The following is a 272,854-nucleotide window of genomic DNA, read 5'->3' as shown; positions in this document are numbered from 1 at the left end:
TTAAAATGAGTGTCGCAAGTCCCATACCATGAAACATTCTACCAGCAGAGATTCAACAGGCATCCTCCCTTTTGACTTTCAGGCATCTCTTGAAGAATTTCTTTATGCTGACATGCCTATGCAGCTGTTTAATTTTTATTTTTTTGCTTTGCCAGTCTCCTTAATGATTAACTGCATTTTTATTTTTTAAAATGGTGTGTTATGTTTTAACATTGTACTCTGCCTTGATATTTTTAATGATATGGTGGTAGATTTATAAATAACTAAATCAATCAGTCACAGATTAGTGCAGAAATGGGACAAAACAGACTTAAGGATGAACGTGTGAGAAATTGATATGGGCTGCTTACCAGTTGGGAAGCAAAACGATTCCATCCTGCGCTGGTTGCACCTGCCTGCTCTCAGTCAGGAGGGGGGGGGAGAAGGAGTCATAACATTTCCTTCCCCCCCTCCAGACCATCTTTTTAATTAAAAAAAAACCTCTTAGCCCCACTCCCCAAATAACATCAGGGATGGATCCGGGGTAGAGTGGGTGGTCCCATCTTTGGGACAGAGCACATTGGCCCTCCTTGCAGCCCACAGATTGGGACTACAAGGTGGATAGGGAGGGCTGTGCACAGCTTTAAACAGGATGTCTGTTGAAGGAGAACACATCGCCTTGGATATAATCACACTGAGACTCTGGTTTTAGGAAAACAAGAAAGTTTAGTTTATTATAGGAAATGCATAAAAAATGTAAATGTACTGCCTTCAAGTCGATTCCAACTTATGGCGACCCTCTGAATAGGGTTTCAGCTAACTAAAGTCGGAGATGCAAAGAGCCATGCTTGTTCTTTAATCTCTGCAAGAGAGAGAGAGAGACCAAGGAAAGAGATGCCTTCTGTCCCAACAAAGAAGGGAGGAGCAAGAAATGAGGTTCACAACGCTAAGAGTTATCAGTTTGCACACCTGAAGGAAGGTCAGCACAGGTTAGATCAGCAAAAAGGTCTAGGAAGCTTAGAGGTTCCCCTCTCTCTTTGTTCCTTCCCATGCAAACCCCCAGCAAGTTCAGTTGTATCCCAACACTTTCAATAGCCACTGCCAGTCTGAGTAGACTAAGGGAAGCCAATGTGGTGCCCTCTGGATTTTGTTGTACTATGACTCCTCTCAATCCTTGGCGATTGGCCATGCTAGCTGGGGCTGATGGGATAACATCTGGAGGGCACCACATTGGCTACCCCTGGAGTAGACAACTCAAGGCTAGATGGACACCTGGTCTAACCTGGTTTAAGGCAAGCTTCTCCTGTCCATGCCAATTGTTCCAAGAGCGATTGTGCTGAGATAAACGTGTTGTGTATTCCTTGAGAACACCCAAAGGGAAGACTTCTCCCTTTGAGGACCCATCTGAGGAGAGGCTTCTACTCACAGGAATCACACTGAAGGGACAGTAGCAATGTGGTGCATTGAAAGGAAGACCTAAGGTGACCACACCTCCTATTTTACAGAGGACAGTTTTCTATTTGAAGGGCTACCAAGAGGCCAGTCCTCCTTTTAAAGAAGTCCTCTGTTTGAAGGGCTGACTAGTCCAAATCTCATTTTAAGATGAAGAACCCTAAGAAGGGAGATCAGGATGGCTAACAGGCCCATTCATTTGAATGGGTCTACTCTGAGTAAAAGTTAGCTGAATACAATCCAAAGTTTTCCCTGTTATGGTGAGATAGATTATATTTCTATTAAAATTATATTAGTGATTGTTTCTAATACACAAACACAAATTAGCATATGAACATTTTATGCAAATGTGTGTAATCTTTTATCTTCTTTTTTGAGGGGGAAAGAATGTGTAAATAGCCACCCTAGAAAGGCCTCTACTCCCAGGAAAGAACAGTAGCAATGGATGTGTTGAATGGAAGGTAAGAGCAGAGGAGAATTATCCAGTAGAGGCATGATACCTGCAGCATGATTTTGAGCTAGGGATGATTCTGGGTGAAGTATTTTATTTATTTATATAAAAACCCTTAACCACTTTCCAGCTTGTTTAAGAATGTTCAAAGTGACATGCAGACTATTGCATATATACAAAATCAAATGCATCTACTAAAACAGAAAACTCTTAAAACTGCTGAATGGCAAATTAAAATAATAGCTGTCAGCAAAAGAAAACTAACAACAACCCCTTTTAAAAACATGGTGTAAATCAACAGGAAGTAGTGAAAACTTTTCATTTTCTTTTAAAAAGGAGGAAATAAACAAACAAATGGAGAGAGAGAGAGAGAGAGAGAGAGAGAGAGAGAGAGATCGTAAGGACTATAGGAGCAGAAACAGCAGCCCAGCCTGTTATAGTTGCTTATTTTGTTTATTTATATATTTAGTTTCAGCACTGAGATTCCTCCGAAGAAATATTCAAGGCACCTTACAATGGTTTCTCTCTCTCTCTCTCTCTCTCTCTCTCTCTCTCTCTCTTCTATACACACCATTTAGGTGCTTTGCCCTAATGCAGGGATGGGGAACCCACAACCTTCGGGAGGTTCCCATTAGCCCCAGCCAGAATGAGCAAAGCACCTTGAGGGACAGCTCCTTGAAAGTTCAAACTAAAACATGGAGCAGATTCACTGCCTCACTGACCTTGTAGCCACTAGTCTCCATTGCCTATACTGCCACCTCACAAAACTTCAGGGCAGCGAGATGTTTGCATGTGTACCTAAGGAGCACTGAAGTATCTGGGGAGGACATGTACATAGCTGGGGTGCTGAATTCATGTAAGGGTCAGGGAATATGGCTGGAGGCCACAAAGGAAGAAAAATTAGCTCTGCATCTCCCTTTGGGTGGCAACTCCTAGCACATGTTCAAACGTTTCTTCACAACTATGAGGAGACATCTTACAAAAGCAACACTACCAGATCAACAAGCGAGCCCACAGTAAAGTTAAGCATCTCACCAACTGAAATTCTATGCTAGACATTCGATTCCACCTGGGACCTCATGCAAGCAGAATCACAGAACATGAACAGCACAGCCACCAGCTGTTTGTTCATAGAGGTGGTCTTTCATGCTAGGATATGGGATTCAGAGCACGAACTGACATGTCTTGAAAAATCATTTCAATTATGAAGGGGTTCCCTTTCTGATTTACTGGTTTCCTCAGTCCTCTTCAGGACTGGCCCAAGGCATTTTTCTACCGGAGGCTAAGGACAAGGTGGTGTCCCCCCTCCACTTACAGAAGCTGACCCAGACTGTCAGTTGAATCTTCCTTCAACATTGGCAACAGTATAACATCCTCCTGAAGGATCACACTAGCTTAGGATGTGCAAGGCCCTCACAGCCCTGTCATCCAATGTCTGATTGCCACTCAACATCTGCCACCTGAGATAGTTGCCTCATTCTGGTTAATGATAGGACCGGCCCTGCACTTCTATCAACAGCTGATTGGCACTGCTATCAAGTCTTCTGGGATTGGTGGCACTACAGAGTTCCCAAGTGGGTACTCCGTAGCACAGCTGTTGCCTGCCCACAACAAGGCTTGCTGCAAATGTGGAACAGTAGGGCAATGCATCAGAGTTGTCTGAATCCTGAATCAAATTGGACCAGTTTGAGGGGAAATGGGCTTTAGCCAAGTCGGGTGGAGACAGCCGTGGATCACTCTGGATATGGTCAAGCTTTCTGGAGCAATCTGGGGCTGTCAGGGGTGTCTGTCAAGCTTAGGCTGTGTGTACCTGTTCCCAGCAAGGAAATGCAAACACAGTCAAACTGAGCAGGATTGAACCTTCCACTCACTAGGTGATGAGCAGTGGATTCAATCCTGCTGGAGCACTGGAGATGCAGCTTCACCTTCCCCCACCGCCTCCAGACCGTAATATTTTAATAAACCCTAATTATACATTATCACCACCCCATTGAATTGATTCTGGGTCCTGGACATGGATTGGGGGTTCTCTGGGTTGGCCCAAATTGGACCAGAGGCATTGTACACAGTGCTACCAAATGGCTGACCAGCATTTACAGCAAGGCTGCTGTGACTGGCTACAATAAGCATAACGAAGCATAAACGAAGCAGGGCTTGCTGTCAGCTTAAATTACAGCTGGCAATGCAAAACATCTTCCTCTGCAGACAATTTCAGATTGGGTCACCTGATGTCTTTGTGGCATCAGGTGATTAACAGGTAGGAGGCCCCACCTACCTGTCTAAATGACCTGCAGAAGGTGGGGGAGGTCAGGATCTGGCCTGCTCACTGGCTCCTGTTCCCACCCCTGCCCAATGCTCTCTCTCCTGCCTTTCTACAGCTCAAGGAAAGGTTGAAATTACTTTTAAGCCTCGATTTACTCCAGGGATTGGGAACCTGTGACCCTCTAGATCAGTGCTTCCTAAGATCCCAACCACTTGAAAATTGCAGAGGGTCTTGGCAGACTGTTGTTTAGCAACTGTAATGCACTGTGCTAGATACTAAAGTATGTACTGATTCTCAAGTGCCTTGTCAGGCTCTCTTCCCCGCTTGGGACCTTCCCTCGTTATGCTGCCAACCACAGTTTTATTCCTTTGAGGAAGGCAATCCTTCCACCCCATCACTTCATCCTACTCACTTTCTGGATGGACCACCAGGTTCCAAGAATGATGGAACAACCACTGTGCCCACTGATCTTCATCCACACACAAATCCACACCATTCTTTACACACATGTAGCTATGCTGCTCTGCAGAGTTGCCATTGCAGACCACCTGCATGAATCTCATGGACCATTGGTGGTCTGTGGGCCACACTTTGGGAACCCCTGCTCTTGATGTTGTTAGAGTATCAATTCCCATCATCCCTGACCAAAATTAATAAGAAGTTTTTACACTCGATCAGTGAAACACATATTCAGATGCTTTCCAGTAAATAAGGCCATTGGTCCATTTAACCCTGCAATATCTCCTTTGACTGGCAGTTCTCCAGGGCCTCTGGCAGAGGTCTTTCCCACCACCTTACACCTGATCCTCCTTTTTAGCAGGAAATGCCAAGGATTATTATTTTTTATTATTATTTATTGAATTTTTATACCGCCCCACTAGCATAGCTCTCTGGGCGGTGTACAACCATTACAATAAATACAATAGAATCACACAGAACAATACAAAAAATATAAATGCAAATCCACAATCTAAAACCAATTAAAACATGTTTAAGAAAAGCTAAAATCCCTGATAAAATAGGAAGGTTTTGACTTGGCGCCGAAAGGATAGCAATGTCGGCGCCAAGCACACTTCTTCGGGAAGACTATTCCACAGTTCGGGGGCCACCACTGAGAAGGCCCTAGTTCTTGTTACCATCCTCCAAGCCTCTCTATGAGTCGGAACTCGGAGGAGGGCCTTCGATGTTGAGCGTAGTGTACAGGCAGGTTCATATCGGGAGAGGCGTTCCGAAAGGTATTGTGGTCCCGCGCCGTATAAGGCTTTATAGGTTAAAGCCAACACTTTGAATCTGGCCCGGAAGCATATAGGTAGCCAGTGCAAGCGGGCCAGAACAGGTGTTATGTGTTCAGACCGCCTGGTCCTCGTTATTAGTCTGGCCGCCGCATTTTGCACCAGCTGTAGCTTCCGAACCGTCTTCAAAGGCAGCCCTACGTAGAGCGCATTGCAGTAGTCCAATCGAGAGGTTACCAGAGCATGAACAACTGAGGTGAGATCTTCTATGTCCAGATAGGGACGTAGCTGGGCCACCAACCGAAGTTGGTAGAACACATTCCGTGCCACCGAGGCTACTTGAGCCTCGAGTGACAGAGAAGGATCTAAGAGTATTCCCAGACTACGAACCTGCTCTTTCAGGGGGAGTGTAACCCCATCGAGAACAGGATGAGTATCCACCATCTGATCAGAGAGACCACACACCATCAACATCTCAGTCTTGTCTGGATTGAGTCTCAGTTTATTAGCTCTCATCCAGTCCATTATCGCAGCCAGGTAACGGTTCAGCACATTGACAGCCTCACCTGAAGAAGATGAAAAGGAGAAGTAGAGCTGCGTGTCGTCAGCATACTGGTGACAACGCACTCCAAAACTCCTGATGACCACACCAAGTGGCTTCATGTAGATGTTAAAAAGCATGGGGGACAGAACTGACCCCTGTGGGACTCCATATTGGAGGACCCACGGCGTCGAGCAATGTTCCCCAAGCACTACCTTCTGGAGATGACCTGTCAAGTAGGAGCGGAACCACTGCAAAGCAGTACCTCCAACACCCAACTCCACAAGCCTCTCCAGAAGGATACCATGGTCGATGGTATCAAAAGCCGCAGAGAGATCAAGGAGAATCAACAGAGTTACACTCCCTCTGTCTCTCTCCCGACATAGATCATCATACAGGGCGACCAAGGCTGTCTCAGTGCCGAAACCGGGCCTAAAACCCGATCGAAATGGATCTAGATAATCAGTTTCATCCAATAGCGCCTGGAGCTGGCTAGCAACCACTTGTTTCAAGATCTTGCCCAGGAATGGAACATTCGCTACTGGTCTGTAACTGTCAATATTTTCTGGGTCCAAGGAAGGTTTTTTCAGGAGTGGTCTCACTACTGCCTCTTTCAGACAGCCAGAGACTACTCCCTCTCGTAAAGAGGCATTTATCACTTCCCTGGCCCAGGTAGCTGTTCCATCCCTGCTAGTTTTTATAAGCCAAGAGGGGCAAGGATCTAGTGCAGAAGTGGTTGCACGTACCTGTCCAAGCATCTTGTCCACGTCCTCGAGCTGAACCAACTGAAATTCATCCAACAAAACATGACAAGACTGTGCTCCGGACACCTCCTTAGGATTAACGCCGTAAACTGGGAGTCTAAGTCCCGGCGAATGCATAAGATCTTGTTCTGGAAGTGCCCAGCAAACTCATTACAGCGGGCTACCGATGGTACTATCGTGACCTTCGGGCCAGAGTGAAGTAGCCCTCGGACAACTCTAAAAAGCTCCTCTGGATGGGAAAGAGAAGACTTAATGGTGGCAGCAAAATACCTTCTTTTCGCCACCCTCACCGCTTCTAAGTACAGTTTTGTAGAGGCATTTACCAGTGCATAGTTGCATCCGTCGGGAGTTCGCCTCCACTGCCGCTCAAGCCACCTCCTATCTTGTTTCATCGGTCTCAGCTCTGGAGTATACCAAGGAGCTGTATGAGCTCGACACAGATTGAAACTTAAGCCTTCACTATGCAAAGCTGGTCTCTGCCACTGACTAGTGGTTCTTCCCTAACAAACCAGGTATGTTAAAAAAAACAATCTAGGATTCAGATTTGCTCTTATTCCACCCTACCTACATAAACAGCTGCCTTATACTAGATCATGCTATTTGTCCATTTACCTTGGTATTGTTTCCTTGGATTGGCAGCAGTTCTCTAGGGCTTCAGACAGAGGCCATTCTCAGATGCTTTTGGAAATGCTTCATAGGGATCAAACCTGAGCAGGACTCACCCAAGACATTCTGCTGCCTGACCCCAAGGATAAGTTAGTGCCCACTACCATATCATATACGGATGCTGACCAGATTAGTGGTTGAATCTTATTTCAGCACTGGTGAGTGGACAGCGCCTTCTTCCACCACACCAGGGAGCATCAGGTTGGCTTAGAAGGCCCAGATCTGACCTCCAACATTTTGCTGCCATTCCTCATCCCCAACATCTTCCGCCTAGGTAGCCCAGAGCTTGGAAAAGTTACTTTTTTGAACTACAACTCCCATCAGCCCAATCCAGTGGCCATGCTGGCTAGGGCTGATGGGAGTTGTAGTTTAAAAAAGTAACTTTTCCAAGCTCTGAGGTAGCCACCTTGTTCTGTCTAATGGCAGGGCCAGCCCTGAACGTAGGCCTCTAGGCAGTGGAGGCTGGTCCATCAAGGAGAATGGGGTGCGGTCCCACCAAATTTGTCTGGCCTCAGCTGGCCTCCACCGGCTTGCCTTACTTATGACCAGTGCAGGGGGCATTGTGAGAGCAGGGGCACAGGATATAAATGCAGAAGAGCAAAATTACCACAGGCCTAACCACAAGTGCCAAAGACACTTGAAGAGAGACACTGCTTACAAGTGCCTGTACGCTAATGCTAGGAGCCTGCGAACCAAGATGAGAGAACTGGAGTGCTTGGTCTTAGAGGAGAGCATTGATATAGTGAGCATAACGGAGACCTGGTGGAATGGAGAAAAACAGTGGGATACGGTTATCTCTGGATATAAACTATATCGGAAGGACAGGGAAGGACGTATTGGTGGCGGAGTCGCTCTATACATGAAAGAAGGCATTGAATCCAGCAAGCTCGAAACCCCAAAAGAGGCAGACTCCTCCACAGAATCGTTGTGGGTGGTGATACCATGCCCCAGGAGGGACTTAATACTGGGAACGATCTATCGTACCCCTGATCAAAATGCTCAGGGAGACCTTGAGATGAGATATGAAATTGAGGAAGCATCCAAACTAGGAAATGTGGTAGTAATGGGTGACTTCAACTACCCGGACATAGACTGGCTGCATATGTGTTCCAGTCATGACAGAGAAGCAAAGTTTCTAGATATTCTAAATGACTATTCCCTAGACCAGTTGGTCATGGAACCGACCAGAGGGATGGCAACCCTGGACTTAATCCTCAGTGGGGACCGGGACCTGGTGCCAGATGTAAGTGTTGTTGAACCGATTGGGAGCAGTGACCACAGTGCTATTAAATTAAACATACATGTAACTGGCCAATTGCCAAGAAAATCCAACACGGTCACATTTGACTTCAAAAGAGGAAACTTCACAAAAATGAGGGGATTGGTAAAAAGAAAGCTGAAAAACAAAGTCCAGAGGGTCACATCACTCGAAAATGCTTGGAAGTTGTTTAAAAACACTATATTAGAAGCTCAACTGGAGTGCATACCGCAGATCAGAAAAGGTACCGCCAGGGCCAAGAAGATGCCAGCATGGTTAACGAGCAAAGTCAAGGAAGCTCTTAGAGGCAAAAAGTCTTCCTTCAGAAAATGGAAGTCTTGTCCAAATGAAGAAAATTAAAAAGAACACAAACTCTGGCAAAAGAAATGCAAGAAGGCAATAAGGGATGCTAAAAAAGAATTTGAGGAGCACATTGCTAAGAACATAAAAACCAACAACAAAAAATTCTATAAACACATTCAAAGCAGGAGACCTTCTAGGGAGACGATTGGACCCTTGGATGATAAGGGAGTCAAAGGTGTACTAAAGAACGATAAGGAGATTGCAGAGAAGCTAAATGAATTATTTGCATCTGTCTTCACAGTGGAAGATATAGGGCAGATCCCTGAACCTGAACTAACATTTGCAGGAAGGGATTCTGAGGAACTGAGACAAATAGTGGTAACAAGAGAGGAAGTTCTAAGCTTAATGGACAGTATAAAAACTGACAAATCACCGGGCCCGGATGGCATCCACCCGAGAGTTCTCAAAGAACTCAAATGTGAAATTGCTGATCTGCTAACTAAAATATGTAACTTGTCCCTTGGGTCCTCCTCCGTGCCTGAGGACTGGAAAGTGGCAAATGTAACGCCAATCTTCAAAAAGGGATCCAGAGGGGATCCCGGAAATTACAGGCCAGTTAGCTTAACTTCTGTCCCTGGAAAACTGGTAGAAAGTATGATTAAAGCTAGATTAACTAAGCACATAGAAGAACAAGCCTTGCTGAAGCAGAGCCAGCATGGCTTCTGCAAGGGAAAGTCCTGTCTCAGTAACCTATTAGAATTCTTTGAGAGTGTCAACAAGCATATAGATAGAGGTGATCCAGTGGACATAGTGTACTTAGACTTTCAAAAAGCGTTTGACAAGGTACCTCACCAAAGGCTTCTGAGGAAGCTTAGCAGTCATGGAATAAGAGGAGAGGTCCTCTTGTGGATAAGAAATTGGTTAAGAAGCAGAACGCAGAGAGTAGGAATAAACGGACAGTTCTCCCAATGGAGGGCTGTAGAAAGTGGAGTCCCTCAAGGATCGGTATTGGGACCTGTACTTTTCAACTTGTTCATTAATGACCTAGAATTAGGAGTGAGCAGTGAAGTGGCCAAGTTTGCTGATGACACTAAATTGTTCAGGGTTGTTAAAACAAAAAGGGATTGCGAAGAGCTCCAAAAAGACCTCTCCAAACTGAGTGAATGGGCAGAAAAATGGCAAATGCAATTCAATATAAACAAGTGTAAAATTATGCATATTGGAGCAAAAAATCTGAATTTCACATATACGCTCATGGGGTCTGAACTGGCGGTGACCGACCAGGAGAGAGACCTCGGGGTTGTAGTGGACAGCATGATGAAAATGTCGACCCAGTGTGCGGCAGCTGTTAAAAAGGCAAATTCCATGCTAGCGATAATTAGGAAAGGTATTGAAAATAAAACAGCCGATATCATAATGCCGTTGTATAAATCTATGGTGCGGCCGCATTTGGAATACTGTGTACAGTTCTGGTCGCCTCATCTCAAAAAGGATATTATAGAGTTGGAAAAGGTTCAGAAGAGGGCAACCAGAATGATCAAGGGGATGGAGCGACTCCCTTACGAGGAAAGGTTGCAGCATTTGGGGCTTTTTAGTTTAGAGAAAAGGCGGGTCAGAGGAGACATGATAGAAGTGTATAAAATTATGCATGGCATTGAGAAAGTGGATAGAGAAAAGTTCTCCCTCTCTCATAATACTAGAACTCGTGGACATTCAAAGAAGCTGAATGTTGGAAGATTCAGGACAGACAAAAGGAAGTACTTCTTTACTCAGCGCATAGTTAAACTATGGAATTTGCTCCCACAAGATGCAGTAATGGCCACCAGCTTGGACGGCTTTAAAAGAAGATTAGACAAATTCATGGAGGACAGGGCTATCAATGGCTACTAGCCATGATGGCTGTGCTCTGCCACCCTAGTCAGAGGCAGCATGCTTCTGTAAACCAGTTGCTGGAAGCCTCAGGAGGGGAGAGTGTTCTTGCACTCGGGTCCTGCTTGCGGGCTTCCCCCAGGCACCTGGTTGGCCACTGTGAGAACAGGATGCTGGACTAGATGGGCCACTGGCCTGATCCAGCAGGCTCTTCTTATGTTCTTATGTTCTTATGTGGCCACAGCTGTCAGCTTTCTCCTCCTTAGTTTCAGTGCTGCCCTTGTACAACTCAGCAGGGAGAAGGATGGAGTCACAGAACCAGCTAACTCTTCCTATCATCAGCTCTGCTCTCCACCCTACCCATCCCAATGGGCACCAGTGTTTCCAGAATGCAAAGAATGTGTCGTACCATTGACCTACAAGCCCTCCCCTGGAGACAGTGCATTCCTATGAAGTGCCCGTACTGTTAAACTGTTAGTCAGGCCTGGCGCTAACACACAGCTAGGTTGGACACTGGCCTGAGGGCCAGGATCTCACGCAGGGCCCCAGGAGGCCCTCCTGGGATAAGCGCAGGCCAGCAGCGGGCAGCTTCACAGCAACAAAGTCTATCCTGCTCAGCTGTGTAGCTACTGCGCAAAGATAAGGAGTTGCTAAGGAGCTGCCCCGGTCTGTCCTGAGTTTCAGGCATGGGAGGAGGGGCAGGGCTTAGTGGCCTGTAGCAGCAGAAGAGAGGCAATGCTGAAAGGAGGAAGCAGCTGAGAAACCATCTCTCTTCTAATGTAATCCCTGCTGAATTCAAAAGGACTTCTTCCCAGGAAAATGTAGCCTAAGGTTGCAATCCAGTACGTGTCTACTCAGAAGTAAGCACCACTGGATTCAAAGGGGTTTACTCCCAGGTAATTGTGTATTGGACTGCAGCCTAAGAATGAGATGCGGAGCTTGAAAGGAAGGTGAGAAGGCTTTCCTGGTTTTCTTAGGCTGCAATCCAATAATGTCTACTCAGAAGTAAGCTCCATTGGATTCAATGAGGCTTACTCCCAGGTAACTGCGTTGGATTGCAGCTTTAATTGCACAGTAATTATTGCCTCCCCACCCCTTTGCTCCGTTCACTCCACTGATCTGATAGCGACTGTGTGTGAGGGTGTGTGTGTGAATACATGTTAAGACCTTTCCTCTCCTTTCACAGGCAAGCTCCATTGTTCAGGCTTGTCCTGGGGCTTTTGTACATGAATTCTCTCTCTCTCTCTCTCACACACACACACACACACACATGTTGCCATCTTTCACCTCCACAGTTCTTTATCTCCATTCTGCTAATGCCTCCTTCTCCTCCTTTATCCATGTTCTTCACCTCCGGATCCTTTATCCCTCCACTCCATTCTTCACCACCACTATCTGTTTTTTTAAATAATTGTTTTCTCCACTCCATCCCGTCTCACTCTCCACCTCCTCCCTCGTCACCTCCTGCCCACCCACAGAGCATGAGGAAAGAGCGACACTGCACAGAAGCCCAGTTTGAGGCACATGATTTTCATCCACAAATCAGAGGAGCAGAAGACTTCCCCTGCTCCCCCCCCCACAAGTAATGCCCAAAAGTAATTCTGGAAACGTTACAATTACTCCACAAAAGTAGTAAAATTACTCCTAGTTCTATTACAATCAAAATGGAAAGGAATTACCCACTCGTTACTCAAAAAAGTAATGAATTACAAGTAATTCGTTACTTGTAACTAGTTACTTCCAAGCTGTGCTCATGAGAAATTTGACACAATGCTGCCCAAAGAATTGGCAGTGCTGGTGAGAGATCAAAAGCCTAAGTCGGTGCGGGAAGCAGGGTTAATTGCAGATGAATTGGCCTCCCACCGAGAGAGAGCCCCAGGCTTGCTTTTGTCCAGAAGTCGGAAACTTCAAAGGTAGCCAACCTGTGGGGGAAGGAGCAGATTGGAGAAGGAAGACCTGGCAGCCCCCGTGAAAGCCGAGAGAGAGGGAGAAGGATCCTCTTCGGTTCCAGCAGCAGCTATAACATCAAATAAAGCAGCTATGGTTTATGTTTTCTGTGCCATGCCCTGGGTCATTGTAAGGATGCCTGCCCACGTTTGGTCAAGAAGCCGAGCGCTGGGGGGGATGAGCAAGGGAACGAAGATTGTGACACTCAGCTTGGGCCAACTTGTTTACCTGAATGGTAGTGTGGCCAAGAGGTTTGTTGTTGTTATGTGCCTTCAAGTCGTTCAGACATTTGGCGACCCTACGAATCAGCGACCTCCAGCAGCATCTGTCATGAACCACCCTGTTCAGATCTTGTAAGTTCAGGTCTGTGGCTTCCTTTATGGAATCAATCCATCTCTTGTTTGGCCTTCCTCTTTTCCTACTCCCTTCTGTTTCCCCCCGCATTATTATCTTTTCTAATGAATCATGTCTTCTCATTACGTGTCCAAAGTTTCATCATTTTAGCTTCTAATGCAAGATTGTTTATCATAGCACAAGGCAGGGGTTGTCTGTGGTTCAACTCCTGGATTGTGCTGGGAATGAGAATTTGCCCCTCGTGTCAGCTGGTTGTGTCCCTGTTTTACTAAGAAAGATTTAGAGATTAGGCTTAGGGAAAGGCTTAGGGATTAAGTAAATGATTTTTCTTTGTTGTCAAGGTTGTTTGCCTGGTTCTTCTGCCATCTATGCTGAGAGCTAATGATGAAATAAGAGGTGTTGAATCTCTAATGTCGTCTTTAAAAAAAGGGGAACATGTCATGAAAACCTGCATCCAAGATGGTTGTGTAGCAGGGAATTGTGGGATCTTCACAGGTTAACATTTGGTTTTTGCAATGAGGCCATGAGTGGCAGTTGTCTGCCCAGCTTCAGGGAGGATGTGTAATCAGAGGCCCAACCTAATACCTTCTTATCAGCAGAGGCCCGGCTCCAACAAGATCTAAAGTCTGGGAAGTTTTAGGGAGATGTGTAATCAGAGGCCCGAATTAACACCTTCTTGTCAGCAGAGGACGGGCTCCATGGAAGACTTGACATCTGGCAGGCTGCAGGGAGGATGTAAGATTTGGCCCCATTGGTTAATTGTCTCTGGCCTGTGGCTGGGGGATTTTGCCATAAGTATGGGCAGAAAACTCTAATTTTTGTTCCTCTTCTGGGTCCCATCATACCTACTTGATGTTGCCCGGTGAGCTTCCATTTTGCCATCGACTATCCTGACTGTTATCCCTCTGAGGAGAGGTGGCTAAACACCGGAAAGGCTTTTTGTAAGTATTAGGCTAGTTATTCTTTGTTGTTTTCTCTGTTGTGATTGAACTCTCTCTGTCTTACCTTGCCCTCTCGGGTGTGGTTATTAGGAAATCATTTTGCTACTGTAACACTGCACCTTTTTCATTCTTTAATAAATGTACTTCTATTTACCAGTGTGTGTTCATTTCAGGAGAGGGTTGGTTCTAACCCAGTACCTTGACCATTGACCAGGACTACTGTGTAAATGGGGATGTTTGTTTAGGGCCCCAGAGCAAGGAGTGTCTGCTTGTCTCTTGACTCTAGGGATCCCAGGCAAGTTACGGGGCTCTGAGCTTCCCCTTGGCTCAGGGTGATTAACCAGAAGGATATTTGCCAGGATCAATTGTCCAGGGTGGGGAGTTGGCTCCTGGGACGGTGAAGGGCGGGGGGAGGACCCACGTCAGTCATCACAGCGCCTGTCTAATATTTAAGGGGAGGGAATTGCACAGGGTCGGTGCCACCACACTAAAGGTCTGCTTCCTATGTTGTGCAGAATGGACCTCCTGATAAAATGGTGTTATTATTATTATTAATATTATTAATAATATTCATAATAAAAGGTTACACCACTTTAAAAATCAATTTGAAAATAACAAAACAAATTAGTTATGTCTGTTATTTTTAATATCTCTTTTAGTCTCTGTTTTTAAATCAATCTTTTGATTATATTTCTTCCTTTCTTTCTTTATTAAATAAATATCCCACCTCAGAAGAGCCAGGCTGTTGCTGGGTCAGGCCAAAGGGGACCCACCCTGTTTTCACAGCGGCCAAGCAGATGACCCAGCCAGAAGCTCCCAAGCGGGGCAGCCCTTCCTCCCACAGGAGCCAGGGCAGAAGCGATAAAGCAATTAAACCATTGGAAAACATGATGGTTTGGAGATCTAAAGAGTGAGACAATCTTTGAGGTATCTTTTCAGATATATTAAACAGTTTTAAGTAAACCACTTATTCTTTTATTAACTGGTATATAAGTCTTGTTAGATAAAATAAATCCTGCCGTGTAGTCTAGTGATCTTAGCCCCACATTGCACATCGGGGGGGGCGTCTATGTTTAGCGTTTAGGTCTGAGTTTGGTCAGAGTGGGGCGTACACAATGACTCTCCTTAAGACCTTCAGCTCAACTTCAAGACTCCAGCTCAACCCTTTGTTAGGTCCAAACCCAACACGCAAGTCGTCCTGTCAACCCCAACTCGCTTACACCCGGGAGTGCGGAGTTGAGTGCAAATGAACCCACTGTCAGAGATCAAGTAACACAAGACAATTCCTTTGCAAAGGGGACCCAATACTTACAAGCCGAAGCAGACCAGCATGGGAACCTCGTTTATTGGTGTCCTAGGGTTTATATAGGCTTACCCCGAAGTTTACAATATCGGGCTCACGTCATAAAATACAAAAGAAGCAATTGCTAAATGTCATAGCTTTGGGGCATATGTAAGGAGGTAAAGGGGTACAGGGGGAAGGACAAAAGTGGAAACATTAAGACTATCTCTCAGACTCTATGTCTGCATACTTCGCATGTCCTTGAGATAAGCATTATGCAGGAACAGACAAAGGCAACTATTGAGGGGAGGCCCAGCTGCAACCGGGCGCCCCCTAAACTGGAGACAGACATGATATTACTCTGCTTACATATCAAAGGGTTTTACAAGTCACGGTTTGTGGGACATCGGAACAGCTTTTGACATTTCTATGCAAGGCACATTTGTAACAATAAGCAAGGTTATAGGCATAGATGTGATACAAGAAATGCATAGTAGGCAAGTTTCCAGCTTAAACCGGCTTTTATTATGCGAGCCACTGGAATGTAGGTAAGGGTCAGGTCACCAGGAAATAAACCGATATTTTATATCCAAAGTTAAATAAAGGCCACTTTGGTTCTATTTCCCATGATGCCCAAGCTGGTTTAGGTAAGACAAGTGAACTTATAGATTTTACAGGCACTGGGGGTTTAAATTTAATCCTAACAGTCCCCCCTTTCAGCCCTGAGAGACTAACTAGTCTCTCAGGTAGCTGTATTACCTTGCTTGGGTTGCCAAATCGGTCTCAAAGCCATTTCCATGTAAGTCGGTTGCGGTTTTCGGGAAAAAGACAGTGTGAGCTTGTTTATACAGACTGAGGCCAATTGCATCAAATTTGGAATACATTGCAAGCAACAGCAAACAGAAATCAATAAGGCAAGTACCATAGCAATATAAAATAAAATTTTGTGCCAGTCTGGCCATGCTGAAAACCAATCAGAGAACCCAGAAAACAAAGAAAAATTCCCGATGCGCTCTACCTCATGATAGATATTTCCGATGTCGTTAATATGTTTGATGACGTCGGCTTTGCTGTCCGTAATGTGGGTACAACATTCGCTGCCTATTAACGAACAGACCCCCCCGTGGGAGCTTAATAAAAAATCCAAGGCGAGCCGGTTTTGCAAAACTACAGTTCTAATTTGTCCCTGTTCATTTGTGAGGTCTGAAAAGGAAATAGCCGAATCATTCATAAAACGTTCAAAAGCTTGAGAAAGTTCTATGAGTTCCTGATATGTTTTGGCTGCGCCATACATTGGAAAAAAAACCTCTCAATACTGCCTCCCCTGTGCCTCTCTTGTTACGACGGCACAGAGTTGGCAGAGTGGGGGAAACCCAAAGCCCCGGTACCACCCTTCCTAAAGTGCAGGTCCAGGAGCCTGATGCTGGTAGTTTCCTTACCGCTGAGTGTCCACAAAGCCACCAGAGTCCAGCTGGGGTTTGGTGATCCACTAAGTCCGCAAGGAAAGGCACCAGATGATGGTCTGCAAAAGTCAGCCGCAGCAAATGCTGCCAGATAGATAACCAGGTTAAGCCCTCTGCTCTGTGTGTCCCATTTAAAAATGTCCAGTTACCCGGGTTTGTAGAGAAAATCAAGCCATCACACATCATCCCTCCCGTCGGCTGGCTTCCGCTGCCTACACAGACTGATCTGGCGATGGGCCCGCTTAGGACCAGCCCCCCTTCTAGTTCCTGTGAGCTGGAATGTGAAGCAAAGGAAAGATACTCTTTTAATGGCAAAGGGCCCCAGTCAAGGGGACTCCAGCCTGTCCGTGTGGTGGTGTGTGTGCACAGACATAACAAGTGCCCTTCTTAGGGGCTGTCTCTTCCATCAAGGCAACAAATGTGTTTCCGTCCCACGCATCGCCTATTTTAGTGTTTCTTTGTTTAAACCCACCTAATGCTTTTATTTCACGTGTAGCCTGTGTTACCTGTTTCTGTAAGGGTTTCTGAGCCCTTAGTTTGTCATTCAGCCATGCATAGCAGGATGGTATACCAATACCCACACAAAACTTCTGTGTTTCAGTTGTCCAGAGCTGGAAAGAAACTCTATTATCTACTGCCCGAAAAGTGAGCATGTTATACTCTGTTCTTATGGAGTTTACATCCACATTAGGGGGGCAACCATAGTTGGGCATAGGGCGATATTGTCTGCACCGAAGTGCAAGTCTGATAGGCCATTCGATTTCTACGCGGGTGCAATGAACTATCCATCTGCCTGTGTAGTTGTGTTGCAGCACAACGGCTGCCTTGTGACATAGTCGTCCCACAATGTCAGCCTTCACCATCCCTTCCTTTATCTGGTCCACATCGTACAGGAAGGGATCTGGACAGTCCTGTGTTTTCGGAATTGTTCGTCCAAAGTCTTTCAGATAATAATAGTCATTGTCACTGCATATTTTCACATTGGGGGGGCAACAAAGGGGCCAGGCGTGGTGAATCAAGACGCCCGCGACCCACAAATAGGCAGACATCCTCCAACCTTGTCGGGGCATTTCTGCGTTGATGTTTACTCAATGTCTGCGTCCTGGAAGGGGAGTTGAGCCGCCTGCCACTGGCCAGTTTCTTCGTTCCTCTGCAAACGTATTTTGGGGACCTGGGGAGGTGGAGATGCCGCTACCACAGCAGGCTTTACGTGGGAATGATGTATCCACGACTTCCGTCCTTCCAGGAAGATGGCTGCTTGTGTAGTTAAGAGGACTTGATGTGGTCCTGTGTATCTTGGCTGCAAAGAATCGCCCCTCACGAATTTCTTTGCCCACACAAAGTCCCCAGGACAGTATGGATGCACCTGGTCCTCAAGGGGCACCGTCTTGGTGGATCCGGCAGCTTTCCACAATTCGCGAAGTCTATTCTGTAGAGAAAGATACTGGGATACAGTTATGTGGTCCCCCCCCAATAGTGAAACATCCACATTTGGCAAGCTCCCCCCTTTTGTTGGAGGCCTGCCATACATTAATTCGAATGGTGAGAGCCCTAAGGCTCGGGTAGGGCGGGTACGAAAATGGAAAAGAACGAGAGGGAGTACCTGAGGCCACCTTAAACCTGTTTCCTGAGTATACTTAGCCAATGCAGTCTTAATTTCCCGGTTCTGTCTCTCCGTCGCCCCGGACGATTGTGGATGATAAACAGTGTGAAATAGATGTTTGATTCCCAGACCTTCTTCAACTTTTGTCAAAATCCGTCCTGTGAAATGTGTTCCTCGGTCTGAATCTATTACCTCTGGAACCCCGAACCGTGGTATTATTTCTTTCAGTAGTAATTTGGCCACCGTTGTGGCGGTGGCATTTGTGGTTGGGAATGCCTCTATCCATGCTGTTAAGGGACATACCATGACCAAGAGGTGTTTCTTCCCTTCAGCTTTAGGGAGATCAACAAAGTCAATTTGAATGTGTAAGAATGGTGCAGTCGGTATGGGTCTACCCCCTTGCGGGGCCCTGTTTGGTAAAGCTGGGCCGTTTGCTTGGCAAATGTGACATGCTTTCACTATTGCACCACATACTGGCTGAATTCCGGGAGCATACCAGAAGCGCGTGATCGAATCCACTAACGCGTGTGTACCATAGTGACCCCCATGGTCATGGAACCATTTCGCTGCTGTGTGGTACAAAGCTCCAGGAAGGCATGCTCGACCGTCGGGCATAGTCCATAACTGCTGCTTCAGTATCGCTCCTAGCTCAGTCCATCGCTTCAGTTCCTGCGGGGGTACTGAAACAGATACAGGCGGGACAAAAGCAGTGGTTACCAGCGCCAAAGTTGGCATGCTTATAGGAAACAATGCCGCTTGGCGCGCAGTTTGGTCTGCCAGGGCATTTCCTAGTGTCACAGGATCTTGCTCCTTGGTGTGTGCTTTGCAATGCACCACTGCTAGCTGTAAAGGGTCAAGGATAGTTTGTAACAACTTTTGCACAAGTTCCAGATGTTGGATTGATTTGCCCCCAGCAGTTGTAAACCCCCTGTATTTCCACAAATGAATATGACAATGTATGACCCCGAAAGCATACCTGCTATCTGTGAAGATGGTCACCCTTTTGCCTGCCGACAACTGGCATGCTCTGGCCAGAGCGTAGATTTCTGCTGCTTGTGCTCCCCATCGTCCCGGAAGCGCTGCTGCCTCTATTACTTCCCATTGTGTTGTTATTGCAAACCCCGTATATCTTACCCCATCCTGGTAATAGGAACTGCCATCCGTAAAGAGAATGACATCCGATTCCGGTAGCGGTTTGTCAGACAGATCAGGTCTGATATGCAAGGTAGATTGCAAAACTTGTACGCAGTCATGGTCCGGGAAAGGCGGAGGCAACTCAGGCAGGAGGGTGGCTGGGTTTAACGGTCCGCAACATTCAAACCGCACATTAGGATCCTCTAGCAGCTCTGCTTCCAGCTGTTGTTGTCTCTGCGCCGAAAACACTTGCGTGGTACCTTTTCGCAACAAAGCTGAAAGTGCGTGCGAAGTCCAGACAGTAGTGGAATGACCGAGGGTCAATCCTTTTACCTTGGTCAAGAGTAAAGCCGCCGCTGTCAGCGTGCGTGTGCATGTGAGGGTCCCGCGAGCCACATTGTCAATTTGCTGTGAATAAAACACCACTGGAAAGTGACTGGGACCATACAGTTGTGTCAGAACTCCGCTAGCTACCCCCGATCTTTCATGGACAAACAAATGAAAGGATTTACTGTAATTCGGCGGTTTCAAAGACATAGACGTGGCTACACTCTGTTTTAGCAATTCAAACGCCTTTTCATTGCCCTGGCTCCATTATATCAAATCAGGAGCTTTGCTTGCAGTAAGCGCGTGTAGCGGTTTGCTCAATTCTCCACAGGATGGCAACCACGGTCTACAAAACCCAATCAGTCCCAGGAACCCTCTTAACTGTCTCTTTGTCTTTGGGAGCGGACAATTCTGTATAGTGGAAACGCGCCCGGGATCCATTTGTCGCCCTTCTGGCATTAGAATGAACCCCAAGTATTTAACTTTCTCTGATAGCCACTGAATTTTCTTCGGGTCGATTTTATGACCCCTTGAATGTAAGTATAACAGAAAAGCCTTACCGTCTTCTCGCAGCGCCCCCTGGTGTCCATTCGCAATCAAAATGTCATCAACGTACAAAACAAGAACTGAACCCCCTTTTGGGGTGAACCCCTCGAGGTCGGCCCGTAGACACTGGCTAAACACCCCGGGACTATCGCAGTATCCCTGAGGAATTCGGGTCCAAACGAAAGAGCGCTGGTCCCATTCGAACCCGAACAAATGCTGCGAATCTGGGTGTAGAGGGATGCTGAAAAAGGCATTTTTTAGATCAATGACGGTAAACCACTTCGCGTCCCATGGAATCTGACTGATGATTGTCACTGGGTCTGGAACAACAGTGTGTAAGGGGACCACATACATGCTCACCGCCCTCAAGTCCTGGCAAAATCTCCACCGGACTGGATCTCTGGGTCTCTTTGGGGGTTCTTTATAGGTAGAATAGGCGTGTTGCAGGGGGTTCGCTGCGGCCGGATGACTCCTTTTGCAATAAAACCTTCAATTATGGGGCGTATGCCTTCTCTTGCTTCTAATGATAAAGGATACTGTGCAACATTGGGTGGTGGAAGGAATGGCTTTACCTGGATTCTGACAGGGCTTACCGATCGCAGCAGTCCCACATCCGTATCTTCTGTGCCCCACAAGTCAGGTGGCAAGTCAGCGAGATCTTCTGGTAAGCTGTATCCTAGATGTTTGTGTTTAACTGTGGTTCCCACAGGCACCCCCAATACACTCATCAACAAACCCACCCCGTCAGGGGTGCAGGTTAAGGTAGCCTCCAGTTTACATAACATGTCACGGCACATTAGAGAAATAGGGCATGAAGCAGAATAGAGAAAAACATGGTTAAACACTCTATCATTATATTTTACTTGCAATGGTAACGTTATGCACATAGGTGTGGGGTTTCCGTCTACCCCCATTGTCATTTTCACTTCTTTACTTAACCAACTGCCAGATGCAACATTTATCAGGGAGTATGTGGCTCCAGTATCCACCAGAAAAGTCACCATCTGCCCCTGCACGTTTAGGGACAGTCTGGGTTCTTGGATTGGGAGAGACAGAGAGAGATAGAAACCTGCCAGAGACATAAGATTCATTAGCCCCGCTCCCAACCCCTCCCTATCCACATTTAGTCATTGCTGGTTCGCTTGGCGCCCGCCGTACTGGTCCCATGAAGCCGGTGTCTGTTGAGCAGCAGGTGGAGGTGGGGGCGGAAACTCTGCGTTCGTGCCTGTAAAATCTGGGTAAGAAGTATTGTTAGGGGTGTACTGCGCGTTCCCTGTCCTCCACGGACAGTCTTTCCTGAAATGAGAGTAATCTCCACACTGAAAACAAGCCCTATCTCCCTGCCACGATTGCCTCATCTGTCCCCTTCCTCTCTGGTCTCCGGCTCTCGGCCCCCTCGGAAAACCTCTTCCCCTGCCTCAAAATCCTCTATTTGGTGGCTGGCCTCTTATTGCAAGAGCCAGCATTTCAAAATCCTCCTTCTTCTCCTTCTTTCTACTTTTCTCCTTGTCCTTGTCCCACACAAAATCCGCCACTTCCAAAATTACAGTCACAGCCTCCCCCCCCCCATCCGGGTCTGAAATTTAAAAAATAATCCCTCACCGCTGGTTGTGCTTGATGAACAAAATTGGCAATGAGGGTTGGATGATCCAGCACGTTTTCTGGGTTCCAATTGGTATAGCTACGTGCTCCCTCTAACAAGCACGACCAGAATTTTCTGGGAGGTTTGCTGGCTTCCTGTTTTATCACCATAAATTTAGCTTGGTTGGGGGGTTTCTGTGACATCCGCTCCAAATGTGTCAAAATCCTATCTCTATCGGTCTGTAGCTGAGCGCGGCGAGGCTGCGTCCAGTCTCTCGCTGCCCAAGCTGCAGCCGTTTGTGCTCGGTCCAACCAAGCTCTATTTACTGCTGCCTCCGCAGCCCATGCGGTCTCCATTGTCCACAACCTGCTACGTTCTTCACCTGTCAGTACCCTTCTCAACAAATGTTCCACATCCGAGTATGTCGGATTGTGGCTCTCAAACAACCTGCCTAACAGTTCTCTGATCCTCCTTGGCTGTTCCCCAAAAGTTCCAGCCATTCTACTCCATTCTTTCAAGTCCCATTCCAACCAACTCTTTAATTCAACCACCTCAGTACGCTGGATACCCCCGCAGCCATCCACGTACGGCTGATCATGTACAAGCAAAGGCATCTCCAACGCTTCTGCCTCTTTTCTTTCCTTTTCCTTTTTTCGCTGGCGCGTGTCCATACCCCCCAAGGCCCCCTTCTCTTTCCCCTTTTCATCTGTCTCATCATCTGACATATATGAAAGGGCCCCTTCCTTCGGATCGGGATCTCTGCCCCCGGGAGCTGGGAGCGGATCCGGAGCACAGGGTATTATGGAACGGTTCAAGACCATTCTTTTGCTTGACGTATCATCATTAAAATAATGAGGAGGGGGTTCCTCAATGGACAAGGTTCTCACTGCCATCAAAGTAAGACTATCCCATTTTTGTGACCCTATTTTCCATAGGAGCCAGAATTCCAATTGATCCGGGTGGGTATCCCCAATCCGTCTCCGCACTCCCAGTAGCGGAGCGGTTTCAAAGGACCCACCCCTCGGCCACCGTTCATCCTGCACCGACACTGCAGTCATCCGCGGCCACTCCTCCTCACAGAGCTCTATCATTTTTCTCTTTTTCAGGCCTCTCTTCCGCACAGGCAATTCCTCCTCTTGCCACAGCATACACATGATTCCCAAAGGGCTGTCCTTTACCGGTACACTCCCTTTATTTCCCATGACGTCTGATAGCGGGTTTTCCTCAACTGTGCTTTATCCCCAAAGTGTCAAAGCCGCCCGCTTTTATTGATAACCGAGAAAATTCTCTCGTGGCGCCTGTTATCAAATTAAGGGGTGCAATGGCAAAAAGGGGGTCTGCACAAGGGATCCCGGACGAGCCCCCAATTGTTAGGTCCAAACCCAACACGCAAGTCGTCCTGTCAACCCCAACTCGCTTACACCCGGGAGTGCGGAGTTGAGTGCAAATGAACCCACTGTCAGAGATCAAGTAACACGAGACAATTCCTTTGCAAAGGGGACCCAATACTTACAAGCCGAAGCAGACCAGCATGGGAACCTCGTTTATTGGTGTCCTAGGGTTTATATAGGCTTACCCCGAAGTTTACAATATCGGGCTCACGTCATAAAATACAAAAGAAGCAATTGCTAAATGTCATAGCTTTGGGGCATATGTAAGGAGGTAAAGGGGTACAGGGGGAAGGACAAAAGTGGAAACATTAAGACTATCTCTCAGACTCTATGTCTGCATACTTCGCATGTCCTTGAGATAAGCATTATGCAGGAACAGACAAAGGCAACTATTGAGGGGAGGCCCAGCTGCAACCGGGCGCCCCCTAAACTGGAGACAGACATGATATTACTCTGCTTACATATCAAAGGGTTTTACAAGTCAAGGTTTGTGGGACATCGGAACAGCTTTTGACATTTCTATGCAAGGCACATTTGTAACAATAAACAAGGTTATAGGCATAGATGTGATACAAGAAATGCATAGTAGGCAAGTTTCCAGCTTAAACCGGCTTTTATTATGCGAGCCACTGGAATGTAGGTAAGGGTCAGGTCACCAGGAAATAAACCGATATTTTATATCCAAAGTTAAATAAAGGCCACTTTGGTTCTATTTCCCATGATGCCCAAGCTGGTTTAGGTAAGACAAGTGAACTTATAGATTTTACAGGCACTGGGGGTTTAAATTTAATCCTAACACCTTCATTGGTTGAAACTCAATTAATAAACAAACCAACCCTTTCTGGTTTTACATGTTGTGTTAAGGCCTCTTTCTATCTTCAGTCAAGCACCAAAAAGCAGCCAGGAAATTGCAGCCACTAAGTCTGATTAAAAATAGCTAAACCGATGGCAGTGGAAGGTGGAACCTCGCTCATTTTCTGTGCTCTTTGGGGTTTCCAGCAAAAGATCCCAGAGACCTCCACACTCCTCCTATCCTTGGTGGGCAGGTTTCTGCTCCCCTCTTCAACTGCTGAGAAAGAGGGGGGTTACAACAACCCTGCAATGTAGCCCAGTGTTCTTGTAGTCCTTCATTGCTGTTGGAAGTGGATGGTGTGAGGCTAAGGGGGTGGGCTATAAGGGAGAGAATGGCCAGTATCCTTACAGCCACATGTTGCTCAGAGGAGAAGTATGGATCTTGCTGAGAATGACCCAAACTTCTCAAAGGGGACACTTCTCCTGGCTTACCAATGGCCTCAAACCTCTCATTAGGTTCTCTTTTGTAGCCCACTGACCTCTTTGGACAAACCTCTCAAAACATTATCTTTTTCTGACACATTTGAGGAGGGGACTTCTCACATGGGAGGGAGGAGGAATTCAGATAAATGTGGAGATGCAAAAAAGCTCCTGTCATGAATCCACACCGTCAAGGTGCAAGGATCATGCGTCAGACCCAATTCCCACCCTTGGGGTAATTGATCTGGAACCAAAAAATACCAATTCACCCTTGCCAAGGCTGTGTACGCTCACACCAACCCTGCAAGGTAGAAGGTAGGCTGCCACCACCCCTTTCACTGGTTCCACTCAGAGCTAGGGGATCTCTGAGCCCAGACACTAGGTCAACCAAGGTCTAAAAAGACAAGAGCCAAACTTATACTCCTTGTCAGAAAACATCTGGTTAAACCCACAAAGCAGAATTAAGTTTTTAACTTGTTTTTCCCTCTTTGGTAGTTACGTGACTGAGATGGTCTAGGTGCTGAATTCAGAACCACCCTTTCTCTCAATGAACACACCAGGTTAAATAGAAGTAGCTTTATTAAAAATAGATAAGTGCACATCAAATATATATAGCAGCAAGTAATCCTTTAAGACCATACACCCAAACAGGGGTTTAGTTACACACAAGAGAGTTCATACACACAACAGGAAAATAACAACCTTTTCTAACCTAATACTTACACATGAGGTAGATGGTTGAAGTGGCATCCCTCCTAAGAGAGAATGATTTTAACCACAAAGCAATGGAACCCTGCATAGGTTACCTCCCATAGGCAACACCATGGAACCACAAAAGCAGAGAAGTATGGAACTCTGGAACCAAGGCAGCAGAGAACAAAGGCTATGGGTCCCTAGCCCCATACTTAAGGGGAAGAATCCTAACGGTCCAGGATTCAGGAACCAATCAGAAAATGTCTGATGTAACCCCCTTCTAGATGTTTCTCACTCTTTCGCGCCTTTCAGGCCCCCTTCCCAAACGGTGTTTCAACTGCACCGGCCAAGAATGACCTTGAGTGCCAGGCACCTGTTAATCAGCACAGATAGCCAGGTGTTTCTTGTTTAGGCTTCTTCTTAACCATCCTCAGCTGGAAACCGAAACCTAAAGTGGTATTCTATCAGAGGCCTGTCTTTCTTAACATTTAAACTCCCAGAATTCTTTGCTTGAACCAAGATGTTTCCTTTATGGATTTTTAATAACTCATGAACATATACAGGTTCATGACAGCTCCCACAAATTATACTCCAAATGAAGGCCTTCTGGAATTTGTATTGATCCAGTTTTCGTTTTTGGAAGACTTTAAGAAGTGGGTGTGTTTCAACCTTATATCGCTATAGATCTGTAATTCTATCATCACCACTACCACCCCCATCATGATGATTTTCTGTAATTTATTCATCTTTATTGTCTTTGGAAATACGATATTCTGTGTAATAGGAACTGGGCTCCCACTGGGAGGAAGGGCAGGGTATGAATGAATGAATGAATGAATGAATGGTAAACATGAGAGGGGGCAATAGATGTAGCTACAGACTATCCATCTGACCAGATGAGGCAATGCCCAGTCACCTGGGGACCTAAACATCTGGTGCTACCTGGGCTGGCTTGCTAGGTAGCACACTTCCAGGGGAGAAATGTGCAGTTACCACAATAACACACGGAACCTTCAAAGAGCAGAACTTTGTGTTCTCCTGTGCGGTTGCCGCAGAAACTTTGGACAGCCACAGGAGTCTCAGCTGCACATAGAAGGGCTGGGCTTTGGAGGGGTCATTTCGTGTCAGAGTCCCTGCAGTGCCTTCTCTCTCAACTTTGCCTTTACACACAGGTCATGCATTGTGCATTAATTTCAACATTCCCAACTGGGGCAAACGACCTCATCAACTGCCAACTGCTATATGGCAATTATTACATCATCAGTGATGTCTCTTCTGTGAGGTGCTATCCTTCCCTGGCCCATTACTCAGGACCATCCGGCATGGAGGAGGGAGGAGCAGGCGGGCTTGAAAGGATCACCTGCTCAGGAAGAAGAGATTGTTGCAGAAAGAGAATGGATCTCTCTTTTCAGGGAATGGATGGATTTTCTTCTCCTGACCCAGTAGCCTTCTGACCATCGACCAGGGCAGAGCTTGGAAAAGTTACTTTTTTGAACTACAACTCCCATCAGCCCCAGCCAGCATGGCCACTACAGAACCCCACAGCACAACTGCCAGGTGGCAGAAAGACAATCCCCCAATGCTGTTCTCTGAAAATGACCTTGGAGATAGGATCAGAACCACTGTAAAACAGTGCCTCCGATACCCATCTCACCAAGTCAGCCCTGAAGGAAACCATGGTCAATGGTATCAAAAGCCACGGAGAGATCAAGTAAGAATAACAAGGTCGCACTCCCTGCATCGTTCTCCCGATAAAGGTCATCCATCAGGGCGACCAAGGCCAATTCTGTCCATAACCAGCCTGGAACCCAGACTGGAATGGGTCAAGATAATCTATTCCATCCAGGAGTACTTGCAATTGCTGCACCACAGCCCTCTCAATCACCTTCCCTAAGAAGTGGGTATTTGCAACTGGGCAGTAGTTGTCCCAAACCAATGAGTCCAGGTGGGCTTCTCCAGAAGCGGTCGAATCTCTGCCTGTTTCAGTGTGGCTGGAACCACTCCCTCCCGCAACGATGTGTTGACCACACCCTGGATCCACTCAATCAAATCCCCTTAGCAAGCTTTAATAAGCCAAGAAGGGCAAGGGTCGAAAGCACATGTTGCTGGATGCATCATTGCAAGCACCTTGTCTACGTCATCAGGCCGCATCAACTGAAACCGTTCCCAAGAAGTTGCAGCAGACGGTGCACTGGACACTCCACTGGGGCCTACAGTAGATGTGGATGGGGCATCAAGACTGCTACGGAGGCGAGCAACTTTACCCTCAAAGTGCCTTGCAAACAATTCACAGTGGGCCTCTGAAGGGTCTAAAACTCCATTTCCTGGAGCTGATGTCAACAGACCCCTGACAATACGGAAAAGCTCCATTGGATGGCTACTTGAGGATGCAATGGAGGCAGAGAAGTGGGCCGTCTTTGCCGCCCTCACCACCACACAGTAGGCACAGTTATGATGTTTTACTCATGCCTGATCTGCCACACAGCAGGTCTTTCACCACTTGCACTCTAAGCATTGTCCAGCCTCTTTCATTGCCCTTAACTCACTGGTGTACCAAGGTGCAAACTGGGCTCCACAATGCCAGAGAGGGCACCCAGGGGCAACCATGTCAAGAGCCCAACGCGCCTTGCTGTTCCACAGTGTGACAAGGGCTTCAACAGCGTCACCTGCTCTATCTACTGGGAACTCCCCCAGGGCATTCAGGAATCCAGTGGATTCCATTAGTTTCCGGGGGCGGACCATCTTAATCTGTCCACCACCCCTGCAGGGGAGGATCAGAGACATAAGTGTAAACTTCACCAGGAAGTGGTCTGACCATGACAATGGGGTGACATCCACCACCCCCATCTCCAGGCCACCCCTTCCTCCATCTGGAGCAAAAATCAAGTTGAGGGTGTGCCCTGCCCTATGCGTCGGGCGGGTGACAACTTGAGACAGCCCCATGGTTGCCATGGAGGCCATGAAGTCCTGAGCTGGAACACTAGAGGCAGCCTCAGCATGGACATTGAAAACACCCAGCACTATCGTTCTGGGCTCCTCCAACACAACAGCCGAGATGACCTCCACCAGCTTGGTCAGAGAAGCTGCCAGGCAGCAGAGTGGACCGTACACCAGCAGCAACCCTAGTTTCTCCTCTCCTTGGCCCAGCATTAGGTGCAGGCCCTAACAGTCAGCTCCAAGGCAGAGTGGTTTCCTAGTGACAGAGATGGAAGTTCTGTAGACCACAGCAACTCCTCCTCCCCCCCGTCCCTGCAGCCTGTGCTGGTGTTGCACCGAGTATCCAGGTGGGCAAAGTTGGGTCAGATCAACTCCTCCAAGCTCACCCACCCAGGTCTCAGTAATGCACACCAAATCGGCACCTAAGTGTGGTCTTATTGTGTACCGATCTGGCATTAAACAACAGCACATGTAGGCCAGTGGCCACAGCAGATCAGCAACAAGGAACCCGTCCATGAGAGGAGTGGAAGTGAGGAACAAGGCACAGATAGCCTTGCCCTCATCTTCTATGGTAATTCACCACCTCCCCATGGCTATACCTCCCTCTACCCATGATCACTGAAATTGGGGTGGCATCACCCGTGTTCCTCCGTACTAAGACTCCTCCAAGACACCTGATATGGACCCAACAAGAGCCCACCAACAAAACCTACCTGAACCAGTTATCCCAGTAGGCCTCTGAGAGAATTGGGAACAGTCAGACCCACTCAATATCTTTCAAACAGGAAACATGAAATGGTTATCTGTCCATTTGGCAGAGGACGGCTCATAGAGTGGAAAATGTAATGAGGAAAAGAGCGTAGCTGAGTGGACCCAATTTCTATCTTGTGCATTCAGAGTAGAATCTCCTCTGGATGGTTGAAACATTCACATCCCCTGAAGTTTTTGATTGAACCGGTTTGTATGTTTTAAAAATTGTTTGTAATCCTTCTTGCATTGGAGAGGCAAGGGAAAACGGTTTTACGTCACACTAAATCTAGAGCTCCAAACCTTTCTATGGAAATCTAAGAAACTGTCATGGCCACTGCAAAATACCCATTTCATAGGAGAAAAAAAGGGCAGGCAACCCATCCAGCCAAACATCTCAAGATGCCCCCAAAAACTCAATTAAATAATAAAGACGTAACAATGTGTAAGAGGGCACCATAGCAGGCACCCACGGGGGTGTCTGATGGTGCCATGGTGTCCACGAGCACCCTGTTGGGGACCCCAGTATTAAATCATCTCAAAGGGAAATCCTTCCTGCTTAGATTTTTCCTAGAATATGTCCCCTGCCCAAGCTCAGTTACAGAATTTCCATAGCATGTGTGCCTCTAGTGCACACCTACAGAGTGCATCGCACACCCCCTCGCTTCCCCCTCCCTAGAAAAGATTGTCTCTCACGGGATGTTTGACAGAGTAGTTCATGATGATGTAGTCACTGCCCATGGGAAGCCAGGAACGGAGCGTGATGACATCGCGGTTCTTCAAGGGTTTCGGGCACTTCCCTGCCAGAAATGGGGAAGGGAGAAAAGGCAACTCAGGAACACAGCAAGGGAACTATGGAGTGCACCGAGCCCCAACCTCGCTGCTGCAAATATTTCCTTCACTGACCCACCTTGTCTCAGGGATGGTTGCTGGGAGCCACAAAGAAGGCATCACTCACTCCCTTCTGCCCAAAATGGCCATGTTGGGTCTTTAGTTGCACCAGCAGCAGAAAGAGCCTGCAAGGGGGCGTGTGGGGCAGGCAAAGACAGCCACGCTAGGGCTGGCAGAGGGTTAGGGAGGAAGAACTGTCACTGCACTGAGAATAAAGGATGTTGCTCGTATGATATGCTAATTCGTTTAAATCAGGAGTGGGGAGCTTCAGAACCAGGGAAGCCCAAACACGGCCCCCAGCCCTCTCTATCAAGCCCTCAGAACTCTCCCCAGGTACCACGCCCCTCACTGGCGCTGCGCCACACCTGGAGTGTTTTTGCCTGACTGGGACTTGCCCTTGAACCTTCATTATGCCCCTTGATTGTCTGGATGAAGGAGAAAGAATGGCACGTGGAAGGCTGTCCAGAAGGGAATGCGGCCCTTGGGCTGAAAACAAAAGATTCTCTGCCCCGATTTAAACGCTTGAAATTAAACCTGCAGAAGCAGCCAGGTGAGTTTTGTCCAGAAGTCGGAAACTTCAAAGGTAGCCAACCTGTGGGGGAAGGAGCAGATTGGAGAAGGAAGACCTGGCAGCCCCCGTGAAAGCCGAGAGAGAGGGAGAAGGATCCTCTTCGTTTCCAGCAGCAGCTATAACATCAAATAAAGCAGCTATGGAGGGTTTATGTTTTCTGTGCCATGCCCTGGGTCATCGTAAGGATGCCTGCCCACGTTTGGTCAAGAAGCCGGGCGCTGGGGGGATGAGCAAGGGAACGAAGATTGTGACACTCAGCTTGGGCCAACTTGTTTACCTGAATGGTAGTGTGGCCAAGAGGTTTGTTGTTGTTATGTGCCTTCAAGTCGTTCAGACATTTGGCGACCCTACGAATCAGCAACCTCCAGCAGCATCTGTCATGAACCACCCTGTTCAGATCTTGTAAGTTCAGGTCTGTGGCTTCCTTTATGGAATCAATCCATCTCTTGTTTGGCCTTCCTCTTTTCCTACTCCCTTCTGTTTCCCCCCGCATTATTATCTTTTCTAATGAATCGTGTCTTCTCATGATGTGTCCAAAGTTTCATCATTTTAGCTTCTAATGCAAGATTGTTTATCATAGCACAAGGCAGGGGTTGTCTGTGGTTCAACTCCTGGATTGTGCTGGGAATGAGAATTTGCCCCTCGTGTCAGCTGGTTGTGTCCCTGTTTTACTAAGAAAGACTTCTGCTGAGGGGCTTTTGCAGGAATCTTTGCAGCCTGTTCCTGGTGTGACTTTGGGACTGTATTTTTTCCAGTCTGATGCATGTAACAGACCTTGTGTTCCTCAAAAACTGCATTCTACTCTAATCCTATTGCTGATGTGTTATTTAATGCTGAAGTTACTAGTAATTCTGATAGCAAACCTGTTTTGTTTAATGTTCCTGTCATTCCTAAAGTTAATCTCATGGGAGGAAGGGGGAAAGTTAAACCTCCAGACAAAAAGGGATTGGGAATCTCATGTTAAACACTTGCAAGCTGTGTTCCAAAGACTGCAGAATTCTGGTTTGACTGTCAAAGCTCAAAAATGTTAATTTCGACTGGGGGAAGTCATTTATTTGGGACACCGCTTGGGGAGGGGGAACATGAAACCCCTTGAAGCCAAGATTGAGGCCAATCAAAAGTGGCCTGTGCCTCGCACAAAGAAGCAAGTCCAGTCTTTCTGGGAGCTTGCAGGATACTATAGGAGGTTTGCCCCCCACTTCAGTACCATTGCCACTCCCTTGACTGATTTATGTAAAAAATGCAAGCCTAAACAGGTGCGATGGTCTGATAGTTGTCAACAGGCCTTTGTGATTTTAACTTGGTTTTAGGATCCTTGTGATGTGGATTTTGATCATTTTATGACCTATGCAGGAAAATGATCCTGGGTTTTTCGAAGCGTCCTTTTTCACCATTCTTTTCCTTTTTATTCATTTTTATGCCCATTTACCTCACTGGTTTAGGAACCTTTTTATTCAACTTGTCCTGTAAAGAGATTTTTCCTTTTTTTTCTTGTAAGGATTTTCAATTTTTGTTGAAGTTACCTTTTTTAGTGGGCCAGAAATAGCATGTTACGCTTAGGGATTAAGTAAATGATTTTTCTTTGTTGTAAAGTTTGTTTGCCTGGTTCTTCTGCCATCTCTGCTGAGAGCTAATGATGAAATAAGAGGTGTTAAACCTCTAATGTCGTCTTTAAAAAAAGGGGAACATGTCAGGAAAACCTGCATCCAAGATGGTTGTGTAGCAGGGAATTGTGGGAGATGGTTGGTTCTAACCCAGTACCTTGACCATTGACCAGGACTACTGTGTAAATGGGGATGTTTGTTTAGGGCCCCAGAGCAAGGAGTGTCTGCTTGTCTCTAGGGATCCCAGGCATGTTACGGGGCTCTGAGCTTCCCCTTGGCTCAGGGTGATTAATCAGATAAGGGGTGGTGGCAGCTACGTACACCGCAGGGCCGTTGTGAGTGTGCACAGCCTTGGCAGGGAAGGATATTTGCCAGGATCAATTGTCCAGGGTGGGGAGTTGGCTCCTGGGACGGTGAAGGGCGGGGGGAGGACCCACGTCAGTCATCACAGCGCCTGTCTAATATTTAAGGGGAGGGAATTCCACAGGGTCGGTGCCACCACACTAAAGGTCTGCTTCCTATGTTGTGCAGAACGGACCTCCTGATAAAATGGTGTTATTATTGTTATTAATATTATTATTAATATTCATAATAAAAGGTTACACCACTTTAAAAATCAAATTGAAAATAACAAAACAAATTAGTTATGTCTGTTATTTTTAATATCTCTTTTAGTCTCTGTTTTTAAATCAATCTTTTGATTATATTTCTTCCTTTCTTTCTTTATTAAATATATATCCCACCTCAGAAGAGCCAGGCTGTTGCTGGGTCAGGCCAAAGGGGACCCACCCTGTTTTCACAGCGGCCAAGCAGATGACCCAGCCAGAAGCTCCCAAGCGGGGCAGCCCTTCCTCCCACAGGAGCCAGGGCAGAAGCGATAAAGCAATTAAACCATTGGAAAACATGATGGTTTGGAGATCTAAAGAGTGAGACAATCTTTGAGGTATCTTTTCAGATATATTAAACAGTTTTAAGTAAACCACTTATTCTTTTATTAACTGGTATATAAGTCTTGTTAGATAAAATAAATCCTGCCGTGTAGTCTAGTGATCTTAGCCCCACATTGCACATCGGGGGGGGGGGCGTCTATGTTTAGCGTTTAGGTCTGAGTTTGGTCAGAGTGGGGCGTACACAATGACTCTCCTTAAGACCTTCAGCTCAACTTCAAGACTCCAGCTCAACCCTTCATTGGTTGAAACTCAATTAATAAACAAACCAACCCTTTCTGGTTTTACATGTTGTGTTAAGGCCTCCTTCCATCTTCAGTCAAGCACCAAAAAGCAGCCAGGAAATTGCAGCCACTAAGTCTGATTAAAAATAGCTAAACCCATGGCAGTGGAAGGTGGAACCTCGCTCATTTTCTGTGCTCTTTGGGGTTTCCAGCAAAAGATCCCAGAGACCTCCACACTCCTCCTATCCTTGGTGGGCAGGTTTCTGCTCCCCTCTTCAACTGCTGAGAAAGAGGGGGGTTACAACAACCCTGCAATGTAGCCCAGTGTTCTTGTAGTCCTTCATTGCTGTTGGAAGTGGATGGTGTGAGGCTAAGGGGGTGGGCTATAAGGGAGAGAATGGCCAGTATCCTTACAGCCACATGTTGCTCAGAGGAGAAGTATGGATCTTGCTGAGAATGACCCAAACTTCTCAAAGGGGACACTCCTCCTGGCTTACTGATGGCCTCAAACCTCTCATTAGGTTCTCTTTTGTAGCCCACTGACCTCTTTGGACAAACTTCTCAAAACATTATCTTTTTCTGACACATTTGAGGAGGGGACTTCTCACACGGGAGGGAGGGGGAATTCAGATAAATGTGGAGATGCAAAATAGCTCCCACAAATTATACTCCAAATGAAGGCTTTCTGGAATTTGTATTGATCCAGTTTTCATTTCTGGAAGACTTTAAGAGGTGGGTGTGTTTCAACCTTATATCCCTATAGATCTGTAATTCCATCATCAGCACTACCACCCCCATCATGATGATTTTCTGTAATTTATTCATCTTTATCGTCTTTGGAAATACGATATTCTGTGTAATAGGAACTGGACTCCCACTGGGAGGAAGGGCAGGGTATGAATGAATGAATGAATGAATGGTAAACATGAGAGGGGGCAATAGAAGTAGCTACAGACTATCCATCTGACCAGATGAGGCAATGCCCAGTCACCTGGGGACCTAAACATCTGGTGCTATCTGGGCTGGCTTGCTAGGTAGCACACTTCCAGGGGAGAAATGTGCAGTTACCACAATAACACACGGAACCTTCAAAGAGCAGAACTTTGTGTTCTCCTGTGCGGTTGCCGCAGAAACTTTGAACAGCCACAGGAGTCTCAGCTGCACATAGAAGGGCTGGGCTTCGGAGGGGTCATTTCGTGTCAGAGTCCCTGCAGTGCCTTCTCTCTCAACTTTGCCTTTACACACAGGTCATGCATTGTGCATTAATTTCAACATTCCCAACTGGGGCAAACGACCTCATCGACTGCCAACTGCAATATGGCAATTATTACATCACCAGTGATGTCTCTTCTGTGAGGTGCTATCCTTCCCTGGCCCATTACTCAGGACCATCCGGCATGGAGGAGGGAGGAGCAGGCAGGCTTGAAAGGATCACCTGCTCAGGAAGAAGAGATTGTTGCAGAAAGAGGATGCATCTCTCTTTTCAGGGAATGGATGGATTTTCTTCTCCTGACCCAGTAGCCTTCTGACCATCGACCAGGCGGGGAGGTCATTTGCTTCCATGCCTGCTGGCTCCCTCAAACCGCACACTGGGATGGGGATCTCTTATTTGCTGGCCCACTGCCTTCCTTCACCTTAACTCTCTTGCGTGTGTGTGTGTGTGGTTTCTTTTTTAAGCCCTGGCCCGGTGCCTCCTTCATTGCAACTCTGGGGGTGGTGTTATATTTGGTATCTCCTCTTCCTTTGGGGCCTGCTGGCCATGTTCAGCCCAACCCTAAGAGTCATCCCTTCTCTTACTTCCTGGCCAACAGGCTTCCTTTACCCTCACCCTCGAGGAGGTCTCTTCTCTTAATTCTTGGGCTCCTTCTATCTGATCCCCTGGCGGTTCTCTTCTCTTGCTTCCTGGCCCGCTGGCCTACTTTACCCCAACCTCAGGGCTGTCTCTTCTCTTACCTTCTGACCCACAGGACTTCTTTACCCCAACCTCGGGGCTGTCTCTTCTCTTACCTTCTGACCCACTGGCCTTCTTTACCCCACCTTCGGGGCTCTCTCTTCTCTTACCTGCTGACCCAGTGGCCTTCTTTACCCTAACCTTGGGGAGGTCTCTTCTCTTACTTCCTGGCCCTCTGGCCTCCTTTACCCCAATCCTCCTTAGAGGTCTATTCTTTTAATGCATGCTGGCTGCTCTCCTCTTCCCCTGGTCTCTTAATTTCAACTCCACTGGCCTCCTTTCCTGACTCCCTGAGGTCTCTTCTCTTAGGGGATGGCATGACTCTTACGGTTGGGCCAGCAGGCCTCAAAGGAAGAGGAGAGATACCATGCCCAGAGTTGCAGTGAACGAGGCGCCAGGCCAGCGCATCAAACCACACACACACATACAACAGAGTTTAGGTGAAAGAAGGCAGTGGGCCAGGAAATAAAAGAAGAGATCCCCATCCCAGTGTGCGGTTAAAGGAATGGCACGGAAGCAAATGACCTCCGCGAGTGTGGGGTCAAAGCGGAGAAAGAAATGAGGTGCCAGGAGTCATCTCTTGAGAAATGTGCCATGGGAGCCAGCATAAAATGGTTTCCTTGGGCAGCAACAAAAGAGGTGACGGGACTCTGCACCGGTAAGTAGCATTTCAAAGAAAGCACTGTAGGAATGACAATATATTCATCCCACATATCTCCTTCCTGGCCTACTAGCCTACTTCATCCCCACCTTCGGGTAAGTCTCTTCTCTTGCTTCCAGGCCCACTTGCCTCCTTTCACCCATACCTTTGCGTCTCTTCCCTTACCTTGAGGCCCAATGGCTTCCTTTACCCCTACTGTGGGCTCTCTTCTCTTCTTCTGGTCTCCTCCTCCCCTGTCCTGGGGTTGCTTATCTTGCTTCCAGGCACTCCGGCCTCCTTCATTCTGCCCTGTGGTCTCTTCCTGTACTTGCTATCTCTGTTCCATAGAATAAGGTCTCACACCAATGTCCTCTACCATAGATTCCAAAGAACAGCCATGGATTCTGCAGCAGTGAAGACATCTCTGTCAGAGTCTGGGGATTCCACTGATATTGTGAGAGAGTCCATTTGAAGCTTGTTTGCTGAATTACCTTTGGAATCTCACCTTCCCTGAAACAAATCAAAGGTGATCCTGCAATTGCGTGGCATCGGAAACCTGTGATATCATCATCGCACATGCCAATGAACAATTTGTATTCACCAGTCATCTTTCAAGTTCATCACTGATACAGGGGACTTTGATTCCAACACACAGCCAAAGATTTCCACAGCAGGCATTTATTGCTGGAGAAAGATTGGTTGAAGACAGAGCTCTTCCTCCTACACCAGACAACAGAAATGTACAAATGTAGGGATGTTTCCATGCTCCTATACCTTCTTTTGGAGAACAATCTGGAGCCAGCATTGGAGCAAACGTTAGTCAGAATCCTCATGACTATACCTATGACAACAGCAGAAGCAGAAGAGGATGAAGCTCTGAAGAGGATGAAGACAATGAAGCTCTGAAGAGGATGAAGACGATGAAGCTCTGAAGAGGATGAAGAGGATGAAGCTCTGAAGAGGATGAAGAGGATGAAGCTCTGAAGAGGATGAAGCTCTGAAGAGGATGAAGACATTCTCGAGGAACGCTGTTTCAGATGACAGCCTTGGTAATGCTGTCAGTTGAGAAATGACTGAGCAAACTTTGTATATATGACATCATGAGAAATCGTCTGAAGAATTGGAGGATAGGGGTGGCTGTAAGGGGTGGTGGAGGCCACAAACCAATCAATAAACAGCCAAGTGCGACAGCATGGAAACCTTCTGAACCAATGCTCCAAATAGTGGAAAACTTGGAGGAAAGGGGTGGCTGTAAGGGGAGGTGGAGGCCACACACAGTTTCTCCCAGCAGAGAAGCAGCTGTGACAGCAGGGACCCCTTCTGAACCAAGGCAAGACTCTTTAAGGAACCTTGAAAAGAAATGCTAAGCAATTGAACTATTGCACTACTTGTCTACTGTTTCTTGAGAAGGGAGAAGGAGGATAGAGAGAGAACCAGAAGAGGTAGAAGCCACACACACTTTCTCCTCAAATATCTCCTCAAAAAACGTTAATAAAAATAACCAGGATTAAATTAACCTGAAAAGGAAATAAATGTATTGATAAATACTTTTTGACTCCTTTGCCTTTTTCATTTTATGATCTGTACAAAGTCTGGGTTTATTTATTTATTGCATTTATATACCGCCTCATAGCCAAAGCTCTCTGGGCGATTTACAGTTAAAAACATTAAAAATAAGTATACAAATTTAAAACCATACCAAATTACAACCCATAAAAACCGATAGGCAAGTTAAAAACGTGCTATTTAAATGCTGTTAAAAATGCCTGGGAGAAGAGAACAGTCTTAACCTGGCGCCAACACTGTTATGTTTTCGGCGCCAGGAACACCTCATCAAAAAGATCATTCCATAATTTGGGGGCCACCACTGAGAAGGCCCTCTCCCTTGTTGCCAGACTCCCAGCTTCCCTCAGAGTAGGCACCCGGAGGAGGACATTTCATGCGGAGCGTAGTGTACGGGTGGGTTCGTGTCAGGAGAGGCGTTCCATCAGGTATTGTGGTCCCAAGCCGTGTAAGGCTTTATTGGTTAAAACCAGCACCTTGAATTGGGCTCGGAAACATACAGGCAGCCAATGCAAGTGGGCCAGAATCGGTTTTATATGTTCCAGCTGTCTGGTCCCTGTTATCAATCTGGCCACTGCAGTTTGCACAAGCTGCAGTTTCCAAACTGTCTTCAAAGGCAGCCCCACGTAAAGTGCATTGCAGTAATCTAACTTGCAGGTTACCAGAGCATGGACAACTGAAGCCAGGTTATCCCTGTCCAGATAGGGGCATAGCTGGGCCACCAACCGGAGTTGGTAGAAGGCACCATTCTCCCAATGAAGGAATGTAGAAAGCACCTCCCCCAAGAATTAGAATTTGCACCTGCACTTTTAAACTTGTTCATAAACCACCTGGAGTTTGGAGGCAAGCAGTGAAGTTTCTTTCTTTGCTGGTGACAGCAAATTGGTCAAGGTGTTTAAAACAAAATTGGAATGTGAAAAGTCACAAAAGGATTCTTCACCAAACTGGGTGAATGGGAAGTAAAATAGAAAAGGCCATTCAATGTAAGCAAGTGTAAAATGATGTATATCGGGGCAAACCCCCCAATTTCCAGTATGAGCTTATGGCAACTGAACCGGAGGCAACTGACTAGGAACTAGACTTTGGGATCATAGTGGATAACTTGATGAAAATGCCCACCCAGTGTGTGACAGGTGTGAAAAGGACAAATGCCACATGAGGGAACATTAGCAATAGGACTGAAAAGAAAACTGCCAGTATCATAATACCATTATTCGAATCTATGGTGAGCCCTCGCAAAGGATGGAAAGATCGGTCATTTTCGGTTCTCTCCATTTCTCATTTTCCCAATCTTAAATTCAGTTCTCCACATTTCTGCAGCAATTTGCAGGGTTGTTTTTTTTAAATCTTCAGGAAAATTCTCCAGCAGTTTAGTGAGAATTTCTCCTACTACATATATTTTTGTAGGCATTTTTCACCAATGTACACATTTCTGCAACCAGTTTCTTGTCATATAATGCATATTTGCATGTTATTTTCACTCCTGTGTCCATTTTTATGCACACTTTCACCTAACATATGCCCTTTGGTAAACATCGTTTGGTTAGTGAACTGTGATGCAAAATTTGAATAAGTATGAACTTGGAAGGATGGCTGTATTTCAGTCCTCATACTGTTTCAGAAAGTGTGAATTTGTTAGAAATGCAATCTGAATTGAATTTCTCACCCATCCCTAGCCCTCCCTTGGAATACTGTACACAGTCCTGGCTGCCTCACCTCAAAAAAGATCTTGCATTGTTGGAAAGGGATTGGAAAAGGATAACCATGTTGGTCAAGCGGTTGGAGCAATTTGCTTATCAGAAAAGGCTATAGCATTTGAGGCTTTTCAGTTTAGAAAAAAGGCAACTGAGAGGGGACATGATAAAAATGTATAAGATTATGCATGGAAAAGCAGGTAGGGAGAACTTCTCTCTTTCTTACAAGACTAAAACTCATGGACATCCAATGAAGCTGAATGTCAGAAGATTCAGGACAGAGAAAAGGAAGTTCTTTTTCATGCACAGCCCAGTCGAACTATGGAAGTCACTCCTACAGGAGACAGTGATGGCCACCAACTTGGCTTCAAAAGAGGATTAGACAAATTTCTGGGGGATACAACTACTATGAGCCACAATGGCTATGTTCTGCCTCCATTGTGAGAGGCACATTGTCTCTGAATACCAGTTGCTGGGAATCACAAGCAAGGAGAGTGTTGTTTCACTCAGGTCCTGCTTGTGGGCTTCCTATTGGCTTCTGGTTGGCCACTCTGAGAACAGGATGCTGGACTAGTTGGGACAGGATGCTGGACTAGTTGGGCTATTGGCCTGATTCTTATGCTCTTATTAGCCTATGCAAATTCTATGCAGACCTGTGTCTCCTTTTGGCCTCTTTATGCGCAAGTGACCACACTATCTACAGCAGGGATGGGAAGCCAGTGTCCCCAGTAGTGTAGTGGCAAATTCAGAAGTGCAGGGTCCCTTCATGATAGGCACAGCCACACCCCCTTTTCAGATTATCCATCCTAAATTTATAGAATAATCTGGCTAGGCTTGACTGTTGCTTTCTGCTTCTCTACCACTGTCACCATTTGACTGTCCTTTCTCACTATCAAAGATATTGCTTGAATTACTGAATGTACTGGTAGCTGAGATTTACTTCCATACTGACAATGGGCAGTATCCTCCAGTTCACTTGAGGGCAGCAGATTAGCCTTCTCCCACAACAGCAGACATCCCTAAGAGCCAATCCGCATGAAAGGGGAGAATGTTAGCTACTATTAAGAGTCTTCTCAGTGGATATCTCATCTTCTTTTACTCTGATTGGCTCCAATCAGCAAAAAAGGACAAGGAAGCTTGTTAGAAGACTATTCTCGGTGTCTAATTGACTCCCCTTTCATGCTGATTGGCTCGTAGGGTGCTTGAGATGTAGGAACCCTGCTGGGACCTGCTCCCAAAAAAGTAAAGGGTCTAAGACACCCCTCAAAGACCCTGAATGACTACACCCCTGCTTAGGGGGTACAGGACATAAGAACATAAGAACATAAGAAGAGCCTGCTGGATCAGGCCAGTGGCCCATCTAGTCCAGCATCCTGTTCTCACAGTGGCCAACCAGGTGCCTGGGGGAAGTCCGCAAGCAGGACCCGAGTGCAAGAACACTCTCCCCTCCTGAGGCTTCCGGCAACTGGTTTTCAGAAGCATGCTGCCTCTGACTACGGTGGAACAGCACAGCCATCATGGCTAGTAGCCATTGATAGCCCTGTCCTCCATGAATTTGTCTAATCTTCTTTTAAAGCCGTCCAAGCTGGTGGCCATTACTGCATCTTGTGGGAGCAAATTCCATAGTTTAACTATGCGCTGAGTAAAGAAGTACTTCCTTTTGTCTGTCCTGAATCTTCCAACATTCAGCTTCTTTGAATGTCCACGAGTTCTAGTATTATGAGAGAGGGAGAAGAACTTTTCTCTATCCACTTTCTCAATGCCATGCATAATTTTATACACTTCTATCATGTCTCCTCTGACCCGCCTTTTCTCTAAACTAAAAAGCCCCAAATGCTGCAACCTTTCCTCGTAAGGGAGTCACTCCATCCCCTTGATCATTCTGGTTGCCCTCTTCTGAACCTTTTCCAACTCTAGAATATCCTTTTTGAGATGAGGCGACCAGAACTGTACACAGTATTCCAAATGCGGCCGCACCATAGATTTATACAACGGCATTATGATATCGGCTGTTTTATTTTCAATACCTTTCCTAATTATCGCTAGCATGGAATTTGGCTTTTTCACAGCTGCCGCACACTGGGTCGACATTTTCATCGTGCTGTCCACTACAACCCTGAGGTCTCTCTCCTGGTCGGTCACCGCCAGTTCAGACCCCATGAGCGTATATGTAAAATTAAGATTTTTTGCTCCAATATGCATAATTTTACACTTGTTTATATTGAATTGCATTTGCCATTTTTCTGCCCATTCACTCAGTTTGGAGAGGTCTTTTTGGAGCTCTTTGCAATCCCTTTTTGTTTTAACAACCCTGAACAATTTAGTGTCATCAGCAAACTTGGCCACTTCACTGCTCACTCCTAATTCTAGGTCATTAATGAACAAGTTGAAAAGTACAGGTCCCAATACCGATCCTTGAGGGACTCCACTTTCTACAGCCCTCCATTGGGAGAACTGTCCGTTTATTCCTACTCTCTGCTTTCTGCTTCTTAACCAATTTCTTATCCACAAGAGGACCTCTCCTCTTATTCCATGACTGCTAAGCTTCCTCAGAAGCCTTTGGTGAGGTACCTTGTCAAACGCTTTTTGAAAGTCTAAGTACATTATGTCCACTGGATCACCTCTATCTATATGCTTGTTGACACTCTCAAAGAATTCTAATAGGTTACTGAGACAGGACTTTCCCTTGCAGAAGCCATGCTGGCTCTGCTTCAGCAAGGCTTGTTCTTCTATGTGCTTAGTTAATCTAGCTTTAATCATACTTTCTACCAGTTTTCCAGGGACAGAAGTTAAGCTAACTGGCCTGTAATTTCCGGGATCCCCTCTGGATCCCTTTTTGAAGATTGGCGTTACATTTGCCACTTTCCAGTCCTCAGGCACGGAGGAGGACCCAAGGGACAAGTTACATATTTTAGTTAGCAGATCAGCAATTTCACATTTGAGTTCTTTGAGAACTCTCGGGTGGATGCCATCCGGGCCCGGTGATTTGTCAGGACAAATCACCGGATTTGTCAGGACAGACCATGTGACAAAAATAAATGTCCTCACAAGAGAGAGGAATGGTTGCTGATCTCAGGAGGAATGACCAGAGCCTGGGGAGTCAACATGATGGTTCCCCCAGATGATGTTGAATTACAGCTCTCATTACCCCTGAAAACTGTCCAAGCTGGCTGAGGCTGATGAGAGCTGGAGTCCAACAACACCTACAGGGCACCACACTGGCTACCCCTGGGCTAGAAGGTGGCTGCCAACACTACCCCAACATCTGCCACTTGAGATGGTTGCCTCACTTTGGCTAAGGGCAGGGCCAGCCCTGGAGATAGGAAAGCCCATGATTGGATCTTCTAGATTGCCCCCCACTTAAAAGCAACCATAGAGAATGGAGTTCCCATTTAATTGGAGCAGCAGCACTAGGAGGGGAAGGGAGACTAAATGCATCTCCCATGGACCTTTGCACCCTGCATGCTAATTTATTTTATTTTATTTATTAATTAAATTTATTTATACCCCGCCTTTTGGCCAAAGGCCCTCAAGGCGGCTTACAAATATATATAAGATGTCATATCCAATACGTAGGAAAGACCACAACTGACCTACGCACGCGCTTCAGGAACCACAATTCGGCAATCTTGACAAAAAAAGTGGAGCAACCAGATGCAAAGCATTTTAACATCGAGGGTCACAGCCTGTTGGACTTTTCCATTACAGCGATAGAGATGCCAGCAGATCCAGCAGCATTGACCCAAAGGGAGAACTTTTGGATTTACTCTCTGGACACATTGGCCCCACATGGCCTGAACCTGGAGGACAGTACCACCACTACTTAGCTTCTGCCAATGAAGCCCCTCTGAGCATTCCATCCTCAAAGCTCTATAACTGCCACCTTAGCAACAGCATTTGTATGTTGGCAGCTGATGAAGGTGGAAGCTGAAACGTTTTGGTAATACAATAAACACCTCTGTTTGGTTAATCACAATTACGTTTATATATATATATATATATATATACACACACACACACACACACACATATATATATATATAAGACAGTTTTGAAAGCAACAAACAGAACTTCACTCAAGCTTGCTCTGGATCCCTACAAGGATTCCGTTAATCACCTAATATATATATATGAACGTAATTGTGATTAACCAAGTTCAGTTCTCCATCAGTCAGTCAGTCAATCTTTATTGCGGTCATTGACCAAAACACAAATAAATACAAAAAAAAAATCTCTAAGAACAAAAGATAAAATATTAAAATATTAAAATATTAAAACTTGTCAGACGATATTAGTTTTCTGAAGTTCGTAATTTCCTTAAGTTTATAGTAATGGCACAAAATTTGGCAACCATTTCGGTTATGTATGGTGAGTTGTCCGCAAGTAAGTAATTTGCGTAGAAATCTTCGCTTCTTCCCGGTAGGTGAGTGATTAAAGGTCTAATTAACTGGTGCCTAGGTTCACAATAGTATGGGCAATAGAAAAGTACGTGGGTTAATGTCTCTACCACCCCCTCATCACAAGGGCACTTTCTATCGGAGTAAGGTATTTTATTAAATCTGCCTTCTAGTATTGCAGATAGTAGGCAGTTGAATCTTGCCATTGTGAATGCCTTGCGATGTTTCGGTAGGGATAAATTTGTTAAATATGGCATGGCAAGTTGAGGGTTAGTATTATAGATGTGTTTTTTAACAAGCATCCAGTGCTGTTGGAGATCTATATCATTAATACATAGGAGGATGTGCTCCTTGGCTTTTATATGACCCATTTTCAAAATTTCCGGGATTGAGAAGCCTAGGTGGTTCAGCTTATTAGTAATCATCTTATTCCATGGAGAGTGAAATTTGTCATGTAGTATCTGGGGTGCTAGACCAATTGGGTTGAACGTCAGTTTAAGCCATGTATTAATCCTGAGTATCCATACACGTGACTCTATAGAAGGAAGTCCAGCTTCTAGTCTTAACATGAAGCTGGGAACACATGTGGGTATACTGCGAGTATGGATCTAAGAAAGATATTTTGAACTACTTCTAAAGACCTAAATTTTTCACTAGTTAATACCTGGGAGCCATACAATAGCTGTGGGATTATTTTCGCTTTGAAAATTTTTATGGCTGCGATGGGGATTTGGCCTCCTTTGTTATAATAAAAAGATAATAAAGCCTTCATGGTTCTTTTGGCATTAGAAACTACTTGTTTCACATGTAAAGACCACGAACCTGAGGCTTGGAAGGTCATTCCAAGGTATTTGTACGCATTTACTTGTTCAATTTGATAGCCATTTATACGCCAAGTATGTTTTATTCTTTTATTAGTGAAGATCAGGGCCTTTGATTTTTCGTAGTTAATCGAAAGGGCTTCTTGTTTACAAAATAGGGCTACTGAGGACAGTAGTCGCCTAAGACCAACCTGGGTTCTTGAGATCAGGACAATATCGTCCGCATATAACAAAATAGGTCTAGCAGTCTCCATTAGACTGGGTGGGTGGGATGATATTTGCGATAATCTTTGAACTGTTGGGTTGATATATATATTAAATAGTAATGGAGCAAGGATACATCCCTGTTTGACCCCTTTATAAGTGGGGATTGGGTTCGTTAGCTGCCCATTATTACTGCATCTGACTCTAAGGGATGTATTTTTATATAGGGCTCGTATAAGAGTCAGTAGGCGTGTATCGATGTTAGATTTAGCAAGCTTGTTCCAAAGCCTCTCTCTAGAGATAGAATCAAATGCTGTTTTTAGATCTAGCAGTCCGGGCTCAGAAGAAACTTTTCTTCTCTGCCTGTATCGCGTCTGCTAAGTCTCGTCCAGCAGAACTGTTCCTAGTGGTCAGGAGCCTTTTAAGCTCCGACCCTTGTGACCACGATGATGACCACTCAGCAGCCCGTTGTCATGAATTTGCACGACATTTCGCAGAGAAAGTTGCTCAGATTCATTCTGACTTAGACACCAAAATTAATACAGTCTCTGGGGATGTAACTATGGCTCCTGCTTGTTTGATTAGAATGGATTCCTTTCAGCCTGTCCAACCCGAGGATGTGGACAAAATCCTTGGAGTGGTGCGTCCTACCACCTGCATATTGGATCCTTGCCCTTCCTGGCTTATAAAAAATGCCAGGGGGGGGGGCTGGTTGAATGGGCCACAGAGGTGATTAATGCCTCCTTGTTTCAGGGCAGAATTCCGCCCTGTTTAAAGGAGGCAGTAATAAGACCTTTACTGAAAAAACCCTCCCTGGACCCTGCACTATTAGTTAACTATCACCCAGTCTCCAATATTCCTTTTTTGGGCAAGATAATAGAGCGGGTGGTGGCTACCCAAATCCAGAGGTTTTTGGATGAAACAGACTACTTAGATCCATTCCAATCTGGTTTCAGGCCCGGTCATGGGACTGAGACGGCTTTGGTCACCTTGGTGGATGACCTACGCAGGAAACTGGACAGGGGGAGTGTGTTCCTGTTAGTTCTACTGGATCTCTCAGCTGCTTTCGATACCATCGACAATGGTATCTTGTTGGGCCGCCTTGCTGGGATGGGACTTGGAGGCATGGTGTTCCAGTGGCTCCGGTCCTTTCTAGAGGGGCGAACCCAGAAGGTGGTCATGGGGGATGCCTGTTCGACTCCTTGGGCATTGACCTATGGGGTCCCTCAGGGTTCAGTTTTGTCCCCCATGTTGTTTAATATTTATATGAAACCGCTGGGAGAGGTTATCCGGAGTTTTGGGGTTCGGTGCCACCAATATGCAGATGACACCCAACTCTACTTCTCTTTTCCACCTAATGAAACAAAGGAAGCCGTCCAGACTCTAAACCGATGCCTGGTATCAGTGGTGGACTGGATGAGGATGAACAGGCTGAAATTAAATCCTGACAAGACAGAGGTGCTCCTTGTCAGTCGGAGGGCGGATCGGGGAATAGGGACCCAACTTGTGCTGGATGGGGTTACACTCCCCCTGAAATCACAGGTCCGCAGCTTGGGAGTACTCCTGGACTCGGCTTTGAGCCTGGAGGCACAGGCCTCGGCTGTAGCAGGGAGTGCTTTTGCTCAATTAAGACTGATACACCAGCTGCGCCCGTTCCTTGATTTGTCAGACTTGACTATGGTGACACATGCACTAGTTACATCCCGATTAGACTACTGTAATGCGTTCTACGTGGGGCTGCCCTTGAAGACTGCTCGGAAACTTAAATTGGTACAAAGAGCTGCAGCCAGAATGTTAACTGGTGCTGGACTTAGAGAACGTACAACTCCTCTATTGTACCAGCTCCACTGGCTGCCAATTTGTTTCCGGGCACAATTCAAAGTGCTGGTTTTGACCTATAAAGCCCTATACGGCCTAGGTCCAGGCTATCTGTTAGATCGTATCTCCCCTTATGAACCTGCTCGACCTTTGAGATCATCTGGTGAGACTCTTCTCTCTATCCCATCTTCTTCACAAGTTTTTCTTGCGCAGACACAGCATAGGGCCTTCTCAGTGGCTGCCCCTAGATTATGGAACTCTCTCCCCACTGAGGTTCGTACGGCTCCCTCGTTATCGTCTTTTCGTACCCAGTTGAAGACTGTTTTATTTAGACAGACTAACATCATCATGGCGGCAGGAGTAACAGCTACGAGCGAGGGAGCTCCGCAACAAACAGCTTTTATGCGGTAATTTCTCCCTTGTTGGAGGTTACAATGCATTGGAGAATACGGGGTAGCCTCCCCCCCCTCTTATGTCACCACCCTCGGACCCGACTTGGATGCCAGCTATCAGAAATACGATGTAAGACTTTCACCTACGCTGGGCCGCTGCCGCCGCCTCCATTTCCTGGTTGCCGGATTGGAGCTGGGGATGAGCTGCGGCCCTTCGGAGAACCTGGGTCTGCAGCCTCTATTCGGGAGACAGCGTTGTTCGCCGCGGCAGTTTTCCGCTGGCTGCTGGGGTGGGGCGCGCCCCTGCAGCCTCCGTTGTCCTGCCGTGCTGGCCTTGCTCGTTTCGCCTTGTGTCGGCCGCGTTTTGCCTCTCATCGCCTTTGCTTTTGGCTTCTCGGGGAGTACTTTCCTGTGGTCGCGTCTTCGTGGGGCCTGTTTGTGCCGCCTCTCGCTGTTTGCTACGCTGGATGCTGGATGCTGAGAGTGAGAGGAGATGCCGCTTTCGGTTTCGCAAATGACGCACCTTGTGGACTATACGGGCCAGAAGCTTTATTGAACTTTACTGTAGTAACCTTTACTTGTTGTTTTAGTTTTTATTGCTGTTTTGATGTTGTGATACTTATATATTATGACTTTGTACATCGCTCAGAGTGGCTCGGTTTCCAGCCAGATGGGCGATAAATAAATCGCAGAAATAAAATAAATAAATAAATAAATAAAATAAATTAATAACATTTATCTGTTTTTAATCTATTTTGGATTTAATGTACTTTTAACTGTTTAATTGTATTCTTGTTTGATTTTAATTGTTTTGGTTTTTAGCCTAACTATGTTTTAATTGTAAGCCGCCCTGAGTCTTTGGAGAAAGGGCGGGGTATAAATATCTTAAATAATAATAATAATAATAATTTATAAAGGTACTATACAGCTCTCTCCTAGATTCACTTTTGTATTTATTAACAAAGTGTTGGAGAATCAATGCGTGGTCTATAGTTGAGCGGCCTGTCCTAAATCCAGCTTGTTCTGGGGCCAGTATTTCATTTTGCTCCGTCCATGAGATTAGCTTATCATAGAGATGTGCCGAGTATAATTTACTAACGATGTTTAGAAGGCTAATAGGACGAAAATTCGCCGGATCGTGCCTCGAGCCTTTTTTATGAATTGGAACAATTATTGCTGTGCCCCAATCGCTAGGTATTTCCATTGAATAATCAATGTGCATAAAAAGAGCAGCAAGCAAGGGGGCCCACCAATCTAAGTTTGATTTGAATAGTTCGGGTGGAATGTTATCCGAACCAGGGGCTTTATCAGCTTTTAGTTTATTAATAAGTTCTACTATTTCATTTACATTTACCGGGTCCCATTTAGGGATATCGCTTAGGGATACATCAATCTCACTGCAGTTACTATCTTTTTTATAGATTTTAGTAAAATAGTTCTCCCATTCCTTGGGAGGAACATAGCAACCCATATTAGGGCAAGATCTTGGCCAATTACATGTCACCATTTTCCAAAACAGATTTGAATTTTTTAGTTGAGAGGCATAGAGGAGACGTTGCCAGGTTTGCTGAAGTCCTAATTTCTTTTTCTCTTTAATTAAATATTTAAATTGCTTTCGTTCCTCACAATAAACTTGTAGGGCCTCTAGATCTTGGTTCTCTTTGTACTCCTTGTACTTTAATATCAATAGTTTTTTTTTATTGATGCAGTCTTTATCAAACCATGTTTTAGAATGTGATATTACATTATTTGATTTAGGTTTAAATTTAACATTTAATAATATTAATGTTTTTAGAGAGGTCATTACTTGATGGAAACATTTTAAGACTGTTAGAGGTTGAGTGGAGTTTTGTATTACATCCTTTAGAGCAAGTAAATCAGGGGCAGTCAGTCTTTCTTTTATCTCACTCGCAATGTTTGGAACCCACTTTATTCTGCCTTTAGAGGTCTCATATGAATCACTAGAAAATGTTTGGGAATAAATTTGAATTGGGAAGCAGTCGTGAATCAATGTCATCATAATAGGGGAGTGATTGCTTTCAGGTCTATCAATACATTTAAAGATATTAATTAGATGATATAGTTCCTGAGAGACAATTGCTAGGTCTATGACTGAGGCTCCTCTGCTTGATAGAAATGTATATTCCCCTTCATTATCATAGTTGGTGCGACCATTTAATAGAATTAAATTTAATTCTGTAATCAATTTGGCGAGACAAAGGCCTGCATATGTTATGCCTTGGTCTTTGGATTGTCTGATGGGGATGGTATTTAATCCAACTAGAGAGGGGGGCACCAGACGGTATTTTGCAAATAAAGCCTCATCAGATGAACCCATTCTGGCATTGAAGTCTCCTAATAATATGAGGTTTGCTTCCAGATATTGGGAAGTCAAATTTAATAGATAATTTGTTAGCTTAGTAATATTACTCCCACCCGATTGTTTGTCTTTCGCTGGGGGTATATATATATTGATCAATAATAGATGGTGTGACTTTAATTTTAAACTCACAGTAAGAGCCAAATCCTCTAGTGGCTCAACTGGAATAATTTGGAGATATAACTCGGTAGAGATCAAAGTGCAGATATCTCCCTTCGGGCGGCCACCCCTTTTACTAGGAGTTGCCTTAATATGGTATGTCGTAAAGCCGTCTAGATCCAAATCATTCATTAACCAAGTTTCCTGTACACATAGGATATGATGTTGTTTTAAAAAGGAGACATAGGAAGGGTCTACCATTCTGGTTCTCCATCCCGCGATGTTCCATGAGAGAAACTTTAGGGTATAAAAGGAGATACTTGGTCTTTGTCATTTTTTTACGTCATGTGTAGATTTTGACGAAGAAGAGTTGGGTTGAAATAAACTTGAAGGCCTTTCCAGTTCATCTTTGAGTTCATCTTTATATACCTTTTTATCAATTGAGACTGTATATAATGAAGCGGTGTTTGACTCGGATTGCAGATACACGTTCTTTAAGGCGCTTTCATCAGTATTCGCATTGGTTGGTGGATTAGAGATCATGAGAGTCATGTCTTCTGCGTCAGCAATTAGGTTAAACTCAGTTTTACCTATGTTTTCTTTTTTGTATTTCAGATCAATTAAAGTAGATCTTAGGATATGCAAATTGGTTATAATTTCATCTTGTGCCTCTATGGAAAGTGTGGTAAACGTATCTAAGAGCATACGTTCTTCAGGCAAGAATTGAATTTCTTCATTAGTCTTTTCGGTTCTTGTGTCTTGTATTTTATTTGAATCCTGTTGAGTTCTAGCTGAGGAAGTGGCGTCTGTTAAAAAGCAGTCTTGTTGATCAGATGGATTTGGGCACTTTTGTGGTTTGTCTATTAAAAGGGGGACAAGAGTCCGCTTGTTTTTTACATATGCCTCTAATTTTACCGGCTCTGCTGTATTTTCAAAAACTCTTGAAACATTTAGATTCAGAGATAATAGCTAGTCCTTTAATGTGAAGAAGATTTTTGTCTTCGCTTCATCGTGAAATGTCACTATCGCTCTAGCATTAGTATAGTTGAAGAATAGATACTCAATATTAGCAATGTCCCAAGAGTATATAGTTCCGGGCGCTATCTTAGATAAAATCTCCAATAAGTGCAAAGTTCTTTCCTTTTGAGTAAGCACACCTTTTAATTTGGGGTAATTTATGATGGCTAACTTTTTTGGGTTTAAAACCAAGTCCCATGAATTTGCTATCCTCTTTGGTAGGAGGTTTGAGTTTTCTACTTGCTGTGAGGCTATTTGATTTGCAATAGCATCTGTAGATTGCGAATTAAGGAGTTGGTCCTGTTGACTGTCAGCTACGTTCAACTGGACCAAAGAAGGATCAGTCATTGGGATATACTGGGTTGAAGTCGCCTTCGAGGTATCATTTATCGGACATCTCTTTCTTTTCGTTTTCGTTTTCCTTTTCGTCTTCTTCTTAAGCGGAGCGGAGGTCGATGAGTCTATGAGCCTAAAGAGTTTATTAAAGTTCATCTGTTTTTTGATATGAGTCTTAGAAGTTTTGATATTTTTACTTTTTTTTGTTTGGTTTGAATTATTATCCATGCCTTTTTTCTTCCTTTTTTTCTTTATAAGGGGATGGGTTGTCTGCGTGCCTTGTGAAATACAACAATTGATAGTTGGCTTCTTGTTAGTTGATCCAGATTTAAGATGAGAGTCCATATTTATAATAAGATTTGTTAACGTTGTTAATAACGAATTTGACTCGTCTACAACTTTAAATACTTGGTTTAGCGATTGCGTCAGGATTTGAGACCACTCTTGAGTCCTCCTATATGGTCTTTGGCTAGAAGTCGTCTCATCTTTTATTCCCTTGTCATGAATTTCATTGTTTTGTTCTCTTCTGCTGCTATCTCCCAAATAAAACGAGGACTCCAAAGATGGCATTGAGTTATAGTCTGTTATATGAGGTGATTCTAAGACAGAATTCACTGAGGGTTCACACAGTGAAATTAAATCTGGATCGCTTAGATGAGATCGATCTGAATTATGGTCTGGATATAATAGGTCTATCAAGGCTTCTCCTCCTAAAATCTCAGCCATTTCTTGTGCCAAGGTGGGAGATGATCTCTTTATGTTGTGAGGTGATTGAAAAAAATGGTTATTTATTGACCATTCATTTGCATCTAATTTAGATATATTATTGTTTGATGTCACCTCATTCGACAGGGAGGCTTCCAGATGGTTTGTCATTTCATTTGGCTGGTAATAATTTGTTATTTTTAATTGCTTCATTTTCGAAGGGTAAGTATAGTCAGAGATCGGTTGGAGTCCTAGGTACTGTGTACTGTGTCTTTAAGTTCTCCATAGTTCTGCATCAATCTGCAATTTTTTAGTATATATATATTAAACACATGAAAATCCATCAGCATTTTAGTGCAAACTCCTAATGTAACATTTTTGCAAGCAATTTCCCCTAATATGTATTTTTTGTAAGTTATTTTCATGAACGTATGCATTTTTAGGCACACTATCCCCTAATATATAGACATTTTTGTACACATGATTTGATTGGAGAACTATATCACAAAAATCAGAGGAGTGCGAATTTCGAGGGATGGCTGTGGTTCTGTTTGCAGTATTGCTTCAGAAAGTGAAAATTAGGTAGGTTTGCACTGAAATCTAAACTGAACAGAATTTCTCCCCCATCTCTAGATATATGTCAAGAACATGCCCTAGGGAAGGCCTCTACTTGCAAGACGTGCAGTGAAGGGATCAGAAGGAAGACCTTTTCTCAAAGGATGCACATTGAAAAGAGCAGAGGCAATGAAACAAGTGTTTCAGCCTGTATCCTATGAATACAGGTCTTCCCTTGGACACATTCATTGCATACCCTGCCAGCATGTCTTCCCTTTGCCTCTTGCATTACCACTCTCTTGTCAGTGCCTATCACAGAGGGTTCATAGCTCAGCGGTAAAGCACACACTTTACATACAGAAGGTCCCATGTTCAATTCCTGACATCTCCACTTAGAAAGATTTCAGGGGGCAAGTGGTGGACAAAATGTTGGTAAAGAAATCCTGGAAAGCCACTGTTAGCATTTGGAGCTGAATGCTGGCAGAAGGTTGTGGGCACTGCTCTTCAGTTCTGCTCCTACCTCTAGGGATGTTTCCAGAAAGCAGTTATGGGAGGCTTCTATTCATGGGAGCTTTCCTGTGGTGTTCCACAAATTTCCATCTTGTCCCCCATGCTATTTAACATCTATATGAAGCGGCTGGGAGCAGTCATCAGGAGTTTTGCAGTGAAGTGCCACCAGTATGTGGATGACCCTCAGTGCTCCCTCTTTGTGCCGTCTAAACCAGGACAGGAAGTTGAGGTGCTAGACAGGTGCCTGGAGGCAGTGATGGGCTGGATGTGGGCCAACAAACTGAAGCTGAATCCTGAAAGGACCGGATACGTTATGTGTCCTAAGTTCTCGAGTCCAGGAGATAGGAAGATGGCCTGTTCTGGATGGGATTGCACTCCCCTAGCAGGAGCAGGTTTGTTGCTTGGGGGTACTCCTTGAGCCAGCATTGTCACTGGAGGCTTAGGTGGCCTCAGCGGCTTGGAACGCCTATTTTCAGCCCCGGTTGGTTCTCCAGCTACGGCCCCTTCTGGTCAGAGATGACTTGGCAACAGTACTCCATGATCTAGTAACTTCCTGATTGTATTATTGTAATGCACTCTACATGAGGCTCCCCTTGAAGAAGACTCAGAAACTTCAACTGGTCTAAAATGCAGTGGCCAGATTACTGGCTGGGGTCCCTTTTAGAACTCATATAACCCCTGTTCGAAAACAGTGGCATTGGTTGCCAGTTGGTTCCCAGGACCAATTCAAGGTGCTCTCAGTCATGTTTAAAAGCATAAACGTCTTAGGCTCCAAATATCTCAGAGACTGCCTCCTTCCCTACAGACCCTCTTGGGTGTTAAGATCAGCAGAGGAGGCCACCCTTAGAGGCTTGGGGGATGATGTCCCAGGTGAGAGCTTTCTTTGTGGCAGCCCCTAAGTTGTGGAATTCCCTCCCCACAGAGGTATGTCTGACACCTTCACTATACAGTTTTTGGCAAATGCTAAGGACACACCTCTTTACCCTGGCCTTTGCCTCCTGAAATGTATGTTTCCAGAACTCGACCTATTCTTGTGATTGAACTCTGTTCTAATTCTTTTTAATACTGTATTTTAGATTTTCTTTTTTTTTTTTTCAATAATTTTTATTCAGATTTTCATAAAACATACAAGACAAAATCATAAAACATTCAAAGACAAAAAACAAAATCAAAAATAGTTAAACAAAAAGAAAAAAAGAAAAGAAGAAAAAAAAAAAAAACAAAAATAAAAAATAAAGAGTAAAATATTGACTTCCCATTTGTCAAAGATCAAATCAGTTATAAGTCTATAATATATAGCAATCCTGTCTCTTAAATCATATTATAAAATCACTTTCCTCCAGTAGTTATCTTACTTAATCATCAAATCTCATAAACATTACTTTATTCTTTCCACAAAAAGTCAAAGAGAGGTTTCAATTCTTTAAGAAATATATCTATCAATTTTTTTTTCCAGATAAGCATATCGATTAATCCATCTCATTACTAATTATGATAATCTTATTGTCATAACCATAGTCAAAATAAACATTTCAATTAATCCATCACATCAGAATCTGTTAGGTTCAGTAATTTCAGTAGCCATTGTTCTATTATCTCTATTGGTTCCATTTTCCATCTTCCATCTTCAGTAGTCTTGTTAAGTCCAGTAATTTCAATATCCAATCTTCCATTATCAGTATTCCATAATAATCTTGCTGTCAAAGCCATAGTCATATAATAAGAGTCTGATGGGAATTACCTCTATCCCAAATATTTTCTTGCCATCCATTCTGAATAAGTTGCTGAAATACTGCTGTAAAATCATATCTCTGTTCTTTTTTTCAAAATACACTGGGTCATCTCTTAAAAGTTTTTCCATTGTCACATGGCTGCAGTTAATTCCATAGATTTTCTCTATATTGGGCTCCATCACATCATTCCAGTCCAGAAGATAATCCATGCCATTGATAACTTTATCTCTAGAATCTTCATTAATTTCTTCAGAGATAACATTGAGTTCCAAACAATAGATTTTATTTCTAAAGTCCATAGACTCCAAATCTTGTTCCTGTTCCACGTTTGTTCCAATCTCCGGGATCTCCTCTCTCACAGGGACCCCTATTCCAGTCTCCAGGGTCTCCTCTCTCACAGGGACCCCTATTCCAATCTCCGGGGTCTCCTCTCTCACAGGGACCCCTTCCAGGGTCACCTCTCTCACAGGGACCCTTATATCTTTAATCTCCTGCTTCATTTTACTCAATTCAATTTTCGTTATCTCAATCTCATTCATTATTCTCTGAAACATAGTTATTTCCAGATTCTCAGCCACTTTCTTAATTGCCATTTTAAAAGAAAAATATAGGAAAACCACTTCTTATTTCAGCAACAATTGGGTTAATACTCCAAACTTGGTGACATCACAGTAAAAACAGAGCAGACAGCCTTATCTCTCCAATAGTTAAGTAAACAAAATGCAGTTCCCAGGATCGAAGCAATTAATGGCAATCGTCAAGAAACAGATTCGTCAAAATAAAATAGACCAAAAAGAGAGTAGTCTCAAAACAGTATAATATTTTTCAAAATAAAAATCTGGAATAGAAATCCCTCTTCTGTGTGTATCTTTAGAATGCAAATCCAGGACAGCTTTTTGCAACAAAAACAGAGATAAGCTATTAATTAGTGCGTAGCAGAGAGAAGTTACGGCTCCCCAGTGAGATGTCAAAAACCGATCAATCTGGCAAATCTCTTTTAAACAGCAACAATTTAAGTCAAGTAAAAGAAAAATATAGAAAGAAGGGTGCTTGCCTGTTAGTGCGTTCTCTCTTAGAAGATAAGATGAACGTTCGCTTTAACAGATAGAGCTTGCTGTTGAAAATCCGTCCCACCTTCGTCGGCTGGACCTCGTCCCATAAATTAATGAGATCTGGTCGTCCCAACAAAAATAGGCTTTGAGGTTAATCTCTTCGTTTCTCCCTACCCGGGAGAAGTTTAATCAGTCAAAAAAAAAAGAAAAAACTGACTGATATATCTGAATAAGCTTCTTTTGAGGCAGGAGCCCGTCTCAAAAGCAGGCACAGGCTAAGTCACCCTTCCCGGAAGTCTGTATTTTAGATTTTCTAACCCACCCTGGGACCTATTGGTGAAGGGCAGGTAGTAAATAATTTTTAAAAAGACAAACTATAACAGGATTAGGTCTGTGCTCCGTATTCGGCCAAGGTACAAGGCCTGAGCTGAATTGGCTCTCTTGGAGGCATTTGGGCCTTGGCTGAGTCTGGCTGAGATGATAATAATAATAATAATAATAATAATAATAATAATAATAATAATAATAATAATAATAAATTTGTTTGTCGCCTATCTGGCAGTTAGCCACTCTAGGCGACATACATTAAAAAAAGATAAAATACAATAATATCAGATGCAATCACATTAAAACAATAGATAAAAATACTGGACAGTCATCAATACATATAAAAGCAATTAAATTAACAACATACGATAGATGACAGACTCATGACGATTTACCCATCCCAAGGACCTCAAAGGCTTGTTGGAATAGCCACGTCTTCAGGGCTTTGCGGAATACATCCAGGGAAGGGGCATGTCGAAGATCACATGGGAGGGAGTTCCAGAGAGTGGGGGTCACCACAGAAAAGGCCTTCTCCCTAGTACCCACCAACCTAGCTGTTTTGGTTGGCGGGCTTGAGAGAAGGCCTTGTGTGGCTGATCTAGTTGGGCGGCATAATTGGTGGCGGTGGAGGCGCTCTTTCAGGTAAGCTGGGCCGAAACCGTACAGGGTTTTAAAGGTTAAAACCAACACCTTGAATCGGGCCCAGAAAACAACCGGCAGCCAGTGTAGATCAGATAATACTGGCGTGATGTGGTCCCGTCGGCGGCTGTTGGTAAGTAAACGTGCCGCCGCATTCTGTATAAGTTGTAATTTCCGGGTCGTTTTCAAGGGTAACCCCACGTAGAGCGCATTACAGTAGTCCAATCGAGAGGTGACCAGGGCATGCACCACGAGCGGGAGCTGTTGAACAGGGAGGTAGGGTTGCAGCCTACATATAAGGTGTAATTGATACCAAGCTGCCCGGCTCACAGCCGAAATCTGAGCCTCCATGGACAGCTTGGAATCAAGAACAACCCTGAGGCTGCGGACCTGGTCCTGTAGGGGCAACTTCACCCCACCAAACACCAGGTCAACATCTCCTAACCCTCCCTTGTCTCCCACAAGTAGTACCTCGGTCTTATCAGGGTTCAACTTCAGCCTGCTCCTGCCCATCCATCCACTCACGGATTCCAGGCACTTGGACATGGTCTCCACAGCCCTCTCCGGTGAAGATTTAAATGAGAGATAGAGCTGAGTGTCATCCGCATATTGGTGACACTGCAGCCCAAATCTCCTGATGATCTCTCCCAGCGGCTTTACATAGATGTTAAATAGCATGGGAGAGAGGATAGAACCCTGTGGCACACCACAATTGAGAGGCCAAGGGTCTGAAACCTCATCACCCAATGCTACCTGTTGGCGCCTATCAGAGAGAAAGGATTGGAACCACCGTAAAACCATGCCTCCCAATCCCAAACTCTCCAGGCGATCTAAAAGGATACCGTGGTCGACGGTATCAAAAGCCGCTGAGAGATCCAGGAGGACAAGGAAGGTGAATTCTCCCCTATCCAGTGCCCTCCTCATATCATCAACCAGAGCGACCAAGGCTGTTTCAGTTCCATGTCCAGTCCTGAAACCCGATTGGTATGGATCTAGATAATCCGTTTCATCCAAGTGTGTCTGCAACTGATTTGCCACCACTATCTCAATGACCTTGTCCAAGAATGGTAAGTTCGAAATTGGGCGGAAGTTGTTTAAGATCTGGGGATCCAAGGAGGACTTCTTTAAGATGGGTTTAATAATAGCCTCCTTGAGGGCTAGTGGCATAACACCCTCTTGCAAGGATGCATTAACCATTGCCTTGATCCCCTCACCCAATCTCTCTTTGCAGCTCATAAGGAGCCACGATGGGCAAGGATCATTTAGACAGGTGGTAGGCCTTACAGATGAGAGCACCTTGTCCACATCCTCAGAAGGAAGAGGCCAAAATTGATCCCATTTGACCGGTTTGCAACTGGCCAACTCTAGCTCACTCACTGTATCCACGGCGCACGGAATCGAGCTCCTCAGGTGTTCGATTTTATCAGCAAAGTGCTTTGCCAATTTGTCACAGGAGGCCTTAGACTGTTCCAAGGGTTCCAGAGCAACTGGACCGACCAGGCTTCGGACCACCTGGAACAACCTCCTGGGACAGCACTCAGCTGATGCAATAGAGGCAGCAAAGAATTCCCTCTTTGCTGCCCTTACTGCCACTAAATAGAGGACTCTCTAAAGAAAAACACATGGCCCAGATAGAACAGATAAAAACAGATAGCCCCAATTTGCTGCTGGTAGAGTATGGTGGCCCAGTGATCGGAGCTGTCCGGGGGTGGGTGTAGGGTAGGCGGAAGAGGCAGGTATGAGCACGAAGGAGAAGGCCAGATGAGAAAGGTGCCTCTGTGCAGGATAAAGCTTGGTGCCTGCCTTTTCCACCCAATCTCCTCCTTTCTGCCAGGCCTCCCCAAGCCCCGTGCCCCAAATCCCCTTCGCGAGCACCTTCCCTGCATGCTCTTACAAAGGAGCAGCACCTGTAGTAGGGAATCCTCTTGCTTATCAACTGATAAGCAGAAGGATTAATCCTGTGTGGTGTCGGTTGCTACTCATTCATAGGTGGCTTCCCTGCATGCAGAGAAGCTGTTCACAAAGCAGCAGCGACCAGCAACGCTCAGGACAGAATTGTCCTGGAAACAGACCAATCTGCCCATCCGATGAACTAAAATGTTGGTTCACACAATCCACATTTTCAACCAGGATTCAAAATTGTGTCTCTTTAATATATTAGCTGCCAATTTATGGGGGGTTAATAGTGGCTGGGGAGGAGTAGTTTTCATCAGCACCACAAACAGGGAAAGGGGGTTACCACCTCCCCACAGTCCAGATTCTTTCCCCACCAACCTCCATGAATGTCGTCCAGAAAAGAAAAGCCTAGACACATTAAAAGTATTCACCCAGTTAGCATCATGCCTAGTTTGTCTCAAAGTCGGGGATGCTTTAAGTTTAAGTTGGATTCCTGCATTGAGCAGGGGGGTAGACCCGATGGCCTTACAGACCCCTTCTATGATTCTAAGTCTGGACGTCATTGGAGAATGCATAAATCTGGCAAGAGGTTATCATACTTTGGACACATAATGAGAAGACATGATTCACTAGAAAAGACAATAATGCTGGGAAAAACAGAAGGGAGTAGAAAAAGAGGAAGACCAGACAAGAGATGGATTGATTCCAGACAGGAAGCCACAGACCTGAACGTACAAGATCTGAACAGGGTGGTTCCTGAAAGATGCTCTTGGAGGTCTCTGATTCATAGGGTCGCCATAAGTCGTAGTCGATTTGAAGGCACATAACAACAATCACTAATATGATTCTCTTCCCCACGTTTGTAATAATGATATTTTTAAATTGTAATTAGCATGTTTCTTTTCTTCCTTTTTTGTAATCAAAGTTGCATGTGTAAAAAATGGTGACACACCAAAAAAAATTCAAAATTTTAATGAAGAAGAAATAAGTCCTTTTCCTGAAACCTCCCATGAAACTCAAATGTCTGTTCCTGGCTAGTGGGAGTCCTCAAGAGGAACGCTCCCATTGGGAGAGGGGAGGGGTGGGTGGGTGAGCTCGGGGGAGCCCACAGCCCTCGAGTAGTTGCTGGACCACAACTCCCATCATCCTAGACAACAAGAAGAGCCTGGCTCTTGGATCAGGCCCAAGGGGGCCACCTAGTCCAGCATCCTATGCTCATAGTGGCCAATCAGATGCCTCAAAGGGAAGTCCACAAGCAGAACCTGAACACAGTAGCACTCTCCCAACCTGTGGCTTCAAGCAACTGGATTCAGAGATAGATTGCCCCTGAGCATGGAGGTTCTGCTATCACAATAGACCTCCATCAGAAGAGCCCTGTTGGATCAGGCCAGAGGCCCCTCTAGTCCAGTATCCTCTACTCACAGAGGCCAACCAGATACCCCAATGGGAAGCCCGCAAGCAGGACCTGAGTGCAAGAGCAGCTCTCCCCTCTTGGGATTCCCAGCAACTGGCATTTATAGGCTTTTACTGTAGGGTTGCCAGGCTCAGGGCATGAGACAGATCCTGTATCTTTAGGAGAAGAGAAAGTCAGCCCAGTGCAGGTGTTCTTGCAATCCTGTATTGGGAAAAACCACAAGGTGGAATTCTCCCTTCCACCTGCACAACTTTTAAAGATACAAAAGACCTCTTGGTGGCCAACCCAGCCTCCAAGAGAATCTTTAACAGTTGTGCAGGGGGAAGGGAGAATTCCACCTTGTGGTTTTTCCCATTATAGTGTTGCAAGAACACCTGCACTTGGCTGAATTTTCTCTTCTCCAAGATACAGGATCATTCTCAGGCCCTGAGCCTGGCAACCCTAATTTACCGCCTCCAACAGTGGAGGGGGAACAGAGCCATCGTGGCTAGCAGCAGTGGCTTTTTTGTGGTGGCGGTACTCCCCTGTATCAAATACCATCACCTTCTCTTTTTTTGCTGCGAATGGCAGCCATTGTCTGCTGGCAGCTATGGCACTTTTATCAAGATATGAATACCAGCACCTCATTTTTTACCCAAACCCCCCCAAAACATTGGCCAGTAGTCATTGACTACTGCAGTCAACATTACAGTCTATTGTGTCTATATTGGAAATATTTTAACTGTTTTATACGTGGACCTGTTTTTTAAAAATGCTTGCATTGTTTTTATATATGGAATTGTTTTAATATACAAAACCATTTTGCATGCATAACTTCATATTGTTTTATGGTTGAATCTGTGTTGTCGTATCACTGTATATTTTAGGGTTGCAACCCATTCTGAGGCTTTATAGTAAAGAGTGGGTAAGAAATTGAATATAATAAAAGAAAATAAAACATATGCAAGCTGAGGCTGATGGGAGTTGTAGACCAACAACAGCTGAAGCACCAGAGGTTTGTTTTTTCCTTCCTCAACTAATTCATTGCAATGTCTTGCTGCCCCCCCCCCCCGGCCAGAGCTTGGAAAAGTTACTTTTTTGAACTACAACTCCCATCAGCCCAATCCAGTGGCTATGCTGACTGGGGCTGATGGAAGTTGTAGTTTAAAAAAGTAACTTTTCCAAGCTCTGCCCCCCCACATTAATACCTAAGGCAGCAATCCAATACATGTCTACTCAGAAGTAAGCTCCATCAGGTTCAGTGGGACTTACTCCCGGGTTAAGCGCATCTTGGGTTGCAGTTTAAGGCACCGAGCCAAAGAAAGGCGCGTCTGCCATGGAGAGGGGCGGGGTTCCAAGGATCAAAGGGAAGCCCCTGCAACATAGACTTAGGGAGAAAAAAATTAGACTGACGCATTCCTTCAAGCTTCCGCGTTGACTTCTGAAGGCTCGTTTGGATTCGCTAAGGCTGCAATCCGATACACATAGGAGAAAAATCCACTCATTTGAAATATGGTGTTGGAGGAGAGCTTTGCTCATACCATAGACTGTGAAAAAGACAAATAATTGGGAGTTAGAACAACCCCACTGATCCAAACGGCGCTTAGTTCTGAGCAGACATGCCTTGGATCGCTGCCTTAGTCTTGTCACTCAGAACAGCGCTTCCCGGCCGCTGTTGGCCTCGCTAAGCCCCGCCCTCCCCATTTGGCCGCCCGCCTGCCTGGGGAGGGGCCTTTGCCCTGCGGAGCCAGCTATTGCGCGCCCCGGAACGCGGAGGGGCGGCGCGCCTTGCTTCTACGCCTGCGTGCGGGGACTGATCCTGCACCGTCGGAGCCGCCACCCCTCTCCCAAATGCTGGGTCCTTTTGCACTCCGAGGAATCCGCTGCACGGTGAGTGATGGCGAGAGAAGGGGAGGTAGACGTGGAAGCTCATGGAATAATTCACACGCGCACCCTCCGCTTTAATGCAGAAATGCGGCCGCCACCTCTACGGCGCTGAGCGGGTTAAGAAACCCGGTAGATCCCCTCCACTCCACCCTCTTCCTGAGATACGGTTAGACGGGGTTACCCAGCCTTAGTTATCCGCAGAGCCAAACCCACCGACATCCATGGGCTCGAATAACAGTCAGTGGGTCTGACTCTGAGGACCACTCAGTTGGCTGTCGCCCTTAAGCCTGATTGATTGTATTTATATCCCACTTTTTCTCCAAGGGACGTATATGGTTGTCCCCCTCCTAATTTAATCTCCACAACAACCCTGTAAAATAGGTTGGGCTGAGAGGCAGTGACTGGCCCAAGGTCACCCCGTCTGCTTTATGGCTGAATGAATTTGAAAAAAATTGACCAAAATCTGGGCCTCCCACGTGTGAGAATTCTACCACTGAACCACAGATGGAGATAATTACTGATGTGGTAATTATCATCTTATTTTCTCATGTATATTTTACATTGCTGTATGCTTAAGAGGGTTTTTTTTGTTGGTTGGCTTTATTCATATAAATCCTGTTTAAATGAATAAATAACATTTCAAAAGGCCTTGTGCTCCTAAGTCACTGCTCTTGAATTGCCGCCCTGGGCTGCTATTGGGAGGAAGGGTGGGCTATAAATCTGATAATAATAATAATAACTTTGAGTCTCCACATATTGTTGGACTACAACTCCCTCTGATTCCTTGAGCAGAAGGTAAGCCCACTGGGGATGATGGGAGTTGTAGTATATCTGGTGCCCAAGGTTAAAAAACAGTGTCCTAAAGAGAAAATATCTATCTTATCTATCTAATCTAAACAAAATTCATATACTGCTTGAATGTAAAGACCTCTAAGTGGCTTACAAAAAACATTAAAATGATTAATAAAACAGTTGAAAACAAGTAATGAAAAACAATTGAAACAGCTATTAACTAAAGAGGATTAAACAAATCAACATCTATGTGTCTGGAAAGGCTTGCCCACAGAAGAAAAGCTTTAAGCAGGCGCTAGTTCACCCCTGTTTATTACCAGTCATTTACCCCTAAGGTCCCAAGGTAGGTTACACACAACAATGTAAAATGCGACATTAAGAACAGTTTAAAATAAATTGGAATCACAACAGTAGGGTGGGTCCTAAAATTATACATCTCAGGGGTCAAAGGCCAGGATAAAGAGACGCGATTTCAGCACTCGCAGAAAACTGCACAGCGAAGGTGCCAGGCTCACGTCTGTGCAGAGGGAATGCCACAACTTAGGGGCTGCCACAGAGAATGCCCCCTCCCGGGCCACCACCAGGATCCTGAATTTCCAACGGTGGTGCAACTGCCAAAATCTGCCTCTCCCCACTGTTTTGAGTCCCTCCCCTTTCAGGAGCCAGTGTGGTGTAGTGGTTAAGGTGTTGGACTACGACCTGGGAGACCAGGGTTCGAATCCCCACACACCCATGAAGCTTCCTGGGTGACCTTGGGCCAGTCACTGCCTTTCGGCCTCAGAGGGAGGCAGTGGCAAACCCCCTTTGAATGCCGCTTACCATGAAGACCCCGTTCATAGGGTCGCCATAAGTCAGAATCGCCTTGAAGGCAGTACATCATCATCCTTTCCAGAAGCTTCCTCTCAGTCTTTCCCGACTTTCTTCCATAAGACAGTGTGCTACTAGTAGTGTACCTGTTCTGAGCCCGTGGTTCTGAAACCCACTTTGCCAGACAGTCGACTCAATCTCTCTCTTTTAATCAGAACTATTTATTAAACCAGGAAACACAAAGGTATACAAAAACTTAAAAGAAAGCATATAGTCTCTGGGGATGATGAACTGAGGAGGGTGATGACGATGAAGAAGATTGGTAGCAGGCAAATTATATTGTAGGATTGTTGATGAGGTAGATTAAATGGAGGAGAGTTACCTTCTGAGGAAGAAGCTTCTGCAAGAGGCAATTCTGGTAGAGAAGTATCTTCTGCGAGAGAGACAGCTTCTGCGAGAGAGATAGGTAAAAAAGGAGTGTTGTCCTCTGGTGCTACTAGGCCTGCTGGTAGCTTCACTGATGATAGAAACAAACTGAGGCAGGTTTTTGGAGGGAAAAATAACTAACCAATTAAAGAGAGGGGTGATGTCACCTGACAGGAAGTTACTATGAGGCTAAGAGAGCATAGAGACAGCCCTCTAGAATTCCATAACTCTTAACCAAATAAATGCCTTATTTAACACAACAGGAGTATCTTTATATACAATTCTAACCCTGCGGAGGCAGCACAGTACCCTTAAATATTGGAGGTGGCTGGATATTCAAAAGTGGGATTGATCGTTCAGACCAGCCTTTGCCAACCTGGTGCCCTCCAGGTGTTTGTTTGGTATTTATTTATTAAATTTATATCCCACCCTTCCACCCAGGGCAGCAGACAAGAACACTAAAAGCATCTTTATAAACATATTAAAACAACGCATCTTTAAAAACATGTTAAAAAGCAATTCCAGCACATGCACAGTACGCAATGATCCCATCCCATCTCCTCCCTGCCTTATGGGCTGGTGAGAAATCTGCACGGGCTGATATTTTGCACACTCTTGAGAGTCCATAGATTATAAACGTTGAGACATTGCTGCTAGATCTCTCACCTTGAAGCCATCTGGCCATGCTTTTAAAGTTCTGAGTAGCTTTTTAGTGCAACAAATCACCTTGTAAGGAAGTGCCTTATACCAAGTTGAGGCATTAGTCCATGTAGCTCAGTATTATCTACACTGGTTGGCAGCAGCTGTCTAGGGTTTCAGACAGGGAGACTCTACCAGCCCTACCAGGAGATTCCAGGGATGAGTTACAACCTTTTCCCCCTGTACTCCTGGGTTTTGATCTCCCTCCTTTTCCTTCCCTCCCAGAATATTTCTCCCTGCCCAGAAAATTTGGCTGAGGTTCAGCTTGGCTCTGGGAAGGTGGCTCTTTTCAGCCAGAAAAAACGAGGGGGCCTCACGTACCGCATCCCGGCGCTGCTGTACCTGCCCTCCGAGTCCATTCTGCTGGCATTTGCAGAGGAGCGCTCATCACCCAGAGATGAAGATGCGAAGTTCCTGGTGATGAGGCGAGGGCAGAAGGAAGGGACGATTGTCCAGGTAACATCAGGGGCAGGAAGTATCGCCATGCTTACAGGGTTTAGCTTCCTTTGGGCGAGAGCCTTCTGGGTGGCTTTGGAATAATTGTACCCCTGCAAGATGAAGAAGTCATTCAAGGCTGGATATCTTGTTATAACATGCCTTCAAGTCAATTACGACTCATGGCGACCCTATGAATCAGTGACCTCCAAGAGCATCTGTCATTGACCACCCTGTTCAGATCTTGTAATTTCAGGACTGTGGCTTCCTTTATGGAATCAATCCATCTCTTGTTTGGTCTTCCTCTTTTTCTACTCCCTTCTGTTTTTCCCAGCATTATTGTCTTTTCTAGTGAATCCTGTCTTCCCATGGTGTGTCCAAAGTATGATAACCTCAGTTTCATCATTTTAGCTTCTAGTGATAGTTCTGGTTTAATTTGTTCTGACACCCAATTATTTTTCTTCTTTGTGGTCCCTGGTACGCAGAAAGCTCTCCTCCAGAAGAGCAGGTAATAAATGTAATAATAATACTAACAACTTTGTTGTTGTTATTGTTGATGTGTGCGGTTGTTGCGTGACAGCACACGTTACTTTTGGAAGTAAAATGGTCAAGAAACATCACAGAGGCAATAGATCTTGTTAAGAGTCCTTTTTACTCGGACATTAAGGCTTGTAGCAGTTACAAGTAGCTCCCCCCCCCTAGACAGAACATCTCTCTCCGAAAGCAAAACTTAGACAGACACAAACAGAAAGCTGTTGGAACTTTTCCCAGCCGATATCTCCCTGGTTGCCATGACTACATTACTGGCTTTGGCTGTCCGTTCCCAGGCCAGACACAGGCTTTGCAGCTGATAACGCTCCTTCTTCCCCAGATTTCTTGAAACTTTCAGACTTGATGAAAAACAACTTGTGGTAGTAAAGCCTAATGGGTCAACAATGCCTTCAAGTCGATTACGACTTACAGTGATCCGATGAATCTTTTTTTGGATATATTCTTAGGGTTTTCATGGTAAGAGGTATTCCGAGGTGGTTTACCATTGCCTTCCTCTAAGCCTACGGCACCCTGTATTCCCAGGCAGTCTCCCATCCAAGTACTAACTAGGCCTGACCCTGCTTAGCTTCCGAGATCGGACGAGATCAGGAGTGTTCAGGGTAGTATGGCCATAGGCAAGGCTGAATATATCAGCCCCCAAAAGGTATACTTAATAATAATAATATGGAAACATACAACCACATCCAAATTATTGTCTTTACTTTCATAATAACGACGTGCAAACATACATTCAAATAAAACCTATTTTATTCAGGTTAGTAAGAACAATTCCAAATTTAATTTGGATTTGAAGCTGCAACCAGCATCTCCAAGTTAATACCATGCTTGTCGGAGAAAAGCTGTTTGTGAAAGGCTGATATACAACAGGTGCTTCACTGTGTGTTCGTGAAGAGTCCCCACATCTCCTCTGCCTGCATAAAAAATTGGCTTTCAAATACTGGAGCCTCCCAGTCTGCAGAATAAGACGTAGAAAGAAAAGGGTTAACAGTTTGCCAGTCAGGCAGAGTAAATGACAGCTGATGAGCCAGCCGGTGTCTATTTATGCTGTTGACTCAGTGAGCAACTTGAGAACACACTCTGGTAACACTGGCATTTGGGCCCCATCCAAGCAGGGAGGAAGTCTGCTAATCCACTTTCCAGAGAGCAAAGTAACTTGTAGTTTGTTTTGAACGGTTTCTAACATTTTATTTTACATGGTTGTGACCCGACCTGGCTGAAGGAAAGGTAACAAATCTAATAAAAATAATGATAAAGGTGCACCCAATTTCTTCGATAAATCCAGCTCCCCTGTTCCTTTCTGCCAGCTGGAAGGGGTCACTTTATTGAGCTCCCAAGGGTGTTGCATTCCAAAGGCAGAAAAAGGAGATTCTGGTCGTCAGCTCCCAGTCAGAGAATACCCACAGATCACCTGTAACTATCAGCAAGCAATTGAAAGAGGATAGGGAGAGTCAACCACATCCAAAAGTCACATTTGTTGCCCTGGCCACCCCCTGGAATGTGGCCCCTGGAAGCTTTCCCATGAGGGAATGTGGCCCACAGGCTGGAAAGGGTTCCCCAGCCGTGCTCTAGAAGGAGAGGAACTGTGTCATGTAGGAATCAAGCCTGGCTGAGCGTTGGGGCCTCTTGTCCTCCTTCATCCCAACAGCACTTATTTCCCAAATTAAAAATCTAACTCTTTTTCTAGTTCATGAATGTCACGTGTGTACTTGCCAAAAGCAAGTGTGATTATCTCTATCCAAGGTTGCTTGTTGTTGTTTTCAGTCACAAGGCGTTTTGTGCTAGCCAAGATGTTTCCAAGCAAATTTAGCCATTTGAACAAGGCAACTTCTAATGTAGCCTTCATGTTAGTGATCATGGATGTGTCCACTTATAATCAGTGCAAAGAAGTTTTTTAAGGAAGTCCAGTTTTAAAAGACAATAATGCTGGGAAAAACAGAAGGGGGTAGAAAAAGAGGAAGGCCAAACAAGAGATGGATTGATTCCATAAAGGAAGCCACAGATCTGAACTTGGACTCCGAGTCTGGACTCGCAGCCAAGCTCTCCTCCCCACTGTGCTATACCAGCTGTTAACTGAGTCTGTGAGTTCAAATCCTTGCTCTTGTCTCCTGGGAGTCAAGGGCCAGCTAAATATCACCCCCACAGTGAGTGGCTCAGGGGTGATGTGCCCTGCCACCTGTGCAGCTGTGGGCAAGCTGCACAGTCGCAAGGAGCCCAGTTGCCCCCCAGCTGGCAGTTGCGGACAAGGAAGGGGCTGGCTTGTGCAGCTGTGGCCAGCTGAGCAGGCCCTGGCCAGCTGGGGAGGACTAGCCTCAGAGGGAGGCAATGGGAAACGCCCTCTGAATACCGCTTACCATGAAGACCCTATTCATAGAGTAGCCATAAGTCGGGATCGATTTAAAGGCAATCCATTTCCATTCATTTTGTAAAAAGTGTTTCTAAGATTTGTAGAACCAGAAACTAGCCTGCAATGTTTTATTTTAGTCCACCCACCCTGGAAAAACTCCTGCATACTGCCATGCTTCTTGGAGATGTTTGCTGGGGAGTAAAAGTTCCAGAATAAGGTCAAAGCTTAAGTTTCCCATGATGCATTGCTGTGGACACACTCCACCAGGGCAATAGGCCTCTCGTGATTTGTGTTCCTCATTTGACAGCCATAAAGCCTAAGTGGGTTTAATACCAGTTTCAGTATTTATTTATTTATTTATATCCCGCCCTTCCTCCCAGCAGGAGCCCAGGGCGGCAAACAGAAACGGTAAAAACACTTTAAAACATCATAAAAACAGGCTTTAAAATACATTAAAACAAAACAGTGTTAAAAACATTTTTTTAAAAGAGCTTTAAAAACATCATTTTTTAAAAAGAGTTAAAAATATTATTTAAAAAACATATTAAAAAGCAATTCTAACACAGATGCAGACTGGGATAGGTCTCAACTTAAAAGGCTTGTTGAAAGAGGAAAGTTTTCAAAAGGCACTGAAAAGATAGCAGAGATGGCGCATATGTAGTATGTAGCATAGTACTGTCTCGCCTGGAGAGGGAACCATCTTGCTTTACTGTGTGGGTTTTTATCTGTTCCTTTCTCTAGTGGGGTCCTCAGGAGTCTCTGGTGACAGCCAATGTGCCCAACCACCGTACCATGAACCCTTGCCCAGTGTATGAGAGGAAGAGTGGCACGGTTTTCCTGTTCTTCATCAGTGTGCAGAAATACATCACGGAACGGCACCAGATCAGCACAGGGAGAAATTCCGCCAGGCTGTGCTACATCTTTAGCCAAGATGGCGGTTGCACGTGGAGCCACGTGACTGACCTGACCGAGACGGTGATTGGCGGCGAGTTGACAAACTGGGCCACCTTTGCTGTTGGGCCGGGCCACGGCGTGCAGCTGAGCTCGGGACGTCTGGTGATTCCGGCGTATGCCTACTACATCCACAAGCGTTTGTTTGGCCACCCGCTAAAGTGCTGGATCAGGCCTCATTGCTTCACCTTCTACAGCGACGATGGGGGTCAGAGCTGGGTCCGGAGCCCACTTCTCAAGAACTTGCTGACATCGGAATGTCAAGTGGCTGAGCTGACCTGTGACAATGGAGGCCAGGTGTTATACTGCAATGCCCGCAGTCTCCACAACTACCGGGTTGGAGCCCTCTGCACGGACAACGGACACCAGTTTGTGAATCACTCTCTGTGCGAAGAGTTGTGTGAGTCGCCCTTCGGTTGCCAGGGCAGTGTGGTGAGTTTCTCCTCACAGCGGGAGCCCTCAGATCTGGATCAAAAGGAAGCTGCAGGCAAATCAACTCATCGGTTGGGTGTTGATCCTGCCTCAGCCGCGCTCACAAGGACCAAGTCGTGGCTGATTTTCTCCCATCCTACAAAACGGCACAAGCGCTTGGATCTGGGCATCTACCTGAACACCTCTCCGCTGGAGAAAGGCCGCTGGAAAGCCCCCTGGGTGCTGAATAAAGGGCCCAGTGGCTACTCGGATTTGGCCGTCTGTGAGGAGGGGGAGTCACTGATGTTTGGCTGCTTGTTTGAGTGTGGGGTGTCCTGTGAGTGTGAGGAGATTGCCTTTCAGCTGTTCAGTGATGTTGAGCTCCTGAGGAACGTGATGGAAGTCCCATGCGTTGCCTCTCCTCCCTCTGAAGCGAAGGTGCCTGAAACAAAGCTCAAGAATGTTTAGCACCAGAGGACAGAAAATGAGAACCCACTCATTTTCCTCTCCCCCTAGTTTCTGCTGTGTCATTGACTTAGTGTTACGTGGTGCAGGCTTTAGGAAATGGCCGTTGTTTCTGTTTGGTATTTTAAAAATATAAAATGAAATAGGAACTAAGTTTCGTGGTCCAATTTCTTAGCAGAGATATAAACGCAAGCAGCAGAGTGAGAATATAAACCAGCCCACCTTTCCCTAGGCACAAATAAAAGCAGACACAACCTTCTTAGGTAGAAAGATAAAGAATATTTACTCACGACCTTTCATATGTTCAGGAAACATAGGCTCTAGCTTAGATGAAAGAAAAAGTAGAAGTATTAGTTCATTTTTAGTCTTTGGTAGTGATGCTCTCAGGAGAGCATCTGCCATGCGGCCTCTCCCAGAAGTAAAAAGATCAGTAGTGGAGATTATGCAGGAATCCCCAGGACAAAGGAGAAGGAAGCCAGGTAACTAACCCCACCCATTAGGAAGTAACATCATGGTAAACAGGTACATGGGATATTTCCCCAAATACCCCTTAAAGGGAACATCTCCCTTTTACAAGGGAACATGCAAGTTTGCCTATTCCAACAGTTTCAGGGTGATAATGAAAAGCCCTCCTGTCTACCTCCTTGAAAACAGCAAAAAACCAAAACCTTTCAGTTTCAACATACTTAGATTGATAAATTGATAGGGGTGGTCTACAATTCAAGGTTGTTGTGTGTGGGGGGGTAGCTCAGGATTTGCAGCCCTGGGCTGTTGGCTCTCCTGCTGATCACGTCATAAGGCTTGGCCTTCATGTCTTGGGGCCTAAAACACTGGAGGCATTCAAGAGGCAGCTGGACAGCCATCCTTCGGGAATGCTTTGATTTGGATTCCTGCATTGAGCAGGGGGCTGGACTTGATGGCCTTGTAGGCCCCTTCCAACTCTACTATTCTATGATCTATGAGAACCATCTAAACGATTTGTCCATTGGCCTATTTGCTGCCTTCCAGTTCCATATGCAATAGAAGAAACTGCTTAAAGTTCAAAAACAGATGATCAGTGCCTGGTGAAATCTTAGATGTTGGAGACAGGATTTCTCTCTCTCTCTCCACCCCCCAGCATTCCCCTAGGTATTATCCTGGCTACAGGTCCTGCATCCCCCTGATTTCCAATCACTGCATACAGAGGCAGGGAAATTTCAGACACCCGAAAAATTCATATGAAGACCATCTTCCCCAATCTTCGTTATTTTCCCTAATGTTGCACTTAGGTGTTTATAATTTTGGAAATGAACCCCAATGTATGTATTTGTGGGGGCCCTTTGGTATGCAGAATTTCATGTGTCATAATTAAAAAAAAACACTTAATGGACCTGTGAACTTCCAGGCACTGTGAAAGGTTGAGTGCCCAGAGACACAGGAATTCTAGAGCAAGTTGTCATGTTATCTAGAGAGGGAACTTTTGGGTTCACATTGAACTCTAGAGCCAGCGGTTTCTATATCTTCTGTTAATTTGGGGGTGGGGGAGGCACATGCTACTACCCAGAGTCAGCTCTGCCGAAATTATGGATTTATGGACTTCTACTTCTACAAAAGTTGAGGGGGGGAGAGTAGAGTCTAAAGAGACAAGAAGCCAGCTAGCCTGTAGCCCTCTTTAGGCATTTCTCTCGATGCCACTGAGATTGGGTGGGGTGGGGGGACACATTCACTCTGCTGTCATGCCCCATGCCAACTCCTCCCCACTGCTGTCCATTGCTGTGGGACGTTCTGAAGGGGGAATTGTGCCAAATGGAGCCAAGTCTGTATTTCAAGCAGACTATTAATGGGGTTAACACAAACCAGAAGTGGAGGTGAAGGTTTGGAATGGGTATCCAAGTACAAAACAGAAGTTGTCTTGTGCCCATTATGACAGGTGCATAACATGCTTCCTCCCTCGCCATCTCTCCACCCCACACCTCCAATTTCTGTGCCTTCTAAAAAACGGAGAGGTTTTTTGAAATAGGTCTGTGTCATTCCCAGTAGCCAAAACACCAATGGGTTGTGTTAATTGTCTCTAAATCTTGTAAGGAGTGGTCCACTCTGGGCCAGAAAAATCATTTTCCTGTTGGCATGAGCTGGTGACTTTTTGATTTGTCTTGATCAGCAGTGCTAGAGAATGGTAAGTATTATTATTAACCATTTTATTTATTTATTATTTATTTATTTCATTCCATTTCTATACCGCCCTTAGCCAATGGCTCTCTGGGCGGTTCACAGCAAGGAATAAAATACAATACAGTGACATAAAAATCAGATAAAATCACAAAAACATACAACTAGAGCATTTAACCACTTGATATAAAATTAACTTAACAATAAACATTAAACATTAAAGATTAAAATGCCTGGGAGAATAAAAAGGTTTTAACCTGGCGCCGAAAAGATAGAAGAGTAGGCGCCAGGCGCACCTCATCGGCAAGACTGTTCCATAATTCGGGGGTCACCACTGAAAAGGCCCTGGATCTAGTAACAACCCTCCGAGCTTCCCTATGGGACGGGACTCGGAGGAGGGCCTTAGATGTTGAACGTAGTGAGTGGGTAGGTTCATAGCGGGAGAGGCGTTCCGCAAGGTATTGTGGTCCCGCACCGTGTAAGGCTTTATAAGTCAAAACAGCACTTTGAATCTAGCCCGGAAACAAATAGGTAGCCAGTGCAAACGCGCCAGAACAGGTGTTATATGTGCGGACCGTCTGGTCCTCGTCAGCAGTCTGGCCGCTGCGTTTTGCACTAGCTGTAGTTTCCGAATTGTCTTCAAAGGCAGCCCCACGTAGAGTGTATTGCAGTAGTCCAATCTCGAGGTTATCAGAGCATGGACGACTGAGGTGAGGTCATCACTATCCAGATAGGGGCGTAGCTGGGCTACCAGCCGAAGATGGTAGAACGCATTCCATGCCACCGAGGCCACCTGAGCCTCAAGCGACAGGAATGGACCGAAAAAGACCCCCAAGCTACGAACCTGTTCCTTCAGGGGGAGTGTAACCCCATCCAGAACAGGTTGAACATCCACCACCTGGGTCAAGAAGGCGCCCACCAACAGCGTCTTAGTCTTGTCAGGATTGAGCTTCAGTTTGTTAGCTCTCATCCAGTCCATTATCGCGGCTAGGCAACGGTTCAGCACATTAACAGCCTCACCTGAAGAAGATGAAAAGGAGAAATAGAGTTGCGTGTCATCAGCATACTGGTGACAACGCACTCCAAAGCTCCTGATGACCGCTCCCAGCGGCTTCATATAGATGTTAAAGAGCATAGGGGACAGGACCGATCCCTGCGGGACTCCACAATGGAGAGTCCAGGGCATCGAGTAATGTTCCCCAAGCCCTACCTTCTGGAGACGATCCACCAAGTAGGAGCGGAACCACCTCCAAGCAGTACCTCCAACTCCCAATTCCGTGAGTCTCTCCAGAAGGATACCATGGTCGATGGTATCAAAAGCAGCTGAGAGGTCAAGCAGAATCAACAGGGTTACACTCCCCCCGTCCCTCTCCCGACATAGGTCATCATACAGGGCGACCAAGGCTGTTTCAGTGCCGAAACCGGGCCTAAAACCGGATTGAAATAGATCAAGATAATCGGTTTCATCCAAGAGTACCTGGAGCTGGTTGGCAACCACATGCTCTAGAACCTTTCCCAAAAATGGGATGTTCGCAACCGGTCTGTAGTTATTCAGATTATCTGGGTCCAAGGAAGGTTTCTTCAGGAGTGGTCTCACCACTGCCTCCTTCAGACAGCAGGGGACCACTCCCTCTCTCAAGGAGGCATTTATCACTTCCCTGGCCCAGCCGGCAGTTCCAACCCTGGCAGCTTTCACTAGCCAAGAGGGGCAAGGATCCAGTACGGAAGTGGTTGCACGCACCAGTCCAAGTACCTTGTCAACGTCCTCAAGCTGTACCAACTTAAATTCATCCAATAAGTGAGGACAAGACCGTGCTCCGGATACCACATTAGGTACAACTGCCATAATGTTGGAGTCTAAGTCCCGGCGGATGCATGAGATTTTATCTTGGAAGTGCCCAGCAAACTCATTACAGCGGGTTTGAGATGGTTCTAAGATATCCTTAGGGCTAGGATGAAGAAGCCCTCGGACAACTTTAAAAAGCTCTGCTGGGCGGTTGAGAGATGATTTAATAGTGGCAGCAAAATATCACTTTTTTGCTGCCCTCACCGCTTCTGTATACCGTTTAGTGGAAGCACTTACCAAGGCATGATTGCATCCGTTGGGAGTCCGCCTCCATCTGCACTCGAGCCTCCTCCTCTCTTGCTTCATCACTCTCAGCTCCGGGGTATACCATGGAGCTGCATGAGCTCTGCAAGGGAGAGGGCGTGCAGGAGCAATCGTGTCCACAGCCCGGGTCATTTCGGTGTTCCATAATTCGACCAGGGCTTTGACAGGAGCGCCAGTCTTCTCAGCCGGAAAATCCCCCAGAGCCCTTTGGAAACCCTGTGGATCCATTAGTCTCCGAGGTCGGACCAATTTAATAGGTCCCCCACCCTTGCGGAGGGAAAGGGACGCTGTAAGCCTAAACTTCAGCAAGCGGTGATCTGTCCATGACAATGGGGTCGTTGAAAGACTCCCCACCTCCAGATCACCATCTCCGTGTCCAGTGGCGAAGATCAAATCAATAGTGTGCCCTGACACATGCGTTGGGCCAGTAACAAATTGAGACAGCCCCATAGTTGCCATGAAGGCCATGAAGTCCTGAGCTGCCCCAGTTAGAGCAGTCTCGGCATGGATGTTGAAGTCTCCCAGTACCAATAGTCTGGGAGACCTCAACAATACCTCCGAGACTATCTCAGTCAGCTCAGTTAGGGAAGCTGTTGGGCAGCAGGGTGGGCGGTACACCAACAGAATTCCCAGTCTGTCTCCTTGACCCAGCACAAGGTGGAGGCACTCCAGACCAGTCGTCAACTGGACAGGGTGCTTGATGAGCGAGAGATAACTCCTATAGGCCACAGCTACCCCACCTCCCCGACCCTCGGATCTACCACAGTGTTGAACCGAATAGCCAGGTGGGCAAAGCTGGGAAAGAGCAACTCCTCCCTGATCGCCCACCCAGGTCTCGGTTACACATGCCAGGTCGGCACCCTCGTCAACAATTAAATCGTGGACGAGGGAGATCTTATTAGATACCGACCTGGCATTTAAAAGCAACACTTGGAGATCCGAGGGCTGGCTGATAGGACAACCAACATTCCTGCGGGTGTGGGGAGGACCGGAACAAGGCACAGGCACAACTTGTAATTATAATTATTTATTTGCTTAACAGCATTTTTACCCCACTCTCAGAGTGGCTTACGAAAGATCAGTAGTTAGGACAGTTCCTGCCTGCAGGCTTACATTTTAAAAAGCATTATTTATTATTTATCCCAGGTTATGGTCTGAAGGCACATGTGGCCAGCTCCCTGCAGGGTCAGGTCTGGTCAGTGCCTGGATGGGAGACCGCCTGGGAACCATATGTAAGCCGCCTTGGGTTTCTATCATGAAAAGAAAGGCAGGGTATAAATGTAATAAATAATTATTATTATTTGATTTATATCCTGCCCTTCCTCCTGGAAGGGCCCCTCATTAGGGTGGAGGAGGAGTGCTCCCCTTCCATGATCTCTGCTGCAGATCTCAGGGAGGGAGCTGCCTGCCGGCTTGCTCACTTGCCCTCCCTCCCCCCCACCCGCTCGCTCTCTCGCCCCCTGCTTCCCCCCCCGCCCCCTCAGTAGGTAGGTGGGGTATGCCAGGGCCGGCTGGTGCCCAAGGGCCCTGGCATGCCTGGCGCCAGCCCTGATCTGGAGAACCACTGGGTCCCACACCCCTGCAGTATTGTCTACCTTAATTGCCTTGCGGGGGGTGGCCTGACTATGTACTGCAGGGATGGGGAACCTGTGCTCCTCCAGATGTTGTTGAACTACAACTCCCGTCAACCCTGACCATGGGCTGTGCTAACTGGCGTTGGTGGGAGATGGAATCTGAGAGCATCTGGAGGGCATCTAGTTAGTCACCCCTGATGTGCTAAATGAAAAAGGAACTGGAAACTGTTGTTATGCTGTCATCCAAAATGTTTGGATAAACATACCTGTTTCACCACCATTCTCTTACTTGTTTATTTTCTTAAGGGGGTTAGGAAAGTAAACATTATACAAGAGCCCTTATATCCCAGTCCAATCACTGAGATCATCCAGAGGGCCACTGTTAATTGTTAACAGAGGTCTGACTGGCCTCAGCCGGAAGTCGAAAATGTCGTGTCCCATGCTGTGCAACACTCTTCTGGCAGAGACGCTTTACAAAGATCTTTTTGCTGTAAACCACCTGATGTTTTGCAAGAGGGCAGATGTAAATCCTTCTATAAATAAGTAAAGCAGCAGCAGGGAGCTTGTGCCACCCCCCCTCGATGTCTCTGGAATTCCAGATCTCATCCTCCCTGACTATTGGAAGCAACATAGCATAGAGCAGCCTCCCCCAACCAGGTGCCCTCCAGATATTGTTGGACTCGCATCTGACCCGGCCAGTAAGTGCTGATGGCTAGTGATCCAAGGTGATGGGAGGGCCAAGATTTGTTCCCTGCTGATGAAACTGAGGTTATCATACTTTGGACACATCATGAGAAGACAGGATTCTCTAGAAAAGACAATAATGCTGGGAAAAACAGAAGGGAGTAGAAAAAGAGGAAGGCCAAACGAGATAGATTGATTCCTGAAGGGAAGCCACAGACTTGAAGGCACATAACAACAAGCCCTAAAGGTCAGGACTAGATTTAATGGGATGAAGATGCAGGAGGGTAGATTTTGGTTGAACATTAGCAGCAATGTCTTAGTGGTAAGAGCAGTTCAACAATGAAACCACATCCTGGGGTCTGGGGGTGGGCTCTGCCTTGCTTGAGTTTAGGTTAGGCTTACTGAATTTACATACTGCTTCTCGCAACAAAAAGTCCTGAACAATAGGGTAGTGGTGAATTCAAAAGTGCGGGGTCCCATCATATTAGTCACAGCCATGCCCCCCTTTTTTGCTGCTGGGTTAAGAATGAGATCCTTTTTAAACCTTCTCCCACAACAACAGACGGCCCTAGGAGCCAAAAAGCATCAAAGGGGAGAGTGTTAGCTGCTGAAGAGAGTCTTCTCAGTGGTTGACTCACTTGATTTATCCAATCAGCAGGAAAGGACAAGGAAGTATGTTAGAAGACTCTTCTTAGTGGCTAACACACTCCCCTTTCATGCTGATTGTCTCATAGGACAATCCTCTTTCAACAAGCCTTTAAGTTGAGACCTATCCCAGTCTGTGTGTGTGTTACAATTGCTTGTTAATATGTTTCTTAAGGTTTTTAACCTTTTTTTTAAAAAAAGTTTTTAAAGCTTTTTTTTTTAAATGTTTTTAACGTTGTTTTGTTTTAATGTATTTTAAGGTCTGTTTTTATGATGTTTTAAAGTGTTTTTAGCACTTCTGTTTGCCGCCCTGGGCTCCTGCTGGGAGGACGGGAGGGATATAAATCAAATAATTAATAAATAGATAAATAGGATGCGGGAGACATTGGGACCCTGCTCCGAAAAAAGTAAGGGGTCTAAGACCCCCTGAGACCCTGGTCAGCTATATCCCTGGTCCTGAAGCAATTTAGAAGTAGAATAAAATAAGCTGCCTGGGAAAACAAAAAGTCTTTGCCTGGCCTTGAAGTGATGACAGCGGTGCCAGGCAGGCCTCCCTAGAGAGAGCCTTCTATAGACGAGCTACTGCAGAAAAGGCCCTCTTGTTGCCACCCTCCAGACCCCCCAGAAGTGTCACGCAGAGACAGGGCCAGTGCCAGGTGTGACTGGACCCTTGAGCACCAGCCTGCCCCGGGGGCCCTGCTCCCAGCCCCCGCGGGACTGTGTGGGATCGCTCCACCTACCTCTCCTCCCTTTCTGTGAATGCCCTGTGCACTGGGCGTGCAGGTCGCTGCCATCAACCATGGAGGTAGAGGCTTCTCTAAGGGGCTGATACCCCCACTGCCATATTTGTTGATGGCATGCATGCACACACAGCGCACAGGGCATTCACAGAAAAGGAGGAGAGGTAGGTGGAGTGGGCGGGCGCTGTGGACACACATGGTGTGGGGCGGGGGGCGGGGAGCTCCGTCTCTATGATTTGTGGCAGGGTCGGGAGTCTACCCTGCTGAAGATCATGGGAGGGGAGCGCTACCACCACACCCTAAGGAGGGTGCCTTCAGGGGCCCTCAGCCAGGGCCCAAACTGGCCACCCTTTGGCACCAGCCCTGTGCAGAGAACAGCCTCAGGTGACTAAGGGGGGAAACCCAACAGGAGCTGAGAAAGGTCCGGTTCGGAATAAACCTCCCCCCTGGGATAAAAACCAAAGAAATGATGAAATTTTAAAAGGGGTAGGCCTAGAAGTAGGCATTGTGAGAGCAGGGGCACAAGATATAAATTCAGAAGAGCAAAATTACCACAGGCCTAACCACAAGTGCCAAAGACACTTGAAGAGAGACACTGCTTACAAGTGCCTGTACGCTAATGCTAGGAGCCTGCGAACCAAGATGGGAGAACTGGAGTGCTTGGTCTTAGAGGAGAGCATTGATATAGTGAGCATAACGGAGACCTGGTGGAATGGAGAAAACCAGTGGGATACGGTTATCCCTGGATATAAACTATCTTCTACAGAATGACTCATAAATATGCAGAATATGCATTGAGCAGTGGGTTGGACTGGATGGCCTTATTGGCCCCTTTCAGCTCTTATGATTCTAAGCTACTGAGACTGAATCTGGCCAAAAATCTGTCAGGAAATATAGCAAAGAAAACAATGGCTCGCAGACTGGAAGAGTTCCATATACATCCCAATTCCAAAGAAAGGGGATCCCAGGGAATGCAGTAATTATCGAACTATTGCCTTAATACCCCATGCAAGTAAAGTAATGCTCAAGATTCTACAGCAAAGGCTCTTACCGTGTATGGAGTTTATTATTTATTTATTTATTTAATTACATTTCTAGACCGCCCTATAGCAGAAAGCTCTCAGGGCGGTGTACAACAAATAAAATCACAATTAAAATATGAGCAAGTGTGAAAAATATAGTACAATTATAAAAACATTAAACATGATAAAAATCTGAAATAGAATTGCCATTGAGTTTATAAATTAAGATCCATATTAGGTTTAAAATATTAAATTTAAAATGTTTAAAATGCCTGGGCGAAAAGGTAGGTTTTTACCTGGCGCCGAAAAGATAACAGAGAAGGCGCCAGGCGTATCTCGTCTGGGAGGGCATTCCATAATTCGGGGGCCACCACCGAGAAGGCCCTAGATCTAGTTGTTGATCTCCGGGCCTCTTTATGAGTTGGGACCTGGAGAAGGGCCTTCAACGTCAAGCGTAGTGAACGGGTAGGTACATAGCGAGAGAGGCGTTCCACCAGGTATTGCGGTCCGATGCCGTTTAGGGCTTTATAGGTAAGAACCAACACTTTGAATCTGGCCCGGAAACATATCGGTAGCCAGTGCAGCTGCGCCAGGACAGGTGTTATATGGTCAAATTTCTTTGTCCCAATGAGAACTCTGGCCGCACCATTTTGCACTAGCTGAAGTTTCCGAACCGTCTTCACAGGTAGCCCCACGTAGAGTGCATTACAGTAGTCCAATCTAGAGGTTACCATAGCATGGATAACTGAGGCAAGATTCTCCCTGTTCAGATAGGGTCGTAGTTGGGCTACCAGCCGAAGCTGGTAGAATGCATTCCGTGCCACCGAGGCTACCTGAGCCTCAAGTGACAGGAGCGGATCTAATAAGACCCCCAAACTACGTACCTGCTCCTTTAGGGGGAGTGTAACCCCATCTAGGGCAGGTCGAACGTCAACCATCTGGGGAGAGGGCCCTCCCACCAACAGCATCTCAGTCTTGTTAGGATTGAGTTTCAGTTTATTAGCTCTCATCCAGCCCATTATCGCGGCCAGGCAGCGGTCTAGTACATCAACAGCCTCACCTGACGAAGATGAAAAGGAGTAGTAGAGCTGCGTATCATCAGCATATTGCTGGAAACGCACTCCAAAACTCCTGATGACCTCACCCAGAGGCTTCATATAGATATTAAAAAGCATGGGGGACAGAACTGAACCCTGCGGGACCCCATATTGGAGTACCCAGGGACTCGAGTAATGTTCCCCCAGCATCACCTTCTGGAGACGATTCCCGAGATAGGAGCAGAGCCACCGCCAAGCAGTGCCTCCCACTCCTAAATCCGTAAGTCGCTCCAGAAGGATACCATGGTCGATGGTATCAAACGCCGCTGAGAGATCAAGGAGAACCAACAGAGTTACACTCCCTCTGTCTTTCTCCCGACAGAGGTCATCATACAGGGCGACCAAGGCAGTTTCTGTACCAAACCCCGGCCGAAAGCCCGATTGAAATGGGTCCAGATAATCAGTTTCATCCAAGAGAGCCTGGAGTTGGCAAGCGACCACACCCTCTAGGACCTTGCCCAGGAATGGAACATTTGCTACCGGCCTATAGTTGTCCAAATTATCAGGGTCCAAGGAGGGTTTTTTTAGGAGCGGTCTCACCACCGCCTGTTTCAGGCAGGGTGGGACCACTCCCTCTCGTAAAGAGGCATTAATCACCTCCTTGGCCCAGCCGGCTGTTCCATTCCTGCTAGCTTTTATTAGCCATGAGGGGCAAGGATCCAGAGCAGAAGTGGTCGCCCGCACCTGTCCAAGCACCTTGTCCACATCCTCGAGCTGTACCAACTGAAACTCATCCAGTAAAACAGGACAAGACTGTGTTCTGGACACCTCATTAGGATCAACTGCTACAATAATGGAGTCAAGGTCCCGGCGGATGGAGTGAGAAATGCCAGATGTCCAAGCTGGATTTAGAAAGGGAAGAGACACAAGAGATCATATCACAAACATACGTTGGATAATGGAACGGACCAAGGAAGTCACCTTGTGCTTTATAGATTACAGCAAAGCCTTTGACTGTGTAGATCATGAAAAACTATGGAATGCTTTAAAAGAAATGGGGGTGCCACAGCATTTGATTGTCCTGATGCGCAACCTATACTCTGCACAAGAGGCTACTGTAAGGACAGAATATGGAGAAACCGATTGGTTCCCCATCGGAAAGGGTGTGAGACAGGTGTATTTTATCTCCCTATTTGTTTAATCTATACACAGAACATATCATACAGAAAGCAGGATTGGATCAAGATGAAGGAGGTGTGAAAATTGGAGGGAGAAATATCAATAAGATATTCAGACGATACCATACTACTAGCAGAAACCAGTAATGATTTGAAACGAATGCTGATGAAAGTTAAAGAGGAAAGCACAAAAGCAGGACTACAGCTGAACGTCAAAAAGACTAAAGTAATGACAACAGAAGAAGGCTAGGACTGGGGAGGTCAGCTGTGAGAAAACTAGAAAAGGTCCTCAAATGCAAAGATGTATCACTGAACACCAAAGTCAGGATCATTCAGACCATGGTATTTCCAATCTCTATGTATGGATGTGAAAGTTGGACAGTGAAAAAAGTGGATAAGAGAAAAATCAACTCATTTGAAATGTGGTGCTGGAGAAGAGCTTTGCGCATACCATGGACTGTGAAAAAGACAAATAATTGGGTGTTAGAACAAATTAAACCAGAACTATCACTAGAAGCTAAAATGATGGAACAGTTTATCATACTTTGGACACATAATGAGAAGACAGGATTCACTAGAAAAGACAATAATGCTGGGGAAAACAGAAGGGAGCAGGAAAAAGGGAAGGCCAAACAAGAGATGGATTGATTCCCTAAAGGAAGCCTCAGACTTGAACTTACAAGGTCTGAACAGGGTGGTTCATGACAGATGCTCTTGGAGGTTGCTGATTCATAGGGTCACCACAAGTCGTAGTCGACTTGGAGGCACATAACAGCAACAATGAAACTTCAGTGAAATTGCAAAGTAAATCAGACATATTTAGAGTGACCATCTGAACTATATCAACTGTCTTAATAATATTGCTTCCTCCTGGCTAAAACAAGATCAGCACAGCACATGTCTTCTTTCTATTATTTGGGCTGATTGCAGGTGTTGCCACCACTCACCATATGCTCAGAGGCACATGTTACCAAATTCTTCCAAGCTACACAGGAAGTGGATTGGACTGTGAAAGACCAACCCAAATTGTGTTTGCATTTAGACCAATTTGTAGGGCAGTCCAATATCTCAGAGAGGAGTTTAGGTCTCATGCTCCCCTGGGGCATTCACTATAGCTGCCCAATTTCCCTGCTTTTTAAAGTTTGATAGAAATATCCGTTGGCAATAGGTACGTTCTTAAACCGCAAGGTTTTTTGCCTATTAATGAATACAGATATTATTAGGTGCAGATGACACAGGCAGGATAACAGACATGTAGAACCATGTTTGCTTATTGTGCACTGGAACAAAAAGATACAAAATAATGTTCAACTGTTTATTATTATCTAAAAATTATTATCTAAAATTTATTAGACGCCTATCTGGCAGGTGAAACCTGTCACTCTAGGCGACGTACAACAGAAAATAAAATACATATCGAAATACAAATTACAGCATACTAAAACAAATTACAGCATAAATAAAACAACGTAAAAATCAAAATGAATTATGACAGCCAATCCACATCCAACACTGAATGGCTATAACAGATATCCCCACCAACTTAATCAAAAAGCCAGGTCTTCAGCTGCTTCCGAAAACACAAAAGTGATGAAGCTAGGCGAATGGCCACTGGCAGGGTATTCCATAATAGGGGAGCCGCAATGGAAAAGGCTTTGGACCTAGTGCCGGCTAGTTTAGCCACTCTAATTGAAGGAACCAGGAGAGATCTGCTGATGATCTGGTACGACCACCTTCTCCAAGTTAGTGGGAACATAGGAATCTGCTATATACCGAGTCAGACCACTGGCCCATCTTGCTCAGTGATGTCTACACTGACTGGCAGCTGCTCTCCAGAGTTTCAGACAGGGATCTCTCCCAGCCCTGTCTGGAGAAGCCACGAGGGATTGAGCGTGGGACTTTCCGCATGCAAAGATTCTCTGCCAATGAGCTACATGCTAACATGTAAAGGTGGCTCATCAGAGATCTGTTCTTATCCGGTCTATTTCTGTTGTCTTTCTTTTTGTTCTTGTTTCTTTCTGTCAGGTGCTTTATTTATTTGTATTTCTGATTGAATTGCAGTTATTCAGTCAACAGGTTCCTTATGAAGTTTATTATAGTTCAGTTATTTAACAGCAGCATAAGGGTTTGTTATTCATTGCAGTGTCCTGTAACACAGGGGACGGCTGTAGCTCAGCGATAGAGCTATCTGCCTGGCATGCAGGAGGTTGCAAGTTTAAGACCTGTCCCCTCCAGATAGGATGGGAGAGGCTCCTGCCAGAGAGCAAGAAGAGCTGCTTCCAAAATGTGTAGCTCAGAGCTTCCCAGCAGGGCTGTGGAGTTGGAGTCAGAGTCGTGGAGTCGGAGTCGGAAGAAATTTTGGGTGGAGTCGGAGTCAGTAGAAATGTTCCGACTCCGGCTTCAAAACAAATTTTGATTGACAATTTTTTTAAAATATAAATTCAAAATGTCAAAGAAGCTTCCCATGAAGTCAGCTGTAGTTGAGCATTTCACCATAACTCAAGATGGAAAACATTTTGTGCATCAGTGTATGACACAGGACCCAGATGAAGACAAATGCTGTGATGCCAAGATCAGCACATATTCAGGCAGCGATAAAAATGCTCCTACGAGAGCTTCCAATTTAAAAGGACATTTACAGCCCTTTCCAGGGCTGTGGAGTCGGAAGCAATTTTGGGTGGAGTCGGAGTCGGAGAGTAGAAAAATAGAGGAGTGGGAGTCAAAGGTTTGGCGTACCGACTCCACAGCCCTGGTTCCCAGACTGTGGTCCATTCTCTGCCCCCCAGTTGTCTGCAAGCTTCATTCAGGTGGTCCACGGCATGTCCACATTCAAAATTCATACTGATCTTTGGTCATATTTTTGTTTCTTTTATTTCTTATAAAAGAAATAAAATATACAATAGAATATTTCTGATTCTATTGTATTACGATTTGCGTTCTATGGAAATGTAATACAATTAAATTCAAACAAAAGAAAGAATTAAAAATCATACAGCATCTAGAACGGCACATTACAATGGCTACAGCAGGCAGAAAAATCATAAAGTGGTCTGCCAAGACCGGCAGCAATTTTCATGCCATCTGTGGAAAAAACAATTTTGGGAACCCCAATGTAGATAATATTAAACTAGATTGTGTGAGACGTTCTGTGTTAGGCTACAATCCAACACATGTCTACTCAGAAGTAAGCTCCATTGGGTTCAATGGGACTTGCTCCCAGGTAAGTGTGTACTGGACTGCAGCCTTAATTTCCTTTTTTAAATAACAATATATGCTCTGTGTTTACATTTGTGCTCCAGCTGCATTCTTTGTAAACGCAGCAAAGTCTCTCCAAGGTACTGTCCTCTGCAGCATACCATGGACTACAAAAATGACAAATAATTGGGTGTTGAAAAAATTAAATTGACTGCCTTCAAGCCGATTCTGACATGGTGACCCTAATTGGGTGTTAGAACAAATTAAACCAGAACTAGATAAGTAGTTGTTTATTTACGGTCATAGACCCAATCTGTTACAGGCAAACAATGTTACAAATCCTTATACAAGACAATTACATTAAAACAAAGTTAAAATAGTTCATAAGTGATGTTCTTTCAAATAATCTAAAACGTTTAAACTTCCAAACGTTGTAATTGGGCCATATATATGAATTTTGCCACTGTCAAGGTAATTTGTTTGTTCCGACCAGATAATAAATAACGTAACTTGTTTCTAGGAGACATTGTCAATGTATTTTCTATAGTTCTTGATAAAAGATCAACATGTAAAATATCATATAAAGAACAGTCAAATATTACATGGTAAAGTGTTTCAATTTTTCCAGACCTGAAGGGGCATATACGCTTTTCATATGATATACCTTGATATCTCCCTAAAAGAAGCGATGAATAGAAAGAATTGAATTTCACTTTCTTGAAAGCCAGACGCAATTTTGGGAGTATAAGAAAATCTAAGTATGAAGCATATCGGAACGGCACTGGATTTAAATTAAAATATAATGGTGAACAGGTTTTTGTAGCCATTGAGATGTTATTTTGAAAATCAATATCTTTGAGGCGTGTTCCAATTTCTAGTTTGGCCATATTGGGGGTTTGAGAGGATAAATAAACTGTTGATAACCCTATGGAGGAACATTTTAACCCAATATTTTTATTCCAGCTTGCCGCATATGCGTCATTCCACGTTTGATTTAAATAGCCCGAAGGCTGGCCGTAAAATATTCTAATCCAAAAATTTGAAGTTATCAACCACGCCTGGGATTCAATGGACGGAATGCCCACCTCCAACCTGAGAGCTGCCGCTGGTGCACATCTTGGCACACCTAGCAGGCGGCGAAGGAAGATGGAGAGTACTGCCTCCACTGTAGTATTAAACGCATGAATCCATATTGGTATACCAAATAACAGCTGGGAAATAATTTTTAATTTAAAAACCTTAATGGCTGCTGGAACAAATTTTCCCCCTTTGTAAAAGAAATAGTGAAGTAGATGATTTACTGAGATCCTTGCCTTAGCTACCATGGCTTTTATATGCGCAGTCCAACTCAGGGATGAAGTAAAAATTATACCCAAATACTTATATTGGGAAACCAGGGCTATTTGTTGACCGTTTACTTTCCAAAAACCTGCGGTTTTCTTAGTTGAAAACACTAAAATATTTGTTTTAGAATAATTAATTGTTAAGAAATTGTGTGTGCAATAGGTCATAAAGGCTCTTATTAGATGTTTAAGTCCAACCTTGGAGAGGGATAAAAGAACAGCGTCATCGGCATATAAAAGAAGAGGGCAGGGTTGATCCCCAATTTTGGGGGCATGGAACTCGGCGGCTAAACATGACGCATTTAAATCGTTGAGGTAGAGTGTAAACAACAGGGGAGCTAAAATGCATCCCTGTCTTTCCCCTTTAGTTATAGGAATTGAAGTTGTTAAACTGCCATCCAGACCACAACGCACCTGCATTGAGTTTTGACAATGTAAATTGTAAATTAAGAAAAATAACCGTTTATCTATTTGGATTTTTTCAAGTTTTCTCCATAGATGTTCCCTTGAAATGGAGTCGAATGCGGCCCTTAAGTCCACAAATGCTACATACAGTCCGTTACCTCTACAATTTCTGTATTTTTCCGCAAGAAAACTTAGTAGCAAACTATGGTCCAGAACGGAGCGCCCTACTCTAAAACCGGCCTGTTCGTCTCCAAGTATGTTTTTATCTTCCATCCATTTATATAGTTTTGATTTTAGATGGGATGAATAGAGTTTTCCAATTATAGAAAGTAAACTAATTGGTCGATAATTAGATGGATCCTCTTTTGCTCCTTTTTTAAAAATTGGGACCACTATTGCTTTCCGCCAGACATCAGGGATGTGGCCAGTGTTGTTAATTTTAGTGAAAACGTTTGCAAGCAGAGGGGCCCACCAATCAGGAAAATTTTTTAGAAGCTGAGGAGGTAAGTTATCCGGACCAGGTGCCTTAGCGGGTTTTAAAGCTGCTATTAGTTCTCTAATTTCATCCTGAGTAACTGGGGACCATTGAGGCAAATCAGAGAAGTCAGGTGGTGGATTAGTATTATAATAGTTGGGACAGTCAGTTGAGTAAAGTTCCGTAAAAAACTGTTCCCACTTTTGGGGAGAAATAGTACATGGGCTATAAATTGACGTTCTAAGTGACTTAGATATAATTTGCCAAAAACTTTTTGAATTTTGTGACCTAGCCGCCGCAATAAGAGCTTTCCATTCTTCCTGAATAGCCAGTCTTTTCTTATTGGCCAAAGTCAGCTTATATTTGTTTTTTATAACATAATATTCTGCAGGAAGAGATTTACAATTTTTATGCCGATAATGCTGATAAATTTCTCGTAATTGATGTTTTAATTCAAAACACTCTTTGTCGAACCATTTGCCTTTACCTCTAAGATTTAAATTTGGTTTACTTTTCATAGTTTTGGGCAATAAGGTAGAATTTGTGTGCAACATTAATAAATCATAATCTTTAAAAAGTGTGCTTATATTATCTTCTTTTATTATCTGATCACGCATATTAAAAGCCCAAGGCGTATTAAAAAAAAATTCCATCTTTGTGGCTAAGCTCGAGGTCCAGATTGATTTTTTATGAATTAAATAATTGGAATTTAAAATTGAATTATACATAGCTTTTAATCTAAAATTCTCTGGCATACAATGTAGAAAAATGAGAGGTAAATGATCACTATTGTGCTTATTTCCCACTTTAAAGATATTATTTGTTCTTAATAGTTTTTTTGAAATAATAACATAATCGATTACACTGCATCCATTTTTTGAAATGTAAGTGAATTCCTCACTACCTGATATATGGCTAAGACCATTTAATATCTGAAGATCATGATTAGCCACAAATCGCGCCAGACATATTCCCCCGTAATTTATTTTTGAATCTTTAGACATCCTTTCAAGAGGCGAAATATAATGTTCTATATCTTCTCCGCGCCACAGGTTAGAGGTAAAAAGAGCATCATCATTAGGCCCAATTCTCGTGTTAAAATCACCCATAAGAATTAGATTTGCATTTGGGTATTTACTTTCTAATTCTGATAGATACTGTCCTATATCATCCCATATCCAGTTTAAAAAGTTCTTTTGATTTATAGGCGGAATATAAAAATTAATAATCAAAAAAGACTCTATTTGGAAGGATAACAACACTGTCATAGCAAAATTTCCCCTAGGTTGTAACTCAATAATTTTTGCCATCAGCGCAGTGGAAACAAAGATAGCCAGACCACCTTTCGCTCTACCCATCTTGCTATCAGAAGGTGTTGCAGGAAGGTGATAAGAAGAATATCCGTTCAAGAAGGGCATATGGTATGACCAGGTCTCCTGTAGAGCTACTATATCTTGTTTACTAATATATGCCAACAATTCCGAATCTTTAACCTTTGTATTCCAACCCGAAATATTCCATGAAAGAAACGATATGGGCTCTTTATTTAAAGAGGGAAGTTTGTTATGCGAGAAGGATTTTACCATATTGTCACCTGGCTGGCTAGCATATTTGTTTGCTGACAAAGCTTGTCAGTTGGCTTTATCCAGGAAACTTTCATTTATCGATAGAGATTTAGCATTTTTATCTATACAATCTACGTCGCTCTGGCAAGATGGAGATCCCAGTTCTGTCGGGTATAAAAACCTGGCGTTGTTCCAGTTGTCTCCCACCATGATTGGTTTGTGTCGAGTTTTGATCTTGTTATCTTTAGTTAAGTCGATTGAAGGGCTCCTCGACTTTGATGCCAATGCTGATCTGGGTTCAGCAGGGGCTCTTTGATGGTTTAATTTAGAGTCTAGTGACTTGCAATACTGCATCAAGTTATAAAATTTGTTGATAAGGATCATCCTCTCTTCTACTGGCAGTTGTGAATATAACTCTGTTAGTTCTGTTTCCTCCGGCTCCATTTCCTTTATATAGTGTGACAGATGATTCATCTCATTTGAGCAAGCCGAATCTTGCAATAGCACTACCGAATCTGTCTGAATGGAGTCGTGACTTGTATAATCTCCTGAGGTTGCTGTTGCATCACCATTAACAGGAGCATATAGGTCGACCAGAGGTCCAGGCGACGCAGAATTGATAAAATATCTATGTATCATAATGCTTTTTTCTTTCAACAAAGCCTGTTTTGCGTGAAAAATTTGATTTGCCATATATCGTGAGTGGAAAGTCGCTATCAGTCTCCATTCATGTGAGTTTACCAAGATATTTACCAGTGATTTAATGTAATTTATACGTGGCCCTGTGTGGAACATTTTTCCCAAACATTGGTCCAGAAAGAAAAAACTCGGGTAATTTAAGTTGTTCCCTCTTGTTGTCTTTTTATAAGATATTACCAACTTATCTGGTTGTAAAGCTAAATTCCAAAGAGTCGTAGAATCTTTATAGGTGTCATAAATATAATCTGAACTAGAGAAGACGCAAGATGTTCCCGGAAGAAAATCTTCTTCCTTCCGATTTGCACAAAGATCGGTGTTTAATGAAGTGTCCTTTATTTCGGAATTAACTCGATCTTTCTTGACTTATGTTTAGCTGGGTTAGAATAACGACAAGGTTTTATAGAATTCAGTTTTGTTTGGGAATCCAATATTTTAAACAAAGGTTTGAAATTAAGTTTCTTCGGTTTGGTGGTCTTTAAATTTTTGAGATTTTTTGATTTTTTAATTTCCTTGTTCTTCTTACGAGGTAACACAGTTTTTATCTTTGTCTGCGTTTTTTCTTTCTTATCCTGATCATTTGAGGGTTTAGTGAAAAGTCCAGATTTTCCAGTCTCTTCGGACTTATATTCTCCCCAATTTTTACTTAAATTGGGGATTATTTCTTGCACCAAAGTGGTAAGAAGTTTGTTCGTTTCTAGAATATAATTTTTAAGCAGTTGAATTTCATGTGCTAATGGTTTCTGCCATTTCACATATGCTTCTTCCAAAGTGTGATTTATCAGTTCTACTTTTGTTTCGGTATTTGATGAGTTTTGTTCAAAATACGTCTGATACGAATCAATAGTTAGAATTTCTGAAGGGTGACTCTCATAGGACGAAGTTGAAGAGGCATTAAAGCCTGCATCTTTTAATTCTTCAGCAAGGCTTTTTGCTGGATAGTTTATCTTTGAGCTATTAACAATAGTGGGATGTTCCAGTGACCATTCATGGGTTAATTTTGGCGTTGAGGATGCAGTTAAAGTTGCCTGTGATTTAAAATGCAAGCGTGGCAAGTTTGTTACTGTAGGGAAAAAACTTGTGATCTTTAATTGCGATGCAGGAAAAGATGCATCATTATTTGAATTTGTTCTCATTTCCTGATGATTTCCAGAAAGGCAAGCCATCTATATTTAATTCAAGTATAATTTTGTGTTATCGTTTCTCTTGTCTGCAGAATGCAGATACATATAACAGTTAGATCCGACGCTTTATCTTTAGACAGCTTACAAAGAATTCCTGATTTTCTTAGACTGCTGACTTTTTACTCTTTGTTTTAGGGCAAAAGATAAGGATAGAAGTAAAACAGTCTTTTTGATTTATTGCTCAGTTTGTTTATAGCAGTCACGGCAATTATGGCAGTCACGGCAACTCCTGCCGCTAAAGAAGGAGACCTAGTTTCAATTTAGCCCATATATTCTCTGTACTATCTGTAAGTCAGTTACAGTGTATCAAAGAGTGTTTCTTTGTTTTAAGAGAATTTTAAACGTTTCTTAAGAAACAAAGTTCTCCGAGGGAAAAACTGTGTCTTACCGGAAGCTGTCCCTCAAGCACCTCTCCAGCCATGATAGATAAATGAAACTCCTATATTCAAAGGCAGTATACCAGTATGAATACCAGATGCTAAGTGAAAGATGCAGGGGACATAAAACAGAGGAAGGCTATTGCCTAGTTGACTATTGCAGGCAGTAGCAGGATGATCGGTAAGGTGGACCTCTTGTATTTCTTCTTTTGTACACCTTAACTAGTTTTTAGAGCCAGGAGCTGTGCTAAGAGTAATAAAAGACATCTAGTTGTAATAGTAAGGAAGAGGCTATCTTGCTGCACATGCAGAGCTCAGATTCTGATGCTTAGGAAGATTCCTCAGGTCAATATCTTTGGGGTCTGAGGCTTATGCAGCCACCGGCACAGCAAAATGTTTTACAACCAGAACTATCACTAGAAGCTAAAATGACAAAACTGAGGTTATCATACTTTGGATACATAATGAGAAGACAGGATTCACTGGAAAAGACAATAATGCTGGGAAAAACAGAAGGGAGTAGAAAAAGAGGAAGGCCAAACAAGAGATGGATTGATTCCATTCAGGAAGCCACAGACCTGAACTTACAAGATCTGAACAGGGTGGTTCATGACAGATGCTCTTGGAGGTCGCTGATTCATAGGGTCACCATAAGTTGTGATCGACTTGAAGGCACAGAACAACAACAACATTTCCCACAAAGAAACCTGGGAACTGTAGTTTGTTGAGGGTGCTGGCAGTTGTAGCTCTGTGAGGGGTAAACTACAGTTATCAGGACTCTCTGGGGGAAATAATGTGCTTGAAAAGTTTGATCTGTGAACACACCTTAAATGTCTATGCCTGTGAGAGAGTGATGCTGGTGGGCATGGCTAAAGAGGAGGGGGCGGTGCTCCAGACCCAGAGGAAGAGAGCTTGATCCAGCTCCCCCTCCCCGCATAGGTGGGACTGATCCTTCCCTTGCTCAGACACGATTCTCTTGCACTCTGGGGAAGCCTCTGCTCTGTGAGTGTTGCTGGCAGAGAGGGGAGAAGACTCAGAATTACCCCCTCACTCTCCAGGGAAGGGGAAAGGGAGAGGGCAGCAGTCGACCTGCATCTTAAGGGGTGAGAGACCTTAGAGGAAAGCATCTTCTCCTTGCAGGAAAAATATCCCCCCCCCGCAGCCCAGTGTGTGGATCCCTCTCCCCAAGGAGGAAGGTTCCTCCCACCCCCTCGAGGAGCCCCCTACCCCTTTAACTGTACCAGGGAAGGGGGGGTAGTGGGAAATCCAGAAGGAGTCGTGGGGGGAGAGAACGGAAGGGTGAGGGGGATTCGGAGGGGATTCTCCCCCTTCCAGTTCCTGTAAAAGTGGATGTGATGCAATTTAAGGTGCAAGTGTCATAAAGATGCCAGTATCATTTATGCAATATCAAAAGATATTTTTAGACTGCAATTCTGTCTCCACTCACTCCTCTTTGAATGCAAGGGGGCTTACTTCTGAGAAAATGTTTGCAAGTTTTGTCGTCAAGGTCCTGTTTTCAGAACATCGCAGCCAGCGATGGGGGACAAAAACCCCAGTCAAGCCTGTGGAAGAGATTTCTGCCTAAAGCCACGTGTGGCAGAGATGGGTGATTAGGATTAGGACAGGGGTGGGACGGATGGGAGAACGAAACAGGCAGGGTTGTAGCTCAGTGGTAGAGACTGGAAGAACTGGGCATGTTTGGTGGTGACAATAGTGAAGCCCCTCTTAGAAATTGTTTCATGTAGGGATGAGCTCCCAGAGATGCAGAAGAAGACTTAGAGAGGACAGTTGACAACGCAGATGCTTGTCGTCTCAAAGTATTGGGTCGCAACCCATTCTTCAAACCAGCATTTAAAAAGGATAACACCTCTGTAATTCCCGACTGGCTAGGTGTAACATGATTCGTAGTACACCATTTCAAAAAGGCCGCCCAGGTATACTGGTAGCTTCTTATTGTGGACTGTCTTCTAGATGCCAATATTGTGGTTACCACTTCCATTGGTAATCCAGCCCTCAGCAGTTTGCCTCGCTCAATTTCCATGCAGTTAAGCTCAACCATTGGAGATCGGGGTGGCGAAACGGTCCTTGTAGTAGCAAATCTGGTCGAAGAGGCAGACGCCATGGGGGCTCGACAGATAGGGTGACTAGCTCTGAGAACCATGGCCTCCTTGGCCAATCTGGTGCTAGTAGAACAACATTGGCCCTCTCCATCCTTACCTTTTTCAGCACCCGAGAAAGCAATGGAAAAGGAGGGAAAAGATACAGTGTTGCCTTCGGCCAAGGAGAAGTTAGGGCATCTACACCCTCTGCTCTCAGAGATGGGAAGACTGAGGGGAGATATGACAGCACTGTTCAAGTACATGAAAGGTTGTCATATAGAGGAGGGCCGGGATCTCTTCTCGATCGTCCCAGAGTGCAGGACACAGAATAATGGGCTCAAGTTGCAGGAAGCCAGATTTCGACTGAACATCAGGAAAAACTTCCTAACTGTTAGAGCCATATGACAATGGAACCAATGACCTAGAGAGGTAGTGGGCTCTCTGACACTGGAGGCATTCAAGAGGCAGCTGGACAGCCATCTGTCGGGGATGCTTTGATTTGCATTCCTGCATTGAGCAGGGGGTTGGACTTGATGGCCTTACAGGCTCCTTCCAACTCTATGATTCTATACAGCCTGGGGGTTTTTAAAAGCTGCAGCTGCTGAGCGAGGGAACTGAAGTGCTTGACTTTAACCTTCCCCTGTTTTCCTGGCTGTTGACGTGGAATGGCCTCCTGCCCAAACAAGTTGTAACAAAGCTAAGTCTGTTAAGGATTACAGTGGGAGTGCTTTGCAAATACTCTTGGGAGGCAGAGGTGTTTTTTTTTAAGGGGGTGAAATGTTTTTGTGTGATTTATTTGGAAGTTCAGGAGGTGAGTGGCCTTAAAATGAGGGATGGGACAACGAAATAAGGGCAGGGCTGTAGCTCAGTGGCAGAGCATCTGCTTTGCATGCCAAAGGTCCCAGGTTCAATCCCCAAGGGCATCTCCTGGTAGGGCTGGGAGAGACCTCCTGTCTGAAGCCCCGGAGACCTGCTGCTGGTCAGTGTAGACAGTACTAAGCGTGATGGGCCAATGGTCTGAGTCAGTATAGGGAGCTTCCTCTGTTTGTATGAATATGACTCTTGCAAGGTGGCTCAGGATGACTTAGTTGTGCCTTGAACACTCTGTGGTTCACAATAACTAGCTAGTAGCCTAGGCGTCTATGGTGAGTAAGAATCTCCTTCAGGTGACCAAGCTTAGTGTTTTTGTAAACTGGGTCTGTTTATTTTCTTCCCAGGTTGTCAATTAGCTACAAATGATTTAGTACAAGCATGGGTGGGCAAGCAGGCAGGCTTGTAATCCAAAGTGGTTCCCGTCAGAGATGTGAAATTTCTCCAGGTCTAAGTCCCAGAACAAAATGTCACTTTCAGGGTGCAAATCCAAGATATTGTATCCTAATGGGAATCAAGGAAACAAAGGATCTTGAATGGGGCTTAGCTTTCAGTTCCCCCTGGTGAGGAGTGTTGATTGGTGAGGCTTTGGTATGAGCCATAATGGCACATTCACTGGGCTACTGAAATACTGTTCCTGGCAGTGGTAGCTGGTGGTTCCATGTCAGTGGAATATTGAAAGCAAGAAGACAATAAGGGATGCTAAAAAAGAATTTGAGGAGCACATTGCTAAAAACATAAAAACCAACAACAAAAAATTCTATAAATACATTCAAAGCAGGAGACATTCTAGGGAGGCGATTGGACCCTTGGATGATAAGGGAGTCAAAGGTGTACTAAAGAACGATAAGGAGATTGCAGAGAAGCTAAATGAATTCTTTGCATCTGTCTTCACAGTGGAAGATATAGGGCAGATCCCTGAACCTGAACTAACATTTGCAGGAAGAGATTCTGAGGAACTGAGACAAATAGTGGTAACGAGAGAGGAAGTTCTAGGCTTAATGGACAATATAAAAACTGACAAATCACCGGGCCCGGATGGCATCCACCCGAGAGTTCTCAAAGAACTCAAAGGTGAAATTGCTGATCTGCTAACTAAAATATGTAACTTGTCCCTCGGGTCCTCCTCCGTGCCTGAGGACTGGAAAGTGGCAAATGTAACGCCAATATTCAAAAAGGGATCCAGAGGGGATCCCGGAAATTACAGGCCAGTTAGCTTAACTTCTGTCCCTGGAAAACTGGTAGAAAGTATTATTAAAGCTAGATTAACTAAGCACATAGAAGAACAAGCCTTGCTGAAGCAGAGCCAGCATGGCTTCTGCAAGGGAAAGTCCTGTCTCAATAACCTATTAGAATTCTTTGAGAGTGTCAACAAGCATATAGATAGAGGTGATCCAGTGGACAAAGTGTACTTAGACTTTCAAAAAGCGTTTGACAATGTACCTCACCAAAGACTTCTGAGGAAGCTTAGCAGTCATGGAATAAGAGGAGAGGTCCTCTTGTGGATAAGGAATTGGTTAAGAAGCAGAAAGCAGAGAGTAGGAATAAATGGACAGTTCTCCCAATGGAGGGCTGTAGAAAGTGGAGTCCCTCAAGGATCGGTATTGGGACCTGTACTTTTCAACTTGTTCATTAATGACCTAGAATTAGGAGTGAGCAGTGAAGTGGCCAAGTTTGCTGACGACACTAAATTGTTCAGGGTTGTTAAAACAAAAAGGGATTGCGAAGAGCTCCAAAAAGATCTCTCCAAACTGAGTGAATGGGCGGAAAAATGGCAAATGCAATTCAATATAAACAAGTGTACAATTATGCATATTGGAGCAAAAAATCCTAATTTCACATATACGCTCATGGGGTCTGAACTGGCGGTGACCGACCAGGAGAGAGACCTCGGGGTTGTAGTGGACAGCACGATGAAAATGTCGACCCAGTGTGCGGCAGCTGTGAAAAAGGCAAATTCCATGCTAGCAATAATTAGGAAAAGTATTGAAAATAAAACAGCCGCTATCATCATGCCGTTGTATAAATCTATGGTGCGGCCGCATTTGGAATACTGTGTACAGTTCTGGTCGCCTCATCTCAAAAAGGATATTATAGAGTTGGAAAAGGTTCAGAAGAGGGCAACCAGAATGATCAAGGGGATGGAGCAACTCCCTTACGAGGAAAGGTTGCAGCATTTGGGGCTTTTTAGTTTAGAGAAAAGGCGGGTCAGAGGAGACATGATAGAAGTGTATAAAATTATGCATGGCATTGAGAAAGTGGATAGAGAAAAGTTCTTCTCCCTCTCTCATAATACCAGAACTCGTGGACATTCAAAAAAGCTGAATGTTGGAAGATTCAGGACAGACAAAAGGAAGTACTTCTTTACTCAGCGCATAGTTAAACTATGGAATTTGCTCCCACAAGATGCAGTAATGGCCACCAGCTTGGACGGCTTTAAAAGAAGATTAGACAAATTCATGGAGGACAGGGCTATCAATGGCTACTAGCCGTGATGCCTGTGCTCTGCCACCCTAGTCAGAGGCAGCATGGTTCTGAAAACCAGTTGCCGGAAGCCTCAGGAGGGGAGAGTGTTCTTGCACTCGGGTCCTGCTTGTGGGCTTCCCCCAGGCACCTGGTTGGCCACTGTGAGAATAGGATGCTGGACCAGATGGGCCACTGGCCTGATCCAGCAGGCTCTTCTTATGTTCTTATGTTCTTAGTGTGGCAGTGGAGTCTGCCCCAGCTTTTAGTCTGAACTTTCAAGGACCTGTCCGAGGTGCTGCCACTGGTTCCTGAATCAGGGTTAGAGACATCTGGAAATGGAAATGGACTGCCTTCAAGTCGATTCTGAGTTATGGCAACCCTACGAATAGGGTTTTCATGGTAAGCAGTCAGAGGGGGTTCACCATTGCCTTCCTGTGAGGATGAGAGGCGGTAACCGGCCCAAGGTCACCCAGTGAGCTTCATGACTGTGTGGGGATTCGAACCCTGGTCTCCCAGGTTGTAGTCCAACACTCTAATCCAGCCTTTCCCAACCAGTGTGCCTCCAGATGTTGTTGGACCACAACTCCCATCAGCCTCAGTCAGCATTGCCAATGGCTGAGTCTGATGGGAGTTGTGGTCCAACAACATCTGGAGGCACACCAGTTGGAAAAGGCTGCTCTAATCTAATCACTACACTACACTGGCTCTCAGAGACATCTGGACATGGTCTTAAAGTTCAGGGTATGCTGCCCTCTGTGGCTGTTCGATGCAACAAACTAGTGTCGCTCTGATTCTGAGATCTCTCTATCTCCCTCTCCTTGCCCCCCCCCCATATCTCTATGCCCAGAAAAGATGGCCAGGGCTCAGCTTGGCTCTGGGAAGGTGGCTCTTTTCAGCCAGAAGAAACATGGGGGCCTCACCTACCGCATCCCAGCTCTGCTGTACCTGCCCTCTGAGTCCACTTTCCTGGCATTTGCAGAGGAGCGCTCATCGCCCAGAGACGAAGATGCGAAGTTCCTGGTGATGAGGCGAGGGCAGAAGGAAGGGACGTCTGTCCAGGTAACACCAGGGGCAGGAAGTGCTGACTGTGCTGTTCCTGATTTCATTCAGGGGTTTGTGCGTTTTGCATTTTAAGACAGTTGTGGCAGTTTCTGGACCGGGATAGCCTGACCACTGTTGTCCACGCACTGGTAACCTCCAGGCTAGATTACTGTAATGCTATCTATGTGGGGCTGCCCTTGAAGCTGGTCTGGAAGCTGCAGCTGGTGCAAAATGCAGCGGCACAACTGCTCACTGTGGCAGGGTATCGTCAACATGTCACCCCGCTGCTGAAAGAATTGCACTGGCTGCCCATTTGCTACCGGGCCAAGTTCAAGGTTCTAGTCTTGGCGTACAAAGCCCTATACAGCTCGGGACCAGGATACCTGAAAGACCGTCTTACCCCTTATATACCCAGTCGATCACTGAGCTCTGCAGGTGAGAGCCTCCTGCAGATACCATCTTATCAGGAGGTCCGATCTGCACAACAAATTATTCACTAGAAAAGACAATAATGCTGGGAAAAATAGAAGGGAGTAGAAAAAGAGGAAGGCCAAACAAGAGGTGGATTGATTCCATAAAGGAAGCCACAGACCTGAACTTACAAGATCTGAACAAGGTGGTTCACGACAGATGCTCTTGGAGGTCTCTGATTCACAGGGTTGCCATAAGTCGTAATCGACTTGAAGGCACATAACAGCAAGTTTTACATTGCTTTTATTTGTTTCATTTTTATCTTGCCTGGTCACTTTGAGACTTTTTATTGTATAAAGCAACTGATAAACGTTGTTGTTGTTAATAATAATGGCACCTCTGAGGGAAGTCTGGAGGGTAGGAATGAGAGAACTAGCCTTTTCTGCAGTAGCTCTCCATCTATGGAATGCTTTTCCCAAGAAGGCCTGCCTGGCACCAGCTTTTTCATTGTTTTGGCCCCAGGCAAAGAAGTTTTTGTTTGCCCAGACATTTGGGTAGCACCAGTGACTGGATGTTTTACTCTAATTATATTTTAAATTATGTTTCTGTATTTTATTTTTACTTTAAATGGCTTTAGGACTTTTTGTTGTGGGAAGCGATTCATATATGTAATGAACTAACTTAATGCCAGTGTAGAGGTATATTCTGGCAGAGGTGCTCTTTGTCATGCAGACAGCAAAGCCTTTGGGTTGACGATTTTGTTCCTTCTCTGTTGTCCTCTAGTGGGGTCCTCAGGAAACCCTAATGATGGCTACGCTGCCCGAGCATCGCACCATAAACCCTTGCCCCGTGTACGAGGAGAAGAGCGGCACCGTTTTCCTCTTCTTCATCTGCGTGCTGGATCACGTCACAGAAGAGCAACAGATTGTGATGGGGAGAAACGCCGTCAGGCTCTGCTATGTCTCGAGCCAAGATGGCGGCCGCATGTGGAGCCGAACGGTGGACCTAACCAAGCGGATGTTTGAAGATGACCAGAGAAACTGGGCCACCTTTGCTGTAGGGCCGGGCCACGGTGTGCAGTTGACTTCAGGACGTTTGGTGATTCCAGCGTATGCCTACTACATCCACAAGCGCTTGTTTGGACACCCGCTCTGCTGCTGGACAAAGCCTCATTGCTTCATTTTCTACAGCGATGACCGAGGACTGAGCTGGGCCCGGGGCCAGCTCCTTCCCAGCTTGCGGACAACAGAGTGCCAAGTTGCTGAGGTCACCTGCCAGGGCGATAGCAATGTGTTATACATCAACGCCCGTAATTCTGGTTGGGACCAGTGCCGGGTTGAGGCCTTCAGCATGGACAGTGGAGGCCAATTTCAGGGAGCCTTCCTTTGCAGGGGGCTGAGTGAGACACCGCATGGATGTCAGGGCAGTGTAGTGAGTTTTACCCCATTGTCTGAGGTCTCAGATGTGAACCAAGAGGAAGATGAAGGTGAATCATCTCATCTGTTGGGCGTTGATCATGCCCCAGCCTCCCTCAAAAGCACTAAATCATGGCTAATTTTCCCCCATCCCACAAGCAGGCACAAGCGCATGGATCTGGGCATCTACCTGAACACCTCCCCACTAGAGAAGGGCTGCTGGAAAGCCCCCTGGGTGCTGAATAAAGGGCCCAGCGGCTACTCAGACCTAGCTGTCTGTGAAGAGGGGAAATCGTTGCTTGTTGGCTGTTTGTTTGAATGTGGGGCCTTAAGTGAGTTAGAAGAGATTGCCTTTCAGCTTTTCAGTGACGCTGATCTTCTGAAGAATCTACGGCAGGTGCGGGGGCCCTGTGGTCCTTCGGGACTCTGACTCCCATCTGCCCCAGCCATCATGGCCAGTGGTCAGGAATGCTGGGAGTTGTAGTTCAGCAACATCTGAGAGGACACAGTCACCCCTGATCTACGGGAAGGATGCTCATGTCCTTGGAAGCCTTTTGAATGGTGTTCTGCTGCTACCTCGGGTTCACCTCTAGAAAACAAACAGCAGAAGAAGCCTTCTACCAGGTCGCGTGATTTGTCCATTTAGGCCAGTATTGTTTACCCTGAACTGCAGCAGCTCTCTAGGGTCTCTGGTAGAGTCTTTCCCCATACAAACATGCCTCTGTCCATTCCAACATTGGTTTGCCCTTACAGCTGTGGTTTTCTGTTCTGCTGCCATTGGTTTATTTTGCACATGTCTTTCTTCTGTCATCCTCTGGTGAAGAAATAAACATTTTTAACGTGTATCTAAAGCACAATTAACATGCATATCCTAGCCATCAACAGATGTATGTTTGTTTGTCTATTTATTTATTAGATTTATATCCCACCCTTTCTCGCAGCTGGAGCCCAGGGCAGCAAACAAAAGCATTAAAAGCACTTTAAAACACCATACAAAACAGACTTTAAAATATATTACAACAAAACAACCATTAAAAACATATTAAAACAAAACATCTTTAAAGACACTTTTTAAAAAAACTTTAAAACATTTTTTAAAAATGGTTTAAAAATATATTGAAAAGCAATTCCAACAGAGACACAGACTGGGATAAGGTAATAAATCAGTTACCTTCCCTGCATGTTCTTTTTCAATATTAATGAAATTCCAGAGGGGTAGACCTGTTAGTTCTCTTGCAGTAAAGATAAAAAAAAAGTCTTGTTACACCTTAGACAAAGTTAACCAAGTGGTTAATGGCCCATCAGAAAGCCATCTAGGGCTAAAATACAAACTGTGCCTACTTAGAAGTAAGTCATTGAATTCAGTTGTTCTTACTCCCGGGTAAGTAGGATTAGGACAGCAGTTTTATAGTTCAGTGTAAACTTAATCCTGTCTTTTTCTCTCAGTCAGACATCAGGAAAGGACAGTTTAGCATCCTGTTGATATTTTAGTGTTTCCTGGATTGTGTGAATTCTTGCGGGCATATTAAACATTTTACAGGCACTCTAGTGCCAGAGAGAGCCAGTGTGGTGTAGTGGTTAAGGTGTTGGACTACGACCCAGAAGACCAGGGTTCGAATCCCCACATAGCCATGAAGCTCACTGGGTGGCCTTGGACCAGTCACTGCCTCTCAGCCTCAGAGAAAGGCAATGGCAAACCACCTCTGAATACCGCTTACCATGATAACCCTATTTGTAGGGTCGCCATAAGTCGGAATCGACTTGAAGGCAGTCCATTTCCTAGTGCCAGTGCAATGCCACTGGTATAAATCCTTTTTGTAATGCAATATTTTGTTTCATAAATGTGTGTTGTATACAAAAAATGGTCCTGTGTGTGCATCTGCTGAAATATAATGTTCAAGCTAATTTTTGTTTTATATTGTATTGATGATTATCAAACAAATAATTTTTCACAATACTGCTCAGTTAAAATTGATTACAGTATGTGTTGCATACTTGTCTAAAAGTTAAAAAGAAAGGGAAAAAATGAAAAATTATACAGTTATTAAACTTAAAGTTCTCAAAAGGAATCATTTTTAATTATTTGGAGTCATTTTTAAAGAAAATAAAAGTAATATTCACATTAATATATAACAGAAGCAGTCTGCGTCTGTGTTGGAATTACTTTTTAAGATGTTCTTAAAGCTTTTTTATTAAGATGTTTTTAAAGATGTTTTGTTTTAATATGTTTTTAAAGATGTTTTAATACATTTTAAAGAGAACCAGTGTGGTGTACTGGTTAAGGAGTTGGACTACGACCTGGGAGACTAGGGTTCGAATCCCCACACAGCCTTGAAGCTCACTGGGTGACCTTGGGCCAGTCACTGCCTCTCAGTTAAAGTGGATTCTATGCTCTTGCACAACAAACCAGCCCCCCCCCGAATCACACCGAATTTGGGGAGCAAGAAAAGTGAAAGTGTGGAATAATGGCGATGTCAGGCACCTTCATATAACATCTGCACAGTTTGAAAATGCAACAAAATTTTGTGCACAAACTATGTATGCTCAGTAAACAAGGCGCCTGGAAGAGTCTTCTGTCTGATTGGCTTATTTCTCCAGCCCTGTCCGCCTCTCCAACTTCCCTTCTATTCAGCACCAAAGTTCCCCTCTATCCAGCACTGGTTATGCCTCATCTTGAATACTGCATCCAGTTCTGGTCTCTGCACTTCAAGAAGGATGCAGACAAACTGGAACAGGTTCAGAGGAGCGCAACAAGGATGGTCAGGGGACTGGAAACAAAGCCCTATGAGGAGAGACTGAAGGAACCGCATGTTTAGCCTGGAGAAGAGAAGACTGAGGGGAGATATGATAGCACTCTTCAAGTACATGAAAGGTTGCCACACAGGAGGGCCAGGATCTCTCCTCGATCATCCCAGAGTGCAGGACACGGAATAATGGGCTCAAGTTGCAGGAAGCCAGATTTCAACTGGACATCAGGAAAAAACTTCCTGTTAGAGCCATACGACAGTGGAACCAATGACCTAGAGAGTAGTGGGCTCTCCGACACTGGAGGCATTCAAGAGGCAGCTGGACAGCCATCTGTTGGGAATGCTTTGATTTGGATTCCTGCATTGCGCAGGGGGTTGCACTTGATGGCCTTATGGGCCCCTTCCAACTCTACTATTCTATGAACTCAATGAAAGGGCCTCACATAGAAAGTGTTTGTGGGAATTGTTGGCAACTTATTCTGAATCATGAAGCCACTATGTAGTTCTACACCTCTTTCGTTATTGTTGTGGCATGGGATTGAGGTATTTATAAGTGGATTATTTCATTGTGCTTGGACCCTGCCCTGTGACTGAATTCAGTGAAGGGAGCGTTGCAAATATTTCCAGTAAGTTAATAATGTAGGGCGGGAATCTTTTTCTTGCCCCCAGAAGGCCATTGAAAAAACCGACTGTACACATGACTCAGAAGAGGTCAGCGTTCCCAGAGGGGTGGTCTGGAGAGAGCAAGGGTGACCTTGAAGTGTACAGATGGCCCTGTGAAATTAGGCAGGGGGTGCGTGGGGTCCCAGGCCACAAGGTCTCCATCGCTGGCCCATCTAGTCCTAGTCATCATGGCTCATAGCCACAAATAGCCTCATTTTCCATGGATATATCTGCTCTTTTAAAGCTATCCAAGCTGGTGGCCATCTCTACATCTTGTGGTAGTGAAATCCATCATTTAGCTATGCACTGTGTGAGGAAGGACTCTCTTTTTTTCGCTTGTCCTAAATCTTCCAACATTCTCAGTTACAGACTGAGAAAACAATATAACTCATTTTCATTCACTGGCAATCACTCGTGGCCGAGTAAGATTGTCTTCCAAGTTAAGGTCTTTAACGGTGGGTCCGTAAGTGACTCTGGAGGCCAATCCTGAATCCACACAGCCTCCCTCAGTGAGGCCATAGGTTTCCAGATGGAAGATGGTCGCAATGAGGATATGTTTGACGTATCTTCCGTTTAGCTCGTTTGTCCCGTTCGCCCTGTACTCGTGCTTCTTTGAAGTCCACAGCACCTTTGATAATAGCCAACCTCCATTTGGGACGTTCATGGGCCAAAACTCCCCAGTTCTCAATGTTCATGTTACATTGTTAAAAAAAGAAAAAGCGAATATGCTCATGAAGCATTTTATACAATTATTTTATTGTAGTATTTATTGATTCCTTGTAACCTGCCTTGGGAGGGTTTACATCTGTCAGAGTTTGGCTTACACCCCAAAAAGGCAGTCTAGTAATTTTAATTATGATGTCAGATTTGGGGGACACAGAATCTTTCACACCCTTGAAAGCAAACATTCAATACAGGGCTTCAAAAAATATTCAGCTTGTTATGTGAGAGTTCTCCACTAGGTGGCACATTAGGTATTAATGTTTGGACCCCAAAGATCACTGTCTGCAATGCTCAAGCATGTTTTGGCTAGGAAATTCAAACCATCAAAGCCTTATTTGTCTGCACACAGATTTCCTCCCAGTGTCAAACTCCCAGGAATGTAGAGTAAAGGAATGCAGCTGGTAGAGTGGAATCTTCAGCAAGGTAAGACATGCCCAGAGACAGTGGCCAGTGGTCCTGCTTGGAGTGATTTCCAGTTTTTACAGCTGTGAAATGTTAGTGGGCATCCCATAGCTGTCTCTCAGTTGCTGGCTGTCTCAGGAGCCAAGTCTGTTTGGCCTCCGTTCAAACCCCCAACAGGCTGCTTTTACTCTCCATCTGGGAAAGTCACCAAGACCTGGGGAATCTGACATACTAGGCTTTTAGTAAGCTAATGAAGGGAAACTGCCTTCAAGGGCAATCCACATTTGGGGATTTCTTTTGTGAAAGACTCTTCTCCAAACCCCTTCCCTCAGAGCCTCTCCCCAGTTTATCAGCAAAACTCTTGGTTTGAATGTTTCTATTGTGAATTGCCTTTTATTAGAGTTAGGGCGGGTGGGTGGTATATATACATAATTCAAGATTTCCAGGCTGGAAAAGACCCCTTGAAGGGCCATTGTTTCTCCAAGAACAGACCTCTTAACTATTGGCTGTTATTTGTTTATTCATTTGTTTGTTTATTTATAGCGTTTGCCACCCCCTCCCACCCACACTTTTTGCCAAAAAGGCACTCAGAGCAGCTTGCAAAAAAAGTCATTTCTAAGGTAGTCCGTCCCCTCCCAGGCTCACACTCTAAAAAGACGTGGCACTCAAGGAAAAAGGGAGGAGGAGGGAGGAGGGAGAAGCAAGCTCAGCCACAAGTTCTTCAAGTTGCAGTACTGTAAAGCGACAGCCAATTGTAAGTGGCTGCCTTGCCCTTAATAAAAAGCAGTCTGTCCCTGGCAGAACGCTCCCCCACCCCGATCAGATCCAGGAGCAGAGCAGGTGATGCCATCCAGGCCAGGAGGACAGGGCATCTCTTGCAGCTCTTCCCACAGACAAGTAGCTGCCTTTGATGGCAGTTAGAATCCTCACAGAAAGGGGCTTGATGGAGTTAACCCCCCTCCTTTGTGGGTGTCGGTTCTAGAGGGGCTAATGCTCTCTCTGATGCTCCCTCCGCTTAGGAACCTTGGCGCAAATCCCCGTGATGTCCAAAACAGCCTCCATAATTTAAATGTACGGGGACAGAGGAAGCTGCCTTAGACCGAGCCAGACCGTTGGTCTGCCTAGCCCAGTGCTGCCTGCACTGACTGGCAGCAGCTCTCCAAGGTTTCAGGCAGGGAACAGCCCTACCTGGAGATGCCAGTGAGGACCGAACCAGGGGCCTTCTGCGTGCAAACCAGGTGCTCTGCCACACTGAGCTGCCCACGGCCTTCCCCGCTGGAGCCCTGCCTGTGTGCCTTCCTTCCACACCCCCAATTATAAATCACATTTTCAGCACTGGAGTAGAGTGAGGAGGGGCAGGGCCGGCGGACTGCTGGGCAGCCGGCCAGAATTTAGGAACGGCAGAAGACGGAAAAACGCGGCTCTTGCTTCCAGGAGAGGCTTCCATTGCCCTTTCCCCCCATCTGGTTTCTATTCAGCTCATTCTCTTTCTGCTGCTGCGAAAGGCTCTGGTCTAATGGCTTTCTCAGCCGAGGGCGAGATTCCGGAGGAGGAGGAAGGGGAGCATGATGCGCTGGCTGGCTGACACAACCTTCGCTCCATGGGCTTTGGAAGGGGCTGGCTCTGGAGGGGTGGGGGAAAGAGTTCAGCTCCTAGCCTGAGGGAGAGGAGGAAAGGGAGAGGCGCTTTGCCCAGGAGAGGAAGATGCTGCTGTTGTGGCTTGTGGCGGCCCTCCTGGCTCTCTCGCAATGTGCACAGGCAGAAACATACACGTCCATGCTGAGCATCCAGGAGGCGCTGGCGACTGAGAGAGAGCTCCTTCGCGCCTTGCACACCTACCTCGAAGAGGAGGCCAACAGGCTCAAGGACCTCAGGAGGTAAGGACGGGTGCTGCGCTTGTGGACGTTAGCCACGGGGCGGCCAGCCTTACCTTTGGGGCGCACGAAGGGTGCTGTGCCCGCAGAAGGCCCCAGTTTCAACCTCCACTTAAAGCAGGAGTGGGGAGACCTGTGGCGGCCCTCCCGGTGTTGCTGGACTCCCATCAGCCCAAGCCAGCATGCTCAATGGTCAGAGATGATGGTGGGGACGGAACAACATCGGGAGGGCCACACATTCGCCAGCCTGCAGTTAAAGGTGCAAGGCTAGGGGAAGGGACTGGAGGTCAGTGGCAGACAGGGGTGTAGTCGTCCGGGATCTCAGGAGGTCCTAGCCCAATTACTTTTTGGGGAGCACAGTCCCAGCAGGACCCCTGTGTCTCCAGCGTCCTATGAGCCAATCAGCATGAAATAAGAATGTGGTAGCCACTAATAAGAGCCTTGTAACATGTTTCCTTGTCTTTTCAGATGCAATCAGAGTGGAAGGAGGTGAGTCAGCCACTGAGAAGACTCTTCTCAGTACCTAACACTCCTCTTTCATGCTGATTGGCTCCTAGGGATGTCTGTTGTTGTGGAAGAAGGCATTAACAAGGATCTTATTCTCAACCCCACAGCAAAAAAAAAAAGGCTGTGGCTCACATAAAGGGACCCAGCACTTCTGAATTTGCCACTGCGCTACTAGTGCAGAGCATCTGCTTTGCATGCAGAAGGTCCCAGGTTCAATCACCAGCATCTCCAGGTAGAGCTGGGAAAGACACCCTGGCTGTAATCCTGGAGAGTGGCTGCCAGTCAGTGTAGACAGTAGTGAGCCAGATGGACCAAGGGTCCTACCTGGCATAAAGCAGCTTCCCATATTCCTAAACCAAGCATTCCCGGTTTTGATCAGGCTGGCTTGCTTGCCAATGAGGGTTGCTTCCGGACAACCTGTTTATTGAGCATTGATCCCGATTTGTTTGGGAAGTTAGATGTTGCTGACTATTTAATGAGAATTTATTCAGATTTGCTTGAGGAGCGATTAGGCAATGTTGCATCAAGCAAGGTCTGTCCCACACTTTCTGGTGCATTTTCCCATTAATTTCCTTATTGCAAAAAGTCTGATCTTTTGGGGAAGTGGGTTTGTTGCACAAGAGCTCCAATAATCTTTAATTGCACAACCTGAATTTGCAGGTATGCGCTTGAGTCCCACCCAAAAATAGCGAGAATCTAGAAGCACCCTTTCTCTAAAATATTTCATTTCAGACCTCAATAGCCTCCAATAAATCCTTTTTCTATGTTGTGCTGTGTATTCCCAAACAGGGGGATATTTAATTATTGTTGTGCTGTGTATTTGCAAACAGGGGGATATTTATTTATGTATTTATTTATTTATCCCATCCTTATTTATTTATTTATCCCACCCTTCCTCCCTGAAGGACCCAGGGCGGCAAAGAAAAACACTAAAAACACTTTAAAATGTTTAAACAAGAATGTTTAAACAAAAACACTAAAGGCACTTTAAAATATCTTAGAAACAAAAGACTTTAAAACATATTAAAACAAACAAACAATTAATTAATTAAACTTCTTAATTATGATATTATGATAACCCAGATTTGTACTGGGGCTGATGGAAGTTGCAATTCAGTGAGAGCCAGAGTTGTGGCTGTAGTGGTTAGAGACTAGGACTTACTGCAAAAAAAAAAAGTCCAATCTTTTGGGAAAGCGGGTTTGTTGTTCAAGAGCAACAAACCATCTTAATTGCACAACTTGAGTTTGGATTGAATCTGCCCCAAAATAGCGGCAGTCTAGAAGCACTCCAGGAGTTTCTCTTCTAACTGTCCCTCCTCTCTATGCCTTGCACTTAACAGGAGCTAGATCCACCACAACAGGTGCCCAAAATATGCCACTTAAGGCAGCACCTTGCCCAGCTTCATGCTAGAGCCAGCCACGAAGATGTCAAATTTTTCAAAGACATATTTTAAGGATTTTGCTATGCGTTTTTCCATGGATGGGTGTGGAGAAAATAAATCCTCCATGAAACTTGCATTTCTGGATTGGGAACTTGGCAAGTGGGCATTGCAATTTGAAGCACAGTTTTGGCAAATATTCATGCTTCTTTTTGTAGATATTGGCTGTGCAACGTATAATGCGAAACGCAAACTGTTTTTTAAAGGGAAAGTAAGCACAAGTCCCACACACACACACTAAGAAAATGCAGTCATAAAGAAGATGGCTTTCATAAGTAAAAACATATTCAAGGACATAGACTTCCCAAATTGTGGTCCGTGGACCACCTGTGATCCATGAGCTTCATTTAGCTGGTCTGCAGCATGTCAGCATTGAATATTCACATTGGTTTTCATTCAGTTGTATTTTAATTGCTTCTTTTATTGCTTATATTATATTTTACTGTATTACAATTTGAAGTCTACGGCCTCCCAATTTCCCCCCAACGGCCTCCATTTCCAGCTGATAGAGGATCTCCAGCAGACCAGACCAGGGATGGTAGTGGAACTCCCTACCACCGCAATGAGGAGACTTTTGGACGCAGACCTTCCTCTCCACCATGGGGGATGGAGGGAGGTGCAGAGGACCCAACATCCCCTTCCCTGGCCTCCCCAGTAGCTTAGGATTGCTGCCTCAGTCCCACCCACCCGTGAAAGTTGACCCATGGGGTGGGGGGAAGTGGTCTGTTTGCAGCACCCAGCAGGATCGAACCCTCCATTCACCAGCTGATGAGTGGAGGGTTCAATCCTGCTCGCTGCAGGGGGATGCTTTGCCGGTGCATTCCGTGCAAGGAACACTCTGGCAAAGTCAGACCCCAGGAGGGCTGAACCATCAGCTCGCCAGTTATGCGTCAAAGCATCTAGAGGGCACCAGGTTGGCGGAGGCTGCCTTCCACCCAGGAGTCAGAGCTGTTAGCAGCTCATTAATGATGACGAGTATCATTCTTCATGTCTTTGTCTGTCTCTCTCTTCCCCCCCCCCCCAGATTCTACAGGAAGATCCAGGCCGTACATCAAAGTGTGGGCAGCACTCTGGTTAACCCTTTATTGGCCTACACACTCATCAAGAGATTGCAGTCTGATTGGCTGAACGTGGTGTACAGCTCAGAAGCCAGCGACAACAGCCAAGGTACGTTGGGTGCAAGGACAGCACATGTGGCACTGTAGGGCATGGCCTCAGAAGTGCCATGCTAGGTCAGAGACGCGCCATAGCTCAGTGGGTAGAGCATCTGTTTTGCATGCAGAAGTTCAACCCTGGGCAGCATCTCCAGGTAGGCCTGGCAGAGACCCCCTGCCTGAAATCCTGGAGAGCCGCTGCCAACCAGTGTAGGCAATACTAAGCTAAGCAGAGCAATGGTCTGACGCGGTATAAGGCAACTTCCTGTGTTCCTAAGTACTCTGTCTGCTGCCAACCAGTGTAGGCAACAGTGAACTAGATAGACCAATGGTCTGACTTGGTATAAGGTACGCATACGATGCACAAAATAAAAGCAGAACAAAATTTAATACACGTTTTATAAACCCAGCATAAGCTCACTACTAGACTTCTACGTACAATTGCAAATCAATGCCCATATATAACAAAATACAGAATACTGGAGAGCAAAGGCGTGAGCATTTCTTGTTGCTGGGGCTCTTACCTAGGCAGTAGTGTAGTGGCAGATTCAGAAGTGCAGGGTCCCTTCACGTTCGTCACAGCCATGCTGCCTTCCCACTTTTTTTGCTGCAGGGTTGAAAATGAGATCCTTGTTAATGTCTAGGAACCAACAAGCATGAGAGAGGAGAGTGTTAGCCCTAAGAAGACCCTTCTCAGTGTTTGACTTGATTTGGATTCCTGCACTGAGCAGGGGGTTGGACTTGATGGCCTTATAAGCCCCTTCGAACTCTACTATTCTATGACTCACCTCCTTTCTCTCTAGTTGGCTCCAATTAGCAGGAAAGGACAAGCAAGCATGTTAGAAGACTCTTCTCAGTGGGTAACACACTCCCCTTTCATGCTAATTAATTCATAGGATGCTGGAGACACAGGGACCCTGCTCCCAAAAAAGTAAAGGGTCTAAGATCCCTTGTGATCCCCCACGACTACACCCCTGTACCTAGCTCAGGTGCCTACTGTTCTCCCTGGCATTTCAGCACTGAAGAATGGCTACCAGAGACTGGAAGAGAACCTGCCTATCTTTGAGGACCTGGAGGGGGCTGCCCAGGCAGTCATGCGCCTGCAGGATGTCTATTCTCTGAGCGTTAAGGGGCTGGCCAAAGGGAAGTTCCAGCGGATTAGCAACATTCCCCTCCCTGAGATCTACAAGCCCAGCCAGGATTTCTCTCTGTCTGCTGACGACTGCTTCCACATTGGCAAGGTGAGTGGACGCATACAGGCTGGCAAGGCGGCTGGGCTGGAGGAGAACCAGTGTTGGCATGGGGCAGTTGGGCACGCATCGCTCGCGTCTTGCCCCAGGCCAAATTACAAGCAGGCAACCCGGCGCTGGACCCAGGGGCTGCCAGGCCTGGGCAGAGTCTTGGGGTGAAGGGAGCAGAGCGGCTGGCCCAGCATGAGACAGACGGGCTGCCTGGCACTCCTGCTTTCTCCCACGCTGATCCAGGCTGCCTTCCCAGGCTTCTGAAGTGAGAAATCACTCCACTGGTTTTAAGTTGGCCGCCTTGTTTCATCCGCTCCTTTTACCTGTTGACATAGCTGACTTTTATACTGTGTTTATGGATATGTTTATGGATATGGGTATTTTATTTATTTCTTATTTTTATTTATACCCCGCCCTTCCTTCCAGCAGGAGCCCAGGCAGCAGCAAACAGAAACACTAAAAACACTTTAAAACATCATAAAAAGACATTAAAATACATTAAAACAAAACAACTTTAAAAACATTAAAAAAAACACTTTAAAAACATATTTTAAAAATTTTGCTTTGTAAATTAATTTGATATGTTTTTTTATTGTACCTTGTGTAATCTACCTTTGAGATGCTTTAGATAGTAAGCGGTCTATAAATGGAAATAATAATAACAAATCTTATCGGTATTGTTACTGTGTATTATTTGTTCTCTTTTGTTTATGTGTTTTTTCCCATCGTGGAATCGACATGGCTCAGGGGCAAGGACCCTCAGGACTGGGCCCCCCAAATGTGGCCCTCCACACCTCTGTGTGTGGCCCTCAGGACTCTCCCTGGGCCCTGTTCACACCCCTCACTGGCCCTGTTCACACCCTCCTAGAGTGTTTCTGTGTGGCTGGAATATGTCCTCGAGCTCTGATCATGCCTTTTGCCTGACTGGAAGGGGGGGGGTTGTGTGAGTGTGTGTAGAAATTAGCCTAATTGTACAAAGGTAAAATTTACATCTGTTGCCCCGCCCAGTTTGCTTCTGGCTCCACCCATTGGCACGTGGCCCTAAGAAGGTTACCTAGCAGGGAATGCGTTGGGTTGAGGATGATTCCCCATGGCTGATCCAGAGGAACACAGGAAGTTGCCTTATTCCAAGTCAGAATCTGGTCACACCGTTAACTCTTATATTATTATTATTATTATTATTATTATTGCCCACACTGACTGGCAGCATCTCTCCAAGGTTTCAGTTCTGGTCGCCTCATCTCAAAAAGGATATTCTAGAGTTGGAAAAGGTTCAGAAGAGGGCAACCAGAAGGATCAAGGGGATGGAGCGACTCCCTTACGAGGAAAGGTTGCAGCATTTGGGGCTTTTTAGTTTAGAGAAAAGGCGGGTCAGAGGAGACATGATAGAAGTGTATAAAATTATGCATGGCATTGAGAAAGTGGATAGAGAAAAGTTCTTCTCCCTCTCTCATAATACTAGAACTCGTGGACATTCAAAGAAGCTGAATGTTGGAAGATTCAGGACAGACAAAAGGAAGTACTTCTTTACTCAGCGCATAGTTAAACTATGGAATTTGCTCCCACAAGATGCAGTCATGGCCACCAGCTTGGATGGCTTTAAAAGAAGATTAGACAAATTCATGGAGGACAGGGCTATCAATGGCTACTAGCCGTGATGGCTGTGCTCTGCCACCCTAGTCAGAGGCAGCATGCTCTGAAAACCAGTTGCCGGAAGCCTCAGGAGGGGAGAGTGTTCTTGCACTCGGGTCCTGCTTGCGGGCTTCCCCCAGGCACCTGGTTGGCCACTGTGAGAACAGGATGCTGGATTAGATGGGCCACTGGCCTGATCCAGCAGGCTCTTCTTATGTTCTTATGAGTCTTCTTTTGCAATTGAACTTGGAGATGCAGGGGACTGAACCTGGGACATTATGCATGCAAAGCAAATTCTCTGTCACTGAGCTACAGCCCTCTTCTTATAGTGTGTTAATAGTATTTTTGATAAGACAAGTATTTATTTATTTATTGTTAAATTTATATCCTGCTCTTCCTCACAGTAGCAGACCAGGGCGGCAAACAAAAACACTCTAAAACATCATAAAAACAGACTTTAAAATAGATTAAAACAAAAACATCTTTAAAAACATATTAAAAAAAACTTTAAAAACATCTTTAAAAGATATGTACACTCCTGGTTCTGACTAACACTGCATATCGCATAACAACAAGAAGATTGGGGATTACCTCCCCTTCAACATTAGATGGGCGGGCACTGTCTCTGTTGCCTCTTTGGCACCTGCTGAAGACCTTCCCCTTCAACAAGCCTTTTAAGTAGAGACCTTTCCCTGTCTGCATCTGTGCTGGAATTGTTTTTATGATGTGTTAACATGTTTTATTGTCACTTGTGTGTTTGCTACCCTGGGCTCTTTTTAGAAGGAAGGGTGGGATATAAAATCAATCAATCAATTAAAACAACAAGGTGCTTCCGGAATAGGAGCATAATATTGCTGATGAGGCTTTCGGATATCATAAGCAGGTTGCTAACAAGGAATCGTTTTCCCCACATTGAAAAGGTGAATCCGGATCAGATGGGTGGAGGAGCTGGCATTTTGAAACCACCAACGTCGTGTGCAGACACCTTCCTTCCACAATAAACCCCCTTTGGGAAGCACCCATAGTCTCTCCAGGTTTTAGGGGGCCCTCCTGAGCCATGGGTCCTCAAGCTCCTCTGTTCATGAATCACAGCAGGCTTACCTGGCTCTCGGAGCAGCAAATTCCCCACAATGCCCCAGGGCGACACCAGGCAGCATAGGCATGTTTCCCAGCAGCAAGACCTCCTCCTTCCTTCTGTTCTCGCCGCCTCCTGTATGGTCTTTAGGGATGGGTGAGAATTTCAATTCAGTTTGTATTTCAAGCAGAATTTATCAAATTCGCACTTTCCAAAACAATATGAGAACTGAAATACAGCCGTCCTTCAAACTCCGCATTTATTACCATTTTAGGATGCAGCTTGCTAATTAAACAATATTTATAAAATGCATATATTAGGGGAAAGTGTGCATAAAAATGGATACATGAGTGAAAATAACATGCAGAAAGGCATGGTGTGATGAGAAATAGCTTACAAATGTGTCCCTTTGTCAAAATTGCCTACAAAAATGTGTTTATTTGAAGGAATTCGTGTTAAAATAGTAGAGAATTTTCATGAGGAATTTTTTGTAAAAAAAATTTGCAGATCGCTGTAGGAATGTTGAGAACTGAATTTAACATTAGGAAGGTGAGAAAGTGAGAGAACCAAAATGGACAGATCTTCCCATCACTAGTGGTCCTTGCCAGAAGTCTTACGGCTTCCAGTTTCTTCCAGGTTGCCTATGACATGGAGGATTACTACCACTCCATTCTGTGGCTGGAAGAAGCTGCCAGCCTCTTCCGGGTTTCCTATGGGAGCTGGAATGCAGAGGATGAGGGGAGCCTCGAAGATGCTCTGGACCACCTGGCCTTTTCTTATTTCAAGGTAAGCCAGACTGGCACATGGGAGCTGCCGTTGACCGAGTCAGGCTATCTAGCACAGTATTTTCTACACTGAATGGCAGCAGCTGTCCAGGGTTTCAGCTGGGAGGGTAGGGATCTGCAAGAATACCGCCAATTCAGATTTGGGACCAAATTTCCCACTAATTTGCTTTTTCTCTGTCGTTGCAGAATGGATTTATAGCAAATTTTCCGTGGCTATTTTTGAAAACTTTTTTAAAAAATCTGCCTCTAAAACATGATATTAAGAATTATAATTTTATTTACATTTCCTTTAAAGCTATCAATATTTCCTTTAAAAATATCAACATTAATATCATTATTTTTGAGGAGAGGGAAAAACAGATTGGTAAAAGCCGCAGCTAGTGGAGAAAGGACTAACTTGAATCGATACCGGCCTGTTACATTGATGGAATGCTTTTGAAGTGGCACTGTCCAACAGATCCCATCCCTATATGGGGGTCTTTCCAAACCCTCCCAGGGGTTACCAGGGACTGAACTTTCCTCATGCCAAGCAGACACTCTCTGTCTGAGCCACAGCCCTTCCCCTAAGAATCAGAGACAGATGCCATGTACACTGAACCGAATTCTTGGGTCCAAGTTCAATCCATGCCACACTTCCTCATCCTGCCTGCATCGCTCCTCCTATTATCCCTGCCCATCCATCCTGCCTTGCCCCTAGAAGACTAAAGTCCTGCTTTGTCTTCTTCTTACAAAATCGCCAGCTGGCTTTGGAAGAAGGGCCCAGGTTCAATCCCCAACATCTCCAGGTAAGACTGGAGGAGACCCCTGCTGCCATTCAGTGTAGGGAAAGGACACTTTTAGGGAAAGGACAATAGCTGAATGGCACGTTCAGTCCCCAATGGCATCCCCAGGTAGGGCTGGAAAAGTTCACCTGTCTGAAACCTTGGTGAACCTCTGCCAGTCAGTGTAGACCATTCTGAGCTAGACCGATCAAGAGTCTGACACAGTATGAGGTTGCTTCCTATCTTCCTATGAACCCACACAAACCTTCATCTTTCCCTCCTTGAGTCTGAGTTTCAGCTAGAACATTCAGTTGAGCATGTGTAGAGTGCACCCCTCAATTGCTGATTAAAAAGAGTCACACATACACGCACACACACCTGCACAGCAACAGGATTTGCTTGCAGAGCTTTCATACATTTTTGAGAGGTGGGCACCTGTCAGAATGGCCCACCAACAGAAGCTGGTCATCATCCTCTTCTCTTCTCCCACCCCCACCTCCCAGGGCTAAAGGCCTCTTGCATCTAAGAATATGGAATCCAAGCAGCCCAAAATACTATCTGACACGACAGTGGCCAATATGCACAGTTGTGAGTTCTTTGGAAGTGTGAGTAACTGATTTAACAGAGTGGTCACTAATTTAAATAGTGATAGACTTTTAATTCCCCCACCCTTAATTATATCTTAGATTGTTGCTGTTATATATGAATGACATTTAGCAGGTGAACCTGAGATAAGTAGGTAATAACTTCTGTTGTGAGACTTTGTATTTTACTGAGAATTTCTCATTATAACTGCTTTAATTATTTATATTGTATAGATATTACATTAAGTATTGATATATATTGTTTCTTCCGTTCTGTGTTGTAAACCACCCTGGGGTCTCTTGTCGAAGGGTGTTATATAAATGGAATTAAATAAATAAATAAATAAACACATTTTTGAGCATGGGAAGGGGGGATGGATGTTGCTTTCACATCAATTTGAGCATCTCTTTATTTTTTCCAGAATTTTAACTATTTGCTTCTCTTTCTCTCTCCCCCTCCCTTATTTTTTAAAGGCAGGAAACATTTCTCATGCCTTAAGCCTCTCCCAAGAATTTCTCCACTATGGTATGTGTCCAGATCTGGCCAGACTGGAGAATGTTGCGGTTGTGTGTCTCTCTAAACATTCAGCTTTAAAGGATTAAGTGTGTTCCTAATAAATTCCACTCATCATTGTCAGAGGATAACTAGCAGGGAAACTGTTGCTCTGCAGACCAGCCAGTGCATTTGCTGCCCTGGACTAAAGGGTTTCTGGTTAGGTGTGGGAAAGTAAAAATTAGGCAGGTGAAAGATGCACCTGTGCCTTTAATAGCTGTGTAGAAGCAGAGGGAATTTCAGGAGGTGTGAGTTTGTCACCTGCTGAAATTCCCTTCACAACTCTTTTGCATCTGAACGCTCTCCATTGAAAACAAAACAAAAGCAACCACACATTTATTCTGGGTTACCTAACCTGAAAGTAATGCTGTCTCCTAGTGGGGATGGGGAAGAGATGTGATTCAGTTCGCATTTGAAGGTGAGCTTACTAAATCCACACTTTCCGAAACAATACCAAACTAAAACGCAGCCGTCCTTCGAAACTCCGAATTTTGCAATGCGATTCTCCAGGCAAGCAATGTGTAGAAAAACGCATATTTTAGAGTCTGCAATGTAAATGAATATTTTAGGGGGGGAACTTACAAATTCATTATATTAGGGGAAATTGATTTGCAAAAATATATATTAGGCAAAATTGCATACAAAAAATGTGTTTATTAGGAGAAAACTGCGCTAATATGCTGATGAATTGTTATAAGGATTTATTTATTTACTTTGCAAATTGCTGCAGAAATGTGGGGAACTGAATTTAGGATAGGAAAATGAAAAACGGAGAGAATAAAAAATTAAGAGATTTGCCCATCTCCTAGTAATGATTTCACTCATCAGTTATGGACATTAAAATCAACTCTCTCTTCAGGGGAGATTCTGAAGTCACTTAACCTAGAATAAGAACACAAAGAGAGCACTGCTGGATCAGCCCAAAAACTTATTTATTAAATACTATATGTAAACCACCAGAGTCGCCTGCTTTTGAACCAGATCCTCTAACTACCCCTTAAACAGCAGTCCAATAAGCAGCAATTAGCAGGTTATTATTATGTTTAGTTCCGTGCCATGCAAAGCTTCAGCTGCTGAACCAAGCTGCAGTTAAGACACAAGAGCAAGGCAGGGCAATTTTCTTTTGTTCACACAAAGTGATTTTGAAAAATAAAAAAGTTCTTCCCCGCTTTATTTCAATGTCATACTTATCAGTTATCAAAATTCACGACCACTCTATGTGAACCTGTACAAATAAATAACATAGTGTTGCCAACTTAGAGCCATACGACAATGGAACCAATGACCTAGAGAGGTAGTGGGCTCTCCGACACTGGAGGCCTTCCAGAGGCAGCTGGACAGCCATCTGTCGGGAATGCTTTGATTTGGATTCCTGCATTGCGCAGGGGGTTGGACTTAATGGCCTTATAGGCCCCTTCCAACTCTACTATTCTATGATTCTATGGTGCAAAGCTTGTGAGGCAGATCTGGATTTGGATTCCTGCACTGAGCAGGGGGTTGGACTTGATGGCCTTATAGGCCCCTTCCAACTCTACTATTCTATGATTCTATGACATTTTACTGACTCTGCCCCTATGCCTTCAGTAATTAAGTCTGATGCACAGGCATGGGTGATAACTTGAAGGGAACAGTTTCTCCTACTTAATTTCTGCATGCTAGAGTAGTATTAAAGTCAGAGGAGCAGGAGAAGTTTTAAAAATATGTGTACATTCAGCCTGTTATCTTGACTAGATCCAAGCAACAAGAGGCTTGCAAGGAACGTCCTCAAGTACAAGACGCTTCTGATGGCAAATCCTGATGGTGGTGAGGAAGAGGTGGCCTTACAGAGACCAAACGTGACCCAGCTGGAAACCAGAGATGTTTATGAAAAGTTGTGCCAGACTCTAGGGGCTCAGGTGGGGATGCAGACAAGTCACAGAACCAACCTCTTTCCATCCCCCATGAAACAGTGACAAATTCCAAGGCAGTATCAGCTGTGTTAGGCTACTTCCAGTTGAGTGTTTATTGTAGGATCAGTGATCCTCATGCATGCAAGTTTTTGTGGTGTCAATTAGGGTGGAAATTTGATTCAGTTTGCATTTAAAGCTGAATTTATCAAATTTATCAAATTCGCACTTATCCGAATTTTGCCCTGTAGTTCTCCAGCTAAGCGGTGTTTGCAATTATGCAGATATTAGGGGAAAGTGTGCATAAAAATGAGTATATTACGGAAAATAACATACAAACATGCATTAAATGATGAGAACTTGCTTGCAAAAATGTGTACATTAGTAGAACCTGCCTACAAAAATGTGTTTAGTAGGAGAAATTTGTATTAAAATGCTGCAAAGTTTTCATGAGGATGTAAAAAAAATAACAAATTGCTACAGAAATGTGGAACACTGAATTGAAGATTGGAAAAATGAGAAAAAGATAACCAAAATGGACAGGCCTTTCCATCTCTCGGGTCCCCACAACGGAGCAGATTCTACAAATGCATCTTATCAGCACCAAGATGACCACTAGCACAATGGGACTTCCCCCTCCCATGCGTGCCCTGCGTCCTCTCCAAATCTGCTCTGGATGTTAGGGGGAACCTGTAGAATGGATTTAGGGGGGTGCAGGGGGAGGACAGGAGAAAGTCCTGTTGCGCTATGGGTAATCCTTTCACTGACGGGACCCTGACTTAGCGCTACGTTGGATACAACCCAACGTCACTGGCATCAAAATGCCAGCCCTATTCCCCTGCCCCCACTGAATCTGGATTTTCCCTTTCCAAGGAAAATTGATTAAAAACGACATTATCGATGACCTGTTTGCAATATTTGAGTGATAAATTTGCAATATTAAGCCCTCACCTGGAAGCCCCTTTAGTCTGTTAGAGAAAAACAATCAAACCCATTGGTTGTTGCCAGACAGGTGACTCCTAGGGCTACCCAATCATTGCCCTTCCATTGTAAGCTACAAGTGGAATTGCAATGGACTTTCCGCACTTGTGTTTTTTTGATGGTTGCATCCCGCTATGTTCCATCCACACCAGTGGGCGGGACATAGCTACTACGGGTGGGGCCATTTGCAGCTCAGTACACATTCATTATAACCTTTGTGGGGGGGGGGGGAAGCCATTTTATGACCCTGTTTTTATTTTGTTTTAATCAAACAATCTTTCCACTATTCCTAAAACACTTTAATGGTTTTTTTGTTTTTGTTTTTAAAATGAGAGTGAGATGTAGCACTATAACATCATACTGCTCACTTTTAGGTGGCCTGCTGTCATGGGGGGGGGGCAGGAGAATAAGGTTGCTGCCCTCTGTGAACACCCCCCTCAGCTGCTATTTGGCACAGGAGGAAAGCTGACATTAGGGCCTAAGAGAGTTTCTCTCCGAATGCAAGCTGCTGCTTCAGGGGGAGGTTTTGTCTTCTTCAAAATTGTGAGGGGGGGAGAGGTGAAAGTTAAACTCCTCAACCTCATCTGCCATGGCTATGACCATTTATGCTTTAAAAATAAAACCAGTTAAAATTAATGCAATGGCGCATTTAACATAGCATGTGTCATTGTTACGTGCCTTCAAGTCGATTACGACTTATGGCGACCCTATGAACTCCAGTAGCAACTGTTGTAAATCACCCTGTTCAGATCTTGTAAGTTCAGGTCTGTGGCTGTAGCTTGGTGCAACAGACATAAATGAGCAGTGCCCCTTGGATGCTGGTTTGCAAGCAGACACTTTGCATCACCCCCTATCTGGTCCTGTTTCAGCCATCCCAATACCAGTGGCCCCACCTCTCCTGCTCCTACGAGACAAATGGGGCTCCCCTCTTGATGCTCCAGCCACTGAAGAGAGAAGTTGTCCATCAGCAACCTTACATCGCCCTCTATCATGACTTTATCAGCGATGCTGAAGCCGAGAAGATCAAGGCACTCGCTGCTCCATGGGTAAGAACAATGAATAGCACTAATATTGCTTTCTGACCAGGTAAGTTTGCTTGACAGCTGGTATAGCACAGTGGGGAGGAAAGCCTGGCTGGGAGTCCAGAGTCTGTGAGTTCAAATCCCCGCTCGTATCTCCTGGGTGTCAAGGGCCAGCTAAAGATCACCCCACAGTGAGTGGCTCAGGGGTTACGTGCCCTGCCCCCTGTGCAGCCGTGGGCAAGCTGCAGAGTCCCAAGGAGCCCAGTTGCCCCCCAGCTGGCAGTTGCGGACAAGGCAGGGGCTGGCTTGTGCAGCTGTGGCAAGCTGAGCAGGCCCTAGCCAGCTGGGGAGGACTAGCCTCAGAGGGAGGCAATGGGAAACCCCCTCTGAATACCTCTTACCATGAAAACCCTATTCATAGGGTCGCCATAAGTCAGGATTGACTTGAAGGCACGTAACAGCAACAAAGTTTGCTTGAGAACTTCTCCCCCTCTAAATTCAATTGTATGCGCAAACACGCCCCTTCAGAAAAAGGCGCCCTAGTTTGCAGACCCAGCCCTGCTTTCAATGTATGAGAGAGCAGAAATGCCTCTTTGGTGATTCAGACTCCTTCAGGAGCCGAGAGGTTACCACCTCAAGCTAGGATGGAAGAGGAGGAAGAGGAGAGTCTCCACTGCATCTCCTCTGTTGGCTGAAAATGTGTCTTCTACCTGCCAGTTTCCTCAGTAACCACCACACAAACTGGCCCACGTGGAGATTATTAACTGGATTGGCTGCACAGACGGGGCATCAATTCTGTGGTTCTCCTCAGACAAGCCCAGCCGGCACTTGGCTGTTGTTTCTCCCCATCACATTTGCCTTGGCTTCCAGAGAGACTAGCATCTCTGCCGGGTGTGTCATCATCACTGTGGCTTGTCTGGAGACGTCTTAGGCTAGACACATTTCCATTGTGTGGGCTGCTCCTAAACCACATTTGACTTCTGACATCTTGCAGAGTTTTGAACTTGACTAGAGATTTGTACTGAAGGGTACAAAACAATAATGGGGGAGGGGAATCAAGTTGCAAAATTCACTCCTAGCCACTGAGGTCACCTGCGCCTCTAGCGACAAAGATGGATCCAGGAGCACCCCCAGACTACGGACCTGCTCATTCAGAGGGAGTACGACCCCATCCAAAGCAGGCAACTGACCAATTATCTGAACTCAGGAACCACCAACCCACAGTGCCTCCGTCTTGCTAGGATTCAGACTCAGTTTATTGGCCTTCATCCAGCCCACCACCAATTCCAGGTAGAGGTCCAGGGCTTGCATGGCCTCTCCTGATTCAGATGTTACAGAGAGATAGAGCTTTAGTAAAAAGTAATGCTCCCATGTGGATCAGCCATCTCTCTCTCTCTCTCTGTTCTCTTCCAGTTGCAGAGGTCAGTGGTTGCCTCTGGAGAAAAGCAGCAGAAGGTAGAGTACCGGATAAGCAAGAGGTAACTGCTCACACACAAACCCACACACATCACAAGGGTCTGGCTCACATAAAACTAGGGATGACTCCAGACTGCCAGTAGTTTGCAGGAGGGATTAAAGCACATCCTGGGAATGTAGGTTGGCACGATTAAAGAGCTCAGTCATTCTAGCACAATGAACCCACTTTTTTAAAAAAATATACTTTTTTGAGGTTTGGAAAGTTGCAGGGAAATGCATTGAAAAGTGTGGGATGAATGAATGATTAACGGGAAGTCATGTAAACACCCTGCAAGGAAACCAGGATGAATGCAGGATGGATGCTCATTGTCATATAACTGCCCCACAACAAACAAATCAGAACAAACGCTCAATTAAACAGGTTGTCTGGCTAGAGGAGATCTATGTTTAACATAGTGGATTCTTAGAACAAAGGCTCCAGCTCAACGCCTGAACATGATGATAGGATCAGGCCCAATTCAGCTGCCTTGAGGGCTGCTTTATCCAAAATTTCAAAAGTTTACTTGGCAGGGCTGGAGTTTCACAGGTGTGCGGCAGGCAGACATTTCAGCTGGTTTATTTTAACAGTGATTGATACACATGCCACACAACTGTGGACTCTTCCACCCTGCCACATCTCCGGGATCTAGAAAACTCTGAGCTTCAGGGATAATTTAAATGTTACCACTCCCGTGCCACCGACAAGGGTTTCCACGCGCTTGAGCGCCATGCAGTGAGTGTCGTAGTCATCATCCCTTGACCTTGTGAGTCATCCACAAGTGATGTGTGCATGACAGGCATTACAGATGACAAATGGGGAAAGAGGTTTTCCAGGGGGGAAGGGCATGTGCATTTGTAAACCATGGTTTGCAGGCAGCCAATAGCTCTGTTCGGGCTATGGAGTTGACACTGTGTGAGGGAAACAGTAGGGCTATGCTAGCTGGCCCTGGCTCCGCACCCCACCCTCCACCCCCACCATCCATGGCTTAGGGGGATGTCTGAAAAGGAGAGTCTGCTCTGGGCTTATGGGCATTCGCAGATTCCTTTTTTTAACTAGAGATGCCAGGGATTGAACCAGGCATGGTCCACATGCAAGGATTCATGCTCTACCTCACAGTTGTGGGCCCTCCCCTTCTGTACCACTACTACTACTACTAATACTAATTTATTTATTAAATTTATATCATAGAATCATAGAATAGTAGAGTTGGAAGGGGCCTACAAGGCCATCGAATCCAACCCCCTGCTCAATGCAGGAATCCAAATCAAAGCATTCCCGACAGATGGGTGTCCAGCTGCCTCTTGAATGCCTCCAGTGTCGGAGAGCCCACTACCTCTCTAGGTAATTGGTTCCATTGTCGTATGGCTCTAACAGCTGGGACGTTTTTCCTGATGTCCAGTCGAAATCTGGCTTCCTGCAACTTGAGCCCATTATTCTGTGTCCTGCACTCTGGAAAGTTCAAGAAGAGATCCCGGCCCTCCTCTGTGTGGCAACCATTCAAGCACTTGAAGAGTGCTATCATATCTCCCCTCAGTCTTCTCTTCTCCGGGCTAAACATGCCCAGTTCCTTCAGTCTCTCCTCATAGGACTTTGTTTCCGGTCCTCTGATCATCCTTGTTGCCCTCCTCTGAACCTGTTCCGGTTTGTCTGCATCAAGGGGATGGAGCAACTCCCTTACGAGGAAAGGTTGCAGCATTTGGGGCTTTTTAGTTTAGAGAAAAGGCGGGTCAGAGGAGACATGATAGAAGTGTATAAAATTATGCATGGCATTGAGAAAGTGGATAGAGAAAAGTTCTTCTCCCTTTCTCATAATACTAGAACTCGTGGACATTCAAAGAAGCTGAATGCTGGAAGATTCAGGACAGACAAAAGGAAGTACTTCTTTACTCAGCGCATAGTTAAACTATGGAATTTGCTCCCACAAGATGCAGTAATGGCCACCAGCTTGGATGGCTTTAAAAGAAGATTAGACAAATTCATGGAGGACAGGGCTATCAATGGCTACTAGCCAGGATGGCTGTGCTCTGCCACCCTGGTCAGAGGCAGCATGCTTCTGAAAACCAGTTGCCAGATGCCTCAGGAGGGGAGAGTGTTCTTGCACTCGGGTCCTGCTTGCCGGCTTCCCCCAGGCACCTGGTTGGCCACTGTGAGAACAGGATGCTGGACTAGATGGGCCACTGGCCTGATCCAGCAGGCTCTTCTTATGTTCTTATGTCCTTATGTTCTTAACTGGATGCAGTACTCAAGATGAAGCCTAACCAGTGCTGAATAGAGGGGAAGTAATATTTCACGCGATTTGGAAACTATACTTCTGTTAATGCAGCCTTTTTTGCAGCCACATCACACTGTTGGCTTATATTCAGCTTGTGATCAACAACAATTCCAAGATCCTTCTCACATGTCATATTGCTGAGCCACCCTTCCTCCCAGTAGAAGCCCATAGCGGCAAACAAAAATACTAAAAACACTTCAGAAAAACTTAACAGCAGACTTTAAAATATATTAAAACAAAACATCTTTTAAAACATCTTTTAAAACATCTATAAAAACATATTTAAAACAAAACATCTTTAAAAACATCTTTTTAAAAAAGCTTTAAAAACATCTTTAAAAAACAATTTCAGCACAGACACAGACTGGGACAAGGTCTACTTAAAAGGCTTATTGAAAGAGGAAGGTCTTCGGCAGGCACCGAAAAGATAACAGAGATGGCGCCTGTCTGATATTTAAGGGCAGGGAATTCCACAGCGTCGGTGCCACTGCACTAAAGGTCTGCTTCTTACATTGGGCAGAATGGACCTCCGATGAGATGGTATCTGCAGAAGGCCGTCACCTGCAGGGTATAATGATCGACTGGGTATCTGTGGTATTTGAGCAGCTTTTGTAGTTAGCAATCAGCCAGGAGCTTTTCTGGCATCTGGCTTTATTTTTCCTAGAAATGAAAATAATAATTGTTTTCACTAATAATTGTTTCAATAGATACCAGGGGCTGCGAAAAAGACAAATAATTGGGTGTTGGAACAAATTAAACCAGAACTATCACTAGAAGCTAAAACAATGAAAATGAGGTTATCATACTTTGGATACATCATGAGAAGACCTGATTCACTAGAAAATACAATAATGCTGGGAAAAACAGAAGGGAGTAGAAAAAGAGGAAGGCCAAACAAGAGATGGATTGATTCCATAAAGGAAGCCTCAGACCTGAACTTACAAGATCTGAACAGGGTGGTTCATGACAGATGCTCTTGGAGGTCACTGATTCATAGGGTCGCTATAAGTCGTAATCGACTTGAAGGCACACAACAATAACACAATAATTGAAAATAATAATATGTTCCACCCTGAGCTTTACTTGGTAGATTAATAAAAGAAAATAAATAAAATTTATTTTTAGAAGTCCCAATGCCACCAGGCTTTTACACCCATTATTTCTTTGAAAGTTTTGGTCTTAATTTTTCCATGGAACACTCACACAGAGTTAGTCACTACTAAGAAGCACGTTATCAATTCTTTCCCTTGTTCTTTGATCTCTTTAAGTACTCCAGCAGACTGGGCTTTTTCCCATTCAATGATTTTAAAAATCTGGTATATTTATTCCAGTGCATGCTCCTAATATTCTTAACCTGTGTGGACATACCTGACAGGAGTGCATGTGGGAGAGCAGTTTCCAATTCAGTCTGTACATCAGGACTTAGGAGAGTGCTTGATCACAACAGCCTGTCTCAATTTAGCAACACCAGGAGCTGACTTATACTGAGTCAGACTAGTGATCCATGCACCCAGCTCAGTATATATCTACACTGACTGGCTGTCCAGGGGTTCAGGCAGGGAGACTTTTCCGTCCCTTCCTGGAGATGCTGGGGATTGAATTTGGGACCTTCTGCATGCAAAGCAAGTGTTCTGCAACAGCACTTCTCCTGGGCGTTTGAACAAGCAATCTAGAGGTGGAAATGGCGTGATCATTCCCCTTGTACACAATAAAGCAAGTTTTTTTAAAAAAAAATCTGCACACTTCCAAAAGACAGAATGTATAGCCAACAGCTCCATTTATCATTCTGCCATAGTAGGCTCCCTAGGTTGGGAAAAAATGACTTCATGAGGCATCTTGCAACACTGAGCTAGATCTGGAATCCATAGACAAATGATGACAGAGATATATGTTTACTATGGCTGTGCAGTGGTCTTGGCAAATATTTTCCAAGATGACCTCATTGCTAGGAATTGCAGTCTCCATACCAGAGACCCCATTGACCACTGGAATTCCATTCTCTGAGGGTTTTTTGAATGACAGTGGGACGAATGAGCTGTTAACTCTTCCCTCACCTCAAGCCTGCTAGGAAAAATAGAAGGAGCATAGGCTTGAAATGGCAGATGTAAAATGAATAGAATTGTACACCAGTTTTTAGATCAGTTACTATACTCTGCCTTGGAAATGGCACGTTATGTAGGAGAGATGTAGTTCGGTTGTCTGAGAACCAATGTTCTTCTGAAAGTAGGACTGATTTGATCAAGGCTCCCCACCGGGATGGATGTATCTATTTCTGGTCCACATCCGTTTTGCGCATGTTCATTCATAAGTCCATTGTTTCCTGTTTCTACATTAATCTGCAAAAGTTTGAAAAATCAACACAAAATTCATAAATTTAAACTATGTACTGAAGTATGTATTTATGAACAAATTTTCCTACCTAATTATTATTTATTTCATTTATGGAATCACTTCCCATGAGGCACCCCAAAAGCGATTAACAATAAAAACGTCAATAATAAAAACATAACTAAAAATACAATTTTAAGTCAGGGTAGAAATATGCATGTCTAATTCTGTGTTCTCTCAAAGTACATATTCTGTCCTATAATATGCTTTTTAAAAATGCACTTTGGTAAGCTTTTTAGAGCTAGGAGCTGCAGGAGAAGCATAACGGAATCTATGTGGCAGTTTGTATCTTAGTCCAGAAGATGCACAACAGATCACTTTGTTTTGATGCTCACAGAGAATGAACTCCTCATGCATTCCTAGCTACAGTACCAACGCACTTTCTCCTGCACCACAGTCCTGATCCAAATCATGTGCATTTGTCATTGGAGCTGCAGCTAGATGTGGAAGTGGGAAACTTTCAGGGAGTCTCCCCACTGAGGGTTCCCTGTAGCGAAGAGCACAATTGCATCGGGAAATCCAATCACAGAGGTCCCACAATACCTCTCAACTCCTTTTGCCCTAAATCAGAACAGGACAAACTAGGACAAATTAAATGAACACTGCACCATGCAAAGACATGCTGTATAATTTAATGTGACTAAGTAAGGACACAGTCCTAAACACACTTTCTAGGCAAAGATTGCCAAAGTATCCCCTATAGATGCAGGAGCGCTCTTGCATTTTTCCCTTGACACCCACGAAACCTCTAAGCTCCCTCCACTCACTTACCTGTTGGTCATGTGGTGTGAGAACAGGTACCTTTTTCTCCCATGAAAAGTACACAGAGCTAAAGAAGGAAGTTGGAAAAGTGACACTCTTTCCCACTTCCTCTTTCAGCTCTGCGTGCTATTCAAGACTCAGATTAATTCACCTATATGCAACTTTCACCAAATTCCTTGGAAAAGCAAAGTGTGTCCGTGCGCACGCACGCACGCACGCACGCACACGCACACACACTTTCTCTCTTTCTGTTCCTCAGTGTATGGGAGGCTGATCTGGGAGATGGGGAGAAAAGTGACCAGAAGGAATGGCCCCAGTGGCATTCACCCAAAAATCTATGAGTGCCCAAGGGCCTAAAAAGATTGGTGACCCCTATTCCAGGGAGTAAGCTCCACTGAAATCAGTACAACATACTTCCAAGTAAACATGTACATCAGTGGTAGAGCATCTGCCTTGCATGCTTTTGTTGTTATATGCCTTCAAGTCGATCACGACTTATGGGGACCCTATGAATCAGCTCCAAGAGCATCTGTCATGAACCTTCTCGTGATGTGTCCAAAGTATGATAACCTCAGTTTCATCATTTTAGCTTCTAGTGACAGTTCTGGTTTAATTTGTTCTAACACCCAAATATTTCTCTTTTTTGCAGTCCATGGTATGCGCAAAGCTCTCCTCCAGCACCACATTTCAAATGAGTTGATTTTTCTCTTATCCGCTTTTTTCACTGTCCAACTTTCACATCCGTACATAGAGATTGGGAATACCATGGTCGGAATGATCCTGTCTTTGGTGTTCAGTGATACATCTTTGCATTTGAGGATCTTTTCTAGTTGTCTCATAGCTGCCTTCCCCAGTCCTAGCCTTCTTCTGATTTCTTTATTGTCTCCATTTTGGTTAATGACTGTGTCGAGGTATTGATAATCCTTGACAAGTTCCATGTCCTCATTGTCAACTTTAAAGTTACAGAAATCTTCTGTTGTCTTTACTTGTCTTGCATAAAGAAGGTCCCAAATTCAATCCCCAGCATCTTCCGGTAGGGCTTAGAAAGACTCCTGCCAGAAACTCTGGAGAGCTGATGGCAGTCAGCGTGGGCTAATACTGACCTAGACAGACCAAAAGTCTAACTTCAAAAAGAACAGGTTCCTATGATCTTGGGCTGAGAAACTGAGTCACTTATGAGGCAACACAGTTCTGGCTTTCTCATCTTGGGCAACCTTCCTGCCACATTTGTTTCTAGCTTGCTGTCTGTATTTCAGTGCCTGGTTGAAGGACACCTTGGATCCAGTGACTGTGGCATTAGATCAACGGATCGCAGCCCTGACCGGCTTGAACATCCAACCCCCTTATGCAGAATATCTGCAGGTGGTAAACTATGGATTAGGGGGGCACTACGAGCCCCATTTTGACCATGCGACTGTGAGTAAACCTGTGGCAAAGCCTAGCGGGAAATGAAAGCGACTTGGCATGATCAGATCTTTTAAACTAATGAGGGTCTTTTGCATTGATTTATCTTTTATACTTAACGTATCTTTAGCTTGCCTCCTCTGTCACAAGCATAACCATATTATTCCTATTGTTTTATTAACAATCACCTTCTGCACATGCATCTCAAAGCAATGTGCAAGATACAATGAAAACAGCTTACCAACAATACAGAAAACAATAGCAGATATATTTTAAAAGCAATGCAAAATGAACATCCATAGCAGAGATGTTTTCATCCAGCTGGGAAGACCATTGGAACAAAAATGTTTTCAGTTGTTTGCAGAAAGTGCAGATAGAGGGCACCTGCTGTATCTCTATGGGGATGCTTAGTGTTCCACAGAACAGAGGCTGCCACATTGAAAGTCCTGCTCCAAGTTGCTGTGGAGCAGGCTTCAGATATCTTTAGAACTTGCAGGATTGCCGTGACATCCTGTGTATACAAGGGACACGGCGATCTCTCAAGAATAAAGTGGTCCCATAGGCCCCGTCTACACTGTGAAATTTAAATCAGTTTGTAAATCAGTTTTATTGTAATGACTTCCCCCACAAGGAACTCTAAGATCTATAGTTGTGTGCAGGTGTTAGAGATTCCTAGAAATACTAAAATACAACGGTTGCAACATTTGTCCAGCAAAGCCCCTGCAGATTTATGTTTACCCTTACTGAGGAACTGGTGGCCCTCCAGATGTTACTGGATGTCAACTTTCATCAGCCCACCCAGCGTAGTTGTAGTCTAGCAACATCTAAAGGGCCACGGGTTCCCCATCCCTGCAGCAGCTGCATGCCTGGCATAAATTCAACAGGTGAAACCTCTCCTGTCACTGCTGTACCTCCATGGTGGGAAAAAAGATATAATTGTGGTTTTCCGCCGAAAAAAAAAGTTGCTGTGTGAAATGCAAAAGTGGTTTCAAATTCCATGAGCTCTGGCATGTGTGTTTGTGTGTGTGTGTGTGTGTGTGTGTGTGTGTAAGCCATGACATTTGAACAAAATTAAATGCACCTTAACCACTATACCACACTGGCTCTCATACTATGTGTAGACCTGTTTATGGACTTGATTATGTCTCAGGCAGTTGTGAAGGAGCTAAGGAATTTCCCTGTACATTTCTTAATTGATTGGGAATTTATTTATTTATTATTTGATTTATATCCCGCCCTTCCTCCTGGCAGGAGCCCAGGGCGGCAAACAGAAATGCTAAAAACACTTTAAAACATCATAAAAAGACCTTAAAATACATTAAAACAAAACAACGTTAAAAACATTTTTTAAATGCTTTAAAAACATATTTTTTTAAAAAAAGGGTTAAAAACATATTATTAAAGAAAACATATTAAAAGCAATTCTGACACAGACGGAGACTGGAATTTCACCTCCAAAGCTTCATTTCACTCAGCTGAGACTCAAAAATATATAGGCTCTTACTAATATCAGTCTTGGCTATGAACTATAACAACCATTTGATGCTTCATTAATGAGGAATTCTGTTCTTTCAATGCAGTCGGAAAAAAGCCCCGTTTACAGGATGAAATCCGGAAACCGAATAGCCACATTGATGATCTATGTGAGTGTTGTCTCTTTGCTGGGATCTGGGAAGGGTTTTGTATGCACCATGCATTTAAAGCACATGACTTCCCCCAAAGCATCCTGGGGACTGTAGTTTATTAAGGATGCTGGGAATTGTAGCTTTGTCAGGTAAACTACAGCTCCCAGGGTTCTCTGGGGACAACCATGTGCTTTGAATGTGCGCTGTGTATGTACAGCAAGTGTTCCCACCCACACCCACCCCAGTTAGGCTACTCCTCCATATTTGCTAGGGCAAACAAGCTTTGGGGATGCTTTTGCAGAGGGAAAGGGTCTCTAGCAGTGGCGGCTGATAGCGCCATGTCAGTAGGGGAGTGGAATCCACTCCGGACTTTAGACTGAGCTTTCAAGGAGCAGAAGCAGCTTGGACAGCTCCCTGAAAGTTTTGAAAGTTTGGACTAAAACCCGGAGTGGATTTTTCCTGCACCACTGACATGGAACCATCACTGGGGTGCAGGGTGATTTGGAGAAGAAAAAGAAGAAGCTGGAAAGGGTTAAACAGCAATCCCCTGATAATTCTAAACCCCACTATGGCCACCCCAGCCAAAGCAGCATTTCATTTTTTCAAAATAAAAAAATGTCAATGAGGCTCAGTCATGCACATGTTGCAAATAGCATGTCTCCAAAACACTTGGTGTGACAACAATAACTTCAACAAGCCAGGCTCATTATAATCTAATCAGTAACAATGAAAGTGTGTAGATTATTTTTGGCATTAAGGATGCTCCCAGATGACCTCTATATTAAGGATCCATCCTGAGTTGTTTTGCAAGGATATTAGACGACACTGGCTATTTAATGAGCACTCATTCTGATTTGCATGTGGGGAGATTAGATGCAAAACAAGCATTATCTAACACTTCCTACCTTATCGGGAAAAAGTCTGGTATTTGGGGGAAGTGGGTTAGTTGTGCAAGTCCTCCCAATCAGCTTTTATTGCACAACCTGAATTTGCTAGTATGTGATCGAATCTTACCCCAAAATAGCGACAGTCTGGAAGTGCCCCTAGGATTCTATAAGCCATACATTTAAAGAACTTTCATGCCACTTTTAACAGTCATGTTGTTGTTGTTGATGTGCCGTCAAGTCGATTATGACTTACGGCGACCCTATGAATCAGTGATCTCCAAGAGCATCTGTCATAAACCACCCTGTTCAGATCTTGTAAGTTCAGGTCTGTGGCTTCCTTTATGGAATCAACAGTCATGGCTTTCCCCAAAGAATCCTGGGAACTGACATTTGTTAAGGGTGCTGGGAATGCTAGCTCTGTAAGTGGTCTCCTGAAAACTCTCAGCATGCTTACATACTAAAGTTCCCAGGATTCTTTGGGGGAAGCCAGGACTTGTTGGTGTTTGCTCTGGCAGACATACACTGGCGTACCCGACCGTAGTCAAACCCCTTGCTTTGCACCTTGCCAAGAAATATACAGTCTTTTATCAGCAGAGTAACATAAAGCAGTTCCAGCATCGAATACACAAGTTACACAGTCCGTCTTTCTCCTCTTTACTTCCCCACACACACAAACACATCCTTTTCTTTTCCTGTCTTTATAGCCCATCACGGTCATTTAGTCATTAGGTGCTTTAGGGTCTGCACCTGTATCGCCTGAGGGTTTTGATTTACTCTTTACTGTCAGTTAACCCTTTCATGGCTGGTTTTCCTTCTTTGTGAAATGTACCTGCTAACAGGACTGTCAGTGGCATTAAGAGTGTTTTAAATGTATGGTGTGGAATGGATGTGACCCCAAAACAGGAGCTGCTGTCAAGAGGTAGTTTAGTTTGTTTGGCAGAATCAAATGAGTCTAATTTCCTTGCTCTGTGTGTAGGGGGGGAGGGGCCTTCATTGACCTGAGCTACCTCTTTGCCATTCTCCATGACTAGCAGATGCATTAAAAAAAATGAAATATATGCAAGCATTTGCATAATTTATGTAGTTTGCAGGATTTGGCCTTTCTTGGTTGCCTGGGAGTAAAATTTTTAAATTTTACATTTAGGCTGTGTACAAAGTACATGATTTCCCCCAAAGAATCCTGGGAACTGTAGTTTGTTAAGGGTTTTGAGAATTGCAGTTCTGTGGTAGGTAAACTACAGTTCCCAGGGTTCTCTGTGTGGGGAAGCCAGGTGCTTTAAATGCGCATCAAAGCTGTGGCGTGTACCTGAGAGTGCAGGTGAGCTCATCACAATGTCCTGTAATAATAATCACCGCCAGCACATCTTGTCTTTTTCCTTTTCCTGCCCAGCTGAGTTTAGTAGAAGCTGGAGGATCCACTGCCTTCATCTATGCAAATCTCAGCATTCCTGTTGTCAAGGTAAGGTGCATTAACAAGCTGCGTGAAGAAGGATTTCCCAGTGAGCGTGCACAGAGCTCTTGCACATGCTTGAAGCGCCCACCTCCTCCTCCTCCACTCTTTCCGCTTCCTCTGGCCACCCAGAGAAAGCTACACATCCCTGGTGCGAAAATCATGCTGTTACATTTCTGCCAAGGAGGGTCTTACAGATGGATGTGAATCATGTTGTTCTCCCAGTAGGGAAGGTGGTGTGTGCTTGGGGGCTGAGTGAACAGGCCGGGCTCAAAACCTGCTCATGGATGAAGACTTGGATGAGGCCAGGCGGTGCCCATTGAGTCTGGTATGGCGGATGGGAGGGAGCCCAAACAACAGGTGAAGCCCGAGCCGCTGATGTCAGGAAGAGCCAGTTCATTCTTATTTTGTTCCCGCCCTCTCCCCTGCTGAGTTGCACAACAGGCAACACCAAGACTGCGAAGGAGGAAGCTGAAAGGCAGTGCCACCCCCTACACAGCTTGTTAGTAAGAAGGCAGGCAGGTGAGGGCTGGCTGAGGGCAGAGCCCCGTTCGCCCTCATGGACCAGCCTTCACTGATCAGGCCACTTGTCCTAGAATCATAGAATAGTAGAGTTGGAAGGGGCCTATAAGGCCATCAAGTCCAACCCCCTGCTCAATGCAGGAATGCAAATCAAAGCATTCCCGACAGATGGCTGTCCAGCTGCCTCTTGAAGGCCTCCACTGTCGGAGAGCCCGCTACCTCTCTAGGTAAATTGATTCCATTGTCGTATGGCTCATCCCAATCCAACTCAGGAGCAGTGGAACAGAGCATTCACCACAGGCATGGATTCAACAGATACAGTGGCTGGGATACAGCGAGGTGCTGTGTGGGATGCAGGTTGCTCACCTGTGTATGATCCTGCCCCCTCCCCGGTTTCAAGCCTGGAAGCCCTTGTCCCCCTCTGTGCAGTTCTGGTTGCCTCACCTCAAAAAGGGTATTGTAGAGTTGGAAAAGGTTCAGAAAAGGGCAACTAGCTCGGAGGATGGAAACAAGGGAGAAGGCCTTCTCAGTGGTGGCCCCCAAATTATGGAATGATCTTCCTGACGAGGTATGCCTGGCACCAACACTGTTATCTTTCTGGCGCCAGGTCAAGACTTTCCTCTTCTCCCAGGAATTTTAGCATGTGTTTTTAAATTGTTTTTTTTTTAATTTAAATTGTGTTTTAAATTTGTTTTTTGTGTTTTAAAATTTGTATGTTTGTTTTTATTGTTTTTAATTGCTGTAAACTGCCCAGAGAGCTCCAGCTATGGGACAGCATATAAATGTAATAAATAAATAAACTATAATGATCAAGGGGGTGAGGAACTGCTCCTACAGTGGCCAACCAGTTGCCCATCGGAAACCCACAAGCCAGACCTGAGTGCAAAGAGCATTCTCGCCTTCTGCAGTTGCCAGCAACTGGTATTTGGAAGCATCCTTCCTCTTTCTGTGGTGGCAGAGCACAGCCATCATGGCCAGTAGCCACTGACAGCCTTTTCCTCCATGAATGCGTCTAACCCTCTTTGGAAGCCATCCAAGTTGGTGCCCATCACTGCCCCTTGTGGGAGCAAGTTCCATACTTTAACTGTGCGCTTCATCTTCATTTGATGTCCATGAATTCTAGTGTTATGAGAAAGGGAGAAGAACTTTTCTCTATCCACTTTCTCCATGCCATGCATAATTTTATATACTTCTCTCATGTCACCTCTGACTTGTCTTTTCTCTAGGCTAAAAACCCCCAAATGCTGCAACCGTTCCTCATAGGGGAGTCACTCCACCCCCTTGATCAGTTTGGTTGCTCTTTTCTGAACCTTTTCCAGCTCCACAATATCCTTTTTGAGGTGAGGCGACCAGATTTGTATTCCAAATGCAGCCGCACCATAGATATGTACAACGGCATTATGATATCTGCAACTTTATTTTCAGTGCCTTTCCTGATGATCCCTCCAGGAGTTGTAGTTCAGTAACACCTGGTGAGCCAAATGGACAATAGATCCATTCTACAGGGTGCACAATAGATGTTCTCCCATCAGCCTGGAAATCACCCTTTCCCTACCAGATGCCCTCCTGATGTTCTGGATTACAAGTCTCATCATCCCTGACAGTTGGCCATGCTGGTTGGGGCTGATGGGAGTTGCAGTCTAAAACATCTGAAGGGCACCATGTTGGGGAAGCCTGGAGGGGTGGCTTTTCCAAGGAGACCTTGGGCTGCACACCAAAATCTGGAGCATCTGCCATTTCTCTGTAGACCAGGTGCGGGGAACCGGTGGCCCCCCACGGGTTGCTGAACTATAGCTCCCGTCATCCCTGGCCATTGGCCACCCTTGCCAGGATTGGTGGGAGTTCTAGTTCAACAACATCTGGAGAGCCAAAGGCCCCCCACCCCTGCTGTGGCCACACCCTCCATGCTCTTGGTCTCTGGTCTCCTTTCCAGAACGCGGCTCTCTTTTGGTGGAACCTTCACAGGACTGGAGATGGCAATGAGGCCACCCTCCACGCTGGCTGCCCAGTGCTTGCTGGAGACAAATGGGGTAAGAAACACAGTTGTCCTGCTCCGTGGATCGTACGGCACTTCTGAACGTATGAAGGAAACAAATGAGACACTGATTTCAGCACTCGGCTCCTGTTTGGGTAAGGTTCACGCCCACAGGCACACCTCTTGCTGAAGCCAAGTCAGTTTGATTGCACTGTGTGCGAAAGCAAGAAAGTGAACTAGACACGACTTGGGGTTTGTGTGTGTGTGTGTGTGTGTGTAGGGTGGTAGTTTTTGTTTAGTTGTTTTGGGGTTTTTCCCTCCAAATTAACATAGTATTGAATTTTTGGTTTTGTTTTGTTTAAAGGGCTGTATATTTGAGCAATACATCTAGCGAGCACTCTACCTCTTAAACGTTATTTTGCATGTAAAAATGATAAGTTTTCAAAAGAAACACTAAATGAGTGTTTGTAGTGTTTTTGTTTGCCGCCCTGGGCTCCTACTGGGAGGAAGGGCGGGATATAAATTTATTAAATAAATAAATAAGTACAAGGGCATCAGTCAGTCCTCACAGACTTCACGGTCACAATGGAAACAGGAGTTCGGCGGATGTTGAATGCCTTTGATGCCCCCATGGAATAATGTATTGTGTTTTGAGCGTTGGAGTAAATGTGATTTCTCGGCAACTGAAGCACGACCCAGAAGAATGAGGTCTGCATTCCCTGCAACAACTGAGAAGCAGACCACATTTTTGGTACTAACAATCAATAGGTAAGAGAGGACCCCAGAGAGGTTTAAGTATTAGGTGACATCAACAAGATGGTTTAACTGAGGTCTGCAGCCAAGCTAAGGCCAGCCACCCAACAGGACTCCAGTGTTACGATTGCCAACTCCTTTCCTGACAGAGGCTCCAGTACATTTAGCAGAGCAGTGCTACTCATCCACATGCCATGAATGGAGGGGCGGCCCTCAATTTCATGCAAGTGATGCTGTTTAGGCCATTGGTGGGGGGGCATTGAGACTGGTAGGGCGGAAGGCAGGAAGACCAACATTAGGCCCAGCCGGAGCCAGGGACAGGCCGAGCCAACTAATTGTACTTTTGCCCACCTCTTCCTCCTCCCCACTGAGTTCTACAAGGAGGACTGGGACTGCGGAGGAAGCTGACTCCCTGGACTGGTTGCAAGGAAGAAGGCAGGCAGATGGGGGCTGGCTGAGGGCAGACTGAAGTTGGTTGGGCAGTGCTTCAGTTGCCCTAACGGATCAGCCTCCACTGAAGAGTGCAGGACATGGAATAGTGGGCTCAAGTTGCAGGAAGCCAGATTTCGACTGGACATCAGGAAAAACTTCCTAACTGTTACAGCCATATGACAATGGAACCAATGACCTAGAGAGGTAGTGGGCTCTCCAACACTGGAGGCATTCAAGAGGCAGCTGGACAGCCATCTGTCGGGAATGCTTTGATTTGGATTCCTGCATTGAGCAGGAGGTTGGACTTGATGGCCTTGTAGGCCCCTTCCACCTCTACTATTCTATGATTCTATGAAGTAACCTTGCAAATGTGTGCCATGTGCAATACATACATGCAGTGGAGGCAGGTGGCTCCAATGTGAGTGGGGTAGTGAATCCGCTCTGGGTTTTACTCCGAACTTTCAAGGTGCTGTCCGAGGTGCTTGGACAGGAGTGGAGTCACTGCCTCGCCGGTATCGGAGCCGCCAGTCTCCACTGTATACATGACTCTCTCGTTTAGCCCACGTCATCCCCGTCTCTCTTTAACAGTGGCCAACAAGTGGTTCCACGAACACGGGCAGGAGTTCCGAAGGCCGTGTGGCACCAGCCCAGAAGACTAGAGAACCCGAGCGCTTGGTTGGGTTCGGCAGATACAACAGAGCAGCTGCAACTGAAAGGGGAAGAGAATCTGAAGACCTGCTCCCTCCCATCCTGACGCGGCCAGGTCTGGAAAGGCCACCTGGGGTGTGTTGAGCCAAGGCCAAAAGGGGACTTGGCAAGGTTTTCTCAGGCATTTTATGTAGTCTGAGGTGTGGAAAGGGGAATGTAGAGGAGGAAAGACAGGAACAGCTGGGTATTCTGGCAGAGAAGAAGCTTCTTTTCTACTGTATAGGCTTGTGTGTATATGTATAAACAGACGCAGAGAAAAGCATCGCTGAAGGAGTGGGTTCCATGCTGCATATGGCCTGGGGAGACGAGAACCTCCAGAGGCAGGGGGCAGAGCAAGGAGGTGGGGACCAAACTCTGCCCAGGGCTCTGCAGACAGGAAGAAGCGAGGCACACCAGAAAGGAGGTGCTTTCTGCGGTACCCTGTTGATGCAAAAGGGAACAATTTCATTTGTTGTTCTGTGCCTTCAAGTCAACTACGACTTATGGCGACCCTATGAATCAGTGACCTCCAAGAGCATCTGTCATGGACCACCCTGTTCAGATCTTGCAAGTTCAGGTCTGTGGCTTCCTTTATGGAATCAGTCCATCTCTTGTTTGTCCTTCCTCTTTTTCTACTCCCTACTGTTTTCCCCAGCATTATTGTCTTTTCTAGTATCGGTCCAAAATAACTCTGGGTGACATCCAGCCATGTCACGCTCAGAGGAAGTTTATACTAAGTCAGACCGTTGGTCCATCTAGCTCAGTATTGTCTACACTGACTGGCAGCAGCTCTCCAGGTTTTCAGACAGGAGTCTCTCCCAGCCCTACCCGGAGATGCCGGGGACTGAATTTAGGACCACCTGCATGTAAGGCAGATGCTCTACCGCTGAGTCGCGGTCCTTCCCCAAAAGCAGACCCACTGAAATCAATGAACGGATGTCCATTGGTTTTCATGGGTCTACTCAGAGCATGATTTTTTGTTGCAAGCTGCTACTAATGCAATATTCTATAAGCGATGGCCTTGTTCCACCTCTTGACTTCTTGGGAGGGTGTCTAGGAGGAAGTTGCCGGCTTTCCTCTTCATCACCTCCGTCTCTTTAAATTAAAGGGAACCCCGTCCGTTTGGAGGACCACTGCCATCTGGGAGGGGTGGGGTGTAAATTTAAGAAAGAAAGAAAGAAGACACACTCCTACCAAAATTTCCCTTGCTCTTCTAAGGGTGCTGCAAGATGGGAATCTATTGTAGAACTGGTGCCACTAACGGCCCCAAGTTTTATTGCAGTGTCCACACAGCTTGATAAGGGGTTTGCCTTTAATCTGGATTTCCCCTCTCCATGGCAAATCTGGTAAGTAAAAATGACCCATTATACATCTGTAGTCACTGCTTGTGTGGAAGCTTGTTAGCACATTTTGGGGGGGGGTCCCATGTGAGGTGTGACACCCCTGCACTTCACTTTTTATTTGCTTCACACCTGAGCACAACCTCGTCATTTTGTCTCCAGTGGCCCATCAATGCAAAATGAAAGACATGAATTTCCACTTATTGCTGCATGCCTAAGGCCATTTCATTCATTGGCGATCACTCGTGGCCGTGACTGTGGAGGCCAATTCTGGATCCACACAGCATCCCACAGTGAGGACATAGGTTTTCTGATGGCAGATGGTCACGATGAGGATTTGCTTGATGTGCCTTCCGCTTAGCTCATTTGTCCCTTTCGCCCTGTACTTGTGCTTCTTCAAAGTCCATAGCACCTTTGATAATGGCCGACCTCCAATTGGGACGCTCATGGGCCAAGGCTTCCCAGTTCTTGATGCTTATGTTACATTTTTTTAGATTAGCTTTGAGAACATCTTTAAACCTCTTTTGCTGTCCACCGATATTCCGCTTTCCATCCTTAAGTTGGGAGTAGAGTAGCTGCTTTGGAAGACGGTGATCAGGCATTCGAACAACATGGCCGTCCAGCGAAGTTGATGTTGGAGGATCATTGATTCAACACTGGTGGTCTTTGCTTCTTCCAATACACAGCCGGTTTGGAGGAAACACTCTCTCAAGAATCTCTATCCAGTAAATGTGAGGGGATTATCTTGGAGACTGGAATTGTACAACATATACCAGGCTGTTTTTTTAAAAAAAAATTATTATTATTATTATTATTAAAGAGGAAGGTCTTGCAGAAGTCCTTTGTATTAGTCTTGCATAAGGCTTTAGTAATAATTTTTTTAAAAACCCAAATGGAAGTGGATATTACCCACGCACCCACCCACAAGCAAAACCCTCAATTTTCCTCATTGTGAAACATGATAACTGATTGGATAAGGCTGGCAATCTTTGCTTTTCTGCAGAGCAAAGGGTTTTTCGTTACAGGTTTGTGTGAGAGAGAGAAAGAGAAGGGGGGGTACATAAATACTTGTATGACCAAACCAAGAAAGAGTAGTGAAGGGCTTCAGCTAGTGCAGAATGCTGATAGGGGCAGACAGCATGCGACATCTCTGCTAAAACATCTGCACCGGCTGCCACATCATGCAGTACCAGGCCATGTTCAAGACTGCTATGTTGATATACAAAGACCTGAACAATTGGGGTCCAGGATACCTTAAGTGGCAGAAATGTTTTGATTATAGTTGTATAAATGGGACACTTTCAAACAATACTTATTGTTTTTCCATGTTTTGATTTGTTACATTTAGTTTGTTTATGATTGTATAATATGTCTGGCTTGAATTGAAAATAAAGTTCATCTGATGAAAGAAAAAAAAAGATTGCAACAACATACATCAAAGCCTATAGGTAACAATTTCTGGTGAAATCTCAAGAGGGTGTGTCTTTGGTACCTGAAATAGTTCCTTTTTTCTCCCTTTGTTTAACACAAGCATTTTTGAAAAACCTAGTAAGAATTGCTTGCTTTTTTGCATATTTTGCAGAATGTATACAAGCTGCAGAAGTTTGCTTATTTTGTATAATGTGTATAGGTTGCAGAATTCATCCTTTCTTGACACAGCATGAATTACCTTGGCAAAAAAAATGGAATACACTGGGACCTGGTTTTGATGAATATACTCAGCAATTTGGAAGTTGCTGAGAAAGCATTTGGCAGAACATGCTTAGCAACAATACATTCTTCTGCCACATCAGAGAGAGGCTGTAGCGTGTAGAGCAAGGGTAGAGCATTTGCCTTGAATGTAGAAAGTCCCAGGTTCAATCCTCAATGACATCTCTAGGTAGGACTAGGAGATTTATTCTTTCTAAAAATGTTTGTATACCACCAAACTCAAAAAAAATCAAGGGCTAGAAACTTAATTTTTTTGTAAATTAAATCCCCACCTTTGCTTCCGCAGAATTACAACATACATATGACCTTGATCACAATTCGCCCAGTGCTGCCATGCAATTTCAAAGCTTTTCCCATGGAAACAGCTTCACCTGTTGATTTCTGCCTGTTATCATCATCATCATCACTGTTTATTTGTATGCCACCTTTCCATAACAATTTGTGCACAAGATGGCTCACAACATGAACAGAAAAAAAGCTACACAACTCACTGTAAGAAATAAATTCAAATGGTCAATAAGTTAACAAAAACATCATAAAAACATACAATAAATTGATACATCCTTAAAATTCCTAATAAAATCCAACAATAAAATACAGGAGCATAATCCCAATAACAGCAAAACAAAAAACCGACCATCAGAAAGTAAACTTTTACCCAAACAGAAGCCCCTAAACAACACACCCCAGTCGAGGTGGTCTCTGGCATCTTCAGGCAGTGATACCTTTTGTAGCTGCAGTCAGTGAAGGCCCCGCCCTTCCAGGCCAGGTGGGAAGAGGCCAGCAAGCAGGGAGAGGGTCTTGCAGCCAAGATGGTCTGTTATGCAGCAGGCCTCTGCCGATGAAAAGGTGGCAACTCTCATTGGCAACCAAACTGGTGCAGCAAAAGGGGGGAACAAAAGACTGTTTTCTTCCCAAGGAGCTGTGGTCCACATGCCTCCCCCATGGCCTGAGGCCAGCCGAGTCAATATTTGAAAACGTGAAATTGTGGTTAGCTGCAGCAGAAATGGGCTCTGCTTCTCCTTTCAGACAGAACCTCCTGGGAAATACCATCGCTCCATCACAGACAATACAAACCATCGCTCTATCACAGACAAGCCCCTTTCAGTCTGTGAATCTGACATTTCACCATCCCCCCAACCCAAATATCTATGGAATTCTGCCCTCTCCAGCACTAAAAATGAGTGTCTGCCTCTTTAGTGCCAAATCCACAACAGCAAAAAAGTTTAAACTTATTAAAAGTTTGAAAAATAAACACTTGGTTGGATCAGATTAATAAACATCTAGCTCAACATCCTAGTGAGGTACGCCTGTGATTGCTTTCACTTGTGGCTCATTCTCAATATTTAGAGCTGTACGGTTTCCGAGTTACCATCTTTTCTCTAGAAACATCAGAAGCTGTCAGACACCAGGTCAAGCTGTTTCTCCAACTCATCCAGTATTGGCCATGCTGACTGGCAGTGGCTTTGCAGGGTCCTGAGCAGAATGTTATATCATCATTATTTTATTTATTAAATGCATACCGCCTTTTCCTCCAAAGGAGCCCACAATTGCTCCATCACCCACAAGCCTCTCTTTCACTCTCACTCTGTACGTTTCTCCATCACATGCTACCTGATCCTTGTAGCCAGAGATACCAGGAATTGATCCTGGGATCTTCAGTGTGCAAAGCCCAGTTTTGTTTACTCTGACCAGTAGCAGCAGGCCTCAGGCAGACAGTAAACTTTCCCAACTCCTGCTTCCTGATCATTTTAATTGGAGATGCCACAGACTAAACCTAGGGTTGTGCAAATCTGTCAATTCTGCATTCTCATTTTTCTGATCTTAAGGTCAGCTCTCTAAATTTCCACAGCAGTTTTCTTTAAAAGAAGTCCTCATTGAAATTCACCAACATTTTAGTGTGAATTTCTCCTAATATACACATTTGCATGCAGTTTTACCTAATACACATTTTTGCAAATCAATTTCCCCTAAAATAACGTATAGTGCATGCATATATTTCACTAACATATGCATTTCTGTACACATTATTCGGCTGGAAAACTGCATTGCAAAATGTGGAGAAGTCTAAAGTTCAAAGGATGGCTGTGGCACACTTTACTTCTCATATTGTTTCAGAAAGTGCAAATTAGATGCGCCATTAAATGCAAACTGAACTGAGTTTCTCCCCTGTAGAAGCTGAGGCCATTTGCTAGGGATGGGTGGTAAATTCAAGCTGAGTCTATCAAATTTGCACTTTCTGAAATAATATGAGACCCGAAACACAGCCCCCCTTTGTAATTTGCACGTATCAGGATTTTGCAGTGTAGTCCTCCAACCAAAGAACGTTTTCAAAAATGCATATATGAGGGGAAAGTGTACATAAAAACGAGTATATTAGTGAAAATAACATACAAAAATTATATTATATATATATGATGACACGCAGCTCTATTTCATCTTCCAGCGCAGGGGTGGCCTGGGCCTTCAGCTGCCCCCGCATCCTTCTGTTCACCATTTTTGGGATCCCCTGGGACGCTTGTAAGACTTTGGGGGTAATTTGTATGTGTTGGACCCTGGGTGAGAGCCAGAGTGGATGGGTGGAGTCCTGGGTGAGAGCCAGGAGGTTGAGAGATGTTGAGTGGAGAAGTGCAAGGCAATCGTCGTAATATTTGTTAATTTGTATTATGTATGCATTTGTATTGTGGCTTTATTGTATATTTTTATATTTGCTGTGGTTTTATCTTCTGTTCACTGCTTAGAGATTTTTATATATATGTTAACAGGTATAAAATGTAAATGTACCTGCAAGTCGATTCTGACTTATGGCAACCCTATGAATAGGGTTTTCATGAGAGGCAGTGACTGGCCCAAGGTCACCCAGTGAGATTTGTGGCTGTGTGGGGATTCGAACCCTGGTCTCCCAGGTCGCAGTCCAACACCTTAACCACTAGACCACACTGGCTAATTAAATAAATAAATCTCATAACCTCCAATAAAACAGCAGCAAAAGCTTTGGCAAATCAACAAATGACTGGGAAGTGTCAGGATGACCAACCCAACCAGGGCCCCTTGTGCGAGAGGGATGGGATATAAATGTAATAAAATAACAACCCTCATCTAGCCAATATGGTTGAAGAGCCCTTATACAAACATGCCACTGAAGGCATAAACTGGGAAGAGCAGGAACATGTTTTAAAAAATCTGGGATGCTGGGATGCGCTGCCACCGAGTGGCCTCTTGGAAGTAGTTGAGAAAGCATATGGTAAGTGAGGAATACTAGAGTACTGCTTTCTTCACAGTACAGTACATGTTTAGACTATGGAATAACCCTGCTGTGTATCCTCAGGTGCTTATGCCTGACAACAATGTGCCCTTTAACTGTGATAATGCCTCTTGCTTGGATGGGTGGAGGGGTGCATGAGCAACAAAGAGAACTTCACCCAAGCTTGCTCTAGCTCCCTATAAGGATTCCATTAATCACCTAAAAATATATACTTTTGGGGTGGGTTAGGTTTATTACTACTGTTGAGATTTTAATGTTTTAATTTATTTGTATGTTTTTATTCTGTACGTCGCCCAGAGTGGCTGGACAACTGGCCAGATGGGCAACTAATAAATCTAATAATAATAATATACACACTTCAGAAACTACAAATCAGCAACCTTGACTAATAAAGTGTATTGTATTGTATTGTATTGTATTAGTTTATTGCATTACAGCCATAGGCCATTGCAATGGCATGCAGATAAAAGGTAAGACTTAAAACTAAACATAAAAGAGTACATAGTACACAAGATTTAGGGAGATACATGATGCACAAAATTTGGTAAATTACACAAGAGGCCGCAAGGCAAGCAGAAAGACTCTTTCCTGCTTTATCTCGGAACGGTTTTTGCGTATGCGGCTCTCAGTTTCTTAGCCGCAAAGGCAAAGTTAGCTATAGCCAGTGTAATGTAGTTAGTTGTGTCACCTAGAAGGATGTTAACTAATTCCCCGGGGTGCCCGCCCCCGTGAGAGTTTATAATTGAAGCTAAAAATTTTCTTCTGGGGTCATCATATAAAGGGCAGTGCAGCATATAATGAATGATGTCCTCAACTGCCCCACAGCCTAAAATACAAAGCCACTGAGAGTGGGGTATCTTCTGGTATCGCCCTTCCAGGAAAGCTGAGGACATTGTTTGGAACCAAAGTTCCATAAAAGCTTTCCGGAGGGGGGGGGGCGCGTGATTGTCTCAAAATATTGACAGAGAACATGGTTTGGCTTAAAGTCTGGGTACCATGGAGAGAAGGGGGAGGTAGCGATCGTGGCCCTGTCTTGGTTTGCATCCAGATCAAAAACTCAATTCCGGAGCCCAGTGGGAGGGAGAGTTAGTAAATCCTCCCCGTTGAGTTCATATGCGGCCAAAAGGGCTTGGTAGCGTTGGCTCTCCAGTTTAAGCTGCTCCTGCCAGCAGAGCCTGGCTATGGTGGCATCATCCCTTAAAAGGGTTTTGCGCCAGAATCTCAATGTGGCCAAGTCGGCTCTAGCCGACAAGGAGGGGAGGCCTAGCTCAGCTCTCACGTGGGCTGAGGGCACTCCAGGCGGAAGTCCGGTGATCTGCTTCGCTACAGAGTTTTGGAGAACCTCGAGTTTCGACTTGCCTGCCGAGCCCCAAAGTTCTACACCATAGAGAATCTTTGGCAGTACTTTGGCTTGGTAGACTTTTAACATAGGTTTAACCAGTTGGCCCCCTTCAGAGTAAAAAAATCTGCAAATTTGGGTGCAGGTTCTGACACTTAGGAGTTTGGTTTCGTCAAAAGTGGAGCAAGCAGTTGCAAACCATTTTAATACCGAGGGCCACAGCCTGTTGGACTCATCTGTAACAGCTATGCAGATGTCAACAGATCCAACAGCAGCGACTCAGAGGGAGAATTTCTTGCACCCTGGACACATTTGGCACCACAAGGCCTTAACCTGGAGGACAGCACAAACCTCCCTTAGCTTGTGCAAGGGAAGCCCCTCTGAGCATTCCCTCCTCAAAGCTCTATAACTGCCACCTTGGAAGCAGCATTTGTATAGAATCATAGAAGAGTTGGAAGGGGCCTACAAGGCCATCAAGTCCAACCCCCTGCTGAATGCAGGAATCCAAATCAAAGCATTCCCGACAGATGGCTGTCCAGCTGCCTCTTGAATGTCTCCAATGTCAGAGAGCCCACTACCTTTCTAGGCAATTGGTTCCATTGTCGTATGGCTCTAACAGTTCTGAAGTTTTTCCTGTGTCCTGCACTCTGGGATGAACTCATTAAACCAGATCCCAAGCACTAATGCCTGTTGACCCAGGCTTGATGAATCATGGAATAGTAGAGTTGGAAGGGGCCTATAAGGCCATCAAGTCCAACCCCCTGCTCAATGCAGGAATCCAAATCAAAGCATTCCCAACAGATGGCTGTCCAGCTGCCTCTTGAATGTTTCCAGTGTTGGAGAGCCCACCATCTCTCCAGGTCATTGGTTCCATTGTTAGCAGCTGATGAAGGCGGAAGCCAAAACTTTTTGGTAGCAGAATAAAAACCTCTGTTTTGTTAATCACAATTATGTTTGTATGTATATAAATAAAACCAGGACATTCGTATTGCTCCACCCACTTTCACCTCTGGTCTCACCCACCATTGGCACGTGGCACATAGCCCGCAGGGTAAATGCAGCCCTGACTGAAAACTGGTTCCCCACCCCTACTTTAAACATCTCTTCTCTCCAACCTTCTTCCTCACTTACTATTGTATACACAGAATCCTTATCAATTACAAAAGAAAAACCATACCACAGCAGGTAGCGAAATATTTATTTTCATAAAACAAGGCTGGGCGTCGTCACCACCGTTGGCGGGGGGCAACCAAAGCATCCCCCCCTCCAGAACCCAACAGCACAGCATGTGTTATTAAAGGGGCCGCCACTAAATGAGGACTCCGGTCTTCCCTTCTCAGCGGGGAGGGGGGGGAAATGGAAGGGGTTTTATGCTGGAGAATCAGCTTGGGAGGCTGGGAGGGAATGGAGAGAAGCTGCCCAGGCCCTGAACTTAGGAAGCCACACACAGAACCTAGCAATGGGAGATGGTTGCTTTGCACTCTCTGTTGCGCTACCAAATCCCAGGAATACCCAAGGGGTTGGAGTGGGAGGGCGGCCAGAGGTCCAGGAGGATTTCATCTCTCTCTCTCACACACACACACACACACACGAAGGAAGCCATTGTTTTCAATTCAGAAACTGAACTTCCGTTCAAAGAAAACCAGCAAATGAAATTAGCAACAATTGGCAATGAACACACACACACCCTCTCTTTCCAAGGCCCTTGGGATGCAGGCCAGCTCATTCAAACAGGGGAAAGAGATCTCCGCAGTCCCTGAAAGCACCAGCATCCTAAACATCTCAGGCAGTGGGGATCTCCAGAGTAGGGGATGACCCAAAGCAAGGTGCCTCAACTGGGGGGGGGGGAGGAGCGCTCCCCCCACCAAACGAGGCCCCCAGCCAGGTCATTGTCAAGCCATCCAACTTTTAGAGGGGAGCCCCTCAGTCCATCTCTCTGCCTCGGAGCCCAGGAAAGCCTTTGCTGACACTGCCGCCAGCAGCAGCAACAGGAGGGGGGGGGATAAAAAAAAGGATGAAGGTGGGAAGCTGGAAATCCCACTGGGGTGTGAACTATTCTGCTTGGCCCTCCAGCTGGCATGTTAGGCCCAAGAGGTGGCAACTACAGAGAGCATTTTGAGGTTTTCCTCCAGCCCACAGAGTGGAGGGCAGACAGGGGAGCTGTGGGGGCTTTCTTCCTAGCTGCAAGGGTGTTCCTGGGGGTGGGGGGATAACTGGGAAGCACACAAGGAGGTCGGGTGCAAGGGCTGGTCCTCGCACGCTGCTCCCACAACAGTGTGTGGGATTTTGCAGGGCTGTGAACTATAGATTCCTGAAGGTTTCCCAACCAGAAAATGTTCGCAGGCCAACGTGCATGGATTGCTCCGTCTTTCAGCATGCCTTGCCCACCTCTCCCATGACAGGAATGACTCCAAACTGCACCCACAGAGAGACAGAAAGAATGGGGGTGTGACCCAACCCCACCAACTTGGCAAAAGCTTCCGATTTTCTTGGTCCCATAGCGCTCGGTCCACTGGGAAGTTCTCTCGCAAACGCCCTGCTGGAATGAGCAGGAGCTGCACAAGCGCTGTGCATTTCAGCAGGAAGGTTACAAGAGAACTTCCCAGTCAATCACATCCTTGGAATAAAGCCATCCCTGCTTGCTGACCTGCATTTTGCATTCATTCTCTTCACCAGAGGCTGCAGAAGGGTTTGACTGCAGTGCCCAGCAACACCCCCCACCCCCCAAGATCCTTGCTACGGCTTCCGTCCACCACCACCAAGAGCCGTGGACTCCAAATCCCAACACAAATATGCTCCTCTCTTCCATCTGATTGAAAACTTGCTCAACTGGGCCTTGAAAGCATAAAAATGCAAGAACACCCCTTCTCTTGCATAAGCACACAGAGCACTCCAGATTTCACCTGGTTTCCCACCAGAGTCCCTAGACTGATGAAGATTTGAATGCTACCTTTGACACTTGGGTTTGCCATATTTAAGAGGACACAAGTTTAGGTGAGGAATGCATAAGCAGCAAAGGGCCCTGAAACCAAGGAAGGAACAGCTGCCCGCTCTTATTTCAGCTACCCCCACTTCAATGAGATTCTCTGTGCCACAGCCTCTTCTTGCTCGTTGAAAGTTGCCCAAAACTATGGATCGGCACATGAATCTGAACCACCAAGCTGAGCAGCTGTTTCTCTAGGGACACCTGGAGATCGTATCATGCTCAGCTCTTGAATTTCTGGCTGGGAAACCCTCAGAAAACGTCCCCCTTTTAAGGCCCATCCCTGAATCTTCACTACTGTGCTCCCCCTAGGAGATAAAAACCGGAGTGCAGGCTTGCAGGACTAGTGTCCCACCAAGCCAAAACACAGCCCTCTAGGGTTTCCAGAAGCCTTTTCCTGCTGCTGCTTGCCGGGGAAGGCAAAGGCAGGAAATCGGTTAAGCTAACAACAGGCTGCAAGCCATGGCTGGTGGGCTGAGTTCAGCTTTTGGCTTCATACATGTTGAGGAAGACTGCACTACCACAAACTTGTATTTTCCTACTTAACAGGAGAAAGGTGGATGGAAGAAAGATTTGCCCAAATCAAGCAAATAATGCCTTGGTTCTGGAGGAAGAAAACCTAGATCCATCTGCAACTTGGTGGCATCCTATATGCTCAGGAAAAACCGGATGGAAGAAGGGGTAGAAGGAGGGGGGGGGGTTGTGACATGTTCCTTCTGGGCAAAAGATCTCTTAGCTTTCAGGTTTTGGTACAGGAGTCAGGGCTGTGCAGAGGATCCTTCGCGGTCACCCGTGATGTCACAGAGAGCTGCTCTGAATTCTCCAGCTTGCTTCCTCAGGGCAACGGAAAGAACACCCCCCCAAAATCCAGGGGGAACAAGGCCCTGCTTGCGGGCAAAGGGTGGTGACGGGCACGTAGAGGATCTAGCCATGGACTGAACTCTATGGGGATGAAGTCTTGCGCCAATCGGTAACTGAAATGGACTGACGAGGAAGGATACAGAAGACACCACAGCGGCCTCGGATGCAGTTTTATTTACAACAGGAGTCAGTGCTGGGAGGATCATCAGGTTATTAACAAGCAGGAAAAACACTGGTGAGAGAGGGGGAAAAGAAAAGAGATCAGCTGATAAACTCTCAACAGAATAATAATGATTGTATTTAAGTTCTATCCAGAGTAGACCCATTGAAATTAATGAACCTGTTAGTCATGTCTATTAATGGGCCTACTCTGAGTAAGACTAGCATTGAATACCACCCAATAATAATATTAGACTTATTGAGTCTCTTGTTATCAGAAGGTCTCCAAGCAACTTACAACACATTTAAAAATAAATACATTATACCATAAATAAAGCAAAACAAGCCCCCCCCCAAGAGCTACAGGAAACTTTGACGGCACACTAACAACAAAACAGCATCATCTCATTTGATTTGGATTCCTGCATTGAGCAGGGGGTTGGACTTGATGGCCTTATAGGCCCCTTCCAACTCTACTACTCTATGATCTCAGTCAAAGCTTCAGAAAAAAGGGAAGTCTTTACCTGGCCCCAAAAAGATGTCAATGAAGGCACCAGGCAGACCTCACTGGGGAGTGTATTCCCAGATGGGGAGCCACAACTGAAAAGGCCGTTTCCCTCATCACCACCCTCTGAGCTTCCCTCAAAGGGGAGACCTGGAGAAGGGCCTCAGAAGAAGATCTAAAGGTCCTCTTTGCCTTTGACAAACCCCGTTATGCAGGCCTTGCATCCCCAGCCCAGTGATGCACAAGGATCATTTCATCTGCTATGACAGGAGCAGCCAGCTCCAACTCCTGTCATCCATGACCACTGGCCATGCTGGCTGGGGCTGTTGGGAGTTGCAGTCCAAGAACATCTGGGGGAAAGGAGGCTCCATGTCAGCCATTCCTGTGCTCGAGAGGAGGCCACCTAAGGGCTGTTTGCCCCAACAAGTCTCACCATTGGAATCCACCGATGGGTTCTGTAAACCTGTGACGGATCAAGAAAGTTGCAACTGCTTCAGCAACCTGGAAGAGAAAGGAGCGTAGCCAGAGGTTTTTAAAAGAGAAACCTTCTCCACAACCAAACTCAGAGGCTGGCATACAGAGGGAGCCCTGAAAAAGTCCAGACTGCTGGGGATGCCATACTCTGCACACACACCCCTTTAACTCTTCCCCTGGTGAAATTAGGAATACACACTAAGAGCTGGTCAGCGGAAGCAACTTTTCACATCAATATGGCTTTGCCCCCCTTTGCACGATCCTGATGGGCCAATCCTGGGGGATTTGTTGCCCAACATTAAGAGCATCTGCCCAAGAAGCTGCAACTGTGCCACCACTCACTCACTCACTTTGTCTGGAGCGTCTTCATGTACTGCGTGGCCACACTGTGGAAGGACTTGCATCTGGAATTTCCCTGCAGGTGCAAGAGAGGGCATGGCGTGACTCCCAGAATCCTTTGCTCTTTATCTTTTGGGATGACTCCATAGCTCACAGATCCCTGGCAGGAAGTATGCAGGGCTCGCACAAGACTTTTTTTTTCCGCCTGAGGCAAAGGGCCGGATGCCACTCCACCCCCCACACTTCACATGCAGAAGATGAGCAGGCTGCCACTAAAATCTAGCCCACTGGCAATGGGATAGTGTCCTCCAGTGCACCCAAGGGCAGCAATCTAGCTCAGTATAGCACATGACAGGCCTGTGGTGATTGCCTCACTCTGCCTAACAGAAGGGCTGGCTCTAAGCAGGGCTCTGGGGATTCCTCACACAGAGTGAAAGAGACGTTCTGCGAGCCCAAATGCTGTGACCATCTATATGCAAATTAGGGACGTTTGCACCATTCTGATTTGGCTAGGCACTGGGGTTGGGCAAAGATCTAGTCAGTGTGAAAGCCCACAGTGCAGCCTCCTCTCGGGCTTTTGAGATTAAGTACACATTGCCAACACACTTTCAAGCATATACTTGCAGACATAAGGACTAGAAACATGCTTTTTTAAAATAAAAAACAATAAATAAGGTTTCTATCACACACTAAGTGCCTTTTTGTTCACTTCTGCAGAATCACAGCATGTGCATACTTGTACAACCCAGCCTATGACTTAAAGACCTTCAGTCAATAAGCAAAGGGCATTATCAACCTGAAGTCAGGCCTGCCCTGGACAGTAACTACAAGAACTTTGCCACAAGCCATGGCTGCTTCCAGGGGGGTGGTGAGCTTGTTGTTTGGACTGATTTGTGGATGGCGGCTGCATATGTGGTGACAGCACAAATGCAACTCATGATGCATAAAGCGTGATTCATGGTGTGCCTGGGCTTTTGCTATTTTATCTAGTTATTGACTTATAGTGTAACTTTGAATTTGTATTTACTGTAATTTTATCGCATTTATTTATTTATTATTTCTTTTGTATCCCGCCAGAAACAAAGCACCAAAAACACTTTAAAACATCATAAAAACAGACCTTAAAATACATTAAAACAAAACAAGAGTTAAAACATTAAAAAACAACAACTTTAAAAAAGGGTTAAAAGCATTATTAAAAAACATATTAAGCAATTCTAACACAGACGCAGACTGGGATAGGTCTCAACCTAAAAGCCTTGTTGAAAGAGGAAACTCTTCAAAAGGCGTCGAAAAGATAGCAGAGAAGGCGCCTGGCTAACATTCAAAGGGAGGGAATTCCAAAGTGTCAGTGCCGCCACACTAAAGGTCCGCTTCCTATATCGTGCAGAATGAACCTCCTGACAAGAGGGAATCTGCAGGAGGCCCTCACTTGCAGAACGCAGCGATCGACTGGTATATAAGGGGTAAGACGGTCTTCCAGGTATCCTGGTCCCGAGCTGTATAGGGCTTTGTAGACCAAAACTAGAACTATGTAGAATTTACTTCTACATGTTATTCTGTTCCCCAGTTTGGGGACCTTGGTCAAAAAGCAGTATAAACAAATACACCAACGAACGAATGAAGTCACTGTTGAAATCTCTAGTGCCAGCTACCACCATCCTGACCTCTTGTTATTATCTCTCGAAAGGCAATGCCAACGATCCTCTTGGAAACCAACCACAGCCCGGAATGTTAACATGTTTACCTTGCATCTGGCCAATTGTCAGGTCTTTATCCAGTCGGTCAACACCTAAAAATGATTCCAGAGCAGGGGCAGAGAAGAGAAGGGGGGGGGGGAATTAGTTTCAGGTTTTCTTGCCTGCTGGTCATCCTGCAAGAACATGGTATACAAAGGGGGAGGCGCAGGGAGAGAAAGGGTGAAGCCCCCCAAAGTTACTGGAAGTACTATTTTGCTACAGGTGAGGACAAGGGAGTGCCAGAAGTGTCAAGGCTTGGAAATTTCCTCTCTAGCCTTCACCTTAAATAAATAAAAAAAGACGCCCTTCAAATTAGAATAAAGCAGCTTGTACAAAAATCCCAGTAGCGTTCTAGTGGGAGAGCATCAGAGCTGACGCTCAGAAGCCCAGGGAAGTCTCAACCATGTCGAGCCCCTCCCCCTCAATGTCAATCTTGCCTTCCCACTTTTGCAATCTTAAGTTCAATTTGCCCCATGTCAACATCGGTTTGGAAAAAGCCCCAGACATTTTTAAAAAGTTCAAACAAATTTCTATGAGTTGTGGAATTTGTGCGCCCACTTCCCTAATATAAACATGGCACATTATTCTCCCAAGCGTACTTGTTAATGTGCACGCTCACCCCCAATATATGCATCTTCTTGGGGTGGGGTGGGGGCATTTGCAGAAGTGCAGATCTTTTAAGGTTAGCTGTGTTTTGGCTCAGGAAGTGCAAATTAAAATGCAAACAGAACAGATTTCTCCTCCTCCAACCCTAACCCTCAATGCAGAGAGAGGCAGCAGAAAGACAGGCGAGCATGCCTGGGGAAAGGGTTCAGCCCCTCCCCTTTGTCCTGGCACACTTCGCTTCTCTGCATTGGGATTTTATTTTTTTTAAAAAAAATGTCCAGAAGCATTTGCAGCTCCCCAGATGCAGTGCGTAGTGGTGCAGTCCAGACAAAGCTAAAATGGCCCAGGAGCATTTGCAGCTCCCCACCCGCAGCCCATAGTGGTACAGTCCAGGGGCAAGCTGCCTCACTTGACTCTGCTAACTGCATAAACGTAGCCCTGAGTCCCTTCACCCCACATACTTACAGGTCAGGGATGGGGAACCCTTTTTCAGCCTGAAGGCCGCACTTCCTTCCGGCCCGCCTTCCAGAGGGGGCCCGTGCCAGCGGTGGGCAGAGGCAGAAGCGGGCACAGTAACAAACGTGAATATTACTTTTGTACAGTAGGCTAATTTACACACACACACACACGCGCGCACGCTCCGTCCTCCACCCAGGCAAGCCAGGCGGGCGACAGGCACCTACCGGCCAACAGCAGCAGCTTGGGGACAGGGCAATTGAGGAAGAGGTTAGAGAGGCCTCGGAACCAGCCGTCCCAGTACTTCTCCGTCTTCGCCAGCTCAATGCGCCACGTGTACGCCACCTGCTTCTTGGTCTAGCAAAGGGGGGACAGAAGGTGCCCGCTGGTAAACACAGCGTGCAGCCGGGCAGCGCAAGCCTTTGGCTAGCGGGTACGGCGGGGGCGGAGAAGCTGTAGCCCTCCGAGATGCTGCTGGACTGCAGTGCCCATCGGCCCTGATGGGAGATGGAGGGCAACAGCATCTGGAGGGCACCAGGGACCCAGTCCCTGATGTACAGAGACACCGGCTGAATCCATGGAAGCATAAGATGAAGAAGAGCCTAACAGGTTTCCACGCACGCACACACGCACTTTACAAGGCTATTTATTTCAGTCTGCAGCATTTTGCATCACAGCAACAGCAGAATACTTTTCTTAGAAGAAACTGTAGGAAGCACTCACACTCACGCACTCACTCTCTCCCTCACACACTCTCCTTCTCTCTCCCTCTCTCTCCCACCCTCACCCTCTCTCTCACCCTCTCTCTCACTCACCCTCTCCTTCTCCCTCCCTCTCTCTCCCACTCTCACTCTCTCCCACCCTCACCCTCTCTCTCACCCTCACCCTCTCTCACTCACACGCTAAAATGAGACAGCTGAGGAAAAACAGCAGAATACTTTTCTTAGAAGAAACTGTAGGAAGCACTCACACTCACGCACTCACTCTCTCCCTCACTCTCTCCTTCTCTCTCCCACCCTTACCCTCTCTCACTCACACTCTCTCTCACTCACACTCTCTCACTCACCCTCTCCTTCTCCCTCCCTCTCTCTCCCACTCTCACTCTCTCCCACCCTCACCCTCTCTCTCACCCTCACCCTCTCACTCACACGCTAAAATGAGACAGCTGAGGAAAAACAGCAGAAAACTTTTCTTAGAAGAAACTGTAGGAAGCACTCACACTCACGCACTCACTCTCTCCCTCACTCTCTCCTTCTCTCTCCCACCCTTACCCTCTCTCACTCACACTCTCTCTCACTCACCCTCTCCTTCTCCCTCCCTCTCTCTCCCACTCTCACTCTCTCCCACCCTCACCCTCTCTCTCACCCTCACCCTCTCACTCACACGCTAAAATGAGACAGCTGAGGAAAAACAGCAGAATACTTTTCTTAGAAGAAACTGTAGGAAGCACTCACACTCACGCACTCACTCTCTCCCTCACTCTCTCCTTCTCTCTCCCACCCTTACCCTCTCTCACTCACACTCTCTCTCACTCACACTCTCTCACTCACCCTCTCCTTCTCCCTCCCTCTCTCTCCCACTCTCACTCTCTCCCACCCTCACCCTCTCTCTCACCCTCACCCTCTCACTCACACGCTAAAATGAGACAGCTGAGGAAAAACAGCAGAAAACTTTTCTTAGAAGAAACTGTAGGAAGCACTCACACTCACGCACTCACTCTCTCCCTCACTCTCTCCTTCTCTCTCCCACCCTTACCCTCTCTCACTCACACTCTCTCTCACTTACACTCTCTCTCACTCACCCTCTCCTTCTCCCTCCCTCTCTCTCCCACTCTCACTCTCTCCCACCCTCACCCTCTCTCTCACCCTCACCCTCTCACTCACACGCTAAAATGAGACAGCTGAGGAAAAACAGCAGAATACTTTTCTTAGAAGAAACTGTAGGAAGCACTCACACTCACGCACTCACTCTCTCCCTCACTCTCTCCCTCACTCTCTCCCTCACTCCCTCTCCTTCTCCCTCCCTCTCTCTCCCACCCTTACCCTCTCTCACTCACTCTCTCACTTACACTCTCTCTCACTCACACTCTCCTTCTCCCTCCCTCTCTCTCCCACTCTCACTCTCTCCCACCCTCACCCTCTCTCTCACCCTCACCCTCTCTCACTCACATGCTAAAATGAGACAGCTGAGGAAAAACAGCAGAATACTTTTCTTAGAAGAAATTGTAGGAAGCATTCACACTCACGCACTCACTCTCCCCCTCCCTCTCTCCCTCTCCCCCTCACACACTCTCCTTCTCCCTCCCTCTCCCACTCCCACTCTCACTCTCTCCCACCCTCACCCTCTCTTTCACCCTCTCTCTCACCCTCTCTCACTCACTCTCTCTCACTCACTCTCTCTCTCACTCACTCTCTCTCTCTCTCACTCACTCTCTCCTTCTCCCTCCCTCTCCCACTCTCACTTTCTCCCACCCTCACCCTCTCTCTCACTCACACGCTAAAATGAGACAGCTGAGGAAAAACAAGAGAATACTTTTCTCAGAAGAAACTGCAGGAAGTTCTCTCTCCCACACACCCACACCCACACCAAAATTAGACAGCTGAGGGAAAAAGCCTCCAGGTACAGGAGGCAGCCATCCCTGCTGCAGCTAAGCAGGTCTGGCTCTGGTTAGTGCCTGGACGGGAGACCACCTGGAAATCTCACGCATGCCATCATGATGGAGGAAGGTGGGATAGAAATGGAATATTTATTCATTTAAAAAAATTTTAAGTGCCCACCATTCAAAAATATTATGGTGGTGTACGTAACAAAAAATTAACACAATATGGAAATGGTCTGCCTTCAAGTCGATTCTGACTTATGGCGACCCTATGAATAGGGTTTTCATGGTAAGCGATGTTCAGAGGAGGTTTCCCATTGCCTCCCTCTGAGGCTGAGAGGCAGTGACTGGCCCAAGGTCACCCAGTGAGCTTCATGGCTATGTGGGGATTCGAACCCTGGTCTCCCAGGTCATAGTCTAACACTCTAACCACTACACCACACTGGCTCAATAATAGGTTAAATCCATCTGTAAAACTAACAAGGACAGTATCCAACAATGCTACCCTGAAAAAAATCTGGTTAGTGCCACCCTACTTTGCAGCAGGGGGGCTATTCCAAAGTACAATAAAAGCTCTGCCTTGAAGACTACTTAGATAAACTTGTGCGGCGTGTGGTACCCAAAAGAGGGCCTGATGACCTTTCCATTATGCCCAGCCACCTCCTCTCTCCACCCCATCCCAGAAATTTGCTTGACATTCTGCCTGAAGAAGGGTTCTGCTGTATTCAAAAGCTTGCTCTCTACCTGCATGGCTGTCTTTTGCTGGCTCTAATAAACCAGTTGCAGTTGCGCTCATTTACATTTCCTCATATAAAACACGTTCTGGGGAGCTGCAGCCAATCACAGCTTGGGAAAGTTGGGATCAGGGAAAGTGAGAGGGGGCTCCATAAACAGCTTATACGCTAATGCGAAAGGGCGGGGCCGTAGAAGGGAGGGAGGGAAGGAAACGTGACTGGGGGGTGGAGGCAGAGGAAACACAGGCAATGTGTTTCAGCCTTGGCTACAGTTGGGAAGGGGGAATGATGGGGTTAAGCCAGTGGTTCTCAAACTTTTTTGGTTTGCGGCACACCGTAAAACATACAAAGATTTTCTGGCGCATTTCGTATACAAAATAAAAAATATATTAATATATTTTAAACTATGAATAAAAAAATAAACTTAGAAAACTATTACTTACCCTATACAAATGGATTTCTTCTCATTTTTAAAATACACTTTCATAATATTCGAGGCACACCTAGCCACCTCTTAGGGCGCACCAGTGTGCCTGGGCGCACCGTTTGAGAATCGCTGGGTTAAGCTAAAGGAGGCTTTTGAAGAGGCATGCGAAGGGTCGAGAGAGCAACGAGAGGCGCCATGAAGGTCAGGAATGGCGAACGTCTGTGACACTCCAGAAGTCAGAGGAATGGAACTCCCACCCCCCCTGACCATCGGCCAGGCTGGCTTCTGGGGCTGGCAGGAGATGGAGGCCAACAGCACCTGGAGGGCCACAGATTTCCCCCTCCCTGACCCTTGTTGGGGAAGAATCTTCCTCACCTCTGCATCGTCGTCTTTCTTCCTTTTGTTCACAGATTCTCCATTTACATCATCTTCCTCCTCTTCTTCCTCTTCCTCTATAATGCCCTCCACAATGGTTTTAGGACCTCCGGGGCTTGCAGCTCCTTCACACCTGATTTTAAAAGAGGGGGGTTAATTAAAAGAGTACTGGCCAATGGATTTCTTTTCTGGAGGGTCTGGCAGCGTGGGACTGAAGAGGAAAAGCGAGAGTGAGGGAGGAGGAGAGCAAGACATATGCAAGCATTAAATAGGAAACCTTAAACAATCATACTGGATGTAATGCCCAGAATTTTTTTGTTTGGGTTTGCAAGATTTTGGGGGTAAAATGCATTATGTTATTCCCCATCTATGTTCCTCCCTTAGGATGGCATGACAGAAATTAAGGAGCAATGAAGTATTTAAAGGTGCAGGCTTCTATCGTCTATACCACACAGGTAGATTCACATAAAACAGCCCTCCCCTTTCCTACTAAGTACCTCTCATGCGTTATGAAAAGCCAAATCACTCAACTGCTTGGGCGGTGGGGGCGTGGTCCTTAGAGGAAAACAAAAGGCAAGTTCTGAGTCACAGTGCAAACATTTTGCTCACTGTGAACTGCAGTTTGCAGACTGCAGTGGAGAACAGTTAGTTGACAGGGCTGACTCTCCCTCCAGGAGCGACAGACAGGGTCTTTTACCAATCTTCTCTCCCCTCTTTAGGGGGATGAGCCATCCCTCCCACCAGACCAACAGGCAGAGTGAGACAACTTCTCGACCCCACAGAACAACACAAAAAAGCTACACCAAATACACAAGGAAGAACAACCCAAGGAGGGGAAAAAAACCCCACTGAAAACAACCAGGCCTAAATCAGACTCAGTAACAGTAGGCCCAGCTACAACCCACCTCGATTCAGTGAAGAACTATACAGCATTGCACCTACCAAGCAGGGGGAGTGAGAGGCGGGCGGGACGTCCTATGCTCCACTCTGCAAATAGCAATTCACAGTAGGTAAAATTTCCGCTTTTGCCGGACTGGAGTGGAGGACACTCTCTTGACAGGGATGGCAGTCCCATCCAAGGGCAGGCTTCCTCTGCAACCTGCCTAATTGGGGACAACTCTTTGATACACTCTCCTGCTTAATGCAGCATCGGAAGAGAAGAACCACATCGGCATGCTGTGCACAACAAACCAGGTAGTCACCTTACAGGTAAACTCACTACGGTACGCAGCCAGTCAACCGCTCCCCTCGGCGAGTGAGCCAGCACCCCCACTAGAGGCTGCTTCGTAGGCTGCCCCAGTAGCCTCTGTCCACCACCTAGCACCTGAAGGGGTGGAAACTCTCCTGCCAACCGATAGCCCTGCAGAGGATGCAAACTGGAGCTCCAATTTCGAGATTTCCTGGGTTCTATTTAAGTAGAACTGCAGGGTGTGACAGACATCTCCTTTCCTGCAAACAGGAAGGATGGGGCAGAACCAAGCAACACCACCTCACAGGATCAGTGAAACACTGAATTGACCTTTGGTATGAAGGAGGGATCTGGCCGCAGCACCACCTTATCAGAGTGAAAAACACAGTTAAGGATTAGAGGACAGGGCACCCAGCTCTGAGACGTGCCTGGACAAGATGATAGTCACCAGAAACACCTTCGAGGGTCAGCAACTCAAGGGAGAAAGTTGCCAACAAAGGGTGTGAAGAAAACACTAGTTCCCCAAGACCAACCAGAATGCTGCCTGCCTGCTGTTCGATAACGCTGCATCGGAAGTTCCTCCTCTACCCTGGCTTGGAGAAGCCAAACAGATCTTTAATGTCCTGGGAAGCGGGGTCTACCTCCAACGTGATGCATCAAGAGACACACATGCCGTATCACAGGGGACACCCAACTGGCGAAAGGCAGGATGTCAAGAATGCCCCCCGAGAAAGGGAAATGTCACAAGAACACAAAACACTCAGGGAAGGAGGACTCGCAACACTACGCGTCAGAAAGACAGGCTGGAAAAAGGCTGCAAAGCAAGCCAGACCCACGTCCTGCCTAACCCATAGGCAGGGCCAGTCTGGTGAGAGCGATGGCTTGTCCCCCCTGGAGAAGAGGCAGGTGATTTGTAGAGGACCCGGTCTTCCACTCCCACATGGAGGATCCTTCCTGTCAACAACAATGTCCCCTCCACTCCAGTCTGGCAAATTGTCTGTATTTTAAAACTATTTTTGATTGTGGCTTTTCTTATACTCTTATTCCAAAAGGCACAATCTGTCTGCACGGATATTACAGGTTTTTTCCTCTGTTGTGGTTGCCATGATAACCCTATTTGATGTTTATGATCTGTAGTCCATAGGTTTCCACACTGGACCATGGACCACTAGTGGTCCACGAGCTTCATTCATTCATTAATGGTCCATTAAATATCTGTGGATTTATGATTGAAGATGGAAGACTGCAGATCCATCACATTAAATACTCACACTGATTTTTAATCGTATTTATTTCTCATATATTATATTTTACTGTATTACAATTTGAATTGAAATAGGAAATAAAGGAAGCAATGAGAATACCATTAAACATCATATAGTTTGATATAAAAAAACCACACAGCATTTATCACAGCCCATTGCAATCAGTACAACAGGCAGAAAATCATTCAGTGATCCGCCAAGACACTCAGCAAATTTCAAGTGGTCCATGGGGGGGGGGGGAGTTGGGGAACCGCTGCTGCAGGCCAAATAAACTAGTTTGAAGGTCCTCAGAGGAATTTTGGGGAGGGTACACACACTGCAAACTGTAATTCAAACCCTGGAACATCAGTCCCTGCGGGAATGCTACAATCATAGCAAGTTGTTCTCCCACTTCACACATCCATGCACGAAAATGGAACGGAAAAAGGCGTTGAACGGCAATTTTAGAAGCAGTGGTGACTACGTCAGTGGGGCAGTGGAATCCGCTCCGGGTTTTAGTCCGAACTTTCAAGGAGCTGTCCAAGGTGCTTAAGAGCTTCTTGGACGGCTCCTTGAAAGTTCGGACTGAAACCCGGAGCAGATTCCACTACCCCACTGATATGGTGCCACCACCCGCCACTGTTTAGAAGGCACGACTCACTGTTTGACTTGGCCAACCATAGAAACTCTGGCAGATTCAAGATTTCGTATCTGTCCACTTTTCACACTAGAGAGAGGGAGAGAAAGCAAAAGGAAAGCAGCCATTTAGAGGAGGGTAAGTCACTGGCTGCAGCTTTTCAGCAGAGCTCAGCAGCAGCAGCATCACTTTCCTATTAAGGGAGAATGCAAATGTGGCCTCTTTGTGATGGGCTGCGCAAATGCCCAAAGTTGCTTGTTACCTCCATTCAATGGCATTCTCAAGAGATTTGAATGTCTTAGGGCGACTCCGGAGGAAATTCTGCATGCTGTTCAGTGCATCCATGGCTGTGCCTATAAGCAAGAAGTGGGGAAGGGTGGCATGAAACAGACCAGCATTTTGCAAACAAGGCGATGTAGAAATCTACACAGCTGCGAGTGGGATAAAGTCAAAGATGTTAATACACAAATCCTCCTTATCTCAAACCTTTTGATTTTTTAAAAAAACCCAAAAAGGTTTCTAGACCTCATGATCATGAACAAATAAATAAATCTAAATCTATGTTAGAAAGTTTTGGCTTGAGGTGGAAGCCACAGAACGGGACTAAGTACCCACTTCTAATGACCCCAACCAAGACACCCTACCGACACGCATCTGGTCCCATGCATCTATGCTCAAAAATTCACTTGGAAATAACTAAAAGCAACATGCACAGAACTAGGTGAGAGCCTCCTACAGATACCATCTTATCAGGAGGTTCGTTCTGCACAATATATGAAACAGACTTTTAGTGTGGCGGCACCTACCCTGTGGGATTCCCTCCCCTTAAATATTAGACAGGCGCCATCTCTGTTATCTTTTTGGCACCTATTGAAGACTTTCCTCTTTCAACAAGCCTTTTAAGTAGAGACCTATCCCAGTCTGCATCTGTGTTAGAATTGCTTTTTAATATTTTTTAATATGTTTTTAACCCTTTTAAAAAGATGTTTCTAAAGCTTTTAAAAATGTTTTTAACTCTGTTTTAATGTATTTTAGGGTCTGTTTTTATGATGTTTTGAAGTGTTTTCAGCGCTTTTGTTTGCTACCCTGGGCTCCTGCTGGAAGGGCAGGATATAAATCAAATAATAATAAATAAACTCCACCAGTTCTACTCCCAATTTTGGAGGAATTCCCCTCCCCAATCCCTACCTTCCACCTGGACCATTAGCCAACTTGAGAGTTAACAGGAAAGTGTGTTAGACGTCTCCTTATTCATGTGTTTGAAAGTGAGGCTAATAAAGGGGGAGGTGACAGAAGTGTATAAAATTATGCATGGCACAGAGAAAGTGGATAGAGAAAAGTTCTTCTCCCTCTCTCATAATACTAGAACTCGTGGACATCCAAAGAAGCTGAACGCTGGAAGATACAAGACAGACAAAAGGAAATACTTCTTCACATAGCGCACAGATAAAACTATGGGATTTGCTACCACAAGAGGCAGTGACGGCCACCAGCTTGGATGGCTTTAAAAAGAGGATTAGACAAATTCATGGAGGAAAAGGCTACCAGTAGCTACTATGGAAGCTTATCTTCTACCTCCCCTGTCGGAGGCAGTATGCCTTTGAATACCAGTTACTGAGAATCGCAAGTAGAGAGAGTGCTGTTGCGCTCGAGTCCTACTTGTGGGCTTCCCATTGCGGCATCCAATTCGCAATCATGAGAACAGGATGCTGGACTAGAAGGGCCTCTTCTTAGGTTCCTACGTGTGATTCAGAGCACCACAAGCCCATGGGGGCTGCAGAGGGCACGCCATAGAACTGTGACGTCAGAAGCAGAATAATATAAAGCCTCGCGACTCTCAGTTTCAAAGCTGAAAACTGAAGGATACAAACGGACCAACTTGGCTTAAAATGGCTTTTAGAACACAAGGGCACATAACAAGAAAGTTTTAACAGCAAAACGGTCGCCTCTACTCATGTCAAAAACGACTCATATATTTATCCAACGCTAAAAAAATAATTTAGAAACTTATTACATTTGTCCAGAAGCAACCTTGTAACACCGCCGTTCTATATTGATTTGATTTGACTTTTTACAGCCATTGCAGTTTTATGATATTGGGTGTCAGAACAAATTAAACCAGAACTGTCGCTAGAAGCTAAAATGATGAAACTGAGGTTATTATACTTTGGACACATAATGAGAAGACAAGATTCACTAGAAAAGACAATAATGCTGGGAAAAACAGAAGGGAGTAGAAAAAGAGGATGGCCAAATGAGAGATGGGCTGATTCCATAAAGGAAGCCACAGACCTGAACTTACAAGATCTGAACAGGGTGGTTCATGACAGATGCTCTTGGAGGTCGCTGATTCATAGGGTTCATAAGTCATAATCGACTTGAAGGCACATAACAACAACAACATTGTGGGATTTTCAATTTTTGTATCACAAGCCACATTGAATGCCTCTTCCAGGATTGTGATGCAAAGTACACATCTTTAAAACAAAACTTTAAACCAATTTGTGACCTAACCAAGAAAGCCCAGATGCTTAAAAACAATTGCCTCCATGTTGACTAGGAGTGTTTGGGCTTTCTTGGTCGAGAGACCTTCCTAGGAACACGTTACCCGAATATCATAGAGTATCAGGTAGACTCTAATAGCTGGGAAAGAGGAATCTGAAATGCCAAGTGGCACTGAGACTTGCCTTCCACTACATCAATCATGCAGAGACCCAACAAACTGGGTACCAGATTGGACGCTGCTGTGTGCACGGCAATGGCACCTCCCATGCTGTGGCCAATCAGCATGATGGGCGGGGAGAGGTCTCCGTACATCGCTTCCACCACGTTTCCGACATCCCTACAAAAAAAAAAAAAAGACATGTGCAGGTTGATCCCTCCCATATAAAAGGGCAATAAACATATAGAAATATACATGGAAGGGGCACAGCTCTCGCATGCAGTAGGTCACAGGTTCAGTCCCCAGAAGCATCTCCAGGTAGGGCTGGGAATTGTCCCCTGTCTAAAACCCAGGAGAGTCACTGCCAGTCCATGTAGGGATAATTACTCATACTGGGACAAAACTGAAAGCAACTCATTAGTCTAAACAGATTCATAACCACTTGTTCCATTATGTATTGCTTATTGTCCCAATTGTATTATCGTTTATTCCCTTTCACATATGTTTCTTGGGTACAATATAGTATGTTTTCCTTTTTGTGGGTCTTTGTGTTGTTTGTGTTATTATATGGAAAAAAAATGAAAATGGCCTGCCTTCAGGTTGATCCTGACTTATGGCAACCCTATGAATAGGGATTTCATGGCAAGTGGTATTCAGACGGGGTTTCCCATTGCCTCCCTCTGAGGCTAGTCCTCCCCAGCTGGCTAGGGCCTGCTCAGCTTGCCACAGCTGCACAAGCCAGCCCCTGCCTTGTCCGCAACTGCCAGCTGGGGGGCAACTGGGCTCCTTGGGACTCTGCAGCTTGCCCACGGCTGCACAGGAGGCAGGGCACATAACCCCTGAGCCACTCACTGTGGGGTGATCTTTAGCTGGCCCTTGACACCCAGGAGATACGAGCAGGGATTTGAACTCACAGACTCTGGACTCCCAGCCAGGCTCTCCTCCCCACTGTGCTATACCAGCTCTGTATTATTATATAGGGACTCTTATTGTAGACTGTACTTTATCCTTGGATGCTGAGTCTGTATAAGGCAGCGTCCTCTGTGAGCAATAAATGCACAGCATCGTTTGTTGTCTGTTGTCATTTCTGACTCTGCAATTTTACTCTGCTGAATAGACCCACCTGCTGGAAATCCTATTTGGCAACTCTCCCTGCCCCCCAGTGAAACTCCTGAGATCTCACAAGACACAGCCCACTGAATACCTTCAGCATTGTGTGGAAGGCTCTCCCGGGGAGGCTTGCCCGGCACCCATGCCAATATAATCTCCACACTGGGCAGAGACCCTTTTATTTTCCCAAGTGTTTTTAATGGGGATTTTTTAAAAAAATCCCTGGTTTCTGGAATTTATTAAAAAACCTGATACTTTTAGATTGTATTGTTTCTCCGTCACTGTAGGCACTTACATAATTGCATACATGTACTGTATATGCATGTGCTAGTATACACACACTATATGCATTTTTATACACACATACACTTTTTCTATCATCGTCGTAATAAAGCCAACCTAGGGAAGCTTTTGCAAGGGCGGGTCAAAAATGTGCGACATAAACAAATCTTCATGGCCATAAGGGCTAGAAACTTGCTCTCCCCACCCCCAGAAGCTGCAGTTCTCAATGCCCAGCTGTCTTTCAGCTTGAGCAGAACCCTGAGCATTGCCTTTAGTCTGATTCCAGCCATGGGTCTCTTGAACCCGGCCTCTGGAACTGGGATGCTCAGATAAACAGCAAGTCATGGCAGCAGCGTTGAGACGGCATCACCATTGAGCTTAATGCTTCCCTGCCACCTAAGAGAGCCCTCAGCATCTCACAGGAAGAAGCCTCATACCACGGATGGGGAACTGTGGCCCTCCAGATGTTGAGACTATAACTCCCATTGCACTGAACATTGGCTATGCTTGCTGGGGCTGATGGGAGTTGGAATCTATTAACACATGGAGGGCCAAGAGTTCATATTGTATTTATTTATTTATTTTTATATTTATATATTTGTCCATCTCATGACTGGCAGCAGCTATCCTTCTACAGCTCTCCTGCAGGGCTTTCCTACCCAATTTTGAACTGGATATCCTGGGGGTTGAACTAGGAACTTACTGCCTGCAGCGTAAACCCTCTGCCACTGAAACACATTCCCCTCCTGTCCAAGATACTGGTTCTCTGCTTGAAGCCCCAGCGGTGAGCATTGGAGAATTAAATCAACACAAAAGCTCGCTATCAAGCTGCAAAGTGGTAACCTGCTGTCTGCCCCTTAAAGGGCAAGCAGGCTGATTTAAGGAAGCCAGGGAAAAAGAGCAGGCTATGGCACTGGACACCCAAATAGGTTTAACACACGGGCAGCTTCCCAGCCACATGCAAGAGGAAGACACAGGAAACTGCCTTATACAATCTAACTCCATATTGCCTACATGGACTGGCAGTGTCTCTCCAAGGTTTCAGATACGAGTCTTTCCCAGCCCTAGCTGGAGATTGAACCTGGCACCTTGTACACATCCTCTATCACTAGGCCATGGCCCTCCCCATAAAGGAGCAACAGTAAATATGGGCAATCTTAAATGGCTTCTTTTTTATATACCAACGTTCCTTACTTTGAAGCAGCCAGGGGATTTATCGACAAGAGCATAACGTGCGCCTTAATTGCCCTCCCGGTGAATAGACTGTCTGAGAGAGGAGACACCTTTGTCTCTGCTCTCTCTCTCCTAGCCATGAGGGCAACTCCCAAGCCTGGGCGTTGCACCTCCAACTTAGTTAGTTAGTTAAAACTAGATATGCCTTTCTATCTACTGTGTATTTCTATAAATACAGTAGCTTGTCTTATTTTTACTAAGTCTTAAGTCTCAGTGATCTCAATGCAGGGTAAAAGCCTGCCACTTAGGTAAATGCACACACTGGCACACACGCATTTCAGACGGTTGATGATCTCTGCTAACAAATATACAAATTTACATAACAATTTTAAAAAGAGAAGTTGTCAGATATATGCAACATGCCACAAGACAGAAGCAAGAAAACTGATTATACTTTCAAAACCCAACCTGACCACACACCGCAAAATTAGAACATTTTGCCTATTTGTTTCCTGGAATAAAGCTATGGTGGTGATGTTGACCATTAAAGCTTGCACAGCCTGTGTATGGAATACCTCAAGGAATACTTTTTCCTGTGTAAACCCGCCCATGACGGCCACATTTGCACACCACTCTCCTACACACACACACACACACCAGTGTACGCCAACAGTGCAATAGCACCATCAACTCTTCTCTGCCTGCCCACCTCCTCACCAACACCACACAGTCCAATCTATTCCTTTGCCTTCTGTGCTGACAGTTTAAGAAACTTCTGCAAAGTTGAAATGTTCATTAACGTTCTGTAACACCTCAGCAGTAAAGCCAATGGCAGGAAAGGGCACATTTCCATACAGTGCAGCAGCCAGGTCTCTTCACCACCAAAAACCTGGGGAGATTTCAAATATTCAGGCCTGCATTTACTCAGATTGAGTGACAGTGTTGCATAGTGTGTAAGCTACAAAGCAAGAAATCCTAAATTCAAATCTTGCCTCAGCTATGCACAAACTAGATGCCCTTGGGCAAGCCACATACTGGCCTGGTTTGCAAGTCACACGAAACCACAGCAATGAATGAGTGGCGTGCAATCAAAGTTCAAAGGAGGCTGCAGTAGCAGCTGATCATATGATTAGCAGTTACAAGAAGCACCTTTGAGTTTCCTTTTGGGTCCAGCCCCTTCAGCTACATTCACAAGTTCCAGATAAAGGCTCGCTAGTGCAGTTGATCCAAGAAGGGCTCGCTGTCAGCTGACAGGAAGCCCTGCTTGCAAATGAGCAACCAGGATCTCCTTTAAGCTCCCGATTGTTCCTTTGTAGTTGTGCCTATATCTGCCTAACACCTTACGTTACATGTGATGTCAGGTGTGGGACAGGTGAGCATGGTTTGTGGGGAACAGCCTTGCAGGCCAAATCAGGACTCAAGCTGAGCAGGTCCGTGGGCTGGAAGTTCACTAATTCTGGCTCAGTATGAACCAGACCAGCCTGGCCCTCAATAAGCCTACCTGCAACATAGGAATGATGATACCCACCTGTCTTAGATGACTGTTCCAAGGATTACAAGTGAATATATGTGAAAACATGTTTAAAACTCTAAAGCACCAGATACACACAAATCTCCTCTACTGTTCTTTCAAGTTTACCTAATTTTTGGAATAATCTGGCAAAAGAAATATTTTCTCTCTATAAAGTAAATCAGATGTAGAGCCAATTTGACACTGCATTTGTCTCTATTATGCAAAACTTGCTTGCACTTTGAAAAATAGATGCCTAGATTTCATTTGGCCCAAAAGGGATGCCAGGATTAAAGGTGGACTAGACATTTAAAAATATGCAAGTCAGCAACAGCTGTTTCTGCAAATCTCTAGCCCCTAGCCGTGTCAGAGAGGAGCCGTTGCAGACAGGATCTCCTGAAGACCACAACACTGACAGATGTGCACCGCAGGCTGCTGTGGCTGGCAAAGCTGCTGCTTTAAGATGAAAAGTGAGCAGGCGGTGGTTTCACAGATGGCCTCCCTGGAAAGAGGCAAAAGCCCTTCCTGGAGTAAAGGACTCAGTCACCTTCACAACTCAGTTAGGAGACTCCAGCTCTAAAACATGGACAAAAGAAAAGGGTTTTTTAGGGGCCAGATGACTGCCCTATTAACAGCCTGGCCAAAGGAAGGTTGGGCAACCCCTGACAAAGGTGCTGCAGCATAAAGCAGCCACATCTCGGCCTCCAAGTCCTGTGCAACATGGAGAGAGTCAATGCGGCAGATCTGAAGATGCAGTGAGTCGTGGACAACCTTCGGCTGCAGGAGATGAAACAGATCCTCCATTGGAATAAGCAAAGGCAACTTGAGATCCTCGCCCAAATCCAAATCCTCGCCCAAATCCAAATCCTCGCCCAAATTTTGATGACTACTTTCCAGCAGACAAAAAAGGCCTACTCATCCAGTTTCCCCAAACCTGGGTTGTAGCTCCTCATGCTGCATAAGAGGCTGCTCTTGAAGGCTCCCCAAATTTACCTGGGGAGGGGGGCATGCCTCAGAAACCCCACTACATGCCAGAACCTACCATGTGACTTCTGGCAGTTGTGCAACAAACTAGCAGAGGCTAGAATACATCAGCAGAGGCTGAATACATCAAGGACTCCCCCAAAGAACAAGGCACTAGTCCCTTCAAAACCAGCGTCCTCCCATCATTTTACCGCTGCAGTTCAGGAGCAGCAGAATGCAGTGAAAGAGATCGTTATCGCCAACATGGCTGCTGCGTACAAACAGGAACAGAGAAGCGTGAAGAGGCAAATGAAAGGTCTCTTGTCTCTAAGTTACAAAATGGAGGACGGTGTTTTTGGGAGTCACAAAGATCAGGTCCTGAAAGAAGAGCCAATTATGTGTCCTTTCAAATTGAGAGTGTCCTACCTCCGGAGCAGAGCGTATCTAGTATAAAGAACCTGGCTGAATGTGGTTCTCACGTCGTGACATATTTAAATGATTTTTTTCTTTTCTTTTAACAATGTTATTTGTTATTTAATTTTGAGAATTGCATTATTGTACTGATGTATGTATTCCTATATTCGTTTTTTTGTAAGCCGCCTTGAGGGCCTTTTGGCTATAAGGCGGGGTATAAATTTAATAAATAAATAATAATAGATTACTCTTCCTACACCTGCTGCCCTCCAGAAGTTATTAGACTACAACTCCCGTCAGTCCCAGCCATCACAGTAGGGAGGATGACCTGGGGCTAGGGGTGAACAGCGAGGTGACCAAGTTTGCCAATGATACCAAAAGGGAGGAATTGCACGGAGCTCCAAAAGGTCCTCTCCAAAACGGGTGAAACAGCTGATGCAACTCGATGCAAGCAAGTGCAAAGTGATGCACATGAGGGCAAAGCACAAAACAAAACATCCCTAATTTCACTTATATGCTCATGGGATCTGAACTGGGGGTGACTGACCAGAAACTAGATGGCTCAAAGATTTCGACCCAGTATGAGACATCCGTGAAAAGGGCAATTTCCATGCTAGGCATCATTAGGAAAGGAAAGGAAAATAAAACTGCCAACATCGTAACGCTGTTGTAAAAATCTACGGTTATTTGGAATACTGTGTACAGCTGTGGTCGCCTTACCTCAAAAAATAGTTGGAAAAAGTTCAGAAAAGGGCAACCAGAATGATCAAGGGGATGGAACAACTCCTCTGTGAGGAAAGGTTGCAGCATTTGGGGCTTTTCAGTTTTGAAAAAAGGGAAGCAAGGAGAGGATGTAATAGAAGCGTATAAAATCATGCAGGGTGTGAAGGAAATGGTTAAGGAGAGGCTTTTCTCCCTCTCTCATAATAACCCACCAACCACCATACTTCAAACCAGCCAGAGACAAAGACAGACCCTGCGGTGCATGCAGCCGTGGACCTAGGCAATCCAACAGGTAGAGGAAAGAACAACTCTGTGTTTACCAAAATCCACACCGTGTCAATATATAGGGGCCATCGGGCCAAATTCTCACCTGAATACAAGCACGGCAAGTTTTGACCAGCATGTGCCAGCAGTGGGCAAAGTCAGAGACAAAAGCGAGCAGAGCAAGGAATGCCAGTTTTACCTTTGTACAGCAGGCTGGTTTCTACACGCAGCACCAAGACTCCAAAACATTAAGCGACGGCTGGGACCGATTCGCACAACTCATAAGCCAACCCTTAGCACAGGGCTGGGGAACCCCTCCAGCTCCCCCATCGGGCCCTCAGAACACTCCCCAAGCGATGCCGCTTCTTCCCAGGCCACACTCCTCACTGGGCCACCTTCACACCCTTCTCGAATGGCTAAAATGCATCCTTGAACTCTGATCACGCTTCTCGACGTCCTGGGTGGAGGATACAGAGGAGCGTGTTGAGCATGTGTAGAAAACTAGCCCAACTATATAAAGGTAAACGTTAATTGCTCCACCCACTTTTCCCTCTGGCCCCACCCACCCCCACTCGCATGTGGCCCCCAGAAGGTTGCGCAGAAGGGAATATGGCCCTTGGGCTGAAAATGATGCCCTGCCCCTGCCTCAGCATGCATCATTACTGCCGGTTACAAAGCAGGCCCCTGGAGGCTCACAATCTTACAGCCAGATCAGTTTTCAGCATCTGAAGAATCCCACGTTTCTACAGAAAGCAGAATGATGCAACAGCTGCTCTGCCACACAGACAGCTACAATGCTTTTAATGAACGCTTAAGGACCGGTTTGGGGTCTTGTCACTCATCCCCCAAGTCCTGAAATCTTGCGGATTTAGGAAAGTGTTTCGCATTAGAGGCCTGCTAGCTGGAAAACAACAACAAAACAGTATTATGGAGAGACATACTTGGACATCGTTTCTGCAGAGAGATCTTCTGAATTCCTAACTTTTGTCTCACCTGCAAAGGAAATCAGAACATAGTCATACTACCATAGTATATTAATTGGTGCACACACACAGACAAAAAACCCTCCAGGACTTTCCCAGGTAGCCTGAGATTTATGGTTCAGTTTCCCCTCCTGCAGATATTGCTTAGCTAATATAGGAAAAGGTGGCACAGGTGCTTCTGGACCAGACCAAAACAAAGCTACAATGTCAAAGGCCCTGTATCAATACCTTGCATCATCTGCACCACCTGGGATGAGGGTCATGGGGAAAAGATCACTGCCCTGGGCGCTACAGGCAATTGGCATATCCGGGCCACTGTGACCCATGCTGTGGTCGCTTCCAGACAGAACGGCGGTATCTCTGAATGGAGCTGGTCCAAAACCCAACAAGTAGATTCCTGTTGAAGGGCCACAGCTCAGCGGCAGAGCATCTGCCTTGCATGCAGGAGGTCCCAAGCTCAACCCCTGTTGCCTCCAGGTGGGACTGGGAAGGATTCCTGCCTGAAACGCTGGAGTGCTGCTGCCAATCAGAGTAAACAGTACTGAGCAAGAGAGACCAATGGTCTCACTCGGGATATGGCACCTTTCGATGTTCCTGATGAGGTCGAAGAAGAGAGGGTGTCTATATACAACGCCTTCACCTATTTATTTATTTATTTATTAAATTTATTAGTCGCCCATCTGGTTGGCTGTCCAGCCACTCTGGGCGACGTACAAAATAAAAACATACAAATACATTAAAACATTAAAAATCTCAACAATAATAATTAAACCTAACCCACCCAAAAAGACTGTCTGAAGAGCCAGGTCTTCAAGGCCCGGCGGAAGCTCATCATAGCGGGGGCATGGCGGAGATCATTTGGGAGGGAATTCCACAGAGTGGGGGCCACAACTGAAAAAGCCCCCTCCCTAGTGCTCACCAGTCTAGCTGTTTTAACTGGTGGGATAGAGAGAAGGCCTTTTGAGGCTGATCTTCTTGAGCGGCATCCCTGATGATGTTGGAGGCGCTCCTTCAGATAGACTGGGCCGAAACCATATAGGGTTTTAAAGGTCAGAACCAACACCTTGAATTGGGCCCGGAAAACAACCGGAAACAACTCCAGATGGTGTTGGACTCCACCTCCCATCAGCCCCAGGCAGCACAGCCAATGGCCAAGCCTGGTGGGAGTTGGAGTCTTAACACCATCTCCAGGGCCAAAGGCTCCTCATCCGTGGCCTAGAGCTTTGTGTTGGTTTCTAAGCCTCTTCCGGGCCAGTATAGATGAACATTCTGCCATTGCAAGGGTTTTTCCTTGCACACCAGAGCATCCTCCTCCTGGCCCTCCCCCCCACCTCTGTGTGCCCCCTCAATCTGTTCTGGGGGTTCCCTCACACACCCCCAGCAGATATGGGGATGGTGCAAGCCACACGCGGGGGAAGGATGGGGAAAAATCCCTCTTGTGTTACTTGAAGTCGTTCTGCCAGCACAAGGATTTCGTTGAATACCTCCCTCAGAGATCTTTAGAGGCCCAGCCCTAAATTGTCCAGGATCTGTGGGGCGAGTGCCTCCTTTTGCCCTTCTCCAATGAAGCAACGCTCCAGGCGCTGCCCCCTTCACAGATACAGAGCACAGGATGCTGCCATTTATGCAGTGTTATCTGTTCTGGCTGACAGCAGCAACTCTCCAGAGTCTCGGTGGGGGGCAGGTCTTCTACACCCCGTTATTCGGTTCAAAGCCAGAGATGGAACCTTCAACATGCAAATATTAAATATTAGAGAGGCACCATCTCTGTTATCTTTTCAGCGCCTATTGAAAACCTTCCTCTTTCAACAAGCCTTTTAAGTTGAGACCTTATCCCAGTCTGCGTCTGTGTTGGAATTGCTTTTTAATATGCTTTTAAACCTTTTTTTAAAAACAATGTTTTTTTAACCTTTTTTTAATGTGTTCAAAGCTTTTTTAAAAAAATGTTTTTAAAGTTGTTTTGTTTTAATTATTTTAATGTTTGTTTTTATGATGTTTTAAAGTGTTTTCAGTACTTTTGTTTGCCAGCCCAGGCTCCTGCTGGGAGGAAGGGCGGGATATAAATCAATCAATCAATCAATTAATCAGGTACTCTTGACGCTTGAACCATGGTCCCTCTCCATAAAGGCTTACGAGGACAAGAAGCAGGCCTTTTTACCAGGGAGACACCTTGTGGGGCAGCCTTCCCCAACCTTCAGGCCCCAGACAATGTTGGCCCGCAACCCCCACCATCTCTGACCGTTCGCCTTGCTGGCTGGGCCTGATGGGGACGGCTGTCCATCATCATCCAAGAACTCTAGGCTGGGGACGGCTGCAGTGGAGAATACTTGCTTTGCCATCTTGTGTCTGAAGGCACATGTGGCCAGCTCCCTGCTGAAGCTAAGCAAGGTCAGGTCTGGTCAGCGCCTGGATGGGAGACCGCCTGGGAACCATATGTAAGCCGCCTTGGGTTTCTACCATGACAAGAAGGCGGGGTACAAATGTTATAAATAAATACATAAATAAACCAGTCTGTGCTGGTTGGGGCTACTGGGAGCTGTAGTCCAAAACATCTGGAGATCATCATGTTGGCAAAGGCTGATCTAAACTTTCCTGTCTAGAAAGGCATTTGGCCAATTGAGCTGTTGCTGCAATTTGCTTTATTGCTGGATGCATTTTTTTTTTTTTGCAATTTTAAGGTCTGTTTGGTTTACTGAATTGTGTGCAACTTAAAAAAAAACCCACTTCCTGTGTCTTGGCAACCACAAGAGCCTTTTGATTGAAGAACAGGATAAAACATTGTTAGAATAAAATAATTTAACCACGACAGGCAGGGCTAGATGACTCCGGATAAGCTTTTAATGACTCCTTTGAAGAGAATTGCCATTTATATTCAAGATCAGGAGCAGAGGTGGGGTTGGTGCTGGAGAGAGACTCCAATAGTACCAAAGAAAAGAGTCTGTGTTGTATTTACCTGAGTCAGGCCTATTAACCTCAATGGGTCTACTCTGAGTAGGATAAGCACTGAATACTGCCCTCTGGTTTCATTTCATGAATTGCTTACCATGTCCCCTCAGATCCAAGGCCACAATCCGGCACTGAATCCGGTTGATGATGGCAGACTGCAAGAAGAGACAAAAATGCCTTTTTGTTTAACAGGATTTGTATGCCGTTTAATCATCAAAACCTCTAAGTTGTTCACATAAAACAAATGAAAAACATACATTAAAAATACTGAGAAATGCAGAGATTAAAAAAAGTCAATCTAAAAAAGCGACAAAATATAAGTAAAACCAGTCATTTGGAACATATTATTGCTACTGATTGTTAATGTTATTTTCTTATAGTATTATGTTTTTTAAATATTGGCTAAGCTGCATGCCTGATCTGAACTGTGAAGATAGGGGTTATGGTAAATTGCAAAATAATTAAGGGCACTAAGGGCACAATCCAAGTCACCTTTCTGCTTGGCTTGGCGAGTTGGATGCCGCGGACCACCAGCTGCACTGCCAGACTCCCAATGGCAGTGGGCTCTGCCCTCCACCACAAGCCTGCTGGTGCCACTAAGGGTCAACCACCCTGGCAGATGGAGACCTGGCGGAAGTCGGCAGAAGTCCTGAAAACGGGGTGTTTTGGGGATGTGGTGGGAGCAGAGCTGCGGGGGGGGGATGCGTGCTTGGAGCCCTCCCCTGGGTCCTGATCCACTCAGAAACTCCACCGGCCAAAAGGCCAGTGTAGTAAAAACATTGCAATGGCCATCTATGGGGAGTGCTTCCTCCCTGGGAGGCCGATTCGTGGGAGCGGGCCTCTTCCTTTCTGCTTGCGTTTGCAGCTCCTGACGGCCTGGCTGAACACCAGCTCAGGCGGCTCCCAAGCTTTCCGCTGGCTCCTCCTCCTCCGCCCCCCCCACCAGCTTCCCACCATTTGGATTGCTCTGTTGGCATGCATTTTACATATTTCTTTCTTTCTTGTATGCGTTATATTTTTAAAACATATAAAACAAAACAAAAAGCATGTTACAACACATATCTGGGTAAGTTTGCCTAAAATAAAAAAAAGTTTTCCGCAGACCCTGAAAACAGTATAGGGAAGGCCCCTGCCTAATATCAATGGGCATGGGGTTCCAAAGTGTATTTGCTGCCAGACCGAAGGATCGATCCCTTGCAAGTGCCGAAGAAACGCTGTGTGCGGCACTTTTCACTTTGTAACGTGGTCACACACAAGGCGCTGCCTCATCCAAGGAAGGGGAAGAGGCTGTTGGCTGGGGCGCTCTGGTCCTGTCGATCGGCTGGAGGGGGAGCAGCTCAACCAAAAAGGCAAGCAGCTTGGAAGAGAAAGCAGCAAGAAGGCCACAAGGAATAGGAATGAAGACAAGACAAAAGGAGGGTGAAAAAACAGTAGCGCGGCACTGGGAGAAGGCCAAGTCCCTCAGAGTCTGTTTAAGTATCAAGGGGGGAGGGGGACGGAGCCAGGAAAAGGTGACCCACATAAAAGAAGAACTGAAACCAGGACAAAGCGACCCACATTCCAGAAAAAACTGAACTCTGAAACCCGTAATAAAATTATGCAAATAAACATCTCTCCTCACAGTTGGCATAACTTAATTCTGCAAGTTTTAACTGTTTGGTCCTCTTTTCTCCCGCTTCTGCTACCCATGGGGAGCTATGAAAAGGGGCTACGGAAGAGCAGCATGCCTCTGCTGTCAGACCCCCTGGAGACCCAATCCAGCACCCCCTCCTTCCCTCTGCCTTCTGAGATTAACAGGTTTCACCCCGATTCTTCCAAGTATTTCTTCACAATCAGATGGGCTAGAAACTTGATGAAAAATAAACCCGAACACTGAGGATCTTCCGAAGTTGAATTCTTCGGTCAAGAAATACCACAGTCTGCAGCTCTTGAGACCTGCAGTAAATGTACAGCTCTGGGTGCGAATATATTGACATATTGACAATATATTGATATTATTTATCAAGATTTATATACTGCTTCATTTAAAAACTCTCCAAGAGGTTTACATGAAACGTAAAATACTGTAGCACACCACCCCAATCTCCGAGCGGTGAGAGATCTCCAGGGGTCCCTGCACTTACCCAGGGTTTGGTTTCCTTGGAAAGAAGGTCAGTGGAGACTGTGGTGTCTTTATGAAATATGGTTTGTTTATATACACACATTCTAACATGAGCTTAAGATGGAGGGATTCAAAGCATCAGCAGACAAATAGATCTTTCTTTTCCATCAGGCTTACAGGAGGCACCCTAAAGCCATGGTGCAGGGAGTCAGCCTCTCCGCCTGCTTCCAGTTCTCAGCCCTTTTTCCAACTCAACTAAAAAACACAAGCCTCTCCTTGGCCTCAGAAAGGTGGGGGGACTCTCCTGAAGAGTTTCAATAGGGTCTCCCTGGCTCATTCGCCAGTTAATGGGCACTTGATATGACCCATTAACTTACCTGGCCACTCTATTAGATTAACAAAGGGGACTCATCTGGCCAGCAGAGTGGGTTTCTCACCTCCAGGTGCAGGGTTCCAAATCAGAGGCTGGAAGGGGACTCATAGAAATCATCCATCTCAACCCCAAACCCGTAACAAAATTAGTAAGGAAAAAAACGATACATTCAACAGATTTTTAAAAGAAGTCAAACACAGTAAGATTATCCAAACGTTGATGATGCATGCAGCATCAAGGGGAGCATGGCCTCTGTGATGGGCGCTCCAGGGAAAGGAACATGGCCAAACATTGGGGCTGTACTTGTGACTCACAAGAGATGGACTGGAAGGTCGACATTAGGACCCAGATTGGAAAACTGCCCCCTTGCTTTCATGTTGTTATAAAACAACTCTAAATTCTTAGCATTTATTAAAGACAAGGTAATGGTCTGCAATGCAAGCTCCCCCTTAGATTTGAACTTAGTATAATGATTGTATCCTCCTGACGGCAGAATCAAAACTTCCTTTGCACAACTCTGCGTGTGTGTGGGGAGATGCGTTAATGATTCCAAACACTCACAAGTTCCTACATTAACATTTTATTCTCAGCTTGGGGGGGGGGGGGAGCAACAAGCATTTAACTGCTCCAGTCCAGTCCTCCACCCCAATCCCAAAAGACGGGGATTTTACAGCCCTGCTGATGTGAAAGTGAAATACTCCATTGCAAAAAAAAATCAAGCTTCATGATTTGTTCCTACCACCTAAATAACATTTGCATAAAAAGGCATTATTTTTGGCATTGCAGTGATTAAGCAGTATTTGTGCTAAAAGACTGCTTTAAAAATAGGCCTTTTGTTCTGGGGAGGGGTGGTGGGAATCAACCGGGTAGCAAGCACCAAGCGCTTCTAGCAAGCTACAGGAAATGCCTGCTGGAAACCTCCAAACTACCAAGTATTACCTGCAGACAACAGCAGCTTCAACAGCCAAATCTGCCATTGCGGGAAGCGATGATGCCGTGGGACTTTAAGGCAGAGATGAAAAACCACGTGGCCTGTGGATGCGGCTGGACTCCAACTTCCATCATCCCTGACCACTGGCCATGTTGGGGGGGGGTAGCTTTTTTGTGAGAGTGTCTGCATGCGTTGCAGCAATCCAATGAAGGAAGTAACAGGGCCTGGGTCAATGGAATCTACGCAAGTCATTAGCAGCGCAAACCTAGACGTGTCTACTCAGGAGTAAATCTACCCAGGAAAGCGGACACAGGATGGCAGCGATAAGCCAGTGTGTTGGATCAGATCAAGACTCCATTCCATCCAGCAGCCAAGCAGGCAGGAAAATAGGAATCCGCCTTATATCAAGTCAGACCACTGGGTCCATCAAGCTCAGGATATTGACTGGCAATACATCTCGTGTCACCAGGACGTGAAGGCAGCAGGGACTTTTGGTTTGCAAAATGCAAGTGCGAGGTAGGACACTGCCTTATATAAAGTCAAATCTGGCTCAGATGCTCTGCCCCTGCGCAACAGCCATTTCCCCACCTTCGTTCTGACCTGAGACGACGCATGAAGTTGCTTTGTGTAGTCAGGCCATTGGCCTATCTAAGCTCATACTTCCCTAACTCGATGCCCTCCATTTGTTTTTGGATTACAACTCCCATCAGGCCCAGCCAGTGAGTGCCAGCCAGTTGTAGTCCAAAAACGAATCATAGAATAGTAGAGTTGGAAGGGGCCTATAAGGCTATTGAGTCCAACACCCTGCTCAGTGCAGGAATCCAAATTAAAGCATGCCCGATAGATGGCTGTCCAGTTAGGAAGTTTTTCTTGATGTCCAGTCAAAATCTGGCTTCCTGCAACTTGAGCCCATTATTCCGTGTCCTGCACTTTGGGATGATCGAGAAGAGATCCTGGCCTTCCTCTGTGTGGCACCAGGTTAGGGAAGGCTAGGCTACCTTAACTGACAGCTGCTTTTCCCAGCCCTGCAACCAGATCTCCTTTTCCCTGGAGATGCTTAGGGACCTTCTGCATTCCAGGCATGTGCTTGGCTTCCCCCTCTGCTTTTAAAAACAAGGGAGCTATTCTACAGGCAAGTCACTCAATTCATGTAGAAGCAATTATGTATTTGTCGGTGGCGATCAAGCCACAACGTGGATTATCATTCCAAAAGAGGCTTTCCAGATTAGAAGGTGCCTTGTACATGGATGGCATGACAAACAATAAAGTCATAGTAATGGGGGGGAGTGCAACCAACCATTTACTTACCGTAAATACAGCCCAGGAAAGAGCAGAATGGCCCCCACCATGTAAAAGGAGCAAGACAGGTCCTTCAGATCCACTCTTGTAAATTCGAAAAGTGTATGAACAGTTAAGGACATTGTAACCGTCTCAAAAAAAAAGAAGATTGCGTTAAGATGCAAGCTACAAACTCATTTGTGCCTCCTGAGAATAGTTTGATCAGTCCAACAGGGCATATTTTTACACCCAAAAGTGATACTTTGGCAGAGCTGAGTCAGTTCAGTGCCACCCAATGCAACTTTAATTGTTGAAACATTTTGCAAACACAACCACACAGGCCATCTGCTGCAAGCCACATTTCAGTGGGTGATGGCCATGCGGGCTCAGAACAGGTGGTTTGACAGCTTTATCTAGAACAATGCTTGCTATTTTAAACTGGCTTTAATATTGTATTTTATATTGCTGTGATCCACCCTGGCAGCTTCTGGTGAAGGGCAGGTAACATATCTAACAACAATACTGTGAAAGGACTGCCTATAAATCCGTTGCCCTTGGCCAATCAAAAGTGAGTCGAGTTCAGATCCCCTAATCCGAAGTGGCGAAGATGAGCACTGCAAGGTGTTCAGTGCAGTAAAGCAATCGAAGCCAGCCGGAAGAGTTCACTACACTTTTTGAGGGTGGGAGCGGGCATCAATTCACAGTGGCTCATTTCGCATGACTGGCCACATTTTCTTTAAGAAAATAATAATAAATTTATTTTTGTCTGCCTCTCACCTGGAATGTGGGTCCCAAAGCGGATTACACAGATTTAAAAATGGTCTTATGTATGTGGGGGTCTTCAAATGTGTAGGTCCTACTCAAATGCTGCACCCACATCCCTAGAGAGGGCAGGAACAAAGTGTCTTACTCCTGAGCAGATGCATGGGGCAGATCCAGGAACAGGTCTGATCCAAGCTGTCCAAAGTCAGCCTAAGCAAGTCATGATTCCTTCGGCCACAAATCTGTAACAGTGTCCGTCCCATGGGTGTGTGAGAGAGGATTACCATGATCATGAACGCAACGCATTTCACTTGAAATATGCTACATAAATGCTACTCATTACTTGCAAGTAATATATAACCGTAGTGGGTTGAAATTTCTATGATTGATGGAACACAGTAAGAGGCTCAAGATCTCTCTCTCACTCTTTTCAAAGTTGGGAGGAGCTGTGGTTCCTCTGCATGACCCCCCCGGAAAACCACCACCTATCAGGGTCATGTAGGCCAGGGGTTCCCAAACATTTTTTCCCCCTGGACCACTTCAAAATTGCTGAGGGTCTTTGCGGACCATTTAATTATTTTCCTGCCAGCTGTAGCAATTACAATACCCTGTGCTAGATGCTGTGATTCTTAATTGCATTTTATTGCTTCTATTTCTCTTATTTATTAAATTTATATCCTACCCTTCCTCCCAGGAGGAGGCCAGGGCAGCAAAACAACAAACATGAAAATCATCTATTAAACATCACAAAAACAAAACATCTTTGTTGCTGTTATGTGCCTTCAAGTCGATTACGACTTATGCCGACCCTATGAATCAGCGACCTCCAATAGCATCTGTTGTAAACCACCGTTCAGATCTTGTAAGTTCAGGTCTGTGGCTTCCTTTATGGAGTTTGGCCTTCCTCTTTTTCTACTCCCTTCTGTTTTCCCCAGCATTATTGTCTTTTCTAGTGAATCATGTCTTCTCATTATGTGTCCAAAGTATGATAACCTCAGTTTCATCATTTTAGCTTCTAGTGACAGTTCTGGTTTAATTTGTTCTGACACCCAAGTATTTGTCTTTTTTGCAGTCCATGGTATGCGCAAAGCTCTCCTCCAACACCACATTTCAAATGAGGTGATCTTTCTCTTATCCGCTTTTTTCACTGTCCAACTTTCACATCCATACAAAGAGATCTGGAAATACCATGGTCTGAATGATCCTGACTTTAGTGTTCAGTGATACATCTTTGCATTTCAGGACCTTTTCTAGTTCTCTCACAGCTGCCCTCCCCAGTCCTAGCCTTCTTCTGATTTCTTGATTATTGTCTCTATTTTGGTTAATGACTGTGCCAAGGTAATGATAATCCTTGACAAGTTCAATATCCTCATTGTCAACTTTAAAGTTACATAAATCTTCTGTTGTCATTACTTTAGTCTTTGTGACGTTCAGCTGTAGTCCTGCTTTTGTACTTTCCACTTTAAAACCCCACAAAAACAAAACATCTTTTAAAAGATATATATTTAAAAACTTATTAAAAAACATCTAAAAACAATTCCAACACAGGTCAGATGTAGACTGGGATAAGGTCTCTACTTAAAAGGCTTGTTGAAAGTGGAAGGTTTTCAGCAGGCACCGAAAAGATAACAGAGATGGCACCTGTCTAATATTTAAGGCAAGGTAATTCCAAAAGGTGGGTGCCACTACACTAAAAGTCCACTTCCTATGTTGTGTGGAACGGACCTCTTGATAAGATGGTATCTGTAGGAGGCCCTCACCTGCAGAGTGCAGTGATTGATTGGGTATGTAAGGGATAAGATGTATTCTGATCCCAAGCTGTATAGCGCTTTATACACCAAAACCAGTACCTCGAACTTGGCCCAGTAGCTCATGGACAGCCAGTACAATTCTTTCAGTAGTGGGGTAACAAGTTGGCGATATCCTGCCCCAGTAAGCAGAATAAATAAAATACATTGTAATCAATAAAATATAATTTATTGTATTGCAATCTGAATTCTATAGAATTCAAATTGTCATACAATAATATACAATGCAAGAAATAAAATAACTAAAAAAATTGAAAAATGAATAAATATTTTATGCAACAGATGCACCGTCTCCCGTCTTCAACTACAAATCCACAGACATGCCGTGGACCACCCGAATGAAGCTGATGGACCAGAGGTGGCCCACGGACCACTGTTGGGCAACCCCTGGCACAGGTGATGCACTGGCCTGAAAGAATATTCAACTTGGCTCTAATAATTCACTGCACTGTGTCTCCTGTACGACCATGGATGGAGAACCTGCAACCCTTCAGATGTTGCTGGTGTCCAACTCCCAGCATCCATGGCCAATAGCCATGCCAGCTGGGACTGATGGGAGTTGGGAGGCCATCAACATGCAGAGCAATGCAGATTTCCCCAGCCCTGTAAAAAGTGGAATTATTACACAAAGGAGGGAAAGAGGATATATCCTTGCCAGAGTCGCTCTCAACCACAACATCCTCCATCAACTCGAAGTACTGGCTCCATGGGACCGGGGAATAATCACGTTTTCTTCCAGGCCTGAAAAACAAAGAGCTCATACTTAAACATTATAACTGTATGGCTAAAACAAAAAGCCTTTTGCTGAGCATGTGTGAGGTCTTTGAAGTCGAGGTGGAATATCAGCCGCCTTCTTTCCATTTTTTTTTAAAAGGAAGCATGTTAGGGCCAACCCTCAAATAACAACTTGAATTCACTGGAGGTGATCTTGCCATGAAATACAGCAGGCTCTCTCACTCCACACCTTTTGCCCACGAGGGCAGGTCTACACCATACTTTTAAAGTTTAAGCTTTTTTTTTTTAAAACTATAAACTTAAAGCACATCCAAAACACATTTAAAGGCCATGGCTTCCCCCAAAGAACCATGGGAATTGTAGTTTAAGCCTGCTCAGAATTTGTAACTGTGTGCAGGGAAAACCACAGTTCCCAGGATTCTTTGGGGCAAGTCATGTGCTTTCATGTGTCTGGGATGTGCTTTAAAGGTATGATGTAGATCTGCCCCCAAAATCAACATTCTTTCTTTATTTGTTCAGGAAAGCTTTTAAAAATTTGTACTGCTGGATGGCACAGTCAGACCCGATTCTAAATGAGCATTTCATTTCCACAAGCCTGCTGGTTTTAAGTGTTGCTCTGCTTCTACGAGAAGTGTTTTAATCCTCTGTGACATCACGTAGCTGTGTAGACTGTTGGGGCAAGCACAACCGGAAAAAGCCAGATGATTTCGTGGGCCAGACCCTACTTCCATCATACGCACGGAAGCTGAGGCCTGAAGAGATCAGTTCATCATTAAGGCTCCACCATGAGACATCTGTTTTACTCTACATAGCCACTCACAAGTGTTATGTGAAAGTAATAGGTTAGACCTGGTTGACTTAAAGAAACACACAGAAGCCATTTCCTGTTACACATAAAACAGTCCTGTATGCCACCTTCATTACAGAAAACATTTGCTCCCATGCATCTGTTATTGCACTGATTACTTGAAAATGGAAATGGACTGCCTTCAAGTCGATTCCGACTTATGGCGACCCTATGAATAGGGTTTTCATGAGGCTGAGAGGCAGTGACTGGCCCAAGGTCACCCAGTGAGCTTCATGGCTGTGTGGAGATTTGAACCCTGGTCTCCCAGCAGGGCTGTGGAATCGGTACACCAAACCTTCAACTCCGACTCCTCTATTTTTCTACTGTCTGACTCCAACTCCTCCCAAAATTGCTCCCGACTCCGACTCCACCCAAAATTGCTCCCGACTCCGACTCCACCCAAAATTGCTCCCGACTCCGACTCCACTGTCCTGTTTCCCAGGTAGTAGTCCAGCACCTTAACCACTACACCACACTAGCTCTCGCTGATTACTTAAAATATTATTTTAACAGCCTTCTAAATAAGCCTACAGGAAAAAACCAACACTAACCTGTCTGGGGTTGCCAGAGGGGGTGGTGAGGTTTGCTCTTCCTTCAGAAGCTCCCTGTGTTTCTGTGGTGGGGGCAAAGAAGGGGGCTTCCTTCCTCTGGTAGCCCACTGGGTTTCCATGCTCAGCGAAGAAGGGGGGTGGGCCACTCCACCCCTCCTCCACCAGCCCCCTCACACACCTGCATAAATTGTCTTGTTCCCTGAGGTTACCAGAAGGATGCTTAAATACTAGACTGCTTTACACAGTACATTTTCATTAAGATTTGTAACCTGACCTTAGGAAAAGCTTGCTGGATCAGGCCAGTGGCCCATCTAGTCCAGCACCCTGTTCTCACAGTAGCCAGCCAGATGCCCCAAAGGGAAGCCTGCAAGCAGGACCTGAGCGCAGGAGCACTCTCCCCTCCTGCAGTTTCCAGCAACTGGTATTCAGAAGCATTCTGCCTCTGACCTTGGAAGAAGAGCGTAGCCACCATGGCTAGTAGCCACTGACAGCCTTATTCTTCTCCATGAATTTGCCTAATCCTCTTTTGACGCCGTCCAAGCTGGTGGCCACCACTGACTCCTGTCCATTCAGAGGAGTGGTGGCAATTCTTTTCCACAATGCGCGATTCAAAAATAATACCTATTTTTCAAATGCCTTTTTCATTTAGGACTGCCACTAAACGCTTGCCCACTTCTCTGTAAGGAAATACAGGCTCAGGTTTTGGCAAGCCTCCAGCACAGTGAATTCAGGGCTGGAGAACTACCTCTCTACATGCCATCAATGCCATAACAAGCTAATGTGTTGCCAGGGTTGGATAACATGGTGCCCTCCAGATGCTGTTGGATTACAATTCCCATTATCCTTGGACATGTTGGCAAAGGCTGACAAAAGTGATAGTCCAGTATCATCTGGTGGGTACCATGTTCGCTTCCCAGGCTTAAGGCATTGCCCTCAGATTAATGTAGGAAAAGAGGTTGTCTCTATTCCACAAATGACTTATCTCAAGTACTTGGAATCAAGACCTTTTTTTTTGCATATAATTCTAACAAATCCTTTTAAAATGCTACCAATATTTATACAGTATTACTATAGCTTTCCCATTCATTATCACAGTAATCCTTGCAACAGTCCTGAAAGGGAAACCAGCATTTTCAGGTAATTAGAAATAAATGCTTAACAGAGAATACTGTACTCAAGGAAAGAGGCTCTAAACCAGCCTTCCCCAACCTGGTGCTCTCATAGGGACATAGGAAGTGGACTTATCCTGGCTTATACCATTGGTCCATCTACTTCAGTACTGTCCACTCTGACAGGCAGGGGCTCTCTAGAGTTTCAGACAAGGGATCTCCTTTCTGGAGATGGAACCTGGGTCATTCTGCACGCCAAGCAGATGCTCTGCCACTGAGCTACGGCCCAAGCGTAACATTCTGGACTACAGCTGCAGTCATCCCTGACCATGCTGGCTGGGGCTGCTGGGGACTGGAGTCCAATTGGGGAAGGCTGTTGCAGACAGATATCTGCACCCGTATCAGGCAACAGAAATAAAAGCAGATGGAAGCACAGAGCTCCCACAGTTATCCTGGGACTGAACGCAAGGAAGATTATAGTCTATGTCATGGACGGAGAACTGGTGTCCCCCCCCAGATATTTCTGACTACAACTCCCATCGTCCCTAACCATTGGCCACGCTGGCTGGAGTCCAACACCACCTGCAGCGCCACAGGTTCCCTGACCTTTGCTTACGGGAACCTGCACTGCAAGATTTCCCTTGCCAGATACCTTGAAGGCATGGGGAGGAGGGGTGTCCAACAAGGTGGCATGTGTCTGCACATGAACATGAGAGGATAGGGGGATGCGTAGACTACGTGCATTCAATGCAAAGAGGATGTGATATGAGATTACTAGGATTCTTCAGGTTTCAGGGCTAAATCTCATGCTCTCACAACGAGATATTCATACACCCCACCTTAAACAGCTTCAGCCATGAAAACAGTTATGGATGCGTGCTGAATTTCTCCCCATAGCGACAGCTGAATAAGCTGACAAGACAGTCTCGACACAAGCATTATTTTTACAACGCAAGCAGAGGCCGGGATTATGCGTTTAGGGTGCACCTCACCCTTGGAGAAGCTGCTCAGTTCTGCCAGATGCACAGTAAGCTGGGGCTCTCCAGAGGTTTGGGACTCCAACTCCTAGCCCCCCATATCCCTCAAAAACAGCCCCCACCCATTGCATGCAATGAATGAACAGCAGTTCACACTATCTCTGACTGCATCTCACGCCCCAGATTCCCCTCAAGCACAGCCCACCCCAATACACACACACCCTGCTACCCTCAGAGCTGGTTCCTGTCTTGAGGCCCATTGCAATGGGATTTTTAAACACAGATAGTAAAGAGACTAGTCTATGGAGCTTCCAGATGCCAAATAAAACAGTGCTTCTGTTGGAGATTCCCCTGCCATCCAACCCTCTTCTCCTGGAGGAGCATCTCTTCTACATTCACCCTGACTTGTCAAAAAAGAGCCTTTTGATCTTTGGAATAAGGGTGGAGAAAAGATCAACACTGCTATGTCAGAAGCAACACTCAACCTGAATTCCTCTCTCTCTGCGCAATAAAGGAATAGCAGCCTTTATACAGTGCTTAATAGCAGCTATATCTCAAACGCATAAGCTCAGTAAATGACCCTGTACAGAAGGTTTGGGTTATTTGTCTCTCACTTTCAGCATTCCCATCTACAGTACAGGAAGAAATAATGCTGGCCTACCTTACAAGAATGTTGCATCCAAAGCACCATCTCCCCCCCCCCAAGCCACCACTATATGAACACTACCATGTTTTTAACATTCTGCAAAACCTTCCTGTGGCTGCGTGGGGATGCTATTGCTATTGTTATGTTTCTGTTTTAAGTTTTGTGCAAGTTGCCTGGGGACCTTCGGGTATCAAGCAAATAATAAATCTAACAAATAACAACAATACAATCAACTTTATGCACCGTTGAAGAGCAGACACCTGTACAGGTTTTCTCCCCAACCTCTAGGACTAGCCCCCTCCTTAAGACAGCCCCCCCACTTTCCTTTGAAAGCACAGACCCCCCCCAGACACCTCCAAAGAGCCCCTTCCTTTGCAAATACTCCCCCTTCCAAACCTCACACACCAGAAACTCCCCAAATGCTTGCTTTGGGAAATGCCCCCTCCCCAGGCCATATCTTGCCACCCTCACCACATTCATCATGCCAGAAGCCACGCCCCCCACTCAGCCCCCCATTGCACCCCCACACGCGCAGCCCCCTTTGCCCCCACCCCCCACTCTCCACATGGCGCCTCTCTCCTCCGCATGACGTCACCCCCTCCGCATGACGTCACCCACCGTACCCCGTCCCTCCCTGCCTACCCCATGCGCATCTTGGGGAGGGCCTGGCCGCTGCCCCCAGCGGGGCCCGGAGGGCGAGGGGGCAGGCGGCCCAGCTGGAGCTGCTTCTCCAAGGCAGACATGGCGAGGGAAACCCAGGCCGGGGAGAAAGGAAGCGGCAAAGGGGCGGGCAGGATCCGGCCCCCGCCCTCCTTGAAGGAGCCGCCGCCGCCGGCCAGCCACTCCCAGGAGCCTCTGCGCGCCCGGCGGAGAGGGAGCTCAACTTCCGGCCCACGGCACTCTGGGAAATGGAGTTTTTGTGTTTTTGCTGGGATGCGCGGAGCGAAGGAGTAGGAAAGCTCCCGCTTTGGCCTATTCCGGAAGTGCTCGCGGAGCACCCTAGGAAACGGAGTTCTACGTCAGTGACTCGGAGAAGAGCGGTTGCGGCGGCATAGAGATAGAAAGAAAAGGATCATGCCGGAAGGGCTCCCTACTTTGGCACTGCTTACGATATAGAGCCAAAAGGAAGTTTTTTCTTTTGCTTATTGGCTGATAGAGGAGCCCCTTGTGGGCGACTTGGGAGTCCTTCTTAGGGACTGTGGTTTGCGGACTCTCGTTTGGTGTGTTTTGCAAGCCTGTAATTTGGTTGGGCTTTTGTAATTTGGATTGCGTGTGGTTTTTTTAGTAGGTGGCAGCAATAGGGCCTATATTATTATTATTATTATTATTAAAATAAATAAATAAAATTATATCCCATCCTTCCTGCCAGGAGGAGCCCAGGGTGACAAACAAAAACACTAAAAACACTCTAAACCATTTTAAAAACAGACTTTAAAATATACTAAAACAAAACATCTTTAAAAACATTTTTTTAAAAAACGCTTTAGAAACATCATAAACAGCAATTCCAACACAGACGCGGACTCTGACAAGGTCTCTACTTAAAAGGCTTGGCTTTGCCATAAAACCCCCGAAGAAGATTGCTCCCTATCTTTCCATATTTTATTGCAATTGTTTAGGTCTGGTGGGGGAACCTTTGGCCCTCCACATGTTGTTGAATCACAACTCCCATCAGTCCCACCCAGCACAGGCCAAAGGTTCCCCCACACCTGGTTTATGCTGGTGCAGGACGCACAATGCACTGGCATGCAGTTCAGTGTAGCACCGCAAGGCAGGAGGGCAGTTAGCTATTCAGCTAGCTCAGCCTTCCCCAACCTGTGCCCTCCAGACGTTTTAGACTACAACTCCCATCATCCCCACCCAGCACTGTGCTGACCGGGGTGATTAGAGTTGTAGTCCAAAACATCTGGAAACCACCCAGGGTGGCAAAGGCTGTGCTAGGTTAACATTGGCTGAAAAAATTTGCTGCATTTCTTGCACATGATCTGTTTTGCTGACCTGTTTTCCATTTGGGGCTGTGTTCCTATTTGCGAAGTCTGCGCACAGCAGTTTTTTTGTGGAGTTACGAAAGAACAAGTCTCTGCCCTGTGGATCTTACAGTCAACAATTTGACCCCAGGGAGAGGCAGCAGAGATTGAGGAGATGGCAGTGATTGGAAATGGGACAAGCGGGAGGGATCACAGCTCAGCGGCAGAGCCACTGTCTGGCATCCCAAATCCAATGAGGCTGAATGCTGGGAGATTCAGGGCAGACAAAAAAAGGACTTCTTCACAGCACAAACTGTAGAATTTGCTCCCACAAAAGCCAGGGATGGCCACCAACAGGGATGGCTTTAAAAGGTGTTCAGACATAGTCATGAAGGATAAGGCTATTGATATTGCTTGACAATTTCTAACTTTCCCTGGTTCATGCTTCTCACATTCCATGTTCCTATTGTGTGTGTCGTACAACTCCGGACTCTCCTTTCGCATCTGTGCGCATCAGCCTTTGGGCTTCTTTTCAACTTTGACCCAGCTACATCATTAGTCACAGCACTACTTGTACTTGCCCTTTGTTCTTCCCCAGTAGCTTGTTGAGTGCCTTCTGACCTGGGGGTCTCATCTTCCAGCACTTATGTTGCATTTTGGATACTCTGTTCATAATTTAAGATATGCAGACAATACCATACTAATAACAGAAACCAGTAATGATTTGAAGCCAGGTCTGCGGCTTCCTTTACAGAATCAATCCATCTCTTGTTTGGTCTTCCTCTTTTTCTACTCCCTTCTGTTTTTCCCAGCGTTATTGCCTTTTCTAGTGAATCGGGTCTTCTCATGATGAGTCCAAAGTATGATAATCTCAGTTTTATCATTTTAGCTTCTAATGATAGTTCTGATTTAATTTGTTCTGACACCCAGTCATTTGTCTTTTTCACGGGCCATGGTATGTGCAAACCTCTCCTCCAACACCACATTTCAACTGAGTTGATTTTTCTCTTATCCACTTTTTTCACTGTCCAACTTTCACACCCATACATAGAGATCGGGAATACCATGGTCTGAATGATCCTGACTTTAGTTAATTTCTCAAACACATGCCAAGGGATCGGGAGAGGAGACAATGGCCTAAAAAGTAACCCGGACGCCTCGCCTCCTTACAAAAGAATTGCCTTTCTTAACACTTTTTTGAAGACCCACGAGCCAAAACTGAATTTGGAGGGCCTCACCATAGAGAGATGCCAAGTGCCACAGCGACTCTGCACAACATCCCTATAGTAATGTGGGCCGGAGCCGACCCTTCAATTTCACAGGAACTTCAATCTATTTCCTAGAGAGCCTTTATCACTATGTTACAATCGAAGGTCACATATGCTTCTTGTTAAAGTCTTTTTCTAGCTCTATGGCGCTGCCTGGAGCCTCGCAGCGCCCTCTGGGCGTTGTAGTTCGAAGCGGTGACAATGTCTCTGCCGGGCTTTCTTCCCGCCGTTGCCGCCGTTTTCCCAGAAGGCCGCGCGGTGGCGGCCGTTGCTAAGCAGCGGGAAGCGGACCTCGGCCTGTTCCGGGCCTCGTTAGGAGGATGAAGCAGAAGAAGTCCAAGGGCTGCCCGCCCAAGCCCAGCCCTGGCCGCAAGCGTAAGGGTGAGCATCACCGAGACGGCGGCGGGAGGCAGAGGAGCAATGGCGCAATGTGGGTGTCATCCTCCTGCCGTCTCCGGATTTGTGGGTCAGGCGCGGAGAGCGCGACGCCGCATTCCATCACTGAGCCTTGAGATTTGCCTTTTTTTATGAATGTTGTAGAAACAAAGCACAAGGCAGCTGATATCCTGAAAACTACCGTTCAGATATGTAACGATAAACGATACTAGGCCCACTACCCCTATAGAAAGAGTTACTGTTTCTACTGCTGCTATGATCACTATTGTTGTTGCGTTACTGTTATTACTACTGCTACTGTTCCTTTAATCATTATTATTAAAATATTACTGTTACAGTATTACTGTTGCTATTATCCATATTATTGTTATTATTAAAACATTACTGTTATTACTGTTGCTGTTATCCCTATTATAGTGCATTGCTATGACTACTGCTGTTATCTCATTATTATTGTCACTAAAGCATTACTGTTATTACTATTGCTGTTGTTGTTATTATCATTATCATCATCATCATAATTTCCATCACTCATTTTCTCCAGCTTTTCTCCCCCTTTGCATCCTGCCTCTTTAACGTTATGAGCTTAGCTGAACAGGACATGTGAGACCCACTTTTGTAAATTATAAACGATTATTATTCTCCACTTCAGAGAAGTCAAAGTTTTCTTTTTAAAATAATAAATGGACCTGGGAAGGGAGTGGGAGGAATTTTTTAGTAGGTTGGTCTGCAACTCAGTGATATTCACAAAACTGTTGCAAATCTGAAGTGGCAAATCCCCAAAGTTATTCTGCCATCTCTTCTCTTATCTATATCATCATCATAACCATAATAATGTATATAGGATTTTTTTTTAGGATATTCAGAGTGTTTCTTGCGTATGTTCTCCCTGTCATCCTTATGACAAGCCTAATAAATTTTGTAAAGTTTTTGGGGAGCTGACAACACAGTCCTGTGCATACTCAGAAGTGAGTCCCATCAAGTGGTTTACACTACTCCCTAGTTTAGGGATTGCAGCCTGAGGCTGAGGCGGAGCAGCCTGCAATTAGGCTTCCCAGTGAGTTCATTGCTGAGGTGAGATTCACACTAGGGACTAACCTCTTAGCTCCTGCATTGCACCAGCTGTCAAATTGGTTATAGGGAGAATGCGGGCAGCTAGCTCCATATGTTTTATGGGCAACCCATTTGTTGTGTGTATACTGATGTTGCATCAGGATTTCCTGCTGCAAATGTGGTTGAAACTCCAACCTTAAAGGGGAAACTTGAGAACATAAGAACATAAGAAGAGCCTGCTGGATCAGGCCAGTGGCCCATCTAGTCCAGCATCCTGTTCTCACAGTGGCCAACCAGGTGCCTGGGGGAAGCCCGCAAGCAGGACCCGAGTGCAAGAACACTCTCCCCTCCTGAGGCTTCCGGCAACTGGTTTTCAGAAGCATGCTGCCTCTGACTAGGGTGGCACAGCACAGCCATCACGGCTAGTAGCCATTGATAGCCCTGTCCTCCATGAATTTGTCTAATCTTCTTTTAAAGCCGTCCAAGCTGGTGGCCATGACTGCATCTTGTGGGAGCAAATTCCATAGTTTAACTATGCGCTGAGTAAAGAAGTACTTCCTTTTGTCTGTCCTGAATCTTCCAACATTCAGCTTCTTTGAATGTCCACGAGTTCTAGTATTATGAGAGAGGGAGAAGAACTTTTCTCTATCCACTTTCTCAATGCCATGCATAATTTTATATACTTCTATCATGTCTCCTCTGACCCGCCTTTTCTCTAAACTAAAAAGCCCCAAATGCTGCAACCTTTCCTCGTAAGGGAGTCGCTCTATCCCCTTGATCATTCTGGTTGCCCTCTTCTGAACCTTTTCCAACTCTATAATATCCTTTTTGAGATGAGGCGACCAGAACTGTACACAGTATTCCAAATGCGGCCGCACCATAGATATATACAATGGCATGATGATATCGGCTGTTTTATTTTCAATACCTTTCCTAATTATTGCTAGCATGGAATTTGCCTTTTTCACAGCTGCCGCACACTGGGTCGACATTTTCATCGTGCTGTCCACTACAACCCCGAGGTCTCTCTCCTGGTCGGTCACCGCCAGTTCAGACCCCATGAGCGTATATGTGAAATTAAGATTTTTTGCTCCAATATGCATAATTTTACACTTGTTTATATTGAATTGCATTTGCCATTTTTCCGCCCATTCACTCAGTTTGGAGAGGTCTTTTTGGAGCTCTTCACATCCCTTTTTGTTTTAACAACCCTGAACAATTTAGTGTCGTCAGCAAACTTGGCCACTTCACTGCTCACTCCTAATTCTAGGTCATTAATGAACACGTTGAAAAGTACAGGTCCCAATACCGATCCTTGAGGGACTCCACTTTCTACAGCCCTCCATTGGGAGAACTGTCCGTTTATTCCTACTCTCTGCTTTCTGCTTCTTAACCAATTCCTTATCCACAAGAGGACCTCTCCTCTTATTCCATGACTGCTAAGCTTCCTCAGAAGCCTTTGGTGAGGTACCTTGTCAAACGCTTTTTGAAAGTCTAAGTACACTATGTCCACTGGATCACACTCTTTTTAGATTAAAAGTCCTTTGGAGTAGGGGCCTGGCCTCCGTAAAGTGTCATGAACATAGATGGTTGTGTAATAATAATATTATCATTATTTCAACATTTGACTAGTGGCACGTTTAACTTGCCACAGGCAAGCCTGGACTTTAGTTGGCATCCAAGCTTTGGAACTCCCACTCCTCTGAGACAAGGCTGGCATCCACACCTTGCCAGGTGAAAACCTGCATATTTACCCAAGCTTTTGGTGGATTTTAGTGCCCGTGTTGATGTTTATTTTAGTTGGTTGGTTGTAACCGTCTGCAGTGTTTTAGATACTTCTACTTCTATGATGTGTCCAGATTTGTTTTAATTTGTAACCCACTCTGGAATTGAGTTTGCAGTGAAGAGCAGGTAAGAAATGTTTTAAGTAAATCAGTAATGAAATACTTCTCTGTGGTGGTTGGAAGAATTCAAAGCAAGCATCTTCATACTGTATCTTTTTACAAGGTTTTGCTTCCATGTCTCTTTGACTTCAGAGGCCTGGTTACTCGGGACATGGGGTAGGGCCTTTTCAATAGTGGTGCCAATAGTTGTAGATTCCTCTTTCTTGGAAAGCGTGCTTGGCTCCCTGTCTTTTTGGACAAGACACTTCTATTTCACCAGGCTTTTGGATTTTTATAACTTCATACCCTGCTTGTTCAAAATAATGTAGTATTCCTTTGGTTTTCACTGTCAGTACTTCTCTGTTTTATTGTGATAACATTGTAGGAGTTTTTAATGTATACTGTAAAATGCCTAGAGAGCTATTGTAGACAAAAGACAGGATCTATATGTCTTCTAACTAATAAATTATCTGGCCTGAATTGGCCAAGCAGTAATGCTGTGCTCTACTATTTCTCTACAGACCTCAGCGATATCTCCCCCTCTACAAGCTTGCCACCTCTCGTAGAAGGACAACTACGCTGTTTTCTGAAGCTGACAGTTAGCAAAATCTTATGGATGATTGCCAAGCCACCCGCTTCCATCCTTATCCGGGTGAGGTGGTGGGGAGAAACCTCAGATGGAACCATCTTTGTTCCCCGGCATACCTCTTCGGCTGAGCAAAAAGTCGTTAAAAGCACGACCCGCTACCCAATTCGGTGTGGACCAAAACAATTTGTCTCCTATTTGACAGGTACAGTTAGTCCTTTGAAGTTTAAGCACGTAGTTTGTTGGTTTAGGATTGGATGAGCTGTTGAAGCACAAAGGAAAAGGCCAGATAGGTCAGATGGTGTCGTTTTGGCATCATGGCAGGTGTGCTTATGGTACAGTACAGGGATCATAAGGTTTTTGCAGTGGCCTTATTCCAAGTCAGACCAAGGTATGTTTTCCCGAGTGTGGCATAGTCTGGCTGGTGGGGGCTCCCCAACATCTCAGCCCTGCTGCCTAAGACTCGGGAATCTTCTATGTGCAGTTCATGGGTTGTTCATCTTCAGTCAAGCCGTAGTAAGTCTATGATCCTGTCAGCTAATAATAAGGTGTAAAAAATACCATTGCTTGCAGATAGGCTCATTCTCAGAGGCTAATGTCCTCTCAGTTTGATGCATGCTTTAGAGGGTTTTTTTAATGGGAGGGTGACCCCTTCCCACTGCTGCTTTCACTTCCGTATCACTCCGGTCCCTTCCCTCACCCCTTGTTCCAGGTCCAGCATGGACCACCTCCATACCGGTATCTTATTTCCATCACAGTGAGTTTCTAAACGCAACAAAGAGGTGGAGGTGAGGAACTAGTTTTTGCACACAGGGTAACTTGAATAGCTCAACTGCTTATTTCTGCATTTGGAAGTAAAAGCACATTTTTTTTCATATTTTGTTTATGAAGCTAGTCTAAGTTGGCCATTTTTCTTTGGTTTTGTTTCCTGTAGATATGGGTGCTCTCATCCTGGAAGTCATGACCAAATCAGATCACCTTCCAATTGGCCGGGTTCAAGTCAGTGGACTGGCACAGCTCTCTCCAAGCCACCCAATCAGTGGATTTTTTACCGTTGTCTCACCGACATCTGAGAAGATGGGTGAGCTGCAGGTAGGTTTGGAACCTTTTCCCATTTATGGTTTTCCCCCTGATCTTTGGCATGTGCTCCAAGTTCCACACACATCTTGGTGAGCTTGGAACACGCGAATTGCACCCTGAGCGCACGAGACTAATTACTTGTGGTGATCCTGATAGTTTAGGATCAAGTTTGCAGAAAGTGCGGGGTAAAGAGGAGCCGGAACACTTGCAGTGGGGAACGATATGCAAACTTCAGGCAGCAACACGATGAGGATTAGCTGCTGGCAGCAGCCATGCATGTGGTAGCTACAAATCCTTTTCAGGGTGTAGACACGCAGCAGCCAGTCCCAGGGCATGACTGGAGATTCCTCTGGTCTTGCATGGTTCACTGGGATATTGTTAATGGAGGAGCAGCCAGTGAAAGAAGGGAAGGAGTTTGTGAAGTTTGTTGGGATGTTGAGAAGGCCTCTCCTTCCCCAAACAAATACAGCAAGGTGGGCAGTTCACCCCTTTTTACTCCACAATTCTCAGAATAATCAATTTATATTTTAGCCAATTTAGCTGGTGTGCATTATTTCATGCACATTCCCTAATTAGCAGGTTTGGTTTGAGCCCAAGTATACTGGCTGTTTGCTATTTAATTTCATAATTAGAGTTTTTGACTTGGAATCTCTCTTTCTTGGGAAAAGAACTTCCTCTTGAGCCTGAAGAATTAGTGTTGATTAACAATAAACATGTTGCAACCTGGAACAATTTCCTCCCAGTAGTCTTGTGAGTAGGGGTGTGGAGGTGGATCTGACTGGCAGGCCCGATTCCTCATTACCCCATGCCCTGTGGACCAACATTGACAAGTGGGCAAGACCACCCACCACTCAATCACCTGACCTTATAATGGTAATGGTGACTGACACCTCTTAAAGGAGTTTAAAGGAAGTTGCTGTAACTGCCAATCAGCTGATAAGCGGTTACAGCAACCTTTTCTGAAGAGGCACTTTCAGTGCCAATCAGCTGATATGTACTGGGAGAGCTCCTTGAAAGAAGATTGCTGTAATTGCTGATTGGCGACTACAGAGAGCCCCTGTGAAGTCTCTAGAGAGGGGGAAATGCTCCATTTTAAAATGGAGCATTTTTCCCTCTGCAGAGAAAGCAGCTTGGATTCAGGGTTTGGAGGAAACACTCTGAATCCAAACCGTTTCGCTCAAACCTCTCGGTGGCACTAGGGAGTTCCTGACGGGGAACTCTCTAGTGCAACCAATCCCACTGGGGCTCCCAGTCAATGTTGATCAGTTGATTAGGAACCCTTGCTTGTAAAGGAACAGTTGGGAGCTCCCAATGATTGTTCCTTTGCCCCTTATGATGTCCAGTGTGGAGCAGGCATGGGGAACATCCTGGGAGGCCAAACTAGACCTGTTTTAGGCCTAATTAGGCCCACAGACCAGAGATCCCCACTGCTGACTTTGAGGATCGGTCTTCATAGGCATGTCGCCACAGTGTGAAGGTCTGGCTTCACTGATCATTGTAAAAACCTTTGGAGAATCAGCTGTTCCCTTTTTATCTCCAGTTCAGGGGTTGCAACATTGCTTAGCCTAAACGTTAATGGTGGGTATGTTGTATCTGTGTGTCGGCTTAGAATGTGAGCTACAAATCCGCAGTGCAAAACCTCACCTTAGCCATAAACTCAAAGGTGGCATTAAGCTGCTTCTTCTCAGCCTCCCCACATTTGCAACAAGAGAATAATTCTGACCTACCCTATAGGCTTGTTGTAAGGATTATCAAGAGAGTGCGTTTAAAGTGACATAAACACGGTATAAATGCTGACTATGTTTATTCAGCTCTTTCTAATGTTGTCTTTCAGGTATCGCTTGTTCTAGAACCTCTGTCTGAAACCTACGATAGCAGCAGCTCCGTCCCAAATACAGATGTGAGCTTCAATGTTGGGCTGTCAGCCCAGGGAGCCAAAGAAACAATGGACTCTATCCAGTTCCTTCCACCACCACAGCTTCACAGACTGCCTAGCACAAATATCATTGGGAGAGACTCAACTGGCAGTAGTAGGGCCACTACACCAAGGTGATTTTTTGTCTTTTCACTTTGATCTCTTTTAAACTAGAAATCCGAGTCAGTTTCTGGTATTTAAAGGGGTTCAGAACTACATCTGAACAGCACGTGCGTGTTCAAGAGGAGGACTCGTTTCTGACGCAAAGACTTCGTGGCAGGGATGGGGAACCTGTGCCAGATGTTGGACTTGCAACTCCCATCAGCCCCAGCCAGCACAGCCAAATGTCAGGGATGATGGGAATTGGAGTCCAGCAACTCCTGGAGGGTTTATGGGGTATTCTCAACTGTCTTCGTTTTTCTCTTAAGTTCTCTTCACTTTCCAGTGACCCATATTCAAGGGCGCTTCTGTGTATATAGGGTTGCCAGGTTCAATCCGTGAGAATGATCCTATATCTTTAGGAGAAGAGAAAGTCAGCCAAGTGCAGGTGTTCTTGCAACCCTGTAATGGAACAACCACAAGGTGGAATTCTCCCTCCCCCCTGCACAACTTTTAAAGATCCTCTTGGAGGCCGGGCCTGGACCAAGAGGTCTTCTGTATCTTTAAAAGTTGTGCAGGGGGAAGGGAGAATTCCACCTTGTGGCTTTTCCCATTATTACAGGGTTGCAAGAACACCTGCACTTGGCTGACTTTCTCTTCTCCTAAAGATACAGGATCAGGTCATGGACCTGGCAATCCTATGTGTGTAGCACCCTGTCATGTGGGTCAGGGAGCTACAGACAGCACACCTTCAGCTCTCACGGGTTTCCAGTGCCTCTGAACTTAGAAAGGATGGGCTCTGAAAAGGGTGCCTGCTAGCCTGTGTTGGTTTAATTTGTAAACAGAGAGCAGATGGAGCTCACGTCAGATGGAAAGAGAGGCTATGCTATCTACATTGGGTTTCGTAGGACCATAAGAAGCCGCCTTACCCTGAGTCAGACCATTGGGTCCATGTAGCTCAGTGTTGTTGACACTGGCTGGCAGCGGCTTTCCAGGGTCCCAAGCTGGGTTCTCATCCAGCCCTACCTGGAGATGCTGGGGATTGAACCTGGGGCCTTCCGCATGCAAGGCAGATGCTCTCTCCCTGAGCTACAGCCCTTCCCCTGACACTTATTCCCATATTGATGGGAAATAGGCCACTCGGCAGCCAGGGAAAGTCACTCACCTCCACTTAAGACTGTAGGCTCAGAGAAAAAAAGAAGACACACCCCTTCCTCAAGGAATAACTTGGAAGAAACACAGTCTAGGTTTTCTAGTCCCAGCAAGGGACCAATATGATCTGTAGTCTCGTGTATCTGGGTTGAGCTGGAATATCGGGTGCTAGTAAGTCTCATGCCTGTTTAAACTCCTTTCAAAAAATGCTGTTGAGCTGAACTCTGGCTCTCATTAAGTGTCCAGAAAGCCCAATATTTCTCATTTATTTCTTATTTTACCTGGTCAGAAGCTGTGTGGACAGAGCTAGCAGTACTTATGCCTGGTTACCAATAAGAGTTGGTGGGTGGCAGTTCCTCCCGTGTCCCTGCAAAGCCATGACTTTGACATCTGGGATGCAAAACTGCTCATGAACCCTGTCTGACTGAACTGTCCTCTGTTTAGCCGTAATGATGGCAACCTCTACGGGAGGATGCACACACCTGAACAGAATTCAGGAGAGCATCTTGACAAAGTCTCAGTAGTTGTGCTAGCCAAAGCGTCCTCTGGTCCGCAGCTCTGAAGTGCTCTGAATGCAAGGGTCAAGGTGTGTTTTCTGTCCCCATTCTCCAGGCCCCCTGTCAATAATATTGTTGTTTTATATGCATGCCCAGAACAGCAGCAGGAGCACTGAAGAAATCACCCTTGAGTTAAACTTTCTTGTGATGCATATGTTTTGAAACAGGGGGAAAGATCGCTTGTACTTTCAAGAGAACTCTGAGAACACAAAAGAAGGCTTTTTTGGACCTCAGCATCACTTTATCCCAGGACAGAATGATTCCTTTAATGCAAATGATCCCAAGCAACAAGGGTTGTATCCTGGTGGCTGTAATCATGAGGCTCAAGTTAGGTTACCCAAGGAAAGTCCAAATCCTGTCCGTATTCTTACTTGCAACAACCCACCCACAAAAGATCTACTTTCAGGTATGCATATTAACAGTCAGTTTTATTCACAGCGGCAAAAGTAATCTTTAAAATTGCCGTCATATTTCACTTTTTCCTATAGGAATGATCAAGCAATGACTTGCCAGTAAACCAGTATGCGTTACTGTTTTTCATTCAGAGTTTCACTCCTGTGCTCTTTTCCCCCAGCCCTTTTGGATAAAGGCAATAGACTCCGAAATGCTATGATTGTATCTGCAATGAAATCCAGTCCTGACCCTGGTATAGACCTTTCCGGAGCTCATCCTTCCATAAATCAAGACGTCTCCAGACAAGCCGAAAAGTGAGTCCGGGACAGTCTGTGGGAATGTTTGTGCCATGAATATAATGGTATTGTGTGCTTTCCTAAAAGCAGCATGGATCAAATCACATTTTTCAGACTAACTTGTTCCCTGCAATTCTGTAGACAAGACAAAATAGTTATAATAGTGTCTCTTTGCTGCACTGACAACTGTTGGTGTAGGAAGCTACCAACTCTACAACAGATAAATTGCAAGTCATTGAATAGCTATATGGCTTGACTTTGTGTGCGTATGTATATATATATAAAGTGGTTTGATAAAACAGTGAATGAACTTACTTGGTACCATATATTCAGAATTCTTATTCAAATGAGGGAAACCAAAAGCCCATTTCAAACTGTGTTCCCTTTTTAAAAAAATATTTTTGCTGCAGACCTAAAGCCTCGCAAAATAAGCTCTTGAGAGAACTCCTCTTTTTGCCCCAGTAGGCTATACATCTTGTTCCACCCAATAAGCCCATTGCTTGAATAAAAATGTATAGATCTTGGCAATATCTCTCTACTGTTGCAGCATTTTAATTAAATTAACTAAAGCGCTTGAAATGAGTTCCTTTCATTATTATTTTTATTCTGCTCTTCCAGTCAGATTTCAGGGCAGTGTACTGAAAAAAGAGAGGGGAAAGCAAATGACTTAACGTCAGCAGTGCAATCCTATATGTGTCCACTCTGGCATAACGTTAGGTCCAATGGGACTTATTCCAGGATAAATGTGTATAAGACTGCAGTCTAAGTCAGTAAAATCTGTTAAAATGCCTGCTGCCTAAATAATGGCAGGGTTGGCACCAAGCAAATCTCGTTGGTTCTAGATGCTTTTATCTTTGCTTGATGTCCTGTTCCTCCAGCTCCTTTCCTAGTTCAGCCTTCCCCAACCTGGTGCCCTCTAGAGGTTTTGGACTGCAACTCCCATTATCCCTAGCCATTGGCTGTACTGGCTGATGGGAGCTGGAGACCAAAACTACTGGAGCGCACCAGGCTTGGGGATTGCTGTGCCTACTTCATCTTTATCTTCCTTATCCAGAAACCTGAAGAACCTGCAACCATGCCTCATATCTGCTGTTGAGGATCCTCTTCAGCCACCACTCGACTGCTCAGAATTTTATATACATGCTGAAAACAGAGCAATCCAGCTGTTGTTTGGCAGGTAAGATGTGAAATGTTGTTGTGGTAACCACACTAAACATGTGCAGGGAATCCATCAACAAGCATGTTCATTGTGAATACAATTTGCTTTCAGGACTCAGTTTGTTTTCAGGCAACAGGCAATGTTTCCTTTCTGTAGCAGGTTTCAGGCGTGCAGTGGAGGCTTAGCAGCGGAGGCTTAGCATCTAGTTGCCGCCTTCAGAGGCCTATAGTTTCAGAGGCAGCTTCTCTATCTCTCCCCCTTACCCCCTGCCAGAAATGGGCTTTCCAGCTGAAACTATGCATGTTTATTCAGGAGTAAGTCCTCCAAAGTTCAATGGGTCTTACTAATTATTTCTATTTATATGCCACGTTTCAACTACAGAGTTCCCAAACTGGCATATGGCAAAATTAAAAATGGTGAATAAGGATTCTGAGAATGGTATTACATGCTAACCCTGCTCATAGTAGATCCATTGAAATTAACAGCCATGGCTCACTTAGGTTCATTAATTTCAGTGGGTCTGCTCTGAGTAGGACTTGGTTAACTACAACCCTGAATCTGCAATTTCAGCAAATTCTTTCAAAAGTATAGGTAAACAGATTAGGAAGAGAAAATTCAAGATCAATCTGAGCACAGATTTAGAAAGAAATTAATGAAGTGGCACGGCTACTTTCTGCTGATGCATCTGAGAAGTCCTCCTAGGAGTGCAGGCTTAATTTAATTTAATTTAAATAATTTCATTTAAAGCCAGCCTTTAAATTAAATCTTGCTGAGCCCCTTATCCCCATCTTACCTCCTCTACCACTGCTGGCTATCTCCTCAGTCTTATTATTTATTAAATTTAAATCCCGCCCTTCCTTCCAGTAGGAGCCCAGGGCAGGAAACCCCCCCACTAAAAACATCATAAAAACAGACATTAAAATATATTAAAATAAAACATCTTTAAGAACATTTTTTTAAATGCTTTAAAAACATCTTAAAAAGCAATTCCAGCACAGACGCAGACTGGGATAAGGCCTCTACTTAAAAGGCCTGTTGAAAGAGGAAGGTCTTCAGTAGGTGCCAAAAAGGGTAAGTTTTTCTTACCTTCTCTTCATTGTCAACTTCTGACCTCACCCCGCAATCCTGCTTGTTCCATCTAACATAGACTGTAAGCTCTTTGTGTGGAGGTTCAGTCTCATTTATGTTCTGTACATCACCTAGCAGAGTGGTGCTGGATAAAAATTAAATAGCTGGGGCAGTGCTGACTTAAGTGTAACTGTGTGTGTGTGTGTGTGTGTGTGTGCTCACGTGTACCTCCGTGCATGTGTGTTTTCAGCTGTATAATATGCACATATAACTTTTCTTTCTTTCTTGTCCACAGTTCTGATTTTTCCCCTGTGCGTCTTTTGAACGGTACAGACTCCCCGCCAGAATCTCTCTCTCCTGGGAGTGAGGTATACGACAGTGAGCTGAACGATCCCCACTATGACCAGAGTCTGCTGGAGAACTTGTTCTACACAAATCAAGTAAGTACCGGAGGCGTGTATGTGGTTTGGGCATGTTATTATGATAAAGCTTTCCATGTATCACCACAGGTCACCTTACTGGTTGGAAAACATCTGTACAGCAAGTTTACGTAGTTGCTTATCCCGTGTTTGAAGGGAGGAATGCAGCTCAGTGAGAGAATACATGCTATGCAGGTTCCGGATTCAATCCCTGCGTATCCAGTTGACAGAGTCTCAAGAGGGACTGTGAAAGACTTCTGTGCCTGAGACTCTGGAGGGCTGCTGTCAGGCAGAGAAACCCCAATGCTTGGGACTTCAAAGTGTAGCATGTGGCTATTTGCAATCCCTCTTGCAAACAGTCCTGTGCTGCTGCTTTAACTTCTGGGGCTTCAAAGAACAGCGTCATCTGATGTCATAGTGCTGTCAGATGATTGAAAGGTGGGTGGCTCACCGGGGTCAGGGAGATAATGATCTGGCCCATCCAAAAAGGTTCCCCATCCCTGTTGTAAGAGACAGGAGTTATTTTCTTGGGACCGTGTCAGCAGCCTTCTGAGAACGCTGAGAACATCCTTCAAGACAGTTTTTAGATTGGTAAGAAGGGGGCAGTTGTGGGGGGAAGGGGAAAGAGAGATTAAAATCCTACAGTGTTGGGGAAAAATTATTGCTTTGAATTGTTTTTTCCTGACGGTTCTGTGACTATTAAATAGCTTTTTGTTTTTCTCAATCTTTTTCTTTAGAAGTCTGACAGCAGCTTAAGTGACTTCCTCAGTGAAGAGGAGGAGACTGTTTCTTCTGGAAAACTAAACAGATCTCAGAACAAGCAGCCTCGGAGGTCACAGAAGGCTTCAGCATCTAGTCCCTTGGGTCAGAAAGGGAGGAAGACTCCAGAGACAAAACCCAGGTAAACAGTTGCTACGGGCTCCATTACACAGGACATCCCAGCTCCTGAGTTCCTTTAGGCACCAGTTTGGTTGCGGCCTATTTCCCTACACAAAATTTGTGCATTTTTATAAAGCACACTTTCCCATGTCAGTTAAAAGTAGGATTTCATCAGGAACTCTTTTTTTAAAATTTAATGAACGTTTTGCCAAAGCTGGTCGAGAAGTCCTGTTTTATTTTGGAGGACAAGAGTTTGATCCTGGGCGATGCTATAGTTGCGATAAGCCCTGCAGTTTCATTGGGATCTGGCCTGGAGTGGCAGTCTCAGACAGAGGAGGAGGAGGGAACGGAGAATGGGGTCGAGTCACTGCAATCTGGTATGGGGCGTAGAGGTTCTGCCGCTTTGACTAACTGTTAGGGAATAAGCAGCAAACTTGCCAACTCTCCCCTCCACCCCTCCCTCAGAGTGGAGAGCCTAATTTGGAAGTGGGGAGGGCTTTGATTAACCTGGGGGTGGTAGAGGTGGTGAGAACCTGTCGTTGCCCACATTGATGGGAAACAGACGTACTCACCTTTGAGAAGCTTGTGTCTGCAAGTACACCATTTCCACAAGGGGAGAGAATCTTGCCAGTAAGCACGCCCTGCCTCACCTTTAAAAGCTTGTTGGGACACCTGAGTTGCTTCTGCCTAATCCTGAACTTCAGATCAAGTTGAACTCCTGTGGCCTTAGCCTGCTGCTGAACCTGTAGTGTTGCTCACTTGAATAAATCTTTCTCTCTTAGCATCCTGTACCACAACCGATCTTGTGCTGGCTCTATCTATGCCACTGAGCTTCTGTTTCTCTTTCCCATGCCCTGTTATCAACGACTCTGCTGTGTGCATTTCTTGTTCCTAGTTACTGCCAGGACTACTTCTTCCTTATTGTGATGTGCTAGTGCAGTATGATAAGGAAATTTGGTGGCTGTGATTTCAGTATCAACAGATGCTGTAGGAAAAGAATGTTCTTTTCTAAGATGGTGTGGAAATAAGGCAGCTGTAGATACAAAGAGGGAGTTCTGTCAAATTGTGAATACAAACGTGGTTAAATTAGCAGCCCCTTCCACTCTTTTGAGAGCCAGCGTGGCGTAGTGGTTAGAGTGTTGGACTACAACCTGGGAGACCAGGGTTCGAATCCCCACACAGCCACGAAGCTCTCTGGGTGACCTTGGGCCAGCCACTGCCTCTCAACCTCAGAGGAAGGCAATGGTGAACCCCCTCTGAACACCGCTTACCATGAAACCCCTATTCGTAGGGTCACCATAAGTCGGAATCGGCTTGAAGGCAGTCCATTAGCATTATTCCACTCTTTTTGCTTTTCTATTTTGCGTGCATATTTTTGGTCCTGTTCTCGCCATTAAGTTTAGAGACATCCTTTTTAAACCAGTAAAAAATAATATTGTTAAATAAAGTTATGTGCTGAACATAAGGTCCTATGCCATTATGGTTATTTATTTATTTATTTATTTTATTTAATTTATATACCGCCCTAAGCCCAAGGGCTCTCTGGGCGGTGTACATAACAATAAAGCAATCAGAAAATATATAAATACAATAATACAATAGAATCAAAACCAAACAGACATAAACAAAATAATCAGAGCGGCAGCAAAATACATCAATAAATATTAATAGTACGCATTAAAATGCCTGGGAATATAAAAAGGTTTTCACCTGGCGCCGAAAAGATAGCAGCGTCGGCGCCAGGCGCACCTCATCGGAGAGACCATTCCACAGTTCGGGAGCCACAACCGAAAAGGCCCTATTTCTAGTCACCACCCTCCGAGCTTCTCGATGGGATGGTACTCGGAGGAGGGCCTTAGATGTTGAGCGCAGTGTACGGGTAGTTTCATATTGGGAGAGGCATTCCACCAGGTATTGCGGTCCCATGCCATGTAAGGCTTTATAGGTCAAAACCAGCACTTATTATTTGTAAGATGTTGCATATGCATAACATGTTTTTGACATGCACAGATCATGTGCCAATAGACCCCTGAGTAGAACAAGCCATCCATTTTGGCTGTGGCAAGTGTGCTTGAGCATCACCCATTAGGATCCTCTTCGTGTTTGCTTCACTTTGCTGTAGTTCCCAGGCTGTCTCCCATCCAGGCACTGACCGGACCTAACCCTGCTTAGCTTCAGCAGGGAGCTGGCCTCCTGTGCCTTCAGACCACAGTTACTCCATAGTTGGAGCAAGGAGAGGCCCTTCACTCAGTCCCAACACCTTTGCAAGCGCGATTGGTGGGGACGCGAGATAGGTCCTTCTCGGTGGCTGCCCCCAGGTTCTGGAACTCTCTTCCTAGGGAAGCACGAATGGCCCCTTCCTTGCTATCCTTCCGTCGGCAGGCAAAGACTTTTTTATTCCGACAGGCTTTTGGACTAGAAGATGTTTAAGATAGGGCCTCATAAGGTCTGTTGTATTGTTCTATGGTCCTATTCTTAATGTTTTAAATTGTCTTAGTATCTTAAGTGTATGTTTCCTGGTTTTAATGTTATGAATAGTTTAATTCTATTTTAATTGTATATTTTTGTATGGTTTTTACCTATGTGTAGTTTTTATTTGTAAGCCGCCCTGAGTTCCAGTTTTGGAAAAAGGGTGGGGTAAAAATAAAGATTCATTCATTCATTCAATTCATAATGGGGGGTTAAGTGATGCATAGCATTATGTTATGGGTGCAACACATTTAACAGAACAACTTCTTGGAGTACTTTCCTTTTTCTTTTTTGAGGGGCTGCCTTAATGAGGGTTTCTTAGTCTCTGTGTTCGTGTTCTTCTCAGCAATTCCCCTGTCAGACCTCTTCCTCTTCATGAGACTTCCACGGAAGCTGCAAAGGAAACGCAAGCTGTCGACTTGAGCCTTGACAGGCTGGCCATGCTGGGTCGGATCCATTTAGCCAGAGCCGTAGTTGAGAGCCTAAGGATCCCCCCTGAGAACAGCACTCAGAGTCCTCTAGGCAAAAAAAGCTTATCCGGAAAACCACCCAGGCCAGCATTGGCTAAAAAGAGGTAAGTCTTCTTCACTTTCAGGGACAAGGCCTGTGAACACATTGACTGGTTCTAATCTCAGCAGGAATTAATAGGGTCGTCCTTTTCATCACAGGGCCTCAGATATTCATAAGAGATAAGATTTGGTGATAACATAAAATCTTTCTTTTTTAAAAGGTCTCCGGCTCAGCTGTGAATTCGGATTCAAGGAATCCGAGTTCAAGGAAAAGAGTACAGTAGCTGCAGAACAGGAGACTGGGTGTGGCTGGAAATGGTGTTGATGGCTGCCTACTTAAACTGTAGATATGCACATTATTATTAATGACATTGGCTTAGATCGTATGTAATGCTCAGCCAAACTATGGCTTGGCACAAATGCACAAGCGTACAAGTTCCCAGAGAGGAGATCACAGTTACTGCTGCGGTAACTGGAAGGTAAGCTGTAGTTTGACGTAGTGTTTTTGTCTGAACCGAGGCTCGTGGTTTGGCTTGCTCCAGAAAAACCACAAGGTGTAAACCAAGAACAGCTTTGTTGCAGCTCATGGCTTGTCTGGAGTGAGGCAAACTATGAGTTTAGGTTCAGACAACATGCTGAAGGTTCACAAAATTGGAAGCAGCCTTCAGCCTGAAATGACACACTCAGCACAAAATTGTCCTCCTTCACTCTGGCTATGCATCCACTTCTAACCTGATGGCCGTATGTAAATGTATAGGATCCAGCAATGACCTGATTAACACTGTTGTGCCCCCTGCCTTGCTAACACACTTCTTTTAGCAAAGGGAGACAAGTTTCCTCCTTTTACACACCAAAATATAGCAATGCTGTGTTAGGGTGCTTGGACTTGATGGCCTTACAGGCCCCTTCCAACTCTACTATTCTGTGATTCTGAATTCTCCCAGCCCAGCAGCTATAATGCCTCAAACTCCTCCGTGGCACTTCATCTCTTTAAAGCTCACAGCTCTGAGTTGATCCCCTATAACCTGATACTGTATCATAACTTCAGATATTTTCTGCCACCGCACATAAATGTATCTGAGTCAGTCTTAGCATAGCCAATGACAAGATGTGCATGGGTGAAAACAAAACAATATTTATTAAAGTATTAAAAAGAGCAAGTTCGCTTTGTGTTCATAAGCATATGGTTTCAATATGTTCCTGTTAGTCTTTCACTTACCAGAAGGTCTTTAAGCTCTTGAAGTCCTACCTATCCTACCCATTCTATAATATTTCTAATCTGTCTCCACCCCTCCTCAGTCTAAACCCAAATAATAAACGCCAAACCTATCCTGACTACCACCCTCCACACAACCCTGTTCACTCTTCAAGCATCAACCCCTGTTCAACTGCCAAACTGTCACACACTCAAATATAAACATTCAACTCTCAGTCACTCAGCCAAGCACACTTCAGCACTATACTCACTCATTCCCCCCTCTCAACACTCACCGCTTACTTTAAACACATTCTTCTTCAACCTTGGGTCCCCAGGTGTTGTTGGACTACAGCTCCCATCACTCCTAACCATTGGCTAAGCTGGCTGGGGATGATGAGAGTTGTAGTCCAACAAAATCTGGGGGCCCAAGGTTGAACAACACTGTTCTGATATCAGCCCTTACCATAAATACCAGAGTACACAAGCAGAAAACATTATAACATAAAGGTATGGAACATCGCATCTACCACCATGCTTAAACTCAATAGCTTGTGTTGATGCTCTGACTGTTAATTTCTACTTGAGTCATTTTTATTAGAAACAGTGACTGATTCACCCCAGTATCCTTTCTGTTTCTCCCGTTCACAGGACTTTCTTTGTTGAGTATCACTTTCCAGTGGGAGCTTCAAAGAACGAAACAGGGCAGGTTGCCATAACCACTGAAATAGTTCGGGTAGCTTCAAGTAAAATCTCAGGGGAAGGTAAGACTGGGTGGGTGAAAGATTTTTTTCCTGTACCTTATTTCTGTTGAATTGTTAAATAGTGCCCCCCCCCAGTTTTCCAACATGGGAGTTAGGGGCAGTGGGGAGAGGACCCACTTTCATAAATACTCAAGTTGAGCATATTTTAAAGAACATCTCACTTAATTATGGGGCTTGCATACTGCTGTGGGAACTCTGCGACTCACCCGTTGACTGATGTTCATCACTGCAAAGAATTCACACCTCATGTGTCTCACTAAAATCCTGGCATAAATCCAGAGGAACCCTGCAGTGTGAAATGCAGTATTGCAAACCCTACCATTTATTCTGAAATCCTGGTATCTCAAAGAGAACTGGATGTTGTCACAACCTGTATTGCTGAAAATTTGACAAGGGTACCTTTCAGACAACATGGCATTTGCCCAAGCCTGTAAAGATGATGGTCATCAGGGCCAAAGCCTCTGGAAGCAAAAAGATTTCAAAGGATAAAAAAATAGTCTGTAGATCCAGGGCTTGTCCTGTGGTGTCTGCAGAAGGTCTCAGCAAATATCACCTCAAAAGTCCACAACGTATGAGAGACTTTTTGCTCTTGTTCAGTTCCTGTTTCCACTCTTAAATATGCGAACATTTCTTTGGGTGCCAGGACTGGACACTCGCCTTCCCTTCCGTTCTAAACAGAGGAGAGGTGCAAAGAGCTTTTCTCTTTGAGCAAGCATGGTGGTGGCTGATGTAGGTGCCTTTTCCCCCTTAAATGTGGTGGCTGGGGGGGAGCACGGCCACACCTCTTTCTGATCCTGTCTCTTGCTCTTTTAGATGTAGCTCTTTTAGATGTAGCAGCCATTTTTGTTATGCCACACCGCACACAACACTTTCTCAAAATTCTCAATGTGCCCCCTGGCCCAAAAAGGTTGGCAACTCTTGCTATAGGTGGAGAAAGGTAGTGAGATTGGATCTTTCTTATAAGGAGAAATGGATAGCTGAATCTGAGCTGAAGAATTGTATAAAACAACTAGAAAATGAAAGTGGAAGTCAAAATACCTGGACCCCAATTTATTTACTAGTAAAAAAAAAAGGAGTGAAAGAGTCTTTACATAGTTGAGATGAAATATTTATTTAACGAGTTAATAAAAATAGCATTTAAATGTGTGTCACTGATGCTGAAACACTCAACTACGTTGGGAGAAAGCCTCATGAACATCAGAGGGACTTACTTGTGAGTAAACATGTATAGGACTGCACCATGAATGCAAGAAGGCTAAATAATCTGCCAAAAAGGAATAAAGTAGTGAAGTATTCAATCTGAAAAAGAACTGAGATTGGGTTGAATTGAACTACGGTCTACTCAGAGTAGACCCATTGAAATGAATGGACCTAAGTTAGTCCTATCCATTAATTTCAGTGGGTGTATAGAACTAATGTTGGAGACAAACCCGTTATTTTTGTTCATTTGTTTCAAAAGCATGAAAAAAACAAAATTAGGGAAGGCAGCTTTTACACCGTTAGAGTAAAGAACTAGTGGGTTGCCTGGGTTTTTTCTCAAATAAGATTCATTTCATCTAAAACTAGAAAACAGAGATGCTGAAGGGAGTCCTGTTACTGAAGGGACAAATAGGGAAGAAACAGTTATTAGCTTAATTCTTCTCTCAGGGCAAGGCTTCGGGCAAATGGATTACTAACAGAAAATATACCGAGCATCAGAGGAGTACGCCAGGGATTCCTCTTGGCTCCCTTCCTTTTTAATTTTTATATCAACGACATTGTTCATGATTTGAGTGGTTCAGAATATTTTCTAGTTTCAGTTTTAGATGCCAAGCTCTCTGTCCTCTTGTATGCCGATGACACAGCTATGATTTCCACTACATTAATTGGGATGCGAAGGTTATTAAGGTCTGAGTAGGTTTTGTTCAAAGGAGTATCTATTTATCAATCACACCAAAACAAAAGTGTTAGTCTTTGGTAGAAAGAATAAAACCTATGTTTGCAAGTTGAATGATAAACCCATTGAACAACAACGTAATTTCAGATACTTGGGACTCGGGTTTAACGCCCAACTTTCATGGAAGTCACATCTGGATACAGTTAAGCTGAAATCCTCCCATTCTGTATAATCTTTGATGTGTTTTTCTAAGTTCCAAGGGGGGTTGCACCTGCAGTTGAGGTGTTTCGGAAGAAGATAGTCCTAGGGATAATTAGGAAAGGTATTGAAAATAAAACAGCCGATATCATAATGCCGTTGTATAAATCTATGGTGCGGCCACATTTGGAATACTGTGTACAGTTCTGGTCGCCTCATCTCAAAAAGGATATTATAGAGTTGGAAAAGGTTCAGAAGAGGGCAACCAGAATGATCAAGGGGATGGAGCGACTCCCTTACGAGGAAAGGTTGCAGCATTTGGGGCTTTTTAGTTTAGAGAAAAGGCGGGTCAGAGGAGACATGATAGAAGTATATAAAATTATGCATGACATTGAGAAAGTGGACAGAGAAAAGTTCTTCTCCCTCTCTCATAATACTAGAACTCGTGGACATTCAAAGAAGCTGAATGTTGGAAGATTCAGGACAGACAAAAGGAAGTACTTCTTTACTCAGCGCATAGTTAAACTATGGAATTTGCTCCCACAAGATGCAGTAATGGCCACCAGCTTGGATGGCTTTAAAAGAAGATTAGACAAATTCATGGAGGACAGGGCTATCAATGGCTACTAGCCGTGATGGCTGTGCTCTGCCACCCTAGTCAGAGGCAGCATGCTTCTGAAAACCAGTTGCCGGAAGCCTCAGGAGGGGAGAGTGTTCTTGCACTCGGGTCCTGCTTGCGGGCTTCCCCCAGGCACCTGGTTGGCCACTGTGAGAACAGGATGCTGGACTAGATGGGCCACTGGCCTGATCCAGCAGGCTCTTCTTATGTTCTTATGTTCTTACAACTGCTGTATGGTGCAGAGCTTTGGGGGTATACAAATGTCTCTACTCTGGAGGTAATGCAGAATTCCTTCATGAGATCCCTGTTAGCTGTTCCTCAAAGTACGCCTGCATCTCTTTTGAGAGCAGAAACAGGGCTCTGTTTTATAGAATCCTGTGCTCATGCTTCACTTGCCTTGTATTGGCTGAAGTTGTCTTGTATGAATGATTCGTGCCTGACAAAGAAATGTTTTCTAGAACAACTGCAAACTCCAACCCAAAGCTTCTGGGTAAATTCTGTTAAATCTACTCTGTCTGCTTATGAGATTAGCATGGAAGTTTTACCTACTTTTACTTCTGTTAGAGTTAAACAGCTGTTCAAAGACAGAATTTATCTTTATACTAAACGGTGGGACCTTTCTTCAGTTTCCCAAATGTCATTTTCTGTTTGGTACCCACTATACAAAACAACATTTGGCATGGAGCACTACTTTACTTTTCTAACAGTGACACGCTTGAGAAAATCATTCACCACTTTACAACTTCAAACTATGCCCTCTGCTTTTCTGGAGGGGAGGTTTTCTAACATTCCGACCCAACTTTGTATCTGTCAATCTGGTGAAGTTGAGGACATTATACGTTACCTACTAAGATGCCCCCTATATAAGTCCCCAAGATTAAAATTTCTTTCCTGCATCCTTCGCTCCTTGTCAAACAGACCTCCCCTGGAGCAGATATGCATCCTGTTAGCAGGCAAGGACATATTTATAACTACTCAGGTGGCAAAATTTGCTCTAGCTACAGGAAAAGTAAGAGTTAGTTACCTAAAACACCTTGTGGGATGAGTGGGATGTGCCCCTGAGCTATTCTGACTATAGTATCTACACACTAAGATATGGGGTGGGTCAGGGTACCTCCCTCTCAGGAGAGGAAATTTTATTTGAACTGTACCGTTGCTCTTCCACTCTATGTTGTCGAACTATGTTTTATTGTAATATGATCTGTTTTTTAATATGTATTTTGTATCGTTTATATCTGTTTAATTGTGGTAGCCTATGGCTCTGAACAATAAAGACTTCATTCAGTTATTAGCTTGTGTCTTTGTTCTGAGCGTTAATCAGATGTATTTTCTCCAGAAACTTTGGGATATATTATTTCAATTTCAGGAGGAAAATATGACTATTAGGGCAGAGGGAGGTGACTTCAGTAATGTGATTAGCTCAGGTATGGACACAATAGAAAATTAAATATGTGAATGAATAATAATGAATTCTCTGTTGGATTTCTGGATGCCTCAGAACAGCATTCAGCAACCTGGTGTCCTCCAGGTGTTTTGGACTACAGCTCCCATCAGCTCCAGTGGCTGGGGCTAATGGAGTTGTGGTCCAAAACATCTGGAGGGCATCAGGTTGGTGAAAGCTGCTTTTGAGTAGTAGGTTAGTTGGTGGCTTTTGCACCCAATACAAAGAGATCTTAATAGACAAGATTTATTTCTTGATGTGATACTTCTCCCCTCCCCTTTTCGTTTACTGTTTCTGTTTTTGTGTAATTATTTTTGCCATAACCTGTGAGAGGCAAAGCATTTAAAAAACAGTTACGTTTTAGAAAACAAAATAAAACCGCTCCTCGAGGAAACAAATAGAAGGAAGCGTCCAAATGCAGAATTTATTTGAATGTGCGCCTATGTTCTTTTTGTTCATTGTGCCTTTTTCCTCCAGAAACCTCCTTTCTTCTGTCGTATTCTTGAAATGTTGGCTGAACATCTTTTTTCTTTCCTTTTCCATCATATCTTTCATCCAATCCCTGTTGAATTCCCTTTACAGGGGTGACGTTTCAACAGCGGTATGTGTTCCCCGTTCACTTCAGTGGCACAATGATAACCCACTGGTGGAACTCGGACCTTGAGTTTAACATCTACTTGAGAAAAGGCACAGAAAGAAAGGTATTTACTGCTTATTTGTTGTTTTTCTGGATGAAATGGACTATTTAGACCCATTTCAATCTGCCTTTAAGTCTGGCTATGGGACTGCCAGGTGTTAAGATGTGTAGCTAAGGTTCTTCTCTGTGTCCCACCAGTGTCAGAGGTGTTTGTGGCAGGAACGCATGAGATGGCCTTTTCAGTGGCTCCACCCAGACTTTGGAATCCCTTCCCTTGGGAGTTATGGCTCACCTCCTCTTTGCTGGCACTCTGCTGGTGGGGGAGGGTGAAAATCTTTCTTTTTCTTTTGGCTTTCAGCTTGTCAGATGGTTTTAACTACACATTTTTAATCTCTGCTACTTACAGATAATGCCCTCCGTGGCGCAGAGTGGTAAGCGGCGGTAACGCAGCCGAAAGCTCTGCTCACGGCTGGAGTTCGATTCCAACGGAAGAAGGAAGTCGAATCTCCGGTAAAAGGGGTCAAGGTCCACTCAGCCTTCCATCCATCCGTGGTTGGTAAAATGAGTACCCGGCATATGCTGGGGGGTAAAGAAAGGCCGGGGAAGGAACTGGCAATCCCACCCCATATATACGGTCTGCCTAGTAAACGTCGCAAGACGTCACCCTAAGAGTCGGAAACGACTCGCACTACAAGTGCGGGGACACCTTTACCTTTTTACGTACAGATACTTGTGTCTGGTACTGGTTAACTTTTGGTGTCAATTTTATGATATATTTTTAAAACTTTCAATTTTGTGTTTTGATTTTTTTTGTTAGCCCCCTTGAGCTCTATTTTGTTGGAAAGTCAGGATTTTAATGTTGTTAATAAATACTCCATTATTTATTATTTTTCCTTGAAGCCCCTGGCAATCCCCCAGTTCCCAAATCCTACTGCAGCTCAGCCCAACTGACCGTTTTTCCTTCCCTCAATGAAGTTGGGCTTCAGACATGCCCTCAGCTTCACTTTCTGAGCAGTTGGCAAGTTTGAAACATCCCACACCAGCTAGGCCAATTATTGTCAGAGGCTTCACTACCATGAGCACAATACAATATAGATTACGTAATACTGAAAAGAGAAATAATACTTGCCCTCTCCCCCAATGTGTTCCCCTGTCTTCAGCCACTGCTAGTCGGCTCAGCAGTTTTTCCACTGCGAGACGTTATTCTGTCTGAACAACTAACGGTCAGCCGTGAGCTGCCTGTGAAAGAAGATGGATGTCTGGCCCAGCTAGGGCCTTTAAAGGTACATAACTTCCTTCTGTACTTGCTGTTCTAAACTTGGTCGCTCCTCTTGATGAAATACTTGGGCATCGTATGCTTTCATTTCTAAAACCTGCCAAGATAATCTAACCATTCAGAATTGATATTGATGTTGTTAGATGTTAATGGCAGATCAGGATATATTCTGTGCCAAGCTGAGGGCCACATTCATTCTTGACCTTTTGCTGCCAGCCTGTTGAAGGCAATAGTCTTTGCTGTCTAAGGCAGTGGAAAATAGAAACATTCCCTCACGGCAAGTGGCATTTATAAAGGAAGCCACAGACCTGAATTTACAAGATCTGAACAGGGTGGGTCATGACAGATGGTCTTGGAGGTCACTGATTCATAGGGTTGCCATGAATTGTGATCGACTTGGAGGCACATAACAACAAAAAATATACTGCTTGATTCTAATAATATGAAAGTTGGACAGTGAAGAAAGTGGATAAGAGAAAAATCAACTCATTTGAAATGTGGTGTTGGAGGAGAGCTTTGTGGATACCATGGATTGAGAAAAAGACAGGGTGTTAGAACATATTAAACCAGGACTGTCACTAGAAGCTAAAATGATAAAACTGAGGTTATCCAACTTTGGACACATCATGAGAAGACATGATTCATTAGAAAAGATAATAATGCTGGGGAAAACAGAAGAGAGTAGAAAAAGAGGAAGGCCAAACAAGAGATGGATTGATTCCATAAAGGAAGCCGCAGACCTGAACTTACAAGATCTGAACAGGGTGGGTCATGACAGATGCTCTTGGAGGTCACTGATTCATAGGGTTGCCATAAGTCGTAATCGACTTGAAGGCACATAACAACAACAACAATTCAGGTGAAATCCTGCAAGTTCCCAGAGCGCAATCTGCCTCCCTTCCCTCCCTTTCCCAGCAGCATCATTCTTACCTGGGTTGGTAAGGCAGTTCAAGAAGAGAAGGCAGACAGGCTTCCAAATGTGGTGGTGGTTGTTGTTTTGTCATATTGACATATCTGTTGGGGAACTCCTGCATTTCTGCCACAGAAGCCCTCCATGTTACAGAGGGTTGTAGGGCATCTTCCTGGGTTCACACTGGCAAGGGCTGTTTGGCCTCTCCTAGACCTCTTCTAAATGGAGAGGGCAACCCAGAACACACCCACCACTCTCCTGTGGCTACGCAAGGGAAGGGAAGGTGAGTAGCAACAGTCATGGTGTCTTGCAGGGAAGCTTGTCTGCTCTTGCTGATTGTCGAGGCGTGCCACTGTGCACCTGGCCTCTTGTCAGGCATGTTGCTGGGCTCACTGAGAGGGGCGTGGTGGCAGGTCAGTCAGCGTGGGGCGGGTGCAGCTGCAGGAGCACCACATTGGCTCTGCTGCTGCACTTGCACTGCACAGACCTCCCTGTCAACCTCACCCCCCCCTCCCAGTAAGCACAGCGATGCCACTGACCATAGACCCCTGCAAAGCTTCTAGGGGACACAAGGATTTTTTTTAACACAGTTTGGAAAGCACAGCTACTGAGGATTGTATTCCCGTAGCCATCTGATTGGCTGTTGTGAGAACAGGATGCTGGACTAGATGGGCCATTGGCCCAATCCAGTAAACTCTTCTTATGTTCTTACTCTCAACAGACAGCAGGTAACAAGATATTCCTAATTTTCTGTGGCAGGTGTCTCTGGAACTTGCAGCTGACAACAAAGACTTCCCCAGCGCCAACACCAAAGCAGCAAATGTGGCCCTGCAAGCTTCAGTGTATGCCGTTAGGGGCCCCCGGATAAAATTTCAAGAAGTTGGGAGGAGCGCCACCCCTGCCGGCAGCCCCCAGATCTTGAAGCAAAGTACTTGCCAGCTCCCAAAGAGACCCCAAGAGCCTTTGCCTACAGCCCCGGAAAGGCCCGGCATTGGTGGGGGTCAGCAGCCAGTCCCTGCACCCGTGTCCCGTAACCTCCTGACCCAGCTAAGTGCATCGGAAGAGGAGGGCTTACTCTTGCATGTCCTCTTGATGGTCCCGGAAGGGGAAGTCTTTCTTCCCAGGGATGCTGGACTTCATGGCTCTTGTAACATATATTTAAACTGCAAACTCTTCAGCACAGAAGAAGCCACGAGGTCTGCTGTCATATGGGGGACCATGCAGCCCACCTTCCAGTTTTCTCAGGCAAGTGCCAGCTTTTCTTTCCGATGCTACCGATGCCCAGAGCTGAAGTGTAGCAAATATTAGTAAAATTAGTCCTTCCTCAATGTTCAACTCCTTAACACCGTGAGACCAGAGAACTTAATACAGACGCAACACTTACTGTTACTTGCCCTCTGCTTCAAAGCAGGATGGCCAATTTCTGTAACCTCAGGGGCCGGACAGACTGTCCGGAGGTCAGATGGTGTTTTGCTGCCTTTATAACTGGCCAGGCCCCGTAATGAAAGTCATGCAATACCAGGGAGCAAAAGGCGCCTTCAGTTATGGAGCGTATTGCTCAGGCATGCCTAGACCATTGCACACAAAAGCTAATGAGAGGCATAACATTAAAGTGTGGGAAACATCTCCTACAATTGCCGCCCTGAGCTCCTGCTGGGAGGAAGGGCAGGATGTAAATAAAATAATAAATAAATGAAAAATTTTATAGGGCAGCCTAGAACTTCAGTAAATAAAATTGGTTTTCGAAACCTGTTTTCTTTTCCTCATAAGGAAAACTGTAAGCAAACGTCCCACTGCACCTTGATTAAAGGTTGGTAAGCTAGCAATCTTTTTTCCTTTCGTTAGCTGCATCTGGCCCAGTCGCTGCCCGTTTGCTGTGGGTTAGCGGTTTCCATGCTGCTGTCTTTATTTCTACAACTGCAAAGGACTTTATATGTAGGGCCTGCTTCGTTAACAGTCTGATCATATTTCTAGGTAACTCCTGTTTCATTGACATCTAAACATCTGGAGAGGCTGAAGAACAATGTCATGGTTCTAGAGGCCTGGAATAAGGTGCCTGGAGGCCCCGGAGGAGACCGGCTGCTAGGGCTGGTGAAGCTGCCCCTCCATCAGTTCTATGCTTCTTTCAAGTAAAGAGAACCATTCTTTGTTTTAAAATTATTATTTTTAAAAGTAGGTTGTGGCATATTTAACTTTTTTTGCTGTTTTTATTGAGCATCACCTTGAGACGATTGTGTAGAAGGTGATGAATAAATTAATGTGGATATTATGATGATGATGATGCCACCCTGAGCTCCTGCTGGGAGGAAGGGCGGGATATAAATCAAATATATTATTATTATTATTATTATTATTATTATTATTATTGTCTACGGCTACTACTACTTTTCTGTCTTCTTCTTCTTTAATACTTAAGGAACACTGATAATTTCCCCAAAGTCAGATTGTTTGCCTTTCGGGGGGGAGGGGATTTTAATTTCTGTACCTATCCCAGTGGATCAAGCTTGAGCGGCATGTATTGTTGTGCATTTATCACCAAGTAAGCTAAGAGACAGTAAGATGCCCAAAGCACCAGCTCCCCTCTCCTGTTTGCTTTTATTTATTTATTTGTAGTATTTCTTAGCTACCCTTCACCCTAAGGTCCCAGGGCAAGCTGCATAAACTAAAATGCAATCCCAAAATGATTGATTGTGGATTTGAACTGAGGTTTCTCACGTCTATCCACAGCATAGCTTAGGCAGGGGTGGGAAACTGAGGGCCGAATGTGCCCTCCTCTCTGCGTAGCCCTTGGCCCATGCTCAGGCCACACCCCCTCTCCCAAGGCCACACCCTCTCAACAGCCCTGCTCCATGCCCTCCTCAAGTGCTTTTGCCAGGCTTGGGTGCCCTTGAATTATAACTTAGTTTGCCAGGATGGAGAGAAGTTAGGGGGAGGGGGAGGTAAAAATCTCTGGCTGTAGGGTAGGCTATTTTACAAAGGGAAGAGTCGTGTCTGGCTCCACCCACTTTTTCCTCTCACCTCTTCCATGTGATATGCAACCCCACCCCACCCCCAAAAGGTTGCCCATGACAATATGGCCTTCAGGATGAAAAAGGTGCCCCACCCTTGACTTAGGTCCTCCATTAGGTATCCCTCACAGTTCTGAAGAGTGATGGGGCCTTGAAGGCTCACAGAGAGGATTATCTAAATATGCAGATAGCCTAAAGCAGGGAATCTAGGATCCGCATCATGAGTTGCAGAATACCGGCTCGGTGTCAAATTCACAGAATCCCAGCTTTTCTGCATTTTTAAACGTAGTCTGTTTCAAGTCTCCAGGGTAAAGGGAATAAACATGAAAGTGTGGGCAGTTTGTGGTAAAGCCAAAGGTGATGGGGAGTTTCGCTGGCAGGGAAATGGGACTCTTCTGCATTCAGCACATTTATGTATTGATCTAGTTAATACCGATACGGCTTCATATGTCAACAGAAATCTGTTTCCATATTGTGACTATCTCTTACCACCCTCCTTCCTTCCCCAGAGACCCCAAGATTTCCAACCTACTGCTCCAGGCTCAGTATCCAGTGCTGGCTGTGGATGGCTCCATGCCTGTGGTTGACGTCTTCACGGGCAAGAAAAATGGGACCTTGAAGGTCATTCTGGCCATGGGCTCGGCTGAGCAGGTTGTGGCGCTGCAGAGGCTCAAGAACGACGAAGGAATGGCGCCTCCCGTGGTGCTGCGCCCTCCGCATTCTCTGGACCCTCTGGCTACGCCTCTTCCAAAGGTATTCCCAGAAAATTTGCCTCGTGTATGCTGTGGCTGCCCCAAAGCTCTAGCACTTCCCCCCCCCCTCCGAGACCCACTAGAGAATGCACCTTGCTGAGTCTCCAAAGGCCTTGCACTTGACATGGGTGTGATGAGAAAGAGGGTGAAGCATTTGGAATGGGTGTATGTGTATATATCTATCTATATGGATGTCTTTTTAAGGCAAGGTCTTCAATTCTGAGTTTCTTTCCTGGACATTTTTTTTCCTTAATAATGTTATTTGTTATTTAGTTTAATTTTTGTAAATTGTATTGCTTTCATTGATGTATTTTTATACTTGTGTTTATTTTTCTTTGTAAGCCGCCTTGAGGGCCTTTGGGGTATAAATAAATTTATAATAATAATAATAAATAAATAAATCTACAGATAGATATGTATATCTACAGATAGATATGTATATCTACAGATAGATATGTATATCTACAGATAGATATGTATTGCTATTGGCCTGGAACATAACTGAGACAGGGTACTCTCCTTATTGCAGACGGGGCCCCTGCTGAGGGTGCTGTCCTCTTTCACAGGGACTCCCATTTTGTTTTTCATTTAGCAGTCGGACAGGGAACGTGAAGGGCTGATGGAACACGTTTTTGAGATCCACATTGAGAGTGTCAAAGGGCTCACTCCCCTCCAGTCCACCGTCTGGGGAGAGGCTGACTGTTACGTGCAGTACCACTTTCCAGTGCAGGAGCCAGAGTCCAATGTACTCCATGGGACAGAGCTTTATGAGAGTGGTAAGTATATTTCATTGGCTCCTGAATGTTCTTCCCAGCTTCTTAACTGGACTTGCTAGGGTGTTGTGGTGATGGGCGAATTGAGCTTCGGAAATGAAATGAAATGTTCACCCAGAATTAGGAATAGCTGTGGCTTATTATCCAAGGCTGCGTTCTCATCATCAACTGTAACTTTGGCTTAACACTCAGTACACTTGATTCCTCTTCTGTTTGGGAGTCAAAACTGAGAGTGGGATTGCAGCAGGGAGCCTCTTTCTGAAAAGCTTGTCTGTGAGAATGTTGTCAGAAGGCATCGTTGCCACCTCCCAGCCTGGAGATGTCACCTGCCTCCCGCACCTGAAGCACGCCGTGTTCCACTGTTCTAGCCCTTCAGCTAAATTTATCTTGTAAAAGGTAAATGATGAAGAGACAGGAAGTTACAACTGCAAGCATCCCAAACCTCTGTAAATCGCTGTAAACCTACTTCACAAATTTTGCAATATTTCCGAAAGAGAATAAAAATCAATGCTTCTGAGTGGCCAGGGCCACAAAGAACCCGGAAGAGGGGGACTCCCTTCACAGACATGTCAGGCTGAACTTAGAAACAAGCCAGCACGAACGGCTGAGCACAAGTTTGATGTGAATGACGGCCATAGTAGCAGTCAGGAAGGCATTTTCCCCTTGGCTACTGCCTCGACCTGGCAGGGTTTTGCTTTCCTGGAATCAGCCAGCGCTGTGTGCTCTGTAGTCCTTCTCCAGCAAGGCATCTGATCTGCCTTAGGACCAGTGTGATGTCATCGATGAAGGGTCGGTCTGGAAGCTGAGAGGCCTCAGTTCAAACGTCCTATTGGCCAGGACGCTCACCAGATGAGCTTGGGCCAGCTGAACCTACCGCACAGGACAGTTGTGGAAGAGGAAGGGAGATCGCTGAGCGGCAGAGCATCTGCTTGGCATGCAGAAGGTCCCAGGTTCAGTCCCCAGCATCTCCCGGCTGAAACCCTGAAGAGGCAAGACTGCTCACTGGGGCAGGGTATCGCCAACATGTCACCCCGCTGCTGAAAGAATTGCACTGGCTGCCCATTTGCTACCAGGCCAAGTTCAAGGTTCTAGTCTTGGTGTACAAAGCCCTATACAGCTTGGAACCAGGATACCTGAAAGACCGTCTTACCCCTTATATACCCAGCCGATCACTGCGCTCTGCAAGTGAGGGCCTCCTGCAGATACCATCTTATCAAGAGGTTCGTTCTGCACAATACAAGGAACGGACCTTTAGTGTGGCGGCACCTACCCTGTGGAATTACCTACCCCTAAATATTAGGCAGGCGTCATCTCTGCTATCTTTTCGGTGCCTTTTGAAGACTTTTCTCTTCCAACAAGCCTTTTAAGTTGACACCTATCCCAGTCCGCGTCCGTGTTGGAATTGCTTTTTAATATGTTTTTTTTAAAAAACTTAAAAAAAAAAAATACCTTTTTTAACGCTTTTTAAAAAGATGTCTTTAAAGCTTTTAAAAAAATGTTTTTAAAGTTGTTTTGTTTTAATGTATTTTAAGGTCTGTTTTTATGATGTTTTAAAGTGTTTTTAGTGCTTTTGTTTGCCACCCTGGGCTGCTGCTAGGAGGAAGGGCGGGATATCAATCAAATAATACATAAATAATAAATAAACCCTGGAGGAATGCTGCTGGGCACTGTAGGCAATACTGAGATAGGCCAATAGTCTGACTTAGTATAAGGCAGCTTCTTCTGTTGTGGAGGGGAGAATCCACGTAGTCCTTGGAGGAATGGCAGGGCCCGTATGTCATAAATCTAGCAATTGGCGATCTGTATTGCACAGGCTTACGAGCGCCAAATGTGTCCTCAGAGTCTTTCCCTAAGAAAAGGATTCTTCCGGACTTGTTTGGCACAGTGGTGCTAGGTCAGTGCTGGGTATGACATGGGCGCTTAGTCCCTTGCGTTGCAAATCTGCAACCTTTGCTTTATGTCCTCAGGCCTTGGGTTGAAGCCTTTCCGCTCAGCAACTACCCTGTGTGTCCCTGACCCCGCCTTCAATGACGAGCGGCATCACTCCTTAATGGTCCCTGCAGATGTCCCTGTCCAGAGGCTGCTGCTCAGCGCTTTCTCTGCTCAGGGCTTCGGAGGAGGAGGAGGAGGAATTCAGTTTGAAATCTGGTGCAGGTATTGTGCTGCTGTTCTTCACTCTCCCTACAATGCACTCTCTGCTTAACAGCATTCACAGTTGGGGCAAACATGTCTCCTCTCTGCTTGCATCAAGCCGTGGTCAGGATGAACTGGGGCTCAAACTGTGGGAGGAATCCTCCTTGGAATGGGGCCCATGAAGCCCTAAATGGGATTGAGTCCTGGTTACTTCCGGGGTTAGGTGATAAGAGGGACCTTTCTCTGCCTAAGACCCTGGAGGGCTGCTGCCAGTCAGAGTAGACAGCATTGAGTTAGATGGACTAGGAGTATGACGTGGTATAAGCCAACTTCTGACGACTGGGGCTCTTAAGCCCCTGGTAGGATACAGTGCATGACTGCAGCCAGCTTGGTGGGTCACATGACACTGGCCTGGCAAAGAGCTCTTTGTGTTCAGAAGGCTTTCCCCCAACATTTAAACTCTGCTTGCTTTCTTCTGTGGCCAGCTGAATATTTCCTTTTTCCTAATGAGCTCCTGTTTCATTTCTGGTGCAGGTATTACTATCCTAACGTGCGAGACCAGATGGTTGCCCGAGGGATCTTGCCGCTGTCTCGCCTGTGTGCCATGGTGACCAGGCAGCACCGGGAGGAAGTGGGGATCCAGACCTTTAGTCTGCCATTAATCCCAAGAACGGGGAGCACGGAGGAATCCCATCCCCGGTCCTCAGGTAGCAGAAGTCAGCGGCCTAGAGCAAATCTGGGGCGTGGCTGGTTTCACTATACTTGAGTGCAGGCTGGTATTTTTAAGACTTTGAATAAGGTTCAGAGTCTGTATTTGTTGTCCTGGTGATCCTGTACTTCAGGTCTTATTCCCATTTTACAGGTGGAAAGGGAAGTGCAAAACTTTCTGTTATATTGGCAAACCTTTTTTATGTGCTTAACAGCAGTACGGGTGTGGGTGGGGGTATATTTGAAAGGTAGGATCAGGTGGGAGACTTAACTTTCTCTTAACCTTGTTCTCTCTCTGTCTCACACACACACTCACACACACACGTTTTTGGTCTTACAGTCAGCTAGGGGGGCAGGGGGAAAAGGCCAGGGATTGAGGGAGAGGAATTGGTGAAAGGAGGAAAAGGCTACACACTCCTGTCCCCCTCAAATCTTCCCCCCACTCACATTAGAGGGCAAACAAGGTATTGGGGATCCTGCATCTTGCCTGTAGCTACTTGATAAATCCCAGTTGAACGGGGATTTAAACCTTCGTCCCCCAGGCCAAAGTCTGCTCTGTCCACTCTGCCATTCTGCTTCTTTCTTTCTTAGAATCTTCTTTACTCCCATGTATTAACCACAATTTAATTGACTATAAGGACTGATCTTTTTAAGAAGGCCTTCAACCATGACGCCTTTATAAATTATAGCAGTGGTCTCTGCCAAGGATTTGTCTAGTATTATACACATGGAGTGATTTGATTCTTACCCCAGTGTTGACTCACCTTGGTTGCAATTTCAGAAACTGAAAGCCTGAATGTGTATGTCTTTCCCCTCCCCTCTCCCCAGGTCTGCTTGATGTGAGCATAAAATACAGGCGCTCCCTGAAAGCCACAGAAGGCATCCTAGCAGCTCAAACGGTCTCTATTTCTGTTCAGATACATGTAGCAGCCGGCTTGCAGGCAGCAGCCAGGTAACCCACAAGCTCAACACAGGTGCTCTCCCTACCTTTCACCATCCAGTGTTCTAGACCAAGGGTTCTCAGACTTTTTTCTCCATAGACCACTTGACAATTCCTGAGGTTCTTGGTGGGCCACATCATGATTTTCCTGCTTGCTGTAGCAGTTGCAAGGCGCTGTGCTGGATGCTGCGTGCGTTTTAATTGTATTTTGATTGCTTTCTTACATTGAATGTTATTATATTACAATTTGAATTCCATAGACTTCTACAGAATTCACATTATAATTTAGACCATCTGAATGAAGCTCACAGAGCACAGTTTGGGAACCCCTGATCTAGACATTGGAGTGGTCTCCTCTTCTAGGAGCTTCTGACAGGGTAGACATTTGTACTTTTAGGCAGCTTTTTTTTGACAGCAACACAGCAGCTTTGGTGGGGTTGTGTTCAGATGCACTAGATCAGGGGTTCTCAAACTGTGCTCTACGGACCACTAGTGGTTTGCGAGCTTCAATTAGGTGGTCTGCAGTGAAGAACACATAATCCGAATTCTGTCCAATTCTATGGAATTCAACGTATAGTACAATAAAATATAAGAAATAAAAGCAGCAATAAAAAGATGCCAGCATGGTTAACGAGCAAAGTCCAGGAAGCTCTTAGAGGCAAAAAGTCTTCCTTCAGAAAATGGAAGTCTTGTCCGAATGAAGAAAATAAAAAAGAACACAAACTCTGGCAAAAGAAATGCAAGAAGACAATAAGGGATGCTAAAAAAGAATTTGAGCAGCACATTGCTAAGAACATAAAAACCAACAACAAAAAATTCTATAAATACATTCAAAGCAGGAGACCATCTAGGGAGACAATTGGACCCTTGGATGATAAGGGAGTCAAAGGTGTCCTAAAGAACGATAAAGAGATTGCAGAGAAGCTAAATGAATTCTTTGCATCTGTCTTCACAGTGGAAGATATAGGGCAGATCCCTGAACCTGAACTAACATTTGCAGGAAGGGATTCTGAGGAACTGAGACAAATAGTGGTAACGAGAGAGGAAGTTCTAGGCTTAATGGACAGTATAAAAACTGACAAATCACCGGGCCCGGATGGCATCCACCCGAGAGTTCTCAAAGAACTCAAAGGTGAAATTGCTGATCTGCTAACTAAAATATGTAACTTGTCCCTTGGGTCCTCCTCCGTGCCTGAGGACTGGAAAGTGGCAAATGTAACGCCAATCTTCAAAAAGGGATCCAGAGGGGATCCTGGAAATTACAGGCCAGTTATCTTAACTTCTGTCCCTGAAAAACTGGTAGAAAGTATGATTAAAGCTAGATTAACTAAGCACATAGAAGAACAAGCCTTGCTGAAGCAGAGCCAGCATGGCTTCTGCAAGGGAAAGTCCTGTCTCAGTAACCTATTAGAATTCTTTGAGAGTGTCAACAAGCATATAGATAGAGGTGATCCAGTGGACATAGTGTACTTAGACTTTCAAAAAGCGTTTGACAAGGTACCTCACCAAAGGCTTCTGAGGAAGCTTAGCAGTCATGGAATAAGAGGAGAGGTCCTCTTGTGGATAAGGAATTGGTTAAGAAGCAGAAAGCAGAGAGTAGGAATCTACGGACAGTTCTCCCAATGGAGGGCTGTAGAAAGTGGAGTCCCTCAAGGATCGGTATTGGGACCTGTACTTTTCAACTTGTTCATTAATGACCTAGAATTAGGAGTGAGCAGTGAAGTGGCCAAGTTTGCTGACGACACGAAATTGTTCAGGGTTGTTAAAACAAAAAGGGATTGCGAAGAGCTCCAAAAAGACCTCTCCAAACTGAGTGAATGGGCGGAAAAATGGCAAATGCAATTCAATATCAACAAGTGTAAAATTATGCATATTGGAGCAAAAAATCTTAATTTCACATATACGCTCATGGGGTCTGAACTGGCGGTGACCGACCAGGAGAGAGACCTCGGGGTTGTGGTGGACAGCACGATGAAAATGTCGACCCAGTGTGCGGCAGCTGTGAAAAAGGCAAATTCCATGCTAGCGATAATTAGGAAAGGTATTGAAAATAAAACAGCCGATATCATAATGCCGTTGTATAAATCTATGGTGCGGCCGCATTTGGAATACTGTGTACAGTTCTGGTCGCCTCATCTCAGAAAGGATATTATAGAGTTGGAAAAGGTTCAGAAGAGGGCAACCAGAATGATCAAGGGGATGGAGCGACTCCCTTACGAGGAAAGGTTGCAGCATTTGGGGCTTTTTAGTTTAGAGAAAAGGCGGGTCAGAGGAGACATGATAGAAGTATATAAAATTATGCATGGCATTGAGAAAGTGGATAGAGAAAAGTTCTTCTCCCTCTCTCATAATACTAGAACTCGTGGACATTCAAAGAAGCTGAATGTTGGAAGATTCAGGACAGACAAAAGGAAGTACTTCTTTACTCAGCGCATAGTTAAACTATGGAATTTGCTCCCACAAGATGCAGTAATGGCCACCAGCTTGGATGGCTTTAAAAGAAGATTAGACAAATTCATGGAGGACAGGGCTATCAATGGCTACTAGCCATGATGGCTGTGCTCTGCCACCCTAGTCAGAGGCAGCATGCTTCTGAAAACCAGTTGCCGGAAGCCTCAGGAGGGGAGAGTGTTCTTGCACTCGGGTCCTGCTTGCGGGCTTCCCCCAGGCACCTGGTAGGCCACTGTGAGAACAGGATGCTGGACTAGATGGGCCACTGGCCTGATCCAGCAGGCTCTTCTTATGTTCTTATGTTCTTAAAAATGTAATTAAAAATCTCGCAGCATCTAGCACAGAACATTGCAATTGCCACAACAGACAGAAAAAAATAATTAAACGGTCCGCCAAGGCCCTCGCCAATTTTCAAGTGGTCTGTGGGGGAAAAAATTTGGGAACCACTGCACTAGATCTTCTGAAGGCTCCCAAAATTCTGTCAGGTGTGCCTTTAATGGTTCACCCAAACCACTGTGTGTGTGTAGGCAGGTTTCCTAAACTAAAGGGTCATCCAGTCAGCTGATCCCAGTGGCCATGATCATCCACTGAGCTACCCACTTGCATCGCTCCACTAGTGGCATTCAAATTGTGCTCTGGGGAAACGTGCGGCTCCTTGGAAGCTTGTGAAAGGTTGTTCAGAAACACTAGGTGAGCTTCGCTGAAAGATGGCTTGTATTGCCCTGCAGTGCACAGCAACGGGAGAGTATTTGGGGAGATTGCTAACTTAGTTAAGGCAGGTGAGGCCCAATAAGCCTGGTTATATCTCAACTCAAACTGAGCATGCTTCTTAGCACAGGGATGGGGCAGACCTCAAGGTTTTGGGATCTGTTTTGTTTTTTACTAGACTTCTGAAGTCAATCAACCAGAGCCAGGGCAAAATTGTGACTCAGAGAGTGGACATACAATTAAAATTAAGGAACAGGGTGCCTCTAAGCAAATGCTGAGCCCAGGAATTTTGTATTCAGAACTGAGCTTACAGTCCTTTCACACAAACATACATTCCTGTTTTTCGCCACAAGTGTTGTTTGTTTCAGCAGCCTAATTTGCGGGGGGGGGTATTGTTGTTGCTGTTTCGGAGTCAGAAACCCTTGCCAATCCATCGCAAATCATCCAGCAATCTCCTAGTAGATCCCAGTCTGCCTTCCTACATCTGCCTTGGAGCATGGCCCAGAATCTTGTGCTGGTTGACCTGCAGAGATTCCTGGGCATGCAAGCTGATGTGAAAAGGCAGGAAGTTTGAAAGCTCCTGCACAACATCACACTGCCTGAAGAGACTCCATTTAGTGGCACATACTGGGAAGCTGTGCTCAGTCTCAGGGTTTAGCTGGTTTCTACAGTGGGCCCTCTCAGGTGTAAAGTGCCGGGCTAGGGCTTCATGTTCAGAGAGGTTGTCTGGACCAAATGGAGAAAAGCGAAGTGACAGCTCAACCCAATGTGTCTATGAAGTTTCACTGCTTTAACATTTCAGGGATATGTTTTGGTGACCTCATCTCTTTGTGCTTATACATTATGAATGTTTATAAAACAGTGGTGTTTATACAATTGCTTAGGCAAAAGGTCTAGGAAATAAGCTTTAGTTTATTTATTTATTTATTTGATTTATATCCCGCCCTTCAGGGCCAGCTCCAGGAATGCCGGGGCCCTTGGGCATCAGCTTGTCCTGGGCCCCCGGCGTGTGTGTGTGCGCGCGTGCGTGCACGCAACCCCCACACACACCCCACCTACCTGTCTGCTGTCTTTTACCATTGCCCTTAACGAAGATGGCGGCCGCAGTTTCCCTAAGGGGATGATGCCTCTGCCGCCATCTTTGTTGATGGCATGTGTGCGTGCTACGCGCGTGCATCTCTGCCATAAACTAAGATGGTGGCAGGAGCTTCAGTACCTTAGGGAAACCACAGCTGCCATCTTCGTTAAGGGCAATGGTAAAAGACAGCAGACAGGTAGGTGGGGGGCATGGGGGGGACACGGATTGCGGGAGGGGAGTGGAGGGGTGGCGGCTGAGGGCCCCCCTGTAGCTCCAGGGGCTGTCAGGCCAGTGCCCCACCTTGCTGCCCTTTAGAACCGGCCCTGCCACCCTTCCTCCCTGCTGTTAGTTAACAGCAGCAACTTTATTGCCAGAGCAGCTCATAGCTAATCAGCTAATACTAGGTCATGATAGCATTAGATCAGTAAGAGTCCCTGCCTTGCATGCGAAAGATCCCAGGTTCAATCCATGGCATCTCCAGTTAAAAGGATTAGATAGCAGGTGATGGGGAAGCTCCCTCTCTGCCTGAGACCCTGGAAAGTTGCTGCCAGTCAGAGTAAACAATACTGAACTAGATGGCCAAAAGTTTGAAATGTGTATTATTGTTGTTGTTGTAATTGCTCCTTATATGTGTCTCTGGGATATTCTCTTTGCTAAGAGCTTTGGCAGAAAAGAACCCTTCACTCCAATGCAGCGCAGAAGTTGGAGTGAATGCTTATGTGTCCATGCACGTTCCCTTCCTCCCTGAGGCAGAGAGGCGCGACACGCGAGCCGTGGCTCGGACTTTCTGCCCAGAATTTGAGCACCACACTGAGTTCCCGTGCAATCTCGTGGTCCAGAGGAGCAGCGGAGAAGCCTGTTGTCTAGGAGAGCTCTTGCAGCTTTCAGAGATCACCTTTTCCATCTTTCACAAGAACGTGGACTCGGGTATGTAAAATGAATATGGGCAGTCCATACTTTCGCCATGCCAGTGACAGGCGCTGTGTAATCCCATCACACTAAGCTAAATGGGCAGGGGGATGGACTGAGGGAACTCCCAATGAAGGCCACTTTAGGTTGTAAACCCACCCTATCTCCCATTTGTTCTTTTGCACAACTCCCAGTAAGTTCAATGGAATTTGTGCAGAAGACGTTTCCAGGATGTGCCCGTTTGACTAGCCCAGCAAGGGGGAGTGCTCTTGCACGCAGGTGCTGCTTGACGGCTTCCCATGGCCAGCTGGTCAGCCACTGTGAGCATAGAATGCTGGACTACATTGGCCTGATCCAGCAGGCTCTTCTTACGTTCTTTCGTCTTAGATGCTGCTTACTTCTTTCAATCCAACAAATTGCTATATTCTTATATATATATATCCGCCAACTTGCTGTATTTTTAAAGCACAAATGTAAATGTGGAAAAACAGCAATGTAGCGGTATGTTCACTAGCAACTTAAAAGCAGTCAGCAGCTGGCAGCCTTTGGGACCAGTCCAGCAGTTGTCATCCACTTGCAGCCAGAACACTTAGCCCATTCACTGAGGCCCTCGATTTCCATTACTTAGGAATCAATATGTACTTCATTTCCTGGATTTGTGTGTAGCCTTCCTAGACTGAATCTGAATCACTTGAGTGCTTTGCTTTGATGCTTCTGTAGGAAGTGGGGCAAGAGCAACTCCTGTTTTCTTCTTTTGTTTATGTTCCAGAAGGGAGATAGAGTCCTCCAGATGGATAGGCTTGACTACCTTTACCTGTGATGCTCTGACTGACTTCCTTCCGTCTGATACATCTTAGGGAAGCTTATCTGCCCCTCCTCCTTCCACCCTTTCCTCTCTTCTTCGACTATCCGAGAGAGAGAAGACACCTTTGTTTCTGCTCGCTCTCTCCTGAGCCATGAGGGCAACTTCCAAGCCTGGGCGTTGCATCTCCAACTTAGTTAGTTAGGAAAGGCATACCAAGTTCTAACTATCTATTTTGTATTTCTATAAATAAAGTAGCTTCTCTTATTTTACTCAGTCTCAAGTCTCACTGATCTCAATGCAGGGTAAAAGCCTGCCACTTAGGTAAATGCACACACTGGCACACACGCATTTCAGACCGTTGCCGTTCTCTGCTTAACATTTATGCAAATTTACACAACAGCAGCTTCTCGGTTTGTGTGTGTGAAATAAGTACCACGATGGTCCTTCCGCATTAGGCTTCCTTCACTAAGAACGAGCAAACCCTGGTAGATTAGCACACAGTGACAGAACAGAACATTAGCCTTCATAGAACAGACAACTGCAGATCATAGAGAATTGCCCCAAAGAATTGCCCTGTGGTTAACTGAGACAAACCTCGCCAGTTGCAAGGGATCAGGCTGATTGTATTTAACATAAAGAAGCAACTGTTTGGTCAGGAGAAAAAAGACAGAAAAGTTCAACCATGTGAAAGAAGTTGCAAAGAACAAGGCCTACTCCCAATTATAGTTGGGGCAATTCCCCCCCCCCACGTTTCCAACCTTATAAATCCATCCTAAGATAAGGCAATTCCCAATTGTGCAAGAATTGCTTTTCCTTTGCACCTTTTATACCTCAAAGAGCCAGTGTGGTGCAGTGGTTAAGGTGCTGGACTACGACCTGGGAGACCAGGGTTCAAATCCCCACACAGCCATGAAGCTCTCTGGGTGACCTTGGGCCAGTCACTGCCTCTCAGCCTCAGAGGGAGGCAATGGTAAATCCCCTCTGAATACCGCTTACCATGAAAACCCTATTTGTAGGGTCGCCATAAGTCGTAATCGACTTGAAGGCAGTACAATTTTTTTATACCCCAGACTATTTAGAATACATTCCAGTTGGATGAATCAAGATTCTTATTTACTATTTATGTGTTGTCCTTCATTTTGATTGTACAGCATCATATGGAACAAAACCTCAGACTTCAAGGGATTATCTGCTAGGAACTGTCAAGGTTCCAACCAGAGATCTGTTGATCAGAAGATCAGGTAAAGATACTGTATTACGCTCCCATTACCTTTGGTGGATTGTACACTTAATAGTTATGCTTTGCTCAGTAAATTAAAAGGCTTCTCCCCACCCACACCCACCCTTCTCCTACTGAAATGTAATAATGACTCTCCCTTTCTGTGAAAGGTATCAGAGGCTGGTTCCCGATAACTCTCCCAGAGGATCTGATGCCTTCTCATTGTGCAAATATCTTGCAAACCATAGTTGGCGGCCTGGAGCTTTCTCTTACATTTGCTCATCCTGGGGACCGAGAACGTGTTCTGGATGCTGCTACGCTCTTAGGCTGGAATTTGGAGGAAGCCAAAACTGAGAGTCTGCCGGGCAGTAGTGAGAGTGAATGCCAGCCAACTCCCAACCCAGCAGTGGTGACTGTTTCCATCCCTCGGCTGTGGCTACCACTGCATTGCGTGTTACTTGCAGGACAGACGCACTTGCACAAAAGCGTCCATTGCTACCTTCGATATAAACTGTACGACCAAGAAGCCACATGGACGTCACTTAGGAGGCCCAAATTATCTGAAGACCAAAAGCACGTGACCGTGAGCTTCAAGAAAAGCAAACAAATGGATCTCCTGTGGAGCCAAGCGTTACTGTGGTACTTCAAGGAGGAAAGACTGGAGCTGCAAGTGTGGCGGGCTTATGGGAACGAAAGCCACACAGAGAGGCCTCTGGATACGGATCGACTGATTGGGTCGGCCTATGTGGACCTTGCCGCGCTTGGAGAGAGCTCAAGGAAGAAAAGGACAGTTAGCGGTACGTTCACCAGCAGCTTAAAAAGCAGTCAGTAACTGGCAGCTTTGGGGCCCAATCCAGGAGCCACTTATCATTTTGAGCAGATTTGCTAGAAAAGAATATTTTAGACCAAATTACTGAGTGGCTGAAACGTGTTGGGCTTTTGTTATAATAAACATTTTTTCAAGCATGTTGGGTCCCCCCCTTTTTTTTTCCCTTTCATAAAACTTGACCCACCAGGCAGGTGAATTAGCTGCTGAGCTTTGCTCTGTTTAAGTGGTGAGAAGGCACTGCATGTAGTGGGTGTAATGGTGTTCCACAATTACCCAGTTCAAGCACAGCTGGAAACACCTGTAAGACATTTCCAGGAGACTGGAAGCAGCCCTGAGAATTCCAGTCTCAAAAAGCAAATGTGTCTTTAAAGTTGAATTTCTTCCTTGGCCATTTTCCTGTGTGGTTCTGACCATTGATTGATGGATTGATTGCATTTGTATACTGCCTCATACTGCCTCATAGCCGAAGCTCTGTGGGCGGTTTACAACAAAAGGTTTTGGGAATACTTTTTTATTTCAACAAGCCTTTGGAACTGAAAGCTGTTAAGGACAGGTCTTGAAGGGTGCCTGCATTGCACCTAATTGTTGCCTAATTGTATTATTTTAAACTGAGTTTGAATTATTTTAACTGTATATGTGAATGGTTTTAATACTGTAAATAGCTTAATTTGATTTTAATCTAGACTTTTGTATGTTTTTAATTATATGTGTGCTTTTATCTGGAAGCCTCTGTGAGTTCCAGTTTTGGAAAAAGGGCGGGGTAAAATAATGTTAATAAATAAAATATAAATAAATAAATACCTAACTACATTTTAAATAGTAATGAACAGAAGACTCAGTTGTTCTAGTGATTAAACAACAAGCTACAAAGTGGAGATTCCAGAGAGCTGTTGCCAGTTACGGCAGACTATAGCCATTTCGTTTTTGATGACTTGCCTGTCACTTGCAACCTGTACTCCAGGTTGAACAGCAACATTCCACATGGCATCCTAAACGCAACAAAATATTTATTGTATGATGCCAATGAATTGGGGAACATTAGGCTGTCAGTGGCTAAAGCATGCCTCTGAATGCCGGTTGCCAGGAAGTGCGGGTGAGGAGATTGCTTTTGCACTTAGGTACTCCTTGTGGGGTTCCCATTGGGGCAACTGGTTGGCCACTGTGAGAACAGGATGCTGGACCAGATGGAATGTTGGCCTGATCCAGCAGCCAGGGCTCTTCTCATGTTCTTGGTTTTGCAAACCATGCCGAAAGTGATATTTGCATCTTTGAGAGGAAGGAGAAGTTCTGTGTAAACTGATTTTTTCATTCCCGGTGGAAATATGAAAATCTCTGGGGTGGGAGGTAGAGTTTCCCATTGCTTTATTTTTTTTGTGGCAGTGAGGGAATTAATTAAAAAATTGTGGAAGGATCATAGCTCAGTGGCAGAGCTTGTGTTTTGCATGTTGTTGTTGCTATGTGTCTTCAAGTCGATTACGACTTATGGCGACCCTATGAATCAGCGACCTCCAAGAGCATCCGTCATGAACCACCCTGTTCAGATCTTGTACGTTCAGGTCTGTGGCTTCCTTTATGGAATCAATCCATCTCTTGTTTGGCCTTCCTCTTTTTCTACTCCCTTCTGTTTTTCCCAGCAATATTGTCTTTTCTAGTGAATCATGTCTTCTCATGATGTGTCCAAAGTATGATAACCTCAGTTTCATCATTTTAGCTTCTAGTGACAGTTCTGGTTTAATTTGTTCTAACACCCAATTATTTGTCTTTTTTGCAGTCCATGGTATCCGCAAAGCTCTTCTCCAACACCACATTTCAAATGAGTTGATTTTTCTCTTACCCGCTTTTTTCACTGTCCAACTTTCACATCCATACATAGAGATCAGGAATACCGTGGTCTGAATCAGAGCTTGGAAAAGTTACTTTTTTTGAACTACAACTCCCATCAGCCCAATCTAGTGCCCATGCTGGCTGGGGCTGATGGGAGTTGTAGTTCAAAAAAGTAACTTTTCCAAGCTCTGGTCTGAATGATCCGACTTGGTGTTCAGTGATACATCTTTGGTTTTGCATGTAGAAAGTCCCAAATTCAATCCCTGCCCTCTCCACTTAAAATAATCTGGTAGCAGGTGATAGAAAATACTTGTTTCTGCCAGAGCCCTTAGAGAGCTGCTCTAAACTGGGCCACATAGCTCGAACTGGTATAAAGCACCTTCCTGTGTAACAAAGCAATGAGAGGCATGTCCAGGTGGTGGAAACAAACAGCAAACTTTTGGCTCTTACAAAATTGTTCAGCTTTTTCTCAGAAGTGCTGTGTTAAGCTCTGCTTTGTGACGGAGCCTTGCTGCTGCTGTCGTTACAGGTGTCTTCTCCTTGTTCCGCCGCAATGCCTCAAACTTGTTGGGAGCCGCTGTGAGAGTTCACATTGTGGTAGCTTCCACCAGCCCCTCCAGATTTGAACCAACTGAAGACGGCGGCAGCAGCTGCAGTGATCGTGAGGAAAGCAGGAAGGGGCCCGAGCAAGACTCGAAACCTCACCTGGAACCTGATCCCTCAGTTGTGGAGATCCTCAGTGAGAAGCCATCTGAGGAGTCTCCCCCCGCAGTGGATCATGAACAAACGTTTGCTGTCAGTATCCTTGTGGAAAGAGCCATGCACTTAAGTTTAAAAGGTGAGTAAAACTCTGAACTCGCTGAAGTGTGGCGAGGTGCCTGCCTAGACTGAAATCCTACACGATGGACATAAGGTTGTGTTCTGTTGTCCTTTGTTCATTTAGATTTATATTCAACCTTAAAAACATTGGGTGGTATTCAGCTAAACAGTTCCGCTAGTGCAAGGACTTTTAGCTGCACAGTGGAACTTCCCTGCCTGCAAAGCTTAGTGTTTTATAATGATGCCAATCATGAAGTACAAATACGCCATCTGTGTCTGTGTTGGAATTGTTTTTAAGATATTTTTAAAGATTTTTTTGAAGCTGTTTTGTTTTTTAAAAGTTTTAAAGATGTTTTTAATACGTTACTGCTTGTTTGCTGCCCTGGGCTCCTTCTGGGAGGAAGGGTGGGATATAAATTTAATAAAGAAAAATAAATAAATAAAATACAACACGTGAGAAGGATCTTGGAATTGTCATTCATCACAAGCTGAATATGAGCCAATAGTGCGATGTGGCTGCAAAAAAGGCAAATACTGTATTAGGCTGCATTAACAGAAGTATAGTGTCCAAATCGCGTGAAGTACTAGTTCCCCTCTATTCAGCACTGGTTAGGCCTCATCTTCAATATTGTGTCCAGTTCTGGTCTCTGCACTTCAAGAAGGATGCAGACAAACTGGAACAGGTTCAGAGGAGGGCAACAAGGATGATCGGGACTGGAAACAAAGCCCTATGAGGAGAGACTGAAAGAATTGGGCATATTTAGCCTGGAGAAGAGAAGACTGAGCGGAGATACGATAGCATTCTTCAAGTACAGTAGGGCCCTGCTTACCAGCGCTTCGCTTACCAGCATTCCGCTAATGTGGCAGCTTTGATTCCCCGTTTTTAAAGCTGATTTTGCCATTTTTGCAGCATTTTCGCTCGACACACCCCATTATACTCGATGGGGTTCCGCTTTATGGCGATTTCCGCTTTATGGCGGGGGTCCAGAATGGAACCTTACGAGGAAAGGTTGCAGCATTTGGGGCTTTTTAGTTTAGAGAAAAGGCGGGTCAGAGGAGACATGATAGAAGTGTATAAAATTATGCATGGCATTGAGAAAGTGGATAGAGAAAAGTTCTTCTCCTTCTCTCATAATACTAGAATTCATGGACATTCAAAGAAGCTGAATGTTGGAAGATTCAGGACAGACAAAAGGAAGTACTTCTTTACTTAGCGCATAGTTAAACTATGGAATTTGCTCCCACAAGATGCAGTAATGGCCACCAGCTTGGATGGCTTTAAAAGAAGATTAGACAAATTCATGGAGGACAGGGCTATCAATGGCTACTAGCTGTGATGGCCGTGTTCTGCCACCCTAGTCAGAGGCAGCATGCTTCTGAAAACCAGTTGCCGGAAGCCTCAGGAGGGGAGAGTGTTCTTGCACTCGGGTCCTGCTTGCGGGCTTCCCCCAGGCACCTGGTTGGCCACTGTGAGAACAGGATGCTGGACTAGATGGGCCACTGGCCTGATCCAGCAGGCTCTTCTTATGTTCTTAACCTGCCATATAAGCGGGGCCCGCCTGTACATGAAAGGTTGCCACACAGAGGAGGGCCGGGATCTCTTTTCGATTGTCCCAGAGTGCAGGACACGGAATAATGGGCTCAAGTTGCAGAAAGCCAGATTTCGACTGAACATCAGGAAAAACTTCCTAACCGTTAGAGCCATACGACAGTGGAACCAATGACCTAGAGAGGTAGTGGGCTGTCTGACACTGGAGACATTCAAGAGGCAGCTGGACAGCCATCTGTCGGGAATGCTTTGATTTAAATGTCTGCCTGAGATAAGCTATTCTTCATCCATTATCTGTAGCTGGGAGGAGGAGATCAAGAAGCCTCTCCCTCTCCTTTCAGCTGAATTGTCCTTAAAAAGGATAAGCTAATAAACAGGGGCAGGGGAGCCAGCTAAAAAAGTTGTGATTTCAGGCAGGCGTGAGAAATGCTCATATGAGGCACACACACACACCGACTTTCCACTATTTTGAGCAGTGTGCTTGCTTACATTCGCTATGTCATGCAAGCTTCATGCATTGTCCATCTTGCAGAAGGAACCAAGGTCTTATTTCTTACCCCATACCTTCTCTATAAGGGGGGTGGGACTGGCTAGAGCTGTAATTTATTTATTTATTATTTTATTTATATCGCACCCTTCCAGCAGGAGCCCAGGGTGGCAAACAAAAGCACTAAAAACACTTTAAAACATCATAAAAACAGCCTTTAAAACAAAACAACTTTAAAAACATTTTTTTAAAAAGCTTTGAACACATCTGTAAAAAATTGTTAAACATTGTTTTTTTAAAAAAGGTTAAAAACGTATTAAAAAGCAATTCCAACACAGACGCAGACTGGGATAAGGTCTCTACTTGAAAGGCTTGTTGAAAGAGGAAGGTCTTCAGTAGGCTCCAAAAAGATAGCAGAGATGGCGCCGTCTAATATTTAAGGGGAGGGAATTGCAAAGGGTTGGTGCCACTACGCTAAAGGTCTGCTTCCCACGTTGTGCATGTTGTGATAAGATGGTATCTGCAGGAGGCCCTCACCTGCAGAGCACAGTGATCAACAGGGTATATAAGGGATAAGACAATCTTTCAGATATCCTGGTCCGAAGCTGTATAGGGCTTTGTACACAAAAACTAGAACCTTGAATTCCCAAACCATGTTCCCAATTCCCAAACCATGTCCCAAGGCATGCCACTCTGCCACAAGAGAACCATTTCTGTGTGTGCAGTGATTAAATTTAAATAAAATTTCCCTATGAGTCTAAAGCATGAGTTACTGTTTTCGCTTAGCCTCCACACGGTCAGCTGCTGCTAGGAGTGGGTTCATCCTGCCAGCATCATCAGCTATGCCCCCTAACAAGATCGGCCTCAAAAGACCTCTCTATACCACCAGTCAAAACAGCTAGACTGGTGAGGACCAGAGAGAGGGCTTTTTCAATTGTGGCCCCCACCCTATGGAACTCCCTTCCAAATGATCTCCGCCAGGCCCCCTCTACAACGAGTTTCCGCCGGGCCGTGAAGACCTGGCTCTTCAGGCAGGCCTTTGGGGTGAGGTAGATTTTAACATCATTGCTTTTAGATTTTAATGTTACTGTATTGATGTGTCATTTTGTGCTATTTTGCTTATTTTGTACGTCGCCCAGAGTGACTGGTTAGCCAGCTAGATAGGCAACTAAGAAATCCAATAAATAAATAAATAAATTCACTGCATTTTGATTGGGTCTTTCAGTCCCTTCTGCAGATGCAGCGGAATCATAGGACCACAGAGATGGGTGCCCGTTATATCTCCTCGCAAGTCATTTTGGACTGGAGGCACACACCCATAAATGGGGGGTGGATTTATGGGAGGGGGAGGATTGCAGTTCTGGTCATGTCTGTATTTCTCTGTTATTTGAAAATTTAATAAAAACTTTTAAAAAAATTACTCCTGCAGAAAATTAGAAGGTATGCTCCATCGGAGTGTAGGTGATTTTTACGTATGCATAAAGGTTTTTTTCCCCTGGCGCAAGCCCCCCGTTTTAATTCTGGAAACTATTGTGCCTCAGGTACCAGAGGTTAGGGGAGATAGAGCTAGGCTGCATATGCCCTTGTATTTGACCAGGTCTGTATTAACCCTCCAGCCAGGAACAGCCTGACGCAGGCGATTCTGTGGCAACACTCTTCCACATTCCATTCAGTGGCAGCATAGCAGTCATGTATGTGGACCTTGCAGCAGATTTATAGCTTAGCTACAGTGTCATGCAGGGAGTATGCATCTGATGCATAGCGGCACGTGGCCAGTGCAAGGCTGCATGCTGACACTCGTGCAGTTGAGCCTTTAGGCACAGTTTAGAGTCTTGTGTGTCCACATCTACTGGCTGTGGTTGAACAGCCTGATGTCTCCTATCGGTGCCCAGATATGTATTTGTATGTATGGTGATTCTTGTGGCTTTTCTATTAAAGCCCAGAGATGTCCTGACGGCGAGATACATCTTCTCTCTGCAAGCTCTGTTGAAATGAGTGGGAGCTGTACATGAGCACATCCATATCCTTCCATGGCTCCTGTTCACCTCAACGTGGCTTGCATAAGAAATGTTCCCAGTGTGTGCATTTTTTAAATGTAAAGATGTAGTCTAATCCCAGTAATATTCTTCATATTGTAAGAAATCTCCATTGTGGGAAAACTGCTGTGTGAAATAAAGATTGGTTCTTCCTATCCCCTTTTTCCTTTGGTTTGTGTCTTAGATAACAAGATTATGAGCAGGGACTCATGGTTTGTTCGTGCTTTTCATCGATCTTGTATGCAAGCTGCTCTGGAAAGGATTCTTCTTCTCTTGCAGAGCAGGGGGTGGGGAATGCTTTAAATAAATAAATATACAAATCCATTAAGCTTGCAGTTGTGTTTAATTTTATTTTTAAATAATTACATGTCCCTTGCAGTGATTTATTAGATTTTATTGTGTATATTTATATTTCTCTGTTGTACACCGCCCAGAGAGCTATGCTAGTCGGGCGGTATGGAAACTCAACAAATAAATAAAATAAATAAACATATCAATAATATAAATTGGAACAAAGAATTACATAACATAAGAAATTTAACAAATGCCACAATACTAGAGAGAAAAAGAAAGTAAGTGTTGGTGGGGAAATGGATATATTGATTGCTGTCTTAATGTAAATAAGTTAGAAGGTGATATTTCTTCATCGAAGTGTTTGGACACACCCTGGGCAGGGGTTAACTCACCTGCACATCCATCTTTGTTTGGAAACTGTTGCCACGTTCTTGAGTGGGCTGGGTGCTCTCAACCTTGGAGCAGTTTCTCTTTGACTTAAGGCACTTTGATTCTTTTTAATTGCTTGTGATGTTATATGTCGGGACCTTTATGATAGAGCACATTATAAATTGCAACAGGTAATGAACTCCACTTTCAATAGGCTACGATTTATCATAAAGCGCTTAGTAAGTCACTGCCTCTCAGCCTGAGAGGGAGGCAATGGGAAACCCCCTCTGAATACCGCTTACCATGAAAACCCTCTTCATAGGGTCACCATAAGTCGGAATCAACTTGAAGGCAGTTCATTTCATTCATATATCTATGAAAAAAAAGTCATGAGACTCATGAGAGCCAGTGTGGTGTAGTGGTTAAGGCATTGGACTACGACCTGGGCAACCAGGGTTCGAATCCCCCCACAGCCACAAAGCTCTGGGTGATCTTGGGACAGTCACTGCCTCTCAGCCTCAGAGGGAGGCAATGGTAAACCCCCTCTGAATGCCGCTTACCATGAAAACCCTATTCGTAGGGTTGCCATAAGTCGGGATCGACTGGAAGGCAGTCCATTTCTATTTTCAAGGTAGTGCAAAAATCAAAAGAGATTTCAATGCAGGAATTTGGGAGGAAGGTATGTGTGCCAGAAGGGAATAACTCTCTGGAAGAACTGCCATCAAAATGCTCTTACTCCTGACCTTGATTTGGGCAGCTTTGTGTCCTGCATCTCCTCCTTCCCAGGGAAACTTAATGGGATTCTTGTTCCACATTGTTTCTGTATCTGAACCAGCATTGAGGCACTACCCAGAGGGGTGACCTTGTTCTGCGGATGCACAGCAGTGACTCTGTGTTGAATAGCGCCAAACTAGGTCAAGCCAATCAACTGATTAGCTCATCTCTTTTCTCACAGACTTCTTCCCATGTTTTTGAGATAAACAGTCCAAGTGGGGGGTAAGCTGTAGCCCTGCCATGGCTTTGAAAAAGATTATAATAACAAGGGTGTTGTTTTTTTTTGGGGGGGGAGCCTTTTCAGATTTTTCTGCTCTCCTGCACCAAAGAACTCTTGGTCTCTCTCTGGCTGTTCTTCCAAATTCTTCCTAAAAGCCTGTCTTGTTTATTATTTTGCAAGGCTTTCTAAATATTTAACATTTACTATCTTTTAAAAAAGTATTCTGCTTAATCTTTGAGAAACCAAACAGTAGCTAAGACAAACTCAATCAGGTGAAGCGGATGTGGGTGGATGTCGTAGGCCCATTATCTTGGGGAAACTTGTCTCAGACTGAACACCAGGGCGCCACAGTTATTTGATTCCTCTCCAAAGTAGCCTAGATTATGTGGCCGGAATCTGATGTGCATTTATTTGCTTAATTTTTGCATAATTGCTCTTTCAAGAGCCAGGCCTTTTGTGGGGGCATGTGTTGAGAGGATGGAAGAAATGAAACACAAAGGGGTTGCAGTTAGCAGATGCCAGAAAAGAGTAGCTATTGTGCAGAGAGCGGCACAGAGTTGTCAAGAATGAGTGCTTCCCAGGGGAAAGTGTCCTGCTGTTTCCAAAGACACTACCATTTATGGCCTTCATCATCCAGCCAATAGTGTGTGAGAGCCTGTGGAGCAGGTGCACCCAAAGACAAAAAAGGTGGCTCAGCTGGCAATGGTGACTTTTGTCCTAGTGAGGCAGGCACCACACCAGAGAGGAGGAAGCGGCTCCACAGTGTGGTCAGGGGCAGCATGTATTTTGTGGTCACACTGCAAAGGCAGGCGTCAGTACTGGAAGCAGAATTCAGCATCTTAAGAATGGAGGATTTCATTTTTAGAAAACAAAACTCCACGTTGCTAGTCCTTGAGTAACTGAAGATAGGATGGGCATGCCTAGTGAAATCTTGATAGACCAAGGGAGAGGGCAGAGCAGGATTTCCCATGGTTGCAGGGTCAGGTAAGCATCTGCGGCTTGCATAGTTCTTGGGCCTTCTCTCTGATTAACCAGAAGCAGAATAAACTATGTGCAAATTTCCTCATTTTTTATAGTGTATACACTATAATTACAAATTTTGTAATTTACAAAATTACAATTTTGTAATTTGGCCAAATTCTGTTTCTCTTGAGGGAATTGTGATTTTCCTTTACACACACACTGTGAACAGAGTATCCCCCATCTTTGATGTCTGAGACATTATAGAGCAGCCTTCTTCAACTTGGTGCCCTCCAGATGTTTTGGACTACAACTCCGATCAGCCCCAGCCAACATCTGGAGGACACCATGTTGGGGAATGTGGGACTAGAGAGTCTCATTAGAGATGATAGTCACCTGTTCATAGTATGATTGTTTTTAGTGTTCCTGCCCACCGTTGCCTAGGCCAGCCAGGTTGGTTCCCAGTAGCTGAAACATCTTTTTATCCCCCATGGATGGATATCACTCTGGGCCAACCCAAAGGTGGGCAGGTACAGTAATTCTAGATCTGAAAAGCGGTGGAAACTCCCCTTTAAGACAGGACTGTTCATGTCATGCCTTCCGAACTTGGGGTTCTTTTGTGTCTTCCTATAAAGCAAATCAGTACCAGGAAGGGTTTAGCCCCTGTATCGGAGAACTTTCTGACTTAGTGGCTGTGGGCAAGCCAGGGCATTGCCATGTCCTCCACTGTGTATGTCTGAGATAGAGGATCAGGCAGTAATCAAGCTTTGCAATTGCACTTTCATAATGCCTTTTCCCCTTGTTGCGAGATGGCAGGCCTTATAAAGGACCACACCCATGGCATAGAACGTGCTTCGGTCAAGACAGGTGTGCCCCCCCCCTTTTTCCAGGATCGCTTATTGTTGAAACAGGCCTGTGTGTGGCTGTGTGAACAAGGGTTTTTTGATATCCTCGCCCTCTTTGTTCTCATTTGCATTGTTGGTTGCAAGGCTGTGCAAATGGCCAGCTCACAGGAAGCCAGGATCACGGATTCATTCCCACACAGCCTTACTAAAAATCATCATGGGACAGAGCCACATGGAAGTGCTCGTTCTTTTATAGGTCTTCTGGGAAAAGCTTGCATTCCTTGGTATCTCTCAAAGGTTTCCTCCAGTTTCCTAATTGTAAACTAAATCAGTATCTACTTAACTTGTGTTTCAGGGAGTCCTCTCACCGAACGTGGAGTAACGGCACCCAGTAGCTACGTGTCCTTTGTTGCTGCCGATGCTGATAACCTCATTACCACAGAAATAGTTGGAAATACGGACTCACCTGTTTGGGACTTTCAGCAGCAGACTAGGTATGTAATGTGACCCCATATGGATGGGCCTCCCAGAGCTGCCATATCTGCTGTCTAAACAGGGCCGGCCCCAGGCCCGGCACTCCCCTTCTGCAATTTGCGGCAGGATTGGTACCGCGGATCACAGGGCGGGAGATCCCAAGCAACCCGCCAGTCCCTCGCTCTACTAACCTTTCTCTGTGCTGTTTTTTCAGCTGCGCGCACTGCACGTGCAGGTTTGCCATCAATCAAGATGGCGGCCGAGGTTTCCCTAAGGGGCTGGAGCCTCTGCCGCCATCTTCGTTGATGGCATGCACGCGTGCTATATGCGTGCATTGCTACCATCAACCAAGATGCTGGCAGAGGCTCCAGCCCCTTAGGGAAACCTCGGCCGCCATCTTGATTGATGGCAAACCTGCACGTGCAATGCGTGCAGCCGCAAAAAACAGAGAGAAAGGTAGGTGAAGCAGGGGAATGGCAGGCGGCTCTGAAGCTCCTGCTGCGGATTGTGGAAGGGGAGCACAGGGGCCCTCGGCCAGTGTGCCCTACCTGGCCGCCCTTTAGAACCAGCCCTGTGTCCAAACAGTCAGTCAGAATAGCTGGCTTGCTATGATAGAACCTGTCAGTGGCTACAAGCCATGATGGCTGTCCTCTGTCCCCATGGTCAGAGGCAGGTTGTTTCTGAATGCCAGTTGCTGGAAACCACAGGAGGGGAGAGCACTCTTCCACAAGCATCTGGATGGCCACTGTGAGAACAGGATGCTGGTCTAGATGAGCCATTGGCCGAATTCATCAAACTCTTCTTGTGTCCTGATGAACTACCTTTCCCACACTTCCTGCTTCCGCTGCCGTTTTCACTACCACCACCCACTGCCAAGGCTATAGATTCCTAGTGACTTGTGGGGAGGAGGTGGATTGCAAGGGGAAAGCAGAGGACTTTTAATGGTTAAGCTTAAAGGTAAAGGTGTCCCCGCACTTGTAGTGCGAGTCATTTCCGACTCTTAGGGTGATGTCTTGCGACGTTTACTAGGCAGACTGTATATATGGGGTGGGATTGCCAGTTCCGTCCCCGGCCTTTCTTTACCCCCCAGCGTATGCCGGGTACTCATTTTACCAACCACGGATGGATGGAAGGCTGAGTGGACCTCGACCCCTTTTACCGGAGATTCGACTTCCTCCTTCTGTTGGAATCGAACTCCAGCCGTGAGCAGAGCTTCGGCTGCGTTACCGCCGCTTACCACTCTGCGCCACGGAGGGTCTTTGGTTAAGCTTACCTACTGCTTAATAAGCTTAGATTTGGCAGCATGGAGTGCTTGTGGGCTATATAGGTGTCCCTCCTACCTTCCACCAAGATCCATTTTTATCCACAGAAATTTAAAAAATCCATTCTTGGTCATTTGCTTCAGATTCTATGCCAAAAGATTCTTTGAAATGACAGCTGACTTGGGCGTGGGGGAATGGATAGTGAGTTATCCTTGTTCAGAAACACCCTACAAATCTGTTTTTTTTTTTCCAGAGCTCTTGTTTTTGAGGGATTGTTGAACATATACGGTGATAAATAGGCTGTGCTGTGGGTTTCAAAATAGAATATAAATAGAATGTAAAAACAGCCCTTAAACAGAAACATTTGGGGCCATGTTTTTGCCCTCAAGACCATGAGAGTGGCTGTTTGGGCTGCTGGGCCACTGCTGCTTTCAGAAGCGTGGAGACAAATACTCAGATAGTTACAAGATGAGCTGTTGTGTCTTGAGACATTGCAGAAATTCAACAAACAATAGCCTGTCGATTGTTCTGAGAACAAAGATGTTTGCCATTGCATTGTCTCCCCAGTTGGCACCACCCTACACCCATCAAGGTTACCTGTATAGTTATCCATTCCTGAATATCCCTGCCATGATCTGCAGGGAGATGGCGAGAGTCCATGCAAAGTCATAGTGCCCAGCTGTTGTCCAGAGAAACATCTCCAACTCTCTTAGGGAAATGGAGTAAAATTAAACCCTCTGCTCCATCGCTCCCTCTAATGGCAAGCTCAGGTGGTTACATTTTCTTCTTCTTTAGGGGAAGGGCTATAGCTTAGTGGCTGAGCGTCCCCCTTGCATGCGGAAGGTCCCAGGGTTCAATCCCAATGGCATCTCCTGGTAGGACTGGAAGACAACCCTGCCTGAAACCCTGGAGAGCTGCTGCCAGTCAGTGTAGACAATACTGAGCTAGATGGACCATGGGTCTGACTCAGAATAAGACAGCTTCCTATGTTCCTATGGTGCATGCCAACGGAAATAGACCTACAACATGGCCACTGATAAATCTGGGGGACAGGGGGAATTAATATCCTGAGGAAGGAATGGCTGCCTGGAAACCTGAACAGGAGCACTCATATTAGAAGGCGAAGGTGCACTGCAGCATTTTGTTGCAGGTCCCAATTATTTAGTGGTAGTACTAGAATCATAGAATAGTAGAGTTGGAAGGGGCCTATAAGGCCATCAAGTCCAACCCCCTGCTCAATGCAGGAAAGTAGGTGGTGGTGGTGGTGGTGGTGGTGGTAGTAGTAGTGGTAGTTATACAGCACCATCCAAGTGAATGGCACTTTTCAGAGTAACAGCATAAAAGCTGCTGCTTGCAATCTAAAACTTGCCACAGGTGAGGCACTATAGAGAGGAGAGTAAGAGTAAGCTAGGTTTAGTTTCAGTAAAGGGTGAGGACTTACAGGGTTGTGAGCAAATGCAAGAACTGACAGATGGTACACCGCAGTTTTCAGGCACCTAACTTTGTTATCACTACCCATACCAAGATAAAAAGTGTGAAGCATTCACTGGAATGTCTTGACAACATGACAACAGCAATAAGGAAAATACCAGGTTGTCATAATACTTCACAGAAGAATTTATTTTCCCCTGATGAAGGCTTGACTACACAGGCTGAAACGCGTTGGGCTTTGATATATTTTATACAGAAATTCACCTTTTTTTATATACAAGAATTTATTAGATGCCTTTGTGCACAGAATAAAGCCATATCTTTCTAGCATTCTGGTTTTTGACCTCCTTTTTATATATCACTACCCATACACCAAGAGAGCTTTCCATGTGACATATAACTGCAATTTCAGTAATGTTTTGTCTGACCGTTACTAAGGCGTATTTCTGGTTTCCTTCTTGTCTTCCTGGCAGACTCTCCAAAGAGCTTCTGTTGGATCCGCAGCAAACACTCGTCTTCAAAGTGTGGCATAAAGCAGGTATTGTCCTCTAAATGTAGCTACCACATAACCAACAACCCCCAAACTCTGTACCAAGAGAAAATGCTAATAAATCACAATACTTAACTGAGGACTATTAAGCCCTTGCATCCAACTATGTGGATTGATGAGCTCTTGGACACTAACCAGTTTTAAAGGGTTTGGGCCTTCTGTTCTCATGTGTGTGTTCTGAGGCGAAAGGTAGGCTCAGAATAGTGCTTGATACACCCAGGAGGCACACCTCTTTGACACTCTGCCTTGTGCCCTGAAACAAATTAGTATCGGGCCTTTCAGGAAAGGTGTAATATGATCCTGGAAGCCAGCCCACCACCCGTAGCATCCTCACTGCAGCATTGTGGACTAGTTTTAACAAGTCTACAACAGAGACAGTGGCTAAGTTCCTCTTCTCTGCCCAAAGGAGTCGCAAGAGGATTCGTCTTTCTTAACTGTTATTTCTTTCATGTTGTACTTTTATATTCCTGTATCTTAACTATTCTGATGTTTTATTGACTATTTTATTTGAATGGGTCTGTGACCGTATATTAATAAACATAATAAACAAACAGACTAGTTGTAGCTTCCAAAGACTCTTCAAAGGTAGATGTAATTAAGCCATGGGTCACAATGGTCAGGCCTGCCCTCATCAGGACCAGACTCTGTTAGTGCACCAGCCTAAGCTGGGTAAAGGGGCTCCTAGCCACAGCTGCCACCTGAGATTTATATGCAGGGACTTTCCTTTTTTTTGTCATTCCACATCCAAGTTTGGATTAATTAAAACAAAATCCAAGCAACTTTCTAGTCCTTATGACAGTGATGCCAAAGGCCCCTTTAGTGTTCATGAGCCAGGATCTTCTCATTCCCTGTATGACTGCTCCATCCTTCTCTTGTGGCCTGATAGGCGCAGCCCTTGCTCAGCAATGCATCTCCCTGCTGCTGCAAGTCCTTATTTTCCCAACAATTTCAGATTCCGCCATAGCTCAAATAGTGGGCTCTGGCAAATGCATGAAAACTCCTAGAGAAGAACGTGAGCTTCCTCAGGGCTTCAAAATGTAAACATCAGCTTGCAGGAGAGAGTCCAAACCATGGTGACTTGTGTGTTTTGCTAGGGGGAGTAGCTGTTTTTTGGTGCCATCATCCATGCAAGGAAGGAAAACAGAAAGATTGTTTCAAAGGAAAGCTGCAGTCAATCTCCTTTCAGTGTCCTTGAACATTATTACGCAAAGAGAAGGAGAGCAGGCTGGCTGACAGTGGGCAGCATTAGAAAAGTGTACTGTATACAAACAGCCCTAATTTGAGGGCTGCATTCAGACAGCCCTGGAGTCATCTTGTTTCAATCTCACATGGGGGCACTCAGGTGATCCTTTTGAAAAGTGTTATCCATGAATAGAGACTGTTGTTGGAAATAGCTGTCCAAGAGCAAAAAGGGAGATTGGTAGGGGGACGACAGTACATACAATCTACCCATGAAGGCCAAACAGAAGACAAAGGATGAGCCATGTAGCTTAAAGCAGACAAGTGGTTCTGAGAGATGGTGGCCAGAAACGGGACACTTACAGAGTAGGACATACTTTGTCACGATTATTACCCAAGTATCTTGGAAGTCTGTTCCCCTACCACCACTAGCAAGACTCGGGATCTTGGGGTACCATTTTCCTCCCTCCTCTGGGGCATGGAGGACTGCCCCAGCCGAAGGGGGGCGGGTGGACAGTGTGAAATTCCACACAATAAAATGTCACCCTGGAATGGTGGGATGGTTACCTTCCTTCTGTCGCATGTGCTTAGAAGAGGGCCGCCTGGAAGGATCTAGTGATTCCAAGTTCAAGCCACAGGACCACACAGAGGCTTGTCTCTGGTTGTAGCACTGTGTTGCTTAGTGCTTAGATCAGAGGAAATGCAACTAGGTGGGACATCACAGAGGTGCATTAAATCATACATGATGTGGAGAAAGTGAATAGAAAGTTTTTTCTTCTTGTTTCATAATACTAGAACCCAGGGGGCATCCACTGAAGCTGAATGGTGGGAAATTCAGGAGAGTCAAAAGGAAGTACTCCTTCACACTGAGCACAGTTAAACTGTGGAATTTGGCCCCACAAGGAGTAGTGATGGTGACCAACTTGGGTGGCTTTAAAAGAGGATTAAACCAATCCATGAAGGATAAGACTATCAATGGCTACCAGTCACAACTACCTCCAGTATCAGAGGAGAGTACTATTGCCGTCATGTCCGGCCTGTGGGCTCCCCAAAGACATCTGGTTGGCCACTGTGAGAAAAAAATGCTGAACTAGATGGATCTTTGGTCTGACCCTTTAAGGCTCCTCTTAAAGGGTTTTTACTGTGGTACAACTACTTGGGTGTGAGTTTTAAAGATGATTTCATGGTTGACGTCCCACTCTGCTTTCTGTGCAGATGTTGAACGGGTGATTGGCTTTGCCTCAGTGGATCTCTCCCCCCTCCTCTCTGGCTTCCGGTTAGTCTGTGGCTGGTATAACATCACGGACTTCAGCGGACAGTGTCAAGGGCAGATCAAAGTTGCCGTTTCCCCCCTTGAAAGCATCACTCATCTCAGAGGAGAAAGGCAGGCAAGAAGCCAGACAAAAGCTGCAGGATCTTCAGTATGTACATTGCCCCATTGGGTTTCTGACTGCTTGGCCGACAAAATGACTGAATATTCCATACTGGCTGCTTAGGATTCATGGAATGAAGCTTCCTCATTCTATTTTTCTCACACTGACTTGACGTGAGCGTTGGTCAAATATTATGAACATATGAAGCTTCTTTGTACTTTTTTATACTCAGGCTATTGGTCTGTCTAACCTTTACTTTCATCTCAGGTTTTTGTTTCCCAGACCAGATCCTTTTTACTGGAGATTCTGGGAACTGAACCTAAAGGTTCGGTAGAGACACACTTACTGTTGTGCCGGTTCCAGTGCGTCTCCGCCTCTGTTTTCTGAAAATGGGGGCACACAACACTAGTCAAACTCCACCCTTTTTTACTCTGGTCAGATCAGCTGCAGTGCATTTTTTAAAAAATTCAGCTTCAGACAGATTGTGCAACTGATTGGTAGATGAACCCATTTATCTTCCAGGTGTGGCCAATGGAAATGTTTTGTTGCTCAGGCAGAGACAGTGATTGGCCCAACACTGTGCTGTGGGCAGTCCTGAAAGATCTCTAGTGGAGAAGGGAAGTGTGTCTAGCCAAGGACAGAGTTGCTTCAAAATGCGGCAAGAAAAAACATTCTTGCTGCTTTTAAATGTGTGTGCCCATATTCTTCCCTGAGCAGCTCATAAATCAAAACGAGCACATTAATTGTTTTATATTGTATTTTAAACTGTAAAAAATCAATTAAGAATCCGAAACAATAAAATTCAGTTTCATACTGAGAGGCCCAAGATAGTTTTGTCCAAAATTCCCTTTGATATTTTTTCTTTTTTTTTTCTTTCTGAAAAGGAAAGCAAAGTGAAAACTTTCATTTGGGCCAGAGTCTTGTGGCTTCTAGAGAAGTTACAGCCACATGTTGATTCGGCTCCAGAAAGATTCCTTGCACCTTCCCTCTTTATTGCTTTTCAGATTCCAACAACCAGCCCTTTTGCGCTCCAGGTGAGGGACTTGTATGCTGCGTTTCCCAGCTTCTCCACAAGAGGCACCGGCGACCTTTTATGCTCCTCATTGAAGGGCCCTGATGCCACCAATCAGGAGAGGTAAGAAAAAAATGGGAGCCAAATGGCCTTTCCAAGCAACTGCTTTTGGGGGTTGTGAAATAATTATCTAATTGTTCCAGATATTATTTGTGAAGAATGCCTACCACATTTCCCCCAAGCGCTCAAGCGTCAATATTTTGCTGTCTCCCGCCACCCACCATCCTCTTGCGCATTCATTCCTCTTTCGTGTTTTGTATGGAATGTGATTGCATGCAAGAGTGGTGAGACAAATTCATGGAGGACAAGGCTATCAATGGCTCCAGTCCTGATAGCTGTGTTCTACCTTCACTGCCGCAGGCAGAATGCTTCTGAATTTCAGTTGCTGGAAACTGCAGGAAGGGGAGAGGGCTCTTGTGCTCAGGTCCTCCTTGCAGGCTTCCCATCGGGGCATCTGGTTGGCCAATGTGAGAACAGGATACTGGACTAAACGGGCCATTGGTCTGATCTTTCATGAACCTGTTGGAGAGTACCTGTGACATCACTTCTGACTGACAACACATTCTTTCCCCCCCCGTATCAACACTATTGTGTAACATTTGTTTTCTTTGTGTGAACGCATGTGCTTGTTTACCTACACTTTATTTATTTATTTATTAAATTTATATACCGCCCGACTAGCAATAGCTCTCTGGGCGGTGAACATAAAATAGCATAAAAATACAATGAATAACAAAATAACACTAAAATACAATCAACAATCCAATACAATAAACAGAGGTTTCAGTACTAGAGGAACATTGCCCCATTTCTTTCCTTAAACAAAACAGGGAATAGTTGTTTTCCTTTGCACCCACTTCCAACAGCAGGGTTGGTTTCTGGTTACCATGTTCCAAAAGGGCAATTGGCAAGCTGGGTAGAAGCCAAAGCAGTACTAGAAGGAGAAGTTGCAGATCTGATACGGAAAGGCTGATGTATCTGCCTGCATCCAGCCCTGCCCAGATGACCACATGCTGTCAAAGGGAGCCTCCCTAAGTGAAGGAGGTCCTTAAAGATTCTGAGTATGGAATCGGGGAGTGTGTGTAGTTTCTTCAAATAAAGTAAAGTGGTGTACAAGGCTGTGGTTTTGTGCAGAGCTTGGAAAAGTTACTTTTTTGAACTACATCTCCCATCAGCCTAATCCAGTGGCCATGCTGGCTGGGGCTGATGGGAGTTGTAGTTCAAAAAAGCAACTTTTCCAAGCTCTGGTTTTGTGTATATGGTGTTTGAATCTTCAAAGATGGAGAGAACGATGCCACAGGTCCTTGAACATGAGTGAGGGAAGGAGAGGTACAGGCCTGAGAATAGCTAACGATGTGTCTCCCTTCTCAGGGTTGGATCCTCCGGGTCCTGGATGCCTCGTCATGAAGAGCATGTGCAGAACATCCGCCGATTCCATGAGTCGCTGCAGCAAGCGGAAGGGAACGCACACCAGTGTGGAAGGCTGGATTCCTTCTCCCCTTCCTCGCACACTTCCCTTCTCGGAACTCTCAAGTAAAGCCACATTGCGGACGGCAAAAAGCTTGGAAAAGTCTGGTTACAAAAAATATGCAAGCACAGATAGCAACCCAACCCTTAGGAAGTTCACAGAGTTGCAGATTAGTGCTGCTCCCTTACAGACTTTGTGCAGTTTGGGTGAGCAAAGAGGTCGGTAACATTCAAGGGGGTCAGTAGTGCAGTGGCCCAGGGCGGGCCTTCTCTGTCACAGCACCCCAGTTGTGGAATTCCTTTCCTTAAAAGCTACTGTTGTCCTCCACTTTGTCAGCTTTTAGGCGTCAATTTAAGATGTGTCTTGTCCTTCAGGCTTTTGGAAATCTGATTATATGTGGACCCCAATAGTTTGAAATTAGCCTTCTTCTGTATTGAAATAGCTGTGTTTGTAATTTCTGTTCATATGAGGGGTTTTTTTAGTGTTTTGATAATTGTATAATGAGATGTATTTTAGTTGAGTATATGTAAACTACCCTGGGATCCTACAGGATAAAGGGTGGTTTGGAAATAAAAGGTTGTATTTAGCAGAGCCCTACTGAGAGTAGACCCATTGAAATGAATCTAAGTTAGTCATTAATTTCAGTAGGTCTCCTCTGAGTAAGACTACCTGAAATAAATAATATTTAATAGCAAGCACACTTTACAGGGTAAAATTATACACATCACCCGTATCAAGATTAAGATATAAGAATACTCCCAGAAACATTCCTGGAAAGTCTGTCCTTTGAACTGTACTTCTCGTTTATCTCCATATATTCTGGGCTCTGTGCTGAACAGGAAACTATATCTTTGAAGCAGGAAACTATTTGTCCTGAATTCCAGATTTCTTTGGGGTGAACTCTTCCCCTGCTGCAGTTATTCAGTGACAAGGAGAATTTATTGTCCATGTTAGGTTGGCAGGACAGCTGTGGTGAAAGAGTTCATGGATTGACAGATGAATGGAGCAGTTGAAGAGGGGCAGTCAATTGAATCGTGGCAGGGCAAGCAAGGTTTATTGGACTGGCTTGTGTTTTTTCCACTTAACACGCAGGGGGTTTTTGGCCCAAGAGGGGTCCTTGAGGCTCACAATCATTGATCACAAAACCAATTTAAAATCAATTTAAATTTAACAGAATGCCAACCGGTATAAGACCATAGGATGAACATGCACAGCAGTAGGGATAGCATCACAATAAATGAATTCCCTCAGCCTTATCAGCTCACTGTTCCCAAAGATCTCTCAGGAACAAATTGCAGCAAGCTGTTTTTCAGGCTTGCCAGAGTGGGCCAGGAAGTTCCCTTGTTGCAGCTGAGATGGTCATTGGTGGAGCTCTCATCTGCCTGGAAGTTACTCCGTCAAACCTGAAAGTTGCTGCTGTTGGATGCTACGTAAGGAGTGCTGAATCCAACCAAAGGACTGTTAAGTCCCAGCATTCTGTCTGGCCAACCAGATGCCTCTTGGGAAACCCACAAGTAAGACATTAGGGGAATAGCTCTTTCCCAGTGACTGATATGCAGAGCCATGCTGTCCAACTGTGGTTAGTCAGTGACAAGGAGAATGCAGGTTATAACTTCAGAGGATTCAGAGCTAATTCCTGGCATTAGCCCTGCTGAGACCTGACTAGAATTGAGACCCAGTGGCATTTTGCAGAAAGGATTTGCTGAAGGAGTGGAACATAGAATATATGGTGATGAGACGTTTACATCTGCTAGCCCATGACTGCTCTTGAGTGAGAGAGATCTGCTTTGTACCTGACTTCTCTTCCAGGAGAAACCTGAGCGAGCTGGATGAGATTCAGAGGTACTTCGGTCAAAAGCTAACCAGATCTTATCCTGACTTGGGTGCTCCGTGCAGAAATGTGGGTGATGATCTTGGTGCAAGTCACCAGAGTCCTGCCTCCAGAGTGGTAGATTCAGAAGGATGTCATCTGCTGGAGAAGTCCAGGCATCTGGTTTCGCAAGTCAGCAGCCTGATTGTTGGTGAGACAGGAATCATTTGGAGGGGGGGAGTGCCTTTTCTCACAGCTGTGAAGCCTGCCTTCCTCAGAAGGGGTAGGGGAGGGAGATGTGGCTTGACAGACAGAGAGAGGAGGAGACTGTTTAAGGCAGAGGGAGAAACCTGCAAGAAGGCTCAAACGAAGTATCGGGAGGGGCAATGACAAGTGAACCAGCACCGGATGAAGCTCTCCAGAGCGCAATGAAAGTAAACAGAAGCCACTGACCACAGAGGTCAGTTTCAAATAAGATGGAGAAGTGTGTGGGGAACAGGAAGCACAACTCGGCTGTACCTCCTGTCCCCATCTGCCCACCCCATCCCCTTATTGTCCCATCCAAAACAGCCCTGAGAAGGTGAGCGAGGGAGGAGGAACAGGAGTAGAAAGCTGGCAAAACCTTCCTTGTAATTAGCTTCCTCCACAACTTTGATCCCCAGGCTCTTTGCTCCTGGTTCTCTGTCTTTTCATTTGCCATTAATTTTGTGCTTGTTTTTTTTACTTAAGTAGCCTTCTCCAAAATCTTCTCTCGAGACTGCCGCACAGGCTGCTTTCAAGGGTCCCCTGTGGTGGAACAGAGTTACAGTTGAGACTGCCGTTGTGCTCTTTCTTTTACTGTCTTGTGTTTTTGCTCCCACAACATGTTGCCATCGCCCCTCATCCCTTTGAGATCTGCCTTTGAGCTCTGCCTTTGAGCTCTTTCTTTCTCCCTGAGACCTTTTCGTTTTCCTTGTGATCTTGCTCTTGGCTGAATGAACACCAGTTTTCTAATGCTCAGAGGAAATGAGGCTTCACCTAGTAACTAAACAAGGGACTTTACTCCTTCTTTAAATAAATTGTGACTTGGCTCAGGTGGCACAATATTGCTGGGTAATTTCCTAGGTAATCAGAGTTTATGTTCCTCTTCTGGAGCAGATGGGTGGCATTTGTGCTTCATTTCCTTTCACTGCAATGTCTTGTTTTTCTTTTCTGAGCCCAATATGTATATAAGGAGTTTGTTTGGCTTCTTTCTTTGGACATAGCCTGCCCAATGTCAAGATCTATAAAGGCAAGATGCAAGGCTCATAACTGTGAAAAAATAAGTCTCCCTCTTGCTCTCCAGGAGTACCAGTGGGCAAAAGTGAGGGCTAAACAAGGAGATGCGTATGTTGCGTTGACTGGATGGTGTGCCTAAATAGTCAGAGGCTTAACATGACCCAGGAAGGGCCATAGCTCAGTAGGTGAGCGCCTGCTTTTGCATGCAGGAGATCCCAAGTTCAGTCTTCATCATCTCCCAGTAGGGCTGGGAATGAGTCCTGCCTGAGATCCTAGAGAGAAGGGATTGGCTAATCAAAAAAAATTAAACAGATGCAAAGGCCTATTTAAAGGTGTTAAAAGACACAGGAGAATTTTCATAAAATATTTGCCTACTGCTGAAAAGAAAGTAAAGTACTGTACCAGGTGAACTTCTCTAGCGAGGGTGTTCCATGACTCACTGCTCTGCACGAGTCATTGCCTCTTTCTAATAGATTTCTGCAGAAATCGTAGGGAGTGGGCTCCACCGAGGCTGGGTAAATTCCAACTCTAGTTCAGGGGTGATGAGTATGCTTCAGCTGTCCAAACGTCTGGGAACACTGAGCTAAACTATGGTTTAATGTTAACCAAAGAATGGGGGGGGATTCACTCTAGAAAGGGGGGGTTGAGAGAAGGCTAGATCCTGATTAGAAAGCCCAACCCTTAACTTGCAAGGAATCCTTTGACTCCATTCATGTACTTTAACTCTGCAGAAACAGCAGTGGTATTGACCTCTCCCTGAATGCTGAAACTGTTTTCCTTCAACAGACTTGCAAAGCAATGTAATGAAAAATGCTGAAGAATCCCCAGGAGCCGGTGGAAATGGTAGCAGATACTCCAGTGCCAATGGCTCCCTTGGTGGGGTTCTGGACCAGAGAGAAGAAGCTGCTAGGACTGAGATGCCCAAAGGCCATGCAAGGAACGAAGCCCCCAGTGCCTCTGTAGACAAAGAGCCTCCACTCCCTCTTGGGAAATCTCCTTACAGAGTAGGCATGCTGTACGAATTCCTTGGCCAAGCCACATCCCAAAGTGACCCTCCCTTATCTGTTCCCCTTAGCCCTAGAGGGGAAGATGCTGTTCAGTCCCACAGTGAGGAGGAGGAAGGGGAGTATGAAGAGGATGTCATAGAGCCGAAAACGCTGAATGAAATCACCACCATGACGGACAAAACCAGTCCCTGGTCCAGCCTTGTCTCTGAAGCAGAGGAGGATTCTGGCCAAGAAGCAGCAATCGCAAGGAGTTCTGACCGTCTTGCAGGGACTGATGAACATTCACTTAAAGGGGGAAGTGTCAGAAGCAGCTCTGTGTCCAGCGTAACCCCAGATGACCCTCAGAGCGTGCCCAGTACCTCTAGGTCCAGTGACAGCCCCTTTAGGGAAGATGGGGGTGATGAATATGTGCGAAGGCAAAGCCTTGAGGGTGGTCCAGAAGAGCTGTTCCAACTTGCTCCCATCTCGGCTGCAAATCAAGCAAAGGATGGGCCTGCAGAGGGACAAAGGTCAGGTGAGGAAGGAGCACTGGAAATCCAGGGCAGAGGAGCAGATGGAAAGCCACATATTTCGTGCCGAGGTGGAGGAGACTCTGCAGCCACTCAGGCCATTGCCCCAGAGATGGGGGAGGGGAGAGTGGGATTGCAGGGTAGTCCCCGAGGGGAGGAAGGAACTAAGTTGAATGCAGAGGATTGCCCTGGAGTAGCAGAAGTGGGACAGCATTCTGGAAGCTGCTCTGACGAGAGTCACGAAAACCCACCGGAAGAGTCCAGTAAGCCTCTTCGGAAGCCCAGCGTGCTGCTGTATCCTTTTTCACCTGGTTAGCTGAGAAAACTCCCTTGGCTTTGAATAAATAATGAGACTCTCCCATGGGGACGCTTCCTTTTTCTTGATCCAATCCTGCTGCAGCAAACAGGAGCAGGCAAAGCCTGTCTAAGGCGTTCAGTGCTACACAGCCTGATGCGATCATCCAGTAGCAAAAACGGCTGTTCAAAAGCGGGACGTCTCTCTTAGGGGCCGCTAGCCGTGTTGTTCTGAAGGGCCGACCCCGTTCAGAGACAGTATATTGGTGGCCAGATTCCTTATGTGCCATCTAACATGCAGGTTCCCCCAACTTTGTGCCTTCCTGGTGTTTTTTGGACTCCACCTCCCATCCGCCCCAGCCAGCTCAAGACATGTGGGGGACGCCAGGTTGGGGAAGGCTGATCTCATGCGTGTATACAGCATCAGTAGAAACCTTGACAAGCTGGAGGCTGTGGCAGCCACAGCAGCTATGCAGAAAAGGTGCCACAGGACTACAAGCTGGAGGTAGGGCTGACTCCAACCTGTGCTCCACTTTAGATGGGGGACAGCACATGCAGCAGATCTGGGTAGCATTTGCCCTACAGGTTCATGCTGAAGCTTGTGTTTTAAGTGCCTTGCTAACCTTGCCGTGCCACTTTGCAAATGCTATCTGTGATCAGTTGAAAACAACGTTCAGTGCTTGTTATGGGTGGTGATGCCTCTCCACCCCACTTAGCAGCTTTTATGAAGTATTCTGTGTTCTTTGGGAGGAGGCATTGTGCAACACAAGTCTATTCTACCTTATGCAAGTTACATTTTAACGTTTTGTTAAAGGAGACCAGCATGTGTTTACTCCAGTTTCTGGGAACTGCGGGGGTGAGGGGTGAGTGCTCTTGGACTCAGGTCCTGTTTGGGCATCTGGTTGGCCACTGCGAGAACAGGATGCTGGACTAGATGGTCCACCAGCCTGATCCAGCAGGCTTTTTTTATGTTCTTGTGTCCTCAGCATTGCAACTGCTTGCTGGTGATAAAATTGTTCCACGCAGCCAAATGGCCACGGGTTGAAACTGCATCAAGATTACTGGATCCCCTCCAGAACAGGTCCTCAGTACCCTTAACATGCCCCTGCCCAACGACCCTTCTCATTGTTGAGATCTTAAAGATTCCATAAGCCCACCTTCCCAGTGAGCTAACATCAAGATGGTGGCTTTCTTTTAAATGGTGTGGACTTTTGTTACCATATTGATTCCTAGGGGGAACAAGTAGATCAAGGTGGTGGTGGTGGTGGTGGTGGTAGTAATAGTATTAGCATGCCAAGTTCTGCAGATGGTCCTAGGTTCAGTCCTTGTTCTTTCCATCTGAAATGATCTTGGATACAGAACCTGAGATCCTGGAGAAATGCTGAGAGGGCAGCAGACAATCTTGGCTTTCTCAGACCTAGCCTTAAATAACTATGTATCTGTTCAAAGTGGCACAGAGTTCTTCAACACATACCATAACTTGTTGGCAGAGCCCGTGCTTGGCATGGTGACACCCCAAAGCTCAATCCCCTGCATCTTTGGGGAGGGGGAACCAGTAGCAGGCGACAGGAAAGAAACTGGGCTTGTGACCATGCAGAACCACCAAGAGTCAGACAAGACTGAGCTACGTGGGGAATAGCCTGAGCTGCTAAAAGGCAATTTCTTACGTTCTGTTCAAACGGGAGATGCAGCACTCTTGTACCCAGGGAAGGAGGGAAGTGAGAGGTTATGGATCCCCTTTCCCCCGAGGTGAGAAAGGAGTTTAGTCGTATAGAGGGGTTCCAACGCTGCCCCAGGTTGTCAGAACCTGCACTGCTGTCTGCTCAGACCAGAGTCACTCAAGTGAGAGTCGCACAGAATGTAAGAATTCAGTCTGTGTCTGTGTTAGAATTGCTTGTTAATATGTTTTTTTAATAATGTTTTTAACCCTTTTTAAAAGATTTTTTAAAAATGTTTTTAACGTTCTGTTTTAATGAATTCTAACACCTGTTTTTATTATGTGTTTTAGCGCTTCTGTTTGCTGCCCTGGGCTCCTGCTGGGAGGAAGGGCGGGATATAAATCAAATAATAAAAATAAAAATAAGACGAATTGCTACCCTCTGTGGTGTTCCCCCCACCCCTTCAAATGTTTTCGCAGAAGGTATTGCTCTGGGCATGCTCTCCCCCTCCCCCCCCCCAAGTAGAAGGGCAGATACAACCAGCCTCTTCATGGGAAGAATCAAATGGTTATTATTATTATTGTTATTGTTATTATTATCATTATTATTGTCTGTATTTATACCCCGCCCTTTTCCCAAAACTGGAACTCAGGGCGGCTTACAACTAAAAATGGGTACATACAATTTGGACATATAAAAATCTACATTTAAAATAGAATTAAACTCATTGCAGCATTAAAACGATTAAACATCACCTAAAAATACCTAAAACCAATTTAAGAATAATGTAACCAAGCAGTAAAACAATACAGAATGAGCTGTTGGCATCTGAAGCCAAGAGAGCAGAAAGGCCTTCCCCTGGGCAGAGGCAAAGCCACTGTAGATCCAGGCAGAGAGATGGCCGGCAGCCTCCTCCGTGCCCTGTGCCATTAACAGGGGCCTTTATTTAGTGGATTTAGGAGTTCTTAGTGTCGTCTGTGGTGGGCTACTAGGTTGCCTATTGGTCTGACTTAAGATAAGGCTGCCTCTTGAATCCCCAGTGGCAAAAACAGCTGTGCTCCGCTCCAGAAAGGAGGAAAAGAGCCAGCTGGCTTCCGAAAGCAAATGCATGGTGGGCTTTCTGTGCACAAAACAGGCCCAGTACAGCCGGTGCAGCAGCTACACAACCTCCATCCTTTTCTAGCAGGCTGAGGAAGCTGGCTGCGCGTGACGCCTACTCGTACTGCAGCACTTTTTCCAGCAGGAGCCCCAGCCTGCCTCAAGAGTCTCCTCCTTAACTCTGCCCTCCAGATCTGACCCTGTGGTCGTCCCCAACTTCTTCCTTCCTCCGCAACATCTGGAAGCCTCCATGCGGCTGCTCAGCGTGTCTCCTCCTGCTGCCTTGGCCCCTGCTAGCAAAGTAAGTATGGCGGCTTCTTGGGCTTTCTGCAAGAAGGATGTTTTCTTCCAAAAAAAAATAAAATTATGGGACTGACTTTCAGGTACACCAGAATGGGCCTGCAGGAGGGAAGGAGCTCTCCCAAGGGCACAGCCCAACTCATTGACGGCTTCACAGGCAGTGCTGTGTGCATGTGGCAGTTCTGTTGTCACAAGCCTGGAGTTTGGCATCGGGCACAGGATTCAGCATCCTCAGAATATTTCTCTTAAAAACAAGCTTTTAAGCCATTAAGGCCGGGAAGATGGACTTGAATGTCAGTGTTGTGTTTGGTGAAATCTAGAAAGTAGGGCTGAATGGAAGAGCACACAGGATTTCCATTGGCCCAGCAGGTGCCATGAATTGCTATTGGCTATTTGTCCCTTCTCATTAAATGAAAAGGTTAGATTTAGTAAGCAGATTAAAGTGCAAATAGGTCCATTAATGGCTCTTGGCCACAAGAGCCCAGTGGAACCGTTGTGCATGGAGGCAGTTGATGTTTGAAAATGCCAGGTGGTAAGAACAAACGAGAGCCAGTGTGGTGTAGTGGTTAAGGTGTTGGACTATGAAATGGGAGACCAGGGTTCGAATCCCCACACAGCCATGAAGCTCACTGGGTGACCTTGGGCCACTCACTGCCTCTCAGCCTCAGAAGAAGGCAATGGTAACTCCCCTCTGAATACTGCTTACCAGGAAAACCCTCTTTGTAGAGTTGCCATAAGTCGGGATCAACTTGAAGGCAGTCCATTTCATTTTCAAGAACAAACAGTCAGGAGGGCTGTGGCCTTCATCCTCTACCTCTGGGCTTCCTGGAGGCATCTGGCTGGGACACTCTAGGAAACAGAAGTTGGACTAGGTAGGCCCCAAGTCTCATTCTAAAACCATTTTGTTTTTTAAATTGACTTGATTTGCATCATTTATCCAAGTTTGTATTTTCTTGGCCTGGAAGGTTATTGGGGCGGGGCAGCAGGAGGTTGACGAACATACAGAGCCCTGTGTGAGAGGTCTAAGAGAGCGATCCAAACCTCTGACCCACCATGCTGGAGGGGGGTTGGATGGGGTAGAGGAGTTCTTCCTTCCAGGTATGCCTGGCTCCACTGGCCACCGGCAACAGGGGAGGCTCACCAGTGAGGAGGGGGTGGGCGGAAGCTACAGCCAGTAGAATCCCCCCAAACACGGTATTGGGGCGGTGGGCTAGGCTAGCCTCGGATCTGCTGGATCCTTAGCCAGCTCTGCTGCCATTACATGACTGTAGTGAACCTGGTCCGTTCCTCCTCACTGCAGTAGACTGGGAGCTGGCACATCAATATGCATTTCCCTCATCTCCCCCCCCCCATCACCTTCAGCACTAGCCACTGTGAATGCCGCTGAGGCTGTGGCAGGCCGGCAGGCCCCACCGCTGCTGGCCAGGGGGTTGGATTACACTCTTAAATCAGCCTTTTGAAGAGTTGGTGTGAAGGGTTTCAGACTAGGGTTGCCAGGTTCATGGCCTGAGACTGATCCTGAAGGCAGTCCATTTCCATTTTACTGGAAATAAACTCACCTGGTGAGAGTATCAAATTGGTCCACAATAGGGTTGCCAGGTTCAGGGCCTGAGACTGATCCTGTATCTTTAGGAGAAGAGAAAGTCAGCCAAGTGCAGGTGTTCTAGTAACCCTGTAATGGGAAAAACCAGAAGGTGGAATTCTCCCTTCCCCCTGCACAACTTTGAAAGATCCTCTTGGAGGCTGGGCCTGGTAACCAAGAGGTCTTCTGTATCTTTAAAAGTCGGGCAAGGGGAAGGGAGAATTCCACCTTGTGGTTTTTCCCATTACAGGGTTGCAAGAACACCTGCACTTGGCTGACTTTCTCTTCTCCTAAAGATACAGGATCAGTCTCAGGCCATGGACCTGGCAACCCTATTTCAGACAACTAACTTGTTTGTACAACCGCAGGTCCTACACCACTGCTGTAATCACAGGGCTTTGTTTCTTGCATCTGCACACCAGCATGAATGACTTCTGGGACTGAGCTAGGGTTGCGAGGTCTGCAGTACAGGGACCAGTGAGTGAACTGGGGGCAGGGGCTTGTAGAAGTTTATACCCTGCTGTTAAATTTTCAGGAATTGACAGGAGATGTCGGTTTAACAAATGAGCTTACAGCAAAAAGCTTTTGAGTAAGAAGGCCAAATGGGCTGTTAAAGGAGAGAGAGAGAGAGTAGTAAAATCTTAGGAGGAATCAATGTTCATAAATAACACATCAAAACACATTTGGTTGTTAATCTATAGGTGCACAAATCTGCTTCTTTCAGACTGGCCTCTTGAAAGGGAATGCTAGCTTCTTTAGAAGAGTGTTCCTTCAGGTGTTTTTTTATAGCCTGGTCTCTGAATGTTTGTTTACATCCTCCCTATAAAACCAGGGAGCCGGTGGTGTAAGTTTCACTGGGCAAATTCTTGTTGTTATGGTAGCCAGACTTGCCAGCTGCCAGTCCCAGCTGAAGCAAGTCTAATTGGTTCATTTCCCCTCCCTTTGACCTAAGGGGGAGGGGAGTGGAATCCGTACAGAACATTTGCAAAAGAGGGAACATCTTGCTTGGGTAAAATTAGAGATGGAACCGTATGACCCTGATGTAATGAGCAGGATCTGATATTAAATGAGGCAGCCAGTTCTAGATTTATTTTTTTTAATGTTGAGAGTGGTCTGAAAGAAAAGGGCCTGACTCAGGAAGAAAATGTGTGGAAGGATCCTGGTGGATCTTGTCTAAGGAACCCTAAATACTCTCTTTGGTGGTTTTAGAATTTGGATATTCCACTTCATAGAGCACCACGCTAACTAATAAGCTGCTGAGTGAAGATTTTTGAAAGAGAATAGCTGTGACATCCCCCCCTGGGAATGGGAACTCCTTTTTGATGCAGGGTCCATGGCAACTGAAAGCAAAGCAAATGCACAGCACATTTCCATACGCGGTGGAATCCATGGAAAAATTTCCAAAATATCTTCGTTTAGTAAAAATGAATTAATAACATAATGTGTGCATGTGTGAGACCTATATGTATGATTCAAGCATACACATTAAAACTGTATATTATACTCTGATATAATTAGATACCTGAACCAGGCATGCACATTATACTTATGCTAAATTGGATTCCAGGAGATTTAGGGCACTGACAAAAGTTCTGATTCAGAATTTTCCGGAAAGCCGACATCACTGCTTTGGGGTCCCCACTGGGGCAGATTGTCCCTTTAGTTCAGTGGGCTGCTTCCCTTCTACTGTGCCACCGCATGGCTGCAACGTGTTTATTTCGAAAAGCCTTGTAGGCCACTGCCAGTGTTGGCCACTGTCATTAATAGGAGAATAAACCCTCTGCTGTGTTAAGGTGAATCCCTTCCCTTCAAAGCCTTGTCTGTTTCATTCAGTCTTCTTGGTCCTCTAAGCAGCCTGATCTCCCAGGAATCCCTACGTCACAGGCAAGCAAAGGTCCCTGCTGTCTGGTTAGAAAATCCTGAGTGTGCCTCCAAGTTATCTTGGGACAGGGCTCCGGTTTACAACTGCTGATGCTCCTTCTTTCTCTTGCTTTTCTGGGAAGAAGAAAAACTGTGTGTTGATGCAGAGTCCTAAGAATTTGTGGGCAAGGCAAGAGGTTGAGGGGAAAGACCTTTTTAAAAAGATACCAGCAATTTCTGAGTTTCTCACTAGATGTTGTGTGTTTTCTACAGGCCTTGCTTTGTTCATTGCTGAAGCACACTCCCCCCCCCCACACACACACACACCATACACATACTTTAAGCCCCAACCATCTCTTCCTCCCCCTCTCAGTTCCTTCGTCCCAGGCTTGTACATTTCCTCTGAACTGTAACCCTCTGCGCACAGGCCAAGACCCCTCTTTGTCCCTTGTAGACCCCCCTAGCGCACCAACGGATGGGACTTTTATTTCTTTTATTTATTTTAAGTTTCCTCCGCTATTCATTTATAAATCTCACAGAGGTTCACAATATGCATAAACCATTCAAATATTCAGATAAGTGTTATCATTTCAGTGACTACAACAGACTAATAAAAAAAATATCAACAGTCAGGAAGTAACAGGGTAAACAGAAAATGGTTTAACTGTCTGCAAAAGCAGCCCATCCTCGGTGCTCTCCTGGTCTCTGTAGAGAGCTCCTTCCACAAAATGGGTACCACAGTGGAAAAGGCCCATCTTGTAACTCTGGGTGCATGCTGTTCCTCCTGTTGTGTTTTCCAGTCCCTGTAGTTCCCTTATTCTAACTCTAAGGACCTCTCTATCTTACACCAAACTATTAAGCAATCCCTTCGTTGCTACCACCTCAGTCCATTACCTCCCAACGCAGGATGAGTTCTGTTTTAAAAAAAGTGTAGGTCGCCACTAGAAATGAAAGCAAAATTTCTATTCTCAGACAGATGTTATTTTAATTGCAAAATGAGTCCTCTCTTCCCCTTCTGTTTTTGTTTTTTAACTTCAGAAGTCAAGCTGATACAAATGCCCGTAGGCGTCCTTGTCAGGAAGTGTGTAGATGTGAAAAAAGGATCTTTATTGAAGGCGCTCGTTCTCTTGCTTGCATCAGGAGTCCAGCTACCTCTCTGGTTCCCCCACCCAAAAAACCTTCAGGGCACATGAGCTTCCTGCCCCAAAGAATTTTAAGCAAGAGAGCATCACTCTGTGGATGGTGCCTGGAAAATGCCCCAAGTTCAATCAGGTTTAAGGTATTGCTGATGACTTATAAGGCCCTCCACAGGTTGGGACCAAGTTTTCTGAAAGAAGGCCTCCCCCTGTATAGATCTGCTTGCCCACTGTGAACATCAGAAGAAGCCCTTTGGGTCATGCCCAAGTTCTGCCAGTACTCATCATCTTATGACCACTTGGAGACAGGATTTTTCTGTGGTGGCCCCCAGCTTGTGGAATGGTCTCCTGCTGGATATCCAAGAGGCACCTACAATATGGATATTTCCTTAGCTAGTAGAAAGTTAAATCTGTCACTCAGGCCTTCCTGGGTCTTTGATACATTGTCCCAATTTTTATTGTTCCTTAGAAATGGCAGGTGTAACTGTTTATACCTTGTTGTTGTTATATGCCTCCAAGTCAACTACAACTTATGGCGACCCTATGAATCGGCAACCTCCAATAGCATCTGTCATGGACCACCCTGTTCAGATCTTGTAAGTTCAGGTCTGTGGCTTCCTTTATGGAATCAACCCATAATCTCTTGCTTGGCCTTCCTCTTTTTCTACTCCCTTCTGTTTTTCCCAGCATTATTGTCTTTTCTAGTGAGTCATGTCTTCTCATGATGTGTCCAAAGTATGATAACCTCAGTTTCATCATTTTAGCTTCTAGTGATAGTTCTGGTTTGATTTGTTCTAACACCCAGTTATTTGTCTTTTTCGCAGTCCATGTTATGCGCAAAGCTCTCCTCCAACACCACATTTCAAATGAGTTTATACCTAAATGGTGTTTAACGTGCACCTCATGTTCTTCCGTTGTATGCCACCTTGGTAATTTCCATTTTAAAGGCGATGTATACAAGTAAGACCTCTGCTTGAGTGCTTAGAGGGCCGTTGCCAATCGGGGCAGACAGCTCTGGGCTGGAAGGTGAAATTGCTTGACGTAGGATGAAGCAGCTTCCCTGTGTTCCTGAAGACAGTACAGAGGCCTCCCTCTTCCCAGCGGCGCTGACATGCGGCTTCTGACAGTGATGTGCATCACTGCCGAGCTCGCATTCATTGCTTTTCCTTGCACTGGATAGAAAGTCAGAACTACTGTCTGTCCCGGAGGGGGGCACCGAATGGAACACAGGAAGTTGCTGCATACTGAGTCAGACCATTGGTCCATCAAGCTCAGTATTGCCTACACTGATTGGCAGCGGCTTTCCAGGGTTTCAGACCAGGATTCTTTCCCAGATTGGGGATTGAACCTGGGACCTTCTGCGTGCAAAGCAGATGCTTTGCCACTGAGCTACAACACACAAGTTCACCTGTCCGCATGTTATTTCTGAGGAATGCACGTCATTCATTTATGCATTTCTTTATAAAGTAAATTTACCCTTTCACACAAGATGGCCCCAGGCTACATTTAAGGGGAAAATGTTACAACACCCCCAAGAAAGGCTGGTCAGTGCCAGAGGACACCCACACCAATGGGCTTGGGCATCGCACAGCATGTCTAAGCAGAAGTCTGTGGCACTCTGTGGCACACACTGGATAATCTTCTCTGCTTCTTTGCCCCCAGCCATTACTGCTTTGCCTTGGCTGTTTCCAAGATCTTTCCCAGCTCTGCTGCATTTTTTAACTGGAGATGTTGGGGATTCAGCCAAGGACCTCCTGCATGCAAAGCTGTGCCACCAAGCTGCACTAATCGCTCTGACTCTCAGGGCACTGCGGATCATTGGTTTGGATAGTTTGCAAAGAGGCCTCGTAGCCCCAGGAGGCCTGGAAGCCTTTGGGTCCCATGTGATTGCTTATGGTTGAGCCAGCCATGGAAGGTTTGCACACATGTCCTAAGCTGAACCTGCCCTAGTGCTTTCCCTGGCAAGGAACGGAATAAACATGACACGGTTGCAAAGGGTGTTCTGGAAACTATGCAGTGGTGACGTTGTTCCTAAAAGAGGCTTTGCAGTTTTACAAGGGCGGGGTTGGGTGGATGTAAACTGAAGCTGTTGGTAAAAACCGCTGTCTGGTGTTGTGGTTCTTTTTTGCACTTGGGTGATCCTCATTTACTTTGCAAGCACAAGGTGCTCTCAGCTTTCAGACTAGAAGGTAGCTGGTACCATTCAGTGATGAAACAAATGGAGGTTGTGCAACAGCAGCTGCACTGTGCAGTTAATTCTTCTTCTGCAGAAGGAGGCAGACATCTCCGGTGCTTCTTGTCCTGAAGAGCAGATTTGGCACAAGGGTCTCCCAAACTGTGGCCTGCGGACCACCAGTGGACTGTGAGCTTCATTCCAGTGGTCTGCAGCGTCTCTGTGGATTTGTGGTTAGAGATGGGAGAGGGCACGTGCGTCACGTGCGTTAAACATGCACAGTTGATTGTGAAGAACATAAGAACACAAGAAGAGCCATATTGCTGGATCAGGCCAGTGGCCCATCTAGTCCTGCATCCTGTTCTCACAGTGGCTCACTGGATGCCCCTGAATCAGCAATGTTTAGTTATATTCTTATTGCGTCTTTTATTTCGATGGAATTCAAAATGTAAGACAATAAACTACAGTGTGTGAGAAATATAAGAAGAAATAAGAATACAATTAAACATCACACAGCATCTAGCAGAGCCCATTGCAATGGCTACAACAGGCAGAAAAATAATGCAAGTGGTCTGCCAAGACCCTCAGCAACTTTCAAGCGGTCTGGGGGGGGAGTTTGGGAACCGCTGGTCTAGATCCTGCTGCCTGTTGCTTTGTTCCTAGAGAGCGGCTTCTTCCAACCTGCTGGCTGGGATTGATGGGAGTTGTAGTCTAAACCATCAGGAGGCCATCAGGTTGACGAAGGCTGCTATAGAGTTTTAATTCTTGGATTCCCAGACAGATTTGATTCGGCTTCTTTTCCTTTGGGACAGAGATCCTAGTTTAATGCTCAGTCGCTGCAAATGAAGGTTTTTGCACGGGTGGAATCATGCAAATTGATCCCAGCCCCAAAAGTTGGATGTGCCTCTACTTGTCCATGAGCTTGTATCTAAGTGTTTGAATCTCATTTTACTTCCTCTGATGAACTTGTGTATGGGACCTCTGCTTTCAAGATCCATTTTCATTGAAAGCTCTTTTGTACCCCAGTAAATGTGCAAGTTTAAGATGCCTCCAGACTCCTGGTTGCTGCTGCAAGAGGCTCCCAGAGCTTTCATTCTGGAATTGTAAAACTTGCTCCACAGTAGCCCTGTTAAAGTCCATAGGACTGCTGCAAATCGCTCCCTTTGAGGTTTAGGCAGCTGCCCAAACTGGAGATCATCCAGCTTACTTATCTCAGAATAAGCCAGAAAGAGGCAACCTTCTTGAATCCGAAGCCACATCCTGTCAGCTCAGCTCAAGCTGAATTCACAGGCCTGGCATTGAAAGAGGAAACATGCTAAGCCATTCTCAGGCATGCCAGTTGAAACTGTGGGGGAACACAGCGGTAGCGGAGGAGGCTTTAGGAAATGCCTGAGTGCACAGTTCTTTTTTTCTGTTCACTTGCTGACTTAAGCTGTACAAAGGTCAAAAACACAGGCTCAGAGCTGGCTGGAGCTGGCTGCATGTTCCGTAACTTTAGTGTTTTCAGCTGTTGCAACAACACTTGCCTGGGCCAATGGCAGGGAGAGAGAACGAGCTGCTTAAGAGCGGCATCAACATTTAAGTGGCCCTAAGTATACAAATATAGAAATAGAATGCATGTAAAAAACAATGCAAGTAACATCTCTTTTATATTTTTAACCCATCTTGTCAGAAACAGCTCAGGATGGGTTGCCGCATTTAGAATCAATAAGATCACCAAACATGGCCTAGAATCATGGAATGGTAGAGTTGGAAGGGGCCTATAAGGCCATCAAGTCCAACCCCCTGCTCAATGCAGGAATCTAGATCAAAGCATTCCCAACAAATGGCTGTCCAGCTGCCTCTTGAAGGCCTCCAGTGTCGGAGAGCCCACTACCTCTCTAGGTCATTAATTCCATTGTCACATGACTATAACAGTTAGGAAGTTTTTCCTGATGTCCAGTCGAAATCTGGCTTCCTGCAACTTGAGCCCGTCATTCCATGTCCTGCACTCTGGGACGATCGAGAAGAGATCCCAGTCCTCCAATGCCTCTGCAAGGGGACTTAATGCTAACCCTTCCCTGACCACAAAATGCATGCCTGAGTAAAAAGACCCTTCGATAGATACTGTGATAAGAGCCACAGACTGTGCGCCACTGTGTGAGAGAGAAAGGGGGCAGGGAGGCATACCCGAAATTCTACCTGAAGCAATGGAGCCAGAACGAGTTGCTGCCAGATCTGCAGCTTCAGGATCCACCACAGGGCTGCACGAACCCTGTTGAGAAAGCCGGGCTTGCTTTCATTTATTTATTTAAGGACACTCTCCTGTGAAAATAGCAGCTGAGCTGGCAGATCCTGTAATTATGCACATGGGATAGATGGGACATGCTTGTGTCCCGTGTTTGGGCACTTGCAAACATTCAGTCTTTTGGCAGAGGAAGGTGGAGGGAGAAGGAGTGCCTCAACCCACAGGATGAAGGCAAGCTTGAGAACCAGTTTCAGTTGGTTGAGGTCCACCTAGCCAAAAATGGCGCCATTTCCTTAGGCAGGCTATTTCAGTAATCAGTGACCCTTCCTCAGGGTCTAGACTTGCAACCTTGATAGAGAGAAGCCGCTCCACTAGGTAGGTGGAAGCTGAGATGACTGCTGGTGTGTGTTTAGCTTGGGACCGGGAGCCAGTCCTGCAGAAGAGCGAAAGAGGCTTATTCCCAACTCAAGGCTTAAGTGTTGCAGACCAGAGTTTGACTTCTGAGTTTTGTTCTGGTTTGGATGCAAACCCCTTCCCGAGGAAGGATTCAGGGCAAGCGTATTATGCAGCCAGGGCTGTATGTGTTCTGCATTTTGAAAAAGCCAAGATTATTCACCAGGGTGATATGTGTCAGGATCCTGTACAAATTAGGCAACTTAAGCAAAATTGTGGCATTTGTAATTTGTTCAAAACCGTTTCAAATGTTGTATTTTAAATTACTGGGACCTTATGGTGAAAGTTGGGTGGTGGTGGTGGTAGTAGTAAAAATAATTAATAATAATTAGATGGTGTTAAAGCATTTTAAATACATTGTCCTGTTGTTGTCCTTACAACAGTGAACCTGCACATCCACCAAGGTCACTGAGGGAGGGGGAAGGTTCCTTTGGGGATTGCGAGAGATATTGGGGGCTGCCTTATACAGAGTTATCTAGCTCAGTATTGTCTGCACTGACTGGCAGTGTCTCTCCAGGTTTCCAGCACTGATCTTTCCTAGTCTTACCTGAAAGTGCCGGGAATTGAACCCGGGGCCTCTAGCTGCACTGCAGAGGTTTCTGCACGGAGCTTCTGGCCCTCTCCAGCGCCCAGCCATTGGGAACTCCCTGCCCCAGGAGAACCACCAGGCCCCCCCTCTCTGATAGTGTTCCATCGCCACTGGGAAGTGTATCTGTCAGGGCCGTAGCTCAGTGGTAAAGTGTCTGCTACTTGCAAAAAGGAGATCCCAGGTCCCATCCCCAACGGCATCTCCAGGCAGGGCTGGGAGAGACTCCTGCCTGAAACCCAGGAGAGCTGCTGCCAGTCAGTGTAGGCAGTACTGAGCTAGATGGGCCAATGGCCTGACTCGGTATAAGGAGCTTCCTATATTCCTAACCTTTTGTGTGATTTTTGCCTGGCCCTCTTCTTATGTTTTAAATTGTCATTTTATCTACCGTTTTTATCTATTTCTCTAATCACTTCCGTTATATTGAGTCTTGTTAACACCCGAGGTGTTAATATTTTTCTGAACAAATAAACTCTTAAAGATAGGGCACTGTTCCCCTCCTGTGTAGTTAGGGGGCAGGGAGGAGTCTCTGAGGCAGAGAGAGCGAGAGAGATGGCTAGCCTCAGGCTACCGTGTGAGCTCATGGCTGGCGAGATCTGAACTGGGGACTTCCCAGCTGTCATCTTCCGCTTAGCCACTGCGCTACAGTAACATGAATGTCTGGTTGCTTATTTTTGTCATTCTGCCTCTACAGTTCATGGAAAGGGGCAAGGAGATCCTGCCTCCTCAGCTCTTCTAGTTTTTGTAGTCAAAGCAGCAGTGAAGTAGCCCAAAACAGCAGGGTCCCTCACCCTCCCACGCGCTCCTGTGCTTCGTTTCCATTTGGTGAAGCTATTCTGGGGGCTGTGAATGACTGTGCCAGTGTTACATTTGCTGTGAAAGAGCCCAAGTTAACCAGGCTGCCTCTGTCTAATGCAGAGCTTTAGTGTGGTGGCACCTTTGGAATTCCCTCCCGCTAAATATTAGACAGGCACCATCTCTGTTATCTTTTCGGCACCTACTGAAGACCTTCCTCTTTCAACAAGCCTTTTAACAAGAGACCTTATGCCAGTCTGTGTCTATGCTGGAATTGCTTTTTAAGATGTTTTTTAAGCTTTTTTTTAAAAAAAGATGTTTTCTTTTAATATGTTTTAAAGTATTTTCTTTTTAAGATGTTTTAAAATGCTTTTAGTGTTTTTGTTTGCCACCCTGGGCTCTTTCTGGGAGGAAAAGCGGGGTATAAATTTAATAAATAATAATAAATGTAATAATTTAATAATAATAATATTTTTAAAATATAAGAATACATTTAAAAACTAACAATTTGCTGCCATCTCAGGACACCCAAAATTGGCTGCCTCAGACTGCCATCTGCCTCGTGCCCTGGTCTGGCCCTGCCTGTTTCCGTGCTCTTCCCACCGTCTGCTTTTGACAGCTTAGGGGAAATGTGGCAACACTCACCATGCTTGGCGGGGCTCTTTAGACCAAGAAATGCAAGCTGTGCTCCCCATAGCTAGTGTTGGAACAGATGTCTAGCTCTCTTGAGTTGTAAAGTGCACAGATGAGCAAGGCTTTCCATGTCTTCTCCAGTAAGCCCCAGTCTTTCATGCATGAGATGTAGCATTGTCAGGGACCATAACTGGGGTAGAAGAACCTCCCAGTGAAAAAAATGCAGCCACAGCACAGTTGGCATGTTTGTGCGGCTAATCTCTGAGGAGATGAGTTAGGAGCTACCTTTTATCTTGGAAAAAAAATTTACTTTCAAGATTACTTAAATATCTAGCTTGACAATGTGGCCCATTTGGATAGAAAGAAATGTTGCTGGAAATTTACAACTAGGCCTGATGAAGAAATTATGCTTCTGTTGTTGCTTTAAGCAGTATTGCCACATGATGGGGAAGGTTGGTAGCTCAGTGGCAGAGCAGCTGCTTGGTCCTGGGTCCAATCCCTGCCATCTCCAGGTAGAGCTGGGAAAGACTCCAACCCTGGAGAGCCACTGCCAGTCAGTGTAGACAGTACTGAGCTAGCTGGCCAATGGTCTGACTCAGTGTAAGGCATCTTCCTGTGTTCCTATGATTGGCAAACAGCTGCCGCTGCCCCTGCTTGTGTCCTAAGAGGAAGTGAGTGCAACGTTGCTTTCTGTTTCAGGCTGGAAGTGGTGCCGTTGCCGCTGCTGGGAGAATCCCGTACCGAAGGCAGAACCGTCACAACCTGAGCATGACGCCAGCTGAGGTGCCAGAAGAGGAAATGAAAAGGATCGCTAGAATATTTTCAGCACAGTTCTCAAAAAAACAATAGCACAGTGAGTGGGCAGGGAGGCCCAGCAGCCTTGGCTCCAACGCTGGAGCTCCCTGCAGAGACAGCAGCTTGGCCTTGCTGGAAACAGCTGGCTCGTTTGAGGTGCTTCAGAAGGCACGTGTCCCGGCAGCCCAAATCCGGTGTGATTCTGAGAAGACTATAAAGACCTGTACAAGCCCTCTTTGTATGCATAGAAGTTCTGTAATGGTGTAAAAGAGGGAGATGTGTCAGTTATCGTATACCCAAGAGACAGCATGTGTGCCTGTCCCTCCTAGGAAGACACTTGGAGTTAGTCAAATCAGCCAGGTAGTTAGGGTATGGGCACAGCAGCAATGGTTGCACAGTTTGGATCTGAGCTTGAAGGTGCCTTTGTCCTTGCCCCTCACTGCATTCAGCTCCTTCTCCTCACCTGGGTTCTTGCGTTACTCTGCTGCAGCGTGAGTTGCTGCTGGTGCTGCCAAGACACATGAAAGGCCCTGGACCACCCTGCAAGGAGTCACCCAGGATGGCCCTCCCCATTATCGTGCTGCTAACCCGGAGTTCCAAAGTGTGTTGAGGAGGGGCTGCTGTAAGGTCTGTGGCTTGCCTGGCTTTACTGTGGCAGCCTTGAGAAGGAGCAGCACTGGAACGGTGACCGTGCCACCCACGTAACACCAATACCAGGCTTCCAGCGGTAGCACCAGCTCTTCCACACAGCCAGCCTCTTTTGCTTTGAGACACTTGACAAATTTCCTTCCTTTTGATTCCGAAATATCAAACCTCCTAAGTATCCACCTCTCCCTACCTCTAATTTATAAAGAGTTGGGTTGTTGTTGTTTTTAAGGCCGACTTGGATTTTCTTTTTCAAGCTAAGCAATGGAAATAAAATCTATTTCATATAGAAATACCTTTTCTGGGCAGAAGAGTGTGATCTGTGAAAGCCTAGTGTGGGAGATGAAAGTTGATATTTTGCTTTTCTTATCCTTATAACACAGCCCAGGGTTCCAATCCTGAAGGTAGAATGTACAAGGTGAAAAATGCCTTGTTTTGCACTTAGTATTTTTTGCAAGACTACAGTTCCCACCTTGAGTACGGGTCTCGTGTGCATCTGAATACTTTTGACAACATACAAAATGGCAACGCAAGGACACTGGCCTCAGACTAAGACTCTGCAGGGACTCAGATGAGCCAGGGCTGTTCTCTTCTTTTCAGTATTGTGAAATGCTCTGTGAATGTGGAGATTTCCTCGGCATTGGGCAGAAAGGGGCACCCTCTGTTTGCACACTTTGCAAATGCGCATCCCAGTTGAGTTGTGCAAATTGCACACCACTGAATCAGAATTGTGAATATATTGATAAGAAACAAGTACTTTTTGTTAAATATAAGTAATATTGTGGATATAAATTATTTCACGTATTTACATCAAAAAAGCTCATCAGATCTTGAAAAGTTACAGTCCTAAATGGAAACCATGCTAATTTATTTGTAAAGGGTCACTTTTTAACAGTTATGAATCTTTTACACAATAAAATGACATTTATATTTTTGTGACCTCAAGCATATTTCTTTAATAATTAAGTAATGTTTTATGCAGTGGTTGTTTATATAATGCTGAAACTTCCTAGCGGGCACTATAAATTTTTGGTGGCAGATGGTAGATTGTGATCTACCGGTAGATCTTTAGGTCACGAGTAGAGGGCCTCAGGCCTGGGAGCTGACTCCGGCCCTCTGGGCCTCTCTGTCTGGCCCTTGGAACTCTTTCTAGACCACACCCCCTCTCCCCAGGCCACACCCCTCACTCGCCCTGCTGCACAACCAAAGTGGTCCCTGGCTGGAAGGTGTCCTTGAGCTCTGCTGACTTGCCTGGATGGAGGATAGAGAGGAGTGTGAGTATGTATAGCGACTACTGTAGCAAGCTAAACTTTACACTCATTGCTCTGCCCGCCTTTGCCTGCAGCCCTGTCCACAACTGGCATGTGGCCCTCAGAAGGTTGCCCAGAAGAGAAAGCGGCCCTCAGGCTGTAAAGGGTTCCCCATCCCTGCTCTAGATTATTTCCAGTATTTCAAGGATTTCTGACTCCCAATTGTTTAACTATTGTTAAACAACAATCCGATTCTCTTCTCCCCCCCCCCCAATTATACTGTTGAAATTTTTAAAAAGCTGGAAAAGGGCTGTGGGATCCGTTCTGTTCTGGTAGTCAAAAGCAAATGCCTGGGCTCAGCATTCTTCAATTCTAAATTTATGCCTTGTGCCCCTGGTTCCAATTCTGTGGATGTTGGGGTTCAAGTAAAAAAGTAGTTCCTGCAAGCCTGAAGTCTGCCCACCCCTGCAGTGGATGACAAAGAGCAGGCACTTGCCCTGCGAGGAAGATGGAGGCAGAGGGATCTACAAGATCCTCTTTATTGGCCTACCACAGTTCCTCTGAAAGATCTGGATGAGTCACTTATATGTAGAGATGTGAAGGCCCAGAAAAAGATGGAAAAATTTGGGGGGAAACAGTTCTTTCCTGAAGCCGTTTTTTGTTTTTTTCTGAAAAATTGAAAAAAAATGAAGAAAAAACAGATTATGGAATGTTTTATTTTACCATGATGAATAAAAGGTTTCATTGAATCTTGGTCCCTCCCTTTTTCTCAGTTCTTTTTATGGGAATGGATGCTTTATGACACTGCGGAGGACTAGCGGAGACATAAATAATGTCCTGTGTTATTAATGTTGATGGTTTCTTCTGGTTTTTTAAAATTGTTTTTTGCCTGCTCCTCATAAACTGGCAAAACAAAAGAGGTTCCTTACAGTTCAGGATTTTGTAGATCCATTTGTTACCAAAAAAAGTAAAAAATTTAAAAAGTAAATTCAATTTGTAATCATTGTTTGAATAAAATGTACTTTTAATATACCAGATGTGATAATTTTATGCCAACCCAACTTGTACATAATTACATTTGATGTTCCTGAAGTAAGAAAGTGACTTTCAATCTGTAAAAAGTGCTAATATTGCATTTTTCAATTTTTCTGAAAATTTCTTTTTTTTTGAAAAAAATGGGGAAACTGTTTTTTTTCCATGGCTTCAAAATTTCTGGAAATTTGACATCTCTACTTATAGGGCGAGGTGGGAGGGTTGCAATGATGTGATAAAAATGACCGCAGGGAAGGGAGCTGTTCACACAAACTGCTTGTCATTGAATGGAGAAGCACTCTCCAGATACTCTGGACTACAGCTGCTTGGGGCTGGTGAGAGCCCCATCTCACTGTCTAAACCAGTGATCCTCAAACGGTGCGCCCAGGCACACTGGTGCGCCCTAAAAGGTGGCTAGGTGTGCCTCAAATATTATGAAAGTATATTTTAAAAATGAGAAGAACCCTATTTGTATAGGGTATGTAATAGTTTTCTATAGTTTAAGTTGTTTTTATTCATAGTTTAAAATACATTATTTTTAATTTTGTACACGAAGTGCGCCAGAAAATTTTTGTATGTTTTACAGTGCGCCACAAACCAAAAATGTTTGAGAACCACTGGTCTAAACCATCTTACAATATACGCTTAGGATTTTTCCCCCCGAATTAAGAGCTTTGGGGGAATTTAGAAGCTTGCTCATGATATGGTTGCATTTTAATTGTTTCAAACAAATTTCTTACCCTACTGTGTTTGGGGCTGTTAGTTACGATAGCTAAGAATAGAACCTGTGCATTCAGAGGCTGCCTCTGCCTGTGTACCAGATGCTGAGGACAAGTGGAAAGGCCTTGATGGGGAGCTTCTGCAGCCAAGTTTTCCAGCCAGAGGTTCCATAGACCCCTTGGCTTCCATAAGCATCCCCACTGCCTTCTGCAAAATTTTGCGAGCTCCAGTCTCAGACACTTCACTTGACCCTTTTGCGCAGGCCCGTCATGTGCGTGGGACCTGGCTTAACCTCGCGATGCATCTTGCAATCTCAGGTGCTGAATTTTCAAAATTGGCCTCTATTGCTGGACGTTATGACAAAACAACATGGCTGTGAATCTGACTAGACAAAACGCAAACTGAACCGGTCCCACTGGGATTCGTCCAGACACGTTCAGGCAGCTCCAGGTCAGGTCAGGTCAGGTCCACCTTGAGCAATCTGGAGCTGTCGAGGAGATGGTGCAGGCAAGAGTTTCCTTTCCCCTCCCCCCCATACTGCTGACCACATGTTTAATTAGGGTTTAAAACTCTAATTAAACATCAACGCCCCCCCAATTTGGTTTGGGGTCCAATCAGGATCACCAATTTGGGCCCCAAACTGAATCAAGGGTTCCTTGCACAGCCCTACAGAAACAGTCAAGGTATATGTAATTATTTTCTTTACTTGGGTTACATATTGCCAGTTTTCAGTTTGTTCATTGGGAAGAAGAGGGGATTTGGGGTTCTGCATGATATCATGATGCCAGGGTGGTCATGGTACCAGGGTTTCTTCAAGCAAAAAGGGGTTAAACATCACTATTGTGGAGGCGTAGGTTTAGACAAATCCATGGAAGATGAGGCTATCAATGGCTACTAGCCCCACTGTCAGAGTCAGTATGCCTCAATACCAGTTGCTGGGAATCACAAGCAGGGAGATCTGTTGCACCCACATCCTGCTTGTGGGCTTTCCCATATGTCTGAAACCAAATTAACAACAACAAGCATCTGGTTGGACTCAAGATGTGAGAAGATGATGCTGGACTAGTTGGGCCTCCTTTGGTCTGTTCTAGCTGCAGGTCTCTTCTTACATTTATGTGTTGTTCTGTGCCTCCAAGTCGACTACGACTTATGGCAACCCTATGAATCAGCGACCTCCAAGAGCATCTGTCATGAACCACCCTGTTCAGATCGTGTAAGTTCAGGTCTGTGGCTTCCTTTATGGAATGAATCCATCTCTTGTTTGGCCTTCCTCTTTTTCTACTCCCTTCTGTTTTTCCCAGCATTATTATCTTTTCTAATGAATCATGTCTTCTCATTATGTGTTCAAAGTATGATAACCTCAGTTTCATCATTTTAGCTTCTAGTGATAGTTCTGGTTTAATTTGTTCTAGCACCCAATTATTTCTCTTTTTCGCAGTCCATGGTATTCGCAAAGCTTAATTTGTTCTAAAAAGGTAAAGGTGTCCCCGCACTTACAGTGCGAGTCGTTTCCGACTCTTAGGTGATGTCTTGCGACGTTTACAAGGCAGACCGTATATATGGGGTGAGTTTGCCAGTTCCTTCCCTGGCCTTTATTTATCCCCCAGCGTATGCCGGGTACTCATTTTACCGACCACGGATGGATGGAAGGCTGAGTGGACCTCGACCCCTTTTACCGGAGATTCGACTTCCTCCTTCCGTTGGAATCAAACTCCGGCTGTGAGCAGAGCATCGGCTGTGTTACCGCCGCTTACCACTCTGCGCCACGGAGGATCTTCTTAATTTGTTCTAACACCCAATTATTTGTCTTTTTTGCAGTCCATGGTATCAGCAAAGCTCTCCTCCAACAGCACATTTCAAATGAGTTGATTTTTCTCTTATCCGCTTTTTTCACTGTCCAACTTTCACATCCATACATAGAGATAGGGAATACCATGGTCTGAATGATCCTGACTTTAGTGTTCAGTCATACATCTTTGCATTTGAGGACCTTTTCTAGTTTTCTCACAGCTGACCTCCCCAGTCCTAGCCTTCTTCTGATTTCTTGACTATTGTCTCCATTTTGATTAATGAGTGTGTCAAGGTATTGATAATCCTTGACAAGTTCAATATCCTCATTGTCAACTTTAAAGTTCCATAATTCTTCTGTTGTCATTACTTTAGTCTTTTTGACTTTCAGCTGTAGTCCTGCTTTTGTGCTTTCCTCTTTAACTTGCAACAGCATTAGTTTCAGATCATTACTGGTTTCTGCTAGTAGTATGGTATCATCTGCATATCTTAAATTATTGATATTTCTCCCTCCAATTTTCACACCTCCTTCATCTTGGTCCAATCCCGCTTTCCGTATGATATGTTCTGCGTATAGATTAAACAAATAGGGTGATAAAATACACCCCTGTCTCACACCCTTTCCGATGGGAAACCAATCAGCTTCTCCATATTCTGTCCTTACAGTAGCCTCTTGTCCAGAGTATAGGTTGTGCATCAGGACATTTATGTGATGTGCTGCAATTAGAGTAGATGGACTCCAGTCTGATCTAGTAAGATAATCCTTTTCGTTGCTGTTTTCACCTTGCCGGACTGTCCTCCATGACCTAGAAAGATCTGTACCTCAGTTATGATCACAAGAAGTTTTAATTTTCCACACTGCTGGACAACAGTAAGGATTCTCTGCTACGCTTTGTGCGAACTTGCCTCTGTCAAAGATGCTAACGGCCAGACACCACCACCACCCACTGCAAACTGCAGCTGTAATACCTGCCCCTTTGCCGCCTTGGACTGCTGCCATCCACTGTCACTTGGTATGAGCTCAGGGTTCTCAGCTGAGACAATGAAGCAATTTGAATGTGCTGCCTCATCAGACGCAAAGGCGGATTGCGGCGGTGCTATCAAATAGCCTGGAGTTCCATAAACAAATGGTGCCCCTCTCACGAACTGGATGTCCCAGAAACAGTAAGAGGCTGGCAGGCTGACAGACCATGCCTCTTCTGCCTTTTGGCTGCGGGGCCAGGATCCAAAGAACAAGCTCGCAACGCTGTTACTGAGAAAAAGGAACAGATAAGCAATTTACAGTGATGTCTTTGATGTAGCTTTTG

At 45.4% G+C, this 272,854-nt stretch overlaps 5 protein-coding genes and 1 non-coding gene across 11 annotated transcripts; 4 read left to right on the top strand and 2 right to left on the bottom strand.

Moving 5' to 3' along the window:
• The first annotated feature begins 61,044 nt into the window (after nt 1–61,044).
• On the top strand, nt 61,045–69,274 carry LOC133385653 (sialidase-3-like). Of its 3 annotated transcripts, none has more exons than XM_061629110.1 (3): nt 61,045–61,246; nt 64,193–64,423; nt 68,040–69,274. In XM_061629110.1, exons 1-3 carry the CDS (start codon nt 61,208–61,210, stop codon nt 69,126–69,128), a joined length of 1,359 nt encoding a protein of 452 aa, XP_061485094.1. In that variant the 5' UTR covers nt 61,045–61,207; the 3' UTR covers nt 69,129–69,274. The 3 variants fall into 3 exon arrangements, with proteins under 3 accessions (XP_061485094.1, XP_061485096.1, XP_061485095.1); XM_061629111.1 differs by lacking the exon at nt 61,045–61,246 and adding an exon at nt 61,564–61,768; XM_061629112.1 differs by lacking the exon at nt 64,193–64,423.
• On the bottom strand, nt 65,452–65,570 carry LOC133386342 (5S ribosomal RNA). Its single transcript, XR_009763107.1, has one exon. It is a non-coding gene; the product is annotated as a 5S ribosomal RNA (ribosomal RNA).
• A 16,026-nt stretch (nt 69,275–85,300) lies between the features above and the next one.
• On the top strand, nt 85,301–98,616 carry LOC133386027 (sialidase-3-like). Of its 3 annotated transcripts, none has more exons than XM_061629647.1 (3): nt 85,301–85,460; nt 95,786–95,997; nt 97,174–98,616. In XM_061629647.1, the coding sequence occupies exons 1-3, from the start codon at nt 85,313–85,315 to the stop codon at nt 98,233–98,235; spliced, it is 1,422 nt and encodes a 473-aa protein (XP_061485631.1). In that variant the 5' UTR covers nt 85,301–85,312; the 3' UTR covers nt 98,236–98,616. The 3 variants fall into 3 exon arrangements, with proteins under 3 accessions (XP_061485631.1, XP_061485632.1, XP_061485633.1); XM_061629648.1 differs by lacking the exon at nt 85,301–85,460 and adding an exon at nt 89,606–89,684; XM_061629649.1 differs by lacking the exon at nt 85,301–85,460 and adding an exon at nt 90,534–90,606.
• A 5,145-nt stretch (nt 98,617–103,761) lies between these two features.
• Nucleotides 103,762–137,156, top strand: P4HA3 (prolyl 4-hydroxylase subunit alpha 3). Of its 2 annotated transcripts, XM_061629646.1 has the most exons (13): nt 103,762–104,217; nt 107,185–107,327; nt 108,332–108,555; nt 111,899–112,048; nt 113,867–113,918; nt 115,677–115,840; nt 117,682–117,858; nt 119,248–119,312; nt 125,969–126,128; nt 127,697–127,759; nt 130,019–130,087; nt 132,534–132,630; nt 134,349–134,514. In XM_061629646.1, the coding sequence occupies exons 1-13, from the start codon at nt 104,045–104,047 to the stop codon at nt 134,417–134,419; spliced, it is 1,608 nt and encodes a 535-aa protein (XP_061485630.1). In that variant the 5' UTR covers nt 103,762–104,044; the 3' UTR covers nt 134,420–134,514. The 2 variants fall into 2 exon arrangements, with proteins under 2 accessions (XP_061485630.1, XP_061485629.1); XM_061629645.1 differs by lacking the exon at nt 132,534–132,630 and having other exon boundaries at nt 134,349–137,156.
• An 8,944-nt stretch (nt 137,157–146,100) lies between these two features.
• On the bottom strand, nt 146,101–183,454 carry PPME1 (protein phosphatase methylesterase 1). The gene is made up of 14 exons (XM_061629108.1): nt 183,219–183,454; nt 178,359–178,452; nt 175,172–175,264; nt 170,556–170,613; nt 167,471–167,522; nt 160,116–160,270; nt 157,691–157,781; nt 157,453–157,518; nt 154,359–154,491; nt 150,451–150,580; nt 149,170–149,214; nt 147,434–147,498; nt 147,043–147,110; nt 146,101–146,177 (listed from the first exon to the last, which is right to left on the bottom strand). The coding sequence occupies exons 1-14, from the start codon at nt 183,317–183,319 to the stop codon at nt 146,159–146,161; spliced, it is 1,170 nt and encodes a 389-aa protein (XP_061485092.1). The 5' UTR covers nt 183,320–183,454; the 3' UTR covers nt 146,101–146,158.
• Nucleotides 183,455–186,010: 2,556 nt separating this feature from the next.
• C2CD3 (C2 domain containing 3 centriole elongation regulator) lies at nt 186,011–267,696 on the top strand. The gene is made up of 33 exons (XM_061629107.1): nt 186,011–186,192; nt 189,665–189,934; nt 190,664–190,821; nt 192,644–192,858; nt 194,700–194,938; nt 195,107–195,239; nt 196,276–196,398; nt 197,744–197,888; nt 198,605–198,768; nt 201,562–201,789; nt 203,571–203,683; nt 208,400–208,518; nt 209,615–209,737; nt 211,400–211,885; nt 212,615–212,769; nt 214,158–214,401; nt 214,993–215,176; nt 217,141–217,327; nt 217,841–218,013; nt 218,843–218,966; nt 223,850–224,118; nt 226,057–226,146; nt 226,295–226,921; nt 229,307–229,615; nt 237,486–237,624; nt 240,771–240,835; nt 243,242–243,447; nt 244,404–244,534; nt 245,843–246,004; nt 247,749–247,960; nt 249,793–250,816; nt 253,765–253,873; nt 266,017–267,696. The coding sequence occupies exons 1-33, from the start codon at nt 186,132–186,134 to the stop codon at nt 266,164–266,166; spliced, it is 7,137 nt and encodes a 2,378-aa protein (XP_061485091.1). The 5' UTR covers nt 186,011–186,131; the 3' UTR covers nt 266,167–267,696.
• The last annotated feature ends 5,158 nt before the right edge of the window (nt 267,697–272,854 follow it).

This window comes from Rhineura floridana, chromosome 5 (assembly GCF_030035675.1).
Source record: "Rhineura floridana isolate rRhiFlo1 chromosome 5, rRhiFlo1.hap2, whole genome shotgun sequence".
Taxonomy (NCBI): domain Eukaryota; kingdom Metazoa; phylum Chordata; class Lepidosauria; order Squamata; family Rhineuridae; genus Rhineura; species Rhineura floridana.
The sequence above is the reverse complement of the archived record's forward strand: the minus strand, read 5'-3'. Positions and strand labels throughout refer to the sequence as shown.

Excerpts from the sequence above, each read along its gene's own strand:
- LOC133385653 (XM_061629110.1), top strand. The coding sequence starts at position 61,208 with ATGCTGGGTCCTTTTGCACTCCGAGGAATCCGCTGCACG. Across the intron at positions 61,247-64,192 it reads TCCGAGGAATCCGCTGCACG|AATATTTCTCCCTGCCCAGA; the intron begins GTGAGTGATGGC and ends CTTCCCTCCCAG. Across the intron at positions 64,424-68,039 it reads AGGAAGGGACGATTGTCCAG|TGGGGTCCTCAGGAGTCTCT; the intron begins GTAACATCAGGG and ends TCCTTTCTCTAG.
- LOC133386027 (XM_061629647.1), top strand. The coding sequence starts at position 85,313 with ATGGAGTCGAATGCGGCCCTTAAGTCCACAAATGCTACATACAGTCCG. Across the intron at positions 85,461-95,785 it reads ACCGGCCTGTTCGTCTCCAA|AAAAGATGGCCAGGGCTCAG; the intron begins GTATGTTTTTAT and ends CTCTATGCCCAG. Across the intron at positions 95,998-97,173 it reads AGGAAGGGACGTCTGTCCAG|TGGGGTCCTCAGGAAACCCT; the intron begins GTAACACCAGGG and ends GTTGTCCTCTAG.
- P4HA3 (XM_061629645.1), top strand. The coding sequence starts at position 104,045 with ATGCTGCTGTTGTGGCTTGTGGCGGCCCTCCTGGCTCTCTCGCAATGT. Across the intron at positions 104,218-107,184 it reads AGGCTCAAGGACCTCAGGAG|ATTCTACAGGAAGATCCAGG; the intron begins GTAAGGACGGGT and ends CCCCCCCCCCAG. Across the intron at positions 119,313-125,968 it reads GAGTACCGGATAAGCAAGAG|TGCCTGGTTGAAGGACACCT; the intron begins GTAACTGCTCAC and ends TCTGTATTTCAG.
- PPME1 (XM_061629108.1), bottom strand. The coding sequence starts at position 183,319 with ATGTCTGCCTTGGAGAAGCAGCTCCAGCTGGGCCGCCTGCCCCCTCGC. Across the intron at positions 178,453-183,218 it reads CTCCCCAAGATGCGCATGGG|GCCTGGAAGAAAACGTGATT; the intron begins GTAGGCAGGGAG and ends TTTGTTTTTCAG. Across the intron at positions 170,614-175,171 it reads TTTCCTGGGCTGTATTTACG|TCTGCCATCATCAACCGGAT; the intron begins GTAAGTAAATGG and ends CTCTTCTTGCAG.
- C2CD3 (XM_061629107.1), top strand. The coding sequence starts at position 186,132 with ATGAAGCAGAAGAAGTCCAAGGGCTGCCCGCCCAAGCCCAGCCCTGGC. Across the intron at positions 208,519-209,614 it reads GAAAAGGCACAGAAAGAAAG|CCACTGCTAGTCGGCTCAGC; the intron begins GTATTTACTGCT and ends CCCTGTCTTCAG. Across the intron at positions 240,836-243,241 it reads CAAAGTGTGGCATAAAGCAG|ATGTTGAACGGGTGATTGGC; the intron begins GTATTGTCCTCT and ends CTTTCTGTGCAG.